Source organism: Scardinius erythrophthalmus (genome assembly GCF_964197995.2).
Source record: "Scardinius erythrophthalmus genome assembly, chromosome: 16".
Classification (NCBI taxonomy): Eukaryota; Metazoa; Chordata; class Actinopteri; order Cypriniformes; family Leuciscidae; genus Scardinius; species Scardinius erythrophthalmus.
In genome coordinates, this window is record NC_138236.1 from 9,015,570 (window position 1) to 9,303,927 (window position 288,358).

Genomic DNA, 288,358 nt, shown 5'->3' on the forward strand with positions numbered 1-288,358 from the left:
CACATCAGTAATGTTCTTTAGAAAAATACATTTATAAAAGCTACTTAAATGTCCTAATTGAACTATGGCCTAATCCTGGCTTAATTTAAGTGCCAGTGTCTGTGAAACCAGGTCTTTATATAACATTATGATGTACAACATGTTTGTTTTTTTTTACATGTGAACGGATGAATTGCTAACGATACGATACATAACATGCATTTAGAAAATATATAGGGTGAATTTTAAAAAGATTCTATCCCAGTCTCTACAGTATTCTGATCTCTAGATATGGCTATACAACTACAGACACTTCTCTAATGGGTTCAAAATCATCCGTTCACCTGGTTAAGGGGAAATCCTTTGAAGCCAAGGACACTGGTCAAGCTGTTCTCTTTCCCAGTGAGACCTGAGAGTGATGATGAAAAATGAGTGCTTACCCGTGATTCCAGGAGGTTTCTCACAACTAGGTCAGGGCACCTGGGGAGGGGTAAGGGCCGTTTCTGAGAGACAGACGAGCCTTAGCTTAGAAAAAAAGACTATAAAAGACAAAGATGTAAAGATGTAAAGATGTGTTTGTAAAGATGTACAATTTAGCCGCATTTCCACTGCAGGAACTTTCCCCACGAACTAGGAACTTTGGGGTGGTACTCCGTGTGTTTACACCGCAGGAACCAGGGTCTAAATGAAGTTCTGGGTAAATATTTCCCCCTCCAAAAGCGAGGTAGTACTTTTCCAAAGTTCAGGAACTTTCAGGGGTGGGACTTGGGCGCTGAACATGCTGATTGGTTGAGTTCATGCCGCATTTTGATTGGTTGACTCCACGCATCATTTTAGTCAACCACCATCTGTTGCGTTGCATGCAGTAACAGTTGTCTGCTATTCGAATCAACAATGGAGTTTAAAAAATACGACTGATGGACCAACGACGAGGTTCAGTCTTTATTAAGCTTAAATTAAGAGGATGAAATCCAGTGGGAACTGTAAAGCGCAGTCCTACGTCACCTGACTATTTGCCTAATCTTCACGGTACTTTAGACCGGGGTGGAAATGCGGCTAGTGTAATGGAGGCAAGCTAGTAGTCGCTGAGCGAGTAAACCTCACTCCTCTGATCTCAATAAGCGCTCTAGCGACAGACGCTAGAGGATGCAGTCTTTAACCTCCTTGTTAGAGCGCCGACTCTCATGCCGGAGACCCGGGTTTGAGGCCCACACAGAGCGGGGCGAGTAGGACCCGGGTGGAGGAGTTACATTGGTGCCGTGATCCGGATGGGAGTGAGGTTTAGGGGGGTGAGCGTAACGGAGGCCAGCTAGTAGTTGCTGTGCGCGTAAACCTCACTCCTCTGATCTCAATAGGCGCTCTAGCGACAGACGCTAGAGGCTGCAGTCTTTAGCCTCCTTGTCAGAGCGCCTGACTCTCATGCCGGAGACCCGGGTTCGAGGCCCGCACAGAGCGGGGTGCGTAGGGCTGTTTCTCAATATGTGTTCTTGTCTGTTCTTGTGGACTTGTGAAACGTCATCAGTCGCTGCCCAAGTACTGTCCCAATACACAAGTTTGCATTTTGGCAAGAGTGGTTAAAAATCCCAGAAGTGTTCTTGACACGCCGATTTTCCCGAGGATGCATCGGTTGGTAACTTGTGTGAACTTGACGGCAGAATTATCTCAGCATTCATTTCGGCATTCGAGGAAGGAGAGGCAGGTCAATATAGTAAGTCATTTTTCTACAATTTTAGTACGCTATTTCATCACTAAATTCACTTCTGAGAACATTTGATGCGAGAAATCAACTGTGTAGATTTCAAATCTTGGCATTTTTACGAAAATTTATGGCGAATCGAAAATGTGCTCAAAGGTTTTCAGAAGTGAGAATCTCCATAAGAGTTGCTTTATTGTTATGAATACACATTACATTGTAGTGTACACTTGTAGAGTAATCCCTTGAGCTGAGGGTAGGCTTGGGCGATAAAGCTTGGCTGTTATCGTCAATAATTCTCATTATGTTTGGGTACTGCAGACGGCGTCTGTGCGGGGCATTGCGCAATACCAGCAAGAACACATCGTTTCAAACTGTCAGCAGCGTTCTGTGTGCTCGTCACCTTGTGAGTTCATTCTTCCATGAACAACTAGCAAGAGCGTTCTCCCCAAGAACACAAGTCCGTTCTTTGCATTCTTGGTTTTGAGAAACACCCTAGGACCCGGGTGGAGGGGTTACACTAGCAACAGGTCTAGGGGAAAAAAAGTTCCTGGTAAAAAAGTTCCTGGGACAAATTGTTCCAGGTAATTTCAGTGGATACGCGGCTAATGTTTCACTGTTGATATGTAATAGGTTTAATCTAAATCAATATCATCTATACAAAAGGTCCTCATTCATATCAAAATAGTATAGTGAAGTCTGACCCTCTAGGATTCCAATGTTATTTGAGCAGATCTCTTGAGGCGTGACATGAAAGACTTCTCCAGCTTCTCATCTGAAAGTCCTATTTTTGTCCACTACATCTTGACATTCGGCAATCTAATAGAATGTAAAATCTAGCTCTCCTGTCTCTTTGCTTATTGTGCTCACTAAACAAATTGCCTTTTGATTCACTTTCCTTAATGGTTGAAGATCTTGTTGTCATCGACCCGCTGTGTTTGCACAATTGCCCCAATGATCATCCTTAATACTACGTTGCACTAAAATCGATTTCACATCATCCATGCAGAAAGAAACAAGTTTTTGTATGCAAAGTAGTTTTCCTAGTTAGAACCTTCTTGTGCTTGTGCGCCACAGTATTGTGCTCTTTGACTTCTTTAACACCAACCTCCCTCTCTGATATGAGCAAGCCCAGGGCGATGCAGTTGGACGCCCCCACGGTCTCTTGGAGCATCTATCTATCTGAGTGAACTATTCACAGTTGTTTTTTTTTTGTTTTTTGGGTTTTTTTTTTTTACAATCGCGATAGGACCCACTATAGGGTCAGTTTTTCAAAACTAATCACACAGTTCTCCTTAGAAACTTTCAGATTGGCGCAGCAGTTCATTTCAAAATGCATTGAAAATACCACCAAAAAAACTCATACATGTCTCAAAAAAACTAATTCCTCCATTACACTAGTAAAGGTTGTCACCGAACAACCACACTTTTTCAGTAACAACAAGTAAAGCCTGATACACACCAAGCCGACGATCGGCCGTCGGGCAACGTTAGCCCGTTTTTGAGCGTCTGTTTTTCTGTCTGTTCCGGACCTCGTCAGGTTTTTTAAAAGGCCGATTCAGCATGTAGCATGACGACAGTTACACGAGTTCGATTGGGGAATAAAGTGCAAGTTGTGAGATGCCAATCGCCTCCGTGAGTCTGTCTGGCCTCTGTAATAACTTCATCTGTGAGCTATCCCTATTTCTCCTCCTGACACAACGCGTTACAAAGCGTCGGACATCGAACAGGCACAGATAACCTCTGAAGATGTCTTCTAGTCCATCAACAAGAACGATATTTACTCGAGTCTGACTCCTTGCTCGGTCAGTCTGCCGTTTCCTCTTTCTTTCGTCCTCCGAAAAAGCTTTCCTAGCTTTGTGTGCAGTGCCGTAAAGCAATTCGTTACATCGCGAGACCTGATATCACGCGATACTTCCTGACGCTGAGGCCCAAAGTTGTAAGGGTGGTTTTTCCGCTCACAGGCGCTTGGGGGATGCGAGACGACCACCATTCAACCCGAAAAAAGTCATATAACTATTCCAATGACTCCGAAGCTGTTCGGTTAAGGTAAAAAAGTTACTTAGTTCACCTTTAAAAGCAAAAATTCTGAAATTTTTCCAACCCTGCAATCTATGCATCTAACTGTCCAATACCTGAGTGAAATGTTAGAAACAGTCTTGCGGCAGAACAGCAGCAAAGTCCAAATGGAGGGCAGGTGAAGGCCTTAAAGTAGCTAAATACAAGTGAATAATGTGCAAGAAAGCCTAAGGCAGACACGCAAACAAATTACAGCTGGGACACATGAGTAGGACAAGGCTACTGGAAGGGTGTGCTTATTATAGCTGTATGAAAAATCTTGAATATCTTAGCATTTGAATCTGCCAAGATCACATCATTGTGCAATGACCTTAAAATATGCAAACGAAAAATTCATACTGGAGAACTGCTGACTTTTCACCCAAAGTGCAAGTCTTTTGGCCTTCGGATAATTTCAGTTGTATAACTTATATATATATATATATATATATATTCCTTTGATTAAATAATGATTGCCTGAGCACAAGTCTTTGATCTCAGACTTCAAACATTTGTCAGTCTTAAAAAAAAAAACTAACTTTTGGACATAGTTAGTTTAAGCCTTCACAGAAGCACTCTTGCTCAAGAACAGTTTCCAGTGCATGAAATTGGTAAAATATTGCTCTATTTTTTCATATTTTAAACAGACTGTGTTACACAGACAGCTAAAATTGGACTGCTGCCTGTAGGGTGAGTGGGAGGAAGCTTTATGCATCTGAAGTCAACCTGTTAGTGCTAATGGTTGTCCCTGTCTTATGACAGGACCGATAAACTGAGTTGTATCAACTCTTTGTCCAAGGACTATCCTTGGCCCATCCTTAACCTTAGCCCATCCAATTTCACAGAATGATTTTCACAAGGCCAGGGAGAAATGGGTAACTGGGACGATCATCTGTTTAAATGTCTACTATCCGCACAGTCATATCTCCAGCACTGCATTAATGCAGAAAGATGCAGTAAAGCCCTTCAGCAGGACCAGTTTCAATTTAGCAACTCTTTGGTCCTTTTGCAGACCTGTGATGGTGGATTAAACTGTTATCTACAGCACTTCTTGCAACGGTTCAAACATTAGTGCTACTTATGTAGCTCAAGAGAAGATCGGCTGATATTTTTCTCTTTTCTGTGTCAGTGGGAGGAATATGTTATGCCATATTTGAAGCAGAACTGTGTCAGAAAACATTGCTTGTACACCAAAGATTTTTCTTGATACTAAAATGTGAAAGATGGAGGGATTATATGGTGAATCTGACAGTTTGCTGTCATATTCGGAGAGAGAAAAAGCAAGCATGTATAGAGTTCATAAAATATTCAACATTTTGAAATGACACAGTAAACAGAGTAAGTTGAGTAGAAGTGTGTTCTTAGAGACATAATGTCACGTTAGCTCGGTTCCCAAAATAGTAATGGTAAAATAAGCATGACATATAACAGCACACAAATATTAACGGAGAAGGATGCATTCAGTGCATAACATTATTCTCTTGCCTATAGCTTTAGGAACAGATTTCCCATCTGTGTGTTTTTGATGCCTTAAAATAAAGCTCAGGTTTTGGAACAGAGATATTGCTTTAAAAATGTAGAAAAGGCTGTTTTCCGGGGAAACAAAACAAAACGGCATGTTTGAGAGGTAGAATGTTTTTTTCCCTCCAAAAACACCCAAACAGCATTCAACAAATCATTTTAAGACACAATCTCTTTACACGCTTATAAATGTGAAGAGTAATCTCTTGTCAAACACAAATATTTAAATTCTAGCACAAATGTCACATGCTAATCAGCTATAACACATGGTGTGAGGGATTTCAGACAGCTTTTAAATACCTGCCAAAAATGCAGAAGGGAGTCACAACCTTGAACATGTTTGAAGATGGGATTTTTAGGGGGCTGACCATTCATGGATCATCGTGCCAGCCAGAAAAGAGGGAGACAGAATGGAATGGGAAAGAGAATCAAAAAGAGATAGAAAGCTGTGGACGCCCATTGTGCTGTGCACTTTCTCAAAGACTGCAATTGTTTAGGATGACAAAAGCAGTAATTCACAAAGACTGTGAGAAACCTTCTTTCAAAACGAATGTACTGTTTCTCAAGAGCTTCCCTTACAGAAATGTGGCAGTATGGATGGTATATGAGATGGTAATACTTCAAAATACAGGGAAACATAAAAGTATTTGGACACATAATTCACACTTACAAAATGTATGGATATCATTGTATGATATATCAGACAAGAAATATTTATTTTAAAGAAACATAGCACACAAACACTTTTCAAGCAATACATTTTATAAAAAAGAAATTTGTTAGGGGCCGTTCACACAGAAAGCATTTTCTTCCAATTCCTATACTTTTCCATTGTTTCCCATGTAAACAAGCGCTAGACGGATGTGCTTAACCTTTGCGCTCATATCTCACATTTTTTGCAACGTCTCACGCATGACACGGCAATTATTCAAATACGCTGCACTCAAGTTAAAATTTTGTGCCACTGAAGAACCTTTCAGTTAACCGTTCTTTTTCGTTAATAATCTAAAGAATATTTTTCCACTTAAAGAAGCTTTTGTGCATTTGAAAATTTCCATTGATTTTAAAGGTTAATTATGGAATCATTGATGTCAATAAAAATGGTACATGTCCAAAATGTTTAAGATACCTTGGTTACACCGTTTTTTTAAGTGTTGTCATAAAAATGCAAAGTAGGGGTGTATCAGTGTACTTTTACACTAATTCAAGATATGCCATTTGCTTTTGTTCTGCTCACGGTACTGTCATTAGAGGGCCCTGGTAAAAAGGAAACTCTGTGAAAGAACATGCAAAAAAAAAATGTGTTAAAGTGTTATCTAAAGCTTAAGTGCCGCATGTGTGTTTGGATCGAGGACAATAGATGACTATTATTTCAATCAAATATGAATGTGCCCCTTTAGCTGCATTTATTTACAGCTGCTTTTTTGGTTGCTGGCCACTCTCATGGTTGTTCTTTTCCCAGGTGTACCCTGATGATGAGGTTAATTATCTCAGCTTTTAGCTACTCATTAGTCTTTCAGGTTGTTTGTTCATGTTTCAACTGCTCACAGGTGTGCCCTGAAGTGACCCTGTGAACCAACTGGTATCTGATCAGAGAAAATGGTGCCACACAATGGGCACTAATTAGAGAACAGCAGATCTGGGTCTGTGTGTGGTTTGCTTTGAAATCAGTGTCTTCCACTTTGCATTCAAAATACATTTTTCTGATGTTGTTTTCTGGTAGGTGCAAAAGATGTAATTTAGACCGTTTTTTATATCTTAGTGGTTGTTCATACAGAGTTCTTACGTTTAAAAATGTAAGACCAATTGAAAATAGGTGTCTAGTGGTTCGTTTTAAATTAATAAATAGGCGAAATAAACTTCTTGTATTCTTGTTTTGTATTCTTATTTGACATTGTGGCTTTAAAACACGACACTCATGGGCGAGAGGCATTTTTACAGAAAAGCTATTGAAAAGCAGTGGTGGAACGCAAAAACTCGTTCTGTATGAACTGGCCATATTGTTGTTTAAGGGAAACATTATTAAAGGTCCCGTTTTTCGTGTGTTTTTGAAGCTTTGATTGTGTTTACAGTGTGCAATATAACATGTGTTCATGTTTCGCGTGTAAAAAAACACAGTATTTTTCACACAATTTACTTATCTGTATACTGCTGTTTTCACTGTCCTAAGAACGGGCTGATGATTTCCTTGTTCTATGAAGTGAAGTCCCTCCTTCAGAAATACGTAACGAGTTCTGATTGTGCCAGCGGTTCCTGTGTTGTGATTCGACAGCAGCATAGTGCACGTTGCCCGGAAAGGTCACGCCTCTTACCATAACTTGGAGATGCATGCGCTCAGGGAAGGCCAAACAAAGGTGATTTGACTCGGGATGAAAATAACAGCGTCTCGACGACATGGCGACAAACACACTCTACAAACGCAACTCTTCCTCTTCTCCGTGGGAGCGCAACAAGACCACGCTCCCTTTTTTGTGTATTCCTGTGGGCGGAGGTTAGTCAAAAAACTGTTCTAGTGACGTCATTAAAGAAGGAAGTAGAGGGATGTAGTCCAAACAAGCCGTTCGATGTAGGCGACTTCTGTTAAATAAAATATCTCGCTTGGCATTGAACTTTGAGCTTTATAATTTTACAGATATTATTTATACTCTAACAACATTACACACTAACTAAAGTTTGAAACATGGGATCACGAAGAACGGGACCTTTAATATCAAAACAATATCACACGAACAAGGGGGCTGTTGTTCCCGAATACTTGGGAAAACAGAAAATTCGAGTGTGACGTTGCTTTACAACCATTCAATACACAAGAAAAGACGATACTGAGTAACTTAAATTTTAGGTACAATTTTGCCAGTCACTCTGTCTGATTTTACTCCACCAACAACAATATTTCCCAATGAAGTCACCTCAGAATTTATTGTTGCCTGTTTCTGGGCAACAAAATGGTGAATCCTTGCCGAGTGTGTTTTTGGAAAACTCTGTTAAATCAATGGCTCTATCCGAAATCGCATACTTCCCTACTATATAGTAGGCAAAAAACAGTATGAGACAAAAGAAGTATGTCTGAATTCATACACATCTAAAGCTCTGTTGCCAGCCCCCTGATTTCCATGCAAAAAGGCAAACCCAAGACTTCGCAGTGGACTCACACTAATAATACAGCCTTTCAAACACTTAAGAACCGATTAACTTCAGCTCCCATCCATCATCCAGACCCAAACAAACTTTTCATTGTGGAAGTTGATGCTTCTGACACTGGAATTGGAGCCATACTCTAACAAAGAGATGGTGATACAGCCAAGCTTCACCCCTGCACCTTCTATTCCCGCAAACTGTCCCCTGCTGAACTGAACTACCATGTTGGAGACAAGGAACTATTATCCATCAAATCCGCATTTGAAGAATGGAGACACTGGTTAGAGGGGGCCAAATTCCCATTCACTGTACCCACTGATCACAAGAACATTGAGTACATCCTTTCCACCAAACGTCTGAATCCTTGTCAAGCAAGATGGTCATTGTTCTTCACAAGATTCAACTTTACTGTCACATATCAACCTGGAAGCAAGAATGGCAAGGCTGATGCCTTATCACGTATTTACAAAAAGGCTCACGTGAACCTTTCCAACTCCCACATTCTAGACCCGTCTATAGTTGTTGCACCTATTGTGTGGCCAACCCTGGCCACCTATGTCACCAATTATGTCGAAGGATGTCAAGTTTGTGAAGGCCATGGTCCCATATTGCCGTAGACTTCATTACTGATCTGCCCTCCTTTGAACTGCTATACCACTGTCATGGTTATAATGGACAGATTCTCTAAGTCTTGCAGGTTGGTGCCCTTGAAAGTAGGGCTGAACGATATATCGTTATCGTATCTATATCGAGATATGAACTTTCAAGATATTAATATCGAAAAAAGCAACGATATAGAAGATATAGATTTCCCCTCTCCGCGCTCGCCCTGCATACAACTCTGGCAGTCACAACAAACATCAGTTTTACGAGTGCCCTTGAATGCACCGCTAAAGCCAGCGCGCGCACACTACCAGGGACGTGGGAACTATATTGTGAGAGGGGGGGCTGCGTTTCCATGGTGACGCATCATTGCTTGTCACGTGACACACCGCAGCAGCAACAGCGCTGAATGAATGATGATCTGCTTTTATGTCATTTTTCCTTTTTTATTCAGAATATTCACAAATGTGTTAGCTATGGCATGAAATATCTGATATTCCGATTGTCAAATATATGCAAGTGGAAGTATATTGTTGTTTAAACACCTTTATAACGATCGCGTTAGTTGAGCTGTATGCGCGATGGGCGCCGCCGTGTTAGTTTGTGCCGCAGACGCAGGTCAGAGAATCATTTATCTGTTGGATTTACAACCTCTATGTTTACAACACGTGAATTCATCCACTTCTCCCGAAATACTGAAAAGTAAGTGGCTGGTGAACTGGGGAATAGAGTAAACATTGAAGTTACTTACACAATGTGTATCTGATATGAATAAAACGTGTCGAATTATAATGGAAAGGATTATTATTACCTCTTCCATAGACATCAGTGTGTATTTTACAAACTCTAAATGTATTGTTTTTTTAGTACTTACGTAGTCATATCGTATTGTATCGATATCGAGATATCTGGCATGAAAATCGAGATATGAAATTTTGTCCATATCGTTCAGCCCTACTTGAAAGGACTGCCCAGTGCTATTGACACTGCTGAGCCAATCTTTAACCATGTATTCAGAATATTTGGCCTACCTGAAAACATCGTATCGGACAGTGGACCCCAATTTACTTCCCGAGTATGGAAAGCTTTCTGCCAAAAATTGAACATCAACATAAATTTAACCTCGAGTTACCACCCTCAATGCAATGGACTGGTGGAAAGACTTAATCAAGAAATTGGCAGGTTCTTACGTTCATATTGCCATAGATCACAGAACCAATGAATTCCTACCATGGGCAGAATATGCACAGAATTCACTCATCCATTCCTCCATAGGCTTAACCCCCTTTGAATGTGTATTAGGAAATCGACCTCCATTGTTCCCCTGGACTGAAAAAACATCTGAAGTTCCGGCAGTGGACACCTGGTTAAGACACAGCAAAGAGATTTGGGATGCTGCCCATGTAAGCCTTCAGCGTGCTATCCGACGACAACAGATCAATGCTGATCACAGGCAACAAGCAGCCCTGTCATTTCAACCTGGTCAAATGGTCTGGCTTTCTACCAGAAATCTCAAGCTTCACCTTCCTTGCAAGAAAATAAGTCCTTAAATCAAAATCATTAAAATGATCAACCCTGCCACATACCGTCTCCAACTCCCTGCTTCTTACAGAATCTTACCAACGTTCCATATTTCTCTTCTCAAGCCCGCTTACCCTGGAACTTATGCAGAACCCATACCACCACCACCACCATTAGAAATTGATGGAAACCCAGCTTATCTGGTCAAGGAAATCCTAGCTTCCAGACTTAGCGGAAAGCAACTACAATATTTATGGATTGGGAGGGATATGGGCCAGAGGAACATTTCTGGGTTCCCACCAATAATATCCTTGACCCTTCTCTCCTCGAATACTTCGACATCACTCTTGTCAACGGCAACAAAAAAGTATTACCCCCCAGAGGTGCATTTTCCCCCACTCTGCCCAACTCATTAAAGAGTAGGCAAAAAGTATCTGGATGACCTACTACTTCTGGCGAGATTCTGAAGTGTGAATACGATGGACACTTTTCTGTCCCATGAGGCCACAGGAGAGGATTTGTGAGTAGCAGTGAAGCGACGAAACTGATGCTGGTAAATCACATGACAATGACAACATGGCGAATGTAGTGCGTCCAGATTGTTTACTTTTTTTAAGTGGCCATGATTACTTAAAATAAGTACCTATTCAAGACCCTAACCCTGACCCCTGACCCCGACCCCCCTATCTCAGCCTATATCTATAAACTGCTGTTTAATCAGGGGTAGGTTTTTTTTTTTTAAGTCGCTAAATTTTTGCAAGTTGTTCTGCACTGTTATGGAATGGACATGAAAGCTTAATGAGAAAAGGTGTCCTATTACTTTCTAAGTGGTTCGCCAAAATATACAAATTAACAAACAACAAAATTAGGGAGGAACAGGTCATTTCTACCTTGGCAGTGCACGTTTGTATTTTCAATTGGGCCAGCTTAGCAACCACAGAGAACATCCTAGCAACCATCCAGCACTCACTAAACCGTATAGCAACACATTAAAAACATTGCATGCTGCATTTGGCCAATTTAAGTAACAATGTCCAGCTGCATTACATTATTATACTACATTATCATAAGGAATGAGGAGACACCGCATGATCTCAAAAGCGTAACAACTGCCAATGTGACTCATTCTCGCCTTCAAAGCTAGAAAATCAGAAACACTTTTGGTTTGGATCTTGGATTCCCTATTTCATCATCGTCACTTTGTGATGTAGGTCAGAATGTAGGACAGAACATGGAAAAAAAAATGTTTTTATGTAAGGCTTATGTATAATTGTTTGAGCCTCGGGTGTTTGTGACATTTGAAGGAACAGCAGAAGCCTCTGGTGGATTGGGGATTTCAGGTGAGAACTGTGCCGTTCCCGTGTGACTTTGAGGATGAGCGGTTAAATTCAGCAGACAATGACAGCTGGTGTGTTGTGCAAAGTTAAAAAGCAGCTTCTATAGATTCTCTGAGGTGGAGTAAATTATGCATTGTGTTTTACAAAAAAATTCTTCTGCTAAATCAAAAGCACTGTGACTTGATTTATTTGATCAAATGATTAAGATGATAGTTTACATTGCACAAAAGGTTCTTTAACAATGGTTCTTCGTATTATTAAAATATATTTATTTATATACAAGAAGAATGTTTTCTTTTAAGAACTGTTCACAGAAAGGTTCTTTGGGAAATCCCAAAATGGTTCTTCTATGACATTGCTGTGAAATCCCCTTGGAACGTTTATTTTTAAGAGTGTACATTCTCTCTTATCTAGTTCATTGTTTCTTACTGGTACCTTGTTCTGAGTAATGTTTTCATTTTCTTGCTTGAACCGGAGACTCCTGAACTTCTAGCCATATATCAAAAGGTTTAAATTCACTATAAACTTTACACTGAAGAAGTCCCACAAGCCCATTTTCAAGCTTCACTAGTTTTCTACCATACTTTTTTGTATTGCAAGATGGTGCCAATGATCTGGTGTATTCATACTACACAATGATTGAGAAATAAGATCTTTATCGAATTCAGTACTCTGATTCTCTGAAAGTATTTTCAATCCAGTTATGGGCTACAGTTGTTATATACAAAAACATTTGACCACTCAGTGCAAGTGTTGTTATTGTTAACATATTAAAAATTAAATCAATTAGAAAATTAGAAAAGTTGAAGTGCTAAAATGACTTAGATGTGAAATAAAAAGCTATAGAAATATTATTTTTTAAAGGTATACTATGTAAGTTTTGGCCCTCTAGCGGTTAAAAAACAAAACTGCATGCATTTTGCAGAAGAACACTGGCATGGGCGAGTGAGGTGTATATGCAGTTTTCCACGAAAACCATCCTGTCTCTAAAATATAAACTAATAACAGGCACCATAGTGAATCAGGTTAAGGCCACATTTACACATAGCCGGGTATTTAGAGAAACGAATATTTCCCCCCCTCCGTTTTCAATAATAACATTGTGCACACAACATCGTTTTCAAAAAAGTTGTCGTTTACATCAACCCGCATAAATACGCCGTCGAGCGCCATCATAACTATGCCAAACCTATGGGCGGCAGTGTAGGGAGAAGGATAAAGCCATGCAAGCCAATCAGAATCCTCAAAATCGACAACAACGAATAGCACGAGCGACTTACTGTTCCTTTCAAAACAACAGACACGGCGCGAGGTTCATGACGTAAGCATTTTCTGGCGCATAATGTGACGTTTGAGAACCTAAAACCCCGTTTCTCCCCGTTGACACGGCAACACATAACCGGCGTTTTCAGAAATCTCCACTTTGGCCGGAGTTTTTAGAAATAATCGTTTTCTGGGATAAAAACGCCGTTTTCGTGTAAATTTTCAGGACAAAACGCAGGGAAATATCTGCGTTTTCCCATCGTGTAAACGGGGCCTAAGACAAACACATTTTGGAAGGATTGATCATTTAAATTGAGCAACAACAACAACAACAACAACAACAACAACAACAACAACAACAAAAAATGTATAGTGCATCTTTAAAAAACAAAAGCTATAGCCTAATAAAAATGGCAAAGCACAACAAAACTGCTAAAATTTTAACTTAAAGCTGAACAAAAAATAAAAGCTCATTCAAAATATTAATATTAAAATGCACACACACCTGCAGGTTAATGAGGAGGTGCAGGTGTGTTGAATCAGTAATCCGGGGAGAGTGAACGAGTGGGCGGAGCGTGCTGATCTGGTGACGATGGGCTGAAGGTGACATAATGATTGACCAATCAGAATCAAGTAAAAATCCATGTCAATCAAATTGAGTCAAATCAATGACTGCGTCTGAAATCGCATACTCTCTTGAGTATACTTTTTTTTGAATAAGTAGTTTCTTTACGGCCGCTAAATGAAGTATGTTCTATATAGTATGAATGTGTGTAGTATGAATGTTATCTGGACGCACATCTGCCATGCTGTCATTATCCAACGTCAGTTGAGTCGGTTCACTGCCATTCACAAATCCTCTCCAGTGCGGCATCATGGGATAGTAAAGCGTTCATCGTATTCACACGGATTTCTTCCTGACAGTCAAAGTGGCGTTACGTCACGAAAGTGCGGACTCAGAGGAAGACCGTGAGTGCTTAGTGCGCCATTTGGGACAGGGCCAGAATCTCGCCGGAATAGGAAGTAGGTCACCCAGGTACTTTTTGCATCTTTTTTATGAGGACTGTGAATTTAGACATATTCTTTTGTTACATACTGTTTTTCGCCTAGATGGCTTATTCGAAAATCATTCACAGCGATTTTGGATGCAGCCATTGTAATGCATCCTTGAACTCTCTAAGGCGGAAGGCATCTCACGTCTGACGTATGCAGCCATCTCTTTAGACCTCAATAGAATAATGTGTAAAAATATTGATCAATTACTGTGTAATTTTGTATGGAAAAATAAGACACACCATGTTAAAAAATAATAATTTAGTTTTAAGTTTTGTCCAACAGCTACAGTAGCCTACGGCGGTCTGAATTTTGTTGATTTTGCAATATCAAAAAATGATACTTTTAAAGTCAACTGGTTGAGGAATTACTTGAGAAATCCATCCAGTATTTGGAATATTATACCAGATTATGTATTTTCTCAGTTGGGAGGTTTAAATTTTGTATTGTAAGATCCCTGTTGCTCTCTCTCATTTCTATTAGCATGGTCTATGATTTTTAATAACATTTTCTCCAACCAATTACTTAATTTGGAATAATAAGGATATTTGTCATAAACATAAGTCTTTATTTTTGAAATAATAATGAAATCAATCATCAATTATTTAATCAGGATGGTTACATATTTACATATCAAGAATTGCTGTCTCACTATACTCCAAAACAGTTTGCCACTGTATTTGGTGCTATACCTAATGGTGTTGTTATGGTATTTAAGAGTTATAATAGAGTTTTGTCAAGTTCTGACACACATCTCCCAGACCAGGCTGACTCATATGTAGGAAGATTATGCTTTAAATCATCCACATCAAAAAATAACAGTCTCCTATTTCTTAATGATTTTGTCTCCACTCCTCATGTCATTTTAAGATGGAAGAGGTTAGTGGAAAATGTTTTGTGGAAGAAAGTTTGGGCTCTTCCTGAAAAGTATCTATTGGAATAAGGTCAAAGAGATTTTTTAAATTGAGTATGAAATGTACTTTCTGTGATTCACAACCAGAAACTCTCTCGCATCTTTTTAAGCATTGTGATCATTCAAGAAAACTCTGGCAAGATATTGTACACCTCATATATAAAGACTTTGAGATTTTTTTTAGGATGTTTTGTTTGGGTTTTTCACATGAGAAGCAATATGAAAATGTTTATTTTGTATTATTTGGCTTGTAAAATATTTTATCCACAAATGTAAGACTATAAAGTTATCCCCCATTTTTCTTGCTTTCAAAAAGATGAATTTATATTACTAAATACATTTATATTAAATCATCCTATACCCTATATATATATATATATATAAAAAAAAGATTGAGTGATTTTGTGTAATTTGTGTATATGTGTGAAGAGGATTGTTATATGTCAATGATCTAGGCCTATATAAGCTTTATTTCGTCTTTATTTATAAAAAAAAAAAAAAAAAAAATTCTGGATTCAAATGTTATGTAATGTTTGGCCATCCCTGAACCCCTGGCCTTTCCTCTTGGCTTATTGTTTACTCACTTTTGTGTTCTGTAAGATAAAAATGCATTCTTGAGGGGCATATTTCATTCATGAAGCATATGCTGATTCTTTCATAATTCAATTGATCTCCTAATGTAGCAAAGCTTATGTCCCTCAGATTTACAGACGTTTCCCAAGCTGAACTGGTGTGATTTACATTGTGCTGCCATCTGCTGGGCAATTAGACAAAATGCCAAGCTTCTAACCTCATAATTATGTAAAAAAAAAAAAAGTCATAGGGTTTAGCTAGACGCTGTAATAATGCTGCGATTATGAATTACTTAGTCATTTATTAACTTTAAATCGCATACCATGTTCAAAGACCATATCACTTAAGATATCATAGTGGCGAGTCAGCTTGTGTTTTCGCTCATAATCACATGCGGTCTCATTCTTGAACACGTTTTTTTACCCCCCTTATGAGTGTAGTTAAACTGTATAGTAGCCTAGCTACTTAAGGGACTATATAAAAAACATAGTAGGCTACTTGAGTTACACACACCTATAAATATGGGATCCAAAAGTCAAATGCCACATCAGAACGCATCTATTGAGTCACAAGTCAAAAAGTACCATAGTATTATGGATAATGGGTATTAACATTGTATTTTTTGGACATTTACTTTGGTAATACGTTCTTTCAAGTACCTTGTTTACATATATTATGTGAATGGTGGTGATGATCATTCAGTACTATGGCAAATATCAAAGTAGCCTATTATAATTATCGCCTGATATCACCATTTTCAAACCAGAAATGATTACAAGAATAGACAACTAAAATGATCTTATGCAAAAAACACACCATGTTTATTAGACACCAAATTCCCTGAACAATCAGGGTTATTAAAAACACTTCGTTGCGAAGCATACGCTGAGTTTACACAGAGTGAAAACAAAAAAACAAACATGAGAACTCCACATTGGAATAATAAAAAAAAACACCGCAGTGCCAGTGTTGTGATCAGTGATCACATCCCCCATGTATAACACATACCAGTGAGTTTGATCTCAGTGTCTCTTTGAGAAGGAGTGTTGGCCTTGCTCCTCACATGGAAAGGGAAAGAGGACATTGGCCCTCCCAAGGTGCACACATGGCCAGTTTGAAATCAAAATAGCGATATGTCGGTATCCAAATATAGTTTGATGAGTAAACAAAAAGTGTGACCCGTTGCCTGATCTAGGCGAGGACTGCAAATCAGCAGCCCGACCACATCTACACCAGTAAACAAAGCAGTTGAGCAGTTCTCGGTTGCTACTGACACACAGTGCTGAACTCCAGCAAACCAAAACAAGATGCACCATTCTAGGACAAACCAGCCAGAGGCCAGTTAATACTATTATAAAATGCTATAAACCACTAGATTTTTGCATCACATTTGCATTTCAATTCAAACACTGAGATAAACAATGTAAAAAATTACTAAATAAGGAGGGTCACATTGCAAAACAGTCCAAAGTACATAACATTTCCATCTCAGTAATATACAATAGAAAAATGATAAGGGTGTGATATCAAAGTTTGTAAAAACCAACGTATGACAACGAGCTGGCTGCCCCATGATCTGAAACCGTGACGACGTCCATGCATCTGCGGGCTGGTGAACTCAGTCTACAGGTTTGGAGATGTCGTTCTCCGGTGCTTCCGAGGGGAACTGGAGTCGTCTGACCGCCTCTTTGATCAGATTCCCCGACAGTATGAGTTCCTGGAGGAGCTGGTGTGGATCGTCCTCGTCGATTTTCTTTCGGTTCCACGAGGATTTGAAATGGTCCCATTCCTGATCGCTGGATCCGGGCGGATTGTACGGACTGGCCCGGCTGGTCCGTAAACTCCGGCTGCGAAGACGGATGCACCGCTGACCGCCCGCCGCGCTGCTGCTGTTGTTGTTGCTGCCGCCGCTCGGCGGTTTGCTGCTGCTGGTGAGACCGTGGAAACGTGACATCGCCTTCTGACTCGAGCTATTGTTGTGAAGCTGAAGCGCCTCGCCGATTTTCGACACGAGAGCGTCTACTTCCTTAGAATCCACCGTTACCGACTGTTCCAAAAAGATATAATTCTCCTTTCGACAAGGCATTTTGAATATATCTTTATGTACAATAATATCCAGTCGTGATAATTGTTTTTATTCAAATGGATGGGATCGTTTACCCGGCGTCCGCCACGCTCACGCTGCTCAACAGAAACAGCTCAAGGGTTGATTTGTAAACAATGGATGACGCTGAATCCGGCACGTACCATTTTTGAAGGATGGGGGCGCATGCTCAGTTTTAAAATGTAAACACGTATTATGTTGTAGTTAAAAGTTGGAGAGAGGTTTTATACGTTTAAGCTTCAACATAAATATCATTTTCCGCTCGGTTTAGCATTCTTGGTGGTTATATTTATTTTGGCACCGCCATATGTCTCCGCGGAACTCGGTATCATCAATCATTGCATTACATAACCGAGTGCATAAAAAAACGATGCACTAGACAGCCACATGTGCGAACTCTTTGCACTCTTGTGCTGGAGCAGCTGAATGTGACATTAGACTAGATGTACTTGATTTCTAAGAAGGTTATGAATTATTGCAACAATATGCCATCGAATCAATATCTTTCTTGATAACTAAATTTCCATATTTGGAACTGGAGACCCGTTCACCTCGTGTGGCACGTGCCAGGCGGTTAGAAATCGAGGGAACCTTAAAATACAGTTGCATCAGACATGTTAGACCAGGGGTTTTCATACTGGGTTCTGGGGGGACTAAATTTATGATTTATCACATGTTTATAATGTTAGTTTTTCGCCGTATACATAGGGTCTTTACTCTTTACAATTATAAGAATACACTTACACTTATAAGAATATAGCTGAATTTTACATTTTAGAATGGGGTCTCTCAGATGAGAATGATCATTTTTGGGGGTCAGTGGCATCTTAAGGTGAGGATACATGGGGCAACTTTTTGAACATTGCTGGGCAATGTTGCCGAGCGATTGTTGCTTGGGCACTTTCCCATTGAGAAGGGCAACAAATTTATATCTGGATATTTTAGATTGGCCCTGGGCCCTGTGTCTCATCTGGTTGCCCGTTGCAACATTGCCCAGACACATTGCTCAAAAAGTTGCCCAGTGTATCATCACCTTTAAAGATTGAACCCCCCTTGCCTAGACTTAGCAAGGGTCAAGGTTTTGTTGGTTAGCATGGTTGTGTTATCTCCTGTTGGTAGACAACATCTGGCTGCAAATAGCAAGAAGGCCCTTATTAATGTTCTTTGGGTTTGTCGTGTGTGTAGGGGAGCGCGGGGCACAACCTAACGCGGGGTTAAATGTAACACAGACCTTTTACATATAGTCAGGGTCAAGCAGGTTGTGTTTCCGCTCTTTATCTCTCGCTGCCAGAAGACAGTCTCCCGCGAATTTGTGGAAAGTTTTGATAAGATTTCGTGAATATACTGGACAAAGAGTGTTTTGACACCATGCAAGTAAATTTTTTCATCATAATGTTTTCGGTTTCTGAGTTGGGTGTGTACGTCACCAAATCTAACTTTATATTACCTTAATCACTGTCTTGTTGGCTAAAACATAGCACCATTTTGAAACATATCAGCAACTCCTAGCAACTGTTAGCTAGGCTTAAAATATTTTTTACCCAGCGGGGTTAGTTGTAGCACAGTGTTACAACTAAGCCTCCAAGTGTACAATGATAATGAAATGAAAAATGGGAGCCACACAACTATATATATATATATATATATATATATATATATATATATATATATATATATATATATATATATTGCCATATTTAACTTTGTTGGACTTTCACAATGTTGGAATTTTTCACATTTCTTAACTATGCATTGATCACTTGTTTATTTATTAAAAAGCCTGTTTCATGCAATAAACCCTTTAAAATGTGATTTTGAGCATGTTTTTATTATTATTACAGTTATTATTAATAATAATAATTTTGCATGCAGCTGCCACACACAAATATAATTCAATAGCAATTACAATATTTGATGATTTTATTTATTTATTTATTGCAAAACTGTGCAGCCCTTTGCTATATCTCTATCCATGATATCGATCCATAATAGAAGGATGATTGGATGAGGGATGGAAGTATGATATCTATCTATACAGATGTACAAACTACACAGATAAAATAGTACTGAATTATGTGTGTTACACACAAGTGTTACAACTAACCCCTCTGTCTGTTACAATTAACCCCGCATATGTGGTAAGTTGTAACATTTGCACTTCTGTCACTTTCAGTGCAACTGTACGAAAATGGTAGGTCCTAGAAAAAAACTTTAAGTATTCATGTGTATGTTGCTTGTGTAAAAAAAAAAGAAGATTAATCTAACTTATTTTTAATAATTGAGCCAAAACCAACATGTGTTAGGCTGTGCCCCGCGCTCCCCTACTTCTCCTATTTTCAGTCATCCCAGCATTAAAGGTGTGTGCGGTCTAAATGGAATTGTGTCAAAAATCTTACTTAATAACTGGGCTTTTATATAGACATGCAACTGACTCATTACAGCCGTTTAATTGTTGCAGTATGTTTGTTGAATCATTAAGATTAAATGAATAGTTCCTCCTAAAATCAAAATTCTTCATAATTTACTTACCTGAGAAACAGGCCAAATGTACATTATTAAAATAATAATTCATTTTAAAATGAGAATTCTGTCATCATTGAAGGGATAGTTCACCCAAAAATGAAAATTAGCCCATGATTTACTCACACTCAAGTCATCCTAGGTGTGTAAGACATTCTTCTTTCAGATGAATACAGAATTATATATATAAAAAAGTCCTTGCTCTTCCAAGCTTTATAATGGCAGTGAATGGCCGTTTCTGTTTTGAAGTCCATAAAAGTGCATTTATCCATCATAAAAGTGCTCACACGGCTCTGGGGGGTTAACAAAGGCCTTCTGAAGTGATGCGATTGTGTAAGAAAAATATCTTAAATATATCATATTTAAAACTTTATAAAGTAAAAGAACTAGCTTCCAGCCAAACGAACATACGGATTCCACTAAAGTCTAAAGCACAACTAGACTTTAGATTTTAGAGTAATGCGACATAATGCTGATATTTACGCTACACCATGACGCACTAATTTAGTTTTTGGGTGAACTATCCCTTTAACTCACCCTAAAGTTGTTTCAAACCTGTATGAATTTCTTTCTTCTGCTGAACATTAGGATGCTGAAGATATTTTGAAGAATGTCGGTAAACCAGACCGTTGATACCCCATTGACTTCCAGAGTAGGAAAAAAAATAGTGGTATCATTTTGAAGTGAACTAATCCTTTAATTATTCTTGACATCCACCCTAGCACTCTTTGAACAAATAAATTTTTTTGAGTCCGATCCTTTCAATGATTTAGTTCACACAACCGGTCTGAACGATCTGTTTACAAATCTGATTGATCCGGTTCTTCTCTGACTCAACTCTGTCACAGTGGTGAGAAGATTATCAGTGAATGATGATGTTAATCTATCTGACGATATACAATTCCATAGTCCATAAAACTCATATGGATTACTTTTATGATACTTTCACAATGTTTTTGTCTTTGAAACCCTCTGAACCCATACAAAATGTGGAATTATTCTAACATGCCTAACCATGATCAAAATGTGAATTGGTGTATCTTTATAATCTGCTCTGGCACTTTCTGTTCTGTGTCAGTCTAACCACGTCCTCTTTCAGAGTTCTTAGAAACAGTTGTGAACTATTTTAACACAACAACTACATTTGGTTGCATTTGGCACCAAACCATGCAATTATTGTCTGATAAATCAAGTGTAATAATTTATCCTTAGTGTGCCCAGACATCAGAACAGTCTGCCAGTTTTGGTTATTCACCTCAAATTTTGCATCATTTTGTTTGGTCACTGCACTGAATATGCTATTAATGAGAGGGGTTACATTCATGAACTAACACTGTTTAAATCTGATCATTTTTGCTGACAGTTTGCAGAAAAAGAAGAACATACTTGCATATCACATTACCCACCCTTAGGATCACTGAGGGGTTTGGTCAACCAGTGTTTGCAATCTGCATTACATAACACTTAGGGAAGGGGTGTGTGTGGATAGAGAAGGAAGAGAGCTTTATTGATCATATACAATGCAGCGTCATTTTTAAGTTACATTATGTACGCGATTAGTATGATTTCTATGACCTGATTTATTTCGTTTCAGTGAATCGAGGGGTTGTATCGTCTATTTAAACTATTATTCAGATGTTTGAGCAAATGATTATGCATCTGGTTTCACCATTTGATTTTGTATGTGCACAGATTGTGGCCGAACATCCATGGCAGTTTTCCTTGTTTACCTCACAGCAGGAGAACAGTCTTAAGCACACACTGCCTTTGTTGAAGTATCAAACACAGACTACTGGTGTGCCGTTGCTCACTGTTTCAGTCATCAGTGTGCCCACAGGGACTTGGCTTCTCAGAATTCACCTTACCCAGAACCCACTGTGCCATGTGGCCTTTGTGATAAAAGAGGTCGGGGTCATTCTTTTTTATTCAAACACTTTTGTTTACCGTGGTATGAGTAAATATTTAAATAGTTGTCTGATCATGTGCATAGAGTTCAGTCACCGATTGATTAATGCTATTATTAGTGATTATTACTCACTACTGCTTATATTAGGGTTAAACCTTAACATTATAGATCTTTGTTGGTGCTAAGACATTAATGATATCTCAAATTGTGCAGTTTTACTTTTCAAAGCATCAGACTTAACAAAGAAATCCCATTGACTTGCATTGAAGGGAGGAACTGAAACATACGAGACTTGCTCTTTTGACTTTGGTGTTTAAAAAACAACACCCTGGCAAAGATATTAGCATTGCAGCAGCAACTTTTGCACACTTCATTTCTTCAGAAAATGTCTTTTGCAATTTATGTGCTTTTGTTATATTCATAAACATTGAAATTAAAAAGATGGTTGCAGTTCATGATGCAAAAACCTACAAGCAACTTTAAAAAAGATGCTGCCTTATAACTTGTAAAAAAAAGTAAAAAATTGCTTAACTTATTTTGATGAGTTAAAGCAATGTAAAAACATATCATAACGTATTGATCATATCATTTTTTTGCAGTGTATGAACCAAAAAATATCTCATCTGCTTTAATAGAACAATATCTATATAACATATGTAGCCTATAGATTTTAAAAAGGTATTTTAATTAAACTTAATTAAATCTACTTTCAAATTATATTTATTGTGAGAAGTGCTGTATGATTTGGATTTTACATTACTCTAATACTGGGTAGACAAAATGAAGACTTCAGATGCAAAAGCCTCTAAGTGCCATCTGAAATTTTCTTCTAGAATGATCATTTTTATCAAGCTTGTATGTTTATGTTCAGTTATTTCACTTTAATGGCAATGAAAATTACCTATTAATTGTCATTAAAGTGAAATTACTGAACTTAAATATACAAGCTTGATAAAAATGCTCATTTTAAAAGAAAATTTCAAATGGCACTTAGAGGCTTTTGCATCTGAAGTCTTCAAATATGCACTTGATAAAATGTCAATATTTTCTAGATAACATTTGAATCATTTGCTTTGGCTTCAATACAGTAACAATATAAAAGTAAATGATTTAATTTAGTATGATAGCACCTTTTTTACAGTATAAATGGATCTTTGTGCAAAAAAATGTGCTTTTTATTTTAAGCAGAGGTCCCTTGGAAGAGGGTTAGGGTAATAGTAATAGTAATAGGTAATAGGCTGCAATCTCCTCCACCATGCAATGCTATCATGAAAGTTGTAAAACTTGCCCTGTCTCTTTTGGACTGTAGCTAGATTCGTTTCTCAGAAAGGAAGAACAGGCCTGTCTTTTTTTTTTGTACAAGTTAGTCCTTGAAGTATATATAGGTGGGGATCATGGGTTATTTGTTGTGGGAAAAGCCAGTTAACAGAAAAACTTAACACAGATCCATGATGTGCAGATGGAAGACCTGCTGTTTGAGGATTCGAAATGTCTGGTTTCAAATAAAGGGTTGAGGGATTCTGGGTATTTCTAAGTGTTCTATGCTTTGTTTTTAAATGGAAGCATACAACAAATCAGGGCCAAGTAACCAAGGAGATAATCCATAAGCAAGTGAATGCGTAAACACAGGAGTGAAAGACAGAGAGCCTTTCCCTGCTGATTTACTGCCCTGTCCTTAAGGGAGAAGCTTTATTGCTTAATTCTTCCTGTTTAAATTCCAGCTATAGTCTAATATCCAGAAATAAGTGTATGGACATTAATAGTTTGTTATTTTTAAGATTAAGCGGTAACATTAATAGCTTATTAATAGATATTGCATATGACTATATGATAAACTTTTAGCCGTTTGTGATAAGTTTAGTGCAGAGCTTAAAAATATTGTTCTTTATACTTTTTGCAGCAATTCCATAAAATAACCATTTTGGGATCCCAAAGAACCTTTTATTGAAATAACCTTGTTTTCTAAGCGTGAAGAATATTTTAATAATCTAAAGGACCTTTTTCAAAATAAAGAACCTTTTGTGCATTGAAAAGGGTTCCATAGATGTTAAAGTTTCTTCGTACCTTGTTCCGCATGCCATAGGGTTCTGTCAGGCATTTCATATATAGACCCTTTTAGGGGTTCCTATCATGCTTTCATTTTTGATTTGAATTAAATTTAAAGAATTAAACCGCTTGTGGACATACTTTATCACTACGTGGCTAGACACTTTTTCTGCAAGAAATTTCCCTGACCAGATATTGTCTGATAAGGTAGGTTTCAAGAGTAGTGGGTGCTGTAATGCCACCTTAAGCGAAAAATATCCTGCACATCCTCTTTAATCACACGCCCCTCCTCCTTCACTTTTCCCTGTGGAATCCTCGACTTGCAGTCAGACGAATATTCATATACAACGTTGTTGCTGAGGAGATGTGATGAGTAGTATGCGAGTTTGTATTATATATTTGAATGAGAACATGCCGTTTAAGACATTTATCCTTATATAGAACTTTTTTGGCATAAAGGTTTCTTTAACATTAACTGTTCTACCTTTTGTTCTAAGAGTGTAGGCCTATATCATTTGGAGGCCAGAATGTTTATTTTTACATTGACCATCATGAACAAAGTTGGCAGATTTCAAATCACATACTTCTGTGGGGTCCTGGGCCAACTGAGCAGCTGCTTTTATGATGAATATGAATGCTAACGGATAGCTCTCTTAAATATTTAAAGGCCTCCAAACAGTGCCTTTGTCAGGTTGCATTTGTCTGACTCATTGTATACCTGTGTGAATTGTGGGGGTGGATGAATGGTAGTTGAATAAACACTCGAAGCAATTCTGACTTCAGACAAAACACTCAATTAGATTTGTTCCAGAAAGCTCCTCCTGTATCAAAGGAGTGTTACTGTAGCTGCCTGGTGTCGAGCTCCTCAGACGAGCGCACTCAGATCTCAGTTACAGATGGGGGTTGGGCTGTACTGGATTAGCCTTCAGCACACAGACTTTTCTTGCTCAAGGGACTAGTAAATCTCCTACAGTCTAACTTTAGAGAGGCTCATCCTGATCAGAGCGTGAGATTACAGTGGGAACAGCACTGGAAGGATGACTGCCATCAGTTGCAAGCTTTTATACTGTACTCTTTTTAATTGTATTAATTTATTACCTGCAATACAATCATTATATTAATTTAGTACTTGCAACACAAAAGTGTGAAGGGGGAAATAGTGAGACAAAAAACAGGTTTACAGTACCGTTCAAAAGTTTGTGGTCAGTAAGGTATTTTCTTAAAGAAATTAATAGGATTACTTTTATTCGGCAAGGACACATTAAATTGATGAAAAGTGTCAGTCAAGAAATTAATAATAATAAATGCTGGACTTTCTATTCATCAAAGAATCCTGGAAAAAAATATGGTTTCCACAAAAATACTAAGGAGCACAACTGTTTCATCAAATCAGCATATTAGAATGCTTTCTTGAGGGATCATGTGACACTGAAGGCTGGAGTAATGATGCTGAAAATTCAGCTTTGCCGTCACAAGAATAAATCACATTTTTAAATATATTAAAATAGAAAACAGTTATTTTAAATTGTAATAATATTTCAAAATATTACTGTTTTTGCGAATAGATGCAGCCTTGCTGAGGATAAGAGACTTCTTTAAAAAACATAAAAATACAGACCCCAAACATTTGAATGGTAGTGTACAACTATACATGCATATTCAGATTAAGGTGAAACCTAAGATTTTGTAGCTCCACGCCTAATGGAATATGCATATAATCTGCATGCACATTCTTTTCCTGCTAATCTCTTCTGGAAGTACTGGATATACCGGCTGTTGCCATTTATTATGATTTACGAAACAGCTCATACTTCTCGTTCATGTACAATACACATACAGCAGTGACAAATTGCAAAATGTAGGGCATCATGTTTCTTTTAATGCTGTTAAAATGTTATTAAAGGAACACTTCGACTTTTTGGGTATTTAGCTTATTCACCGTATCCCCCAGAGTTAGATAAGTCCACACATACCTTTTTCATCTCCGTGCGTGCTTTAAGTCTGTTTGACGCACCCACCGCTAGCCTAGCTTAGCACAAAGACTGGATGTAAATGGCTACAGCTAGCATACTAATCCCAATAAGTGACAAAATAACGCCAATATTTTCCTATTTACATGTTGTGATTTGTATAGTCACAGTGTGTACAAATAACAAGGTCATATGAGACACAGCCATTTTTTAAACGTTTAAATACTGAGAACTATTTTCTCAGAAGGCGAAGCACTGCTACTTGGGCGGAGTGATGAGCGCAGCACCCGAGAAGCGCCGTTCCGTCAACAAAACCAACGTGACTAACTAGCTAGTAGCGAACGTGATTCGTGATCATGGCTAACTTTGAGGACTTGTCAGAGGATTTTTATTTGGTATCAAACCAAGATCCAGAACCATATCGTTTTGAGCCAGAATACACAGACGAGGAGTTACAAACTTTGGAAGCTGATAGACAATGCCGAACAGACTGAGGTCGAGGGGAGAATCAGAACGGGAATAGCCTACTATTTCACAAACAAGGTCACTGTTTCTCAAAAATGAAAACTGCCCATCCCCCCCTGAGAAAACAGTTCCCAGTATTTAAACGTTTAAAAAATGGCTGTGTCTCATATGACCTTGTTATTTGTACACACTGTGACTATACAAATCACAACATGTAAATAGGAAAATGTTGGCGTTATTTTGTCACTTATTGGGATTAGTATGCTAGCTGTAGCCATTTACATCCAGTCTTTGTGCTAAGCTAGGCTAGCGGTGGGTGCGTCAAACAGACTTAAAGCACGCACGGAGATGAAAAAGGTATGTATGGACTAATCTAACTCTGAGGGATACGGTGAATAAGCTAAAGTCCCAAAAAGTCGAAGTGTTCCTTTAAAAGAATCTCTCTGTTTTTTACAAAATGTTTTTTCTACAATAGCTTGACTTTTAAAAATCACATGTAATATCACACATAAATTAATCTTCTTTTATGTTTCACGGAAGAAAGAAATTTTCATTTTTGGGTGAACTAACCCTTAAATGTAATGATGTTATGATCATAAAGATTCCCCTTAACAAACAAGTGTTTACATCCTTCATGACATCAGTCTAGAAATAGATATGACTGCCTGGTGTAGATAGGGTGTGCGTGTGATTTAGCTATGATGAGCTTGCATATTGCTCAAAATAAGGAGGCATAGGCTACTCTGAGTCACATGTAAGTTTGTCTCAGTCAGTTATGATTTCCTAGAATCAGCGCCCCTCCCCCGTGATATAAGACCGTGTTGGTGTTGTGAACAGCACGAGCACGTGTTTGAGCTGCACTGGCTGCCCTCGGCTCTTGAGCTTCAGCCAACACGCGCAAGCTCTAATGGCTATGTTTACAACAGCGTACTCCCCCTCCCTCTCTTTTTGACTTTCACTGGATTTCCATTCCGAATGCCCAGTGGGGCTGGCGGCTGTGTTTGGAAGCGCTGCAATCAGCAGACAGTTCGTTACGAACTTGTTGGTGCGGTTCAACTGCTCACACCATACGCACAAACTTTCACACGCTTACACAGCTGAGCTCATGCCAGAACAATCACAACGTGAAGTAAATAGAAAAACTTGGACTGTGGAGTGGCACAATTATTGACAGTGGTCAGTGTGGAAATATGGGGGCTATTCTTAGAACTGCTATTCGACTACGACAAGTAAATAACTGTCAGGTTAGAGATTGAATCTCCACACCATAATTCAGGGTAAACTCATAAAATCAGAGAACACCATTGGAGGAACGTTAATATCGCTATATTTTGTGGCATATTCTTTATTAACTCTACCAATTCAGCTAGCTTAAAGGAACAGGTCACCCAACAATCACGTTAAAATTAATGTTCGAAAACCATGTTGTTTTACAACGACGTTTTGGGGGCCTGAAAACGTACATTTGAAAACGTGTTTCAAAGTGCAAGTTCTTGAAAACGATACCATCATTGTCTCCATGTAAACTACAAAAACGCGAGTTTGTGAAAACGACGACATCATGCGCATGCATGTTACGTACTCAGTCTATGGGCCCTATCATACACCTGGCGCAATGCAGCGCCAAGCGCGACGCAAGTGTGTTTTGCTAGTTTCAGCCTGACGCAGTTATCATTTTCACATCCTGCACCACATTGTTTAAATAGCAAATGCATTTGCGCCCATTTGTGCGACCATGGGCTTGCTGGTCTAAAAACGAGGTGTGTTCAGGCGCATTGTTGGCGCGTTGCTATTTTGAGGCAACTGAAATAGACCTCGCAATATTTTATTTTTTTGTTATTTAAAGGGTAACTAAACCCTAAACCAACTTTTTTTAGTTAATGATCTGTAAGAATGGGGCTTTACTAGTGCTGTTCATTGATGCAAGTAATTTTTTTGACATTTGTGTTTAAAGTGTTTTAATTCTACAAAATATGGTGTAAAAACGTCTGAGTGCTGCCCTCTTCAGGTTGAACAGTGGCTACTGCAGTTGAATTTTCCTATTGGAAGTTGTGGTACCCTCTGACGTCAGAGGGTACCAGCTAACCACACCCTTGCCTACAGAGAGATACGTCTCAGATGCACGCCCCATCTCCACTGGCCTCTGCCTACTTTTCCAGCATTTTCAAATATTGCCAGTGGGTGGAGTCAGGCTCTGACCAGGGGTTTAGTTACCCTAAAGAGCGCAACTGGCTTTTAAAGGGAATGGGAAATTACACTCTGATTGTTTTTTTTTTTTTTTTTTTTGTATTTAGCATCCAAAACACACCCATTACTCATTAAGAGAATATGGACAACTCTTTTAGACCATGCGCTGGGCGCGCCGACCATTTTTCCCGTCATTAAACTAGCAAAAGTGGATTCGGACATGCCCTGAGTGCACTTGCACTTTAGACCATGCGCTTAGATCCTTAAAATAGGGCCCATTATGCGCGTAGTGTTCCAAAGTGACATTGCCAACTACTGGCCTGTCATGCATAATACAGTATTTTTAGTCATTTTCGCAGATCTGTGTGAATGGGGATCGTTTTGACAACGTTGTCTTCTGTACAAAACTTTTACATTTTTTACTACATTGTTGTTGAGTAAATGTACCCTTAATTTCATTATGTTTGTGTGACAAAGCCAAAGTCGCTTTCGAGAAAAGTCTGTTCAATTGGCTATGAAATTTGAGTGCCACGTTTTTAGAATGCATCCAAGTTTTTGCATGTCAGTTCAAGAGTTTAATTACATCAAGTACCCTGATTTGAAATGAAAGGTATAAACATGGTGAGTTTAAATTCAACCACAGAGGACAGTATATCCCTAATGTTGTCATAAAGAGGCCCTAACAGGGCAGGGCAGGACAGTTACGACAGTAACGTGTTCGGTCATCGGATGATGGTGTTCTCTGTTACTCTCTCACTGACATGAGTAATCATGTATGCTAATGAATGTGAGGGGTCTTCTTCCTGCCTTGAGGCGTGCACATGTCTCACGTACAACACACCTGTTCCTCTTTTGACATGTGCAAGCATGTGTGTGTTGTGTAAACGTGTGTATGTGCAAGTTGTGGGTTGTAATGCAGAAGAGCAACTTCTGACACTTTCGTTTTGTTGTTTGGTAAGTTGAAACTGACAGTTTTTTTCAGACTACTCTCAAAAGACATAGTATTATAATAAATAAAGTTATACAATTTCAAAGAAATTGCTCATATGGAAATTCAACGGCATGCGGATAATAGGGATTGTTCATTAAGTAATGAAATATCTCAAGGTAAATGCTCTCTCATATTGTTCACACAAATCCCTTATTAAGCCAGTTTATGTTTATGCTCTGTGAAATTATGCAGGTCATGTAGTAACATGTGGTTTGGAAATATACAGGGTAAAGGATGAATCAGCCACTCCCAGCAAAGAATGTTTGGTGTTTGGATGTGTTTTGTTAGGTCTCTTTGGACTAGCAATGAGCATGAGCTGCTCTCTTTAGTGCCATCTTGTGTTGATCGTGCTATAAAACACAACTTCATCGATCTCAAAGGGGCAAAAATACACCCATTTAAAAAATATACATTATATACATACAAATATACATTTATTATATAATTAATTAAATAAATAAATACTTTTTTTAACTTTTTTTGTAAAAATAAATGATATATGTATAACCAACATGTATTAAACACATGTATAGCTAAAAAAAAACTAATATAAAAAAAGCTAAAAACAAATATAAAAATCTAAATATTTATAAATATTTAACAAATTATTTATTTTATCATGTTATTTATAAGTTATTTATTTAATTATTATATTACCAGTAAAAGTACACACCCTTATATTAAAGGAGAACTCCGGTCAATTTTAACATTGAGCTCATTTTATTGTACATTTGGAGTGCTGTCAATACAGAGAACAACGACAAAAATCGGTGTTGCCTACACCGAGTTATTCTATTTTTAAAATTTGCACCCTGTTGACTTCAATAGGGCAAGTACTAAACCTGCTTTTAGGCTCTTAACATCCTTGATGTGTCATTACAAGTGCACAGAAAATGTGAGTGATTCCTTCTGAGTGAACACGGGTGAATCTGACTGCAGTAGATGTAAAAGATATGTATAAAAATGATGTTATTTAAGCCAGCGCAAATACTTGTTTACACCCTGATTTTCGGTTGAAGTCCAAAGTAGTCGATTGCCGAGTTCACGCGCGTGATCATAGGTAACTAAACCTATGCGCGTGAACTCGGCAATCGATTACTTTGGACTTCAACCGAAAACAGGATGGAAACAGGTATTTGCGCTGGCATCATTTTTATACATATCTTTCACATCTACTGCAGTCAGATCCACTCGTGTTCACTCCGAAGGAATCACTCACATTTTCTGTGCACTTGTAATGACACATCAAGGATGTTAAGAGGCTAAAAGCAGGTTTAGTACTTGCCCTATTGAAGTCAACAGGGTGCAAATTTTAAAAATAGAATAACTCGGTGTAGGCAACACCGATTTTTGTCGTTGTTCTCTGTATTGACAGCACTCCAAATGTACAAAAAAATGAGCTCAATGTTAAAATTGACCGGAGTTCTCCTTTAAGACTGTAAGATTAGACTGATTTGTCTTTTGTAGTTTGTAGTTTTCCATAGGAATTTATAGGATATTTGTCAGCACTGTTACATGACATATTTACAATGCAAAGTGTAACAAGGTAGACTTTAAAAGGGTGGTCATTTTAAGCTTATAAAGCCCATAACTTGCTTGGAAAGAACAACATACTAGCAGAAGATTAACATTTAGGAGGAATTTTAAAATAAAATCTGTTTTAAAAATGTAGAAACATTTTCATGTCCAGAATAAATTTACACAACAGGATGGTCATGTTAAGTTTTACGTTATTGGATAAGACTACTAAAATGATAAAAAGAGATAAAGGTTTATGACTAACACTTTTTTTCTTGGAGTTGCTTTCCCTCTAAGGAAATGATGTCACTTCTATCCAGATTTAGGGCATAATACTTAAAGGCAGGGTAGGTAGGATTTTTCTAAAAAAAAACATTCCAAATTCGCCTTTGGCTAAGCCACGCCCTAGAATGTAGATTGACCAATCACAGCGCAGCCAAGAACGAGCTCCGACAGAGGTCCGACACTTTTTCACAGCGCTCCATTGACTTTAACGCAGGCGTCTCATATTTTTGGTCTCGGCAGGCTATTACCGTCGTAGTTTTATCAAAAATATGGTTAAACGTTGTGCCTGGGGCATTTGTAACACAGATACGCGTTTCCCAGAGAGGTTGGAGTTGGGTGTCCGTTTTTTTCCCTTCCCAAAACCGATTTCAAATCCTGACAAGTGTCGTCTTTGGATTAAACTGTGTGTGGACGTCCTCACAGTCAGCTAAACCCCTCAAGGATCAACAAGCACACTTTTGTGTGCTCTAAGGTAAATTTTCTTTTAACCTTCCCGTCAAGTTATAAGTTATAATGCTAGTTAGACAGTTTTATGCTGTTTTAGGTTATGATTTCGGTTCTCTACCCTAATTACGTTAATGAAGAATCAAGGTGCTAGCAAGCAAGCTAAAGCGAGTTTAGTTATCACGTAACGTAAGTCAGGATTGTATGTTTTGACTAGCGGCTGGATGTTAGCTAACTGTGTTATTCAAGATACAAACACCTAACGTTAACGTTAGGTGTTTGTATCTTGAATAACAAAGTTAGCTAAACAAACAGCATATAACTGTCTAACTAGTATAACTTTACAGTAAGGTTAAAATCTAAATTTACCTTAGAGCACACAAAAGTGTGCTTGTTGATCCTTGAGGGGTTTAGCTGACTGTGAGGACGTCCACACACAGTTTAATCGAAAGACGACACTTGTCAGGATTTGAAATCGGTTTTGGGAAGGGAAAAAAACGGACACCCCCCTCCAACTTCCCTGGGAAACGCGTATCTGTGTTACAAATGCCCCAGGCACAACGTTTAACCATATTTTTGATAAAACTACGACGGTAATAGCCTGCCGAGACCAAAAATATGAGACGCCTGCGTTAAAGTCAATGGAGCGCTGTGAAAAAGTGTCGGACCTCTGTCGGAGCTCGTTCTTGGCTGCGCTGTGATTGGTCAATCTACATTCTAGGGCGTGGCTTAGCCAAAGGTGAATTGGTTTAAACTGTCTTTATATACCAATACATAATTAAAATGTAAGTAGGCCTACTCTGAAAAAGAGAGTATAAAAATCGAGTAGACCTCTCACGATTATTTCCATTCACTCAGAGACAATTTATATAAGAGACATGCCACTTCCTCAATCCTCAATAGAACTATACAGGGAAAACCCGTAACGGCAAAGATGGCGGTTGTATGAACATGTCCCGCCCCTCCCGCTGGAAAGCCAATCATCTACTTTTAACAGTCAAGCCGCGAAACATTTAAACCTATCGTCTGGTTCCATTGACGCACGTGCACAGTTGAGGTTTTGCGACAGCGGAGACAATTTGGGGACAGCGAGTTGTGTGTGCGAGATCAGTGATAGGGCGCATATTTAACTGAAAGAAAGAACCATATGGAAAGGAGTCAGGACAAGCAGAGAGGGAGAGCCCCGGTCGCGCACCCTCTCTCTCTCTTTCCGAAGCCAGGCGAAAGTGTAAATATGACTTCACCGTCTCCAAATTAAGCGCTGTCTTGCTCTCTCTCCCGCACGCATATTAATCAAAATAAAACGACATGATGGTGAAAGGTCGGAAGACCAAAGTTTCATGTTGGAGCATTAGGAGATTTTTTTTCCCCTGAATTACCGCTGGGTGTGAATTGTGCTAAAATACGTTGCCTTATCTTCTCTGAAATGCGTTCCGCACATTCAGCTGACATAAAATTACTCTAAATAAACGAAAAAATCTATCCAGTGATGTAATGTTTTCTGTGTTGACACTAACCTTGCGGATGTCCATGTCCTAACTGCTGGGATAATCACACAACCGTATGACACGTCCAATTCGCGAACTAATGATTCATTTGAACCGATTCATTTTAATGAATAGTTAAAACTACTGATCTATACAATACATTGTTATTACTGATAAAGTGCAAACCTGCTTATATTTAAATAAAGGAGAACAATATTGACATTGAATATGCACAACACCGGCATTCTGGATAGAGACGTAAATGAAGTTGGTGTCGTGAACCCTTGCGCATGCGTAGTAAAAGTATAACCTGTGGGGAAAAAGGCGTTTTAAACCTTATTTTGGGGCAAAGTCATCAAACTTTTTCAGCGATTTTTATCATATTTTACTGCTGTTTCTATACATGCAGTTTTTATGTCCCAGTGACCAGTGAAAGTGCAGTTCTGACTCTCTGCCCATTCATTTAGATAGGAGCCTGGTCTTGTTAGTCCGAAATAGCTGCCCAGAGGCGTTGCCAAGATGGCGGCCGAGTGGCACGACTTGCCTAAAAAGACCATTGCTGAGTCCCAATTCGCATACTATCCGTCCTAAATAGTATGCGAAACTAGAATTAGTACGTCCCAAATCGTAGCATGTTGAAATGAGTATTCCAAAGATACCCGGATGGTCTACTATTTCCGGTTAGAATTCGAAGTGCAGATCAATGCACACTCTAACGGCTAATATTGCCCACAACCCATTGCGTGCGGGAGGGAGGAGCTTCGCGGTGATGTAAACCTGGCAGTCGGATGCAGCAACGGAGATGCGCCCTCAGTTTTTAAGTGTAAGAATTCAAATGTTTAACCCTAATAAAAGTTATATTTTAATGTCTCGTAATATTAATGGGTTTATGTTGTGCCAAAAAAGTACCGTGTTTATCTTGTAGGGTCCGATGAAGATACCGAGCGCCTCATTGCAGGCTACAAAACAATAAATAAAAAGGCTCTAGTACAGTGTCATGCAAGTGTCTTTTTTTATGTATTTCTTTTGATGTTTCTGTCTGACTTATTTGTAGTAATACTGTGGCTGTACATATGTTAACTTTATCAGTCCAACCAAAGAAACATGGTTACTACACTTTTACTATAGTAAAAGCATGGTTCATTTTCATCTGGGTATTTTTAAGTATTATACATAAGTATAAGATTAAGTATAAAATACGTTAAACAATAGTTACACTATAAACTTTAAATAATTTAACTCTAAATAAATATAATATAATTTAATTATAATTCTATAATTTAAGCTACTAAAAATAAGTAGCGCTAGCTTTTGTTACACATTTGCACATGAACGTCAGAACCAGCCGCCTCACAAACGACCTGCGTTTGGTTGATCTACGACGACGCCTTGCTTCACTCCTCAATTTGGTAAACACATTGTAAATGTATTGTGGAAAAAAAGATGGGAATAGTAAGTAAAATTATATTGGATATATAAGAATGAATGAAATGTTAAATGTTTTGTTAACAGTCGCGGTGTGTGTGCGTAACAAGGCAACCACGTTCAAGTTCACGTTGCATGACGTCATCGAAGTATGTCCCAGAACGTGCATACTTTTTTGCTACACACTCAAAAGTATGTACTTTTTCATCACAAAAAAAGTACATACTTTTAGGTCGTAGTATAAGTAGGCGAATTGGGACTCAGCCTTTGATTCACTCCACCCCCTCCCTTCTGGGCTCCCTCCAAAGCCACGCCCCCAAAACACATGAACGCGCGACGCCAAACGCTCAGGCTCAGCTGGAAGACGCATTTATTACCTGAGAGGAGTGGAGAGGAAGGAGCACAGTGCATGCAGTGACATCATGTCAGAATCACATGTAATATAATACCTAACTTTATCACTATGAATATAAACAAATAAGATGGCTTTTAGTACTCACTATCAAGCTAGCATATGGATACTGGTAAAGTTTAAAATATATTTTGTTTGGTTCGGTAACGAGCTATATTTAGGCTATAGGTAACGAGCTATATTTATAAGGCAAAGCTAGGTTGCATTGATACACGTTTTTCCATTACCATCAGTTAAACTGTGATGAAGGTGAATTTCGTGTAAGATTCATAACATATACGGTGTTTTGCATGTAAGAGTTTCCATGATGAAAACATTGTTGAATCTGATGAGGACTAACGTTACACTCCGGTGACAAGTACCGCTTCGTCGGTTCGAGGACAGGTCCGGGGTCGAGGGCGAAGCAGAGGAGGTCGTTCAAGAGTGCGGGCAACCAGGGTCTGAGGAAGTAGTTTTTGCCTTGTTTGCCTTCGCTGACTGCATATGCAGGTGCTTTGAATTCTGAATGCTCTTTCTCTGCCATAATTTTACTCTTCGTAGGTTCCGCACCTTTCTTGCACTCCTCAAATCAAACAGGTGCGCGCGCATATGGCCAGATCTTGTAGCAACAGTGGTGGTAGCCATGGTTGCGAGAGTGAGTGACAGTCGCCCAAACCAATCAATTGTTTTGTCCCGAATGGAAATAATGAGCTGTGTTTATTGCAGATTAAAAGGTCTACAGTCACTCGATTTTTATACTCTTTTTCAGAGCACTTACATTTTAATTATGTATTGGTATATAAAGACAGTTTAAACAAATTTGAAAAAAAGTTTTGTACAAAACTCCTACCTTTTTAAAAGGCAATTAGCACTAATGTAACAGGGTGGACTGGAATTTAAAGTTCAAACTATAATGTAACTGCTTTACACATTTAAAAAAAAATATGTATCACAATAAATTGTCAAAGAGAATAAGTAAATGTATATACTAATATTAAAAATTCTAATTTAGAAATATATTATGTAATATATGTAACCTTTATTTCAAAGTAAAGTTAAGAAAATATGATTGGGGTATGGGAATTTGTCCAGTGCAAAATTATATTTATTTATTTGTCATTGTCTTTAGGTACTAATCATTATGATTTACATTTATGCATGGAAAACCATTTTAAGCCAAATATATTGTTTCATGGGGGACATTGAATCTATCAAACTGTCGGAATGAGCCAGTTTATAGTGTCTACCAGCACACTTGGAATGTTTTCTTGTCCAATAGAAAAAGATAGACACATATTAATGTTCTATAAAATAAAATTATATTGTTAAACCAGTCTTTAAATGTTTAATGAGTCCCATAGATGACACTAGGGGCCGCTAAATACTCGTAAAATATTCAACATAAACCTCTCAAAAGTAGCGTGTGGCCGCTAGATGGCAACACTTCCCCACTAAACCATCATTTATTTCATTGTTTTGATTATTTTTATGTTCGAACATCCATTGATTCGTTCTTTTCACAACAATAACAATAGACTAAACGAAAACGTGATTTCTATTTGCAAATCACTGCGATGTGTAAGTCTCATTGTGCAAAACAGCAAGAAAGGAATTGCACAATCACATCTAGCCATGCTCTTTTTATGCAGTGTCAGACAGTGGCTTAGGTTGTATTGCACCCTATGAGAACCGCCCTCACCCCAAACCTCACAAAATCCCACACAGCGATGAATGGGTGAGACTACAGAAGTTATCTTACACAAAGTTGGGATTTTCATATAGCCTAACAATATTTAGTTTATTTTATGATATCAATATAGAAGGTCGTGGCAACAAAAATGTGTTCTTACAATTTTTTTTTACTTGGCCAAGCAAAGCTAGCCATTTTCAGTCATTTTAAAAATGCAGGAAAGGATGTTGATATGGTAGCTAATAGCTATGTTTAAGTCTTTAATAGAAACCAGAGTGACCATTGAGTATACAAACTATCAATATACTGATAATGTTGCTTGTTTTATGGGTGTGTTTGAGTGAATACGGAAGTTTGGTTTTTAATTGGTAAAATAATGAGTTTGATTTGTTTAATTGTTTGTAAGTGTATTTTGTTTATATGTTCTATTTTTAACCCTTAAATTGTTTTGAACAAAAGGGTTTAAAAACTCTCTCTCTCTCTCTCTCTCTCTCTCTCTCTCTCTCTCTCTCTCTCTCTCTCTGCGGACAGATAACAGCGCGCGAGTCCCGATTTTCGCCTCTTCTTACGCGTTTAAAATCGCTTAAATGTGTAAATTGGCAAGACAAAACATCTCCAAATGATAAACTTTCACTCTATGATGGTTAAATTTAGCAGTTATCCTCGAATCTCATGTGTGCGTGACGTGTGCCGAACTGTGATCAGTTGCACCCCTAATAATTAATGAACACACTTATCATCATGATTGCTATCTTACCAGAGATGGAGAAAAATCCTACTCCAGTAAGTAAACGTGTACCTGTCACCAAAAATGTTGGTACTCAAAACCGCATCCCTGCACGTTTTCTGGTACGCATCGTTTATTTTTTTTACCACGCATGCGCACTTGCGCACCAGTTATACGCACCCCTGCTTATGTGCAAAACAGGCCTTACCTTATCTCAGCTAACTTTTCAGTAATGTGCACACTTTCTCTGAACATTTGTCTCATTTGGAAGTTAAAGTTAGAAGCATGTATGCTAATTTTCCAGTGATTTATGTGTTGTTTGAAGTCTTGCTTGACTGTCTGTATAGTGTGTGATATTGCAGGGCCTTGTATTTGACTGGTGTTGTTTACAGTGCTGTCCCTGACTAGTGGATTCTGAGAAGCTGCCTCATATAAACATAAATAACCTGCCTTGCTTCTGCCACCGGCGCAAAACAAGCAGCTTCAATCAGCACTATCAGTAATCTGAACAGATCAGGTAGGCTACCTGTAAGTTACCTAAAGCATTGTCTTTTGCAAGGACTTCATATGTTTGGCCCTCAGTCATAGAAGTGCATGAAACAAAGTGAGATCAACATTTTCTGGAGGTGAAGAGTTTCATTTAATTTCATTCTGTTGTTATCAGAGCATCTTTATTCATGTGCAATGACTTTTCTTGCATCTGTCCTACTTTCCTTATAGTCAAGCGCTTGGAAGACATCACAGGGAGCTGTAATTAGTGTTTCTCTGTTATCCCGTATGTCTCAGACAGATAGCCATGACCTGGAGGTGCTGCGGCGCTGGCACAAATGCGACCGTGAAACTGCACGCTATTTTTAGGTGGTGCAGATGCTTCACACAATGGGAGCCAGAACACTTATTATAATCCACAAAGACTTTCCCCCTCCCACATTCACTAAAATTACTTGACGTGATTCTTTTGTCTGCCTTCCAAGCCTATAACAGAGGATGGCTTACAGACAGCATGAGACAATAAGACGTCAATATTATCATCCTTGGCTGGAGAAATACAGTAATGGATAATTCTAAGTGGACATGCAGGATCACACATTATAATTGTGATGTTTTTTGCACTTTATGCCTTATTTCACAAGCATGCAGGATTAAAAATAGGATATATATATATTTATATATATATATATATATATATATATATATATATATATATATATACAGTATATATATTGTTTATATAAAGTATGTACTTTACACCTAGGAAGAATCAGACTTTGCACGTCACATGTCATGGCAATCGAGAAATTTTGTAATTCTAAATAAATATGAACTTTGAATATGAGTTTCTTCCAAGTGAAGGATGAGTTTGTGCCACAATACTGTTGAGTGTGACTGGATGCGCAATCTTTAACGTCAACAACAAAACTTTTAACACTGTAAAACTACAGGTAAAACTCGAAAAATTAGAATATCGTGCAAAAGTTTGTGTATTTCAGTTATTCAAATTAAAAGGTGAAACTAATATATATAACTATATACATGATTATACTTTTCAGAGGGCTGACATTTCTGAATTTAAAATCCTTTTTTTTATTGATTTCATGTAATATTCTAATTTTCTGAGATTTTGAATTTGGGGTTTTCATAAGCTGTAAGCCATAATCATCAAAATGATAACTTTTGCACGATATTTTGCACATCCCACCCCCTCCCTGCTGTCCACAAGCCCATCAACCAACCTGCAACAGAGTTTTGAATTAAGACCCACCGGTTGAGAAACACTGTTCTACAGTACATTTATTAATAAATTACCATTCAGTCCTTCTAGAAGAGATATCAGTGTGGCAACATCTGACCCTGATTTCCAATGGCCCTTGACAGGCTTGTAACCAAACATACCCTGTGAGTTATGCTTGTATAACAGAATGGGAGGCAATCCATCCAACAGAGGTCAGGATTCACAGTGTTTGCCAAGGCGAACTAACTGCTTGCTGCCATTGGCTTCTGATTACAGCAGGCGAAGGTCAGGCGAGGAGACGGTCAAACGCGGATGAGATGAATGACTCAAGCATCAGAGACAATGACACAGACCGTTCAGAGAACACACTTCTTTATTTTTAGCAACTTAAAATACAGTGTACAAATCACTTTAATGGATAGTGGGACAAATATAAATGGGGTGAACAAATATGGCAACTGTTAAAGGTGCATCATGCCATTTTTTCACTGTAATGTGCAGAGCTAACTAAGTGGCACTCTGAAAACATGGCAGTGTTTCTTATTTGATAGGTTGCAGACATAGACCTCTTTGGTGATTGTACCATGGTCTTTGTCAATTCTTGGACACTTAATTTTAAGGTGTTGTTCAAGATGGTATTTATTAAAGTAGCATTGGTATTATCTTCTGATAACATTACAGTCCGATGGTACTGCTTTTTTGTAAGAGCTGTGCTGTTTTTAACCGCAAGGGGGAGACAGAGATACAGTCTGATCATGATCAGTCATCACACCACTAACCAACACTTTATCCTTGTAGAAGTCTTTTTTATCTTTCAATCATTTTTTAACGCGCCTCTAAAGAGATAGTATTCAGATAATGTCTTTCCAAATAATTATATTTAAAAAATATACATATATAGGCTATATATTATTATTATATAATTTTTTACTGGCACACTCGGGATTTAAAATAGGATATTTTTCCTCAAAATGTAAATACTTGCTCACAATTATTTATTTTAATATAACATAAGATATAAGAATATAACTTAATATCTATTAAAATTTAAAGTAAGATATTATAATCTGACAATCAATAATAAGTTATGTATTAATTAGTAGGCTAATATATATGTGTAAGAGTACCTGAACCATAAAATTGATTATTATATATTGCATTATCTGGATATTATCAGATTACATGTCATGACAATCAGGCTGTAATGAGAAATTTTATAATTGTAAATGAATGTTGAATCTGCAACGTTGAACCCCCTCTCAATGCATGACTGTCTCTACAACAGTATTAGCATTCCTCCCTGACTCCTTTAATCTGCACATTAATCCTACATATCACACTGATGTAAACATGCTGGTACTCTCTAAATACGTACACACACTCACAGGCTCTTTTGACTTTGGAGAGAGATAGAGAAAGAAAGAAGGTGGCAGGCTGTGGGTTGCAGCTGAGGAGGATTTCTGGACTGTCCTGGACTGCATTTGGGTTAGTGGAAGTGATGACACTGGGCGTCTTCTCATGTTGGAGGAAGAGGACGAGTATCAACTGTTCTACGGCCTGCCATGTCTTAGAACTAAAGAAAGCAAAGAAAAAAAGCAAATAAATCAGACCTGGACCTTATCTGGGCCACAAAATCTGTATACAGAGTAATCTCAGCCTTAACAAGCAGCTATCAGAATCACTGAAGGAATGATAAGAACAGAAAAAACGAGATGAGCAGAAACACAACAACTTCAACCAGCCACAGCCAACTGCAAATAAAAGAACATTAAATCTCTGAAGATCTGCAGCAGAGGATGACTAAACCACACCAAAAACAGCATTATCATTTACTTCAAACTTATTACAAACCAGTTTGACTTTATTTCTGTCATGCGTCTACAAAAGTTCTTATTGAAAACGAACAGAGGTTTAGCTCTAGATAATGTTATTGAGTTTCATTTGAACACACCAGATTAGTTTTTGCTTTAGTTGGGCTCTTGAAGTTAATTCTCTTTCAACAATTGCAATAGTGTTCTATTAAAGGCACTTTTATGTTGTTACAGAAATAGACATTAAAAGAAACAGGTGTCAGGAACAGAAATCATCTCTCAATGACGCCACAACATTTTTTGTGCACAAATAAAAAAAAAATCAGCTGCATAATGACAGTTCTATCATGACAACTCTCTGGATATTTTTAGCATGGAAATGCATATGGCAATGTTAATGTATTTGGTCTTGGCAGAATAGATCAGCTCACTGCTATACAGTGAATTCGGACATACTTCTTTCGTCACATACTGTTTTTCGTCTACTATATAGTAGGGAAGTGTGCGATTTGGGATGCAGCCTAGACTTCAGATGAAATCAGTGAATCAGGCCGCTTCATAATTGCCATCTGTAGTTAGCCACCAGTACCTGATCACATTTTGTCTTGACTTCTTTTGCGACTGTAAATACGTTTTATAAACACAGTTACAGTATCTAGAAAAAAACTAACAAATGTAATGCATAAAGGGTCAAGAGCCCAACTAAAGAAAACACTAATCACCATAATGGTGATTTCAAATAAAAAAAATATTTGAGCCCTGTTATAACAAAGAAATAAAGGCAAAGTGGTTTGTAATAAGTGAAGATGGTAATGCTGTTTTGGGGTTGTCAAATCATCCTCTGCTATGAGATCTTGACAGATTTGATGTTTTTTTTTCTTTTCATCTGGCTGTGGCTGGAAGTCGGTTGTAGTTGTTGTGTTTCTGCTCGTCTCTTTTTTCCGTTCTCTTCTTTCCTTCAGTGATTCTGCTTGTAAACAGGCTTGTTAAGGCTGAGATTACTTTATATAGAATATATACAGATTGTTTTGCCCAGATAAGGTCCAGTTCTGGTTTATTTGATTTGCTCTTGGCTGACATGCGGCATTGCTATATGGCCTGCTGTGGCCCAGTTCTGGCAAATTGGAGCGGTCCGCCAAAGTGCCATCATTTAACGCGGTGTGTGGGCCGGATTATTAGTCCACACGTGTCAGGTTCAGTCCGGATCTAGGCAGACTCAGGCCCTGTCCACACTACTGCGTTTTCGTTTAAAAACGGAGACCTTTTGCTACGTTTGCACCTCCCGTCCACACTAAAACGGCAAAAACAGAGACTCAAAACGGAGAAGTTTAGAAATGCTGCCGACCCGTTTTTCGTTTTGAATCTCCGGAGGGTGTTTTAGTGTGGACGGGTCGCAGCAGCTTGCAGCTATTGTGCAAGTAAATTCTGCATTTTACAATGCTATAACTGCCTACATGCGCCGGAGGCAAGCCATTATTCGAGCGATCTGTGACAATTCCCGTGTGTAGCGGCGGTATCGACCGTACATGGAGCGTCGGTTTTGGGTTAACCCGGGAATAACCAGTGCATGGTGGGATAATTTTATCAATGAAGTTGTGTTTACACCGGCACGCGCATGCCCAGTGTTGGTGAATGGTCACGTGATCCGCGTTTTCAGTCGTTTTAATGTGGACGGAGATCAATTCTAATACGCAGCTAAAACGCTGGTGTGGACGGAGATCGTATTCGTTTTAATTCTCCGTTTCTAAACTAAAACGCAGTAGTATGGACGGGGCCTCAATGTTGCTATCTGGGAGGTGTTTCTTTTCTGCTTATACACATCAGCACAATTTTATACATTAAAATACGCACAGAATACACTCAAATATAAACACAAGGAATTTTACATCAAAAAATCTTTTAGGGCTAAATCAATTGTGATAAAAACATATTGATTATGTTTTCATTATACCTTTAATGTATTTGCCTCTCTCTGATGGTAAACTTCAGTTCTGACACTCACATATCTTGCTTGTCTATTCTTTCCCGGTCTGTTTTCAACCTTTTTAGCTACGTTCATTATCAGTTTTTGAGATTAACAGCCGAATTTACTTACAGGTGTGTGTCTCGAAATGTCCTATTCACACAGCAGTTTACAGTTGCACCGGGATACTGTTTGTATGAATGTGCAACAGAAGTCAACCCGTATTCTCGGACAAAAAACCATAGCGACAGTGACCAAAGTAATATCAATATCAAAGAAGGCGACTTCCATAAAACTGGAAAGCGGAGCATTTGTGTCACACGTAGAGGACAAAACCTACAGGAGCAGATCTGGTGGAGGAGAACAGTGACTGGATCTAAAACCTTCAGGCGACACACAGCTCATATCTCCATCTCTCTAAGTTACTGAAAAACCATACATGAAAACCCACAACACATAGTGGACACATGTTTTTGCAGCGCAGAGCGGCTCTCTCGAACTGTATGACGTGACAGACAACTACCTGTCCAGTCCAGTTCCGTTCACACAGTGCAGGTTTTTTAGAGATTGTGGTTGTGAGTCCTGAAAATTTACGGGTGTTTGTTCAGTTATAGAATGCGGTTGTCACTCCTGTAAATAACTGATCTCTGTGTGAACGGAACTGTATTAAGGACTCAAATACATGACTGACAACCATATTCTGGTGCTGTGTGAACGTGTCTTTTCTCCTTCTGTCCATCCTCATTTCTCCCCTCAGCAGAGAGAGTCCCACCTGAGTTTGCAGCATGCCAATAGACTGTGAAAATGTATATTCTGTACTGCTCACTTCTGTCTGGGTTCAGAAACAATGAGGCAGGAGCACACTGAAAACAAGCGGGGCAAAATGAACCGGGCCCTCTGGAGCAACAGAATATCTGTCACTGCCAGCAGACGGGGCCGGCGCGGGGAATCGGACGGCTTGAGCAGAATGCTGATCCACCGCAAACTGCACGCTCTCTCTCTCTAACTCGCTCTTCTGCTCTCTGCTCATGATGTTTAGAAAATGGCACAGTGCCGCGGTGGGGCCCTTAAATGTGCCCGGTGAAGAATGATGTCATTGATGGGTGCTGCTGAGAGAGAGAATGAGAACTCACCTTTATTTGACTTTAATGCTATAAGGAACTGAAGCATAAAGCCTGTAGTTGCATCCCAAATGATGCTGTATACACACTTATACACTATGTAGCCTACTATACACTATGTACTCAGCCGTGTGGTGTATGAATTTTATAAGGTTATTTTGTCCTTGAACATCGGAGTCAAATAGCCCCTCCCTATGTAATTAAAGCTGCGACAGATGAGTGCATGAAGTGTCCAACATTCCACACTTTCAGTTAATTAAGTGCATCATCCAGGTATTTAAAGTGCACTTTTTCTTTTGGGAATTTTCAGTGTGAACACACTAGCCTACTCACACTATTTATACTACAAATGTGCATAAAATAGTGCATTTTAAGTATGCGAACTGGGATGCACCTTGTGTGTTTTCCTTCAAATGATCATTCCACTGCAGACATATGCATTCGAAAGGGATTGTGTTTACTTTCCTTTGTTCACTACCATAAATAAACTACTAAACATGATATGAACCTTGGATCAAGGTTATTACTGTTAACTAAAATGAAAACTATTGCAAATATTTTGTTAATTTAAATAAAGATGAAATAAAATAAAGCATAAATATGAAAATTATAAATGTTGCTTTGGCAGAACCAAGATTTGTTTGTTGAAGCACTAAAATTAAAATTAAATTTTAATTAAATTAAAATTAAGCCTACTAACTGGAAATAAATAAAACTGAAACAGAAATAATAAAGAATTAAACTAGTAATATAAAAAAATTAACAACATTTAAATAATGAGTCAAAACATCATCAATATTTCTCCCAAGACGTATTTTTGTCTTACCCCGATTCACTATGGTAAGCCTATTATAAGTATTTATATTTTAAACATGACTGGATGGTTTTTATCGGAAATTGCTAACGTCACTTACCCGCGCGTGCCTCATCATATCCGTATTGTGTGTGGCGAAGGTTAGTTCTATGCTGCGTTCCAGTCCAAAACTGTCATGCCCTTCACTCGCAAACTTCCCTCCGTCTCGTTCACTCGGATGTACGTCATTGCGAGTGCCCACTACTGGCGGAAACTGCAATGGGCTGAACTGGAACGTCCTAAGCCCTTGATCACTTGGAATCAGCTGTGGAGTTGATTTATTATTTACATTTTTTTTTTCCTTTAAGAATTTGTTTAATGCAGCATCCAAATGTTTATGTGTGTTTGGGTTGTTTTAAACAAAAAATATATATATAATTAATATATCATAGAGTTGTCTGTTGTGGTGGTGATTAGATGAGATATGTGGTGACGTCACAATCGTACTGCATTGTGGGACATATAGGTACCTGAAGTGTACATTTGAAACAGACTCGCTCCCTCGGTCAAAATCGAGGGAACGAGGGTCTGTCCATATAAACTTCCCTCGTCCACTTCACGAAGTGGAACGCACTTCAAAATGGCGGCAGGGATTCCCCAGAGGGGAAGTGCTTAGGTAAGTTCGCAAGTGCGTGTCTAAAAGTGGACTGGAACGCAGCACTAGTTGTCACAACGACACAACGTCGCATCTAAATCTCGAGCCTCCGGAGAATCACCCGTTTAAAAAAACACACACACAAAATCCCGAACAGCTAAAAGAGAACGCGACAGGGATCATAATAAAACAAGAATCAACACTGGCTTTGGCTTTTCGCAGATGGAACTGAGGGATTGAAATGTTGTGAAAGCGACGCGGAGATGACATTTGTATTACTCAGGTGAGTAAGGTATTTCATTTAACAGATAAAATGCCATATGAAGCTCTCTAACAGAGTTCATTTTAAAACATCTATTGTGAAGGGTCATTAATGGTTGTAGTGGTGTGCTGGAAGGAAGTGTCAATGGTTATACAGTAACTGACGTCTTCAGCTAGTCAGCTTGAGATCTTTTCATCTAAACTGGTTATATCTCTTAAGCTTAGTAGTGAATGTTTTATGAGCAAACATAATGCACCCAGCTTAAACTAAAATGAAAGCTTAAAATATATTAATTTAAAAAAAGCTAATTCAAAATGTCTTTAAAAAGTAGGCTAAACATAGGCTAATTGAATTGTATTGAAAAAAGCTGCACATAATGAACTGCTAAACACAACTGAAGTGAAATTAAACTGAACTGAACAAAACGGAATCAAATTGAACTGAATTGAATCAAAATTTGAATTTGAATCATGAACCGGAAGTTGCAAACGACTTTTCTCCAGTGTTGTGACGTATTTCCCAGTGAAAATGAATATTGAACAGAGGGCAGGGTTTTACTCTAGCGTTCCTCCTCTCCATCTCTGCTCATAGCAGACTAACGGTTTGAGGGGAGTGGTTAAGCGTTTCCCAACCCAAGCCGTCAAACCTACATCATCAGATAAGGAACGCCATTCCAGACCGGAAGTAACTTTTCAGACTTTGATTAAAGATTACGACGGCAAACAAATTTTTTTTCTGTGTATTAACTTGCACGGATTAATTTTTCACCACAAGACTAGTAATATGCGCTAACAAAGTAAATAGGGTCAATTTTGATTTCAGTTGGACTTTAAATTGAATAAGCCATAAAATTCCTTTAAGGCTTCTAAGTGAAGTCATCTGAGAGCATGATGATCCATTAGCGAATTATTTGGGCAGTGAAGAGTGATAGTAGTTTTTAATTTCACACTGGGACTAGTTTCAAGGAATGTTTCAAAGCAGTCTGAACTTCACCATTCTTTCAATGCACTGAATTGAAGTAACTGCTGTGGCTTTCCTAGGCCAAATAACCAGGGACTGCCGTGGAATAAAATCATCTGTCATACATTTCAATGCGACTTTTGATTGCGACTGTCGCATGCCTAAATTTAGTTGACGTCACCAGAGGATTTATCCATCTCCGGGTTCTGTGATCCCTGGCATGGTCTAACTGCTCCTGATTGAGACTGCCATTCCACACGCCCCCCCCCATCACATGCCCAAACACACCAAGCTTTCTTACACATCAGCTGTGGTCCGCTGTCGTTTCCGCCACACCGCGCCACAGCGAAGCTTGCACACAACTGAATATTTTATACTTAATTGGACACCAGAATTGAGGCTGCATTATTAAAACTTTGCCTGTGCCCTCTCTTTTTCCCATCTCCTCTGCCACACTCTCTCATCCTCCTTTGTGCTGCGACTCCTTCTGTTCTCGCTTTTTCAAAACAACACATTGTCTTTGATCAGCTCTGCATAGTCAATGCATCCCACCTCATTTCTACACTCAGATATGTCAGACTGGTGGCAAAATGTGAAGGGCAGAGGAATTATAGTGGAATCATTACTGCTCCGTTTCATCATTCCATCAATTTTTTGAGTTCAGACCGCAAGATTCACAGCTCAACCTGCTTTTCTGTGTTCATCTAGACAGAACCAGCATTCGACCAATGGTTGAAATATCTGAAGTCATTAGAAACTAGAGAGCAACACCTACAGTTTATCTCTCTGTATCCCACTAGTTACATATACCATTGCTTACAACACTTGAAAGGACGACTACTTCATAATGCATGAAAATTACTACACAGATGTTGTGAATACCATAACATTTTCTAATATTTTAGTTGTTTTGATTATTAAACCAAGAAGTAGGCCTACTTGGAACGTTTTAATAAAGCTTGTTAAATAGTGACTTTTTAGAGATTGTACATATAATTTTTTTTCCTTTAGCCGAGGAATTGGGGTTAAAGTCTAAATATGACACAGCACTGCTGGTTATCCAGCATGCTTTGTGGCTGGGGTCAAATCAGACCAAGTTTGATCTGATTCCTTGTTCAAGCTGATTGCTTAGAATACAAAAGACCGAGTTCACACGCATAGGTTTAGTTACCTATGATCACGCGCGTGAACTCGACAATCGATTACTATGGACTTCGACCGAAAACAGGAAGAAAATACAGGTATGTGCGCTGGCTGAAATAACATCATTTTTATACATATCTTCCACATCTACTGCAGTCAGATTCACCCGTGATCACTCAGAAGGAATCACTCACATTAGCTGTGCACTTGTAATGACACATCAAGGATGTTAAGAGGCTAAAAGCTGGTTTAAAACTTGCCCCATTGAAGTCAACAGGGTGCAAATTTTAAAAAGAGGATAACATGGTGTAGGCAACACCGATTTTTGTCGTTGTTCTCTGTACTGACAGCACTCCAAATGTACAAAAAAATGAGCTCAATGTTAAAATTGACCGGAGTTCTCCTTTAATATTTCACAATATAAAAAAATATGACTTTTTTTACTGTATTTTTGATCAAATAAATGCAGCCTTGGTAAGCAAGAGATACTTCTTTCAAACACATGAAAAAAAATTACCAGCCGCAAACTTTTAAACGGTAGTGATTCTATACAAGTTAAGTCAAGTTATATAGTGCTTTTAACAATGTAGATTGTTTCAAAGCAGCTTTACAGAGATAAATGTATAATTTAAGGTAACAGACATTGTTTTGGCTTTATAGCGGTTCTTTAATAAAGTTATTTTCCAGCTAAAGTTAGTTTTGATTGATTCGCTTCCGTCTCAACGATCATTTGTTATTAAATTAGGGGCCGCTAAGACGACACCACTCTCTCTACACAGACTTTATGCGCATTAAGAATTGGTTCTATAGTTATGTGCGTTTGAATATATGTGCGCAGGTTTGGAATTCCCTACAAACCAAGCCTAAACAAAGTACTGGTCTTTCCTTATAAATTTTGATACAGAATTTTATTTTATTTTGTCACTTCGGGGTAGATACGCGAAACTAAATTTCCCGACAACGCTTTATCTGTAGAGTGGTTAAGGGAAAATTGTTTTTCCCTACAGAGCAAAATTGTTTTAGAAAAGAAAATACTACAAGGCTCATAACTTTGGGAGGTGGCACCCTATGCAAAAACCAGTACATCAACTGAGATCAGAGTATAAAAGGATCCGCCATGCATCACCAGAGGCCTCGTCAGCCTTCAGCCCCTTAAACTAAATGGACTTGAGGCATAAGGAAGAGGAGGGCACAGAGAGATGGATAACTAAACAAAACAGCAAACAATATTAAAGATTCAGCTCAGAGAGATGTAACCTCACCGGCTGCCAACATCCAAATGAGATCCAGTGGTGTTTAAAATGTGGAGAGAATGCCCAAAAGGAAGGAGGTCACATGAATAATGAATGTGTGTGTGGACCCTCAGTTTCCTTTGTCATCTTAGAAGGCAAGGTCACATTTTAAAAGCTGGTCTCATACTTCCAGCCATAGCAATCTAAGACCGCGGCTCCTTATTATGCACCTCAGCTGCTTTTGGAAACGTATAAAATGCTTTTTTTTTTTTTTATAGCATTGCTGAAAACACATCTGCCTCTATCTCTCTCCTGAGCAGAAGATGCCATTAGAGAATTGGAGTTCCCCCCTCCCCTGCTTCTGTCCCCACTCCTCTCATTATGTCCATGCACCAAGGTGAAACGCACCATCACAGCTTTCACTCCCTGGCTAAAGTTAGATTTACCTATTATCTCCCACATCAGAATCGGCCTCCAAAGCTCGGAGCTCCAAATGGGTGATGTTCGCGGCACCTGCCACCGTGGTTAGTGTCTATAGAGGGGAATATCACTCCTCACCCCAGATGACTGGTGCTGAGGATCTGCCATCACTGAATGAGGCTGCAGTTTTCAGTTGGCTCTGCAGATGTGCTCGATCTAATCGCTATAGTGGGACGGCTGTGCTGTCTAAATGGGGCGAACAGCTGCAGGCTGTCCGGCTCTTAGTCACTCAAGTATTTTTAAAAGTCATGAGTTGGACACATCATCTGTTCATATGCACCAGTACAGGTCCCTGCTGACACACACACACACACACACACACACACACACACACACACACACACACACACACACACACACACACACACACACACACACACGACAGCAGTGCATGTATGAGGACATGGGTCAAGTGCACAATTTGTTTATTTAGTAAAAAATAAACTTTTTCCCTCTACTCTTCAGTAATCCACACACACACACACACACACACACACACACTCACTCACACTCACTCACTCACTCACTCACTCACTCACTCACTCACTCACTCACTCACTCACTCACTCACACACACACACACACACACACACACACACGACAGCAGTGCATGTATGAGGACATGGGTCAAGTGCACAATTTGTTTATTTACTAAAAAATAAACTTTTTCCCTCTACTCTTCAGTAATCCACACACACACACACACACACACACACACTCACTCACTCACTCACTCACTCACTCACTCACTCACTCACTCACTCACTCACTCACTCACTCACTCACTCACTCACACACACACACACACACACACACACACACACACACACACACACACACACACACAGTGACTGCAGTGAATATATGAGAACAGGGGATAAGTGCACAATTTTCTCCTATTGTCATTCATTGAAAAAAACATAATTAGATCATTAGGAAATCAGCTGCTCAGTCATAATTGCAAAATAAACCAATCTCGGCTATAGAGCGCTGCTGGAATTACCTATTTTTGTAGGCCAAAACCTGGAAGTGATTTAGCATTTTAGCACATTTATAACCTATTTAGCCTTTTACGTCTGTCAGTTGTATTTAGGGATTTATTTGTGAAGGTTATTATGATCAAACTGTATAGAACCATAAATCTTTGTTGGTTACAGACACCCGATTGGGTTTTAGGAAACCAGAATGATGCTAACTTCTTAACTGGCTGACTAAAATAAGTTATTAATGGTAACACACACACAACATGCAATATTACAGTAAAATGTAGATCTGCACTGAACTATGAGTTCCCCCTAAATCCATTTCGCATAATTTTACAGTCTATAGTGAGAGATCAAATCAAACATGTAGTGGACCAAATAAAAACTAAAAAATTCTAAATAAAGAAGCAAATTATTCTCAAAATATGGTGACAAATGTGTCCCTCTATGTTTTAGTAAAAAAAACAAGATTTAAATACTAAGGAATCCCTATATACAATCATTCTATAACATAATATTATATTTAATAATATAAAACAATTATTTAAATACAATTATATTAATATATATAAAAAATAGGTTTATTTATTTATTTCATACAAAGTCTAACACATGTTTTTTTTTAAAATGGAATAAATAAATATTGTTTCTTTATTTCAAACTTTTGTATTTTGAAAATACAAGTAGTGGAAAAGTTCTTCCAAGGTCAAAGTTCACAAGAACAGGAGGAAGATGGTGAGTTTCCCCCCATTTTGAAAAGGCAGTTAAAATGTACGCATTTCATTGGTGTTACATTGTTTAATGTTTATGTAAAAGATTTTGTTTTTAAAAAAGGTTTGAGTGTAAATAGTAAATAATGTTTGCACGAAATCTAAACAAAAAATAATATCTTGTTTGCACATAAAACAAAGAGTGATAGATGCTTTTCACATAAAGTGTAAATAAAATGAATATGGCATTTTAGTAAAATATCTGAGCGATGGTGGGCGGAGCTATTGAAAAGGGCCTTTGGTAACAATTTTGACTATATGCACTTAGTGAAAATATTCAGTCAACGATTTATTTTCTTTTAATTGTATGTTTTGATGTTAGTCTGATAAGTGATGAGGTTATGTCAGAGCAGGATGTTTTGACCTTTTATGCGGCTTTGCATCATTTACTGCACACCTCAACTCACTGATTGGTGAAAAGTGATCAAATGTGATTTAAGTAGTTGTGAGTGACAACTGAGTGGGTTTGTCCTCCAGAAATATGCAGAATTGATGCTGCTATAGAACTGCTTAGAAGTTCCTCATAAGTTATTCACAAGTTCAGAAGCATGACTACCGAGTGGTATTAGCGTCACATGACTATAAGAACTGGAGAACTCTGAGAAATGGCCTACTATCCTAATGCCCGTATCTCGCACGACTTCCAGTGCCGGCCCTCGAGTGCGTGTAAGATTGTGCTTTATGAACAGAGTTTAAGGCATAGACACCACAAGAGGATCTGCGCTCCTGAGGCAGTGTAAAGGAAGCTGATTTAGCATCTCTCCCACAGATTATCCCCAGAGTGTGGAGACGCCACTTAAAGCCTGGAGGGAATACAGTGTGTGTGCATGTACTGAAATCCTCTGTGCCTCTCTAAGCTCCTCCAGTCCAGTCCTGCCATATGGGGCGGGCCCAGCAAAACAGTCTGGGATTTCCTTTGAGTTAAGAGTTAGAAGAGGAACGAGGAGAGTTAAAAAACTGCCAAAGCTAGAGGATGATGGTTGCAGTAATAATGGGATTAGTGTGTGTGTGTGTGAGACTTGGGGATCTGTCTCACAGAAAGAGGATCTCCACTACGTGGGCCTTGATGCCATTCCTTGACACATGTTTTCAGTTTTTCCTCTCTGTACAAAGACAGGCAAGGTTAGCGAGTGTGTGAAGAGCAGGACTGGTGTTCACGGGAAGCTCTCATGCTGAGCTGTCAGTGGAGATTTGTGCTGAGGAAAGAGCATGTGAGATGTGCATTGCTTAAAGGTTAGTGGTGAGGCCAGGCGTCCCTCTGATGATAACAGCCCATTGCGGAGGCCATTCCCAGACTGGGTCTTTTCTTATATTACATCTGTCCTTTCTGTTTTTCTGGAGGATATCGAAGCAGTATCACACCTCTTCTCATGCCCTGGCAGATGATCTGTGTGTAGTTGTGGTGTGTGTCTTTACCTTTGGATTTCAATAAAGCCAGACAGTGATTGACACTGACATTCCTGTCCTGTGTTTGTTGTGTGTGGAACAATAAACCAAACAAAACAACCATCTTATTCCTTTATTTACTTTTTTTGGCGTATGGGAAGTGCTAGTTGCCTCATTGTCTGCTAAGAGACCATCGTTACCGGCATGGAACGTCATAAGCGATTTTGGAAAGCTACTTTGAGCCTGTTGATTCCAATAGTGTATTATTTATGGAAGCTTGTTTCCGCCATGGAATAAAAAATAAGAAAAGTATTTGCAACTTCTTATCTCGCAGTTGCGGGTTTATATCTTGCAATTCCTATATTTTTTTTCTTCTGAATTGCATCATATAAAGTCGCAATTGCACGTTATGTCAGAATTGTGAGATATAAACTTAAAAAGAATTGCAAAAATTGCGACTTTATATCTTGCAATTCTGACATTATAACTCACAATTACGACTTTACATGATGCAATTCTGTCAGAATTGTGAGATGTAAACTCGCAATTGTGAGAAAAAAAGTCAGAATTGTGAGATAGTCACAATTATCTTTTTTTTTTTATTCCATAGTGGAAATAATCTTCCATAAGTATTAGCATTTTGCTACGCTAACAGCAATATACATAGTGTATATATATATATATATATATATATATATATATATATATATATATATATATATATATATATATATATATATATATATATATACACACATAGCAAACATAACTATTAGGCAATTAAGCCAAAATAAAGTACTATTATTGATGCTTCTGGTATCAGCAAATAGCAACAAATAGCATTTTAATTTGCACTTAAAGTGCAAATAGCGATAGAAATGGTGTAAATGCAATTATGCTATTAGTTTGATGAATAGTGGAAGTACCAAGTCTTTGCTAACAAGGCTGGCTATTTAAAAATTTATTGTAAATCATTTTTATAAACTTTATAAGGCATAGACTACACTGCAACAAGTGTGAGGTCTGAAAGGAGAGCAACAAAGAGGAGAACAACATCTCTCTTTACTGAGCTTGTCGCATTATATTCTGGGATTGTCGTATTCATGAAGGATACATGTGGTGCTGACTTTGGCTGAAACTGCTTACCATCGTGATCTTGCTGGCTGAGGTTCACTTAGTTAGGTTTTAGGGTTTTTTTTCCATTAGAAATTCTAAATAGTCAAAAATTAAACAAGCATGCAATATAAATGAAGGGAAAGTATTGATTAAAAATAATTATTCATACAAGGCGCTCATTACTGGCCCAAACAGATGCACACAAACTAGCAAAAACACACGCTCTCTCCTCTCAGGCCCACATCAGACCCTTCAAAAATAAATAAAAACATAAAATGAGACCATGAAAAATAAAATCAGAAAATCAAAATCCTTGTTTCAAATAAAATATGAGAAGCATAAAGTAAGCTTTAAAATTTTCATTTGAGCCTTATACTCCATTCTTCTTCCTTTTTTTGGTTTGATTTTTTTTCTCGCAATCTTGCAATGAACATTGTCCATAGTAGGAGACATCACAAATCTCTTAATCTCTTTAATATCTCAATTGTTTTTCCTATAGAAATGAGATGGAAAAGGGAGCAAATCTGCTTCTCAGCTGAACCTGTATTTAGATTTATAAAAGATATATTAAAACACTTTAAACTTACTGTTTCCTAATTAGTGTTACTTTAGTATTAGGCCTATATAGAATAGTATTGTAATATTTATTATTTTGAATTACCTTTTATTTTTATATTTTTATTATATTTTTTTTATATATTTTCAATTTATTCAATTTATTTTTACTTTCTGTATTTTTGCACTTCAACTTATTTTATTTCAGTTGCCAAAGCAACATTTTTAAAGTTTTTTATTTAATACTTCTGTTTATTTATTTCAGCTTTTTTTTTAAATAATTTTAGTTTTAGATAACAATAACAACACCTCTCCGAATGTGGTTTGAGTTATCGGATCACAAAATGTTTACACTTCTGTTTAGTACAGTGATCAAATGACTTGAAATGGATCTTAAGACTAGACTAACTGTGTAGTTAACAATTTTCTCATTGTTTCCAGTACGTTTAAGTTATATTAAACATATGAGATTAAGTTGATAATTAGCATTAACTCTCCTGTGCTTAGAATTTTTTTTCCTTTTGGGAGATGTTTGGATATTCTCTGATGAGCTGTAGTCTCCAGGTTCAACATTGAGTAGGTTAAATTGCTCTGATCTTAGTTTCCAACACATCGTAAGCCATTAAGAACCACCTATGAGGCCATATTACAGCAACCTGGCACACACAGAGAGAGAGAGGGTGTGAAGTGAGAGCGAAAAACACACAAAAACGTTTCATCTGCAGAGGACAAAGGGTCTCAAGCATAGTGAAGCGCATGTTCATTAGTGCTATTTTTTGCCTCTCTTTCTCTCTAGAATTGAGTATGTCTCAGTAAGGCCCATTAAAAACAGGCTAATGGTTATTACTCTGCTCCCCCATTATCAGCCACCGTTCATTTTTTTTTGTTTATCTTGTTCTACTGTATTGAGTACATGTTTTATGGAAATGCACCAGATTAAATTGCCAATTCATTCCTCATAATTCTTCGGCGAGAATTAAATTGCTTTTAGAATAATGATGGGGCTTGTGTGTTGCACTCTTTTGGAAGTATCTTGGTAATTTTTTTATTTCCACAGAGGGACCGCTTCTTCAGGCTAGCAGTAGAGCATATTCAGGGGCCCAGACACACTGCTGGGTTCTGCGTTGGCGTAGGGTATCGAGAGATTGGCAGATGAGGAGACAGGCAGTGTGGTGGACTCATGTCGTCATGCTAAACTCTCTGACTTTGGGGACAGGTGCATTTGCTTTCCCTCTGCTTTCTCTCTCTCTCAGGGCACACCAGCCAAGCAAGTGCCCACATCAAATATCAAGCAGAGCACATTTTGATAAACATTTAGTTTGTAGTTCACGTTATTTTGACTTTTTGATATGGTAAGCATTCTCATTTGAGCCAACATGGGCTGGTTGGTGAAAATCACCCAGAAATTGGGTATCGGTTTGATGTGAGATAAGAGGCAGTGATAATCATGTCCCAGTGCCCGTGGCATCTCTCAAATCATGAGTGTCCGGTTGCTTGGAAACAGTGGGCTGGGAGAATGAGTCGCCGTTGTAACGTTGAGACGAAGATTGGCAAGACCGCTGAACGCATTGAGCCATTCAGTGAGATTGCTACTGTGAGAATGACATTATTTAGCTGCCTTTCTGCTTTCGTGCTTTAGAGTCTGTGGCTTTGTGCCTCTATAGAACACACACAGAGGAAAGAAAGGTGGCTCTCCACAAATATGATTTCATAAAATATAATTAAGTCTGCACTGCACTTGGATGGCAAGGGTGTTTTTCAGTCTCTCTCTGCTGCATTTCATCGTTACACCAGTAAATGTCGACAAGCAAGTATATATGAGCGATAGTGACTCATTTACTGATTCGTTTCCTTGATTAACAATCATTCACTCACAGTAATTCATTCAGCAGAAATTTAAGTCTTCATGAGGATTCATTTGATTATTTACTCAACTGATTCGTTCAAAAGCACTGATTCGTTCATGAATGAAACAAGTCACTGGCTGCACTGAAATTGCGTACTCTATATTGATAGGCACTTTTTTAACAAGTACTTGCGTCGCGACTGCTAAAAGTATGTATATATCCAGACATACTACATTCGTCTTGTTGTCATTGCTGTTTGACCTACCTGCATCACTTGCAGTGTCTTCCACACTTTCTCTCTTGTGGCCTTATGGGATAGTAAAGTATTCATCATCAGATGCGTAGTTCATCTTGCCAGAAGTAGTAGGCCATCTGGGTGTTTTTGTTTACTGTTTTGTGAATACTATGACATACTACTCTTTTCACATGCTGTTCTTCGTCTACTTTTTAGTTCAATGAGTGAGTCAAGTCATCATTTGACTCAACCGATTCATTTAAAAATGCTGATTGCTTCTGAAATTGCGCTACTGTTTGTTTCTTGAAATCCACAACAGTTTATTCTGCTGTGGCTTTTGGGTATATTTTTGATGGCCAAGCAAAAATAAACAAACTAACTGCCAATGTCTAAAATGTAAGTTACTCAATATTAAATTCTTGAGTATTGAATTATACAAATGTGTATAATGTGATGATGGAATGGTATGTAATGTTTCACTTTCACAAGAATTAACATCATAAATCTGTTTTTAATTAAAAATGTCATTAAAAAATGTGACACTATACTACTATACCTTAACCCTGGCATTAATTTACATAAAGTCATTGATGCGATGGAGTCTCTAGCTGCTGAGAGAAAGATTATCATATTTCTTCCTCTTTTGTAAAGTCCTAGAAAAGCCAAACCAATTTTTTTTCTTTTGGTGTAGATCAAATGGGAACACAAAAATAATATTTAAAGTATAGTTCACCCAAAAATGAAAATTCTGTCATCATTTATTCAGTTGTTCCGAACCTGTGTGAATTTCTTTCTTCTGCTGTAACCAAAGAGTTGATGGGCTCCACTGACTTCCATAATATGAAAAAAAGAAATACTATATGGAAGTCAACTGTTTGGTTGATGGACCCTATTTGCTATTCTGTAATTTTCCAAACCTAGAAATGTGAGAAGGGTCCATTCAGAACACCAGCACTCTTGCTTATGTGAAATGGCTTAATTATAAATAGTATAATACTGGTTACCTGTTGATGATCTATACTTACGGTAAATGGTGTTCCAAAATTGCCGCCTTATTTCAGAAGTCCAGCACAAGCCACTGCTCTCAGTATCATGTCTTCAAGCATCAGAGGTGTTGTGGTTACTCAGGGAGATTGCACGCCTGTCACGTAGTATCGCCTGCTTATAAATTTAAGTAAGTGAATAACAGCGTGTGAGCGAGAGTGCTGTGTGTGTGTGTGTGTCTCACCCGGTGGCCTAGAAAAGCATTTTCACTCCAGTGAATCCGTCGTGACAACAGGTATTAGGGTATGATTTGCCGCTGAGCTTAATGGAGCTTAAAGAAAGTGGCCCTGAGCTTCTCTCCTGTCTGTCCCTCCCATCACATCACGAGTGTTCGTGAAGGCTGGTGTCACCTTGATATCAATGACCTGCCACTTTGCATGGAGCATTTAGGACTGTGTAGAGCTGAGATAATGCCGCTCACTCTTGCAAACACAAGTCCAGCAAAAGTTCTGTTTGTCTCCGTCGATTGAGTTCATTTTTTTTGTTTAATATTGTACCCCCGTCTTCTTTGGGCCAGAGGTCATGAGCTGGTATGGTGACTGTTGACAACAGGAGAATGATAGACAAGAAAGAAAGACAGAAAATACACTGGATCAGGGAAACTTCACCAGAGTATAGGTTAGAGTCATGAAGACAAACAACAAGAAAATAGTCCTGTGCAAAACCTTTTAGTCAAGTCATCTTTATTTATATAGTGCTGTTATACAATATAGATTGTTTCGAAGCAGCTTTATAAACAGGAAAATAATGATCAATGATGCAAACGGAGTTCAATTCTGCTGTAAAGCAACTCTAAAGACAAAAGTGTCATTCATCTTAAGTCAGTTCAGTGTGGATTCAATTATGAAATGAGTTCATTTCAGCTATAAGCAGCTCTACAGGATAAGTTTGCATAAACTTATAAACTTAATCTTAAAGGATAATTTCATGCAAAATGTATCGTTACAATTTGGAATTATCGTTTCGCAGTGAAGATATTTTGAGAATGTCTGAACCGCACACTTCTAAACAATGAAAATGAATGAGGACTGAAGCAAAATACAATAAAAGTGATCCATACAACTTATTTGCCATTTATTGGGATATCATAAGTCTTCTGAAGCCATACAAAAGCTTCGCACAACAAATGAAAGTATGTTGTGTCATGATGCAATGCTGATGTCATGATGTCAGTGACACCAAATATAATTGTTTCTCAAACTTGGTGTAATGCGTCTTATGGCAAACACAAATACATTTTCAGAGCTATGGTCCATTCCTATACCCATGTCTGAATTGAATGCAAAAGTAATTTTCAGAGCTACTGTATAATGACTTCAAATGTTTTTCTCTTCCTCAGACAAATCCATTGCATGCTTTCAAAAGACTTGGATATATGTATAAATATCTACAGCAGGGATTCCCAAAATTTTTACATTACTTGAAGCGCCTCATGATATTTTAATTTACTATTTCAATACCATTCAACACATTCAAATGTTCACAGATTTCTTATGCTGGTAAAAAAAATATATATATATATATATATATATATATACAGTATATTTCATATTTTTCAGTAAGTGTTTTGTTTTATTTTAAATTATTTATTCTTTATTCTTCTAAATTTTTACATTTCTGTGATTTAATTAATTTTCTGCTTTTCATCAGCTCACAAACTCGCAAAGGTTTGCAATGCAAACCCTGATCTACATTTTTTAAATCTCGATATACTGTAGCCTATGTAAAAACTCTCTTTTTTTTTTTTTGAGATTCCACGTTTATTCAAACAAGTGCTTAAGAAAAGACAAGACCAAACAAACAACCCCAGTCCATAACGGATAACTGGTCCAGTGAGAAAGGCAGAGATTGATGGTTCTGATGGTTTATTCATAGATCCAGTCTTGCGTGCAGCTCTTTTAGGCCACCAGCTCATCAGGCTTGAACCACTGACTGATCTCTTTATTTGCGCTGTCCACAGAGTCACTTCCATGGATGATGTTCCTGCCCAGGTTTTTGGAGTCTGCAAGATTGATCTCTCTGAGCATCACCCTTCCAGACCTCACAACATTCAGACCCTCCCATATCATCCGCGGCCCAGAGTTCATGTACTTGATGACCAGTTAGCCGTCATGGACTGGGGTTGTTTGTTTGGTCTTGTCTTTTCTTAAGCACTTGTTTGAATAAGTACATGTGCTGCACCAGGGTAGAACGGCAGGTCCTTCAGATCGATATAATGCTGCTTCAACATCTCCTCAGAACGAACTTCATGGCAACCAGTCTGAAGCCCTTCTGCTCGAAGTGCTTGATGATTTCTTTCATGAGTTTATGGGTTTAATTGAAATGAAGGTGCGCTCGGCTTTGGCAGCCATGACATTACGGATGAGATGGGTAGATATTTTGAAGTGGATCCTGACGACGGAGAGACGAACAGAAGCAAACAGTCTAGTATTTTTATGGTTCTTTTCATAATTTTTGCAGCTTAACTCTTTCCCCGCCAGCATTTTGCCAGTCACCGCCAGTGTTTTTGATTATTTTCACAAAAATGTAATGGCTCCCAGAATATTTTGTTGTATGAATATCTGCACAAATATGCAATATATCAATAGAACAGAGCCTCTGATTAAACCCTGTTAGCCACATGCATTCTTTTTTTAATCAACCCTTGAATGTGGGTAAATTTAATAAAAAAAGGCAACATTTTGAACAATAAGCTGACAAAATGTCTTTCAAAGACCACAATGTGCATAAGCAATGCTTTTATCGCTTGTTTCTGCTCTATTTTTGCCTGTGTTTTGATACAGAGAGTCAGTGCTCTTTCAGAAGATGCGTAATGGCGCCCCATACCTTTTAACAGTGAAAACATGGAAAGACAGAAAATTCTGTCAGTGGCTTCATTCAATTGCATAGTGCAGATGAGAGCAACTTGGACACTGTGGAAAATATTTTTCTTTTGTGTTCCATGGAAGCTTGAACAACATGAAGGTGAGCATATGATGACAGATTTTTTGGGGGGAATAAAACTATCCCTATAGGTGAAGAGGTCAGTGCTGTTTTCATGTGACTAGGGTGTGACTGCATTGATCTCACCAATGGATTAAAAAGGCTCCATATGTTGTCCAATTATCAGGAACCGTTGGGTGAATGTCTGTAGCTTAGCACATAGGACATATGAATTCCCTCAGAGACCGTTCTGTGAGTAATTACCCATCAGCACAAAGATCACACATGCTTTCTGCCTCAACCGGTAAAGGTTAACAGTGGTGTCTCATGTCATTCTGCAGGTTTATGTCAGGGAGGAGGTGGTATAGGAGCCTTTTGTCTTTCAACCGTCAAAATTTTATTTATATTCACAGAGATAGTGACCGTTACCATCTACACCCCACCCCATTCCAGTCAAACTCTTCTCAAAGCAGTCAATTTAAAAAATCTTGTTTTTTTTGTTTGTTTTTTTTTTAGCCCCACTCTCAGTGAATTGGAGGCTCTTTTGTGTTTCGATGAGGAGATCTTGGGTGCTAAACATACAATTGCATGTTTAGCTTGGAAATAAGCCAGCTTCGCATGACATATTATGTGTCTTTCAGTTATATGCCGTGCATAAACACACTTTGACACTTTAAAACATTGCAGTTAATGTCTGTGTAATGGCCGTCTTTTAACATGGGATTTGGAGACCCTCTGAGAGACTTCATCCTGGCAGTGATGGAAGAGATCAGCATTGCACCAGATGTGATATATTTTCCCGGGTTTTCCGTTTAACGTGTTGCTTGAGAGCGCCAGGGTTGGTTGTTTTCTTTTGTTACACAATGACACGCTGTCATGTAAAACTGAATATAAAACATTCCTATTAAGGGAACAAGCGATTAAACATGAAAAGGCTTGGATGGCTCTCTGTTATAAATTAATAATTCCAAAATCCTTTCCCCCTCACTCTGTGTCTCTAGGTGTCAGCCTTAATGACTAGCTTAAAAAAGATATGCCTACCGCGTACGTCTGTGCAGATGAGCGGTCATCGCGGCATTGTGCCTTAAAATTGCTTGTCATAAATTACCCCTCCCCACGTTCGCCTGCAGCACTTGATGTCTTGAATTCGGGCCATTTTGCAAGCTGTACTCAAGCATGAACTTCAATTTGCTTTTCATAAAGGGATTACACAGCCACTATTGTCAATCTTCACCACATGTACCTTTCACTTATGAAGCACAATTGCATTCTGATTTCCCAGCAAATGGTATGGGCCCCGATGCCGTTCCTCGCCCCTGCCTTTAGATTCATCCCATTTCGGTAGGATGTCTAAAGTAATAGCAGATAAAGATGAATACAGGGATGAGGTTATTGAGGTTGACAAGAGGAGTGAGTGAGAGAAGATAGCAAAATCATAATGAGAATGTATGAGTCTTGGGGTTTTAGGGTTTGTATGTGGAAGGTTAACTGTGCTAGAAACATTCAGAGCTTTTTTGGTGTTCTCCATAAATTCCTGGAGTACATAAAGTCAGAGATATTTGAACTCCTGGCATATATAGTTATATTCAACATCTATCACACCATCTTCATGCAAAGTGGTGAAAGATGGGTGAATTAAGTCAAGCGTTCTCACTCATCACATTTACCCCCAGTTTCACAGGCAAGGCTTAAGCCTAGTCCCAGACTAAAATTCATGTTTGAGTTGATTTAACAGAAAGAAACTATAAAATATGTCAGTGCCATTGTTTTGTCTCAAGATGTTTTGCCTCAGTAATGTGTTTTTTTTTTTGCTAAGGCACATTTTAAAAAGCTACTTAAAGGAACACTCCACCGTTTTTTTAAATAGGGCTTATTCACCTTCTTTCCTACATTTAGATAGGTGGGCAAATGCATTTTTGTCTCAGTGCATGCATTGTTTTAGTTTGACAGGGTCGGCGCTAGCTTAGCTTAGCATAATGAATGGGATCCTTTGTTGCCAGCTAGCATGTCCTAAGTAAAAGTGATATAAAAAATAAAAAAACCACCTAATTACTTCTTGTGGCCTGCATATTCACAACAAGTACAAATAGCGATGCAGATTAACACTAGCCGATTTCCTATGCAGATATTGACTTGGAACTATATTAGGGGGAAGCACAGACGAAGCACTGCAACTTGGGCGCAGAGATATCACGCCCAAGTAGCAGTGCTTCGCAGGTGCTTCCCCCTAATATAGTCCTTAATACATAAGTCAATATCTGCATAGGAAATCGCCTAGTGTTAATCTGCATCGCTATTTGTACTCGTTGTGAATATGCAGGCCACAAGAAGTAATTAGGTGGGGTTTTTTTTTATCACTTTTACTTAGGACATGCTAGCTGGCAACAAAGGATCCCATTCATTATGCTAAGATAAGCTAGCGCCGACCCTGTCAAACTAAAACAATGCATGCACTGAGACAAAAATACATTTGCCCATCTATCTAAATGTAGGAAAGAGGGTGAATAAGCCCTATTTCAAAAAACGGTGGAGTGTTCCTTTAAATGTCCTTATTGAACTAAGGCCTAATCCTGGTTTAATCTAAGCCCTGTCTGTGAAACCGTTGCATAAATTTAGCCACTATTTTAAAACCGTGTCTTAAGATATTTTGACCAACTAGCAGTTAGACAAGATAATCTTACTTTTCCAGTTCAAATTAGACCGATCTACCTTTTTATGTAACTGGCTTTAAAAAGTTAGGACCAGTTTTGAAGAAAAAAAACAAATGACAAACTTTTAAGACTAGTCTAATCAGTTTATGCAACTGGTCACTGGCCAAAACACTGCCAGCTGTGTTTCTCAAGAAGTCTGACCCAAGTCTTTCGCTGTCAGGCAACTCGGTCCCTCTAATTTTACGTTTTCTAACTTTAGCACTATTTTCTATCTTATAAATCCTAAGTGGGCACAAAAAAAGTGCTGTTGAGTAAAGCACATGACTGCATCATTTTATAGGGATTAGTCCAGGACCCAGTGGAAACAAGAGATTAACAAAACTATTTGCTTATCAATGTGAAGAGAATATTGTCTCATTTACTATCTTTTTGTATATTCTGTTCTGCTCTGTTGTTCTGTTCCCATCTCACCTCGACTGTTCTTGTCTCAGTCTCTTCTCGTCTCGTCTCGTCTCTTCTATGGAGGTTCACGCTGTAGGCCAATAGACCAACAGGCACGTCATGCAACTTTGGACTAACAAGCTGAAGGCTTGTCACAGACACCCCCACCTGAAATGAAGTGTAGTAAGCCCAGCAGCATTTATGTGTGTGTGTGGGTCGAGCTCGGCTCTGAGTGTCAGCTGATGTTTCACATTAAGGCTGCACAGAGACACAACCCCCCCTCAGCCCTCTGTCCAAACTGTCACATGGCAATCTGAGAGCAATCAGACCCGGAGAAGGCCACATGTTCTCTTTGAGCACCAGTGCTGCGCTTGTCTTCCTGTTGCAGGTACCCGCTGACAGCCACAAACGCTGCCTGATTAGCCTGCTTCCTCCAGGGTTTTCTTTTCCTCAGGGCCAAATAATGGCTGGCCTTGGAAATAATTGCTCACAATGAGCGAGGCGCCAACACCGAGCTTTAATATCTCTGTCCTTCACTACCGTGTCTTTCCACTAACACTCTCGCAGGTCCTCAGCCATTTAATCTCATTGGCCTTAATGGAACTCCACAGAAACGTCAGTCAAGCGAGTTGCCGGGTGCCAGGAGTCGATCGAAGATGGCTTGGCAGACTTAGAAAAAGGGGAGAATTGTTATTGTTTGTTTACTTTCCAGTGGCATGCATTTGGATGGATTTATTCAGTGAGCTGACCACAGGCTAGAGGTGATTTACTTGGATTATTCCCAGACTCCCTCATCGGGACTGTGACTGACAAACAGGGAGCAAAGTCAACTTTAATACTAGTTAAGCCAGGTTGTCTTATGAATCCGGAACCCTTTTTTTTCTGCCCTGTCTTTTTCTGGCTTAATATAGTACCAGTGTGTGTGCTGCAGCAGAAAGAACTTGAAAACTTATCCACAAAACTCCAAAACATTGCATTCTGGAAATCTCGCTCTGAGGGTTCTTTGTTTGTCCAGGGTTCACAGGTTTACAGTTGGCCTTTTGTTTTCGAGAAAGGTCAATGTCACATGTGGTTGTCATGGGCTCTGACAACTCTCTCTAGAGGGGATAGTTCACTCAAAAATGATAATACTGTCATTATTTACTCACCTTCATGTCAAAAGAAGAATCTTAATACAGCTGTTTTCCATAAATAACAGATGTTTATAAAAAGTGTTTAATTTGCTTACATACACACTACAGTTCAAAAGTTTGGGTTGGGAAGATCTTTTATTGCTATTTTTACTGTTTTTGGTCAAAAAAGTAATATCTTAATATGATTACAATTTAAAATAATTGTTCTATTTATAATACAATTTATTATTTATTTGCTCCAGTCTTCAGTGTCACATGATCCTTCATAAATCATTATATTATATGCTCATTTGGTGCTCAAGAAACATTTCTTATCATTATCAATGTTGAAAACTGTTCTACTGCTTAATATTTTTGTGGAAACTGGATAGTTTGATCAATATAAAGTTTGAGAGAACAGCATTTATTTGAAATATTTGCATAATTAAAAACGTCTTCATTTTTCATCAATTGAATTGTCCTTTCTGAATGAAAGTATTAATTTCTGTTTTAAAGTACAATTCCTTACTGAAGTAAACTGGCTGTCCAACAGTCATTTGTTCAGATTTGTCCAAATGTCTTTTCTTCATCTCTGACCCTGTCCCCTCTTCTAACCTTAAAATTAACCCTTGAAATCCTAACAGTTCAAACCTTAAACCGTATCCTTTACCATAGCTTTTAATTACTGGTCATTCATGACATCTCATTGTGAGATGAGATCAATATAATCCGATTCCATTCACAGTGTTTTGCAGGATGTGTCTCTAGGCATCAGTATTTTAATAGTGCTTCACAGCAATATTAACACTCAGAGTGTAGATGTTTGTATTTGCTGCTTAGTGTTCATAACTTAGAAGGTTACACCTTGTTATTGATGTTCCTGCATAAATGTGCTTTTATTGCAGTGGCCTCAATTATTTGTGCTGCTGTATTTTCTGCGGCCATCTCTACTGTGAACTTGTATTTTCAAACGATATTATAATCAAGGGAAGATGTGGACTCGTATGTAACACAAAAATACAAGACACAAAACCCACAGTGCACACAGATCCCTCTTTAAGTGTGTTTGAAAATAGTCAGGTGCTCCATTTTTGTCACAGATGCAAAGAGGAGACAGTGGCGCCCTGAAAAGGGGGCAGAGAGCACGTGTCTGCTTGAAGTGAGAGGAGCGAGTGAGTCACACAAAAGCTTGTTTGTGGATGTCGCAGCAACAATGCGGCCGCGCTGAGTGTATTCAGGCATACAGGGATGCACCGAGACAGCTTGTTTGTGAACAGAAAATGAGACTACCCACATTCTGCGAACACCAAACCGCGTACACAACTCTAGGCTCTCTGTGGTGCTTTGTTAAACCCACATAGTGATGAGGTTTTATAATTAGCCCGTTCCTCCAAAACAAAATGCTAGCCGTTCTTGTTTTTGCCCTCCGACCTTTGAGGTGGGTTTTTTTTTTTTTCAGGTTGCTGTTGTCATAGCATTTGTCGGGAGTTTTTTCTTTGCTGTTGTTTTTCAGACTGACATAAAAAGAAAAGGACATCAGATTCTGCAGAAATGCTGGCTTATGTGGCTCTTCCTATTCTATCATCTAGGTTACATGCAAGAACATCCCCTTTTTCATTCATTAGCTGATCATAACATCAGTTCAACTTCAGAGTGAGGTTTTTTTTTATTAAGTCATTATCTGATAAGAATGCTAAACAGATTTTTCGTAAGTTAATTTCTTTAGGTGTTGTTTTTTTAATGAGTTGGTGCACCTTTAAGACATCTTGGACATCCTAATTCAAATTCTGTGTCAAATTCTCTCAAAAAAGAAGTTAATTCAAGTGTGCTATTAGTATAGCCTACTTCTTTTAAACTAAAAATAATAACGTATGGGCTACTTTCAGTCTACTTTTAAGGGACTTCTCAGAAATGTACTTAAATTTACACAAGTATACTGTACTTTACTTTTACTGACAGAAAGTCTCTATTTGGCCTATACTTGTACTCAATCTTTTGATCGAGATATAGTTCAAAGTATAATTAAGTATTCTATATGTAGCTTGCAGTTGTTTGCTCGAGTGGCCTATTAAATACTTTTTTCACATATTTTTACATAATTTTTTAGATATATGTCTTATAAACTTACATTGTTTGAAAACATTGATTTATTAGGAAAACCGATAGGCTTACGTTTCTAATACGGAGTATGTGAATTTATGTGTAGTCCACTGGTAGTGAAGGAATTAACCTCAAATCTTCTTAAAGTACAGTTAAAGGTATATTTCATGTATAAAAATGAATACCTAGGAACATAGTAGGCCTATACACTTGATGCAAAAATTAAATAGTAAGCTATAATGATGTTGAGTTTACTTAAAGAAAACTTACAAGTATAAAACTATAAAACTAGTTTACTAAGAGTATACTTCAAAGTGTACTTTCATAAACTTTCATAAAAAATTTGCTATTTAACTAAACTATCAGTATACCTATAAATTAACTTGTTGTATAGTTGCAGTACAAACGAAAAACATAGTTGTAAACTAGTTGTGTACTCAAAGTTTAATACTGTTACACTTAAAGTATACTTAAAAGTATATTTTATATACTAAAAAGTGGGCCAATTTTGTCCCAAACAGCATTGAAATAGTACACAAGTATCTACTAGATCATTGATATGTACTACATATTTAAAAAATATACTTGAACTTTTCTTAAGTATATATAAAATTAAGTAATGGTTGCTTATAATCAGTTTTTTTTTTTTGGAAACCATCATACTTTTTATTTTTTTATTTTTTTTATTATAGAAAATTCAAATAGAAAGCTTTTATAACATTATAAATGTCTTTACTGTCAATTTTGATCAATTTAATGCATCCTTGTTAAATAAAAGTATGCATTTTTTATCATGCTAGCACACTAAAGTAAAGCCAATAGCGTTGTAAACAAAAGAACAAAGATTGATGCAATTCGTGGTCAAATCTCTGTGATCTTGAATAAGACATGAATGTATTTTTATACACCCAGTTCTAATTGTCAAATTTCTTCCAACAATAGAGAAAGTTTTAAATTTTTTAAGAGACGATTTTAGCTGAGAGTCTGTGTAAAAAGCTTGTGCTGATGAGGGGAATTGCCTGGGATTCGCCACAGGTACAACAGATGATCATTTGTCTCAGATGATACACTCTGTCACAAATGGTTAAGCATTAACTGGTTTCAAGGGGGCTTCTAAATGGAGCAGCCAGAATTAGAAGGGGCTTTCATTGATTGCAATCAGAGGGAGTTGGGGGGAGATTGCTGGCACTCTAAGTGGAGGAGACACTGTGGAGAAATGGTTTGGAGGGCGCTGTACTGAGAACAGCGTGCGTGTGGCACAGAGAGAAAAACAACACTGATTGTCCATAAGACATGAGGCAGGGCGCTGATGGCAGAGCTGCCGGAGTCCTGATTGAGTGATTTGCGTGGCAGGCGGCCAGAGAGATGGAGGTACATGTTGGGCACAGGTGGCACGATTAGCGGTGCATGGCTCGGCACAGCGACACCTGCTGGCCATCGATGAAATTCACCCTGCTTAAAACAATAGCTTAAACCAGTCTAAAAGCTGTCTTGCTGGTCTGCCTGCCTGATCAAGTTGGTTTGTTGACTGGTTTTAGAGTGGTTTGTACACTTTGCAGCTAAACACTAGCTTGGCCAGGCTTGGAGACCAGGTTGAACCAGCATCTCTTCATGTTTGGTTAGATATCTGGTTAGTTATTTTACTCTTAATTCACATTCAGATTATAAAATTGCACATGTATTGTTCAAGAATAAGACTAAGAATATGAATACTTTTTGGGCTTATACTATTGACCAATAGATGCGCTTGTGATCAGGTCCTGCTCCAGCTTTGAGATGTGAGGATGGCCAAGTGACTTAAAAGTTTACTAGTTACTTGCCCTGCCAACATTTTCGCTGGCCCACAAATAAAATAAATAGTATTTTAATAAATAATGTTAAATAAAGACATGTAAACAGTCAGCAATAATATAAGAATGAATAAACAAATTACAAGCAATAGCACAAATAAATACAACAACAAAGATACTGTATTCAGGTACGAAATACTTTAATGTATCCTGTAATCCTATTAAAACAGAAGTTATTCAGTCAAGAGCAGAATTGAACAGAGATTTTATTTTTTATTTTATTTTGTTCTTTAATTAACGCTAATGACACAAGACAGTAGCAGTATTATTAAGCTACTGTCACTTTAAGACCAAATGCACGGATCTGACACATCAGATTTTTTACCCCCAACTGTTTACGTTCCTTAAAACTTTTTAATTTAACTCAGTTTAGACTGTGCTTACGAGGATACTCGCCAAAACTGGTATTTTGATGTAATTTTATGTATATACCATAGGGCCAGGGTGGGCCAAGCTCCTGATTGTGGAGCCGGGCCTTCTTGTGATCGGTTTTTATTTTTAAAAATGTCAGTCAAGCAAGATTCAAAAGCATGACCTCTCTCTATTAAACCAGGAAATATTCCACTCATCCCCAGCAGCTCAGATGAGGCACTCTGACCCCCTAAGGTTGAAGTCTTGTAACGCCCCTGGTTTGGTCCAAAGTGATGGTGATTGGAGTGAAAGGAAAGCTGCTGTCACAGGCAGAGGGCTGGAGTGTAAATCTGTTGAGAGGAGCTGAGAGGTAAGGACACATGCATTAGGACAAGACAGGCTGTCCCTCCATTGGAGACAGAGAGTGATGTTCAACCATGGGAGATTGATGAGCTGTCTCTACTCTAGCAATTGCATAGGTCACAGGAGAAGAACGGTGTCATTCTCTCTCTCGCTCCCTCTGTTTTTGTCGCTCTTTCTTTATCGTGCTTCTCTCTTTATGTTCAACTACGCATCATCTTTCACACAAACCTATGTACCTGTGAGTCCCAGATGTCAAAGAGCACATCTCTCTGGTGTGATTTTTGATGACTTGAATTGGGCCGTAGGAAAGAAAATCAGAAATTAGATCTTTTTAATATACAGTATAAGTTAATGTATAGCAAATAGAGTCTTTTGTAGATTTTTCAAATAGGATTCTTTTTTTCTCTGTCCTTCATTGATCAGACAAACAAATAGTCTTGGCCCAAACTTGTGCCATTTTTGGAGTCAGTGTTGCTGAGTTTTGCTAGCTCAGGTTTGGCTGGTTAGCACCTGCTCATAGATGCTGTAACTACACAATCGGGACCAACAAAACTTTCTCCTTTGACAGCCATTCATTTTTGCAGGCAACATATAGCTAATATTTTGTTATATTAGATATTTTTTAACAGATTAGGATCCCCTCACCCAATGAATAGTCTTTTGCAGGTATTATAGACCTTCAAACAGAGCCACGATTTAAAAGTTCTGCGAAGCCACAGCATTTACACATTTTGGGCAATTGACCTACAAATGGATTACTTATTGCTGTCTCTGGATAATAAGATGGATTATAATGATTGACAGTTTTCCTCTGGGAAAGCATTAAAGTAATTTGTTTTGTAGGGATGCAAAATATATGTATTTTCAAAAATGTTCTCCATTTATTAGTGCTAACAACTTATTAACTCTGTTAAATGTAATCTTTATCAAACCTTAAATGAATATTCACTTGTAGCTTTTACAGTGATTGTTTTTAGTGTTTTATTTAAACAAATTTAAGACAAAATTTTATTATGATATTAAAATAAAATATCGGCACTGGGTTATCTAAAAATGCTTCTAAAAATGAGCCAACTTGGGTAAAACTGTAGAAAGTTGTAATGAGCACACGTTTGCACAAGAGAGAACAATACAGATGCAATAATGATGGCATGAAGCCAGAGGAAGAAAAGAATGCAGGAGATGGATTTGGAAATGACAGAGAAGAGCTGGTAGGAGGACGATGTGACAGAGAGAAGCAGCTCTGCAGACTCTGATTTAAGATGTTATCACTAGAGTTGCGGGGACGGGCCCGGGGACCGTCACGTCTGCCTTTCTGTCAGTGAGCATATGAGGAACCAGTCAGCAATCTGATACACCAGACAGGAGAACAGAGACCGATTCTGTGCACACAGAGAGGAGATGGACGAGCAGGGCTACTCTAGCTGTTGAATAATTCTTTCTCTGTCTGTGATACAACAGGGGCGGAGGCAAAATAAATCCACCTGGCATTCATTTGACTGTCAAGTTCTCAGATTAAAGAGAGAGTGCAGGAAGGATGGAAAGAGAAAAGAGAGAGCACAGATGGAAATGAGGGGGAAACGAGCCAGTGATGGCAAGAGAGAGAATTCCTGTCAGTTCTGGTGACCTTTGACGGAGAAACTCAAGGTTTGCGAGATTGCCGTCTTTCCTTCTGCATTCCTGTCACTTTTTCCTCAGAGAGGCATGCCAAAATATGATGAAAGACTGGCGTGAGTGGCTGTGACATGACATTCGACACCGTCAACTCGAAACCCATTCGGCTGTCACACGCACACACTGCCTCTTGGGGTAAATTGCTGTAATTTGTGTTATGCTTCTCAAAGAGAGGTGAGGAGGAGGAGGCGGGCTGCAGTGGGAGCTTTCATGCTTAAACGAGTCTATTTGACTTAAGAGAAATGTGCAGGTGATTGCTTTAATCCATTTAAAGCATTCACACATCTTTCAGCTAGCGTTCCGAGCACACCGCACCATTCAGATGGTTCTTTCTCTTGAAATCAAGTAAATAGTGACATTAACATATTTCTGAGAGGTTATGTCACGTCATATCTTGTATATATTCTGTATTATGGGAATGATTACGGTAGAGGTATGACAAGGTGAGGCACATGTTGAGCTGATGGGAAGGAGAATAAATATATCCATGTGTGGATCTTTTGTTTTTCCACCTTGCCTCATCTTTGGCACTGCACTCATTCATCACAATTGACAAAGGTTCAGCGCACATCTGAACACAATATGGACACGTGCACAGCACTCAACCATCATCCAAGGCCCGTCTCTCTATAGAGACATTAAAGGAATAGTCCACCAAAAGGTCAAAGTTTGGTCATTGTTCACTCTTTCTCATATCATTTCAATCTCATATGACAGCACTTTTGTTTGGAAGAGGAGTAGGACAGGGAATCAATTCACATTTCCCAATTTGACTTGATTCAGATTCACAGGCTCTTTTTTTCTTAAATTGTTTCCGTTTGATTCCATTTTTATCCATTTGGATAAGTTTCAGTTATATTGTCCATTTTGCTTACCATTTTGGCACTTTATTAAAGTGGTATACAAATTAACAACAGGGCCCAAAAAGTATGGAGTTCAGTATTGAACCAATCTGCATTGTTAATAATTCATTCAAAGAACTTCCTTAAAAGAGTGGTTTGTTCATCAGTCAAATTACACTGAGTTTTTTTCCACCAAGGCCCTGTTTACACCTGGTATTAAGATGCATTTTGGTTGATCGGATCACAAGTGGACGACGCTAAATACAGGTGTAAACAGGGACTAAAACATTTTGAGCTTGTCCATTTTCAACCACTTCTAGAGGTAGTCGAAAACGCATTCGACTGGATTGCTTTCGCAGTGTAAATGCTTGGTCGAATGCATTCGAACAGCCGGAAAAGACCGCCTACTCTACGCCTACTCTCCGCCTACTCTCCGCCTACTGACTTAACGCACAAACATTGTGTAAAGTGCGCAAGCCAAAGGGCTTTAAACTTTGTCGACTGAAGACCCAAGTTTTGAAGACGAAAAACGTACCAAGCACATTGTTCTCTCACCAATCCTGATTTCTAACACACACTCACAGTGTTCGGCGTGGTCTTGTGGCTGTCAGAGCAGAAACAAAAGCTGCTGCTCTCCGTATGTTTTTCTGTCGTCTCCTCCGGACGTGTTCATATGTAAATTGCGCAAGCTTATTTTGTTCATTAGTTTTTTTTCAAAAAAAAAACAAAAACATACATTAACCCGCCCATAGGACAGAAGTGGTTGGAAGTGGACAAAAGAGACGGATTAAAACACCAGGTGTAGACGGGTGTGTGTCTCCCTCGTCTTTGTGTTATCCAATCCAATCAAACTAAAATAAATCGACCAAATCTTAATACCTGGTGTAAACGGTGCCTAAAGATCTGGCCAATAACAGTCATTTACCTAGCCAACAGAGGAACACAAACATCCTCCAAAGCTTGTCTTTTTGTATTCCACAGAAAAAGGAAAATCATACGGGTTTGGAACAACGGATTATAAGTAATGACAGTATTTTGAATGTTTTCCTTTCAGTAATGAAAAGCCTGGACTGTTTCATATTTTTGCAGAGTGACAGAGAATTACTTTAAAACCCTGAAATTTTTTGAATCATTTTGCTCCTTTACAGATGCCCAATAAAATGGTTACAGATCCACAAAGAGCTGAGGGGAAAAAACAACTCTGTAATGAATCCCCCACTACAGAATCCATAATAGCACTCATATCTGTTAATTTCATTTCCATTTGAAAAGCAGTTTGATTTGAAAAACATTGTTACACATCAAAAGAAGGAGACTGGAATCGGGCCCATCCTATTCATCTCCTTGCCTTGACAATATAGACAATACATGCAGTATGTGCCCATTATGCGTTTCTATGATGGAACATCACGGAAAACCCAGCACTTACAGACCAGCGCTAATTACCAAACTGAAAAGGAATGAAAGGGAAAAATGAAATGTGGTTTAATAAGAAAATAATTATGATCAGGAGTGTGCAATCGTGAATTGACCCCATGGCAAAAAAAGGTTTTGCTTGCAATACAAAGCGGCTTCATTTATTACCATACGGATTGCGGAATAAAATATTCTCTAGCTCGGCATTGTAGCACCAACAGCAGGATGTTTGAAATCACAGGCTGATTTGTTTCGATCTTACCTGTCTGTGCATGTCCATTGTGCCTCAAACTGAATCCATCAGCCAGATGACATTGAGTGAGGGGTGGATACTGGATATGGAATCTACCAGCATGGCGGCTGAAGCTATAACCAGCCAAACCTTGACCCTCTGTCTAATAGTGTTTCAGAGCAGCCATATGAAATATGCCACCCAACAAAGGCATAATGCAGTGACTATGGCAACAGTGAAAATGTCTTTAAAGTTTTTTGATTACATTTTGATTGATTTGATATCAAATTTCTTTGAATCCATAAAGTAACTGATAGTAAAAAGTAAGCCTTGGCTAGCTAGTTGGCCAGACTTCTTAAGATATGGGTGTTGACCTAGTGGCTGTGTTTATGGAACTGCTGTTATTTCATCATAATTAAATTGTAGAAAATGTGTGGTTACAATATTTTGCCCGTTGTAGAGCAGTAAGTTGCACGGCATGCACTTGTCAAGGGTGGCATATCAGTCTTTGGGTGGAGATGGATGAAGGAATTTGGAAAATGTTTTCGGTTGGAAAAAAACTACCACATGTTGGTAGTGTTGGTAACACTTTAGTTTAGGGTCCAATTCTCACTATTAACTAGTTGCATATTACTAGGATATTGGCTGTTTATTAGTACTTATAAAGCACATATTTATGCCTTGTTCTGCATGACCATATTCTACATCCCTAATACCAATAATACCCAGACTTAACAACTACCTTACTAACTATTAATAAACAGTAATTAGGAGTTTATTGAAGCAAAGTTAATAATTAGTTGGTGAGAATTGTACCCTAATCTAAAGTGTGTCCTAGTGTTCTGGGAAATTTCTGTGAATTAAGCATTATTCTGTCACAATCCATGCAGACACTTAATTGTGTTTCTGCTGTATCTCAAAAGACCCCCATGTAACTGGCACATTTAAAATCCTTGTTGTTAGTCTGAAGTTGAATGGCAGGTTACTTACCTTGGTGGTCCTTTGCTGATGATCGAACAATGGTTAGATTCTCCATCGGGTGGCTTTTGTTTTTATATATATATTTTTCATTTAGTTTGTTTAGTTGCTTTTTTTTTATCTGTGACATCTTATATAAATGACTAGTTGGGATAGTAAATTATTTAAGGGTGCTAAACAAAGCTGCAGTGATTTAATCAAAAATACAGTTAAACAGTAATATTGTGAAATTTTATTTCAATTGAAAATAACTTTTCTATTTGAATATATTGTATAATGTTATTTATTAATGTGATGTCAAAGCTGAATTTTCAGCATCATTACTCCAGTCCTCGGATGTCACATGATCCTTCTGCTGATTTGGTGCTAAATAAACTTTTCTTATTATTATCAATGTCAAAAACGGTTGTGCCGTTTAGTATTTTTGTGGAAACTGTGATACATTTTTTTTAGGATTCTTTGATGAATAGAAAGTACTGTATTTAGTCCAATTTGAAACAACATTTTTTTTCTAACAATGTAAAAGTCTTCACTTTTGATCTATTTAATGTGTTGCTGAATAAAAGTATTAATTTGTTTAAAAATATATATTACTGACCCCAGTAGTAATGTCGCTGTAAACACCATCTGAAAGGAATACCCATTGTCTTTTCAACAATTTAAACTGCATCCTTGAAAACTTTACTTACTTTTGACTATTGAAAGCTGCATATCTATTTAAATTTAGTGGGAGGGTCTATTCCTCCAGGCCGACCCCTCCGTCACTGTGATTGGCTCACATTTTGAAGGCGGGGCCCTGGGTACCACATGGAGATGCTGTGTATCGGTGGATGTGGGAATGAGTGAGAGCGTGGTTGAATGATGCCGGTCGAGGAGCAACACACAAAACACTGACATATTGTATTGAAAACTTAAACCGTAGATAGTGTGCAAAAAGCTAATTTATCTTATTTAATAGTGGCTTGGGCTACATTTGTAGCATGTTATTGATGCATAAGGGATAAAAGTCAGATTTTAAGGACAGAGTGGCAGAATTGATGGAATAATGAGGGCGCACTTACGGAATCCGACTTTTTTCAGATTTCCTACTGCATGTTTTTTAATTATTTTGATTGCCATTCCGTTTGTGCATTCGACTGTTTTTTATGGACAAACTGAGGAAAACGCACCGCCTGGAACTGTTGTCGCTGGGTTTCTTTTTCCTCTGGAAGACAAATGCAAAAAATCAAACTTGCCTGGACTTGAAACAGTTCTGACAGGGGAGAACTCGTCGGATTTCTCTCTTGAATATCTGGACAACACAGGATTCGTGTTAAAAACCACCAAAACTTTTGACGTGAAGTCCAAATCTAGCTATACGTTGATCGCGCGCTTGCCGCGCTGCATAGCAGAAGAAGTGGCGGTTAAAATTGAGATACTTGATAAAAACGACAATACACGACTATTTAACGTAACAACTGACATAATAGATATTCTTGCCGATGTTAAAAGCCGAGTTAGGAAGCCAAGAGCCGTTTCTGAAGCAGTATCCTACACCGTCACAGTTTCTGAAGATGTGAAAGTCGGAGACTTGATCTTTACGGTACCGGACCAGAAGTTCGAGAAGAAGTGGTTCGAGGTGGTTTCGGACGGACACTCGCCGATTCAGATAGAAAGAGACTTGGGACGCGTGTACTTAGCGCATCGTTTGATGTCAACAGCCGAGGTCATGGTTAAAATCCACAACATGAGAGGTATGTTCATAGCCTTTTTAAATTCACAGTTCATGCGTTAAATTGTGTTATTTAAAGGGATAGCGCTCCCAAAAATGCAAATTATGTCATCATTCACTTCACAATGCTGTTCAAAACCTGACTTTATTTTCACACAAAATGACACGAGACTCCAGTCACCATTCACTTTCATTGCACCTTTTTCATACAATGAAAGTGAATGGTGACTGAAATTGTCTTTCTGCCTAACGTCATTTTAGTAGCCTAATGACAGAATTTGCATTTTAGGTGAACTGTTCCTTTAAGTTTGCATTCGATTTGAAAACTGACCACGACCATGTCCATAAAGGAGAGCGCATCGTCTTGGACCATCGATATTTTTATCTTTAAGGGGGTTATTTGTTTTTTTCACTGCGCCTCACAGCTTCACGGAAGAAAATCCACATACAATAGGCTTATGCAATACAATATTCAAAGGAATGCGTCATAATGAGTTTTTAGTTGATGGGATGCTGCATATGTGGTGTTTATTGTAATGGTATGGTAGGCCTACATCTCATAGCTTAGCTTGAATGATTGTGAAACAGATACATTAGGACATGTTGGCTGAACTCAAATGAGATCACTTTGTATCATCAAGTAACTGGGTTCAAGTGAACATAAATGTTATGGAGAAAGTCTTCTAATTATGACTAAGAGCTTATAGCTTAAGTGGTTGAGGTCATGCAGGTCTGATTTCGTTAATCAGAGCTCTAAAAGCAAACCTTTATTCAATGTTTGTTTGGGGTAATTAGTGATATTTATTCACCTGGAAGTCACCAGACAGCACATGTGGTCTCAAATACCTTTGCTGGGGCAGATGTGTAGGCCTAGTTGACGTTGGGGGATATAAATGTTTGTTTTTGCAAGCAAAGGTCCCAGTCCATCACCTGAGTACACCATTGGGGTTGTTTGTGATTCTGATTGAGGTCATCTCTGTGATTGTTTGACAAAGTGAATTCAGAGATCGGATGAATATACCTCTTGGCATGTTTACTGAAATTGCTCCTCTGAAAAAAATGGTGCCACATGTTCCCTTGAAAAGAGAAAATATGTAGTATGTACATTTCTGTAAAGTTTTCCAAATCCTTTGAGGAATGTCTTTTGTAATGATCTCGCATCTACTGATTGGAGAATTAGTTACAGGATAATTTAAGTTGTGATGAGAGCTTGTAGCCTACCTCTATCATCAACAGTGAACACGTGGCTTTTTTACACTTAAGAATCTATGGATCATCTGCCTAACATATGTCTAGACTATGGGTGGGCAGTATGACCAAAGTCTTAGAGTTATTTTATTTCTTGTATACATGAGGATATGAATATTTTTGCTGGAAAATCTACACTTAAAAATAAAGGTTTCAAAATGGGTGTTTCACAGCGATGATATAGAACTTTATTTTTGTAAATTGTGTAGGCTATATATTAAATAAACATGTTGCATGGTTTGTTTTTCTTAAGATAATTTAGTGAAAGATAAGCTACTTCATCTCATTTGATTATTTTCACTTATTTCTTCATTCTAGCAGTCCTGTCCTGTAATTCACAGATTTGATTCCGATAAGCTATTTAGTAGATTTCGATTCCATTTGATTAAAATATTATTTATTTAGGAATCTTTTAGTTACACGGTCCATTTCGCAGTCTTTCAGACTGATTTAAACTGGTAATTTGTCTTTTAGAGCTTTTTGCATATTTTTGATTCACTTGTAATTTTTTTCGTGATTGTGGGACTACACTGGTTGCGTTTTTGGCATGCTCTGTCCATTTTTGTCATTTCACCAACAAAAATACTGTCTGGGCTGCATTTTCTAATATCCTAGTCTGGTCTACAAAGACCAGAACAGGTTTTGTTTTATCCTCTCTGTCATTTCAACACTGCCCTCTCTTTAAAACACTACAACACAGTGAAGTGTCCTCTCCACTCTTCTGTGAGAATTCAGCACAATGGAAACACAGTCCTGTTGGCAGTACAAGAGGTTTGTGTCTCATTTTCGGAGGCAGTTTGAAGGACTCTCTCTCTCCAAGCACTTGTTTGGTGAAGTCAAGCCAATGCAGGGTCTTCTGGGAGACAATTATTTTTGAATCCATTGTGTAGCCTCATGCTTGCTAACACAGTCCGTTTGAGTGCTTTTGGGACGTCGCTGTTTGTTTTGTCCCGTTTATGTGCAAAGTTTGGATGAGAAAGTCCCATCTGTGTTAACAGAGTGAAGACATACTCACTCATAGTCCCTGTACTCTTTGATATCTGACTCAAAATTTTGCTTCTCTTGGTAACAACTGCACAGTTGGATAGATGCACACCTGATTTATGCCAGACATTTTTCAATTGAGATTTTCCTTTTGTTGAAATTTGGATTGAATTGTAAATAGCAGTTTATTTGTTCTTGTTGCCAGCGTCTTTGCAATACAAGATTTTAGCACGCACATAAAAATGAGGTCTGTCCTGTATCAATATATTTGTGTTCTTGATTCTTTTGATATTTTTTGTATGGTTGCAATAAACATTTTATCTGTCTATCCAGTTTCCTTGGAATCGAACCCATGACTTTGGCACTGCTAGCTTCATACTCTACCAGGAGCACTATATGCCCTCAGAATATCTGTTATATTATTGGCCTGTCACATTTGTATAACGGCAGTACTGGATGAGAGACACCAGTATGGTTGACTCACCCCAATGTCACTTGCCATTTAATCAAGAAGTCACTCATAGAGCAGAGAGGCTTAACAGTTTGTCCTGCACAATTAGCATTAGCATTACTATGCAGCGCACACAGTCGGGACCGCGGGCAGCTTTCTAATCCTCATAAAGACCATCCCTGTGGTGCCTTCATTGGCTTGGTAAACACTGATAATGGTTTGCGTGCTGTACGCTTTCTTCTCTTTTCCAGCCTTAAAGAATCCATACACTCATGAAAGTTTAAAAAAGCCTTACGAAGAACAACTTTATCTGTCTCTGAACACTGTATAGTCTGCTTGAGGAGCTTGTCTGGAGCAGTGGTGGGTCAAAAAGAGGAAGCAAGGGTGAATGATTGGGTGCATGTTTGACAAAAATGACAAGTGACAGTCGGAAGTCAGCTGGTGTTTACTTTGAGTGCACTGCAGAAGTGCAGATACACTTTTTAATGCATGTACGTGTATGTAATTAGATAACTTTTCTCAAGTAAGTTATTACAAATTTACACCATAGCATCTGGGTCATTCTATCGCAAGTGGTCCAACAATTGTAAATTGGTTGGTTGACCATATTTTTTTGAGTAATTACCTCTGTGTATTAATATTGCAAAACCACCAGCTTTTTTATTATTATTTTACTTGGTTTAACAACAGTGGCCATCTTTGTGTCATGGCCCACTACAAGGTATACTACATACAGTATGAACATTTTGCACGTTCTTGTTCTTTAAACTTAAGTCCAAAGTTCCACTTAATTTCCATTTATAGGGTCAATTTATAATGGGAAGGGTTCAAGTTTCCCTCATTTTTTAATTTAAAAAATATGACGATTGATGATTGTGATTTGTGTGTAGATAAACTTATACACATGGGGAAAAAAAACCTCTGGAAGAGCATATTTTCATGGTATAACATATATGTTATGGATGGCAAACTATGTTGTCAGGTCAATACTACTATTGTTTCTCTTATGTTGCCAGAAATCAGCAACTCTCAATTGAAAATTAATGACGTTCAGCCACTTTGCCATTGCAAGTTATTGTGAATGCTGGTGTCTAATGACTGCATTATTAATGAACCTCAACCATCAGTACATGGAGTTTCCATCCGGCTTCCATTAGACATTTTCACCCTCGGTCACCTCATGCATGTCAATAAAAGCAAATCAAAAAGGGCCCAGTAAAGTGCAAGGGCATAGATCGGTGACCTTGCATTCACAGTGATATTCACAGCTTGAGGCAGTGTTGTGGAGTTCCCTTTGGCTCAAGACCCATTATATTCCAATTGTCCTTCTCCCTCCGAGCTCAGAAATGTTGAGTGTACTTAAGTTGTAATTAGGGGCAGCTTGCCCTTTTGTCTCCTACGTGCACTTGATTTGTTTTGAGTATTGCCTCTTCTATCACACACTAGCCTAGCTCAAGCTGTGGACACCCAGGTCAGGTGCAAAGTCTGAAAAAATAAACACATAGCCTATTCTTTGCTATTCAGGAAAGAAAAAATACTCTATGCATGTATGCGCCTTACAATTGTGTGGACCCTCAATTTAAATAGCAAAGCTGAATTTTCAGCATCCAGTCTTCAGTGTCGCATAATCCTTCTGAAATTATTATAATATGCTGAATTGGTAACCAAAAACATTTCTTATTAAATATTTCTGCTTAATATTTTTGTGGAAACCGTTACATTTATTTTTCAGGATTAATGAATAATTTCTGTGTATATTTTCTGTGATCAATGAAAAATTTTGATCATTTTAATGCAACCTTGATGAATAAAAGTATTAATTTATTTAAAAAAAAGAGAACAAACCTTACTTACCCCAGACTTTTAAATGGTAGTGTGTATATATAATATATAGTTAAATAGTCAATATGCACCACAAATAACAGAGGAATTCTATATTAAAGCAGCAAGTTGGGATACACTTTAGTGTGAACCTTGCAGAGTAGTGTGTGAACCAGAGAGGGCTGGTAAATGGCAGGTTGTTAATTTGGTCCTCACAAGAATTGAGCCATGAACCATCACCCTTGAAAAGCACTTAACCCCAGGTTACTCCAGTGGGATTGTTCCTGTAATAAGCCCATGACAAAGTATTGGAACAATAAACAATATGAAATGGTGTTGTTGTTTTTATATGTGAGAATGAGAAATATGAACGTTGCAGATGGTTGTGATGGCCGCCCTGGGCAGGTGATTAGAGATGTCACTCATTAGTCATCTGAAGAGATGCTCACTTAGGCATGCTGTCAGTTTGAGGAGGTTTGTTTATCTGTAGTGGTCCATTAATTACTTCTACATCACTTATGCACTGACAATAAATCCATAAGAGAACAATGACCCACTCTCCTCTCCTGCCAGACACCTTTTAACTAAATATAACTCTTTAAATATTTCATCAATCACCTGTCATCAGATCATAATTCTGGGGAAAGTTTTCTTTTTGGAATCTTCTTGTCCCCTGTGCCCTTCAGTGACGCATTCAACCGGCAGAAGGAATTCAAATGCTCAGAGGCATCTCAGACCACCCGTTTCTCACCCGTTAGTTTGGTTTGTACAATTAGTCCTTTCCCCATCTGCTGTGGTTAGCCTAAGGACCTGACCATGATCCCCTGCTCTAGAGAGAGGGACTATTATAGCAATGTGCACAGGAGATTTCACCCTGCGCTGAGTTATTCTGAAGATCACACATTGCGCGCGGGGTGATGGGCGGTTGTTTGAGACGAAGCGATTTTAATTGTGCCTTTAAATTCATGCTGTTGCGAGTGTGTGTATGTAAGAAGTTCAGAGACCGCTGCAGGATATACTATTGTGACGAAGCCAAAGCTTTACAGAATGATCTTTTTTGGTTGTAAATGAAGCCCTGGAGAGCTGTCTGGGTCAGTTTGAATCAGTGTTACTGAGGGCTGAACAGGGCCGGTGAGAAAGGAGGATTTGTGTGTATTTTGAGTGCTGTTGCACGCATATGTTTATGTGGTTTTTGGCGTGTGAGATCACCCGTTAGTAAAGTCAAAACTGTCAGTTATTGTCAAGTCTGCTACTGAAGGACAAAACAGTATTTTTGGTTAAGGATGGGTGGTATGCATGCTACAAGTAGCTTTACATCATGGTAACAGGATATTCATGATTCAATAATATTTACTGGACATAAGTATGAAAATCATTTATTAATTTATTTAAATTAATTTATTATATTATTTTTTATGTATACATTTACATATATTTGTATTTTTTATTATATATATACAGTATATATATATATATATATAGTAGAATAAATACAAATTAAATAAGTAAATATACTGTATATGAAGACTTCATAAAAAAGCCACTAAATGCCACCTCCGTCACATATTAGATGATATTGAGCGAATGCTCTCTGCACATAGTATGTTTCTCAAATACTTTCGCTTCAATTCAACTTTCGCTTCTATTTAATTATATTTTAGTTTGAGAACACTTTATAATAAAGATTCATTTGTTAACATTAGTTAATCTATTAACTAACATTCAATATCAATGAGCAATACATACGCTACAGTATTTATTAATCTTTGTTAATGTTAGTTATACAAATACAGCTGTTCTCTGTCTATATTGTACTCTATTGCTCAGTTTTTCTGCTTGTTGTTTGTTTCTGTTTTGATCTCTCTGTCTGTACCCTGTCCTCAGAGTTAATTGAGCTTCATGCCAGCATGGCAGGCCGCCTGTCCATTGTGGTATAATAGTTTATTGACAGGATATGTAGAGTGGCCCAGAGCTATGGTGTTTTTTAATGATGAATTAGGGCAAGGTCGTCAGAAACCCCCGTCCTCTCGCCCTGTGGTAAACTGCACCAAGCCTCAGCCACACGGGGCTCCTGTTTCAGCCTCAGTTTTTGATCTTAATTGTTAAATTGGTCACGCTGACTTGGATTTATTTTAATTCCTGGAGAAGAACGCTGTCACTCCTCTTCCCTCCCTCCCTTTCGGAAATCCCTCACTTTCACGGCAAAAGAAATTGCTTTTCAAGTGCATTCAATTTAAACCTTCCACTGTGGGATTTCAGTCACAAATTTATTTATCAAAGCTGACGATCGGAGTTTCGGCTGATTGAACTGATATCAGTAAGCTGGGGGCTTCTGCCAATGTGAGGTTTTGATTCGTCTTTCAATCTAGCTGAACACTCTTCCATTAAGAGATCAATGAGGACGAACTGTTCCCTTTTGTGTGGAAAGTGCAGTCACTGGAAAGAATTGCACAGTGCTTATCATTGTGTAATAGCCCTTGGAAATATAAGGTGAGATGTTTGCCATTGTGATTGTCCACCTGAGAATAGTGCAGCTTTTTTGTTTTTTACCACTTTAGACCACTTTAGTATCAGTCGTAACATCAGGGAACGAGAGTTACATTAGTAACCGAGACGTTTCTCAACTGGTGGTTTGTGAGATCGTAATATAAAATAATATTCCAAGTCAATAAAAACGTAATAAATGAAATTAAATTACATTTTAATAAAATTATTATAAAATAATAATAAACAATTTATATATAAAATAAACATATATAAAATAAATATTTTATAATACGCCGCATTTCCATTACCCTTCAAATTGCGCAAATTGAAATTGCGAATTGAAAATACGCTTAATGGAAACACATAATTTTCGCAAAAACTCCCATTTATCGCAAAAAAGTTTTTACGCTCGCATGAGGTGGTTTTCAGGCAATTCGGAAAAGAAATATTTCGCAAAACTGCAATGGAAACAGTTTTTGCGCATTTACAGGTCACCTGACGTAGATGACGCGGTGTGTTTGGACAGAATACGAGACAGTTCTTTATTAAATTTATAAAAGACAAAATAATTACAGGAATACTGGATTCTAAACCTCAAATAAATGCCACAATCAAGACCTCGATGCAGAAATGAGTGAGAAACACCCAGAAACATGTGAAATATGTGCCGCTCTCAAGTATAAGGGTCGTTTCTTATCATTAATGATTGGATAACACACATACGTCTCCTTTGATTAGGCCTAATAATAATGGCTAGTGCAGTGGCTGGGATATAGTACATAAACCTACCAACGTCCGTTGCCATGATTTTTGGAATGACTTTACTTATCGCGAGAGGAAAAAATTAAGTTTTAGTAGCATAAACATCGGTTAATGGAAACGCCGTCATTTCGCAATAGTTTTTTGTCGACATTTAGAAAAAAACGCAAAAGTTTTGCGCAAATCTGTAATGGAAACACACCTATAGAGAATTTGTCTGATCTTATTAAAATTATTAAATTAGCTTTAATTATTTGCAATAACAATGTGAATGACTTGTGACATTTATTATGTTCATTGAAATGGTAACTATATATATTTTTTTTTTGAGCTTTAGGGGGTATTTATAAAATTTTAAGTCAGAGGGGTTCAGCCGAGAGAAATATTGGTGACTCAATGAGTCCTGCACTCAGTCTAGAAACAATCTTCGTTATTCCATGGCATTAAGTTGATTTGAAAAGTGTGCAGATACTTTGTTAAAGTCATTTGACAGTCAGAGCCATTAACATGAAAATTGTATCTGCCGACCGGTTTGTGTGCCAAGCATTTCGATACAGTTTGTGGGATCAGCATGTTTTCTTCCTGTATTCTCTTCCTTTGTACGGTGGAAAATGAGAGCTCTCCAAAGCCCTGACACACAGTAATTATGTGAACTCTGTTTGCGGCGAGCATCTGTCTCTCTCCCCCCCCCCCCTCTCTCTCTTCTTCCTACAGTTTGCCTGCGTCTGCTGAATCTTGGCAACTGTCTGATGTCACCGCTAGAACACAAGCTGAATGCAACCCAAGGAAAAAGGACCCATTGCATACATTGTTAAAGGCATAGTTCATACAAAAATGACAATTCTGTCATTATTTTCTCAATTAAGCTGTTATTCATTTAAAATGTTCCTCTCAGACTGGACAGAAATACGGGTGAGTAACTAATGAGACCCGCAGCCTTGCAGAGGACAAGCGGTTTGGAGAATAAATGGATGGATAATAATGACAGAATGTACATTTTTGGATGAACTGTCACTTTAAGTACATGGAGTCTTAATTAGATCATTAAATATGTTCACGCTTGGGTTGCATTTGGTCTTGAGACCTGGTGGCAAAGAATTATCCTGATCTGCATTCCTCTCTTTCTTTCAGTCCCCCAGTACTATGACCCAAATATGCAGCAGGTTGTGAATGAACACCTGGGCCTGCGAGGCTTTTAGCCCACAACTGGAGGAACACCTGCGCCACACGCGTGCACACTCCAGTCTCCAGGAGTCCGACACCAGCTGTTCCTGGCTTGTGCTCTTGGAGCAAAGCTAGTGGGAGTGTGTAGCTGTAGGTGCCGTGCTGGTTGTCAGAGGAGACAGATCATTTTGATGAGGCGAACACATCAACATGTGTTGGAACGTTCATGAGCCAATGAACTATGATGGGAAATCAATATTATGTAAGCAATCACGGAGTCGAAAAGCTCTCGTGTTACTGTCGATTTCATACGGGGCTGTGGCTCAGTCCTAGATCATCATTTGCATATTGCTTTGCAGCTCCCTCTTTTGAAATGCCAACTTCAAAGAGCGAAAATAAACTTACAGAAAGAGGGACTCGTTTAAAGATTTAAAAGATGCAGAACTCAATTAAGCAAATACGCAGTGATTTATTAGGTCTGTACACGGCAGAAAATCAACAAACAAACACAGTTTAAGATTTTGCATTCAATTGGAGTCTGTCCTGGAGATGTCTGCAAATTGACTAGTCTTGTGAAATAAACACATACCCTACAGCACTGATGCTCGGCCCCATGGGTATAGTTTTCTAGAAAGGCATAAGGTGTGACTCAAAAGGCATAATTTATTCAATTTACATGACAAGTTTGTGAAATGGATATTGATTTGACTACATGAATCTTAGTAAAAAAAATACTTTTGTGGGGGAAAATAAAGGCTCATGCAGGATTTAAGGGGCGACCTATTGATTGCATACAGTTTTTTGTATTCCTGGGATTCGTTTGTTGTTGGGTTTTTAATTTCTTAGCATAAAACATAAGAAGATTTTTATTTCAAGCTTCAATTAAAACAATGAATGTGCTTGAACAATGAATGTTTTCTCAGGGTAAAGCTTTGGGAGACTACCTTACTCTGTTTCATCACATTTCAAGCCCTGAGGCCTGGTAGGTCAGTGCTTTTAGAAGTGTAACAGACGTAAGCCAGTAAGAGCTGTGCGTGTAAACCTAATTCCTCTGGCCTCAAGAGGCACGCCAGCGACTGACGCTAACAGCTATGGTCTTTAGCGTCTTAATTAGCGCGCTCGCCTTCCACGCGGGAGACCCCGGTTCAAATGGGGTCTCGGAGCGGGTCGAGTAGGACTGGTTACAGAAGCTGAAACCATCTTCACTGCCTGGGAAGACAGGTTTGGGTAATTTACCACTTGACATTCCCGTCAGGTGAAAACTTAACCCCATGGCCCCGTTTTAAAGAACATCTTGTCTGTTGGCTTCATTGAAGGATAGATCCTGTCATTTTGCTTTGAAACTGGTCTTGAACTGCAAAGTAAGAGAGATTCAGATCCCAAATGTTGAGTAGTTCGATTTGATGTGTGCAACTGCAGATCCTTGTCACGAATGGGGTCATGTGATGATTGATTTTTGATGGTACTCTTTTCTTTACTCATAATTGAGCTTCTTGTAACAAAATTTAAATTTAATTTTAGTTTCCATTTAGGATGTTGATAGTCAATTTATAATACTCTTTCTTGTAAACCTTTTTTTCCCTCTAGTTTTAAAAATTTTCATTTAATTTTTAGTGTCTGACTTTAGTGTACTGACTAACTGCCTTTGTTCTCTCTCCATATGTCCGTGAAGCCTGATTATTTATGTGATTTGGCTGATCATATTTTTACTTCTTAAAGGGATGGTTCACCCAAAAATGAAAATAAGCCCATTATTTACTCACCCTGAAGCCAGGTGTATATGACATTCTTCTTTCAGACGAATACAATCAGAGTTATACTAAAAAAATGTCCTGGCTCTTCCAAGCGTTATAATGGGTGTCAATGGGTATATTTTTTTGGAAGTCCATCAAAGCGCATCTATCCGTGATAAAAGTGCTCGAAACGGCTCAGAGGGGTTAATAAAGGTCTTCTGAAGTGAAGCGATGCGTTAGTGTAAGAAAAATATCCATATTTAAAACTTTATCGACTAAAATAACTAGCTTCCAGCAGACGGCTGTACGCAAGTCGACTTAAGCCAAAAGAGTATTCATTTTTGGGTGAACTTTCCCTTTAAGTGGGGTTGTGTGCTTTTACAAAACCACACAGCTTAAAACTTTAAAGCCACTTTGGAAGAAGTCTCTGTCTCTTTCACAAAACAGATGTTTCTCCCATCATCTCTAATGGAGTGCTAACAACAGAATCCCGCTACCATCAGCTCATGAAATCTGCCCAGCACAGACAGGAAGAGGTGCCCTAACCAGAACATTATGCCAGTCTGGTCAGCATGCTAACATTTTATGTGCACCCATTCTCCGGCACGTCCCACGGAGCCAGATTGCATAACCGGGATGTGATTGGAAACATGAAAGCTGCATTGTGTTGCCCTGAGCCATGTCAGATTCAATGCCAAATCCAAACGACAGTCAGAACCAAAAGCTCGTCCAGAAACGAGGGCAACACGTCCACAAGGCATTTCCGTATCCACAGGCAAATATCGCGCAACAAAAACATAACCAAAGGCTCTTCCTAACTATATCATGCCGTCTTGCTACTTTTGGCTGCCTAATTTCTCTATTTGATGCTGTTGTTACATCAGTTTACAATCCAGCACCTTAGCAGAACGAATTAATTATTAAATGTTTGATCTCATGTATTTTTTATTATCTTAAACAACATGCTCCAGCTTACTGGTTAAAACAAAGCACTGAAGACCAACAGCATTCAGTCTCAATTTAAGTGGCTTTATGTCAGCAGATTCTGTGGCTCTTTTTTCCAATAAAAAGGTGCTGATTCTTTATACGTTCTGAAAACATCCAAAGTAATTAATTGCAATCTTTGATACCACATCCTGGTCAGAAATTATAGCGAACAAAATTACATCGGTCTTGCTAGACTGATTTGTTGCTTTGAAAACTTGGTTCTAGGTCGGGCAGCACCACCCTGTCGTTGGAAACATGTATGCACATATTTTGCACTGAGCAGATGCGATTTCAAAGATTAATGGATGTGACTACAGGGGTCTGTTTTGTGTGAGTCTTATAGGCTATTTAAGATGCCTGTTCACCACACAGGGTATTAAGGCTTCATCTGCAGCTTGTGGAGTGTTTGTTGATTTATGAACAGGCAGAGGAAACTCAGTTAAACAGAAGGTCCCGTTAATGAGCAGACTGTGTGAAGTTTTAACCGTTTTCCTCCCTTGCTTAGAATATCAGGAAAGGTTCTGTCCTCACTTGAGCTTCACAGGAGTTTCCCGTGACCTATCTACCTTGTGTGTTGCCCAAGCTAGAGGCTAAATAGCGTAGCGCGGCTTCTCTAAAGCCTTTAATTCTGTGACTGGACCAGCAGGTTTTCTTTCGTATCCCTGATAAAGTGAGAGGGAGAGAGAAGGAAAGCAGTCACAGGAGATAGAACTCACAGTCGATCAGCAGAGACTTTGAGCATGTGAATTTTTGGTGTTTCACTTTTAAGTCACATTTCCAATAATTTTGCATTCATTTTGTTGTAATCTTTGTCATACAGAGCGTTTTTTAGCACTAGTCCAAACTGAAGATAGAAATGCTCAGTCAAGACAGTATTCTGACATTTTTACTTGGTCTGGCAATATTTTCATTGCCCCATCACATTTAAAAAATATATTTTTTATTGTTTTAGTTTCATAAATGCTAAAAAAAATATATATATTTTTCATTAAAACATTAAACAAGCTAGAAATGATATAGCCATTTAATAACTTCATAAATTTATAAAACCTTTCTATTGTTGAGCCTCGCATTAGCGTTTTTATCATTATCTGTGTGTCAGTAATACAGTGTTTAAATGAAATTTGAATTCATTATTGTGTCAGGGATTCTCCTTTGAGCTGTCCGTCACATGGGCTCTTATGTTTTTTTGCACTTTTTATTTCCTTTATTTATCTATTTATTTATTTATTATTAGTTTTTTTATTTTTTATTTGTTGAGTTAGAGGAGTGCATTAAATGCAAGACTTATAGAAGTACGTCTGTGTATTCCAAGGCAGAGAGTGCAGTATCTGGAAAGTTACTGGATGCTCTCCACATGTTCACTGTCTGTTTGGAGGCCACCCGTCACTGACCTCTGGCTTCGAGCTTCTGGAGGGAAGGGGACTGTGGGTGTCAGAGATGCAATGGGTCACCCTTCCTGCAGGGGAAATCTGAAACACATGTCTCTTTTAGAAGCTGTGGGGTCATTTCCTTATCTGTATGTCATTTAATAGTTCTGCTGTTTGGCTGCACAATATTTGAAAAAACTGCTCTGTTCATTGCACACAGAAAACAACGCATGAAATCCGAATTGAGTTCTGTTTCGCATCTTCTTGTGCTCGTATGGTTCGCTTGAATGTTTAAACTGACAGGACCTAAAACACACTCAATGGTTAAACTTTGCAATTAATTTGAGAATCACATGTGCTTCAAACCATGGGTTCTGGTTTGTACGGATCAACTACGATCCCTATACTTGACATTGCACATCTTCAAATGTGACTATCGCGATAACAATGCTAAAACGATATATCATGCAGCCCTATTCTGCAGTCTTTTATTTTATAGGTAGGTATGGTACATTAAAGTAATAAGCCAATCTAGGCTGTGATACTGATAACCAATTCATATTAGCACATTTTTATTTTACTGTACTTTACCATTGTACATTAGCTATGAATCTGGATCAGTCAATCTTATTTTCAAGATGTATCTTTCTTTTCTCATTTATTTCTCGGTCTATTACCTTTCCTCTCATCCATTGACTTACTTTGCAAGGAGACATAATCAATGTAGTTTACTGGCAAAAAGATTGTGACAGTAGCAAGCCAAGAAAGAGATAACATTTACCATTGCCATTCATTTCACACTTTTTCCCCCCGTAAGTGCTTTTTGCAGAATCTTTCATTACTCTTATAAACAATGATGAATAATTCAAGATCCTGTATATCATTTATAAGAGCGTGATGAGCAAGCTTGCATGATGTTTAATTAATGTTTTTAATATTACAGTAAAAGTTTTATGGAAAATGAAAGATTTTAACTGCATGGTCATTTAAAAAAATGTTTTACATTATACATTTGTAGAAGTAAAATTGCAAAAACTAACAAAATGATATTGTTTTCATCACTTTTGAACTAGCAACCACCTAGAGGACCCTAGTGTCACTTAGTAGCACACTATGAAAAAGTCAGAGCACCTTATCAACCTTCATAGCAATGCTGGGCAAGAACCTCTCACATTTATTTGAGAAAATGCATCACTTCTGTAATCTATTTATTATCTGTGATGACAGAAACAGTGAAGAAAATGGATCCTCAGAAGCTGAGAATGTGAGTTTTTTTGGATGCGTCTCCTCTGTTCTCTGGGGTGCAGTACGTCAGCTGCCATTAAAAGGTGCGGATGGTTTGAGAATGAAATGTTTTAAGTATTTTAAGAAGGTGATGAAAGAGCTAAAAATTTCACACAGTGTGTCGATCATGATGCAGAGTGTGGTGTGTCGAGGCTGAAATTGTTTTTGTAATGAGGTGGTAGACTGTAAACTCAGCACAGCTAGGTGTTAAAGCTCTCTACTTGAGAAATCTTCCTCTGTTAAGCACACACAAGCACACTCGCTCTGTATAAATGTGATGTTTGTATGTGAAGTGATGAACATCTGTGTAATCATGTGTGTATGTCTTCTACCCCACACCCTTCCAACCCACACACACACACACACCCAGAGGGGTTAAAAGCGCTGCCTGTTTAAGCAGTGTGCCTGTGTTTGCCCCTGTTGTGTGCACTGATGTGGATGTGTAAATTGTGCTGTGCGTCGCACGTCTGTGTTGTTGTTTTTTCTGGGATCAGGGAGAGAAATGGGAACTAAGAGGTGCTGGCATGCTGGAGTCAGAAATATCCGCTGTGCTTATTTTCATGCCAAAACACCTTTTCACACTGCTCTGTTACCAAGACATGACAAGGAGAAAAGTCGGCACGTCCTTTTTTGTGTCCGTTTGGCACTTTTTACACGTGGTATAAGCCAACATGAAATCATAATTCACCCAACAGTATTTATTTTGATATATAATCCTGGTCACGTTGTGAATGATTTATGTTTCTGCGACCTTCCTTTTTGGGCTCCATTGTCATACTTCACAACTCCCGCTGGATACAATCAAGACCCACCATGTATTTTTTTCTCATTGAATATTCTGTTTTATATAGAAAAATATGCTCTGAAAGCTCTTCCATGTTGACTTTAACATGCTTTTTAAATATGTCTCCAGTGACCACTTATGATGAAATTTAATAGAGGGGAGAGTCGAATTTTTTGACTTCACACATTGCTTACTATGTCAGTGTGTGTTACTGAATGCTGATAAAATAAGTCAGCACACTATTTTTATATATAATATTATTCAACTTAAATCAGCACTTTTTTTTTAATTATCAGTCATTGAATATTTAGCATCCAATAATGACTTTTTAATTGTTTTCACAAATGTTAAGATTTCGATCATCAAGAACTAGATATAGGATAATGATAGATTAGTAGCAAAGATTTTACCTTTTAAGAGCGTTTTGGGTAGCTGAAACATTTTATTTATTTTTAGTGTGTTTTACATTCCTTATTTTCTTTAAAAAAATGTTTTAAACAAAGTAGAATAGATTTATAATCTTAAAAAAAATTATAGGCTTATTGGGATCAGCCAATTAAAATTTAAATATCAATCATCCTTGGATTTTTGTCATGTTATGATTTACTTTATATGATGAAAAATAGTTAAATAATATAACCAAATTTGAATATCAATGCAAACATGATGTTTTGAGCAGAATGGTCATTTTAATCAAATTAATTGTATTAATTGAACTTTGGATGAATGTGTTTCAGGTGGTCTGTCTCACTTGGATACTTTATAGCTGTCCAATTCAATTCAATCCCTGTATGAATGTTAATACCGGGTGTTTTTGCACACAGAGCCAAAGACTTCCTTGAATCAAAAGTTCTCCAGGAGCATTCAGCAGTAACACAAAGTTCTCCAGGTGCATTTCAATGAGGACGCAGCTCAGAGGAGACTGTATATTTGAAACAATTTCCTCCCCCGTCCCAAACACTCGCTTTTAATTATGCCGCAGAAGTCAATTCTCAGGTTGCAGTGGTGCCTGAATCCAGTATGAAATTGCCACAGTGTATTTGGGGCTGTTATCTTGGGTGAGCTTTAGCTGAACACACATATTTGCAGTGAGTAACAAGTCCAAGCTTTGAAGTTGTGCTCCTAGCGAGTGTGAGGGACTCCTTTGAAGTTTTCTGCCTCGTGTGTTTCTGCTGGGAGAGTCCTGACAGAGGAAGAGAGAGAGAGAAACGAAGAATCTGCAGATATACCTGGCCTCCGAGGGCTCACATAAAAGACTGTGTCATCTTACACAGTTAGCAAATGCCTCACTTAGTTAAGGACTATACAAATTAGTAGCAGGGTGAGCAAGTAGGGTGGCAAAAGGACAATTTTCCATTCTCTGATTTTCCCATGACTCCAAGTGATTGTCACGGTTTGTCCCTCTTGGTCATAAATTCAACTTGAATGACGTTTGACGTGTTTCCCCGACCTTTGCTGATCTTCGAAACCCTCCTGTTCAGCAAGACAGGATTAAATTGCTAGGGAACTTTGCAACTGTGCCCACTGTAGCATGAGATGGAGGTTCCCAGGACTGAATTTTACACAGTTGAACTCTTGAACCGGAGAATGCTATGCCAACTCTTCACTTTGTTGGGTGAGAAAGCTCTAAAGATCACCCCACAACTCAGTAATGATGTTTTTTCTCTTCTCAGATACTCCCTGTCTCTATTTTGAAACTGTTTTAATAATAGCCCGATCTCCTCGTGGTCAGAGGTGTGCTAAGGTGTGGATGTATTACAGTTAGCATGAGATTTGCTCAGCCATTATGCTTGAATAAACAACTGGAGAGCATTGTAGACAGGATTTGTCAAAGATTTAACACTTTAATAGCACTTTGTGTTTTTTATTTTGTGTTTTAATTGTCGTATTTTAATAAAGTAGACAAAAAGACAATTTTCCATTTCTAACCAAGTAGTTAAGTCACGGTTTGTACCACTTAGGGACAAGTTTTATAGATTAGATTTATAAGATTGGCCCTATCATTAAAATAATTATTGGCTTATCATATTGGCTAGAATTTTAATAATGTGCGTTCATAGTTTTTTGGGATGTGACTACTTCTCTGGGAGACTTTGGTACGATGGTTCTCTGTTACGATGCTCTATATGAAAAAAAAAAAACCCAAACAATTAATTTGTCACACACAAAACTTTATTTCTTAATGAAATGTTGACAAAAAAACAAGGAACTCCCACACACTATCTGTACTTGCAAATGAGTATCAACATTTTATTAGCAACGTTTCAGTCTCACAACCTTCATCAGGCATATACCGAAACATTGCTAATAAAATGTTGATACTCATTTTCAAGTACTGACAGTGTGCGGGATTTCCTTGTTTTTTGTAGATTTTTTTGACCTACTTATTTAGTCTTTTTTTCCCATGCACCTATCACCTGCAAGTGTGCGATGGTGTTTGCTAATTGATTAATGAAATATTGAAAAATCTATGGTTGGCAGAATTTAATTTTAGACCCTGAGTTCACAATAAGTCATTACCAGTCAGTTATTTGCTCATTAAACATAGCGTTCTGGAAAAAAATAAGTTCATCTAGCAGCTGTCTGTCAAAGCAGGCTAAACATAAAGTGTAAAAGTGTGGGCCATCATGGGTTGTAAGGGACCCTCAGCACAGAATGTGTTTTGTCTTCTTACTGGCATTCTACCTGCATAAAAGAATGTCAGAAATACAACTTAAAGTTTGTTTTGTAAAGCATATCTTCTGTATTGAGAAGTCCTTACAATCATGTAATCATGATGTTCCACTTACGTGTTCTCACTCCATTTGCCTAGCAGTCTGTCTGTTCTTTACAGCTTTTCAGTACTGATTCCAGAGTGGCTCTGACTCAAGTTATCACTTGAGTCAGAGTCACCTTGTCTTGCTCATAAACTTTAGTAAATATGTCACTCCGGTTGAAAAAGTGAACTCGTCCTTGCTTTTTCAATAAATTTAGAGCATTTTATGTCAAACTTAATAGAGAATGCATGTCCTCAATGTCCTAGTGAAATGCACCCAGAGTTTGGACAGACTGTTGGATTCTGCAATGGTCTGACTTCCCGTGGGGCGCTGTTTACGACAGAGGTTTTTCTAGTTGCGTCCAAAGCAGATGAAGCACTGATTTCCCTTGCCGGAGTCCATCTGGATTCTCTAGCCCTGTGATGGGTAGAGGATGAAGCTGGAGCGAGCTCTCCCTGGGCCTCAGCCCGGGCATCCAGCTGCCTTCATCTGGGCTATATGGAGTTCGTCCAGAGACTACCAGGCCAGGAAGTCCTGTACTCCCACTGTGCTCACCTTCTAAAACCCTTCAGACTGCCACCTTTCCACAACACCATGACTTTAGTTATTATTGTAAGCTGTTTTCACATTCAGACTTTGTAGGTTTGCTTGAAACTGAATTTGATTGTCCTTCCACATGAGCCTTATGTACAGGTTCTTTTATTGAATTATTCAAAAAGATTTACAAACTCAGAAGATAATCAGTCTAACAAATCCTTGAAATTGGTCAGAGTGGTTACCAACTCTCATGAGATGGTTATTTTAGTGAACATGGGACTCTGCCTGTTTGTAATGTACCTGAGTGAGCAACAGTTCTCAGGTTTTGTGTTCATGACCCATGTGGTGTACAGTGCATTATGCAAATTGTTGAAATTTGTGTGTGTGTTGCTTTCACTCATCTCAATATTCCATGCTATAAATACTTGTAGAGGCTTTTCTCTTGTTCTGACAGAACCCAGCAATAACAGAGCGAGGGGCACTCGCTCGCACATCTACATTTCACAGGACGACTCGACAGACGGTACTTGTGTAGGGCCCAAAGATCTGGCAGATCAAAACCCTTCTCCACACTTCTAAAAAGCGCTGAAAAATTCCCGTCACAGCAGAGAGAGTGAAAGCCCTGGAGCGCCCCCCTCCCCAAAAACACGCAGAACAACACGCTGCCCATGTCAGCCCATGACAGCTCCCATCTCTCATCTGCTCTTCTGCGAGTGAGTCGACTCAGACAGGTTCAGGCCAGGGAGGCTCCTAATGCTTCCATTAAAAATCAAAATAAATAAGCACCTGGCTGAAAAGACCAGCATATCTTGAGTTTTGGATTTCTTGCTTCCTTCATTTGTAGCCTTTTTGCTTTTGTTTCACAGGGCATGTGACTAGTCCCTGATTAAAGACTAGACTAGACTAGTCCCTGACTCAAGACTAGTCCCCGATTAAAATGCATGTTTGAGCTGTCTTAACTGCAAGCAACTTGCACTGACATATCTTAAAACAGGTTAGTGACATTTTAAGGCCTAATCCTGGCTTAATCTAAACCCTGTCTGTGAAACCAGGCCTTAGTGTTCTCAGGTGTACATAATTAATTGGCAAACAAATACACAGGGCTAAGCTCAACTAGATGTACCGCATCGCGGTACAAAATATGACCGCCGCTCAGGCCTGCACTGGCTTTCCACAAAAATAAATGACGTGGAGTAATTTGGCTGTATTGCGTGTTTATGTATATACCTAAAAAAAGTAATAGTATGTGCATGTCTGTCTGTGTGTGTGTGTGTGTGTGTGTGTGTGTGTGTGTGTGTATGTGTGTGTGTGTGTGTTTGTGTATGTGTGTGTCTGTGTGTGTGTGTGTGTGTGTGTGTGTGTCTGTGCGTGTATGTATGTGTGCGTACATGTGTGCACGTGTGTGTTTGTGTGTGTGTGTCTGTGCATGTGGATTTGTATGTGTGTGTATGGGTGTGTGTCTGTGCGTGTGGATGTCAGTGTGTGTGCATGCTTGCGTTTCTTTGTATTCCTGCATGTGTGTGTGTGACAGTATCATCCTAAACCAGCAACCCTTCGCTCAACAGCACCATCTACAGGCCGATGAGTGTACAGTCACTAAATGTGCACATAAATGAATTTATTTTATACCCCCCCATGGATGAAATTCTACAAAACTTAGCAGAGGATACCCCCAGAGGATGTCAAGTTAATCATACACATGAAATATGGTGCAGTTCTGAACATCTCCACTGAAGATAGGGGCGATTAAAGCAGAATAATATTGCATTTTCATTTTTTATGGGAGGGGCGCAAATCACAAATGAGTGATTATGGGCTAGGTTGATGTGGGCCCTTAAGAGCAACATACCATAAAAATTTCTTCATCCTCGTTAGCACGGTTCAGGTAGTTATTTAGGAAAAACTGCATTTTTTTGGGTTTGGGGGGGCCCAGCACGGGGGGGGGAGTGGCCCCCGGGGACCAAACGAAATTTTTCCGTAGAAGTCTAGTGGGGCTACATGCCCACCAAATTTCATGTTCCCCGGTGCTTCGGTGTCCCTGGTATCGTTGACGAAAAATTTACGGGGGCCCCAGCTCAGGGGGGGAAGTGGCCTCCGGGGACCAAACGAAATTTTTCCGTAAAAGTCTAGTAGACCAACATACCATAAAAATTTCTTCATCCTCGGTGGCACGGTTCAGGTAGTTATTTAGGAAAAACTGCATTTTTTTGGGTTTGGGGGGGGCCAGCGCGGGGGGGGAGTGGCCCCCGGGGACCAAACGAAATTTTTCCTTAGAAGTCTAGTGGGGCTACATGCCCACCAAATTTCATGTTCCCCGGTGCTTCGGTGTCCCTGGTATCGTTGACGAAAAATTTACGGGGGCCCCAGCGCGGGGGGGGAAGTGGCCCCCGGGGACCAAATGAAATTTTTCCGTAAAAGTCTAGTAGACCAACATACCATAAAAATTTCTTCATCCTCGGTGCCACGGTTCAGGTAGTTATTTAGGAAAAACTGCATTTTTTGGGGTTTGGGGGGGGCCCAGCGCGGGGGGGGGGAGTGGCCCCCGGGGACCAAACTAAATTTTTCCTTAGAAGTCTAGTGGGGCTACATGCCCACCAAATTTCATGTTCCTCGGTGCTTCGGTGTCCCTGGTATCGTTGACGAAAAATTTACGGGGGCCCCAGCGCGGGGGGGGAAGTGGCCCCCGGGGACCAAACGAAATTTTTCTGTAAAAGTCTAGTAGACCAACATACCATAAAAATTTCTTCATCCTCGGTGCCACGGTTCAGGTAGTTATTTAGGAAAAACTGCATTTTTTGGGTTTGGGGGGGCCCAGCGCGGGGGGGGGGGGTGGCCCCCGGGGACCAAACGAAATTTTTCCTTAGAAGTCTAGTGGGGCTATATACCCACCAAATTTCATGTTCCCAGGTGCTTCGGTGTCCCTGGTATCGTTGACGAAAAATTTACAGGGGCCCCAGCGCGGGGGGGGAAGTGGCCCCCGGGGACCAAATGAAATTTTTCCCTAAAAGTCTAGTAGACCAACATACCATAAAAATTTCTTCATCCTCGGTGCCACGGTTCAGGTAGTTATTTAGGAAAAACTGCATTTTTTGGGGTTTGGGGGGGCCCAGCGCGGGGGGGGAGTGGCCCCCGGGGACCAAACGAAATTTTTCCTTAGAAGTCTAGTGGGGCTACATGCTCACCAAATTTCATGTTCCCCGGTGTTTCGGTGTCCCTGGTATCGTTGACGAAAAATTCAGTAAGGTGACAAAAAAAAAAAAAAAAAAAACTTTGACAATCCCTATATGACCGCTTTCGCTAGCTACGCTAGCGGCGGTCATAATTAACTTTTATTTTATATTAAGATGCACAAACTTTATATCTCTATTTTATCTCTGATATACAATCTTGATATATGCTCTTGATATACAATTACTAATGAACATAATAAGCTGGTTTTAATGAATAAACTATACAAGGGCAGATTAGAACCTAGAACATCTGACACGCTTAGCAAAATTTTGTTATACACAAGAGATAAGAAGATGCACAAGCATTATTTGAGGATCTATGTATTTATTCACTGATGTAAAGAATCTCGGGCCTAATAATATATTGTATTATAGTAGATGTAAGGATGAAACTATCACATTAAACATGAGTTCTATGTCAATAGATTCAACTCAATGTACTATTGAAATTCTTTCTGGACATTGCAATGTTATTTTTTGTGCATTTGTTATTGCATTTGTACATTTCTGATAAAGCCTTGTTTTAGCAACACAAGCTCACCTGTCATCAGACATTTCATTGGACATGAGCATGAAAATATGATGTTGTTTTTTTAGCAAAGTGTTTTTTTTATTTATGTAGAAAAATAAGAGCAGCATACTAAAATAGTATGTTGATTGTGTATGAGTTTTGGGTATTTGGTAGGGTTGTATGAGTGTAAGCTATAGCCCTGTCTTAAAGGAAGTAAGGAAGCATTGGTCCAGGTGCTTTGAGTATGTGTGTTGGGTGGTTGCGTTCCTTTGATGAGAGAAAGACACGCTCTGACCAAATACAGAGCCCCTCTCACTGCTGAACACGGTGATCACATTTCAGTGTCTTCATGTGCCAACAGTGTCATAAATACACACAAATATGCACATATATACAGTTCATACATAAAAAGCGCATGCCAGTATTGACATAGAATAGCATCTCATTTATTTACTTATTCATTCAATCACTATTTTTCATTTGCTTTTGCCTCTTGTCCCTCTAACCCTGAGTCCCCCTCAATTATCATTCTCTCTCTGTTCTTTGTTCTGCAAGATAATACAACAGAACGCCTTTTTAATGCATAGCAAAATAACCCTGAAGTAAAAAATTCCTTATTTGAGGCAGCTTATTTCATCTGTAATTATAAAGAACAGTGAAAGGACTTTCAGAGCGAGTGGAGTAAACATTCTCTCTCAGCTTCATTAAATTACACAGAGTTGCCAGCCGCTCTCATTCCACCCCGCTTCTCCCGCTCTTGTTGTTGTTTTTTTACACGCTGTACCGCACTTGACTGAGCTGAAACCGGGAGGATAATGAAAAAAGGAGGGATGGGACGTGCGCTTGTTCTTCAAAGAGGGCCCCATATCAGCACCCGAGCCAAAGGTCAACAGGGTCACCCGCCTGCTTGTAAAGCAAAGCACTTTAGAGGCAAGCTGAGTATGTGTGAATGAGCTCTATTCTCTGTGCCGCTGAGTGATACGAATCCGCTTTCAGCACATCCCATGCCAAACAAGTTGTTTTAAAGGCTTGGTCTGCATCTGAAATCACTATATTGTAGGCGAAAAATGGTATGTAAAATAGTAGGCAAAAATATTTCCAATGAGATTTTGAGGTGCATATCCAATGGAGGCCACAGGAGAGGATTTGTGAATGAGAGTGAAATGATACTACTGAAACTGGCAGGTCACATGACAATGACAAAATGATGAATGTAGAACATCCAGATTATGTTCATACACATTCATAGTACTAATTCAAAAGAAGTAGGCTACCTTCTCAGAGAGCATGTGTTTTAGGGCGCAACCCTGGTTTTGGGACCAAACTTCCCCAAGCCTCTCATCCTGACCGTTGATGTCGTCAGCACTTTAAAGACCATAGCATTTATCATAATCGTCCTTCTTCGAAGCCGCTCTTCTTCTCAGAGCTTGCCATTTCAACTCCTATTACGCGCCACGCTGTGCTAATTGATGTCATATTTCACTCTGACATTCGGTTGCATCCTTTCGTCCTATCCGTTCCTTTTCTCTCAAAAGATTTAAATTGTGTATTTTCCCCTCTGTCAGCTATTTCCTGCAGGTCTGTGCTTTACAAGCAAATTCACCTCCTGTTTTTCCCCCATAATGTAGATCTAGGTGATTTTGGAGGATTTCCCTTAATGTCTGAAAATCACTGCCCGTTCTGATTTAAAGGTATAGCGGAGGATCTTTCCGAATTTTAGATAAGAACCGCCCTCTCCACTTTTTGAAAAAATGCACATGCGCAACACTCTACCTGCTCCCGAGAGGGAACGCCTAGACTTTTGCGAGGTTCTCCTCGTGCACGCTCTGTTTACAAGTTGCTGTTGGCATCGCTCATACAAGATTACTTTCCAAAAGAAGATTTGTACTTTTTCTCCAAATAGCATGCCAAACTTTACCTGTCGAGTAGAAACTTCGCGACTGAGGCATCAGTGGGAAGCCCAACCTGTGTTTTCAGCGCACGCCATCGTGTGAAACAATCTCCCAAAAACACTCTGATCTTGTTTCTCTCTTCTGATGCCTTTCTCTTCTTCTCATACAGTTCGTACAAACTTTTTCTCTTGCGACCCTCAGACATTTTCAAAGGACCCGGTGAAACGGCGAGCTTCAATGAATGGCTTAGCTCTAGCTCACCACACATAAACACCTGAAAGTGCGCATGCGCAGAAAGCGAAAACTAAGGGACGAGCACGTACGACGGCCTTATGTAAACATATCACCAGAATCATTGACACTTAGGTGGACCAATAGTTTAGACTACCCACCCGGAAAAAGAAAATCATCCGCTATACCTTTAAGTTTTGGCCTTTATGTGGTACTACATGGTGCACTCACAAGTGTTGATGTCCCCCGGGGTGCAACAGTGGTCATGTATGAAACTGGGTGTGAGATGCCAGGCGACAGGCCCAAATCTTTGCTGACAGGTATACAAGAAAACCCCCCGAGGGATGAGACGGGGGAGATGCATTGTGTCCCCGCTGTCAGGTGATCGGTACCCAGCGTCGGCCCTCCTTCCACCTGACCTGCCACCCCTCAGGGGGGTATCCCTTCTAGTGAGTGACCTAGCGTTGGAGTTAATGTGCTTTAGCCCTGCTGACTCTAGCAGCGGTAGTGTTATCACCTGGGTTGCACTGAGGCAGTGCGACAGCTACGCCGACCTGGCTGTAACCACTGAGCATGTCAGCTATTTAAACATTTAAAAAAAAAAACTTGTAAAGAGAAGTAGGGGCAAGATCGAAATGGAAATGGAAAGAAGCTATGACCAAGTGGGGATTTGTTCCAAGGGTGCAAGGACACAGAAACGTTGGCTGTGAACAGGCATCAAAAGTGGCAAGCTGCTTATTTATTAATGTCATTGCATACCTTGTCTCTTAAAATATGGATGCATTGTTAAAATGAGGAGAACAAAAAGGGTTAACAAAGGAAAAAAAGAATCAGTCTGTTCTGTCCTTGCCGATGGTTGATAGTAATATCCCTTTCTCAGCCCATGTTTATACAATTCTTCAAACTCAGCCAGACATGACTGTGTATTGGTCTATTGTTTTATTCTGTCACTTCCTATAGGTAATAAGCTCTGTAACAATATTGCCTACACTGCAAAAGAAAAAAAATTCTTAATCATTACTTTTGCTTTAAAGCTGAAGGATTCATTTTTCTCAGTGATAATCATATAGTTTTGATAAGTCAAATAACATTTTTTTTTTGTTTAATATATTTTAATGTTATTTATTTCTGTGATGGCAAAGCTGAATTTTCAGCATCATTACATTGATCCTTCAGAAAGTATTCTAATATGCTAAAAAAAGTATTAACAACCCAGTAAGATCACAGTAAAATGACATCTATTGTAAATACCATGAAATGCATTTCTTTCTTTTGAAATTTAATATGAATGATATCTTTTTTTTTCTCCACCTTAAACTTCTCAACCGAGTATTGCACCAACCCAACCAGCCTTGGCAATCGGCTACGGAAAGCCAGTCATCGGGAACACGCATCATAGGAATTTGTGTGGTATTCAGAGAAGTCCATTTCTCAGGATGAGTAAACAGAGGCAGCATAGAAACCGCAGGTGCTGGCAGCCAGGATGAAGGACGCTTTGTTCAAAGGGCTAAACAAACAGAGATCGGAGCTGTCATCAGAACAGTGTGGAAAAATCAAAGCCACCTTTTCCAGAGAAATAAAATTGTGATGTGTCTCATCTCCAGTCTGGAACAGTTCCAGCTGGAAGTTGAAATGCGTTGTTTGTGAATAGGGATCTAAATTCTGTGTGAATGGGATCAGATTTTAAATCTAGTGAGTGTAAAATTCAGCATGTGATACCACAAGTAATGTGACTTGTTGAGAAGAGAAATGCTATTACTTTTCTACAGAAAATGCAAAATTCAGTTTTCTAGTTTGTTCTGTTTAAAGTATGGGTTTAATGGGTCAGTGAAGGTCAGTCCATGTCAGGTCAGGTCAACTTTATTTATATAGCGCTTTTCACAATACAGATTGTATCAAAGCAGCTTCACAGTATTAAATAAAATAGTACATCAGTGTTTGTTTCTGGTGTAAAACATCCACGTTTGGTAATGCTAGTCAATGCTTGGTAATGCTAGTAATGCATGTAATGCTACATGGTAAAGGCAGTCCATGTCTTAACAGTCCAGATTCTTTTGGATATTATTAACAGGTGTTCTGTACAGGTGTGTATGGTTACTTTGTGTCTCTCAGCATCTAGGTTAGGTGGTTTTGAGCGAGGTATTGTGTTTGTTGGTGTTGAAATGTGTGTGAAGTGGGACACATGACAGGATGCTGAAAGATCAAAGTGAGCAGGATGTTCTGAGCATGTGACTTCCAATTCACAGTGGAAGGAAAGTTCTCCACTTTTTCCATCGTAGACATTTCTGGCTTGGCTTGACTAAATAAAATATATATGACACAAACATGTTGTTGGAAGTATGTTGCAGATATCTGAAATGTCTGTGAGGGTAAATCAAAGACTGTGTCAGTGGACACAGGAACAGGCTTTGATCATAAAGAGTTACTTAAATTCAATCCCATTGATCCCTCACATGGCTCTTCTTCCCAACTCTTGGCCAAGTTTTTAGTGTGTGTATGTTTGGTTGATGTCTGAAGGCAGGAAAGCAAAATACATGGTTGAAGTATGTGTTTGTGGCTTTAGGGGGTGATGGCGGTCCCGTTCTCTCTTTTCCTCGAGCTGTGGCTTATCTCTCAGTGTAGAGGCGTCTAGAGCCTTCCATCCGCTCTGAACTTGAGGCCAACTGGCGTGGCTGTCGTGATGCCCAAAGAGACTTGCACACACTGATGCAGACCTTGAAGAAACACACTTTCAGCTCTCCTATTTACACACACGCGCACACACACACACACACACACACACACACACACACACACACACACACACGTAAAGGCCTAACAGGCTCTTTCAGATTCTGTGCTGTTTCTGCCACTTCCCATGATGCACTGCAGGGCCTGGACACACATTGGAGCATGAAGTGAAAAAGAAACAAAGAGACAGAGAGTGATAGAGGTCAAATGTCCTCTGGCTATGATGTGGCTCTTGTCTCACCCAATCAAAACACTTCTTTTCACACTCTTTGCTGTTTTGACAATGAAAACATGAGAGAATTAGCACACACACACACACATTTTTTTGTGTGAGTTGTGTTCTATATTTTTTTTACATTTACCATACATAAACAAATTGTTAATTAATTAATAATTAATGAATAGTTTACATTCTTCCAAAGTTGTAGACATTCACGTTCGTAATGCTAATTTATTGCTCAATGGAGAAAATGAATGTTGAAATAAGTATTTTATGCACAACAAGACTGCATTTATTTGATCAAAAATAGTAATATTGTGAAAATAACTGTTTTCAATTTATATATTTTAAAATATAAATCAATTCAACTTAATGATTTTTGCTGAATGAATATATTCATTTATTTTTTAGAAAATCATGCCAATGTAGACCCATGTCACTGTAGCTGTGTCAGTTTGGTAGGGTTGCTCAGATACATTTTTTGATACAGAGCCACAGTGTAACCCTTCAGATACTTACTTTATAGTTGTCTTTGTGAATTAAGCTAGAATATCAGAAAGTATTTTTAACTTCGAAAAGATTACACACTTCAGCATTCAACCCCGTTCCTTCAGAATGATCTGGCCTGGTAGAGAGGTTTACTTAAGCTGAAACCTCAGTTTGAACACAGAACACACACAAAACCCTGCAGCATTCTGCTTAAACCAGAGCATGGAGAAGAGAAGGAGACAGACAGAGACAATGCAAACATGTGTTTAGAATCCTGATATACAGGAGGATCAGCCATCTATCTTCACCAGACAGATTCAGGACACAAGTCAATCAAAAATCCCCATAACACGCAACAGAAGCACAGTAAATAAGTGAAATAAAACTTGAAACTGATCCATCTGAAGTTGCACAGCTCTGACCTGTTTTGCTGACCTTCCTCTCTAGCTCATGTCTCTGATATGCAGCTGGGCTTCTGTTTTAACATCTGAGAGTCAAACTAATGTCCACAGAGCCACAGAGTTTGTGATACAATCCTCTTACACATACACACGTGCACACTTCAGAAGAGCGGACAGACGGTCGTCGCCTGCATCCCGCTGAGGGGACATTAACTGCCATGTGAACTTTATTAGAGAGCCCCGCTTTAATTATCAAAAGCCATTCAAATCCGTGTTTGTTATTTGAGCCCAGCCAGAGAAGAAAGGGTACGAGATCAAGCCGTGTTCATGCCCTTGGGGTAAAGGGCAGTCAGTTGGGTAAAATGAATTTGTGTGCGTGTGCCCGGAAGTTAAAGCCAGGTGTGCTGTAGTGTGAGGTGCAGTAGTGTAGTTGACTGACCCTCTGAGAAGAACAGAGGGGTTCATTAAAATGATATGCGACTGCCACTGCTGTCAGTAGAGAGAGTTGGGAAAACAACCAAGCCTTCCAAATCACTCTATCTGGGTCTGTTCCAAAACCTGGCAAGCTACATACCTAGACAGCGTTTTAAAGCATCATAAAGTAAGCTATTCCACATTATTGTGCCTTTTAAGAAAACTGGTTTGGCTGAATTTGATTGCAAATGCACTGTAATTGACACATTATATGTCCATTAACATCAACATTGATATTTTAGGTAAAAATGTATTTGAATGTATTAGGGAAAGTATATATGGGTAAGTGGTCAGTATTTCACCATTTTTAATCACTTTTTACCTTTGTCCTGCAGTGTGACACAGTATTCCATTTCATTATCTCATAGAAGTGTAGTAAAAAAATATTTCTAAAATAGTTTTAGGTTATGTATATCATGTCACACTGGAGGTCATGTCAAATTTCCTAAGTGTTTCTTGTCATCTATTCTGTATTTTTCACACAATTATTAATTTATAATATGAAAAATATATAAAAGTGTACTGACATTTTAATTCAATAGTGAAAGCTTTTAGTTAAGATATTTTTTAAACATTTAAATCTTACTATTCTATTCAATATTGATCAGTGCAGTGTAGTTTTAAACTTATATGCTTATAGAAAAGCAATTGCGAGTCAAGGCTTGCTATGTTTTGCACATGAGGTTGCTGCTTATGAAGGCTTTCAAATTAGATTGAGGTTCTGTTTCAGTTAGGATGTTGTCTATGTGGAGCTTCTTGTCTTTCTTTTGTTCACCCCTCACACCATCATTGTGGCAAACCTTGCGACAGAGAGAGAGAGAGAGAGAGTCAGTCTATTTGGTAAACCATCTATAAGCTTGAATTCAATCATAGTGCCAAAAAAAGCCAAAACCCCCAAGCAAACAGAATGTAGTCTCTCTCTTCTCTAAAAACATGTCCAGCACGAGTCAGCAGCCCCTGTTATCCACGGCAGCATGTGTCATTGAAACACAAGGATTTATGATTGCATGTTTAATTGATTTAATACAGAAAATTAGGGAGGAAAGCAGCTTACGCTCTTCCGCTATCTGCTCCAGGGGGGAAAATAAATAAATAAATACTGTCCCAAATAATTACAGCTGCTGTTTGGTGACACATACAACCCCCTTCCAGTGCCAATTAAGCAGAGACCCAAAATACCAGGCCTTGTAACAGGATTAACTCAGTATGTTTTAAGAGGTAGAGGAAATAATTAGTCTTATTGCAGATAACAGTAATCAGGTTAACGGCCATGTCTCATTATGGGCTCCGGTCCTGGTATTCGCTCTCCTATTGTCCCTCCTTACTTCCATCCTTCTCTCTCTCCTTAAACACTTGATGTTGTGTGTATACATAATGTGTGAATGCTGATGACCATTTCCTATTGGGTTGTTAAAAATAACATCATTCATAGCAGCACTGTTGTAAAGTTGCTAAAGTGACTTTTTTTAATTGACATTTTATAGAATCTTCAGACTAAATAGCTTAATTTCTCTCATTTTTAAAACGAATAGGGGTATTTAAATTAGCCACTATGAATAAATGCAGCACCACCTTCAAGGTAATGTAAACATACTTTGTGAAGTATACTTAAAAGGAAAGCCGTGTGAATGCATTAGCGCAGCAGACGTCACGTTCTGTGTATTTTCACATTTTCCTCAGATCAATAAGCACAGACAAGCTTGGGCCTGCAATCTGCTTTAAATTAGATAAAATATTCTTTCAAGTGACTGTTAAATTGATTTTGTTAAATTGATTTTTTTAGCTAACACTCAGCCGAGAGAAGGAAAAAAAGCCGTCAGTGTGAGAGCTGTTATTGCAAAATGTATTCGGGACAGACGATTCCAATCTATTCTTGTCTGCTTCAGACATTGATGCGTGTGGAACCAAATAATATCGAGCAGTGGAATATCTGTAAACAAACTGTCAAAGTAGGAGAAAAGCACATAGTGAGATAATCATTTTAATATATTCTCGCAAGAAATGCTGCAGTTTGTTGTTTGGATATCCAGTTTTGGCTTTTTAGGAAGCAGGAAGGTTTTAGATGAAAACCTTGTCTAATTTGAGAGGGGGTGAATTAAATTTGGAGTTGCATTAATGGTGTTTCAACAGGATGAGGGCAAATCCAATCAAATCTCTGTAATCTGGTTTGCCAGGGTGAGGCTGGCACCTCTGGGATTTGCTTTAAAATCTCTTGCCCATCAGTGTGCCACACAGCTGGTCTGGATTCACAGCAGATGGACCGAAAGTGTTTTTCTTTCAGGATTACACATATGCCAATAACATGTAGGGTCATTTGAAAACACGTTTTCCTGTTCTGCTTTCGATAAATTAAATAAAGCAGATGATGTCTGTTTTCAGATGCAATAGACTTAAGCTCTTTCTGTCCATCTCATATCTGTCAAACTGCTCATAACTTCTCAGGCACTTCCATTATGCTTCCTCTTTTCTTTTTTCTTCTTTCTGCACTGCATCATTGTTCTGACTGTCTGAGCCCAGGCACTGAAAGCCTCTGGCCCCAGGACGTCACTCACTCTTTATGGTGAGAAACAGGCGTGAAGCTGGAGGTTAATATCCATGACTAGGAGATGAGAGATCTGCTGTGGCTGAACTGGACAGAGAGGCTCCACTGACTGACAGGAGCAGCATAAAAGCACCTCACCTTCCTGAAGTGGGGCGAATCCAGGCCAGGAGGCCAGTAGACGAATGCTAATGCACCATGACAATCCTCTGTATCCATTGCTGCCCCTTGATGCCCTGTGAGGCTGAAGACAAGACGAGGGGATGATTGTGGTACCATGGGAATCCCACAAATATAGTCATGTCAAAATTTGTGACATCTTGGGTGGTTGCAGTTGCAGTGTATTACTGTAAAGGTGTGGTCACGTTAGCAACATTTTATGAACAAAAAAGGTGTCCATTGTCAGTAGTGTAGAGATGTGTGAAGCACAGCCCACACAGAAGTCACCTTCAAACCAAGAAAAAGTCACCTTTCTCAAACCAGAAAACTTTCTGTTGGTCAATGTAGCAAATTCGTGTGACAGGCTTGAAGAGTTTGTGAAATCTGTGTGTGGAAATCTTTTGCTGTCACCTGGATTTCTATTGAAATGACTGGATTTCACTGCGTACTGAATTTGAATTTGAATTATATCAACAGGAAGAGGAAGTTACTGAAATGTAATTCAAAGATTTCTATCTATCTGTCTGTCTGTCTGTCCATCCCTGAATTATGTTATTTTAATTCATACATTCAAATCCAAATTGCAGTTTTGCATCCTGTTTGCTGCTTCAATCCCTCATGCTGCTTCAAACTCTCATTGAAAATGAAAAACTTTCTTTTGTTTGATACTGAAATTTGCTCATATTGAATGCCTCTTGAGAATAACCATGGGTTTAGCATGATTTAAATTTTTGCATTGACCTCTGTTGGTTGCCAACATTATGTCCATGCTGACAAATAATGCTTTAGTATGGACCAGCTTAAACTCTTAAAGGGTTAGTTCACCCAAAAATGAAAATTATGTCATTAATGACTCACCCTCATGTCGTTCCAAGCCCATAAGACCTCCGTTCATCTTCGGAACACAGTTTAAGATGTTTTAGATTTAGTCCGAGAGCTTTCTGTTCCTCCATTGAAAGTCAATGGATGGCATACTGTCCATGTCCAGAAAGGCAGTACAGACATCATCAAAGTAGTCCATGTGACATCAGTGGCTCAATCTTAAGTTTATCAAGTGACAAGAATACTTTTTGTGCGCAAAAAGTAAACAAAAATAACGACTTTATTCCACTATTTATTTCCTTCTCTCTGGGCCTCGAGTGAGTTCATGTAGTGTTTTTCCGTAGCGCGTCTGTGTTGTACGTCACACGCATCACACATGACCAGCGTCGGCCAATAGTGAGCCTACATGTGACGTACAACATAGACACGCTGCGCAAAAACACTACGTGAAATAGCTCGAGGCCCAGAGAGAAGGAAATGAATAGTGGAATAAAGTCGTTATTTTTGTTTACTTTTTGCGCACAAAAAGTATTCTCGTCGCTTGATAAACTTAAGATCGAGCCACTGATGTCACATGGACTACTTTGATGATGTCTTTATTGCCTTTCTGGACATGGACAGTATGCCGCCCATTGACTTTCAATGGAGGAACAGAAAGCTCTCGGACTAAATCTAAAATATCTTAAACTGTGTTCCGAAGATGAACGGAGGTCTTACGGGCTTGGAACGACATGAGGGTGAGTCATTAATGACATAATTTTCATTTTTGGGTGAACTAACCCTTTAACTAGACTGGCACAGCTACCTATTCATGTTGTGTTAATGCTGCAGGTAGGTCAGCTGTGAGGTGACCAGCCAAAAGAAGCATGAAATTGTCCAAAACTTGCAATATACTGATAAAAAGATGGTTTAACAGGATATTTAAGCTCATTATCAGCTGAATCCGCTAAGCTTTTTTGTTTTTCAGGAGGCACTCATGCAGGGTAGCAGGGCATGCTGCTATCAGTGAGTTTCTCCAGCTCTATCTCCCTCTCTCCTTGGTTCATTTCTGGTGTCTCCTCCGGGTCATTACCTGTATATAACCTCAGTGTCAGTGAGGGAATATGCTGATGGTGTTTAGAGTCAACCTCACTTAGCCCTGTTCCAGTACCGGCACTCTTCACAATATCGATAATGAGAACACCAAAAAGGTTTTGCCCTCAGTTTAATTAAAAGAATTAAAGACCTTGTTTCTACATTGTAGCTGTGCCTGGCAGATCAATCCTCACCTGAATTGTTTCTAGGTGCTGACTAATTGTTTCACACGGTAATGGCCGGATCAAAGGGCCTCTGCTTTAATTGGTAGAACATAGAATGAGACAGATAGCTGCATTAGAGGAAACAAAAGCAATTGTAGTCATCAGAGAGGTCTATAACAGGATTGTGGTGAGCCAGCAAAATGATATAGAGCGTTTTTTAGCATGCTAAACCTGCCTTTCATATCAGTGATTTTATATATATATGAACATGTATAATTTTGTAAAGTTTTATTTAAAAAATCTTTCAGACCCCAAACTTTTGAATGGTAGTATATATTTTTAAAGAATGTATTACAAAGTGGTTGTGTGTAGTGTGTAAAAAGTGAGTGAGATGGCTTTGGAGAACTTAGAAGAAGTTGGCACTAGAGTTTGACAGTGGCAGATTCAAAGTATGATGATACGTGTTAGCATAGCATAATCAGGTAAATATCCTTGATGGAAATGGTGAGGTTTGTGGAGCTTGATTGGTGATGTTACTTGGGGCTGGAAAGAAGGTTGTAATTTCCCTCCACTTTATATGTCTGAAGCGCTATTGATCCCTCCTGCAATCATGCTAGAGAAACACTTGGCGTATTCATTATTGAATCCACTAGCCTCTGCAAAAGCAGGATGAGTGTGTTTAATGAAAGGAAACAAAAGCAGATGGGGTGCAGAGCACACTTGCCAATCACCATACTGTGTGACAAATAAGCAGAGCAAGGAAGAGACCGAGTCGAGGAGAATTAGCTCTTCAGAGCTGGTCCGTGGGGCGAAGCGGCTGATGCAAGCCCAGTGGCTCCTTCTGAAATCCTCCTCAGGCCCAGGCCCAGACCTTGGGCTGAAGTGAAAGCTTCCCCCTTAGTTTGATGCATCCTGCTCCGTAAAGAAACATCCCCCCCTCCCTCCTCAGCACATGGTCTCCACTCGCTGGTGAATCACTTGCTCTTCCTGCTGGTTTTTGCTATTATTCAAAGCTTGTTGTGCTGCCAGTGCTCCCGAAGGCAAACGCACATCAATCCTGACTAATCCCGCTCTCTGTAGAATGAAGATAAATAACACGCTGCTCTCTCTCCCCCCTTTAATACATGTTAAATGAAGTGTGCCGTCTGCGAGTTTTTTCTGGCAAAAGTTAAAGGCCTAATACATTTATTCTTAAAACGATAGGCAAATATATTCACCATTCTGGAGGAATAGAGCAGGTGTGCAATACTGAGCAGTTCAATTTGCTATTAGCTTTCGAATTTTTTTGTGAGCAAAGAACTTAGCCATGAAGGAGAACTAGACATATGTTAATATTCACATGCTTTTAATGAGGATTTTGCAAGGATGTCTATGTATGTATTTTTTTATGCAAATATATTCTCTTTAGAGGAGGGTGTGCAGGTGTTTAACATTGAGCCAGGTCTCGTCATTCATTCATTCATTCATTCATTCATTCATTCATTCATTCATTCATTCATTCATTCATTCATTCATTCATTCATTCATTCATTCATTCATTCATTCCCTGGTATTGTATTTAATTAATTTAATTAATTTAATTTGAATAAAAACATCATGAAATTATTTGATTACAATTTTTAATCGATTGACAGCCATAAATTTAAAGGGATTTTATGGTGAAGTTTTGCAGGGAGGTTGTGAGGGAAAGTTCATTTAATCATCACGTTGCTTTTTGTTAAGTTCCTTACGTCCTTGATGGAGGTGTTTAATATTAATAGGACAAATTATAAAACTTTAGAGAGCTTTTAATGGTCTCATTGCAGGGACCTGGAGACCTCTTCTAGAGCATTAGTCTCTGTTTCTCTCTCCCATTCTCTTTCTCTCCCATCCTTTTCTCTTTTTTTATTTCCTCATTGTTACTAGAATGCTTTTGAAAGCCGCCAGCTTCTGTTGAATACGTTAGTAGATTAATTTAATCAAACACATTTAGACATCAATATTTGAGGTAATAGACCTTTTTCAGAGTAGACACCATTTGATTTGATGTGAATGAAGACAAGGCCATGAGAGATCTATGTTCGCTCAACATCTGGTATTATAGTGTACTTGGATGCAGACCATTATGTTGGTGAAAAATAAAAATAAAAAAGTATTTTTACAAATGTTTATGAGACAATACATTCTGGAAAGCATACGTTTTGTATATTTTAATTGTGACCATTAAATAAACTGTACAGCAGTCCCTTGAGGAAAAGAGAAGAGGGAATGAGATTCAAATATAGACAAATGGGTATAAGGGTGACTATAGGTAGACACATTATTCAAGGCGACTTGCCTGCAAGCACACAGACATTAAAAAAAAGATGCTGTGGAGCGATAGCACCCCTCTACATGATTCATTGAGCTCCACACGAATGTGTGACTTTGTCCCTACTTATGTCCATTCACACAGGGATTGAGATATTTACCCTGGATCCCAGTAGGATAGAATCTTATTAATGCTGCCCATTAGTAATGTTGTCGTTAATGCAGCAAGTGGTCAGTTCCAGGAGGAAGCTTCATTAGCATAATTGCTGTCTCTCTGCTTCTCATTATTGACACAAACACACTTCCTCAGTCTCTTCCTCTCTTTCTTCATCTACTTCCTCCCATTGATGTCCTGCTCAAATAGTGCATAGCAAAACGCTCTATCCTTGCTTCTGGAAATATTCATAAATATTTTTTAAATGGGTGTTTCTTCAACTCCAGGGATGGATTTTTATTTAAGCTAATAGAATTCTTTTTTTCTTCTTAGTTTATTTGAAGGTCACATTGCAACTTTCTTGGAACGTTTTTACCAGGCCATACTTTTCAGATGCACATTGTTTAGATTTAAAACATTTTGGAATAAAATGGCCAACTTTTGTCTTGCTAAGGCTAATTGCATTTAATTGATCTTAGATATACACAATTAAATAATATTTTTCAAACTTGTATTATATTATACAAAACTTTCAACATATTATTAAATTGCGTGTATTTAGGATACATAAAATACTAGAATGAAATTAGCCCTACCTTATTACAAAAATGTTCAAAATGTAATTTCCATCATCATCCTCATCTTTTTTGCCACGACATAACCCTATCAAACACATTATTTTAGATATGATGGAAATGTCCATGACTTTCGACAAAAATGACAGTATTCTCCTGTAATGCATGTCCACTTTTGAACATTAATGTTGGACAAATTTGTTAGCTTGAAAAGTGCATTTTAAGAGATTCAATTATATTTAATATTATATTATATTATATTATATTATATTATATTATATTATATTATATTATATTATATTATATTATATTATATTATATTATATTATATTATATTATATTATATTATATTATATTAAAGAGAGGACCAAAAGTGCCGTTGAAGATGATCATGTTTCATTTCAAGATCTGACATTGTATTCTGTGCTGTTTTTTGTGTGTATGTGTGCATGAAAGTGTGTGTATGTGTGCTCGCTGAGTCACAGTCATGAGCTTATGAGCTGTATGAGATAGAGCTCACGACATGGCAGCAGGTTCTAGTTAGATTACACACTGTAATTTGGCTCATCACCCACGTTTATGTAACCGACACACTGCAAATGACTCTAGGTGTTGGAACATTGCATAGAATACAAAGGTTTAATTACAACTTGCGTTAGTCAGAGTGTGTATTGGCATATTTTATGTAGTTAGGTGCTTAAAAATAAACAGACAAAATGCGAAAAATCATTTTACTGATCAGAAACTGGATTTGTAATGCATTAAACTTCTATTGTGTTTCATACTTCATGTCAAACAGAATACTAAGTGTGAAATGACAGGCTTAGTTACATCAGCAAAGACACACAAAGATGTTTATAAGGATAGTCCAGTAAATAGAGTCAAATTTGATATCATGTTGTCTTTTTAGTCTTGTCACTGAGTAGAAATGGACCGGTTTGAAAATGAGGGAGAGCTGATGAAAACGTGTGAGACCAACGCTGCTACATCTTTCCTTTCCTCCCCTTCTCTTCTACACGTCCACACGAGGACCTCCAGTATCAAACTGTCCTCTCGAGAGAAACTTTTCTGCACCATCTATCATTTCAGACAAACGTCTAGCCTGTGGACAACTTTCTGAAGTCTTAGTTTTAAGCGAAACTTCGTCTGCCTCTGTTTCCCCGTAGCATCTCAGAAGCTAGACAGCTTCAGTCAGAGCGTGAGAGGAGAAAAGAGCAGAGGAGTGAAGTAAACAACTTTATCACTGGAAATCCGATTGAGAGCTGGTTTGAGTGGTTGCTTCTTATCTAGCTGCCTTCCAGCAGTGAGATCCTTTAAACAAGCGGAGGGAGACTCAGGCTTTCGATTAGAGCCTCACAACGACTTAAATTTCATAAACCTCTGCAGTCTTTGTCAGATATCTCGGAGCCAAAGTGTGAGGAATGTAAAAAAGAAGTGAGTGCTGAAAGGACCATGGGGGAGAGAGAGAGAAGAAAGGGATTCATAGGGAACAGAGAAGAGGTGACGGGGGCAGAGATGGAGGCTTCCTTAATCATACCTCAGATCCCAGTGTGAGAACTCAACACCAGAATCTAATCCTCGGTCTCCACAGGCCCTGAAGTCTTGAAGTCACACTTCATGCACTTATAAAAGAATGAAACAAGGGAGAGAGAATAAAAAACAACTCAGAAATTTGAGGTAGACTTGGACGACTTTCCCATGATTCTGTTGTCCTGTAGGAAAGGAAGCCATTGTGGCTGCTCAATGAGATTAGGCCAGATTTATCGATTCTCACAGTCATTGTTTGGCTTCTCTTCGCAAGTTGTCCGCTTTTTGCAATCGCAAACCTTCCTAAATCCACGGCCGGCTTAGCGCTCTTTATTTAGCCGATTTTAGTAGCCATTTATGCAAACAAAAAGACAAATCTTCTGCTTTGATCACCGAGCCATGTCTTTGCTCTTCAGGGATGCAGATTGAGCCGTGTTGTGTGTGTTTAGTTAAGTTGGGGGTGGGGGTGGGGGGTAGGGCACTGTCTAATTTTAGTATTATCAATGTTTATTAATATTTTGAATTCGATTTTTTTATATTTTCAGTTTTCTTTTTAATTTTTGTATTCTTGTTATACGCTTTTGTCAGTTTTTATATTTCTGTATAGCTAATTTATTTTTATTTAGAAGTTTAGTACTTCAACTTCAACTCTATTTTTTAAACTTAAACAAAAACTAGAAATGTATAGTGTTTAAGTTTTTTAAGTTGAAGTTTTTCATCTTATATTTATATATTATCTTAATTTGTTTCAGCTTTATTTCAGATATCGAATTTATAATTTTTTATTTCAGTTTTAGGTTAGTCATTTTAGTATTTAAAATTTCAGTTAGCTGCCAAGGCAACACTTCTAGTTTTTGTTAGATTTATTGAAGTATATGTTTTTCATCTAATATTCATATTTTATTTTATTTTAGCTTCCTAATTATCGAAAATAATTTTAATAGTTTTAATTAACAATAACAGCACTGGTTGGGTTACATGTGTTTGTTTTGGTACATGGGCAAATCCTCCATCAGACAGTCAGAAGGGGCAACCCCGAACCTAATTTGCGGCGCAGCTGTAGGTACCTTTCATCTCTTCCAAATGCGAGCAGATCTGCTTTCTCTTCATCTTCCAGTGTTTGAAAACATTGGCATTCATGTGCCCATGTGTGCGTCTGCTTTTTGTAGACTATCCCAGCGGGTGTGCCAAGGTCCCATCCAGCTCGGTGTGCCACTTCTTCACAGAATCACTTGAGTGGAAAATCTAGACACGGAGGGGAGTATTTCACCTGAATGGGACATGGGAATGTTGGCGGTGGAGCTCCGCGATTTCCCTGTGGGGACTCCGGGGGGCTGAATGAATGGCTGGAAGTTTTGTTAGGATTTGCCACTAAGCTCAACCAGACCAACGTACGCTGACTCATTCCAGCATGGCACTTCTCCATTCAAAAGAGAGAGTGTAGCCTCAACAGGGGTTAAAGACAAATACAAGCACATTCAGCCTTGAGGAAATGAGCTTTCTTAAGAGCACACAAGCCCTCCTTGGGTTTCTGAGGGCTTTGGGTCATTATCTGTGTGTATAATTGCTATCGTTAAATTGGAATGATGTTTTGGCACAAATCCTGCACTTTACATGTTTTCCATCATTTATTATTTTTTTTTTTTTTGTAGTGCGCTGTGCATGAGTGACGAAAGGATCCACTTTGTTTGTTCTCATGTTGCAGCATCATAAATCTAGCCAGACATATGATTCGCTAATGAATAATGAAGAGCAAATCTCTTTCTCACTCTCTTATTCAGTCTCTCTCTCTCTCTTCTGTTGTTTTCTGTGGAAACGTTGAGCCCTGAAATGCACATTTCAAACAAAGAACAGCAATTATGCTCCTCATTTGCATGACTTAACATGCATTTGCATGTGCTTGCGCAGAATGCTTTGTGCGTGGCCCGTGTTTAACACAGCAGAACGTGGAGCCGTTAACAAGCTTTATCCTGAGACCGAGCCTAATGGTCGACAGCCCTGCTGGAAGTTTAATGAATGTTTGCTCACAAATATAGTGAGAGGTTAACGGACAGATGGAGAGACAGACAGAGACGTTAGTTTGAAGACTTGCATACTCTACACAAGTAATGTAAATGCAACCGCTTCTAACTACAGATGCTTTCCATGTGGTTGTCAAGGATGCATAATATATCAGTACCATATTAATTATTATCGGCCGATGTTAGGTTTTTTTTTATTATTTTTTTTATCCATTAATATTATTTTTTTAATTCAATACATAAAAAAATAGAATTTTTTATTCAAAATAAATTTCTTACTCACTTTAAGTGTCTTAAAAAACACTCATTTAATAACACTATTAAATGTAATCCTAAGCAAATTTCAAAATGAATATCCATTTTTAACACTGTACATTATCATTTTTGATGGCTAAAGTCACTTTAAACCATTTTTTTTGTGTTTAATGTTTTATTTACATAAAATTGTAATATCTGACATTTATCGGTTATTGAACATAAAATGAAAAGTATAAATAATACATATTAATATTTATGCATACCCAGTTTTTGCATTTAGAAATGTGTCAGTAGTTGAGCAATAAAGACCATAATCCACGGGATGCTCAGAGAGTTCCTCATTGTCCATTTAGTCCAAGCCTGACAAGATCCAGTTCCCATCCTGTACAAAAGCTCCACTTTCTTCAAGCTTCGTGATATTGACGTAATGAAACCACACACACACTGCAGCACAAAACCTCTGATTGTGGCTTTTTTAAAGAAATTTCCTGGCATAAATCATAAATATGATATGAGCCCTCGCATCAATTTTTTAGGGCTTTATTTTTTAATGCTGAACAAAAGTTCTCAGATATTCATTATTTAACTGACAGTTTCCATGTTTTAGATTGGTCGATTTCCACAGAGCTTATGAAATGTGGATCTGAGACATTTGCTTGATGATGAAAACCACATAGAAAATAGTCTTATTCAGGGACCCGTTATTGTAAATGTGAGGACTGGTGAATTATTGAGTGTGTCCTGAGGGTGTAATGTGGAAAATGGGAAGTACTATATGCTAACTTCTTGAGTCTACACACTCTCTGTCTCCATTTTTCTTATGTCTTTCTTTGAGGTGGTTTATAGGGCTTAAAAACAGCTGTATTATTACATGCAGTTTAGAATATTAAGTTCGACGAGAACATCTTTTTTTACCCTCAGTCTTCTGCTCATTTTATCTTTGCCATTCACAATTAAGTACTCCACATGGACTGAGCCTTTCCTTCCATCACACCTGTCTTACATTACGAAGAAATTAAACTCCCTGAAGAACAGACAGATTTATTTGTCTCAATAAGCTGTAGGTACTGACTGTCGTACCCACTGGAGCATTTAAAAGCATCCGATGAGACTATTTCACTATTGCACATGGAGCTTACTGAGTCACATTTCTTATTGCTAGTGTGGTGCTTTTTGATTAAATACACTGTAAATACACACACACACACACACACACACACACACACACACACACACACACACACACACATATATACTGTATATATATATATCCGAAAGAAACTGTTTACTGCTCAGACCTCGCTAACTCAGGAGATCTTATGGTCTGTTACTTGTAAAACTGTTAGTTTCAGTCAAATTTGTCTCAGATGTTTCCTTGACAATTAGAATGGATTAGTATGGATTATTTGACCATAAAGTAATTTAATGTGAAATATTTGAGTTCAAATTGAGATCTTTTGATTGCAGATTTTTGGTGTCTGGGCAAATCTGAGCACAGTTTGAGACATTATTGAACCTCTACATGAGAAATGTCAGATTGCTAGAGTCTTTTCATCTTTTATATAATATCTGAAAAGCAGAAGTCTCCATTTGCTCTTTATTTAATCTCCTCACTGTCTAAGAGAAACAATTGAGATGTTAACAAGATCTTATTAAGAGTTTTCTTTCCTATAGGATATCTTGTCAGAGGAATCTTGCTTGCTTTGAGAACATATGGAAAGAAATGTGTCTTGCTAAACCCCATTAGTGACAGGATAGAGTCAGCTTTTGTAATGAACAGATTGACTCATTTAATATGACTTTTCCCACATGGTCACCACTGAACACAGTGCGGCCCATTCTGATGAAGGGGCAGAAAAAGCAAATGGAGCAGAGGACTTGCAGGCCGTTGTCTGTAAAGTCACTTTAGATTAATTGAGTGGGAGAGACCAAGCAGATCTCAACTGTGGAAGGGTGCCTGCAGTTCTCCTGACATCAATTTGAAAATGTTTCCCATGGTCCTCTCTTCAGTAAAGCCTGTCAGACTCCACCAAAGTAATTGAGTTTCTGCAGAGGCGAAATGAAACCGAAGTTTCAGCGGCAGCATCAAAGGGAAATACGCTGCTTGGGGTTTGTCCATTCCTCACAACCCAAGCGATCGATTTAATTCCTCGTAGTAAAGGGGAGAGTGGAAAGATGGATCCAGGATCAGGTATCTCATAGATCCAGCCGAGTTCTGCAGAGCACATCCATGCCATGTGGGAAATAAAACACATTGATGTGTGAGATGATGTGTGTGAACAACCTGAGACGAAAACAGTCTCTCGTTGGAGGGCACAGGCCTTTGATCACATATTGATGGTGCGTTGTGGTAAACAGATGCCCTTGCTGTAGCGCTTTAACCCAGTGGTTTTGTGGGGTGTAACCCAGTGTGGGGTGAACCCCCTAAAGCAGTGTCACTGCTTGTTTATTTATTTTTATACCGTGGTATGTATTGTATACCATGGTATTCTATTTTTTTTTTATTAAATGTTTTTGTGTATTTTGGCAACACAGCAAATTCACTGAAAATAATTGAGCAATGTAAGCCTAATGACACAAAGTATAACAAAACAGTGAAAACTTGAAGAACAGGCAGTTTTTATAGTTTTGAAAAATATATATATATTTTTTTCATATTTTCAAATGAATGCTGTTTTTTTAAAACTTTCTATTCATCAAAGAACCCTGAAAAAAAATGTTGCATGGTTTCCAGAAAAATATTAAGCAGCACAATTGATAATAAGAAATATTTCTTAAGCACCAACTCAAAATATTACAATTATTTTTGACACTGAAGACTGGAGTGATTTGTCATCACAGGACTGGGGAACATGGCAACTCTAGCCATTTCTTCGCTGATTTTCCCTTTTGTTGTCGCGTGTTTTCTCAACGAGCTCTCCCTACAGCTGTGGGCCGTATATTTCACAACACTGTAGTAAAAAAATCTCACTTGCGGCACCCTCCTCCCCCTTTCTACCGCTGCTCATGTGCATTTGTTATTATGGGAGCCGGCCAACTATCGTGTGAAGCTACCGAGGTGAGTAATACATCATACACAGTATCATATGGCGTGTGTGTTTATGTTGAATTGCCGTAAAGCAGTTTGTGTTTCTCGCTCGTTCTCGCTTCTCACGAGACTTCCTATTTCCAACTTACCGGGACGTTAGTCCCCATGTAGCAAGGTTGGTTTTCCGCCGGGGAACGCTGGGGGGTGCGGGGAAAGTCACCATTCTCACCAGAACAGGTTATTTAACCATCCAAATGATTTCTAAACTTTATTAAGTTGAAATAGTTGCCAAGTTCCCCTTTAAATTGCAATAAGTGTTTTTCTGTTCCTTTGTTTTACTGTACATTTGATCAAATAAATTCAGCCTTGATGAACATTAGCCTATTTATATTTTGTCATATAAACATGAAATCTCAAACTAATTTAATGCAGTTATAACCCTTTTAACCTTTAAACTCATAATTACTGCTTATTAATAGTTTGTAAGGTAGTTGTTAATTTTAGGAATTGGGTAGGATTAAGGGATGTAAAATATGGTCATGCAGAATAAGACATTAATATGTGCTTTATAGGTACTAATATCCTGGTTAATAGAATTTTAATAGAATTGGACCCTAAAATAAAGTGTTACATGATATATTGTAAACAATTATAAATGTTTTTTTTATTTATTTTTTACTATTCAATGTTTTTAAGATGTAGTGAGCACTATTGTTTTCTTTTTTCAAAGGAGGGCATCACCAAAAACAATTGAGGACCACTATTTTAACCTACAGTGAAACGAATGGAAATGGAATGGCAGGTGTCACATAAGAACATATCAGACCAGGTTGGACAGTGCAGACTTGACTGTTCTGATCAGTTGGCGCAACAAGAGCCACCTCCTCTTTTTGGTTTTACACTGCCCAGACTTACCACAGAGTGTGTGCGAGGGGACATAGAGGAGTTCTCTCACCCTTTAATGACTCCAGGTCTGAGTTGGAGCACATCAGAGGTAATGAGGCGTCCTTTGATATAACAGCTCCAGGAGAGTGAGAGAGTGAGTGTGTGCCCACTGGCAGGCTTCCTTTCAGAGGTGTGTGCTGGTGCTGATCGTGGTCATCATTATCTCACCTTAAGACTCAGCAGCCGTAACCCTTGCACACACATGCAGAGCCTCTAATTGAGTTTCTGTGTTGTGCTGACTGGCCTTTGATTCGCCCACGAGTGGTCAGAGAAAGGTGCTTGCCTTCCATGTTTTTTACTATATATCTCTCTTTATTTCCCTTTCTCTGTGGTCAGACAGTGTCTTAATCCCAGCTGATTTACTGACACACTTATTCATCGACAAAACAAGATTTTGAAATTAGACATTACTTCACTTTGACCCTCTGTTGGAAAACCGGGTCTGTTTTTTGAAAGCTGTGCTTTGAAACATGGTAGCTGGTCCAAGCTGGTGTGATATGGACACATAGTTTAGTTGGCTGATTACCGTAATGGGCTCAGCTACACCAGCAACAAACCTGCCAACATGTCAAACCCCAACTAGGGATGGGACGATTACCATTTTCACTATAAACCACGATAAAATGTACTGACGGTTAGTATTATCATTTAAACTTTAATTATCATTAAAACCGTGTTTGATTATCGCGATTTTAATAAATCCTGTCCAGCCAGCAACAGTCTGACGGAGGCGCAGTGCGCAATGTTGGGGTTTTTTATTCGAGAAGGAGTGGCGGAAGGCAGTGACCGTACTCGGGAGATTTTTCAGTCTTTTAAGAGGACCAAATCTGAGGTGTGGTCATTTTTGGCTTTTAAAAAAGTCCTGAGTGAAACATAATCGAGGATGGTCACTACAATAGGGGGGAAACACTTCAAATCTGCCGAGTCATCATATGACCATCACCCACTGTTTATAGCAAACGCAAGGCAAGTTAACTTTGACCTCAATACCAAAACTACCGTCTGTTGTGATACATGGATGTGCGCTGTGTTATAATGCGTTGCTATTGACGACATTATAAGGAGGGAAATGCCACAGAATAGAATCTTGCTTAAAAAAGTGCATAGAGCTGCTTGTTTTATTTGTTGTTATATTTTCAAATATAAAACTGTTTTCAGTGTGAGCATCAGTTCTTTTTGAACACTTTCATCTCGTTTTAACAAAACCGTGATAATCTTGATAATCACGATAATTTTGATCACTATAATCGTGTGTAACGGGGTTCAGATGTTATGGGAAGAAGGAGGCGGGAACCGGCGAACGTTCAACAATATTTAATAATAAAATACACAAATACAAAAATGAAAGTAAAAGCCAGCAGCCCCTCACGGACGACTGCTGGCGACACAAACAGAAACAAAACATGAACTAAAAATCAGGCCTGTCCTCTCTCGCTCTTCACTGTCGTCGCTCCTCCTTTATGCTTCCGCTCCTCCGTGAGAGATGCGAGACCGGTGCGTCGCGCACGTGTCGCTCATTATCAATCGCGCCACCGGCCTCGCGCCGTCCTCCCACGGCCCTCGACCTCGTCGTGCTCGCCACATCGTGATATGAAATTTTCATACCGTCCCATCCCTAACCCCAACTATAACTACACCCATACGGAAATATATATATAGACAACACTACTCAGGATATAGGGACATATATTTGCATATTTTACATTTATGTATGGGAAGTGATTTTGTATGATCTAGTTTTTCAGTCAGGGTCCTTGACTAAGATTGTCTACCAGCTCAGTTAGGTCTCCACCTGCGTGTAGTTTAGTCGGTCAACCATTTGTCTCCAATGAGCTATTATCCAACTGAAGAACCTTGATACAGAGAAAATGCTGAATGATTTCTCAATCTTCAAGCTGAAGGAACTGGATGACATTTTCTTAATGATACTAATCCAAAATCTGACTTGTAATGCAGCCTGGAATCATAACCACACCATGTTGGTTCGTTTGGCCAGAGGAGAACTGGCACACTGACTGAGCCTGTTTTCTCAAGGCTTTTTTCCCTCCATTTCTGTTACCGAATGAGTTTGGGTTCCACTGGCTCACTTAGTTGGGGGCACATAATATTCAGTAATATTATTGATTTGACTGTACTGACACTATTGAATGATGACGGAACTGAGCTGGACAATGACATCACTGTTTTGTACTGCACTGCTTCATAGCTGAATTGAGCTCATTTCATATTTGATGGTCTTTACAGAGTTATTGAACGGAACTGAATCAACGCTGAACTGACCTCAGCTAAACAATGACACTATTTTCTTTTTAGAACTGCTTTACAGCTCTTTGGCATCATTATTTTTCTTTAAAGCTGCTTTGAAACCATCTGTACTGTATAAAGCGCTATATAAATAAAGATGACCTGACTTTATTTTTAGGATATTGTTTCAGTTGTCATTGAAAGAAGGAACGGTTTGTGACCAGGTTTGGGGAGCGCATGTGGATTTGTGAATGTATTTGTTGTTTAGATCAGCGTTGTGCTGTCCTGAATGGCGACTCCTGCTGTATTTCACTGTGGAGTGAGAATGTGTGTCCACAAACAGCCTCGGGGCTTTCAACCAGATCTCAGTCGCTGAAATGAAAAGGAAATAAACAGCAAGTGGAAAAAAGGGTAGCGAGAGAGAAAGAGAAAACACATCACTAAGATGGAGGATCTATCTCTTAGTCGTGTTGTTGCATTTATATGAGTGGTTTCTCTCCTCTGTGTAAGAGTTCCACTGCGCTCTCTCTTTTATTTGAAAGTCTGTTTTCCTTTCCCCCCCTGGTGTAGTATTGCTTGCATTTCAGATGACAGTGTATGAAATATATAACATGCCCAAGCTTTGATATAACAAAGAAGAGAATAGAACAGTTGCATTCGTCAGTGAGAGACAAGGACTGTGTGTGTGTGTGTGTGTGTGTGTGTGTGTGTGTGTGTGTGTGTGTGTGTGTGTGTGTGTGTGTGTGTGTGTGTGTGTGTGTGTGTGTGTGTGTGTGTGTGTGTGTGTGTGTGTGTGTGTGTGTGTGTGTGTGTTTGTGTGTAAGAACATCCCACACAGATGTCGGTTTGAAATCAACAGAACAGAGGAAACATAATTATATGTGTTTAGTTCCTCCCCTCATCTCTCTCTCTACATGCTCTCATCAGCGGTGAAAAATGGGCTTAATTAACCTGCAGGAAACTTTGTGAATGTGTATAATGTGTGGAAGCGTGTGTCTGAATTGTGTTTCTTTTTCAACAACTGTGTCTAAATGAGAGCGGAGGAGAAAAGTAGAATGTTAAAAGTGGCTTTGTGGTAGATTTCTCCCTGTAAAACATGCTTCAGAGAGAAGTGGATAAAATATTACTTGTGTTACTAAGCTTTTGACATTATAAGTCAGTGACTCCCAAACAGATATATATGTACCCAAGAGGGTGCTTGGAAAGATTTTAATTCTGCTTTGTTAAACCAATTAATCAGAAAACTGACCCCAAACTTTTGAACAGTAGTGTAAAATGAAAAAATGTATGGTTTGCTCTCAATGAAGGTGTAATATACAGTGATGTGCATTTATGAACAGTGTCAGGGTGATGATATGAATAAAAGTGGGCCACAATGCGAGATCATTAATTAGGATGCGCTGTGCTTTCGTGCTTTGGCTGGGTCAGAACAGCCCCCACAGTCTACAAACACACACACAGTACTTCAATAATGGGGCCCTATCTGCCACACACTGCCCTCTATTACTGCCTACAGATTAGTATGCACACTTACACACCTACACTAACGGCCATGCTCTCTTTCCCTTTGTGTGTGTGCGCGCGCATTTTGGTGTTTGGTTCATCAAGCTATAAAGTCCTTTTACCCTGCTCAGTGTGAGATAGCCCTCTCTTGCTCATCATGAATGAGGTCTCTTTAATATCTCAAGAGTTTTAGACAACTTAGAGATTAGATGAAATGAGACATTTATGTGCTTCTTAGAGTTTTTTCACTGATCAAATATCCTCACTAATATCATGTTTCTCTTTGACTGCGTTTACACTTGGCATTGACATGCGACCTGTATCCGGATGTTGTCCACATACACATTGAAAAGACAAGTGTAAATGCGCTTCTGATCAGAATGTTATCCGATCATCGTGTCCAGGTTTGGAGGTAGTCGAGGACGCATTGTGATTGGATCTCAGTGTAATGTAAACGCAATCCAGCCATCGTGTTTACATTCACAGGTGGACGTTACACAAAACCCCATCCACTGTCATTATTCCCCCTCCTCTCTCCAGGAATTGCTGCATTTAGCTGTGTGGTTTTGCGATACAGTCGAGTGCGAAGTACATCGCAAATATACTGAAATGTTTGCCTTAGCACGCGAAAGTTGCAGAACCATTCATTTTCTGTAAAGAACACGCATTTTTCCCACCACAGCTGGCGACGTTCTCAGACCCATACGTTTCTCTGTACCGTTTCCATTACGGCATCTATCCACATTATTAGTAACTGCAGCCTCTTCATCCTCCTCATTTTGCGAGATTTGAAAAATGTCCCCTAACTGAAAACGATACTCGGTTACTCACGTAACCTCGGTTCTCTCTAGAGAGGGAACGAGTATTGCGTAAGCTTGCTTACGCTGCGGGAAAGTCTTCTTTTCTCGAGATACTGAAGCCAAAAATTATCCTTAATTTCATTTTTTGTCAACGCAGTGCAGCTGCGGGCAGCTGAGCTAGAGCGGCATACTGCGCGCTCATTGGCTGCCGCGCGGCAACTGCTTAAGCCTACCAGTGAGCCTGGCGTGACGTCACGCCCAATGAGGGCGCGCGCGCCCCAGCGCGTCACAGCCCGCCAGAATGGGCGGCGTCAGAGCATATATAAGGAAGGCTCGTAGGCTATATTCTCTGTTTTCTGTCGAATGAAGCGACACGAGCTACAGGCTTCAAGCACGGCAGGGAACGCAATACTCGTTCCCTCTCTAGAGAGAACCGAGGTTACGTGAGTAACCGAGTATCGTTCTCTTACGAGAGGTTCTCTCGTATTGCGTAAGCTTGCTTACGCTGCGGGAACCCCTTGTCCACGCCGTGCGAGCCTAACAATCACATATGACTCTATGAAGAGCATAGAGGTGAAAAACAGGTGGCCAGCGGTGCGGGCCAACACATGTTCATAAGCACATCTAGGGAACGCAAGAACGGCAAGGCCGGTCTATGTATACTGACCCTGAGCGTGCAGCTCAACAGACAAGCTAGTCAATAGTACAACCTGCGCATATGGGCAGGACATGAACACGACTAGACTGACAGAAGTTTTGCCTGCAGAGCGGGAACTTCCAGGTTATAAAACCTGACAAAAGTGGAGGGGGACGCCCAGCCCGCCGCCATACAAATGTCATGAATGGAAATCCCGCTGGACCATGCCCACGATGAGGCCATGCCTCTGGTGGAATGAGCCCGTATGCCCAACGGACATTGCAGGTCTTTTGACGCATATGCTGCCGCAATAGCGTCCACTATCCATCTGGATAGCGTCTGTTTCGAGGCGGCGCGACCCTTAGCGCGCCCTCCAAACGAAATGAAAAGCTGCTCTGAGAGCCTGAAGGCTGCAGAGCGCGTGACATAACACCTTAACGCCCTGACCGGGCAAAGGCGGTTGACACCCTCCTCACTGCCGGATGACGGCAGGGCCGATAGGGTAATGACTTGAGCCCTAAAGGGAGTACCTAACACTTTGGGGACATAGCCGTGCTTCGGTTTGAGAATGGCTAACGAGTCGTTAGGTCCAAACTCGAGGCACGACGCGCTGACAGACAGCGCATGCAAATCGCCCACTCGTTTGACTGAAGCCAGAGCTAGCAGAAAAACGGTTTTAAGCGTCAAGTATTTCAACTCCACAGAGTCCAAAGGCTCGAACGGATGCACTTTCAGGGACTCTAGGACCAGGGACAGGTCCCAAATAGGGACTGACGGGGGCCGGGGAGGGTTCATCCTCCTGGCCCCTCGCAGAAAACGGGTGATGAGTTCATCCCTGCCCAGTGAGCGGCCGCGCGCCGAATCGGCGAACGCTGCTATGGCCGCGACGTAAACCTTGAGCGTGGAGGGGGACCTGCCCGCGTCCAACATCTCTTGGAGAAAGTTCAATACCTGTGGGACTCCACAGGACTGAGCATTAGAACCCATTTCCACACACCATTTGTTAAACACTGACCATTTAGACGCATAGAGCCGCCTCGTCGAGGGGGCTCTGGACTGCGTGATCGTGTTAATTACCCCTTCTGGCAGATCAACGAATATCCGTTGATTTCCCACGCATGCAGAGACCAGTGCTCTGGATGGGGATGCAGAATCGATCCTCGAGCTTGAGAGAGAAGATCTCTCCTCACCGGGATCGGCCATGGGGCTGTGTCTGTCAGCCTCATTAGCTCGGAAAACCATGGTTGGTTTTCCCAGCGCGGGGCTATGAGGAGCGCTGCGCAGTTCGTCTCCCTGATCCTCGCTAGCACTTGAGGCAGCATCGAGATCGGGGGGAACGCATACAGCGGAACGCTGGGCCATGTCTGGGCCAGCGCGTCCTCGTGTTTCGAGAAAAACCTCTGGCACTGAGCGTTCTCGCTCGCGGCGAAGAGGTCGATCTCCGCTTTGCCAAAGCGATGCCAAAGCGCTTGGACCGTCTGGCGGTGTAGAGACCATTCCCCTGGGGGAACGTTGTCCCTGGACAGTCTGTCCGGGCCGTCGTTGAGGCGACCGGGTACATGAGCTGCCCTTAGGGAGCGCAGCGGGCCCTGAGCCCAGGATAGGAGGCGCTCTGTGAGAGCGCGCAGGGCTCTGGATCTGATTCCGCCCTGGCGGTTCACGTAAGACACTACTGACATGTTGTCCGAGCGGACTAGCACATGGTGTCCCCGTAGGAGTGGTAGAAAGTGCTTCAGCGCTTTCTCGACCGCCAGCATCTCTAGACAGTTTATGTGAAGGCTTTTCTCCGTATTCGACCACCGGCCGCAAATCGGACTGCCCTCGTGAGTCGCTCCCCAACCCATGTTGGACGCATCTGTCGAGACCACTTTGCGGTGTGCGATGACCCCCATCGACACTCCCCGCTGAAACCATTCGGCCGCCAGCCAGGGCTGCAGGGCTGAGACGCAGCGCTGAGTCACTCTGACTGGTGCACGGCCCGAAATCCATGCTTTGCGGGACACTTCCGACTTTAGCCAGCACTGAAGCGGGCGCATTCGAAGTAAACCCAGCTGCAGGACCGCTGCGGCTGACGCCATATGGCCCAAAAGCCTCTGAAAGGTTTTTAGGGGAAAAACTTTTCCCACCTGAACGGAAGCGGCGAGGTGCCGAACACGGCGCGCGCGCTGTGTTGACAGTCTGGCCGTCATCGCCGCCGAATCCAGATCTATACCCAGGAAAGTGATAGACTGGCTGGGGGTTAGAGAGCTCTTGTCCCAGTTCACGGAAAGACCCAGGCTTTCCAAATGACCGAGAAGCGCTTTCTTGTGAGAAACTAGTTCCTCTGTTGACTGCGCTATAATGAGCCAATCGTCCAGATAGTTCAGAATTCGCATCCCTTTCGATCTCAGGGGTGCGAGGGCCGCGTCCATGCACTTCGTAAAAGTACGGGGTGCCAGGGACAAGCCGAACGGCAGGACGGTGTACTGATATGCCTGACCGTCGAAGGCGAATCTCAAGAATGGCCTGTGACGGGGAATAATCTGAATCTGAAAATACGCGTCTTTCAGATCGAGAGAGATGAACCAGTCCCCCGGGCGAATCTGCGCGAGGATTTGACCGGTCGTGAGCATTTTGAACGGTCGTTTCACGAGCGCTTTGTTCAAATATCTCAGATCTAGTATAGGTCTGAGCGCTCCGCCCTTCTTGGGTACGAGGAAATAGCGGCTGTATAAGCCTGCCTCGGCAGCCAGAGGGTGAACCCGTTCTATGGCACCTTTGTGCAGTAAATTCGCTATCTCTGTGTGAAGCAGATGGGCTGCATCTGCTTTCACTTGTGTCTCGACCCGGGCGCGAAAACGCGGGGGGCGGCGAGCGAATTGAAGCGAATAGCCCTTTATCACTGTGTTTAATACCCATTCCGACATTCCCGGAATAGCTTTCCATGCATTCGCACTCATAGCTAGGGGTCGGATAGCCTCCGGGTCCCGCCCGCCGCACAGCGCGGGACGGGGAGCCTGTGGCGGTATGTGCGCGAGTCGCGCAGTGACAGTGAGGGGAGACGGGGGCTCGCTGATAGCGGCAGCCGGCTGAATGACGCTGTGAGAGAGCGTTTTGAGCAACGGCTCGCGGCGCGGAAGCGGGGCGGGCTCGTGAGTGTGTACATGAGAGCGTGCGTGCTGTATAGCGGGCACAGGACTCTTTATTAACGCACAGCCGGCGGTGGAGTGCTTTCGTCCCCGAATGTGTGAGGCAGAGCGGGCACTGTGTAGGTGTGAGCACTGGGTTGTGGGCACGTGACCTACAGCTAACACTCGAGCGGCCGTAGCGCGCTTTATGTGAGTGCACTCTGTGGGGTACACAGGGGGGATTGTGCTTGTGTGTAGTGATGAGCACTGGGGTGTGGGCATGTTTACTACACTCATAGCACTGACGGCGTGAGCCGGATGACCAGATTTTACACTCTTTATTCGATTTATCTGGGTCGCCGTAAAAACGGCGTTTGTGTGCAGGCGAGAGAGTTGAGAAACTGGCTCGTTGGCTGCGGTGGACACTACTGCAGTAGCCTTTATCAAGGGGACTGGCAGAGGGATACAGGTTAGCTTCGACGGCGGTCCGGCCGCGGCGGGACTCAACCGTCTTTTCCTCCTTGCGAGTGCTAGGAGGATTTCGCAGGCTCGGTTTTCAGCGAAACTCTAGGCCGGGGACCCCGCGGGGGTGGCGGCCTGTGTTGGCTGGTGGAGCGGGACCTGGGTCGGCCGCGCTGACGCTGCTGCGATGCTGGAGGTCGGGAGGGGCGCCGCGTGGGGCTGCGTGCAGGAGGCTGAGTTTTAGAGCGGCCTGCAGCGGAGCTCGAGCGGCGGGGCAGGAAGAGGTTCATGGCCTGTGACGCCTTCTGAACTTCCGAGAAGCTGTCCACGAGGCCACTTACCGCGGGGCCGAAGAGGCCGGCGGGTGAGAGCGGGGCGTTGAGAAAAACGGACCGCTCTTGCTCTCCCATGTCGGCTAGCGTTAGCCAGAGGTGGCGCTCAATGACAGTCAGCGAAGCCATAGATCGTCCGATCGCTTGGGCTGCTGTTTTCGTCGTGCGAAGAGAGAGATCCGTCGCACTGCGCAGGTCGGTCAAAGCAGATTTATCAAGTTTTCCCTCGTCGAGCTGGCTGAGGAGGTCGGCTTGAAAAACTTGTAAAACCGCCATTGTGTGCAGGGCTGAGGCGGCTTGCCCAGCGGCGGAGAAAGCGCGGCTGGCAAACGCCGAAGTAGTCCTGCAGGCCTTGGACGGGAGGGCAGTCTTTGAGCGCCATCTCGCGGATGGGGGGCAAAGATGCGCTGCAACCGCTGGTTCGACCGGTGGGATCCGGTCATACCCTTTCTCCTTGGCTCCGTCTACGCGAGAGAGAGTAGATGAGGCCGGAGAACGGAGTCTGGCCGAAACTGGAGCGTCCCAGGATTTGGTAAGCTCCTCGTGAAGCTCCGGCAGAAAAGGCGCTGGCCTGGACACTGGAGCTCGTCGACTGGCGGGCAAGAAGCACCCGTCGAGTCTGTTGGGCGGAGTCACCGCTGGCGGGGACCATTCGAGGCCCAGGTGTTCGACTGCTGCCGTGAGGAGGCGGAGAAGCTCGGCGTCCACACTGGCGTGAGTCCTGCTGGACGCTCTGGTGGAGGAGGCGGAGCGGACAGAACCGGACCATTCCTCGCTGTCCGACGCCATTAGTGAGCACGTGTCCAGTAGCGCGTCATCATCCGCTTCATCCCCTGAGGCGACGGCATCGAGGGCGTGAGCCGTCGGCTGCGCGTCGGGAAGCGGGGGCGGAGAAGGAGAGAGCGAGGCTCGCGGGAGAGGCTCCGGCGAGGCCTTGGCTCGAGTCTCGGGCTCCGGTGGTCGCTGCGAGCGGCGTTTCTTCTTACGCGGCCCGAGGACAGTTGGAGCAGGTTCCGCGAAGAGGGCGAGTCGAGCCCGCAGGGTCGACATCGGCAGCTCTTCACAGAAAGCGCAGCCGCCCGTGGAAAGCGCGACGGCTGCGTGGTCCCGGCCCAGGCAGAGAGCGCAGAGAAGATGGCGGTCTCCGTCGCTGAGCGCGGAGCGGCATGAGCCGCACGTGGTGCGAGGCATTTGCAACAACGCCTCTGCTCTTTTAGAAAGTGCTGCGGAAGCAAGAACACACACAAAAGAGCTTGCAAAGGATATTCGCCGGATAGCTGAGCTGGCACGGCAGGCTGAAGGCGGCGAAGATCGTCCGGCTTCCTCAGGCTGACCTAAGCTGGCTCGTTAGCTGGGCCTTGAAGGACAACGGCGACGGCTTCCTCTCTGAGATCAGCGATGCGAGTGCTTCGCTGAAAAGACAGAAATCAGAGAATATAGCCTACGAGCCTTCCTTATATATGCTCTGACGCCGCCCATTCTGGCGGGCTGTGACGCGCTGGGGCGCGCGCGCCCTCATTGGGCGTGACGTCACGCCAGGCTCACTGGTAGGCTTAAGCAGTTGCCGCGCGGCAGCCAATGAGCGCGCAGTATGCCGCTCTAGCTCAGCTGCCCGCAGCTGCACTGCGTTGACAAAAAATGAAATTAAGGATAATTTTTGGCTTCAGTATCTCGAGAAAAGAAGACTTTCCCGCAGCGTAAGCAAGCTTACGCAATACGAGAGAACCTCTCGTAAGAGAACTGTTTTTAAAAGAAAACCCACCACTTCAGGTCGACTTTACACCTGAGTCATCCTTTTTTTTTTTTTTTTTGCGAGATCCGATCTGTTATCCAGATACAGAAGCCACTTGTCGACAGGTATAAACGCACCATGTCCTAATTGGCTTATGATCCGATCTGCTTGATTGGATCATGTGATCGCACGTTAATGCCAAGTGTAAATGCAGCCTTTGAGTCTTAGAAGAGATCTCAACGTTTCCAATTGTGCTCAGTACACGGGTTCGCCTGACCATCAAGTCTTATTAGTTAATAGTAAACTAACTTGGCTTGCTGTCCTCAAAGGTGGCTCGATCCTACCCACATTGCATAGAAAGAGAAATAATGGAATAGAAGTGGAGGGATGTTCGAAGAATTGTCGCTGAGATGGCTCAATAACTGCTGTTTATAAATGCTTAAATTGATGATTGACACAGGAGTGAATGAACTTACGTTTGGAACCTCCCAAACCTAAGTTTGAACTTCATGTTTTCCAATGTACCAAAGTCAGCAATCTCAATATGAACTCAGTTTTAAAAAATCTGTTTTATTTTTGCATTTCTCTCACTCTTTTAGTCGTCTCACCCGGAGGAATTTCAGTGTGGGGTTCATGAGTGAGGGTGACAGAAAGAGAGAGAGGAAGACAAAGGCCCTGATTTGAAAACTTAATTACATCCCTGAAAAAGCATGTCATCAGAACAACAATGAGATATACATCGTTGACTGTTTAATTGAGCATGAAAAGAACTCTCTTTTTAGACCGTAACGCAAAAACTGCTTCTGCCAGGCCAGCAAGGGCAAGGCAATTATGCGAGCTCACCGGCGTGCTGTTTGGAAGTCACAAAGACTTAACCCTGCAAAACGGAGACTTGACTCAAGGGGACACCTGCACCATCTCAGTCACCATGACAACTTGGCCTACACTGTCATTCACCAAGACACCTGCAAGTCTATGCTGTGTGTGTGTGTAATTCCAGATCATCTGTTTTAGGTTGTTTCTGAGAGGTGTTTTCTGCCTTCTCAGATTCTTTGGTTTGGTCCTGATGTAGTCCTTCCCAAACAGACCAACAATGGCTCAAATTTTAAAGTCACCATGAAATCAAAATGGCCAATTCTTGTTGTTTATCCAACATCTCTTCTCTCCTCTGATTTTGTTCAGTGCGAGGGCTAGACAATCTTTCACATGAGCAACAATATCAAACCACAACAAATCAATTCCCCATGGACAAAATCAAGTCCCGCCCTACATTTCAATCAGATACATGTCAAAAATGAGAAGACTATTGCCGTTTCTGTTTTATGCCAACGTTATCTTTGACTGGATCATTGAACAGTCAGTTGAACTCAAGAACTGGATCTGTCCATTTTGTGAATGAATCATTCAAACAGATTTTGCTGACTGAATCAACTGATTCAAAGAAACAACTCATTCAATCATTTAATTAATGCACCGCTACTTTTTTTCATTCATTCAAATTAATATTTAATATATTACTTTAATTCCAGTCTTCAGATCATTTGAAAATATTATATAATAATTTGATGGTGTTTTTTCATAATTTCTTTTGCTTCTGCTTCTCCCGATTTTTTTTTTTTTTTTTGTCATTCTTCCAAAACCAAATTATCTGAGCTTTATTATCCAAAGATTTGAGACTAAAAGCAGATACATAAATGAAGCATAAATTTAATTATGGAAGAGCAAACTCAAAGCAATGCAATTTTCCTCTGTCATTTGTGTCTTGCGCTCATGGTGAATCAACATTGATTCAGCAGTCCGTATCCACTCAAAGGCAATACATTGCATTCTTCTGATAATCTAGTGCTTTTGAGTTGCTTTTTTAGATGCAGACAAACATGCTAAAAAAAGAAAAGTGGCACATGCTCAATGCAGCTGATGACCATTTTAAGTCTTTTTGAATGGTATCTAATTTTCAGCATCGGCTTATACATACTGTCGTCAAATTACCGTATACCAAATTAGGCCGAAAACACAACACAAACACTGCACGCACCATTTCTTTTTTTAACACAACAATCCGTGACATCTTCTGTATTGATATTCAAATTAGTACAGAGCTTTGGGTGGACTTAGATGAAATTCACCAGCTATTTATACATGGAGCATATTATATCCAATGCTTTGCTTCACCGCCATCCAGGCTTAGCTTGGATTAGTGAGGCGTAAACAAATGCACAAAGGCCTTTGCGCTTTCTCCTCAGATTTTTTTCTCCCGTTATCTAAACTAGCAAACTGCGATGCCGAAATGATCAAGCAATTGTTTCATTGTGTTTTATGCACAGAGCGAGAAAGATATCCCAGTTGGGATTCCATAGTGTTATTTTGAAACAAAGAGCAAAATGCCCAGTCATGAAACAAAACTAAAAAAAACTACTCCTTTCGTTACCATTTGGCCTCGTTATTTCCATCCTAGCTAAAAGGCTTTTTTTATTACCCTTCACTTTCCTCCCTCTCTCATTCTCCCTGTCTGAGGGGTGTTTATCTTTCTTCAGGATGTGGTGATACTATGACAGCTGTTTTGGAGGAGTTAGAGGGTAGAGATCCCTCAGTTGAAAGCCTGGCCAGAGTTCCTTGGGTGTCCCTTGGACTGCCCTCTCTCTGCTGGAGGTTTTGTTGATTAAGCCTGTGGCCCATTAGCTTCTCAGGTGTGGGTGTTGGCCGCTGGGTTTTGATCCACATCTGTTGGACCTTTAGGCCACTGCAGTGTTTGGCTGCACACAGAGCACAGTGTGAGGTAGGAAGGGTCGCTTCTAAGGTCTGTGTCTACGTGGAGAATGTGGATCTTTAAAGACTTAAAGATGTAGAGCCTCTAATGTACACAAACAGTATCTGTGTCTTCTCGTTTTACATTATATACAACATTTATCACACACACACACACACACACACACACACACACACACACACACACACACATCTGCTAAGGGTTAATTAAATGTAACAGATCATGTAAAAAATTATCATCTTTTATTTGAAAATTAAACAACATTTTATCGAACTTTGATAATTGCCTTAACCTTTTAAACTACTTAGAAGATAGTGATCAAAGTACATTTTGAAAAAATCACCTGTCAAGTTTATAATATATATATATATATATATATATATATATATATATATATATATATATATATATATATATATATATATATAATCAGCATATGGGAGTCAAATTGGATGACTACAGGGACTCATCTCAGGCTCACTCATTTAACAGTTCATCTATTGCTAAAATTATTTTAAAATCAGTCAAGAATAGAAAATTATTCAAATCAAGAATGTCAAAATTAGAATGCGTAGTTCGTGCATAAAAAATGTCCGTCGAAACCAACAAAGTTTTTCAATTGGATTGGCGTTTATTCTCTTTAACATACAGTGTGAAGTATTTCCCTGATCATTCTGATTCAATTTAAGCGAGTGAAGAACAAATTGATATTTTCGTGCGTTATGTGTACGTTATCATCTCTGACAGACAGCATGTTGAAGCCACTCAGGCCGCCACTTTCACCCTCTTCTTGGGAAGCGATGACGCATTCAAAACTTTCGGTAGTGTGGGTTTTCCAGAGAGTGCAAGCACCTCTGCTTCTCGTAAATACTACTGTGTATTGTGCACAGACGTCGATGTTGTGATATTTAAATGATGTGCATTTGAAAACAGATGGATCGTAAGGTAATCATTACATGATGCGACAAGCGCAAATTGAACCATTATAATTAGAAATACTGTCAACACTGGATGTGGCGCGACATGACAAATTCCCAATTGTAAACTGATGCCCCATTCTGTTTCTGAAGTACTTAAAGCACTCATGCTACTTCTGATACAAAGAACAAATGGGTTTGCAATGGTCGCTTTGTCTCGTCTAGTGTAGACCACTGCAGGCTGTTGCGACGCGACACGAAAACTGCCGTGTCCGGTTTAGACACTGTGTTAACCAGCAAGTATTCAGTAAATTGATTGATGCCCGTGAGTTTATGTCAGCTTTCGAAAGTTTCTGGAATATAAAAATATTATAGAATATTATTCAGTAAGACATTATGATTCTGTTTCTTGCCATGCTGCTAAAGCTTATTTGGAGCTTTATGAATGTATTTAGCATACATCTTGCTAGGATCAGTCATGTAGACCACTGATAATTTATCTGTATTATCCTCAAACGTCAGTGAATCACAGTGGCAAGTGGACAGACACAGAATTTGATTACACCAGCAGCAACATTAACAGGATTTACATGTATTTGCATAGAGAATGTCACTTTTTGTTGACTTTAACATGTGCAGTGATCTGTGGGGTTTTGTTGGTTTGTGTTTTTGCTCTGCTGGCATTGATGTGGTTTTATCTATTTGACTGTCTGTTCAACGTGACCTCCAGTCCATCCGTTTGCACAAGGTCTCCACAATCGCCTCACATCCTGACAACACAAGAGACAGGGAAACGTGGCAAGACACCCAAACCCCCGACCCTTGTATCTCTTTAGCTCTCGTTGTGTCTTTCGTTTTTTCCTTGCATCTCCCTCAATCACTCTCTTATGACATACTCCAAAGCGTGGCTATGAAAAGACAGGAAGTGAGGGTAACGGTAGTCTGTTCCCTCTTGACAAGATGCTTAGAAGTGAAGTTTCTTCTTATTCTCACTGTTGTCTCACTTTTGCGTGAAATGCCAAAAACAACACGGTGCAAGTCTGGAAACTAGCAAACAACAGAGAGAAGAGAACACAGGAACACCCCAAAAAAGATATTTCTGTTCTGTTAAGTCCTTTTTTTCTCTGTCTGATCTTCCGAGGCCGTCTGAGGGAGCGGATCATGTCTCTGACAGCAATCTTCCTCAGGACATACAGACGAAGCCAGAGATGACGTGTTCTACAGAAATGTCATTTCTCTCTTTTAGCCGAGCGTCCTCGGGCTGAATGAGTCTGAAGCCGAGAGGCGTCACTGAACTCAGGGTGGCTGAAGGCTTTCTCTATCCCTCCTGCTCTTTTCGCTAGTATTGAGATTAGAAGATGTGCTTTCAGGGGCTATAAACACAACACTCTGGCCTGCTAGATGTGTTTTGGATTTTTTGCTGAGATTACAGAGATTGTGAACAGCGTTATGAGCATCCTCCAAAAATAAAACAATGAAAGTGATAAAACAAGAAGAGTATCATGAGAGGGAAGATGACAGGCCTTGAATTTTTCTCATTAGGGCCTATGGTTGGATGGATTGGTTGCTCATGTTCTTGCTCATCTCAGTTGAATAAATGCTGTGTTTTGTGCCTGTTTTCGTTTTGTACCTGTTTTCGTCAAAGATCTACAAAAAGATCTCTAAGTGCATATGTGCCAGCTTCAGATGATCAATACAATAAATCACAGTTCTAATCGCAAGAAGTGGAACTCATGTCAAAATGACTTTTCAAAATGAAACTGTAAATGGTTAGTTCATCCAAAAATTCTAATTCTGTATTTACTCACTCTCATGTTGTATTCGCACGTCACGCAAGCATTTGATACATCCATGTTTAGTACAGTATGTGCTTCATTGTAAATCTGTTCATCATATAAAGCCATTGGGTCTCTTCAAAGACTTGGATTTGGATTAGACCACTCAATTTATTATTAAGATTTTTGATATTGGATCTAGTTTAGAGGAACTAAATTCAATTTATTGCGTGAATCATATCGTTTACATCAACGATACATATCGTCGTATTTTTATATCTCGATATAACAATGTATTAATTTCAAATCATTTAAATATTTTTTTTTTTTTTTTAAAGAGTTTGAATTCTTGTTGCCATATTTTCTGTATTGTAATGCATAAAAAAAATAAAAAAATCCGTACAATAAATTGCAGACTTCTACAATATCTAGGGCTGCAACTAACAATTATTTGATAATCGATTAGTTGGATCAAATTTTTTTATTTATTTTATTGACAGAATACACAATTCCACATCCTGTTCAATGCTGTCCTTCAAACAAACGTGCCAACTGAATGCTATGAAAACAGCACATATAGTGAATGTATCTATATCAATGGTATATATACCATATATGCAAAAGAGTTATGTGCAAAAGAGCTATAAAGGAGTTTTTAGTATGTGATGCATTTCTTTAATAATTCATAACATGTTTGTCTTTTTCTCTCTCTCTCTCTCTAGGTGATGAATGGTACCTGTGCCGGCTGACTCTGACCCTCTCCAACCTGTCAGATCTGCAGTGGGCCATGTTCCCCTATCCCTACCTGGCAGCTGTGGGCCCTGACACTGGTGCTGGCTCTGTGGTCTACAAGCTTGTGGCCCGAACTGGCGATGGCTCATTGGGAACAGCTCACTTCCTATTGGTTGATGGTGGGTTGGATGGGCAGACGCTTTAATCATCGGAAAACTGTCAATACAATCATGCTGCCAGAAACAACTCTGCCCCAATTTAGATAGAAAGGGAAGTAGACTGATGTCTCACATGCAGACATGCATTACATGATCAATAATTTTAACCCCATACATTGTTTATGCTTGAAACTCAAATGGTTTAGCTAACACACTCAGCTTAGGTTTGCAAGAGAAATTCACAGATTTAGGAATGTACTGACAGGATTTTTAAAGTTTTTTGTTAAATTTTCTTTTCATGGGATGGAGTTGCCATGAAATCATAATGGACACAATAGACACGCTTTTATTTTGAAACAATGGAAATTACATGCCTTTTTCATTAGCCAGTTGGTTACTGCTGTAATCGAAATAGCATAAAGCACTAAGTCACTAATGTAATCCATGCCGTTTCCATAGTTATTCGTTCCTGTTTAATGTACATGATTTAATTTAGTGCACAGAGACCAACAAAGGTTAAATGAATTTGACACACTGTGGAATTCAATCTACAGTAATTAGCCAAAAGCAAATTGACCAAATGTTCTTTAAACATACAACATATGTGTGCATGCTGATCTATGTGTGTGTGTGTTAGGACAGGTGGGTTGTACTGGTTTTATTGTACCTCTAGGACATCTTCAGAAAATCATAACCTCTCACAATGGCTAGTCATTCATCATCTGATATGTTGTGACATTACAAAATTACTTCTCTGGTCCATAAGGATTTATACTGTGCTATAAATATTCTGTCTCTGGTGATATTACACTCAGATGTTTATAAAATCTGGCTTTAAGTGTCATTGCCTATAGCGCTCTTCCTCCAAGTTTTTGATCAGTCTTTTAGTTGAATGTCATTCATTATCAAGTAGGCAATTTACAATTTGGACTTACAGAAAGATTTCCTTGCAAGAAAAATGGTCTTAATGTTTCAGGTAAACATAGATTATAGACTTTGACTTAGCAGAAAATAGATGGAAAATATAAAACGGACAGTTCGGGTCTTGGATGCTGATGGGTCATTACAGCATTTCAGCCATGTTATGTTTCACAATAAGTTTGCTTAATAACATTTTAATGAAAAATTGCGTCCTCAACAAAATCAAGGCCGTGTTATTTTATGAATATTTTCACAGCTGAAGGGTTGCAGGCATTTTATTGTATGTCGCGCCTTACAATATCCTTTAGCCTTGACTATATTCATTTAGTAGTGTAAAGGCAGCTAAAATAGTTACAGCACACTAGTCATAATTCATTATGCAATAAATGCAGAAACTATTGTTCAAAAGTTTGTGGTTAGTTTCTTTAGATTTCTGAAGGATCGTGTGACATTGAAGACTGCTGCAAATTCAGCTTTGCTATCAAAAGAATAAATACATTTTTTAATATTTATATTTTTTCAATATTGAATAGTTTCTTTAATATTTTTTAAATATTAAAATATATTCTATTTTCAATCAAATAAATGCAGCCTTGGTGAGCATAAAAGACTTTCAGAAACCTTTGAATGGTTTGTATGCAAATATAACAATAAAATCATTGATGTCAGGTAGATAATACAATTTTTCCTTTTGTTTAGTAGCATATAACTGTGTATACCTAAATAGTCAATTGTTACATCAATTTTACTTAAAACGTAAAACAAGAAACTATCCTGTTCCTGTCTAAGTGGGCAGTTCTTAGCCTGAATAAGATGCAAAGTGGAGATAATGGGTATAGATCATACATTTCTCATCATTATCATTAAAGTTTTCATTATTTGAAGAGAGCTTGTAAAGACAGAATCAAGCATGGTTCTGAATCAGAACCTTTGCAGATGAGTCTTCAAGCAGCTGCAAGAAGGGCAAGGCAGAGCGGGAACAGCTGGGAGATCTGCTCCGCCTCAGCAGATGTGTTCTTCATCCACTTCCTCTTCCTCCAATCCCAAATAATGACACGCTCAAGGGGACAGCGGTTAAAATGAGCTCTTGTCTTGCTATTGTCCTGAAGGAGGAACAGAGGGGAGCATAATGCTCCTCACACACACACACACACACACACAGATGCACTGAACCACAGCTGGCAGAAGGGTCCCTTTCTCCTAATGTGTGTAAAAAGACTTCAAGGCTTTTATGACTTTGTAATCCTCTTGCACTTTGAGCTGAACTTTACAAGAGTTGCTCTTTTTAATATGTGATTATAAACAAGTGCCATATCACAGTTTTTTAGGCGCTTTATGCAGATTTTTTTCTACATGCCACAAGTCATCATTTTAAAATTAGGCAGGTTTGTTCCTGCTATGCAATACATTTTCTTGTATGTCTCGATAATAGGCCTATATGCCGTAATATACTTAATATACTGGATAAAAATGTTTTTATCTTTACAACTAAAATGTATATATTTAAAATATTTTTTGAAAATGTAAATTTTCTGTTGACCACAATCAGTGTTATTTTATTATGATTTATTTACTACTATAGTATATATTAATATTTTGAATTACCTTTTATTTTATAATGATAATAATATTTATTATTATTATTATTTTACTTTTAGTAATTTTAGTACTTTAGTACTATGTTTAAGTTTTTTTTCATCTAATATTTTTATTTTATTTTATTTATTTTATACTGTATTCAAATATTTTGCCCTTAGACTTAACTTACAATTGTGTTTTATTTTATTTTATTTAAATAGATATTTAAATAGACCCATTAAATGGGTGTGTTTTGTTGTGACAGGTGGGGAAGATTCATTTGAAGTGGACCGAACAACAGGAGGAGTGAAGACCACAGGGCGACCTCTGACCCCCAGTAAGGAGTACACACTGACCGTCCAGGCCGTGGACCTGCAGGGCAGGAGGGGCCCGCTCGCCTCTGTGTTCATACTGGCCGGCTTCCGGCCCCCTCAGTTCACCAACACCACCTACACCATCTACATCCCAGAGAGCACTGGGGTGGGCCAAGCGTGAGTACAGGAAACTATGTGTTAGTGGGTGTGTTTGTGTGCATCTGCTTGTAAGAAGATTCAAAATTTGCTGCTCATTAGAGGGTAAGAGAAGGATTGTGTGAACGTGGCCAACTCTGAAGCTTTATGTGTCATCTGTTGCATGAAACAATTCGCCTGGAGGGATAGCGGAGGTTGAGAGAGGGGGGATAGAGTGAATGGAGGGGTTGTGGCATAGAGGAGGAACACAGATGCATCATTTTGTCCCCAGGCTCTGAATTTGAAAGCGTGTTCAAATTCAAATATTTATTAAAAGAAACTTCTGGATAAACATGAAGAGCAGTGTCTGAATTTCCCCCTTCGGGCACTGGCACAGACCAGAGCATAATGATCTGTGTGGAGGAGGAGAGGACAACTAATCGTGGAAAGAGAGACATATTAAAAAAGAGGAAAAGAGAGACGTATTAAAGAATGTGGAGGGGAGATGACATGGGAAGAGAGCCAAAAAGTATCACCATATCTCAGACATGCATTATTTCCCATTTTCCAAAATCTTGTGAGTTGCCTTGCCGTCTGCTGCCTACAAAAGCAGCTGCATTCTAAAGCCCCGTTCACACAGACAGTGTTTTTATTATATATTATTATATATTTTATTATATATATATTTTGGCCGCTAATGGGCAATTGTTTTTTGGTGCCATACTGGCAAATGGCCATAGCTTTTGAAAATAATTTGTATGTTTTCTTGCTGCTTAAAATAAACATTATGCAGGCTAAAATGTGAATGAGGCTTCAGGGAGCATTTTAACTTAAACGGCTATTTCTTAAAAATAATTTGGAATGTTTCACATCAAGGCAGCATCTCTGTGTGTCGCACAAAAAGAACTTCTCATGTGAAGCACATGAGACTTGAATTAAATCCAATAGTTTCATGTTAGCAGGTTCCTAAACTAAATTTTTTTATATATTTTTTATTTTAAGAAATTAATACTTTTATTCAGTAAGGATGCATTAAATTGACCAATTTATAATGTTACAAAAGATTTCTGTCTCAAATAAATGCTGTTCTTTAAAATTTTCTATACATCAAATAATCCAAGAAATATCATGGTTTATTTAAAAATATTTAGCAACTTTTTGTAACATAATAATAAGAAATGAAATAATAAGAAATGTTTCTTGAGCACCAAATCAACATATTATCTCTGAAGGATCATGTGACACTGAAGACTGGAGTAATGGCTGCAGAAAATTAAGCTTTACATTCACAGATTTTTTTTTTTTTTAAATATATTAAAATATAAAATTTTAAATTGTTATATATTTATATAACATTATTATAAATTGTAATATAGTAATATGTAGTACTTTTTTTGTATTTTGATAAAATACATAAATATATCATTATAAAAATAAATACTGTCTTGCTTGGTAGCTCACAATGTGTTTGGAACAGAGTTGGAAATTCTAGCTTCTCAGAGGAGAAATTCCTCACAATTCATAGTACTGTACATGTACATGAATTAAATGCTGGCCTGTGCACTGAATCTGTTTCTTGTATGTGTCTGTAGGGTGGCGGTGGTCCAGGCTATCTCTTTCCAAAGGAAGAGTCTGTCCTATATGCTTCTAGTAAACCCAGGCAACCTGTTCAGCATAAACCAGGAGAGTGGCGCGCTCAGCCTGACACGTACTGTGGACTATGAGAGTGGACAACATCTCCATCACCTGCAAGTCAGAGCTTCTGAACCAGATACAGGACTGAGCAACATGGCAGAGGTTAGCACACCTTTACCTAGCTATCTAAACATGGTCTTTCCTTTGATATGTATTGCTCTTACATTTATTGTTCTTAAACTAATTATAATTTCTTCAGATTTAAAAGCATTTTTCAACAAATTTTATCTCCAAAAGTACATTTAGGTCAGAAGTACACAAGTAGTTCTTTTGTTGCTTTTTTTCCAACTTATACATTGTATTTATCAACACACCTAATTAGATAAAACGTCTTAAAGGTGGTATCAGTGATTTCAGGCCCCAAATTTTTTTTTATCACATTCATCTAATCTTTCCTAACGATCCGCTAGCTGCCCGCCCCATAAGCATGCCATCAAAAAAACGCGTCTCTGTTGGCAGCCTAGGCTCTGAGATCTGCACACAAAAACAATTGGTTTCACCAACCACTCAAAACCAAAACAAATAGTGTTCCAACCAATCACCGACAGGGGGTGTTGTGAGGTGCTGTAACGAGCTCGAAGCGGCAGACGAGCACGCACTTAGAATAAACTGAATGATATCATCTGCTGGTGTGTATGCTAATATAGTTATCTTTATAGTTATCGTTCTTGGTGTGAAAGGGCCTTTAGGCCTGACATTATGATTCTGTATGTGTGGCTGTCAGTCATTCGCATCCAGGCCTTGTACAATTTCATGACACATCTGGTTCTTTCAGAAGAGAAAGTTACATATGCTTTGATAAACACAATAACACACATGTGCATAAAGGTACACGCAAGCACAAACAGGAACAAACATACACATATCAGCAGAAAAGCAGTAATGAGAGATTGTGTGGCACTGAGGCCATCAAACACGCCACAGCTGTGGCCACTTATGAGACTTGGTGGTGCATGTGTCTTTATGTGTAAGATAAAGTGATGTGACAAAGGCAAAGAAATATAACAGATGTTTGATCTATTTTACCCATCATGTTGTTGTTGCCGTTATTAGAGGCGCAAATGTATCCATCTGTGTGTGCGTGTTGTTCACACTGTTGTTGTTCCTTGTTGATCTTCTTTGTTTGGCAGAAGTTCCTCCAGAATAATTGAGTCCTCTTGGTGGACTTGGCTGAGACACAGTGATGTGTAACTTCGTCTGTGCCAGCGCCAGTCACACACACACACACACACACACACACACACACACACACAAACACAAACACATTTTAGATAATTGTCAGAGTCACTGCCCCTTGCCAAATCATTACACCATCTGTGAAGACGACTCCATGAGTAGGACAAGCTAGAACAGAAATGAGATGAAACAAAATGAGAGAAGAGGAGAGGAGAAGAGACCAGAAAAGATAATAGACAAAACAATGTCAGAAAAAAAAGAGAGAACGTAGATGACTAAGGTGAGAAGAAAAGAGTGTCTAAATGATTAGACAACAGAGAAGAGAAGAGGTAAAACAAGACAAGGTGAGAAGAAAAGAGACGAGGCAAGATTAGAAAAGAAGACACAACACAAAAAAATGAAATGAGACAAGAGAGATGGAGATAAAAAAGACCAAACGAGTTGACGACAACAGAAGAGACTAAAGACAAAGGTGAGATGACGCAAGAGGAGAAGAGAAAATAATGAGACGAGAGGGGAGGAGATTAGATGAGACAAGAAAAGAAATGAAGAGAAGAGTGAGCGTCTGTCCTCTTGGCATGTGAAAAATAATTTCATAAATAATGATGAGGCTCTGCTCTAAGACTCTTCATCCCTTTTAGACCCCTGTTGTTGTTATTGTTATTAGCAGTAATGCTCCTCCAGCAGCAGACATCAGATTCATTACTGCCATATTCAACCTCTAGCAGCCATGAAACAAACAGAACGTTCCCCTCTGTTGGGCAGATTCCCGAGGGACGACAGCAGGGAAAAAGAAACCTGTAATGCAGCGCTACATGGGCTTTAAGATGCTGTCCTGACGGCTTCAGAGCTGTATGGTCAGCTATGGTGCTGTGTGTGTTATGTGTAAGGAACTTTTCCCTCTTGGCAGTTCTGCTCCTCTGAGATAAGCAGTTTCGCGGGACTCTCCCTCACCATGACTAACGCTCCCACTGAGAACACGTACCTCGCTTTCCCTCTGCCTCTGTTCGGTCAAAGTCAAATCCTGTGCCAGTATTCAGTTTGAATGCTCACAAAATCGCTGCACAGAGAGAAGCCTGAATGTAGATACAGGGCCTCCATAAGCTATTATCTGAGCTTCAGTTGAGATCTGCTACATTAAAGTCTACACACTGAGTTTGACTGCAGTTTATGTGTGTTTGTGGGGTGGTTGAGCCATTTGCATTCAGTGGCTTCTGCCACAGCTGTTCTGTTCTGCCTCTGTCTCTTCTTTTAATGTTATTCCGTGTTTAATGCTGTTCTTAACCGAAAGCCTTCAGAAAGACAAGTGACTCAGGACATTAAATGTGTCTATACTCATGCAGGGTTTTAGTCCCTGTATAAAAGATAGCCTCCTATACAGATATTTAGGTCAACCATCTTTCTGGAAGTAAAATTGTCTGTCATATACTGTCATTGTAACCAAAAATGCATTTGGTTACAATGACAAGAAAATATTTTACTGATGGATAAAAATAGAAAGAAAATGTACAACCCAATCCATCAAGTGATAACTTGTAGCTCACTTACTCTCATAATAATGCAAATATTGGCACGTTTTTAATCATTTTGTATAGCCATATGAATTTTGCATGGAAGGTCAGTAAGGACTCTGAGTATGTTTGCAGAGGTTGTGTGATAAATAATCATTATCTACCATTGTGATTAGCTGGTTTGCAAATGTTCTGTCTTGTTCTGTTTTAATCTGTCAGTAAAGTATTGTAATGTTTGGTATTTTTAACGGGTCATCACAAGATTCTGTGGCAAGAGCTATTTTAGTCTTGAGGCATATAACACAATAGAACAGATAACAGATTTCTATGTCAACTTAATGTAAAGCATTTTAAATCATCCATTAATGTTCTTAGAATTTATTAAAAGACATACAATTGATGGTTAATGCCTCTGCACTCACCCATCAATAACTCTATTCAAGTCATTTTGATGCTTTAAAATTAATTTAATATAACTTGAGGAAGCTATTTGAATGTTTGGAAGCAGGCTTTTTTTTGGCGGGGAGCTAACCATTCATGTTTCCATACTTGTCCACATAAATAACGTCTCCCTCTCTCTCTCTGTCTCATTTTCTTACTTATGCAGGTGGTGGTTCACATCACAGATGAGAATGACTGCACACCAGAGTTTATGCACTCCATTTACAGTCGAGACAACGTCCCTGAGACCACCCCAACTGGTACATCATTACTGCAGGGTGAGTGTCTGTTTCTCGATTTGTCTCTCTTCCCATCTCTGTTACCGTCTCACTTTCTGTCTCTCTGTCCATGTTTTTCCCCCGGCGGTCCCGCTCTTGAGGCAGGTGCTGTTGCCGTTTGCTCTGCGGGGGCAACTGTCTCTTCTACTCAGTCCTGTAATTATGAAATAATTCATTATGGCAGCACTTTCTGGGTGGTAAATGGATTGTAATCAAAGCCAGCTTGGTGGCTCCCAGGCAGAGGAGCTTTTCTGCCCCCGTCTTCCTCTCCTTTTCAATCTCTCATCATCCTGACTACCTCTGTCAATCTAGTCAGGCCATCAATCCTCCATTTTGTGCTTTGCTGACGTTGTTGGCTCCATAACCACAGGTCTGAGACTGTGACCCAGCAATAGGTGAGGTGGGTGGGTACGATGAGGTAGGGGGGTGGGGTACGACCCCCCTCCATATTCTCCAGATAATCACTTCTGATAGAGACAGGCAGCTCTGAAGAAGAGGCATTCGTGACCTCCTCCTCTAAAACACAATTATTAATAAGATGAGACCTGTTTATCTCTCTGTGCTAGCCCTATTTGTGATCATATCGCTGTAATTGAAGGTATTTTAGTAGCTTAAAAAACATAAATGAGTCGTGGTGTTGTGTTTCTGAAAGAGGCTTGAGTGCATTCGTTTGAATAAATGTTCAGTAGCCCTAATTGCCCATGTTAAGGCAGACATTACTAGTACTATTGCTTATATTTAACGTTTGGGATTTAAACATTTTAAACACTATTTTTGCTACACGCTTAAATGATACCTCAAATTTTCTTAAAGAGAGGTGTGCTACTTTTCTGAGCAACTAGGTTTTATAATACGTATGCTAACGTATGCTGATGCTAATAAAAAAAAAAAAAAAAAACCTTTAGCTATTGGATCCATTATGGAACCAACAATATGGGCAACATTGAGTGTCTCTTGTAAAAATTCAATAATTACATTGAGGAATGGACCCAAGCCATATCTAGATATCAGAAAATCAGAGAGACCTCTGGGTGAGCTTATTTGACATGGGCACCTTAGCAACCACATAGCAACATGTTAAAACTACTCACAGGCAAAAGCAGTTAACAACATTAAAAATATGTGAAATAAAAATGTAAACAAGCAAAATGAACACACAGTACAAAAAGTAAAACTAAATCTGTAGATGTTGGACTATATGTGTGAATACATGCATGTGTCCTTTTCATCTCTGATCCAGTTGTCTTAACCGTCTCCAATCTACTGGTTCTCTTAGTATTGAACAGAAGCTAATGAGCTTTGTGCTCAGAGGCTGGGAGATTCTTCTCACCCAGAGCTCATCTGAGATCTGAAGCCCAGAGATGCCCACCATTTCAAAGAGCTCCTCACCTTCTCCGCAGAATCTTCAGTGATTAACGACCCTAAATTTAGACTTTGTTGTCCACAATCCTGCGACTCTGATGAAAAGAAGCAGAAAAGAGAGAAAAGCAAAGCAACAAGGAACGAAGTGAGTCAGATCTGGCAGACAGCATGCTTTGTGAGGCAGATGCACAAATCTAGAATGCCAACTGCATTTATGCAATTCAATTATGTTTACATATCGCTGCGCCGAGTGAAAACATGCACTGTTCGCTTTCTGCCGTATGCAAACAGAATGATTCCTGCCTCTGATTCCAGTTGGCTCTTCTGTTTTAGTGTGGTAACGCAAAACAACTTTCTTTTTCTGTCTCTGTCTTCTTTCTCTTCTTGTTTCGTCTCCCTCGCTCTCTTTCTCTCGCTCTCAACATGTAAAAGCAGCAGGTTCACACAAACACCAGCTGGGGCTGTTATTTGCTTATCAAATGTGTTCTGTTGTGAGAGAGAAAAAAAAGGAAAACACGGAGCAATCGTCGACTGTGCAAAGCCTGGCAGAAGGGAGAGAAGATTATTATTGTTGTTTACCTTAAAATGGGATTAGACTGTAAATTGGGTGCCGGCTTTTAATAGGGCCTAGCAGGAAGAGAAGTGCAGAACGCGCTCCAATTATCGCATGGAAAACTTCTCGGAGAGGATTTAGCGCACGGCGAAGCAACGCACTTAAAACTTGCCCAACCTTAGCCCACCTTCCTTCCAGCCTTCCTCTCTCTTTGGCTCTCTCTCTTTCCCAAGCCGCCTAACTGGTATGTTTAATTTAGCCCTGGTCTCTCGTTCGCATGCATTAAATATGGTAATAGGTAGCCCTAAGAGACAGTGTATTAGGGCTTGTATTTTTAATGAAGCTTCTGTTTGAATCCTGGCTGCATGACTTTGACTTTATATGCTTGCTCGACTGCTCCGACTCTTGTTTTTACGCGTGCGAGGCGCTGACACCCACCCTTACCCACCTGCTTCCCACCGCCGCAACAAGTCCTCGGCTTTTTTCTGCTGTACGTTGCTACATTTGTGGGTGCTAGCTATTTGCCTTGGAGATTAGAAGTCCGTCATGTGGCTGTAGTAAATGAGTGTGCTAGCTGGCTGGGTGTGATGACAGCTTGCCTTCAGTATAATGATACAGGACGTCTGACTTTGGCCGTGGGCCTAATGACAGCAAAGCCTTCCTCCACTTTTACTTTTGATCTGCTTCGGTCAACAGCAGCTTTTCACCGTGCCACTGACAGATGGGCACTTAAATTGATCAAATATAGAATTGGCCTCCGCTACATAGTTTTAATTAATATTGGCTCTATTAATATGACACCGTACGTAATTTAAAAAGCACTTAGCACAAGAAGTCCAACAACTTCAAACAAGATGGTTTTCAGTGTTATACTGTGTCCTACTGTAACTAGGTAAATCTCACAAAACCCTCCAAGATAGATAGACAGATACATAGATAGATAGATAGATAGATAGATTGGTTTTAATAGGTTTAATTAAAAAGTATTTTCCAACTGGCTGATTAATTGCATGTTTAGGACACGCCAATACGCACACAAAATCTTCCAAAAGACCACACAAGCATTGGTCATAGTGACATTAAACCTTGTAATTGATTGTGAATAGCCCCATACCGGAACATTCCAGGCCTAATGAGAACACAACTGTCTGAGAAAAGCATAGAGATGATTGAGAACTGACATTTGTTTTCAGTGCCTGACCCAGAACAGATCCCCGCCAAGGTTGCCTTCACCACAATTTACTGCTGTGTTATTGCTAGCTGTTGCTTTTAGTCAACGTGACCTGATGTATAACATGGCTCTTTCATCCCTCTCTCTCTAGTTCTGGCACGGGACTGTGATACGGGCCTGAATGCAGAACTTTCCTACTTCATACAGAGCGTGGACTTTGACATCTCATCTCAAGGAGTGGTGAGCCCCAGTCAGAGGCTGGACTATGAGAGACCCAACCACATGTACGAGTGCACGGTGGTGGCCGTGGACAAGGGAACGCCCCCTCGCACAGGCACAGCCTCCATCCGGATCCGCATGGCCAATGTCAACGATGAAGCCCCTGTCTTTTCACAAACTATGTATGATTCTTTTCCTCTTTCTGGTTTCCTTTTCTTTTTGTTTGCTACCTCATTATTGCAAAGCTTTCTGGAATACTTTATTCTATATATCCTATATAATTGACCATTGGTCTTTCAATTCACTCAAAAGCCTCTTTATTTTCACATAGTAAGTTAATTTAAACTCAAACTAACTTTTTTTTTGCAATGACCGGATGACTGTACATTATCCCACTTTTTTCACATCTACTTTACAAATAATTCGATATAAAATATAATATATATAAAATAAATAACTAAATGGACATTAAATATTGACATATCACTACTTCTCTCTGTTCTATTTTAGTTTTACTTTTCTATTTATTTCTCTCCCTTGTTTTTTTCCATGTATCTCTTCCAACTGTCTTGGAGGATCTAAGACAATACAGATATGAGTTTTACACGGTTTCTCCTCCACAATGGGATTTCATTAGAGCAGAAGCTAGCAGAGGGTCCCATGAAAGCTGGGCGTCATGCTATCCAGCTCTGGCATTTTTTGAATGTAGCCAGAAGGAGAGGTAGACATTTGGTCCGATTCAGCAGAAAGAAAACAATCACAGTGTAGCAAGCGAGCCGTCCATACACACACACACACACACACACACACACACACACACACACACACACACACACACAAGCTCTATTTCAGTACATCGTCTCCCTTGGTAAGAGTTTGGGAGACACATAAAGGAGCTGGTGGTGGTGTATCATCATTAGAGCTGCAGTTTGTGTGTGTGTGTGTGTGTGTGTGTGTGTGTGTGTGTGTGTGTGTGTGTGTGTGTGTGTTTATGTTAGGATTTGCTCTGGTTCTTCTCAGTGCAGGGACCGCATGGTTGTTTGTGTGCGCCCTGGGATACACTTCAGAGGCCGTGTTGGGGAAGCAGATGGTGGGTCTGTGATGTTCTTAGCCTGATCTGTCTGTCTTTCTCTCTCTGTCTCCCTCTTTCTGCAGATATAAAACCTTCCTTTCTGAAGATGCCGGCCCTGAGAAGTTAGTAGCCATTGTGCATGCCAAAGACCCAGACGGTGATGGCGTAACGTATGCCATCACCGGGGGTAACGAAGACAGCAATTTTGAGCTGGACAACCAGAAGGGTGAGTACAGTCAAGTGGGATGCAAACTCAAAACTAGTTGCTGTTGGCCTTGGGGATGGTGTCTTTAACAAGGACATCCGAAGCCATCAAGAAAATGAATTTCCCCTTCCTGTCTGCTCAACACTCTCTTTTCATCCATCATTCAGCTCACGTTTGTGGTATTTGTGGGAAAAAACTAACACCCCTTGTGTTGTTTTTGGTCTACAGCTCTTGTTTTGTATGTGTGTGCACTTGTGTGTGAATGTAATGTTTGTCTGTTTTCAAGCCTGCCTGCCTGCCTGCCTGCCTGTGTGCTTTCAGTTTCAAGGTTACATTTGTCTGCAGTGTTTGCTTTTCATTTGTTTACCAGCACATTTTATGCCTGAGAGCTGAAAAACAGGAGTATGCTAAAGCTCTCTCCTGTCTTATCAGCCTCTCGGCACGGCTGTTCCACCACCCAACCCATTACAGGCCAGAGGAGAGAGATGGCCCGTGGCTTTAGCACTCAGAAAGCTGCGTGGAGTTGTCACTTCAAAGATGCAGCAGCACTTTTTTTGCTTTTCAGTTTTATGAATGTGCAGCCATTACGGGTTCATTTAGCAATATTGTAAAGCATGATTCACAAAAGCAGCTATCTTTCATTCTTTTCAGATATTAATGTTTTCGATTCGAGACGTTGTCACCTTGTGTGATACGTGCCTGTATTCATAAACAGGCCTAACAATGACTTATTTGGTTGTACACCCTTGTGTAAAACAAGTGCACATACTTTTTTAAAAAGAGTTCTATATTTGGAAATAATACACTTTAAAATACTATACTTCAGTGTGAACTGAATGTAATGTTTTTTGGCACTTTTTGTCATCTTTTATTAACTGTAAGTTTTAGATTAAAATGTATTATTGTTTAAATTCATATTAAATGCAATTAGCTGAATTTTAAAGTGCTTTTTGAGCCACTAAAATAGGACTTAATTACATCTTGTAATTTCACAATTACTTCTATTGTCTTATGAAATATAGTTAAAGTGTACTGCTGAATGCACCGACAAGCCTTCATTATAAACTAAAATATATTTTTATGTAATTTCTATTGATATTTGTAATTACTCATTTGTAATGAAGTTGCTATTTAGTGCATTTAAAATATATTTACTCTAAATTAATATTGAAGACACTATGGTTAAAATTATAATCAAGTTTTTTACTTGGGCTTTAGTACTGTATGTTAGTCAACACAAAATAAATAGGTGTACTTTGACAAAAGTTTAATGATTTAAAATGTACTTTAAAGTAAAACCGTAAATTTTTCATTACAAAGTCCATCCATCCATCCATCTTCTACCGCTTATCCGGGGCCGGGTCGCGGGGGCAGCAGTCTAAGCAGGGATGCCCAGACTTCCCTCTCCCTCGACACTTCCTCCAGCTCTTCCGGGGGGACACCGAGGCGTTCCCAGGCCAGCCGGGAGACATAGTCTCTCCAGCGTGTCCTAGGTCTTCCCCTGGGTCTCCTCCCGGTGGGACATGCCCTGGACGCCTTCCTGGGAAGGTGTTCCGGGCATGTCCCACCGGGAGGAGACCCAGGGGAAAAGATGCCCGAGCCACCTCAACTGACCCCTCTCAATGTGGAGGAGCAGCGGCTCTACTCTGAGCTCCTCCCGAGTGACCGAGCTTCTCACCCTATCTCTAAGGGAGCGCCCAGCCACCCTGCGGAGAAAGCTCATTTCGGCCGCTTGTATCCGGGATCTTGTCCTTTCGGTCATGACCCAAAGCTCATGACCATAGGTGAGAGTAGGAACGTAGATTGACCGGTAAATCGAGAGCTTCGCCTTGCGGCTCAGCTCCTTCTTCACCACGACAGACCGGTACAGCGACCGCATTACTGCAGAAGCTGCACCGATCCGTCTGTCAATCTCCCGTTCCATCCTTCCCTCACTCGTGAACAAGACCCCGAGATACTTGAACTCCTCCACTTGAGGCAGGAACTCTCCACCAACCTGAAGCGGGCAAGCCACCCTTTTCCGACTGAGGACCATGGCCTCGGATTTGGAGGTGCTGATTCTCATCCCAGCCGCTTCACACTCGGCTGCAAACCGTCCCAGTGCATGCTGGAGGTCCTGGTTTGATGAGGCCAACACGACCACATCATCCGCAAAGAGCAGAGATGAAATCGTGTGGTCCCCAAACCTGACCCCCTCCGACCCCTGGCTGCGCCTAGAAATTCTGTCCATAAAAATTATGAACAGAACCGGCGACAAAGGGCAGCCCTGCCGGAGTCCAACACGCACCGGGAACAAGTCTGACTTACTGCTGGCAATACGAACCAAGCTCCTACTCCGGTCGTACAGGGACCGGATAGCCCTTAGCAAAGGGCCCCGGACCCCATACTCCCAGAGCACCCTCCACAAGATGCCACGAGGGACACAGTCGAATGCCTTCTCCAAATCCACAAAACACATGTGGATTGGTTGGGCAAACTCCCATGAGCCCTCCAGCACCCTTTAGAGGGTATAGAGCTGGTCCAGTGTTCCACGACCGGGACGAAAACCACACTGTTCCTCCTGAATCCGAGGTTCTACTATCGGCCGGATTCTCCTCTCCAGTACCCTGGCATAGACTTTCCCAGGGAGGCTGAGAAGTGTGATCCCCCTATAGTTGGAGCACACCCTCCGGTCCCCCTTCTTGAAAAGAGGGACCACCACCCCGGTCTGCCAATCCAAGGGCACTGTCCCCGACCGCCACGCGATGCTGCAGAGGCGTGTCAGCCAAGACAGCCCCACAACATCCAGAGACTTGAGGTACTCAGGGCGGATCTCATCCACCCCCGGTGCCTTGCCACCAAGGAGTTTCTTGACTACCTCGGTGACTTCAGCTTGGGTGATGGACGGGTCCGCCTCCAAGCCCTCAGCCTCTGCTTCCTCAATGGAAGACGTGACGGCGGGATTGAGGAGATCCTCGAAGTATTCCTTCCACCGTCCGGTGATATCCCCAGTCGAGGTCAACAGCTGCCCTCCTCCACTGTAAACAGCGTTGGTAGGGCACTGCTTCCCTTTCCTGAGGCGCCAGACGGTTTGCCAAAATCTCTTCGAGGCCAGCCGATAGTCCTTCTCCATGGCCTCACCGAACTCCTCCCAGGCCCGAGTTTTTGCCTCCACAACCACCCGGGCTGCAGTCCGCTTGGCCCGTCGGTACCCATCAGCTGCCTCAGGAGTCCCACAAGCCAGCCAGGCCCGATAGGACTCCTTCTTCAGCTTGACGGCATCCCTTACTTCCGGTGTCCACCACCGGGTTCGGGGATTGCCGCCTCGACAGGCACCGGAGACCTTACGGCCACAGCTCCGAGTGGCCGCGTTGACAATGGAGGTGGAGAACATGGTCCTCTCGGACTCAATATCTCCAGACTCCCTCGGGATCTGGTCGAAGCTCTGCCGGAGGTGGGAGTTGAAGATCTCTCTGACAGGAGATTCGGCCAAACGTTCCCAACAGACCCTCACAGTACGTTTGGGTCTGCCGAGTCTGTCCAGCTTCCTCCCCCGCCATCGGATCCAACTCACCACCAGGTGGTGATCAGTTGACAGCTCCGCCCCTCTCTTCACCCGAGTGTCCAAGACATACGGCCGGAGGTCAGATGAGACGACCACAAAGTCGATCATCGACCTCCGGCCTAGGGTGTCCTGGTGCCATGTGCACTGATGGACACCCTTATGCTTGAACATGGTGTTCGTTATGGACAAACTGTAACTAGCACAGAAGTCCAATAACAGAACACCACTCGGGTTCAGATCAGGGGGGCCGTTCCTCCCAATCACGCCCCTCCAGGTGTCACTGTCGCTGCCCACGTGGGCGTTGAAGTCCCCCAGTAGAACGACGGAGTCCCCAGTCGGAGCACTTTCCAGCACCCCTCCCAGAGACTCCAAGAAGGCCGGGTACTCTGCACTGCCGTTCGGCCCGTAGGCACAAACGACAGTGAGAGACCTATCCCCGACCCGAAGGCGCAGGGAAGCGACCCTCTCGTTCACCGGGGTGAACTCCAACACATGGCGGCTGAGCTGGGGGGCTATAAGCAAACCCACCCCAGCCCGCCGCCTCACACCATGGGCAACTCCAGAGTGGTGAAGAGTCCATCCTCTCTCGAGGAGTGTGGTTCCAGAGCCCAAGCCGTGCGTAGAGGTGATCCCAACTATCTCTAGTTGGAATCTCTCAACCTCACGCACAATCTCAGGCTCCTTCCCCGCCAGAGAGGTGACGTTCCATGTCCCTAGAGCTAGATTCCGCATCCAGGGATCGGGTTGTCTAGGCCCCCGCCTTCGACTGCCGCCCGATCCACTTTGCACCGGCCCCTTACGGTCCCTCCTGCAGGTGGTGGGTCCACGGGAGGGTGGCCCCATGTCGCTCCTTCGGGCTGAGCCCGGCCGGACCCCATGGGGGGAGGCCCGACCACCAGGCGCTCGCATACGAGCCCCAACCCCGGGCCTGGCTCCAGGGTGGGGCCCCGGCTGCGCCATACCGGGCGACGTCACGGTCCTCTGTTTTTTCTTCATCATAAGGGGGTTTTGAATCATTACAAAGTGCAGTTTTTAAAAGTGTACTTTAGTGTGTTAAGGAACATACTTATGGAAGTGTACTGTCTTTAAATACACTTAAGTGTCCTTTTATTTAATTAATATTTACAAGTACAGTTTTTTTTAAATATATACTTTTCAAATTTGAAGTACAGTACAAGTGCACATTTAACACAATCGATTGAGCACATATTTTTCACTGGGGCAGTGAGATGAGCTAAAGTGTTTTATTGAATTATTTACAGGCATCATCAAACTGCGCCGTAGTCCTCCTCCTAAACTGCGCGGGCCTCAGTATGTCCTCAGCGTCACGGCGACCGATGACAACGCAGCAGGCGGGCCACTCCTCCTCAGCAGCTCCGCCCAAGTCATCGTTGGCATCAATGACATCAACAACAACAAGCCAGTATTTGATGAGGTGAAGTTAAAAAATGTTTTTAAAACTTTGTCAAAATCTAATTTTAACAAGAGAAGAGATATATAAGTTGAAAGACCACAAAAGTGTGTGCAGGAGAAGAGTCTGACTCAACCGGTGTTGATATGAGTAAAGAATTCAAATATATTCTCTCATTAAATCTGCCTAGCATCAAGTGCCTTAGGCTTTTAATACCAGTGACACTGTGAACACTTCACTAATAGCAGTGTTTAGAGACAGAGATTAAGTCAGCGGGGACAAGAAGTAAAGAATGATGGATAGGAGTTGATATACAGAAATGATAGAGAGAAAGACAGGCTGTAAGATAAAGGATAAACAATGAAATACGCCTACTGATGACATGCTCAGGCTCGTTTTATCACCCAATCACTTAAGACACTATGGAAATCAACTAACTGCACAAGCACACCCACAAAATCATATCTGAACGCAATTTTCATCCTGCTATTCTTAATTTTGTTTATGAAGGCTAGATTGTGAAGGCACTGAATTGTGTGAGGCAACTGAATTGAATCAACAGCTGCTTATAGCTGAATTGAACTTATTTCATAATTGATCAACTTTACATAGTTATTGAACTGAACCAAACTCTGAACTGACTTTAGCTAAATGAGGACACTATTGATTTTTTTAGAGCTGCTTTTGTGTTATATTCCTGCTTGAAATCGATCTGTATTTTATAAAGTGCTATATAATTAAAGGTGTATTGACTTGATTTGACTTGAGGATGTAGCAGACTGACATGATCTGACATACTCAGACTACAAACCAGATACCTGAATCGGCTTTTCAAAATGCTCTTCCTGAATACGTTGCTCATCTGGCTAAAAAAAAAGCTATTTTGTGAATTCGCCCCAAAATGAGCAAGTAAAAGAGAGCAAATATTGAAGAGCATGTGGAAAAGGAAACACAGCGAGAAAGAGACAGGTGAAAGCAGAGCTGTGGGAAGAGCAGACAGCTGGCAGTAGGAGATCTAAAGGCTCTTGGAGGTCTCCGGTGGGAGAGCTTCTCAGCGCAGGCCGGTGGTGCAGGAGGGCTGTATGTGAGTGCGTAGGAGGCAGAGCTGTGTCCCTATACACTTTCCGTGAGCCCCACAGGCCCTATTTCTGCTGCCGCCGCTGCCGCCACCTCCTCTGCTGCTGCCCATGAATATTTCAAGGGGGAATTACTCACCGGCACAGGGGATGCATATGAAATAGAAGCACTAAGTGAGCCCCAGGGGCAACATCTGGCCCTGTTCCTGTCTCTCTCTTTCTCTCTGTGCCTGCCCTGCTGACCATAGTCTTTTCCTTCTCTTTCACTGGTTCTCAACTGGCTTCAAGAGACTCTGATTTTACATCAAGCAGTGGCTCAACACAATACCAAACTTCTTTATTGTTCAAAAGCGTGCTTAAATTCAAACATTGATAGTTATTTAACCTATGTATTTATTAGAGGTGATTTTTTAGTATTGGCATGAGAACACCTCAGCAATCCTCATTTTCTATAGTCTGAGTGTTTGGTTTTTAAATGTCTCTTGAATTTAGATGGTTATATGCTCTGCATAGCTAATAATTAATTGCACAAAACGCATTTGCGACACTTCAAAATAAAATAAATTAGAATATTATGTACAAAGAAAATTAAGCCAATTTTGTACTTTTTTTGTATTGTGATTTATTATTTTCATGACAAATGAGCTCCCTTTCCCCACATTTTCATATTGCCATTTTTTAAGCCAAAATTTTAATTCTCATCGACTCAATGATATATACTGTTATACAAGTCAATATAAAGTTCAGCATTCAAAATGCACTTTGAAGCGATGCCATCAACATTATATTTACATTGAATTGGATTGGTCTGCTCTCTTACAACTGTTTGCAAATCTAGTGTTTTATTAAAATTAGCATTAGTTAAAAGCGATACAACAAATATTACTATGATGTTTTTTGCAATACAGCATGAGAATAAGATTTATTACTCATTGCAGTAATTACAATTCAGGGATAGAAATGTTATGAAACTTGTCAAAATACAAAAAAAATATTAATGGTCCCATTATGCAACAAATCATTTCTTCATTTTCTTTTTTTAAAGTGCAATATGACCCAATCATGTTCTTGAAAAGCTTTTTGAGGTTCACCCAATAACACTCCCTCATCTTGGCCCCACACGCTTTTCGACATTCAGACGAATTCAAACCTTCACCCTGCTTTGCAGTCGCTGGTTACCGGCGCTCCTTATATCACAGCAGATTACGGCAATAGACTATCTGTTTGAGTCTTTTCCCTTGCTAAACTGAGAAATCCTCCCTAAGCCCTCTCAGAAGGGTGAGTGTGTGTCGAAAGACAATGAGAGAGGTGTGAAGTGCAAAGCGCAGTGAGAATTCTCTTCAGAGGATGGGAGGGAAGCTAATTCCAGCTTTTAGCCCCAGTATCGATCTAGTCACTTGATTAATCGCCTTAAGTTGACATGCCGCTCCCTCGTGGGCACCGCTCACCAGGAGGCCCTGCCAGATGCCCATTCTGTAATGGGAGCATGATGAGAAAGCAAGAGGAGTATGAGGAAGAGGGAGGTTGAGGGCTCATTATAAGTGTTTACTCCTATTATGGAGTGACAGGACTTCACAAGAGGAATTTATAAACACTTTATCCTAAGTACAACTCGAATTCTCTCTGTCGTCATGTCTTGCTCTCCCATTCTTGCTTTTTCCTTGCTCTTTCTCTGTTGTTATGAGGAACCAAATGTCCAGCATCAATCTAGTACTATTTAGTTTTTGTTTGAGACCTTGGTATTGGTCTTTGCCAAGGCATTTGCTAAGAACCTGTACATATTCTGCAGTATCCATGTCTGAAACTGGTTTTGTTTCTTCAAAGTGCCACAACTACAGCGTGAATGCACTGGTCCTGGAGAATCAACCCCCAGGCACTTCCGTCCTGAGCGTGCGCGCCCACGATGCCGACACAGGGGTCAACGGGGAGGTCAAGTATGGGATAATGCAGAGGGACGGAGCCTCACCAGGCTTCACTATAAACCCTGATACAGGTGCATACTTCCTCCTTTACCAGATCATTGATTACACACAGTTGAACCGAAGAGCTGTCATGTTGGTTGGTTGGTTTACAAATTCATGCTGTTTATTAGCATTAAACTTAAGCAATTCACCAGTGAGATGCCACTGTGTGCATCCATAGGTGTGATCAGTACAGCGGTAAGTTTTGACCGAGAGAGGCAGCGAGAGTATTCGCTGTCAGTCACGGCTACGGACCAAGCACAGGAGCCCCTCATCGGCATCTGTCAGATCACTGTCCTCATTGCTGACCAGAACGACAACGACCCCAAGTTCGAGAACAGCCGCTACCAATGTAAGAACCACTGAAAAATGTTCATCACTCTTATTGAAGACTAGGTCAAATTGATGCTGATGTTATCTACAGTGTACAAGAGAGTATGCAATAAGTAAAAGTTTTTTACAGTGTCACTTTTTTATATTTGTTACATAATCATGCTATGGTATGAAATCTTCCAAACGGTCTGCAGTGATAGGATCTTTTACCAGTACTTAAGATCTGTTCCTCTGCTCATTTGCATATATAAAGGAGTGAAAGGAGAGCAAGAAGGCATTCATGGCAGTCACAACTCAAGTCTTAGCTGTAGACTCTTTAAACATTTATAAACGGACCTTTAACATTGCACTTAAGGGCAGTAAGGATTTTGCAAGCTTAACAAATTCTCAAGTCCAGGATTCCAGAGTGTAGTCAATACACATTAACCTCAATATTAAAAATGCATAACAGTCTTAGCAAGGTGAGTTTTAATGCGCTGAACACAGTATAAACACATCACTAATCATTTTAGATGAAATCGAATGCAATCCTGGAAAGCTTGCTCAAAGTGTGAGAAATCTGTTTGGCTCTTCTGAAGGATTTTGCTTATAATTGCAAATATAAGTTCTGTAAGTTTGATGTCAGAATTCCTTTTCATCACATTAAACGCGTTAGTGAGAAAGCTCATTAACAATTAAAGGGAAAGATTGAAATGTTTCTGGGACGCGCATTCTTTCCCCCCCCCCTTTTCGCTGCACATGGATTTTAATAGCAGCATGCATTTCTTGTTTGAAGACTGTTGTTATTTGTTTTTGTTGATGCCTGTGTTAACCCTTCCCATGTCAGACTTCCTGCGAGAGGACACGCCGGTTGGGACTAGCTTCCTGAGGGCGGCGGCTCATGATGACGATCAGGGCACCAATGCGGCCATCACCTACTCTCTGTCCCAGCAGAGCCCAGCTTACTTTCACATCAACCCCAGCACAGGATGGATCTACGTCAACCAGCCTATCTCACAGGTGCACATTTCACACACCTACTCACATACACACACCTTTAACTAGCTTTCAAAATGGGGACATGCCACAGACTTCTATTGTTACAAATAAACAATATAAATAATGAACAAATGTATGATCAAACTTGTGTTTAAAGATACAAGTACATGTGCACATAAACACACACTGAGAAAACCCCTTACTTAGTGTAGTACAGGTACTTGCATGTGTGTGTTTTTTAAATGCTGGAGTAGAACGCATATTCTCACTCATCATCCTCCAGATCTTATTTTATTCTTTGTTCAGATCCTCAGAGTTTTGCATATTAAACTTTGTTGGGATCAAGAAAGATCCTATATATATCTGTACAAACCTTGTCTGGAGGGATAGCATTCTGTTATCATAAGCATAAACACATGTATGGTTTCCTTTATTCAGAGAGTGTAGTTAATTTTAAAAAACGAACCTTGCCTACTTTTTTATCGTCATTATTAACATCTTTTTTTTTTTTTTTTTTTTACATTTATTTTCATCTTGCATAATGGCATTTATACTTTGTGCTTCATTTTTGGGTGTTTCTTCAAATGTCTTTGGGCACTTTTATGACCCAGAAATTAATTTGTATTAAACTAACAAATGTTGTCAACCTTTTTTAGCATTTTCGTTATATGGAAACTTATTATCATGCCTTAATGCCTGTGTAACTCTTGTCTGAGACCCAGTCATAATCATAAATAAGCAATCTAAAAATGTACATGTAAAACTTATGGTGATCTAAACAAAGAGTGAAACAAAGAGAATGTTATGGTGTCCTTTCCAGCATGACCAACAATTTTACCCCATAGATATTATTAGATTAATCTAGTGAGAGTATAAAAAAGTGTGTTTTAAGAGTTATTTTGTAAGTTTACAAGCCAAATTTTTCATAGTTGAAGAAAATTTCTTGTGTATGTGTGTTCATTGGTCTGGTCAGAAATGTCATCGTCTTCACTTTTCTGCTCACGAATGGCTGTGTGCGTCATTTCTATGCTGGATATAGAAGCTCTGAGATGTTGAAGGTTGATTTGACATAAAAAATGCTGTATGCACATAAAGAAGTGCGGCCAGAAAGACAGGTCGTACTTCAGTGACATCTTGCATCCTGTTTATAGTGTCATAAGATGGCAGTCTTCAGGTAAAGTATCCGAGGACTTAATGCACAGTTTACGTCCAGAACAACACCACTGTTAACATGTCGTTGCTCTTAACAGAAATTAATGTGGATGCAATTTCCACAGAGCAGGTCATTAAGACTGTATAATGTAAGTCTGGTCCATGTTTTTCATTAGCCAGGCTGGCTGCCTTGCATCACTTATGTCCAAGTGGATCTGTTTTAGAACGGCAGACAATGTCACTCACACTAAACTTATCTGTCTTCAAATTGACAACTTAAACTGCCCCCCTGCTGTTTTTCTTGCCTCCTCTCATTCTCCGTCTGTCTCTTCCTGTCTGCATCTTCCTTTCCTTTTTACTGACCTGAAAAATGCTAAATTTTGGAGCCAGTTAAGCAAAGTTTACTGCTGACTCAATCTTTGAAGTGCTTTTTGATAATTAGGAGTAATTTGAATGAAACACATTTTATATCACCAGCCCTCGGTCTTGAAAGTCAAATAAAAAAAAAACTAATATCTAGAGTCTTAGCAGCTGTAGTTGATTTTCTGGATGTGAAACATCCAATGGATATTGGTGACCAATTCTTCAGGTGGAAGTATCTCAGAGATTTCTCATCACTGAATTCCCGTTGACAAAAAACATCACCTGTCTTTACGGTCTCAGTGTACTTACCTGTATTGTTTCAGTGTATGTTGAAAGCCCCTAGGCTGTATTATATCACCTGTCTCTCATCCTGACAGACATCACGGATCAGCCAGCAGATCATCGCTACAGATGGAGGGAGTCGGAGCAGCTCGGTCGACCTCACTGTTATCATCACCAATGTACACAACCAGCCCCCACAGTGGGAACAGGCGGAATATTGGGTCACAATCCCGGAGAACACTCCACGCGACAGCAAAATAGTGGTGATACATTCATATACTCAACCACAAGTTCCTCTCTGCTTTTTAAAAGAGTGTTTCATTTGTTAGCACTTACATATAATCAGATATAGTAAAGAGTATGCATATTTGCCGTGTTGTCCGAGGGGAGGGCTCTGAGCTCGGAATTTTGCCAGAATTCAGAGTACTCCCCCCATCCCTAGCTGGGATGGAAATAATTGAGAGTGAGGAGTTGGGGTGGTGGAGGGATGCTGGAAAACTGTTCTGGGACAAAGGTAAGTCGGCTATATATATATATCCTCTCGTGATCATTGGGTTGATTATCTGAACGTTCTCCTCCTAAACTTTGTTAATAAAACATCATCAAATATGGCAAACACAAAGTACAACTACTAAATTGCATAATTAAAACCCACTTAACATAAATGCATGACTTTTCAGATAATCAGATTGTGCGGCTGGACCTAACTGTTAAGTAAGGGGTAATCCACAGCTAGCTGTGCAATAATCTATTTTAATGCACAGCGTGGAGGCAAAGAACCACCCGACGCAAAGCGTAGGTGCATTCAAATCGTTTAATGCACAGCTAGCCGTGGATTATCACACTTATACCATGGTCATTTGCCAACATTGACAGGTTAAAGATGTTATGGATGTTTGCAGCGTAATAATTGACCGGAAGAGTTAAAATATGGTTATTTTCTTCAGTTACGGCTCATTAGATCTAGCATTCTGCCTCTTTGAAATCAGACACAGAGATAAAGTACTGCAGTAAGATTACTTTTATTTGAATTATAGAGGGTGAGATGAAAGATGCGTGTGTGAATTACCTGTGTCTGTGCAGTGTCTACTAATAGTGAAGCCGCAGGTTTTATAAGCTTCAAAAACAGCATTATTGTTGCTGATAAATCAAATGTAGCAATTCAGGAGTGAAGCTATTTTATCGATCAAAGTCATAGGGCATTGCTGGCAACAGGTTTCTGTGCTCCTGAATCCTCTGTGTGTGCGCATCGCAATCTCCGATCTGTGTGTTCGAATGATGTCTTCAATGAAAGCAGCGCATTAATCTAGAACGGTGATTAAACTGACCTGGAAACTACCTGTGAATTAAATGGTTTTATTGCACACCTTCCAGCCAATCAGAATCAATTATTCAGACAGACCATGGTATAAATTAATATAGAGTATAACTGTATACACTACTATTTAAATGTTTAGAGTCAGTAAGATATTCAAAAATACAGTTAAAATAGTAATACTGTAAAAATATGATTACATTGTAAAACAACTGATTTAATTTATTATATGTAATTTATTCCTGTGATGGTAAAGCTGAATTTTCTGCATTATTACTCCAGTCTTCAGTGTCACATGATTCTTCAGAAATCATTAAAATAACCTGATTTGGTGCTCAAGAAACATTTCTTATTATTATCAATGCTGAAAACAGTTCTTCTGCTTAATATTTTTCTAGAAACCATGATAAAAAAAAATTCTGGATATAATTATTATTATTTTATTTTTTTTGCCCTGTTGACGTAATCACTTGGAACACTCTATATACAGTAGCAGCAACTCATGTGTGTCATGCATACAGTGCACTCTGCGCACAACCTAGTTGATTTTATTACAGACGAAGCTAGAGAATTGACACAATAAGCATAAATGGACAATTTTGGGTCTGTTCTTTTTATATTCTATTTATATGTTTATCAATACTTCTGAGTATTGAATTAATTATTATAATTAAAATCTCTCACTTCATCTGCCATGTTGCGTTCATTTTCACCGAGCTTGTCATAGTGCATTCTGGGATTGTCTTCTCCACAAAAAGAAAATTAGATATTTAAGAAGCCATCATAATTAAGATACCTACTTTTTGTAACAGCCTTTGCGTCAGGTCCACTTCTATGATGTCTTCAAATGCAGTTCACTAGGTTTTCACATTCACTGTTGTTGTTTTTAGCAGAAGAGTGGTTTTCACTCACATTGCTTTTTGCTTTGGTTGTGCTGTTGATAAGCAGAGGTAGAGTGTTGTGACTTTCTTACCGCTGAGGCTTGTCACATCTTATCCAGCCTTCATCTTGTTTGCTATTTCAGCCCGTTTCATTCGCTGTCACATTTTACATTCGTCTGGGAGCTTGTACCCACAGAGAGATCAGCATCCACAAACAACCTCATCTGTCCAGCAAACTCAAGCAGACTGCTTGTCTTAACATTCCATTCTAATTCATTCAAAAGGGGCAAAAAGGCCAGTCCACTGAGTCTGTTTTCCTCACATACAGCAGATTTATCAGTGAAGAGCGCCAGGAGGAGTTCTGCTGGAGTCACTGTTTCCCTGACATCAGCGGCTTCCTCTGGCTGCTGCCAGCTATTCTGCAATGTGTATGAACCTCCGCATCTGTCTTAGCAGTCCTCAGTGGCTCAAACTGTGACGGGGATGTTCTCCTCTTCACGTTGCCACAGGATGTAAAATAGGCTTGGGTGGGATGTTTGATCTTAAAATACCTTTTATCCCCGCTGGCTTGTAAAGGGTGGTTGCATCGGCATGGGTTTTAGTGAGCGGACTGCTTCGCTAGTCATTTTTGTTAACCTGTTTGTAAAGAGCTACAGGGTTTGCACTGAAGGGGAAATATATAGACACACTCATAGAAGTTATGTTCCAAAACCTACTGAGTTGGCTTCCTAGACAGCATTTTAAACAGCACTTCCACATAATATGTTGCCTTATAAGATAACTTGTCCAAATTCTAGGGAAATTATTCATGTATCATTTGTGGATAAGGCAATCCCAGAATGTACTCCAAGATGGCCGGCCAAGTCAAGAGAAATATTGTTGATAGACAGGCCGACAGACAGACAGATCTATATGGATAGATAGAGCTTAAACGTCATGTTGCATAGTAGTTTCTAATTGGCCGGGACTTTACTAGCAGCGTGAAGCTCAGTTAACTGCATTAATCTCTTGACAGCCCGCTCTCCTCTGAGGGCTTCTGTTAGCATCACTGTCAAAGAAAATTAATATCGGTCTTCCACGCGCTGCATGTTACATATTTTAATACAGATGTTTCTTTACCTCTCTAATTATCTCCTATAGAACTCTCCTCACTTATACTAATGACATTCTAACCTGTACTACTTTCATGGCTTGGCTCTAAATATTTGCAACTCTGACTTCTATATACTGTAGTATAAATGATTAGATTATATGTAGCAGGGCTTGTTTTAAGTAAAACTGTCACTTTCTAGGACACAATATCCAATGTGACCGCATTGAAGTGTACTTTATGATGGGCACCGAATAAGAGCCACCGTAAGGCATCTCTGATCAGCTTTTTCTTTCTGATGCCATTGCTGTATAATGAGATAATTTCTAATTATTGCTAATTTCATGGCACCTCGGGCTGTACTCATTTTGTTGGCAGTGCCATTACCCATCTTATCATCCAGATATGTTTTTTTGAACAGCCCTTTGCACTGGATCTCACCAGCTACTCTTTGTCTCTTTCAGTCCTTTTTTGCTGTTATTTCTGATTTGTTGAATAGTTTTGCTTTGTTTAATACAGGACATGAGACCACAGCTCTCAGATTATCTTTTGTTCTGCCATCTTTCCATTTATGGCTTTGTTTGTACCTGCTGCAAATTCAGGGTCAAGAGTTTCTCATTGTGTTAGTTTTGGTCTTTTATATAAGTATTTAGTGTTGGTGTAAAAGGCTACCCTGATTTAAAAAAAGCAGCATGGTCACTAGAATATGTTTTGGATGCTTTATTCTGATGTTCTTAAAGAAATAGTTCAACCGTCAGAATTTAATCGTCGCATTTGTGCATAGAGTAACACTTTAATTTACAGTGTCCTTGTTGCAAGTTAACTATGTAGTTACTATAGTAATTACTATAAATTGTGCATAATTACATGCAACTAACCCTAAACCACACCCTAATCCTAACCATAACCCTATAGTAAGTACATGTAATTAATTATTATTACACTGTAACACGGACACCTTAAATAAAGTGTAACCATTGATAGTAACTGAATGTTGATTTGTGTAAAAGATAAAAAAATGGCCTGAGTTTATTCTTGAGTGCACTATTCCTTTAACTAATAAAACCAGGAAGATTTCCTTGCTCAACAAGTTTAACCATGCTAAATGGCTAGCTAAACCTCCGACTAGCTACATTTCCCCCCCCAGAAGCCTGCGATTGGTGAGTGAATGGTGCCTCATGGTTCCATCACAGATTGGCACAAAATCACTTTACAGAACCTTCTCATTCACTGTTCCTTGCTGGTGGAGGATTCTTCAAGTCTATACAGACAGCCGAATCCATATTCAAAAAACAGCTGAAAACTGATCTCTTCCGTGAGCACATAACTACATCCTGCTGACTCTTTATAAAAAGAAAAACTTCTTATGCTTTCACTACTTTAAATCCCTCTGTGTTCTAGCTTGTACTATTCTAGACAATGTTGGAAACTTTATACTGATACCACTTTCTTGCATTGTTGCCTCTTTAAGAAGGGATAGTTCACCCAAAAATTAAGTTTTTCTGTCATAATTTGCTCACCCTCAAGTTGTTCCAAACCTGTATGAATTTCTTTCTTCTGCTGAACACATAAGAAGATATTTTGAAGAATATGGGTAACCAAACAGTTGATAGGCAACATTAGCTGCTTTTCCACTGTCGGGCCAGTGCAAGCCAGGGCTAACAACATGCCGGGCGGGGCAAATAACCTCTGACCTCAAGCACCGAGCCCAAAATCAAGTTGCGTTTCCACTTCCAGTAGCCACGCAATGCTACCCTAAAACCCGCACTACACACTCTTTCATAGAACGAAGTCACACAACCTCACCATTTCATCAGCTGACTGAAAACTAGCTAGATCGCAAAATGAGCATGACAGAAGCGCATAAAATATAATATAAAATACTATGGAAGTCAAGGGGTCCCATCAACTGTGTTTTTGGATAAAAGCATCTGCTAAATTAATAAATGTAAGTTTGCAAGGCTGGTCAACAAGCTAAACCAGTCCCAAACCAGCACTATCTAGCCTAATCAGCCTTGACTAGTGTGGAAATTCAGAAGGGCATGAATCATATAATCTGTATTTCTTTTATCTGTATTCTCAGCTTTTGTGTTTGAAGTTACATTTCTTCATGTCTAGATATGTGTGTGTGTGTGTGTTAGCACTAAGCTCGCCACCGTGTGTACATGAAGGTGATGGTCCTTGGGGCAGTGTGTGTCAGAGCAGATCTGTGCATCCCTGCCCACTCACATAGCTTTGCTAATGGAGGATGTACCTGGAGGTCACCTTCAGTGTCTCTTCAGTCAGAAAACCAGATAAGTGTTGTTACTTAGAGCTTTTTATCACCTACCTTCCTGCTCTCCGTTGAGTTTCAATATCATATTCTACCACTCTATTTTTAAACTACTTCATCACCCCTCCAAACTTCTTTTGATTATAATTGCAGTCGAGGGGTTTCAAAACACAGGTTGCACAAGTATTCAGATCCAATCACTGACTTTGTTAATGGAACGCACCTTGGCAATTGGACAAATAACCTCATTGTCTTTATCCTTTCTTTCGTGTCTCTATTTCCCTCCCTTTAACGCCCCCACCGCACCCGAACTCTAACACCGAGGTGTTACCCGTAATATGACTTGAAAAACAAAGTGCTTTACCACAATTACAGTCGAGCTCTCTTTCTCTTCAACCCTCTGAATACAGCATGAACTCCCTGATGTAGAATAACTGTAGCAACTGGCTGTTCAAATCTGTTCTGTGCATTGGGAGCCTTCATGCTAATTCATCCTCAGAACTCTAAATACAAATTATGCTTGTTAAACAGTATAATGCATTCATTAGCAACACTGAGTAGCCTTGTTGTGCGTCGAGTGCTCCTATTCATTTCTCGCTCTCGCTTCCTCCCCCCTCGCTTTTCTCCTTCATCTGTCTATCTGTCTCTCTGTCTAACTAATTAAAAATTTAAATATCAGTCAGCTCATTGTGGTATTATCTCAAGGAATGCTAATTAACACATTTTCAAAAGCAGTAATTGCAACCTTGAGGATGTAATTTAAAGGGCCTTGTTCGTGTGTATGGATAATGAGAATGCCGTTCTCATCAAGCCTGAGAGACGTCCGTTAATAAACACTTGGAGGGAAGATTAGACAGGTTGGGATTTGAAAGTTGACCAAATTTCTGTTTAGTTCAATAGGGGAACTTTTGGTAGCATGAATAGTTTAACCCCACGAGTGGTTAACCAAAAGAATGGGGTGGTGGGCTGGTAAATGAAAGGCTGTAGGTTTAAATCCCACAACGGTTGATCTGTGAAATATTACCATTGTACTCTTGATCAAAACACTTAACCTTGGATTACTCCTGGTGTATTGTCCCTGTAGAAACTGCACTGTAAGTCACTTTGGATAAGAATGAACAACATGATGAATTAGTTGAACTTAAAGCTTTGAAGTAAATGCAAGATGTCCCATTGGACAGGAGCACCTGTCTAGGTAACTTCTGAGAGCTTTTTTGAGGTGTGCTTAGAGTGTGTGAGTAACCACTTTAATGTTTCAGGCCCCACAAGTTCTTTATGTACAAATGCCATTTTACACTATTTTATCATGTTCATTTTACAATTCAATTATTACATTTGTTGTGTAAATCAAAATAAATACTATATAAAATAATATTTCACAGTGAAACATTAAGAAACAAAAAAAAATTAAATTTAGCATGAAGAAAATGTGGCCTGTTTTAAGGCCATTGTTTGTTTGTTTTTGGTTTTGTTTTACATTGTGATGTTTTCATGCATGAACCCTTATCTTAATTTCCAATAGCAAACTGTTAATCAAAAATAATCATCATTATTTGGGTGGAAAATATTCATGAAAGTAATGGCATAATAAAACAAATATGTTCATGGTAATTTTGAAATGGTTCCTCCCAAATTCTTATTAATGTAATTCATTTTTATAACAATAAAGGTTACTCTTAATTTTTAGGTGACATAGTTACATTGTACTTCCTCAGATGAGTACTAAGTAATATTAATTAACTATGTACTTACTATAAAGTTAGGGTTATGGTTTAGGGTTAGTTACTTGTAATCATGCATAATTTACTGTTATTACTATAGTAAGTACATGTAGTAACATGTAACTACGTCACCTTAAAAGTGTTACCACAATAAATATTTTTTTTGCCTTTACAGTTGTATTATATTGTTGGCCGGATAGAATAGACCATGACAAATCTTAATGAAATTTTCTCAAAAACAGTTACTACTTAAAACACATTCTGAGATCTGCATCAGTATTGAGATGCACTGGAACTGGGAGAGAAGTATTGGTCAGGGAAGTTAGTGGAGCTCTGTCAAAGTGACTGCAAATAAGTTTACTGAATAGGTCATTTCTGTTGGGAGACGCGTACCGAATGGCAAAGCCAACACTTAAAAGCAGGAAGCAAAAGCCACAGAGCTTTTAAGGTACTTGTTTTCTGTGTTGCAGTGGGCGGATGCTCTCAAAATCATGGCCAGGGTTGATTTAATGGCTGACTGGACCCATGACACACAGAGTTCTCCCACTATAACATCTCTCTCTCCCCATCCACTTTTATTTTGCTCTACCTTTTCGCCCTTTTTCCTCTGTCGACTAAGTTTTATAACCTGCGCTAGACGCCAAGTGTTCCTCACTCTGGATGACCATAAATGGTTTCAGTCTTTCTCTTTGAGTTTTGACTGTTGGCTTTGCTGTGCCATTGGCCGTATTGTCATCGGAATGTTTTGTTTGCTTTACGGTGTCATTTGGTTGATGGTGTTTTGGGTTAAATGTGTTTTAGTCATCTAAAAGACTTTGAGTTCCCCTCACAGACAAGTTCCAGCTGTAATATTGGATTTTCCAAGCCAAAACCGGCTATATGTCTTGTATCCAAGTACTGAACACTAATGTCAAGTGTCATCCAAATGTCTGAACACTAATTAAACAATGGCTTTGACTTTCATGTTGTGGCATTACATTTCTAGGATTGTTGCACAGCACATGCCATGAGAACAATAAAAAGTATCCATGTCTACAGGTTAACAGCCAAGTAAAAGTAGCAATGCTCCGTATTCAACTGCATTTTTCAGCAGTGACAATAACTACAATCTACAGTAACAATCTACAGTACTTTTTTCAACAGTACTTTTTATAGTAAAAATATGCAAATATGAAAAAAGTTTTTCATCACTGTTATTTTGTAGTTTATTAAGTATATTAGTATCTGAAAGTAAATTAATCTTTTTGTCATGTTTATTGCTGTCACCTTCATCAAGATTTAAATACCTAATTTTTTTGAGCTAGAGAAATACTATGTACTAACTATGAATCCTCCTAACTATAAATCATGAGTAGCTTAGCTAAGAATGCTACAGTTTAGCATTTCTGTTTATGTTGTCATTGATTGGTGTTTATGTGATGGCTGAATATTCTTCTCAGTTTATTTCCACTCACTAAAGTGTATTCTTTCTTAAGAGGATATGTGTAATCATTGGTTTTGTAATTAAATATGATATAAACATATAGCTCTGTGAGGAGGACTTTTGGAAACTACTACTGCAGAAAGTTACTCCCAAACTGTCAATATTAGTTCAATAAGCAATTGAATGGATTATAGATGAAACGTGTCTAATGTATTCACACATTGCAGTCAATGGGTGCTTGCCCGACAGTTCTGCTGATTTCAAATGCCTTCTCACAAATTATGCTAATTATCTTGTTTGAGCTTTAGGAATAGGTGTTTACATCTTACATGAATATGTGTTTAAAGTATTATAGCACATCCAAGCACACACAAACCCATATTGGTAATGCACATCAAAAGGTTTCAGATGTAACAGACACATTTTCCAACGCCCTTTTCATAACATAATATTTCACCATGCAGGCCATGTTTAATTTTATATCACCCACCTCAAGCTCATTTTCCCCTCCCAACAGACCATCAAGGCAACGTCCCCTCTTGGTGACCCCAGGGTGACTTATAACCTGGAGGAAGGTCAGGTTCCCGAGACCAACATGCCTGTGCGCTTCTACATCAAGCCTAACCGGAGGGACGGTTCTGCTTCTATCTTGGTGGCAGAGAATCTGGACTATGAGACCACGCGTTTCTTTACGCTCCGAGTGCGTGTGCAGAACGTGGCGGCCGTACCGCTAGCTTCCTTCACCACTGTCTATGTCAACATCACAGGTGAGAGATACCCTGATCTTCTGGAAATTATAATTAATTATATTTAAGCATGAATATAAGTGCTGCAAATTTGGGGTCAGTTTTTTTTTATTATTATGTATTTATTTGTTTATTTTATTATTATTTTAGATTATTTTAAACTGATTTATGGATGCTTTTCAGTATGCCATGCAAATTATTTTTTAGTTTTTGTCTCTTATACTCACCAAGGCTGCATTTATTTAATCAAAAATACAGTAAAAAAAATAGTCATGTTATGAAATTTGAATGCAACTTGAACTGTTTTCTATTTTGATATATTTATCATGAAATAAATGTAATTTATTATGGCAAAGCTGAATTTTCAGTATCTTTACTCCAGTGTCTCATGATCCTTCAGAAATCATTCTAATATGCTGATTTGGTGCTCAAAAACATTTCTTATTATTATTATCAATGTTAAAAAAAGTAATATTTCTGTGGAAACTGCAATGCATTTTGTTTGATTCTTTGATGAATAGAAAGTTCAAAAGCACCGCATTTATCTGAATTATTAATCTTTTGTAACATTATAAATGTATCACCATGGTTCCATGTCTAAAAATCATGGTAACACCATGGTACTTCTTCCTTTGTCCAAGACAAAAAGAAAGGAGAACAAAAATGTAAAAATCTGACACAATGATAATAGTCCATGTTGACACCTCTCACTAGCACGCTACAAATACGCCTCGACAACTGGTTCCACGCTGCCTGTGTGCCCTCGGAGAGGTAAACACATTTGCGGTAGTTTAGCAATCAGCGTTTCATGCCAGCGCGGTTTCTCAGAAGCACAGCAGTGTCTGATCTGATCCACTGATTGTGTTTGAGGCGCTGACGCTAATGTTTTTTTTCTTCCCTTTCTTCATAGCTCATTTAGCCTGTGCTGTGCATTTGTACACAAAAAGTGTTCTCTTCTGTCATTGAGTGTATGTAGAAATCTAGTGTGCTGATGAGTGCATGACAGGCGGCGGGTGGGGGGCGCAGAGTGACGGTGTGTGTATGTGTGTGTGTGTGTGTGTGTAATAGGAATAGTGAAGAGCTTTGGCATCAAAGCACAACACTTGAGACCACATCAGCATTAATTAAGAGGCAAATGGAGATTGAAATAGAGGGAAAAGGAGACAAAAAGCCCACAGAACAACTAGTTTAGATGAGCTGTAATCCACTAAGAGCAAAGAATCCAGACAATAAACCTGCATTATTTGAATCCACACATTAAAACCTCACACTAAATATTTTTTGGGGCCACTGAATTTATTGAAAAATAATGTTTACCTCTAATCTATCATGTCTATATGAATCCACTGGAAGATTTGTTTCAGTAGTGTTTCATTTGTAACTGATTGCTCTCATTGTTTTTTTCTTCCAGATGTGAACGACAACGTTCCCTTCTTCATGTCATCCACGTATGAGGCAACGGTTCCAGAGGGTGCAGAGATTGGCACATCAGTGGCTCAGGTCTCAGCCTCTGACTTGGACTCTGGTCTTCATGGCATGGTGAGAATCTTCCGAGTATGATCCTTCTTGGTTCGTTCTAAAACTCTAGAACTACCAGATCACTTGACTTAATATTTGTCAAATACTGTATGTGATTCTTAAATTAGTTGATGCATAGTTCTCTTTTAATCTTCTTTGACACTCTTTCCTACATAGATTAACTACATCATTCTGAAGGATCAAAGTGGCGACTCGCAGTTCTTCAGCATTAATTCCTACACGGGCATCATCCACACCCGGGCCACTTTTGACCGTGAGCAGAAAGGCTCCTACTTGATCGAGGTCCAGTCTCAGGACAGCTCCGAGTCGGCCCGACCCGGTCAGCAGGGCCAACCCAACACAGGTGTGATCCATCAACCATGTCTTCTTAACCCCTCGGTCACTCTGTTTCCCCCTTCACCAGCCTCCAGAATGAACTCCATTCATTAAGACTTCAATGAGTCACGCCTAATGAAGAACTAATGCCAACCCAGGGATTTGTGTGTAATTTAGGCCACGTATAATATAATTAGACCTCAGTTTTAATATTAAACAGTGATTAGGATGTTTAATACAATTTATAGAATAAATCATTACTACAAGTTTTTACAAATAATATTTTTTATTAACACTTTCTATAGAGTCTGTGTTCTTGCAAATATTATAATAAATACAAATAAAAAATGTATTTGAGAAATAGCAAGAATGAATTTAACTGATCAAAAGGGACAGTAAAGGCTTTTACATTGTTACATAAAAAGATATATAATCAAATATTGCTGTTCTTTTGAAATTTCTACTCTTCAAAGAATCCTGAAAAAAATTGCTTCCTGTTTCCACAACAACATTAAGCAACACAAAAAATATCAACATTGATAATAAGAAGAAATAGCACATTACAATGATTTCTGAAGGATCATGTGACACCAAAGACTGGAGTAAGGATGCTGAAAATTCAGCTTTGCCATCACAGGAATAAATTGCATTTTAAAACAGCTATTTTAAATTATACAAACATTTTACAATATTACTGTTTAGTAGTTTTGATCAAATAAATGCAGCCTTGGTGAACATAAAAAAACATCATACTAACCCCAACTTTTGAACGGTCATGTAAATGTATAAATATATACACATATTCACATTCACTTGAATTTTAATAATTAAATTTCATTATACAATTTATGCCAATGACTTTGTTTGTTTTTTCTGTTGTCCCATCTTGTTTGCTTTATAAATTAATTATTAATTAATTAAAGAAGAGCTTTTGTCTTGAGATATTTGATGTATTGATGTGATCTGAAAGTAATACACACCTCTTTTACCCTGTAGACACAGCCTACGTGAGGGTTTTTGTCACAGATGTAAATGACAATGCTCCAGCTTTCTCTCAGCCTGTATATGAGATCAGCGTGGAGGAAGACAAGGAAGTGGGTTTCGTGGTCATTACCGTTACAGCTAACGATGAAGATGAAGGTAATTTTTTTGTTGTATGTAGGCATGTCAAATATCTTATTCAGGTGGTCCTGTCACTTGTCTTTAGTTTGTGGTTTTTGTTGTTTTACTTTTGTTTGTTTGTGCACTGACTTTTTTTTTGACAGCCCACTGATATTTTTGACAGAGATGGAAGAGGAGGGGTTGCAAAAAGAAATTGAGCGAAATAAATCTAGGTGGAAAATTCGTTCTTTTTGTGCTGAGCTTGTTAGCAAATCTCTGTGGTGAATGTGGGAGTAACAATTTCAGCAGCCCATTTGATGTTTGTCTCTTTGATTTGTTTTTCTTTGTTGTCTACAAGAAAAAGAAATAAATAAGTAGCAGGCCTTCTTTAATGATAGAAGTAAACTCTCGTGTGAAAGATTTTGCGTAGAAATTTACATGAGCTGTGTGACATCTGAGGGCCCAGGCAAATAACCATTGAGATTTTAAATGGAATGAAATAGGCAGCTCTGCCTAATATATAAAATATACTAAAATGAAAAAAGGAGTGTCTAATGGTACATTTTTGACAGAATTCTCGAGAGGCTTTACTATGTGGTTTAACCAGAGATTAAATGTGGTAAAAAAAACAAGTGTATTTAACAAGCTGCACAGATTCATTCATTGATAATCTGTTAGTCAAACTACAAGAAAAAAACGTATAAAAAATGTACTCACCTTCATGTCATTTGTATAACTTTCTTTTTTTATTGTGTGTAACACAGAAGATGATAGTGCCAGTATTATGGACTGGTCCACTTTATTCCATGACTTTTAAAGTTGACTTGTTTGTGTGAGGAAAAGTAAAAAAAGAAATTAGTAATTTGCTTAATTTAATTTGATGCACTGTTTGATACAGGTTCACAACACTGTTATTTTAGTGTCATTGAGATTCTATTATAGTTTTTAATTAGTTTTTATTTTTGTATTCTCCATTTTACTTTTAGTTGAATTTGTAATACTTTTGTTGTGTATTTTTAGTCATTTGTTTTTTTAAGCTCTATATAGTTTTTTTATTTTTATTTCAGTTTTAATTATTTTAATAAATCAAGTTAAAATAAATGAAAATGAAAAAAAATTCCTTGGCAACTAGCTGAAAAAAATATTTTATTTCAGTTAACTTTTTTCTTCAAGCAACAATTTTTTTAATAGTTTTAGTTTTAGTTAACTATAATAACCCTGGTTCACAACAACATGAAGATGATTAAAGGGCACCTATTATGACTCTTATCACAACTCACAAGATGTAAAATAAGTCTCTGATGTCCCCAGAGTATGTATGTGAGGATTTAGCTCAAAATACCCAACGGATCATTTTTTACAGCATGTTTAAATTGTCATTTTTTGGAGCTCAGAAAAACATGCTATTTTAGTGTGTATCCCTTTAAATGCAAATGAACTGCTGCTGCCGACACAGGGGGCGGAGCCTCACGAGCTCGCGCTCAGAATCTCATCTGATAATATCAGAACAGAAACTCTCAGTTGCGGTGTTCATTTCGACTCGGAGTCGGACAATAATGTGAAGTTAATATATGCTATGTGGAGATAGAACAGGTATAGTTTAGTTTAATTATTGTTATAACTTATTTGTCATCTGCTTTTATCCACTATTAATACAAGCCTGCTGTAGCAAACCCCGTCCGAATGATGACCAAAATATACTGACGAGTTCAGTGAAGTTTATTGTACATCACACAAAAGATGAGCATTAGTTTTACTCCAGAGAATCACTGTAAGAGCCGAATAAACACAGTATAAGAAGTGAGCATTAAAGTCTTATCCATAAACTCTCTCTCTCCCTTTCATTATCATCAACATACACAGCGAAGTACACAAAACACTCGTTACAACTAACAGCAAACAAATATATACACACCTTTTCAGTGGGTGCTTAATAAACTGGTAAAACTTATATCCGTAAAATTACTTGATCAGCTGTCATAAAGTGCGCGCTCTCACTTTCATTTCTGCCGTGGTCTCCGGAGACCGTAAGCTGGATCACAAACGGTACAGATCCATCCTCGAGTAACAACGAGAGTAAATGAAGACTGCTATGTTCATTCTTACATCCAACAACAAAACACCTCAATCGCTTAGGAGACATTCTTGTCTACAGCTGCTCCGGCATCGAAGCATTGGTGGACTGTGTTTAGCTCACTCAGGGCGGGTCTATGCTCAAACTGCAGTGTCAATCAACAGTCATGAGAGGGGCCTGTGCAAAGTGACGTCACATTGCCCCGAATCTGAGAACAGCTTGTTCTGAGACAGTGCTTATGATTTATGGGGATTATAAAAAAAGCACTGGGTGGATTTTTATCATTATGAGGTGGTTGTGTACACACACTGCCAACACACATTTATGTTCAAACACCATGTAAAAGTTAATTTTTCATAATAGGTGCCCTTTAAATACTGACAGAATTTCCAATTTTTTGACAAACTATCTCTTTAAGATAACACAGAGAGGCAGAGAAAGGAACACCATGCACTTTTGTTGTCCTAACGCTCCGCACAGCAGCATCCTTTAGTATTGTTACCAAAGTATGCTGAACCCCTCAAGGGCAAGCTGAAACTGCAGGGAGTTCATGTTTATTTCAGTAGCACACACACTTTGCAATGATGTAACTATCACCATTAAACCATTTTGCAGAAAATGGTCTGTTTTTTTTTTGTTTTTGTTTTTTTTTTCTGTAATGTAAGATGCCAAAATTAGCATGTGTACGAGCATTGCTGACAGCGTACTTTACCTTAATGCTATGCATTGTTTGACCTCTGAAATGAAACTTGGCTTTTTAATAAATGTTTTATTTATGTCTTTAGAGAGCTGCATATCCTTCAGACAATCTCAGCACTGCCTGAAAACATCACCTTAGCAGATGAAACCACGTAAATGCATGAGCATCTATGAATTAGTCTAGCAAACTCTCAGTGGTCGGTCAAATTTGCATATTCCGGTTTACTGAGCGACTTCTACTGTTGATTTTGTTACTCCTGTTGGAACATTCGGTCCATCGCTTGTTTCCTCCGACAGCCATAGAGTTGCTCCTGTTAATCTGAGCGCGACAGGCTTGGACAAATCACCTATCTGTCCAACGTAGCGCGACAGCCTGCCTGTCTGCCCAACCCCCTCATTTCTCATCCTCTGCCTGTAGAATATTCCAGGCTGTCACCTCCACACATCTCGGTGGCACGATTCTTCCACCTGATCTCGCTCTTATTTCCATCAGGGCATGGTGACTTCGGCTCATCTGTCAAATAAACAAACAGGAGGGAGCACAATGTCTCTCACGGCGACAGGGCTTCACCCGTTACATATGCATGACAAATTACGTGTGGCGTGGAGCCGTGTCAACAAGCAGGCTGGAGTGAAGGAGACGGGCAACGGGATGGAGACGTGCAGGTGTCTTATAGCTCATTAATGATCAGACTCCTACGCTGCTGTGGAGGTGAGAAGGGTGACATGACCTGCCATGGCTGGATGGACAGTCCTGAGCAGAGCGTAAGCTAATATCTCACTACTGTCATGAAGGGAAATGCAAATCGAACCTTGATGTCCCTCTGTCCCCTTCCTGCTTTGGAAGGCACAATGAATAAGATCGCCATTAAAATGCAATATTTCTTATTACGCTGGGGATGAAAATGGGGAATAGGAATAATTAGGAGCTGATTTGCAGGAGAGGAGGAATTTTATGGTCCTGTTAAGTGTTTCCTAAAGCTGATTAGCAGTGCCCTCTTTGAGCTGTTCATTAAACTCCAGACTGATTTCAATGATGGAATATGTAAAACACGCACAACTTTCTTCAACAGCTGAATGAGCACAAGGTCTCCTAGACTTTCAGCTGTCTTTCATCGCCAGTGACCATCCTATAGATCACAGTAGTTAGGTTTAACCTGGTTGGCCTGTGGTGGTGCTGTGGGGGGGGGCCGCCATATGGCCCGCCTGGTCATTAAGGAAGCTTGCTTTTGGCAAAATCACTTGAGCTCCCCTCACAAGCGTCACAGCACATCACACTTCACATCCTTGATGGCCGTAGCCAGGATGAGCATGACATGTTCTAATGAAATCCTCACACATCACGCCCAGATGGTGTTTGTCTCATAGAATCTGATCCGGACTGGTAAATAGAGCTGGCGCGAAACTAGAGCTTTTTCCCCCCGCAGTGTACCATGGGTGGATAAAGCCAGTTGGGGTCAATCTGTGGAGCAACAGAAAGTAGGAAAGATAAACTATGGTGATAGTTTTAAATAAGTTACATTTTCAAACACATATAAAAGGAAGGGTATCATTTTTGTATTCTTTTTAATAATAAGTATTATTATTATTATTAGAGCACATGACAACAGTTATTCAGACTGTGGTGATTGTTTAAATCAATCAATTTGAGATACATTTTTAACCACTGATCTACATCGTTAAGTCCAGATTGTTTTAAATCAGCTTTACAGTGATAACAGGAAAGATTGTTTTGGGTGTACAGCAGCTCTAGAAGAAAATCAGTGTCCAGTTTAAGCAAGTTCAGCGTTGATTCATTTGCCGTTGTAAAAAAAAAATGTGAAGTGTCATTTTTGTGCACTTGGTGAGTTTCTAAAAAAATTATCTAATGAGATTTGTTTTATGACATATTGAGTAAAGATGATTGTCTGTATGTTATGTAAAAATATGTACAAAACAGTTTGTCTGTGACATTTTGTATGTGTATGCATGTTGATTTCAGTATTTAAGCACAATCATACCATGCCTGTGTGCATTAGAGCTTTCTTGTCCTTTATGTAATCCTCATCAAATGACCACAGATTAATGCTGACATTCTCTTTTTATCCAGCTCAGCCAAGCTTAACACTTCCTAGAATGCTAACGCTTCCCAAACACCCCCAAACAGGTGCCAATGCCAAACTGCGGTACCAGATTACCTCCGGGAACACCATGGGCACGTTCGATGTGGAGCCAGAGGTTGGCACAATCTTCATTGCCCAGCGGCTAGACTATGAGCAGGTGCAGCGCTACGAGTTACGGCTGGTTGCGTCGGACGGAAAATGGGAAAACCAGACAATGGTTGTCATTAATGTCATCAACCAGAATGATGAGGCACCTCTTTTCACTCAGACTGAGTTCCACGGCAGTGTCATGGAGGAACTTACAGAGCTTCCTGTCCTTGTACTAGAGGTGAGGGGTTAAAACACTCAAAGACACATGTAGTAGCAAGAAAATGGCAATGTTGAAGAGAGGAAAATCAGCCTTTTGCAGAGATATGAAATAATTTTGTGAATGTCTTGCTACAAATTGGTTTCAGTTTCGCTACGGTTTCTTTGAAATGATATGTAATGGGTATTAATGTCCTCATGTAGTTTAAATCTTTGGAAGAAAAAAAAGGCCTATTTGAAATTAATATCTTGACACACCCTGCCAAGGTTGTCATTCTCTGCTAGCGTGTCTCAATATTGATGTCTACTGTGCTGTCAGTGTAAAAAAATTGACTTCAAAGACTTTGCATATACATACTGGAAAAGAGGCAGAGAGAACTATCAGCATTCCTTTGCTGTGACTATTAACTTTTAATTGCCTCGTATGTTCTGTGACTAGTGTGTTGAATTCTTAAATGCATGCCTGCTTTTTTCCCATCTGCTCTTCTCACAGGTCTCAGCCACAGATCCAGATCAAGAGGCAGACCAGCGTGCAGTCCGCTATTCTCTACACGGGCAGGGAGCTGGTAGCGAATTCACCATAGATGAGATGAATGGTAGGATCTTCGTGCAACGCCGTTTAGATCGTGAGGTTCGCTCGGCCTGGCAATTCCTTGTACTTGCCACTGATGAGAATGGGGCAGGTCTTACCGGGTTTGCTGATGTTCTAGTCGACGTGCAGGATATCAATGACAATGCACCTGTTTTCCTATGTGCAACGGACAACTGCTTTTTGGGGCACGTGCCTGAGAATTCCCCAGCAGACACTTCCATCATGGAGATGCGGGCCACTGACCTAGATGATCCAAAAGCTGGCAAGAACGCTATCCTTACCTATAGAATTGTGCAGAATGTGCGCAATGAAATCAATCTCAACCTCTTCTCCATCAACCCAGCCACGGGCACCATCTATACTGTTCTGCGCTCTTTGGACAGGGAAGTGATGGATCGATATCTGGTTGTGGTGGAAGCTCGTGATGGAGGAGGACTTTCAGGAACAGGAACAGCCACCATCATAGTTTCCGACGTCAATGACCATCCTCCAGTGTTCACTCAGAGGGTCTACATGGCCTCTATGCCAGAAAACTTGGACATCAACAGCGAGGTAGTGGTAGTGGCTGCCACCGATGGGGATGAAGGTGAAAATTCAGTCATGACGTTCAGCATCATTGGTGGAGATGAAGACCGTAAATTCTTCATCGAGACAGACAAGGTAAACCGCCGTGGCATTGTGAGACTGAAGAAGAAGATTGACTTTGAGAAGCCACATGAGCGCACATTCAACCTGACGGTCAAAGTGGAGGATGCTGACTTCTTTAGCCTGGCTTACTGCATCATTCAGGTGGAAGACTCCAATGACCACACACCAGTCTTCTTCCCACAGTTCTATGAGGCAGGATCCATGTTTGAAGACGTCCCAGTGGGCACCATCGTGGCACAGGTGACGGCCGTGGATCTGGACTCTGGTCAAAATGGGAGGTTTACATACAGCATCGCCCCAGAATCCGACCCCTTTCAACAATTCCTGGTGGATAAGAGTGGTTGGGTTGTAGTTGCTGACTCTCTAGACAGGGAAAAGGTGTCCCAACATAGGCTTATAATCCTGGCCACAGACATGGGCAGCCCTGCTCTGACCGGCTCTGCCATTGTGTTAGTGACCGTACAGGATGTCAATGACAACGGACCAGAGTTTGAGGCTCCATATCGGCCCATTGTGTGGGAGAACACTGTTGCTCCACAAGTTGTTCACATGAATGACACATCTGTTCTGTTGCATGCTATTGACAGAGACACTTCATCCAACGGAGGGCCTTTTTCCATCCGTCTTTTGATGTTGACCTCTGATGTTACTAATTTCAACTTGACTGATCTGCGGAATGGCAGTGCCATGATAACCGCTCTCCGCAGCTTTGACCGGGAACAGCAAAAGCGGTATCTTCTTCCCATCCTGATGATTGACAGTGGCTCTCCACCAATGAGCTCCACCAGTACACTTACTGTCATAATCGGAGATAAAAATGACCATCCCCATGCACCTGGACACAGCGAGTTCATAGTGTACAACTTACAGGGTATGTTCCAAAGAATAAGTACTACAATGCTAATACTACCATGCTAAATATGTCCAAAAATACTATGGTAGTGTCATGGTATTTTTGTAAGTATTACCATACTCATTCAGCATGATATTTACTTGGTACTTCAAAAAATACCATGGTACTGCATCGTAAATGTGTTGTAATGCCATGCTACATGCCCAAAATACCATGGTAGTACCATAGTACAAGTTTAAAATACCATGGTAATACCATGCAAGTTTTATAAGTGTTACAATGTTAATTTAGCATGATATTTACATGGTACTCCAGGGTACTTCAAAATATTCCATGGTAAAAGTATTACTTGATATATTTTTAGCATTTGTCTCTTTTCTCTGATGGAAATGCATTGGCCTTCTAATAAGAATTTGTCATGTAACTCAAACATGGCATGATGCTAACAATTTACTTAAATCCCAGGTTTAAGAGGCACATACACACAAGCCATTTTAAAGGATGTTGATTTCATGACTAACAGGATTACAGCATTTTGTTTTGCCTTTTGGAGAAATGGCAATGTTGCATGCTAATAGCATTGCATCCCCCCCACTGTGCTGTTTAAGTGGGTCCATATGTGCCAATGAGATGCTCTGCTTTTTGCTTATCTCTTTAAAGATATGTCTTCTCCACCCACCCACACACGCGCACATCGCCCCAGGTATCGCACAGCCTATATGGAGGTAGCTTGTCTCTAACCTCATTTTGTATTTTCCCCAGGTACACTCCCCACGACGGTACTTGGACAGGTTCAATCCCCTGACCTTGATGATTGGAGCGAGAAGGTTTACAAGTTCGAAGGCAAACCCCCCAGGTGCTTTGATCTTCTATTGAAGTTTGATTCAGACTCTACTGTGTCATGTGACACTTACAGGAGAAGAAAAAAAAGAACAAAAGTGAGGGAAGATAAAGGATGATAGCGCGCAGAGCACGGCATATTAGATTACTGACATCTCGCCTGTCACTCACCTTTTTAATTTCAAAATTCACTCCGAAGTGATACACAGATTCTCTCCTAGTAACTGATAAGAAAGATTACGTTGGCTAGAGGTTCTCTCTAATTAGCTGCATCTATATGATGGTCTTTGTCCAAACCAGACTCTGTGGCTCATGCCAGCAATGGCACCTTCAAGCAAAGCGATTATGCTAACACTCCAGCAACCAATGCCAACTCAATCAGTTTAGTCTTGAGTTCAATCACAGTCTGTTTCAAGTTCCATCCAGAGCTGTGCCTGACGGTGTGTTGTGGCGGATCTGCACTCATTAATTTGGATAATTAACACATTAATACATTAGCAGTTTGATGCTTGCTAGTGTGACACATCTCTTGGCACCGAGAGCGTAGCTTCAATCCAAGCAGTTTTTCATGTGCTTACTTGACAGTTAAGTACCTAATTTGGCACCGGAGCTGAAGGTTACCATCGAGGTGGAACTCTATTCCTGTTATATGAACATGATTGAATTTAATTTGAGCAGTGACTACTGTGAGTTTAGCGACCTTTCTTAACAATGTCTGAAGTTACAAGACCAAGCAGAGCTTCACTGCAAACAGCATATTAAGAGCCATAAACCAGTGTTGTTTAATAGATGTGTCACTTTCATTTTGTGTCCTTTTCCTCCTAGTGCACACTACAAGACAAGCTCATCACTCACACAAGCCTGTAGATGCAAATGCAACAATGAATGTAAAATTTGTTTGAAATCTGGTTCCATGAGATAGCAGTGAGCAGCAGACAATGAAATTGCAAGTCTGCAATCATCAAAATATATATTTCCCATATATTTCAGCAAAAGAGTACAAAAAAGCACCACAAATCCTCAATGTTTCCCTGAAACAAATTGCTCTGTTAAGTTTTTGTAAGAAAATGCTAATTTGGGTTAGTAGATACGGTCACGAAGGCCGTATTGAGAAGCTTTTAGAAGATTTCAGAACATATATCTTGGATTTAAAGTTGATTTTTTTTATATAATACCATTTGGGGTTGTGCTTGTTTTTGAAAAAAGTTTATTAAAAAAGTTAATGTATCAAAATACAATAAAACAGTAATATTGTGAAATATTATTACAATTTTAAATAGCTGTTTTCTATTTTAATGTATTTTAAAATGTAATTTATTCCTGGGATGCAAAGCTGAATTTTCAGCATCATTACTCCAGTCTTCAGTGTCACATGATCTTTCAGTCTAATATGCTGATTTGGTGCTGATTATATTTTTAAGCATAAATCTAACACAATAGTGATGGTTTATGCTTAAAAAACAGGGAAAAATGCACAGGACGACACTTCAGAATGCAGAGCAGGGATAACACAACTGTGACCTAGACAGAGAAAAAGCGTATCCATACTAAGAGAGAGAGAAAGAGAGATTGGTGCTGCCCAGCTGTTCTTGGAATCTCTTATCCAGAGCAGCAGAAGTGTCCCTGTCATGGTCATCACATCTGGAGACGGAGACAGGAGTTGACATAAGTGCTTTCACTGATATACACACTGCCATTAATAAAACAGCTTGAGTCACTTTACAACATTTGGTGCTGCTCTCTCATGTGTGATGATCCAGGAATGAACCTTGGAATAAATATCCAGTTACTGTACAGTTACTTTCATTCTGGTTTGTCAAGGCTTAGGGGATAGTTCATCCAAAAATGGAAATTCTGACAGCATTTTCTCACCCTCATGTTGTTCCAAACCCAAATGCTGCTCTTTTCCTTACGATAAAGTGAAGGAGGACAAATGCTTTCAAGCTCCAAAATGACAAAAATGCACCAAATCCTCAAAGTAGCATAACAGTGGTCAATATGTCCTGTGCACTATATTTCAACTCCTATAAAGTTATAAAGATAGCTTTGTGTTAATAAAAGACCAGAAATTCTCCTAAACATCTTAATTTTGCGACATTAGTAAATGATAGTATGATATGCTTTCTTTTTAATATTTATTATTATAAATATTTAAAGGTAGTAAATCAAAATGATCAACACACTAGTTGAATCTTGAGCCATGCATTAATTCTTGTCCTTTTCCCCACACAGGCAGTTCAGCCTGAACCAGAACAGCGGTCAGCTGAGCATCCGGGAGGGCACAGCTGCTGGATTCTACAGCCTGCAGGTGAGGGTGGCAGATAAGAGCTGGCCCGACGTCACCTCATCGGCCGAGGTCACGGTGATGGAGCTGGAGGAGGAGGCGCTGAGGAATGCTGGGTCCATCAGACTGGCCAGTGAGTGACTCTTCCTTTCAAGGAAACTGAAATCTTAATATAGACCAGCTCACTTTTTTTATTTTTATTAATCAATTAATTATTAAAACATATGCATGCATAAATGTTATGCTTGATAAGAAAAATGGCATTTTCATTGATTGCTTGAAATAAAACTATGTAAACATACTGTAAGTTCTACAGTAACTTCTCAAGTGTAAAATAAACTAAGCAGAAAAAAAGTACATGTTCTTCAATTGTTACATCAATACACATCAATAAAATGCATTTGAATCCCTGTATCCCGTTAGAAAAGGTTTTTTTTTTTTGTTTTTTTTTTTTGATTTTGTAGACCTGTCACAATGTGAAGCAGGCTGATATTGATATTGAATGAGAATAATGCAATCTGCAGCCCGTGAGTAAGTGCTCTTACTCATTTCACATGCAAAGAGGCCCTTTGCGTCAAATCTTAAAGGGACAGGGTAAAAAAAGTCCTACAAAATAGGCTGAGAGAAATAGTGGAAAACGTTTGTGCAAAATTAAATCACGAATTAAGCAAAGCAACTAAATTTTTTTGCTCCAGGAAACATTTTAATTTGGAAAAAAACGAAATATTAAACCCACGTTAATAAATGTATTTGGGTTTTACATTGTTGGTAAGTTCTTTGTATGTGTGTGTTTGTCATGCACAGACCTGACTGCAAATGAGTTTTTCCGAGCATCAACCAACGAGGAGAGCCGATACATGCGTTTCCGCCGCCTCTTGTCCGAGCTCTTCCAGACTGATATGGAGAATGTTGATGTCTTCAGCCTGGCTAGTGGCAGCCAGCCAGCTCAGCATCACCTCAGCGTGTGGTTTGCCGCCCATGGCTCCCCATACTACAAGCCGGAGAAGCTCCACGGCTACGTGTCTATGCACAAAGCTAAGGTGACAAAGACGAGCACACAAAAACTCACACTTTCACACCAATCCACGTCTCCTGTGTTTTTCACATAGGCACAGACATGGAGTCTATGAAGCCGTTCACATTAACACACGTGTAACACCTGCACTCAGAGACACACTTTGCAATGGGGCAATGAATATTTAATTTCCATGTAAGGTATGAGATGGTGGGCTGTCGCTTTGGGACTGGGAGGCGAGCAAGGATGCTGGGAGGGAGGGATGAAGGGATAGAAAGAACATGTTGCTCTCTGTGCAGCATCCACCAGTCTATAAATCAGGTGTAGAGTGGCCGCTCTTCACACCCCAGCATGGTGCTAATGCTCTCACCGAGATGATGTTGATGCACTACACAGGAAGCTGCCCTGACATTTTTAAAGCCGCTGCTGAGGGATGTGATGGACTGCCCTTGAGACCGACCCCCGTCATTCCAGAACAAACACACTCATGCTAACAAACGCGCACAACCACAAAAGAAAAAAATAATTGTGGTTAATCACTTGTCTTGTATTACTCCTGTTGTAAATCTCTTCACCAAAGATGAACATGTATTATTAAAAAAACAAATATTAGTAGAATGACTAAGCTTTTTTTTTTCTTCAAACTACTAAAATGAATAAAAAGAAACAAAAGATAAAAGTTAGGTATTGGGTAACAAACATGTTTCAATTTGTTGTGTACTTTTTCTTATGTTGGTGACCCATAAAAGCTCATAAAAAATAATTTTACAAACTTATAAAATATAGTTAAAAGTAATAAATTGTGGAATTATTGAATTCAAGTAAGATTTGTACTTCTCTTTCAGTTGGAGTCCGCCCTGGGTGTGTCCATTCTACAGGTGGGGGTGGACGAGTGCGCCTATGCAGTCTGCGGTCAGACAGGTGGCTGTTCTAGCAGGGTGACATTCAGTGACACCCCTAAAACACTGAACAATGGGAACATCTCTTTGGTGTCTGTCTCAGCCAAAGCGAGCGCTCAGTGTGGCTGCATCGCTCGAGAAGCCGTTCACCTGCACTGCTCCTCGTACTCACAAAACCCTTGCTTGAACGGAGGCACCTGTGTGGATAGTGAATTAGGCTACAGGTAAAACAGTCTAGCATTCTACCACTCAAGTCTTGTTAATAACTACTCCCATGGCAGTTTCACATTTGGTCCACTGCTCTGTTGCAGGTGTAAATGTCCCCCTATGTTTGATGGGCCAGAATGTCAGCAAACCAAACACAGTTTTCTCGGCAATGGCTATGCTTGGTTTCCTCCCATAAGGCCTTGCTTCCAGAGCCACATCGCTCTAGAGTTCATTACAGAGGCAGCCAATGGCCTGCTGTTCTACAATGGCCCAATAGGAACACCTCAGCCCGGAGAAAAAGAGGACTTTATTGCTCTGGGTATGTAAGGCAAATTGTCACGTTTCACTGTTTATTGTACAGGTGTTAGTTTAGAATATAAAGTGTTATTTAAGTATTATTTATGTACTATTGTAGTTTTTAGTATTATGTTGAATTATCTTTTATTAGAATTTTAAGAGTTTTTTTTTTTTTCTGGATAGCTTTAATTTATTTTTATTTCAGTTTTTAAGTAATTTTGGTACTTATATCATTTAGTTGTCAGAGCAACATTTCTCCAACATTTTTTTCATCTAATATTTATATTTTATTTTATTTCAGCTTTACTTCAATTCCTAGACTAAAATGATTTATTTTAACAATTTATTCATTAACAATAACATACACATCATTTTCCGAATGACTGAAAAAATTACTCGAAATCTGTTCAGACTAAAACCACATATGTAAACATGAGATCTCATGTTTTTTGTTTTTTTAAACTGAACAAAGCATTAAAAAATAATCTCAATAATGGAAAACCAGCCTTCGTAGTACCAATATGATTTAAGATTCTCTTGTTACCACTGCTTGAGATTAATTTCGTTTACCAATTAATTGTGTGACTAAAATCGATTAATGGCAACAAGCACAATCTGAAGTGAGCCATTGATGATAGATGTTTGTAAATGTGTGTGGTCAGCAGTGGTGAGAGTGGGGTTTGGGTCAGCATTGATCTTGACACCAGGTCACCAGTGAAGGTCACATATTCAGATTCTGTGCCACCTATCCAATACTGTATAATGCAACTGGTCGTATGATTTCAGGAAACGACCCTCCTGTGGCCTTGCATAAGCTTACATCATCAGTTTGGTACATGTTTTTATTGAACTGGGGCCAAAACCCTCCACTGCAGTGACAGCAATTTCAAACTAACCACAAATTGATTACGAATAAGCATTTTTTACTGCTGGGGGTCAAAACTAATCTGAGGGGGCATAAAACCACATTAGATTTTCATGTCACATGCATTTGCTGTGACATGTGCTGTGCGTTATATGCTTCCCTGTGATGAGTTTGAAAACTTGTTAAAGGTAAAGTTTGTCATTTTTACAGAACTAGTGGCACCAAATAGCCTGGTGTCAAAACTATGGGATCGTTCTGCCCATTTTATGGGCCAAAAATCATGCTTATAAAAGTAACAAGCTGCATTTTTGAGGTGTCATTCATGTCCGTTGCTCAAAAAAGACGAGTTACCCAAGTTTTCTGGGCCAGAACTGCCCTTTTGTAGTGTAAATGTGTGGTTCCAGATTTCCCTGTCAGTGGAAATGCTTCTTCAGTGATCTACCATAATTATACACTACTGAGCAAAAGTTTGGGGTCAGTAAAGATTTTTTTTTGTCTTTTATATAGTCTTTTATTTAGCAACAATGCCTTAAATGTATCAAAAGTGAGAGTACTGCATAAGAAAGATTTCTACATTGTTAAAAAAAAAATCTATTTCAGATAAATGCTATCTTTGAACTTTTATTTTCAACAATGAATTCTGAAATAAATGCGTCAATGGTTTCCACAAAAATATTAGGTATTTTACAACATTAGAATGATTTCTTAAGGATCACGGGAGACCGAAGCAATGGCTGCTGAAAATGTAAGCTTTGCCGTCACAGAGATAAATGACTTTTTAAAATATATCAAAATAGAAAATAGTTATTTCAAATTGTAATAATATTTCACAGTATTGCTGTTTTTACTGCCTTTTGATTAAATAAATTCAGCCTTGGTGAGCACAAGAGATTTGGAGAGAATAAAAATCATTACATGCCTGTAATGCTCATGTCAATATTCCGTGTGTCTTCTAATGAAATTCCATTATTCTGTTACATTCAATAGAGCTGAAAAATGGAGTTCCTCTGCTGAGTGTGAATCACGGCTCTGGGACTCTGACACTCCAGCTGCCCGCGAGAGCAACTGTCATGGACCGCCGCTGGCATCACCTTGACATCATCAGCGATGGCAAGGTATAAGCATAGATTGAAAATGCACACGACCAGAATGAGACACTGGGCAGTTGCCATTCCCAGAGGAATTTTTGTTTAACTTCATAATGTTCTCAATCTCACCTCAATTTCATTGAGATGTGAAGCTGTCAGAGAGTCCAGATCATCACGAAGCTCTGAGGTTCTCATTGGGTTAAGCATATTGTGAGCTTTATCGCCCTCTGGGATCTGGGTCTAAAATATTCCATTACAAAATGTGACCTCTCTTGCACTCAGATGTGGTGTAACACTTTGTCTTGTAGTAAAATCATTCAAGTGTGGATGTGTGTGTGTTTTTGTGTAGACTGTACAGATGATTCTGGACTACTGCTCTAGTGCCATGGTGAATGAGGTGGAAGGCCTGGGAGTAGAGATGTCTGAGACTGATCAATCGGTGTGCAAGGCCTCCGGAGAGACGCCAGGCAGTGAAAGGTAAAAACATGCTGCTATAAATACATTTGATTGTAATATATCGATTAGTTCGAGGAAAAACCCTGGTGAAAAGATCAGCTTAGACTATTTGCATGCTGGTTCATAATTTCTAAATTTGTTATAAGCCAAGGTTATTAAAGAACCCATGAAATGAAAACGTCTCAAGTTACGTATGTAACTCAGTACCCTGAGAAGGGAACGATACACTGAGTCACGTTGCCACACTTTTGACATGCCTGTGTGGCTTCCTTCGGACAATTAGAGTCTAAGGGATTCCGGGATGTAGGTGCCCTTTTATGGAATTGCTACGCTACATCACCTGATCTCACGTCAGCTAATCAAGATGTTTTCACACGTGCTTCATACACCGGTCACGCAGAACCGATGCCATGGCGTCAACATTTTGACGCAGCGTCAAATTCCATTCGAAAAGGAACTAAAGTTTTCTTAATTTTTGATCAGAGTGTCATGGCCTCATATTTTAAACCTGTCTGTATGCTTGTGTCTTTTCCAGGACAACAGACCAAAATTAATGTTAACTTATCTTTCACTCAGGAATATACAAATATTTGTCAAATAAAATGCTCTCTAGAATACCAGCTGCCTCTGTCTAGCGATGGCAAGTTCCAAATCATGGTTCCTGGTTTTGATGTAAACTAAATGCACATATTTTATTTTCTCTTCAGGTTTTTGGACATCTACCAGCCTCTCCAGTTGGGTGGGGTTAAAGAGACACACTCACCCCGTAAATTACACCCCAATTACAAAGGATTTGTGGGATGTATGAGGAACCTTGTGGTGGACAGTCAGGTAAAACTAGTGTAAATGTGATTCTTTTTCTAGATGCTGCTTTGCTTATAGTATAGTATAGTATAGTATAGTATAGTATAGTATAGTATAGTATAGTATAGTATAGTATAGTATAGTATAGTATAGTATAGTATAGTATGTATAGCTTAGCCTTCAGGACGGAGTCTTGGCTGAAGCAAAATATAACTTAACAAAACAACTGAAAAAAAGATTGCATCCTAGTTTGCATACTTGCACTATGCAATAAATGTTTGTACTTCACTGGAAATGGGAAAGTACATAGTTATGCAGTGTTTGCAATTGCCTTTGTAAGCATTTAGCTAAAATCATTACCTTAAAATACATTCATATTTAAAATGAGTTGCCTGCTTAACTACTGTGAAAGGGTCATCCTCACATTCATCTGCATTTTTCCTCAAGTGAAAAAGTTAAAAATGAATTATTACAAACTCCTTTTCTTTCATTAATCAAGTGACTGGGGGAAATTCTACCCAAAAACTCGTGCAGAAATGCACACTAAAAAAAACAACCTTTTGGGCATGTTTGGCTGTCTGTTTTCAGCATACTATTTTTGGTAGATCTGGTATGCACCAATACTATTTGAATGGATAATTTGTAAATTAGAACAGTGTAGGTATTTCTATTTTAAAAAAGTATTCCGGAATGTTTTCCCTATTATTGGCAGTTGGCCTTAAAACAAACAATATGAATTCTGCTGCAAATCATTTGTAAAATGCACTTTTTGTCACATATGCACCACTGTATGTAAATTAGCACAGAAATTCATTATACTCATTCAAACATAAAGCTTCATTCACAAACATGAGTATATTTGTATTCTGTCAGTGTTAAACATTTTTTCTTTTCATGGCTGAAATTCCGACCGAATGTGTTTCGGGTTCCAATCCACAATCTTTTGTCTGGTCGGAACAGACGTTCACCTGAGCCTCTTTCTGACAGCGAGTCGATACGGATCAATGAGGTTCAGCATTGTGCTGACTCAGGCCTTTCTGTGTTTGCACGTGTCTTATTTCTTTCAGGTGTACGACCTCAGCAGTCCAGCAGAGAGCGAGAACAGTGCCCCAGGATGTGCCCTAACGGATGGTGTGTGTCTGACCGCTGGAGGACCCTCCTGTGGGGTTCATGGGAAATGCTTGGGGGAATGGGGCTCCTTCAGCTGTGATTGCCAGCCTGGATACAGCGGGCACAAGTGTGACAAAGGCAAGCCAACACAATATGTATCACTTCATGGGCTATGATGACAGTGACTGTTATCATATACCACAATAATAATACAATAATACCACACTTATGTAAAGTAATGTGCAGCAAGACATTTCATTGGCCCTAAATCCTTGAAACTATCATTCAAAAGTTTGGGGTTGGTAAAAAAAAAAATGTTTTTGAATGAAGTCCCTAGTGCTCACCATTAGTCACCAAGGCTGCATTTATTTGATCAAAAATACAGTAATATTGTGAAACATTATTACAATTTAAAATAACTCTTTTCTATTTTAATATATTTTAAATTTAATTTTCTGAATTTTCAGCATAATTACACCAGTCTTCAGTGTCACATGATCGTTCAGAAATCATTTTAATATGCTGATTTGCTTCTCAAGAAACATTTCTTATTATCATCAGTGTTTTGCTGCTTATTATTTTTGTAGAAACCATGATACTTTTTGTTTCCAGGATACTTAGAATGTTCAAAATAACAGAATTTATTTGAAATATAAATATTTTGTAACATTATAAATGTCCTTGTTGAATAAAAGTATTCATTAAAAAAAAAATCTTACTGACCCCAAAATTAGCTCCATATTAAACATCTAATATCTTCCTGATTTCTACTATGGTTTGTGTACGTTATAGCACTTCCTGAGTGGTCATTTGAGAAGGACAGTGTGTTGAGGTACCAGCTGAGAGGGTTAGGAAGTCCACGCAGGACCCAAGCTCACCTCCTGCTGAGAACACGCTCCTCCATGGGCAGTCTGCTCAGCATGGCTTCACGGGACACCAATGAGTTCATTATCCTGGAGGTGAGTGATACACACCAATGCAATAACATCTAAAGCAATAACATTCTTTTAAAGCATCCCTTAAGTGTCTGAATACTTTTTGGGGTGAGTCAAAACTGTATGTCTCAAAACTGTAACGCTGTGTCATCTGTTTGTCTCTCAGATAGTAGATGGGTACCTCACTGTTCGCGCTAACCTTGGGGACGGCGCTCACCATCTCAAACTAACAGGCCAGCGTGTGAACCACGGCCAGTGGGTCTTGGTCAGCCTTCATCGCCATGACAACATCTTTACCCTGCGACTGGAGCAGGGCGGGGGTTCACGAGAGGTCACGGGGGTCCTGGGCCAGAAGAAGGAAATAGTAGTTCACCCCTCCAGTGTGTTTCTGGGAAACAACGCCACTCCAAACACGCAGGGAGACTTTCAGGGTGGGTTTTCTCTTCCCTTTCTTCCTCATTGCTGTAATTCAAACCAATACATTTCTCTATATTGCTTTGTTTATCTCCGATGGGAATGAATTTGTTTTCTTCTTCAGATGTTTTTATCATTCATGCTTTTTATAATTAAAGCTTTATACTCGACTACTTTCTGGAATGCTTGATTCTGATTGGTCAGTCTCAGCAGTCTGTGGTCAAATATTTTTTGTATAAAAAGGCAGACAATATCTGACACTGTGCAATATATATTATAAATTCACTACTGTTCAAATGTTTTGGATTAGTTTCAGCAAGGACACATTCAACTGATCCAAAGAGACATTTATAATTTTACACAATATTTCTTTTTAAAATAAATGCTGTTCTTTTGACCTTTTTTTATTCATTCAAAAATCCTGGGAAAAAACGTATCACAGATTCCAAAAAAGAAAAAAAGAAAAAAATCAACATTGATTATAAGAAATGTTTCATGAGCACCAAATCAGCATACAATATAAAAATATATCAAAATAGAAAACAGTTATTTTAAATGGTAAAAACATATCATATTACTGTTTTACTGTATTTTGCTGAAATAAAAGCATAAAATACTTCTTACTCTTAGTTTACTCTTAAAACTCATAAAAGAAATCTTACTGACCCCACACTTTCGAAAGGTAGTCTAAACTATAATGTAGTATTTTAATATATATTTTAATAAATATTTACAATATTATAGATTTATTTGGTCAGTAATTGTGTAATGAGTGAGCTAATTCAGTCATGCAATCATAATTGCAATCTAAAGGCAAACATGACCCCAATTCAAAATTACAGTCATTATATAGTCCAAGAGAACCATTATAGTAAAAAAAAAAAAAAAAGTGCAACTATATATAAATACTTAAAATGAATAGTATCACATATAAAATGCTAAAAGAAGTTGCATTGACAAAGTTACACCCTGTTTTTTACCGTACAGGCTGTATGCGTGATATAAGGCTGAACGGTCACTCTCTGCCACTGGATGGTCAGGGCACAGAGTTCAGTACTGTACTGGAGCGGCATGGAGTCGTGCCCGGCTGCCACTCTGACGCCTGCAGTGCCAAACCCTGCCTGAGTCCACTGTTCTGCACAGACCTGTGGAGGAAACACGAGTGCAGGTGAACACTCTCTCTCACGCGCTTTAAACTGTCAAACTCCTCTTTCTTTTTTTCAACATCCACTCTCTCTCTCCAGGTGTCCAGCCAATCAGGTTGCAGTGGTGGATGAGGTCACAGGTGTTTTGCATTGCGCCCCCTCCCCCTGCGGCCCCACCACATGTCGTAACGGTGGCTCCTGCCTGGCTCACTCCACCAAGAGCTACCAGTGCCGCTGTCCAGAGGGCTTCAGGGGCCAGTGGTGTGAGATCGGCCAAATCAAAGCCCTTCGTCTCGCCCCGCTCAGTCCGAGCTCCATCCTAGCCATCAGCATGTGTCTGCTCGTCTTTTTCGGTAACTATCAGGATATCTTCACACACACACACACCCATATATTGTCCAAATGTGTTGTGGTGAAGTGTCCGTTATCATTGTGGAACCATGATGCGACCCACTCAGTTTGTGTCAGCGTATTAAGAATGCTGACAATAGAGAGCTAACAAACAGGGGTAAAAATTACGAGGCAGGCCAGGCATGTGTGTGTGTGTTTGTGTGTTTCTGTGTGTGTGTGCGCGCCTCAGACAGGTACAACAATGACGTGACAGGCTGGCAGTGCCCTCCAGGCCTCTCTGCCAGCTCTGACACCCCATCAGACACATCGCAAGCACACACACAAATCCTTTTTTTTTTTTTTTAAGCATTACCGCATGCAGGCAGGAAGAAATCACTCATCAACTGAGGCAAAAATGTGATGGGATTGGTTGGGCTTCAAAGAAATTTGGCAGAAAATGTTGGGTTATTTTCAGATTGATCTGCCTTTAATTGAAAAGAGGAGTCTTACCTTCCGTGATCTGGCTAGATGGCATGAGCTGGTGAGAGCTGAAGCCTGCAGTCAAACTTTTGCACTTAGAAGTCAACATGAAATCAAAACTAACCCTGTTTAGTTCAATAAACATTTTTAGTCTTATTTAGATTGATTTAAATTAGGTGCACATTTTATTGTCAAAATGTGATAACGTGCTCTGCCTCTGAATCAAAAAAATTGGGAACCAAAATCTAATTTAAACCTGTGAATGACATAATTTAAATATAATTAATTGATTTGAAATGTTTCATATTAAATTACACTATCATTCCAAAGTTTGGGTTCGGTACTTTTTGCTTTTACTACATCTGCTTTTGAAATGCATCTTTTATGCTCACCATGTCTGTGTTTATTTGATCAAAAGTACAGTATAACAGTTATATTTGGAAATAATATTACAATATAAAACAGAAAAAAGATTCTGTTATACCTGTTATTCTATATTTTAAATAATATCATATATAATATAGATTTAATATATAATTACTGTATACATCATTCTTGTTTGAATCTCTCTCTCTCTTCCCTCTGCAGCCGTGCTCGTGGCAGTGACCGTATGGAATCAGAAGGGCAGTCGGAATAAGTTCCGCAAGCGAGGTGTTTACCACATCCCAGCGGAGCATGAGAGCTGGGAGGACATCCGGGAGAACATCCTCAACTACAACGAGGAGGGAGGAGGAGAGCAGGACCAGGTATTCCATTAACACAGGCCAGCCGGGGGGAGGTATTGATTTACTTTCAGTTAAACTCAGGTCAGGGGAATGACCTCCATCAACACTGCAATGGCATCCTTTAAAATGGTTTAGTTAGAGAGTGGCATCCAGTTCCATCTGCCAAATAAAATACCATTATTTTGCATTTCAAGTCTTAAGTCTCATATATATACATAGATATATATATTAGTATGCTATTCCAAACTTTCCTGAAACAGCATTCCTAACAGCCAATATTCTACAATAAAATGTTATCTTGCTTGTTTAAATGACATTGAGCGTTGTGGCTCTAGAAATGAACAATGAGATGGATGAGAAAAGGTACCTGTTTATATACACTACCGTTAAAATTTTTGGGACAGTAAGACTTTAAAAAAAATTGTATTTCAAATAAATGCTGTTCTTTTGAACTTTTATTCATCAAAGAATCGTACACAGCACAACCATTTTCAACACTGATTATAATGAGAAATGTTTCTTGAGCAGCAAATCATCATATTAGAATGATTTCTGAAGGATCATGTGACACTGAAGACTGGAGTAATGATGCTTTTCCATCACAGGAATTAATTACATTATAAAATATATTAAAATAGAAAACGGTTATTTGAAATTCAAATAATATTTCACAATATTACTGTTTTTACTATATTTTTTGATTGAGCAAAAACCAACGCATTCTCATCCTTGGGCGTCATATACTGACGCTTTTGACATTTCGTCAACATCGAAGGCACATGGCACCCTTTAGCGTCAATATGACACACACAGAGCTTTGTTCGGTTATGGGTAGGTTTAGGTCTGGTGTAGGGTTAGGGTTAGACCGCTAGGAGGCGCCTTCTGGCCCATTTTCTATCTGCGTCTCATATTGACGCTAAAGGGTGCCATGTGCGTTCGTTGTAGACGAAATGTCAAAAGCGTCAATATATGACGCCCTAGGATGAGAACGGGCTGGCAAAAACATAACATCTTACCACCCCCGAACTTTTGAATGTTAGTGTGTTTTAGATTTCGATTTTGGCCAAATAAAATTCTATTGCGTTTTTCCAGAGTTAAAACTGTCGCCTATGTGCCCAACAGAACGCCTATGACATCACCGAGCTGAAGAGGCCGCTGTGTTCCAGCTTGTCCCAGTCCTCCTCCTGCACCACCGCCCCCCTCATCAAGTCGTCCCAGGGCTCTCAGGAGGAGGTCCACCCATGTGGAAACATCACCAACGGAGCCACCCTTCCCTACCACCACAACGCCAGCTGCGGCGGTCACTGCGCCATGGACTTCAAGAGCTACGTGTCGCGCATCATCTGGGAGGCCGACAACGACAGCCTGGCGTTCCCCATGGACACCTACCACGTGTACTGCATCGAGGGAACGGGCTCCTGCGCGGGCAGCCTCAGCTCTCTGGGGTCCGCCATCTCAGAGGAGGGCTTCAGCTACGACTCCCTGCAGCACTGGGGCTCCAAGTTCCAAGGCCTGAGCGAGCTTTATCGCAGACCCGAGCTGGCCGTCCCATACATGGACACGGTGCAAAGCCAGGAACAGTGACAGTAATCGGACGACCCGAACACTTCAAGCCCAGCGTTTGTTTCTGTGTTAGTGTTTTATTGCCTTTATATGGTTCCAGTTTGAACGCTACAAAAAACTTGTCCTAAGAAATGGTTTCTGTTCATTTGTGATGCAGTCACACAGCTTTAAGGGTGAGGAGCATCTGAGGTTGGAGGACTGATTTGTTTTATTTATTGAGTGAAATATTAAATGTACCGTATTTATTTTTTGCTCTGATAGGGAACAAAGCCAGTGAATCATCAGGACTTCACCATGATGAACATGATATACGGTCACATCCAGCGTGTCACAACTAAGGTGAACTGTAGCGAACACACGTGACTAATGCTGCGTTCCATCTCTAGCTTTATTTCTGTCAGATTTCCATCTTAGAAGGTTGTGAAGAACTTTGATTTCGCAGAAATGTGAATACACACCACCGCTCAAAGTTAAGGGTCGGTAAGATATTTTAATGGTTTTGAATGAAGTCTCACCAAGGTTGCATTTCTTTGATTAAAAATACAGTAATATTGTGAAATTTTATTACAATTTAAAATAACTGTTTTAACATTTTAACGTATTTTAATATGTGATTTATTCCTGTGATGGCAAAGATTAGTTTTCAGGATTTTTTAATGAAAAGAAAGTTCATTTTTTTATAAATTTTTTAGAAAAGTCTGTACTGTTAATTTTTAATCAATTTAATGCATTCTCGCTGAATAAAATAATTAATTTCTTTCACCAAAAAAAATCTTACTGACCCAAAACCTTCACTTGAACAGAGTTCATGGTACTGGAAAACCTAGAAATATAAGTATTTTAAACATTTTCATGTCTGGAAAATAAAATAAAAAGTTAGAATAATAAGAAAAAGGTTATAATTACCTCAAATAAATAATATAATTAAAAATAATTTTTTCATAAATTACTAGAAAAGTAATAGAAAGAGACAACAGAACAAGACTATTTGGTCAGAAGTCATAGAAACCAAATATATCCCACATCCGCCTTTGAATGGAGCGCAGCATTATTCCCAGCAGTTTTACTGATCAGGGCGTTACGTTTCAAAAATCTGCACTTGACCAAAACACTCTTGTTTAAATGGACCCAGCTGCACTTTTGATGGACGCCCACTTCTGAATTTTAACTCTGAAACATAAATTTGCCAAAAGAGGGTCATGAAGACACAGAAAGACTTCATATGTGACTGATGTGCCAATGAATCACAAATCCACTCACGCGCAGAGTGCATAAGTTACATTACTTTCGGTCAGTGGCGGTATAAATCTGCTTTCTTTCATGAATATTCATTGTGTAGGTTTGATCTGTCTTTGTCTTTTTCACATGAGAGACGTAGTGTGTGATGCCAATCATTTCTGATGCTGGTGTGCTGAAACGTGGCGACACTATCGTCTGTGTCATAACACCAGATGAATGTATCGTGTACTGAGTAGCCGAGTCGAGGCTCCACTGTGTCAAAGTCTGTTTTAATAGTTCAAATGTGGCCAGACGCAGCGCAGATACAATCACTAAAAGCTTATAAATATTTTCAATTGCAATATACTTACAAAGGATCTGTATAGTTCTATTTTTATTGTTGTGAAAACACAAATATTAGTCTGCTAAAATGTGCAGGCTGCATTTTGTAAGAACAATGAGCCATAAGATTGGTTTATCAGTTAGGTTAGCCCTATAATAAATGCTCAGCAAAACCTATACAGAGACATAAATTGAGTTGAATCTCACACATGATCCTTTACAATAAAAGGGCAGTGGCCAAGGCAACGATGCCTCCTGTAAACCATCTAACAAGAGCATGAGGTCATTGCCACAATGGCTTAGTTCCTTTCAGCCCATCACAGACCAGTGCTGCTCGTTGTACCATGTAAATAATGTACATACAGAAATACTTTTTCTAGGGACTTAACTTTTTCCTTTTTGTATATGAATTTTAATAAATGAAATGTTTTCCTTGAGACACTGTGAGAGAGTGGTTATTTTCTCTTGGAGTTTCCCCATCCAACATTTCACGCCTCAATGTCAGTGATATTCCAGTGTTGTTGTACTGCCACCCTGTGGTGACTTACAGTAATAACAGGCTGATTGGTTTTACTTTATTATTTGCGGTTGCCTTGTAATCTCTATTCATTTCTGCCTGTCCTTCCTTGACAGTTTTCCTCCCTGCAGCACAATAATATAATTTCTACACTTTGTCACGAATATTTGTCTATACACGTGCCTAAACATTATGGCCTCTCAATCATTTTTTGTTGAAAACATGTTACATGAAAAATGGGCAGGAGTAAACACCTGAGCAACTTAGACAAAAGCCTAACTGTTATGGCAAGGCGACTGGGTCAAAGTATCTCTGAAACGGCAAGGCTTGTGTGTTACTCCCGATCAGCAGTGCTGAGAATTTACCAACAATGATCCAAAGAGGGACAAACCACACACCAGTGACAAGGCTCATTGCTGCACAAGGGCAACAAAGGCGTCCCGTCTGGTCAGAGGCAACAGTAGGTGTACTGTGGCACAAGTCACACAAAATTTGAATGATGGTTATGGGAGGAATGTGTCACACCACCACTGCTGCGCATTGGACTGCGTAGACACAGACCAATCAGAGTGCCCATGATGACCCGTCCACTGGTGAAAGCACCTACATGGGCACACGGGCGTCTGAACTGGACCTTTGAGCAGTGGAAGAAGTCTGGTCTGATAAGTCCAGGGAAACCCTGGGTCTGGCAATTCATGTGGATGCATGCCACCTACAGAAAGATTGTTGCAGACCAGGTACACCACTTTGTGACAATATTACCTGATGGCGGTGCACTCTTTTAGCGGGATAATGCTCCCTGCCACACTGCACTCATTGTTCAGGAATGATTTGAGGAACATGATGAAGAGTTCAAGGTGTGGATCTGATTGAACATGTGGGATGTACTTTACGAACAAATCTAATCCGTTGCTGCTCCACTGTGAACATGAAGGTTCTGCTGCTAATGTTCTGGTGCCAGATCCCACAGGACACTTTCAGGGGTCTTGAAGGTATGCCAGACCAACCGCATATCTGGCAGGTAGTCATAATGTTTTGGCTCATCAATGTATTTCTCCTTATTTGTGTTGTGTACTCGAGATTCGGACTCGGTCTCGGTCTCGAGACCATATTTTAATGGTCTCTGTCTTGTCGTGGACTCGTGTGCATTTTGACTTGGAATTGACTCGTACTCGAACATATTAGGACTCGGACTTATTCCTGAGTCCACTCGAGTCCCATTCAAAATATTACATGATTGTTACTGTATGTTAATATTTCTTTAAATTGTTGTTTGATTGAAACGTCCAATGATTGCTGACTTTCTTGTGCGCAACTGCGCATGACTTGAGACTAACGTTCGCGCCACGCAAATGCAGCAGGAGCCTGGTCAGATGTGATGTGTACAGTGTACATGATTCCATGGTAGGCCTATATTTGATTTACTGTTTGAGTATGGTGCCAATTTTATTGTTACCACCAAATATTTTACATATTCTTGAAGATATCTTTAGGTCTGGTTTTTAGACCCAAATAGGTTAAACAACCTCTCTGGTCTCGACTCGACTCGGACTCGACTCTCTCTGGTCTCGGTCTCGACTCGGACTCGAGTGAGCTGGTCTCGACTACAACACTGTTTTGTTTTGCATTTTGGAGTTAAGTCACTATACTGGGCGTCACGAGGCAAAAAAGCGTCCTCTCACTTTAAACTGCTTTTTGCAAATTTCTTAACAAGTGTAAATATTTGTATGAACAACAACTGAGACACAAACTGAATATCAAAAGTAGCAGTCAGTATCTGGTGTGGCCAGCAGTTGCTTTAGGTACTAGTGCATCTCCTCCTGGTGGACTGCAGCAGATTTGCAGCTCTTCTGTAAGATGTTACTCCACTCTTCCACCAAGGCACTTGCGCGTTCTTGGACACGTCTGGGTGGACATATATACATGGGTTGGCACTGCAAGGATGATCAGCTGTTCTCCCTGTAGCACTGTCTCAGGTGTCTTACATTACGGACATTGCAGTTCATTGCTCTGGTCCCATAGCAGTCCTGCAGGACTATGGCATGTTCACACAGGCATCTTTCATCTTGTGTTTTTCAGAGTCAGTGGAAAGGTCTCTTTAATGTCCTGAGTTTTTGGATCTGTGACCTTCTGTGTCTGTTGCCTAGTGTCTTCTTAAGGACTGTTCATTATAGCTGCAATGCAATAATTATTTATGATTCAGTGAACTAGTATGAAAAACATCGTTTAAACACTTTCCAGTATCTGTAAAGTTTATTTTTTTGCTTGTTTATATATATTTTTGTAAAGGTGACTTTGAGTCACCATCTTCATAAAATTCGTCTTGTGTATATATATATATATACAGTATATATATATATATATATATATATATATATATATATATATACAGTATGTATATATATATATATATATATATACAGTATGTGTGTATATATATATATATATATATACATAAATATACATACATATATGTTCATACATATATATATATATATATATATATATATATATATATATATATATATATATATATATATATATATATATATAAAATAATTATTTTTACTTTTTTATTTTATTATCTGCTGGCTCCATCTGTCTGAAAGTTCTCCAAGCCATCATAATGCAGTGGTATGTGGGACACGCATCATTAAAAGTAAAAGCATGTGTTTGGAGTGGGTTCTTTGTCTCAGAGGGTCTTGCGGGGGGTTGGGAGTTCAGGGGTACGAAGCTTAATAAGGAGGGGACATTCGTTCCCCAGAACTACACAATAACTCACACAACAGAGGCATTGTAAGGAAAGTCCATGTCTTCATCACCAGCCACATGTCTGGCAAACACCTCTATATAGAGGCCAGCCGACCACTGCAATAACATTTATCAAATGAGAGTAATATGTAACAACATAGCAAGAGACCAATGCCTTATCCAACTTTAACAATAAGAAAAACTCTTAATCATAGAACCGATAGTCTCCTGCAAATCCTCAAACTCGAGCTGCTGTAACAGTTTCCTGTCAAACACGCTCCACACATTGTATATCAAAAGGAGTTTGTCTTTATCGTCTTTCCTCTAAAGTTAATCTGGAGGTGAAAACAGCAACAACTCCAGTGGTTTTTAGGGGACTCAGACGTCACAACAGCACCTCAACGCCCTCATTAGGACAGTTTGCAGTTCAAATGTGTTTGCCTTAGTGCTCTTCCTTTGTCACTCCACCAAAAGGTACATCAGCTCCCCCATGATACTCTCTACAGTGAAGAGGTGACAAAATGGCTTCATGTTAGATCAGGCAGCAATGTTTGTGCATTTCTGTGGGTAAAAATTATAGAAAATTATCAGTATATTTCTCTTAGAATTTAGACACTTAAGGGCCACTTAAAATGTATTAATTCACTGCAATATATAAAATCACACCATATGGTAATCATTTAAAAAAGCCATTACAAATTATATTTTCAGATATATTATCTAATGCAATTGAATGTTTACAGTTAAATGTGGCATAAGCGTAAAATTAATGCTTATATATATATATAGAAGGGCCATGACCTTTCTAGTATGTTTGGCTCTGGATTATTTGCATATAGGCTATATATTTATAGACTGGGATCAGTAAAATAGTTATAATTTCAAATAAATGCTGCTTGTTTGAACTACCTATTCATCAAAGAATCCTAAAATCAAAATGAATACTGATTTCCAATGAAATATTAAGCCTATTGTATTAAACTGCTTTCAACAAGAAACATTTCTTGAGCAGCAAATAAGCATATTAAAATGATTTCTGAAGGATTGTGTGACACTTAAGGCTGGGGTAATGGTTTTATCATGCTAATTATTTTTTATTCACCCACCACTTAGTTTACGCACAAAGAAGATGGCTCTTTTTCTTTCATTTTTTTTAATAACTTCACATTGTAAATTACAGAAGATTGACATTGTTATTTGTACACATATACATCTTATGTACAATTCATAGTACTTTTTACAGTTCTTATTCCAACACACGTAGCTAAGACCATTGGCTCAAGTCCAGGTCAAATTTAAATCAGGCTATGCTACAAACAAGGCATGTAATTCATAAATAGCAAGCACCTCAAATTATTAAATATGCCTTTGGCATTGAGGAAAGAAAATTTGCAATTCAAATAATACAAATCTACCTATATGAAATAAATACGCAGCTTGCTTAAATTCAGTTTGGTTCAACTCACTTCTGAGGGGTAAAAACAGTCAAGTCTTACAGGAATATCTTCCAATTGCAGGAGAATAAAAGCACGGGAATGAGGTTCACAAAAGATGGAAAGATTTAAGAAAATAAACCACTAACCGATTCTTACAGGGTTGTCCGGTTTAACAAGCAGACTTAGCACCACTGGGTTGACATTGGACCACATTAACGACAAAATTCAGAACATTTCATAACAAGCGCACACATACACACACACGCAATAAAATTAAATTGTATTTACACAACATAAAAGGTAACATATGATCCATGAAGCAGCAGCATTTGTGCACACCTCTGAACTGGCAATGTGGCCAGAAGTTCGTAAGCAGGTTAAGTCTGAGACTGAGATCATTCACGTTTCACTTCTAGCTTCAGAAAATGGATTTTAATCCATTCTTCGAGGGAAGGCACTTTTGAGTGCTTCAAATACTGCTTCGGGAAACCAAATTTAGGTTCTCCCTCAATTTCACACATAACATCTTAAGTTTTGTGAGCTACAGCAACTCAGCCTTAGATTTGTTTCCTATAGACCACCCAAAAAGTACCACATCTGTGTGTCTCTGGATGCGTTGGTCTAGAAGGTCTCACATCTCTGGGCTGTGATGGCAATAATGAAGACTAGCTACGCCGTGTTCTCCTCAAACCCGTCAGACAGCAGGTTTCTCAGTGCTTTTAGGAGGGGTCAATATTCCCGCTACAGCCAACGGAGACATCCGGTCCAAGCTGTCCTGCTGCCGATCATGTGCTTCGCTCTGAAAAGACACACAAGGTTGTGTTAAAGCTTGTTAAACCTTAAATAACTGACCTGACTGAGGAGACGATGAAAATGAGAACTGACCAGCATGGCCAGATAGTCCACGTGGGTCTGTGTGTTGTGTCGATCTTCTGCCGCCACCTTTTTGAAGTCCTTCAGCTGCGGTCTGGGCCATTCACGTACCGTCCGCACAAATGGGTTCATCCACCGCACACAGCTTGATATGTTGTCCCATGTGAGCCCTGGTGGGAAAGAAAAAGGAAATACTTAGCCCAGTTCAGACACAACAACTTCCATCCTTAAAGCACATCCAAGATCAGAAAGCTCACCTGATACTTTATGGACCGTTTCAAAAGACGTAAAGTGACTAAATGCAGCAGCAGCGAGGACTCCATACTCGTAATCCAAAGAATTAATGTCCAAAATGCAAAGATCCAACAACTGCAGAGAGGATTCAAGAGTCAGAAGGGGCGTCGATATAACAAAACAACAATATACACACTCGCTTCAAAGGACCTAAAGTCTCACCTGTGCGATTTGGATGTAGGTTTCCTGTGAGAACTGAGGAATGAGGAAACTGGCGTCATCCTTCAAAGAGTCCACTTGAGAGTAGAGCTTCAACCATGAGATGACCGTCTCAGGACAGAGGTTCCAATTTAACGCCTTCAACATGACAAGCTCTTTAGAAAGAATCTCCTCCTCATTACAGGCCCCGTCCGTCACATAAGCGAACTCCTGCAGCTTCGGCGGGTAAATCTCCTGTCAAACAGAGATATTTGTGAGAAAAGTGGCACCGTGGAGTTCTGTGATGTTCTTCAGTTGACTTTAATATCGACTACAAAATGTATTAACACTGTCAAAACGAAGTTTAAGTACCTCTATCTTTGAGGCTATGAAGAGTGATGTTATGCCGATGAGCTGCAGTTGATCTTTGCTAGTGTCTTTCTGAGTGAGCATGAAGCGATCAAAGATGTCCTGAGCCAAGTAAAACGTCTCTCGGTGCAGAGTATAAACTTCGCTGACCTTCACAGAAAGAATTTAATATCATTTTAAACACATTTAGATGACAAGAACAAAAAAAAAAAAAAAAAAACCTTTACAAATGTGGAAATGTGGATGAAAACAAACATACCTCTATGAGCCAGTCTAGTAGAATAGACCTCATTTTGGGCTGCAGGGCTGGATGTTGCTGGATGAAGCCCTTGTCATGTACGTACTTCAGCTCCTTGTTCAGCATCTTTATCCACACATCATCTGAACTGGCCCAACTGTCAGGACAACAGTAAATGTGTGCCATTAAACCAGAGAGAAAGCATTGAATGATATTTAACTTAAACGCGTTCTGGATATCACAAATTTATCCTGCTTGTGTATTGCAAAATACTGGTAATAAATAGCCAAATAGTTTTCACTGATTTTTAGGGAAGCTTGTTTCCACCACAATATAAAACATTTTAAAAGATAATTGCGACTTTTTATCTCACAATTGCGAGTTTACATCTCGCAATACTGACTTTATTTCTCAGAATTGCGAGATATAAAGTCACAATTTCGTCTTATAAAGTCAGAATTCTGACTTTTTTTTCTCGCAATTGCGACTTTATATCACGCAATTCTGACTTTATAACACATAATTGCGAGTTTATATCATATTTTCTCAGAATTGTGAGATATAAAGTCCAATTCTAAGGGGATAAAAATACTTTTTTTTAACCTCAGAATAGATTATATCTCACAATTCTGACTTTATAAAACGCAACTGTGACTTTATTTCTCACAATTGCGACTTTATTTCTCGCAATTGCGACTTTATTTCTCGCAATTCTGAGAAAAAAAAAAATAAAAAAAAATCACAATTCTGACTTGCTATATCGCAATTGTGAGAAAAAAAAAAGTCAGAATTGTGAGATAAAAAGTCGCAATTATTATTATTTATTTATTATTCAGTGGCGGAAACAAACTTCCATAGATTTTTGGATTAGTTTCTCCAAAGGAGAAAAAAAAACGGGTAATGTCGTCAAGTGTTCGTTTCATTATGCATTATTTGTAAAAAAATAAATAAAAAATTGATAAGCATTTACTTTCACTTTTCAAAACATGAAACGCTGTGATCAGGTCCTACCTGAGGCATGGCAGTGGAGAGGGCTTCACAAAGAGGTTCTTGAATGTGAAGCGCTTAAAACCAGAGAGATTACCGGTCTCCTGATGAGTCTCCTTCTGAGGAGTCTCGATTAAGACACTGGGATTATTATCACCTTCAAAACAACGGTTCTAGGAAAGAAAAAAAAAAGTATGCTGTTACTACTTGGGTTATATGAATAAGGCTCAACCAAATACACTTACATAGGGCATGAATAAGAACAGAGTAAGCATAGTGTTTCCATTACTTTTCTTTTCATAAAAACACTTATATTGTGCATTGTATATAGTTTATATTCTGTATTGCTGCACAGGAATATCCTTTCAGGTATCAAATAACAGCATTTCATGTTTCTGAACTTTTATTAATATAGCAGCTTCAAAACAAGTTAATACTAAAGATAACAAATACTATACTTAACTAAAAAAATATTTTTTTCGCGGGCTGGTGAATAAAGGGAATAAACGCGGGAGGGTCTGGGCGTGACGTCACGGCGCGCTGATTATCCCAGTGAGACCAGTACTGCGCATGACTGAACTACTGCATAATAAACTGACTGCTAGTGAAAAACTAACATAGGCTATATGCTAACAAACTAACATTCCTTACACTAAACACAATTAGTTTGGCTATTTTAACTCTGGATGAATAATACAAATCATGTACAAATATACATTTTACTTATGATAATACAAATCAGCTCACCTGAATTTCATAATTTTGTTTCTTAGCTGCTGACGGGATTCTTCTATTGCACTGCTGAAAATAAGGTTTTGATATTTAAATATTTGCGTACATTGGAAAGAAGATTATACAATTTTCAGAAACATATGTCAAATAAATAACAATATCTCACCTCGCCTTTTCTTTTCCTCTGCGGTTTGTTCTGTTCTGGTGCGTTTTCATTTCTTTCTTGTAATGTGTGGCGACTACTATTGAAATACAGAAGTAATACAGAAATAAGTATTGTCGTTCATTTAGGGTTAGCGTAAATAAAATACTGATTCGACAAACAAATAGTTCTTACCTGCGTCTTGACATTTTCTAAACAAATGGTGTGCTTTTCTCCTGTGAAGCAGAAACATACAACGTTGAGTCACAATGTAAGTGAATTAACCACAAGTAAAGGAAGAACAACAACGTAACTACATGTCGTCTATAAAGCACTATTAAAATATCATTAATAAAGCGTTTAAGAGATATACTTTCGACAAAAAGGCTTAACAATAACGTTAAGCCATTTGCCTGGAGCTAAGTACACATGACCAGAAATAGTCTATCATACTTCTATAATTCACACGAACTAAAAGCCAAACAGTTAAAAAATCTAAAAGGCATTAAGAGTAAATGCAAAGTCTGCACAAGCAGTAGTATTATGTTTTTACAAAAACCAGAAATACGTGATCCAGTTCTGTAGGTTTATGAAAGGACAGTCCCCGCCAATTTACATGAAGCGGGAGACTACAGCTGCCCCCACAAAAACCCATCTGATAGCTATTAAAAGCGCATTAAACACCAGTTTAACCGAGAATACTGTTCAGGGAACTCCTTAGTGTGTAGAAAATCCATACGACTCTTCACAATATCAAGTATTTTCTTAATTTATGCAAGGAGTTTACGAAGAGACGTCCACGTACATACGATCTAATCTGGCGCCTAGCAGAGCTGGCTAACTTTCAGCAACATCCCCCCTATAAGCTCGACATTACAGTAAACATTTGGCTATGAGATGGTTTTGAAAATATGAATTGTCCCTTTTTCCTAAATAATAAAGCTAAATACAGCTGCTTTTAAGGGTCCCGCAGGAATCTTCATCCTCATCTTCATCTACGTTAGTCGTAGATAGATGACTGGTTAAAAGGCTCAAACATCCGTTTTAAACCAACAGTAACATAAAACAACAGCACGGTTCCTGCTTAAACATGATTGTAACACGATTCTGAAGATGTAAGAATAAAGTAAGAAATATTATAGGTGAAAGAAGACTAAAGTAACTGTCCTTACCGCAGAGTTCAGTGCGAATGAATGAATGAATGGCGCCAAGCATTATATAGTCAAGCGGTTCGCGTCTACTGCGCATGCGTGGCGCTCTTTTCAGCTTTTAAAAACAACCCAAAAAACTATATATAACATTGTGTTTTCGAGCTAAAAATGATCAGTTGGCCTGATGTGTATTGTTAAAAAAAAATCCGCATTGATTTAAAAATAATTATGTTGATCGTTTTTGAGAAACCTACGGGAATGTTTGTGGTTTGTAGACTTGCTTATGGCCGCGCCGACCTTTGGTTTAAATATGTAAAAAACGCGCTTTCCTGCTTTCCCGGTTAAACGAATCCGGGGCCCGAGGACCTAATGCATCATATGCGAGTGGGTCTGTATGTTAAACATTACATTTATGTAATGTTATTAGGGTTTTTTTAGTCGAAGGAGACGCTTCCTAGTTTGACAGCTGCTCGTGGGCGGGGATTTGATTCGGTCTGACCAATCATCGTTATTCCACGAGAAACAACGTGCTCTTGTAAACAAACCCATGAGAAGAGAGAGCAGCCCTTCTGACAGGCGTATTGAAATTTATTTTTAGCATCAATCCTATCGTAATATTACTTGCATTTCACAACCATAGGTGTAAATGTATCAACTAGAAGATTTTTTTCTGTTGTTTTCAAAGAAATGTTAATTCTGTCACGATATACAATTTTTTTTCTGACAAGGCGTTTCTATGTCTCTTACTCCCTGCTTACTTTGTTATTTTGATCCCACCATAAAATTACATGAACACACTATTACCGGTATACATACTGTTTCCGGCGAGAGAAACACAAAATGAAACACTCAGAAAAGACAGCTCTGTTCATATAAAATCAAAAAATCAACGCGACAGCTTTCGTACTTAAACACGTGAACAAGCAATACTGCATTTCATCAACCTTTCGAGAGATCAAAATCCCCAAAATAATTTTTTTGAAGCGAAATCGGCGCGAATTCTTCAACAGTAATCCCGCTCAACCTTTTGTGTATGTTAAAATACGTCACATCCGGGGTGAAGAAAAGTGCAGCTACGTGTAATATGAAAATGAATAACTTCTTCGTGTACTTCATGAATGTCTCCCAAATGCAAAGATCCCCGATATTCTATGTTTCATGAACATTTACAAAACTATAAATTCTGAATGTCTGATGGATTCACTTGAGAGGACTTTCCAGACAATTCAGCCAGTACAAAAAGCTAACCAACCTAACTACGTTACCACTGTCAAAAATTAACTTTCTTTTAAAGAATTTTTTGCATTAATGAGTGCATTAATTGTTTCCCTGGCCAAATAAAAACAATTATTAATTGAAATACATTGTTAATTAAAAAAATATTGGCATCATTAATACTAAAGCAGCCACAATTAATCCAAGACATAAAATTTAAATATGGTAGATTTTGGTTAATCTTTTCAGATCTTAATCAGTTAGCAAAAGCCTCTATATTAGCTTCAACATTATGAATACAGATTTCTGTACAAGCTACAAGTCACTTGGCACTAGAGGAAACTCACTACACTTCCATTTTACCCTAGCATTTTAAATATATATTTATTGGGATGCATGTAACCATCCAGTAAAAGAACAAGGAGGGCACGATTAAATGGGTACAGTTAGAAATCTGCATTATTAAGGTTAATACCCACACTGGTACAATGAATAATAAGCTTGCACTAATCATGGCTTGGGATTCTTGAGAGATTAGTTGGGTTGAGTTACAGCTTGGTATGGGTTCTTGAAACGCTCCTGAGTGGAAAGCTTTCATTAAAAATTGGTGAGTTGGTTACAGTATAACTTGCACATATGATGCCAGAACATGCAAACACCTACCTAGTCCTAGTCTATAAGGCCGGCATCATACATACATATACATTATATTTGAACGTTTCATTTTACTAATAAAAAAAAAGGAAGAAAACGTTAGTTTGTATTAAAACATTTATTGAGAAGAGAGTATACATACAGACAAATAGGTTTCAAGACATATGAAATGAACAATTTATTTGCAAATTATACTACCCATACAAAACAGTTTGTGTATGACATGTATCCAAAACATTTCAGTTCAAGAAAAAGATAAATAAACAATGCTAAAACCCTACACTTTTGGCAAAGTGCTGTATTATTCCAGTAAACTAAAAATCAACCAAAGCATAGTCTAAAATTTAGCAATGCCACAGAAAATATTCTTCACACATTAAACACAGAAAACATTTGCTACATTTCGTGTAAAAAGTTGACAGAGCAAGTGGCTCACAGAGACAAGGTAATCCTCTGTGCGTAGTAAAATTACATTTGTTTGTGTCCCTTTGGACAAATTTCAAGTTCTTCACGGATGCATTGTCATACTGTTCAACTGGAAGGCACATGATCCCCAAATGCATTTCAAGGCAAAATGAAATCCCTGTTGTGAATATCAAAAATCGGGCGTCTACTGACATAGGGAAAGAGGGCCTCTCCAGTATTACTCGAGGAATATGAAGAGAACCTTCCGTCCCTTCCATTCCCTTCGTCCACAGAAAGAAATGTCAGAAAATGCAATGTGCTGCTCAACGCAGACTGCAGCAAGCGAAAGAAAAGAAGAGAAGCTGTAGTTGTTTTCCTTGAGTTGCTCATGCATATAAAATGCATTCGGCTGAATGTCAGAGTTAATGAATTCAGTTTAATTCATTTAGGTGAGACATTTACCTTGGCAGAGTGACGGGAAATTTACAACACCAGGTCTCGAGCGACAAAGGAATAAGGAGTAAGTTCATTGCTACTTTAAATATTTTTATATACAACGTGTAACTAAGTAAAACATGAAAAAGGCATATTACACAAAAAGTCACTACATTGATAAAAATCTAAATGCTAACAGTTTCACTCCGTCGTCTACGTTTTTAACAGTCAATTAAGAGAAAGAGTTTGTTTCACAGTCCTCGGAGAAGCAAGCGTTTTTGCTTTCATTCAAAGTGTGAGATGCACGTCATGTTAAAGATTTACATCAATTACAAATATTTCCACAAGGTAACATAGACATTTACAAAGTTAGAGGTTTTCTAGTATGTACAGAGACAGTTTACCATCTGCAAGTAATCTGCATTCTTAGCAAAGAGCAAAGGTGAACAGTGATGACCCTGAGACATGTACTGCAGATATAGAGCAAACATGAAAAATAACATTTCAACACTTGATGTTGTGTTTTTTGTTGTTGTTGGTTTTCCCACCTGTTGGAAAATTAGCACTACACAGTCATACATCAAATCAATCACTAAAAATAGGAAAAAACTGCTTACATACATATCTATGCCAATAACACACACTCTTATCAACTTCATACTGATATGTAATATATTCAATATTTTTTTCTTTTGAAAATATTTTGGAAGTTTTTTTTTTTAAATATATTTTATATATTTTGAAATCTACTATGGAAACAAGGCTTTTAGTGATAATAAACCCAGTATACTTTACAATTTTTTTAAAGAGGAAAAAAACTAAGAGGAGGAAAGCACTGATCTACAGAGTCACAGGCAGGTTCCTTCCTAACCATAAAAGTGCTGCTGATGATGATTTCATCACTGATGTGATTGAAATTAGTATGGCTTCAAAAAAGCAAAGAAAGCGTCAAGCTGCCTACACATACTCGAAACAGAGCACTTACAACATCATGCTCACTATAACAAAACACTTGGTTATTCAACCTTCATGACATTTAACATAAGACCGAACATAACAGATGGAGCTTATATGAGAAACACGTGACGTGACGCAGACACATTCAGGTAGAGCGGAACCTGCCGTGAAGTAAAGTGACCTATGGCATTGATTCTAAAGGACTCCGTTCCTTCTGGCGAATTCTCCCAGTGAGGAGAGGGCGGCGTGCGGGGGAGGACGGGGGAGTGCAGTGGGGACCGTCTCAGTAGTTGTATTGCCTCTGTCCCGGCTGGTGAACGTAGCCTCCGGTGGCTTTGGCCTGTCTGGTTCCGCCTTCGCGCAGCAGGTTGAGGCGGCGAAGGGCGTTGCGGGACAGCTGCTGGCGCTCCACATTGTCACGGATGCGCTGAGCCAGACGGACGTTCTTGGTCTGCTTCAGAAACCCTGCGTGAGCAGCGACCAGAGCGGCTGTGTAGCAGCCAGAAGGATGATTCGGCCGACGCTGAACTTCAGATCTACAAAGTCAAACAGAATCTGTCAGATTCTAATATAATATTATAGAACAATAGAAAACTCTGAATCTGCCCTTTACCTTAAAATCGATGGCTCACGGGTGGCGTCCTTGGCAGGTCGTTGACGAGGGCTGTGAACGGCGTACACGGACATGCTGGGGTGCTCGATCAGCAGGTTCTCCAGAGGACTGGTCTCTAGCAGGACCGGAGCTCTGCCTCCAGCCATGAAACATGGCGGAGGGGTGATGAACCAGCTCTCTTCCAGCCCACATGTCGCCTCCAGACGCAAAAAGTTGCCGTCCTCTGCGTCGGTGTCTGTCGCCGAATCCAGAGAGGAGCAGGAGGAGCAGCGCACAGGAGAGTCCAGGGGAGCGACATTATCAGAGCACACATCCACCAGATCATCTCCACACACACCTGAGCAGGCTTTCGCTACAGAGAGGATGTACAGAGAGGATGTTACTACAGTGAAATTACTATTTGAATCAAATTTCAGTGTTTAACTCCATTCGCACTGTTCACAACATTAAAGTTGTGATCATCTTTTCTTTCCTATTGTGTAGTATATCGGAGCTTCTCGAATTAGAAAAATGTAGGGCAGGGATTGATTTTGTCCATTGGGAATTAATTGGAGTATTGGATCATTGTACATGTAATAATGTACATGGATAAATTATTTATAACGAACACTGCAATATTCCATGAAATTTTAATGAAACCTTGAATCACTTGGCTTGCAATTCATTTTTGAAGCAATTGAAGGAGTACTATATATATTTTATGTATATGTAGGGAGGAGAATATCGCACAAAATGACTTGGGACAGTAAAAGACTGTCTAGAATGACCTAGCAAGCACCTATCACCATCTTAACAACCACACAGACCATCTTAGCACTGACTAAGAATAGCTGTCTGTCAGTGGGTTTTCTTCAGAAAAAAGGTTCTCAACATTTTTTTTTTTATATATCAAACTTGTGAAGTAAATAAAATGGAACCAAAATTCAAGACTGGATTATATCGAAAACATCATGTCACTGGCTCTATGGAAAACAAGTCATGTGTATAGACAGAAACTAAGAGAGTCAATATTTTTGCCCACACTTCATTTCTATTTGTACTCTTTGTGGCTCCTGGCAGGTAACCAAAACTGGTGTAAACAGCTGGCTTTCGGTCTTTGAAGCATTACACTTTCAGTGGCCTCTAGATGGCAGTGTGATTGAACAATCCTTCACTCCAGTACTTGGACTGACCAAACACTGCAGAAACTTGACAGCCATCACATGCAGTTCATGTGACAGATTTGAAAAACAGTGATAACAATTCATATATTTGCACTAAATGTAACAAGACTAGTCACTAGAAAGTCCCACACCCATAGCACTGATGTTATAGTACATACAGAACTTCCCTTGCATAGAGCCACACCTTGTTTATCTGTAGACTTGCAGCATCCTGCCAGATGACATCGAACATTTTCTCAACTCAGCTGGTTAGAAAGCTCTTAACCTTCTTATGGCCCTCTTCAATGTCCCTGAGAAGCCAGTTAACCTTTAATCCCCTCACCATGATGGGAAAATTCTCACATAAAGATATTTCCATCAAGCTATATGGATATGAAATGAGAGCAATGTTTTAAATCTCCAGTCCCATCCTGTCTAACTCAGCCTTCAGGCAACGATTGATGTTTGTAATAATTCCGTGTTCAAGGCCTACTCTCGTTATGAGCATAAATGGTAACTTAATCGGTCCTATTTTTACCGCAGACCCCATCTAGACACTTTTGTCTGACAAGCTTTTTGCCCATAAACATGTCTGTCTCCTCCTGTCCTAACAGAGGTAAACTGGGCCAACCAGATTGCCTTGCACCTAAAATATTCACACACACACACACACACACACAATATGAGAAGGCCTGTATTTGGGCAGCTTATGAGAGGCATCATGTTAATGAGGGCATTGCGTCTGTGCCAGGTTTTGCAGAATCTGTAACATGGCTCCAGATGACCATGTCATCAGTATCAACTGAGGTGAGGTAGGGTCATATCATGCATAAGAGGACGTTTGCATGCCATATCTGCACTTATTTCCTGGGGAAATAGGCAGGATTCTGTTGAATGCATTTAAAATTCAATACAAATTGCAGTTTGCAATCCCTTTTTACTTCAGAGAAAAATGGAATATTCTATGAGAAAAATGTAGAGCGAGACTTGACTCTGTCTTGACTTTGTTCTATGCATTGGTTGTTGATTCGATTTTGAGATGTGGGCATTCCACTAAAAATGAATCATTTACAATAAGATCTATAACATGCATTTTCATTTCATGCCAACTTTAACATTATCCCATGGACTGTTCGGCTTAAGTGACGTTAGCGTAAAAAGAAATGTAGAACAGCAAGTACATTTTGATAAAAGTAATTTTTTTTTTAAATTTGGAATACCTTGATAAATAAAGGTGTGATGAATGATTGATGAATCATTCATGATACGGTAATGAACGTGCATTAAAAAAGTAAAAGGTTTTCATTTTATTTTCATGTTGACTTTGAATGTGTTATGAAACTGAGACTTCTTGATGCAAACTAAGCCTGTTCCTATCTGCATTTAAAAAGAACACAATGTCCATTTTTCACTTTGTTGATCAAAAAAAAGATAAGATGCAAGAAAGATCTCTCACCTAGATAATCGACCAGTATCCACTCATCGTCCTCCTCCTTCTCGTTGAAGTCTGGATCCACAGGACATCCACTGCCCTCCTCCAGAGAGTCTCCAAACAAGATGCTGGTGAACCTCTGAAACATGTTTTTGTCCCTGGCAGAGGCGTGAGGCTGGACAGTCCTGCTGGGAGTGGGCGAGGGCCGAGCTCTTTGGTCATCAGCTGCGGGAGCCGCTCACTGAGATCTTAATAAAGGTGCTGAAGTGCATTAGTTACTCCTTCTCAGCTGAGGAACACCTGATGAAGTTCAGCCATTGCTTTTGTTGATTGTGCAAAAACAGGCCCTGGAGGACAAGCGAGAAGACAACATTGTTGTTAATGACAATGCAGACGCAAACAACACAAACTGACCAGCCTTCAAGTACACAACATTTCCTGGTGATGAGCAGGTCATGTTCTGTTGCGATTAGCAATAAATTACAGGTTCACGCTTATAAAAGACAGACGGATATTCCTGAGAACTGACCAGCCAAAACAAAGCAGTCTAAAGTGTCTCTGCTGTCACAGATACTGCCTGTCCTCTTCATGTGAAGCTGATGCCTATGAAAACTGATCTTTACACAGTTACACCCAGCCTCGTTCAGGACTATGACTCATGAGGGTACCCTTTTCTGTTGTTTTGCTTGCGACAACAAAAAGAGACATCTGTGAAGTGAAGGACTACAAACTGTTCTTCACCCCACAGCATTATTGAAACAAGACAACCAATTCATACTCCCTTCCCCACCTGCTCATATAGTCATGGCAGCGGTCTTTGTTTGTGTGATTAGGGGGGTGGGGGCTATTATGGGGTCACATACATATAATAAGCACCCTTCAGAACCCCAAAAAGAGGATTATAGACTGACAAGCAGCGATAAGCAGTACCGGGATGGCTTTGTCTCAGCAGCCTAGAGGAAAACTGTATGGCTCAGAGCCAGAGGTCAGATTTAATTGTATAAAAATAACCAAACTTGGGTTTTTATTCCCAATATTTAGGAGATCATTCCATATATCTAATATATCTATATATTCCTCAAAGCTAAGAGACTCAAGCAAAAGTTTCAATTTGCTGCCCGTTTAATCTAGTCATCCATGTAAAAGTGATGTGCAGACTATAATAACATACATAAAATCTGCCCTAATGTGTACAGATTATACAGCCCACTACAGAAAAAAGAAAGTAATTAGTAAGGCTATTGATTCTACATGTCAAACGAGCAATAAAACAAAAAACGGGGGGAAATGCAAAGTGCAGTAATATAGTGCACATTAATCTGATTATGCCCATGACATGACAATGGCCCCATTTAGGCTGAAAATAACAATGCAATTAAAGCAGAATATAGGCTACTGGAACTGCACTCGCTTCTGAAAAACCATCTTAAACCAGCCTATTAGACTGGCCTCCCACCCTGGCCAAGATGGTCCTCAGCTGGTTTCCCCACCAGACCTGGTGAAAAGTGGCCAAAACCCTTCTAAAACAAGTTAAAACCAGCAAACCATCTTAGACTGGTTTAAGCATTTTTTACAGCAGCTTGCGCGTACAATTACATAACACTATGTAGAGTAGACCACTGCTCATATTTCAAAATTCATTCACAGCTTTGTTCAAACTACTGGTCGACATTGGTAAAAAATAAATAAATATGTAGATAAATGAAAATAAAATCGTAGAACAACATTTAATGTCTAAATAAAGAAAAACAGCGTCAAAGTTGACATATGGAGAGCAGGAAAACAAAATACCTCATACTTAAGGTAACCTATAGCTACATAAAATAACACTCATAAACAACTAAACCCCTTAGCTGATAGACTATTAATCTGTTAACAACGCAAACATGCATTTGGTAAGCAAATAGCACTGGGACATCGACATTTCAAAGATGCAGTCATATACGAAAGCTGCATTTGCTTGTCCTATTCTTATGTTTTATTGACCCAAACACACAGAGACTGGCCGGGGGAGGGATGAGTGTAACCCTACACCGACCGACTGGGCGGAACGAGAACCCAAACGCTTCAACTGGCTCTGCTGAACAAAGCTTAATCCGTAAAATCCAAACATGCTCACATTGCAGAAACAACAGACACAAACAATGAACATTTCAGATGGCCTGCAGGCCTTGACAGGTTGTGCAAAGCGTCGATATATTTAAATCCAATTTTTTTACTTTTTTTTTTTTTTTACATTTACATTTCTTTTTACAATCTCTATTGATCAAAATTGCTGAAAAATTCGTAGTATTCTTTAAGTCCGGAACTTTTCTTTAACGAATTAAACCAGAATGTCTGTCGATCAACAACAAAGAGGTTTTAACTCACCTGCGGCAAAAAGTAATGTAAACAGGAAGAGGGTTGACTTCAAGAACAAAAACAGATGAGGTAGAATATTTGTCGTGCGATATATAAAAATATATAAATACAATTCTTCCTGGAAGAAATTAAAAGTTTCTGGACCCTTTAGTTCGGAGTTTCGCAGTCGGTTCTTTTTATTTTCTCCTCCGAGGTCTCAACTGCTCCCTTTGTTATTGTTGTGGAAAATTAACAGCTGATCGGTCGTTACGTCACTGAGGACGGCCCACAGGCGGGGCTTGTCAGAACCCTCTCAGCCAATGAAATTGCGCCCCTGACTATGACTGACTGTCACCAACGCACGTGACCCATCCCGAGAAAGGCAAGACCAGGCAGAGCACTCCATGTTAAGGAGTGTCACCCACTAATTGTTGGGTTGTTCAAAGTTTTGGAAAATATGCTTTAAATTTGTTTTTATTATTATACTTTTGAATGGTTCTTAACTTTTAAACCATTTTTGACTGGACATGATTATGTGAATAATAAACAATAATCTTGTCACATAGCATAACTGAAATGATTGGAATTTTTTCACTGATGTTCATGTTTAAAAAATTCAACTATGTTAATTTTGTACCTTTCTCAATTTTCATCCAACTAAACAAACTGCAAAGAGAGCAGCAAAGTATAATGTACAGTCAGTCAGTCTGTCAGTCATGAACAATTAAAATGCATTTATTTACTTACCACATAAATAAATGGATGTAAAATATAGACTTGATTTTCATTAGAATAGAACAGCTTCATCATATAGAAATATCTGAATGCCACAATTGACTAATCAGAATCAAGTATTCCAGAGAGCTTTCAATAATTAAAAAGTTTAAGCAAAACTGTCATTTTGGGGTACATTGTAAATGACATGTTCTTTTTTGCCCCTTAAGTTAAGTAAAATGTGTAAAACAAAACACTGAAATCCTTCCTTTTGAAGATGTAGGTCACGCCCGTTCAGCAAGTTTGAATAAAAGGACTTACACTCTGGTGAGTCATCAGATCTAATAAAGCAATCTAAACATGTTATTGCATCATTCATATAGCCATTATATTTACAGATAGCTACACTAATCTATATAGCTAATATATGCATTAAAAACATTTATGATTATGTATATACCACATCATTGAGAGTATATTTATCAGTGTGACTCAGAATAATCTTTGTCCCCTTTGTCCTGTCTTCCCTCGAAATGTGATGGATGATGTTTTCATCGGGATGGAAAAAATGTAACTTTCTTTCCTGGATTTGGAGATTGTCTCAGACAAAGCTTTTTCTCCTTTCCTCTCAAATCAGTCTACTTCCACTCTTTCAGACATCAACACTGGTCCTGGCTGACTGAATACAAGAGGGACAATCTTTCTGCTGGATAAATATTTTCTATCCATCCATTTTCCCACTGTAGGATGACGTGAGAGTGAATCAACGTTATCATGTGCTGTCATCATGTTTTTCCCTCCATTACCTTTATTTACCCTCCAAAACAAGGCCATACCTGCTCACTCTGGGTTAAACCATAAAGATAAGCCACAACCCACCCTGACCTCGACAGGCCTTGTCTTTAAAAGTGCTGTCAGAACACTCATTTAACTAACTTATTAAAACATTTGTTGACTATTTGGAAAACTATCTGGATAAATGCATGCTATTAATATCTTTGAGCTTTTTTTATTTTTATTTTTTTTTTTACATAAGGTATAAAATCTCATAAATATTATTATTTGATAATAAATAATTTAACACCTATGTGGTGATTGGGCCAGGGAGGTTTTTCTTTTTCTCAAAAATATTAGTTAATGTTATCGCATTGGACTAAAATGTACTGACTTTGCTCACACAGGGTATAACTATATATACACTTTACAATTTTTTGGGGATAATTTTTTCTACCTTGTTCCCAGTCAAAAATGACCAGCCTACAAAAAATTGCTTATAAATCTCTTGTTATGCTATATTATCACCAAATATTGGATTCAATCTTTTTGTCAACTTGTTTTCTTTCAATTAGGACAGGTTTTGTATTTTTAATTTTTTTTTTTTTGGAACTCATTGATCGTTGACCTGAGTATAACAAGAGATTTATAAGCAAAAAAATGTTTGTTAAATAACAGCATTTTAAACAAACTTCCTGGTTAAACATTAAACCACACTAGTGTGATACGCAGTGTAATTTTTTTTTATATTTTGTTGAATATTGACAAATTTATCCACAAATAATGCTTTTTCATTCAAAAACTGAGGTGCAAGCTCAGATCAACGAGATCTACAATCAATCCGTTTAAAAAATAAATACAAAACCTGTCCTAATTGAAAGAAAATCAAGTTGACAAAAATATTGAAACCAATATTTGGTGATAATATAACATAACGAATGATTTACGAGCAATTTTTAAGTTTTTTAATTTAAATTTTTAATTTTTAAGTAAGGCCGGTAATTTTTGACCGGGAACACCAAACGTGTTAGTACATATAGGGTTTTCAACCCTGTGTAAAGTGTAAGTGTAAAAAAACAAAAACAAACCAAGATCATAAAATTGAAGTTGTGACTGATTCTTATCAAACCCTGCTAAAACAGAACATATTGTTCATGATGATTCCACAGCATTCTTAATATAAACAACACCATCTACAGTGTATGCTGTTCAGAAGTCCATTTGACACTCTGATGTAATTCTGTTAATGTTTAGGGCATGCACCGAACTTGTGCAATAAGCCTTAGTCATGTTAGACATATTTGGTTTGAAGTCAATAAAAACAAAACTGTGAGCGATAGAATGGATAAAGTTGTGGTCCTTATATGTATATTCTCATGGTAACCTTTTAGGTGTCTTAATTTGATGTTATACAAGTGTTTATAGATGACTGAACTAATATGTCACAGAATCCTTGTGACCTTTTCAGAGCCTCTTTTTCTGATGTAAATAAAAGGCAAAAGGGGAGTGTGACGGGGAGCTTAATCACAGAAAGCACTAAGTAGACAGACATGCTCTCTGAAAGTATTACCTGGTTTACTTCATGTAAGGTTAATCAAAGCAGACTGATTTTTTTTTTTTTTTGTAATTGTAAACACATCCAAATGTCAAGCTTCTGACCCCATTGGAGTCAAAGAGTTCACTTGCAAGCAAACCTATCTGATACCATCTGTACAACTGTGATACAATCCTCATTAATATCTAATATAAATCAATGAAAATGAAAAGCCATACCACATGCAGACTGAAACTTAGCATTTAAAGTGCCTAAGGTCCATATTTGACTGTTTGAGTGGAGGGAGATCATGAGAACAGATGATGATGATGCAAAGAAGCTTACAGTGTGACATCTGGGTAGAGGATTGCATAATGTAAAGAGGACAGACAGGTGGGAGGCACAAGCGCGAGTAAGTCAGTGATCCGCCAGCCGTGACATCCTGTCAGTCAGAACCTGTTGGTTTTGTGGTTGTGCAAGACTATCTGTTATTTAGAAGACTGCATTAAAGTCACTGGGAAACGGAAGTTGCGAGTGCGACCGACTTTACTTCAGTATTGTGACCTATGATTGTGACGTATTTTCCCCGAGTGAAACTGAATATTGAATGAGAAAAATAGAGGGCGTGGCTTGTTTTTTGAATTGATTGGTTCTAGAAAAGTCCTTTCAGCTCGCTGTCAGAGCGGGAATGTTCTACCCAATAAGCCTTCAAACTCAGAAAGGGAAAGCCATTCCAGAGGGGAAGTACATTGAATAAGTGAGTGAGTGAGTGAGTTAGTGAGTGAGCAAATAAATAATGCATTAATGTAGCGCTTTACTGTACTACTGTGCACCCAAAGCGCTTTAAAATCATATCAGAGGGGTCTCCTTAAAAGATTACAAAGACAATATTTTTTTGTGCACCAATGAATTGTTCACCACAATGTGCACTAACAAAAGTAAATTTTGATTTCATGCTGAATTTAAGGCCTGTAAAGAAACTGCAGTTAAAATGTAGTAGGAATCCTGTGCCTCTGGAAATATCTCTGCATACCAAACACCTTAAAGCATGTAGTAAAAAATGTGATGGCATGATGTGTCAAGTTGAGACCTGAAAAGCCCTGAACAACTTCAAACCATAATCATTAAACATGAACATAATGTATCATTACACCTACTTTACACTGGTATGCTTTAAGGTGTACAGAATTATTCTTATACATTTGTTATGATAGTGTTTTCTTTAGGGCTTGAGGAAAAATACCATATAAAACTGTTTAGATGAAGAAAACGGAGTGTAAGCGGTTGATTAATTTGACCCAATCTTTAACCTTGCCAGATGCAAAATATGACAAGCTTTTGAGTCATGTAGCGGCAAAAAAAAAAAATGAATCAGACAATCATGAAAAACAATGACAATCAATACAATCATGTTAGTGTAAAAATGTACACATTTTAATGGAAATGTAACACAAATGGCTTTTATTATTAATTTTGTTAGTTACAGGTGATCTGATTTTGGACCAATGGACTAGGAGTTATTTTATTCACAAATTGTTTTTTGTGTTAGAACAAATTTTGCCCGCATATTCCCCAAGAGTTTTGGGGAATATCAAGTGGCAAACAATGCTAATTGGAATGACAGACAGTTAAATATTACTGACAAACTAGCACAGATAACTTCTGAGTAAAAGCCTCTTCATGAACTATCATATCAGTGGTAGGGCCTACTGGTCTGTGTAACACACCTGTGAAACACCTTTTCCGTTGAAAACACCCAAAGATAAACCGGCTTTTAACTTTTCTCTGGAAGAACACACCTTTCATTTGCAGCAATGTGTCTCTTATTGACAATACAAATCCATTATCTATTCTATCTGAAAACATATAAAACAGCAGTGCATTCGATTATCAGCCTGAACAGTATAAAACAGTAGTAACAATCTTTATACAAGCTGAAATAGTCAATTAAAGCCAAATTTTATCAACTGATCCGGTGCAAGGAAGATACAAATGACGTCTGTTTTGTGCACAAACACATACACAATATAAAAATAATGACCATTTTGTACAGAAAAATCTCATAGTTCACATTATTTTGGAACCATTTTGTTTTTTACATTCATTTGAATTGGAAAGGTTACAAATGAACCCAGGAGGATGAACAGGGGTTATCATCCTGGCCTTTATTTATGAGGACAAGAGGGATGTTGCCTGCTAAACAGGTCAGGCACATAGGTTAGGCTGTAACTAATCTCAATGTCAAGCCAATCTGACAGCAACCAGATGATCTGAATGAGAGAGATTCATAACAAAATAAGGTTGAATAACAATCAAATCCATGATCGCTACATCAAATTCAACGAAAAACATAGTACCATTATTTATAATGCATGTTCTTTTGATAGCAATTTCTGTTGTTTAACAAAAGGACACACAACATAAAATCAGCCACTTAAAACCAGCATTAAAAAAAAAAAAAAAAAAGCATCATGAACGAACCGGCGGGGACAAACAGGCACCCTCTCTAACCTGTGTGGAATCTGGTCGCTTAATTAGATTTAAATAAAAAGCTACATCAAAAACCTCTATTGAAGTGCATTACTCTTAGAAGGTGATCAGCATAGAGGTCGTTCGCAGTGAAGATCATATGCAAAGCAGGAAATGAACCAGGTTAATAAACAGTCAAATGTATCATGTTGCAGACAAATGCCTTTAACTATTTAAAAGATATTTAACTCTATAAATGTCTGGGCAACATTTCACCTCAAAATAACAACAAATATAAATAAATATATAAATATATATATATATATATATATATATATATACTGCATGAAGAAATTTGTCACTGTAACAATTTTTTAATGACAATTAAGCACATTTCCTCCCCAAATTCTCATTATCATACTGTTTCTGGGTGTTTTACTTTTACTGTATTTTTATTTAAATCAGCACAAATTAAAGAAACTACAAGTACTACCAAGATGTATAAATCATTGTTAGTTAAACACAATTTAGTAAATATATAATGTTTGTGTGTGTCAGTGATGAGGATTTAGAAATGTTCTATTACATTGATGAAAATTGGGCAGAGGAAAAATTTGCTTAGTTGTGATTAAAATAATGTCACAATTTGAAAAATGTTAATGTCCAAAATAGGCTTCATTTTCTATAGGTAAAAATATAATTACTGATTTCTTTTGATTTTGGGGGTAATGTTTTGACAGGTTTAATGAGATTCATAATTCCACTTGCCTCTATGTTTGCTTGTGAAATTCTTAAAACAAGACAAGCCTAAATCTATTTAAATGCAAACAGGAAACAGCACAGCACTAACCCGAGTAAATGTTCCTCTTCTATAATATGTGTGTCATGTATCAGAGCTAAAACAGAACCTGACAAAACAAGTTGAATCCAAAGCCTGGTTTCAGAACAGAGAGAAAGAGCAACTTTGTGCTAAGCACTAAATGTCCTTCTCCTGCGTTTGAGCGTGTAAACGATCCAGGCCTTGATTTTTTTTTTTTTTTTTTTTTTTTTTCTAATGATTCTATGGCTGGTTTTAAGTGACAACAAACAAAACAACACCCATGATAAAGCTGGCAAGGCGTTCACAGAAACAAAAGGTCTGACGGTAGAATCAAAATAAACTGAATGACCTCTGGTGAAAAATCATACAATAAAACTGTTTCAAAATAGCAGTTTGGCAAGTTCCAGCAGGAAGGATTCTGCAAAAAGAGTTCATAGTTCAAAACGTGTCTATTCCTATGGCAACAGGTGGAACAACTAGGCCATTCTGTCAATAAAAAAGGCTTTTTTTGTGATATTGCTCTTTTTCTTGGTTCTCTTCTCACATAAAGACCAAAATGAAAGGCTTCACTGAAATATTACACATGGATTAAACATGAGAAACTGGTTCTTACATTGCTAGCAGCTAAACTGTAGTAAAAAACCCAAACAAACAAGAATATGTGCTAAAGGCAGTCAAACCGCACAATCAGGGCACTTGGCATGTGTGAACAGAGTTGGCTGGCGTCTACAGACTTAGCAGGGGCGAATATGAACGCACCGAGGCGCACAGACAGCTGTTTAGATGCTAACGCCCATCTCATTGTGCATCATCGCCAATTTGGACGGCCCAAATCCGAGGGCGAAGAGGCCCTTCCAAAAGCTCACCGATTCACAGCATGAACAAACCCTTTCCTAATGAGGGCTTGTGCTGGCTAGCTAGCTAGCTAGTTTCTCTCAGCCCTCTGCTGTTGGCACACTTGCGTGAACCTGCACACATGCATGCACGCATTTTGAAACATTATGAGGAGTCTTGTGAGTCAGAGTCTTCTTGCTGAAAGAGAACTTTCCCAGACTCTGTCCCCTGCCCTCTTCCTCGCTCCGCGGACCCGTTGATCTCTCCCAACGGCAAGTAGGAGTAGTCCGCCCTCTTTTTGCGCGCTTTGCATTTTCTGCACGTCTGGATAAGGTTACCGGCGAGGCTGGCCAGCAGCGACGTTGCCAGGATGGCGCAGACAACCAGCCAGCTTTGTCTGCACACACATAAACAAAAACACTCTCAGGGTGAGGAGTTGCACTTTGACCTCTGACTCCACCGCTGCTGCCCACAGCCTCCACAAAGCACTTGACTGCAACCATGGAAACACTGCACAATCCCTTACTTGCATGTGAAAGGCTGAACTGACTAATAAATTCATCTGTGCCACTCCGCTGCCACAGAGCTGTTTATCAGTACAGTCTGGGCACTTGGTTCAGACTTGTCTGAAAGCCCGTTCTGCTAAACACGGGTCTGGAATTTGTTAGAGTGAATTTCCTTGGTAATAATCAAGTTGCTCAAACACGCAGATAGGGAATGGTATAATGACAAGTTATTTGAGATAACAGATTTTTTTTCCCTTGTTGTGGAAACTGTGGCTTTAAGGCATAGGAAAAAGCATGTCTTATAATTGTACCCGACATTAGTTAAAAAAAAAAAGAAACATTTCCACTCTAAAATGAATCAGATGATCACTAGAATGTTTTCAACAAATGCACCATGCAATTGATTTCTTTCTTCAAAACCACCTGTTCTAAAACAACAACTCAATACTTCATATAATAAAACAAAAAAACAATAAATATGGATTATTTATATTTTAAATGATTTAATAATATATTAAATATATATTTTAGTCTATGTAAAATATTGAGTTGTGGTCTTCAAATATATTATATTTTCTGAGCCAATCATTTCAGCTCCATCAAAGAAAATATAAATAAATGTTTCTAGATTTTTAGACTCTTCTCTCATTTTTAATGATTATCACCTAGAAACACCAGAAAAACTAAATGTCTGCTGCATTTTTATATATATTTTATATTAATTATATTTGTTTATTGTAATGGAATGCTATTCTTACATATTTATGATAAATATTTTACACGACAGTACATATATTTTTTGTATCTGACATACTAAGTCATTAAAAGTTGACCAAATGGTTTGTCCTTTGTCTCAAGAAGCAGTGAGAGGACACAACCTGGCTGTTGTTATGGGGTGTGTGCGTGTATATTTGGAGCACTTACTCAGATAAATAGCGTCTGGGAGCATGAGATTCCTCCTCTTGTCTCCATTCCCTCCACATCTGGGTAGCCAGACAGTGACCAGCTAAAAGTATGTGGGGAAAAATAGATTTTTGAATCAAATCCATTTGTTGGGACAACAGCTCTCCTCTAAAGGCATATTTTGCCTTTTCCCCCTTTCCTAACTTCAGATGTAACTGTGGGAAACAAAAGTGCAAGTGCAACTGTTTTTGTTGTTGTTGTTGGTAAATCAATGCTGTGTGTATTACTACCAATGAAATTACTGTTTTTGATAAACATCTAAATGTGCCTCTAGAGTAAAGGTGCGGTCACATTAGCGAAATTTCAGCGAATTGTGAAAAATGAGTGACAGCTCTTTGCTGCACTCCTTACTGTCTACAGGTCTAATACAGCTTGTGTTGCCCCATTATTCAATAACAGCGTTTGGAAAGCCTGGGTTACATTGTGCAACATCAGGGACCTTGTTAAAAATAATGAGTTGTTTTTGCAGTTACAAAAGTTACAAAAAAATTGTCCTTTTGGGCTAACATTTTGAAAATTATATAGTATTTGATATAGTATGATTTTATTATTTCTAAACCTCCAGGAAAGGTCCATCTGGATTTCTCATGATATGAAATCTTTCACGTGGAGTGAATAATGGAGATGGCTGTCACCCTGGCCTGAATACAGGGAGAGATAAGCAGAAAGCCGTTCACGTGCACAGCAGACAGGAGATTCCAATCGTAATGAGCCCGTGGAGTGAAGAGCTGTTCCTGAACTCCAGAGCACAGGGGGTTCGGGGCTTTTTATTTCTCTGCAGGGAAGCTTGAGAATGCATCTTCATCTCACATTAAATGACAGAGGTCAGAGAGTTAAGATAGAACGAGCTGACAGGTTCTGGTCTTGACAGATTCTCTGTCGCAGAGGTCATCACTAACACAAGGGGCTGTTGGGTAGACTGTGATTCTCCAAGGTCTCTTTTCTCAACAACCCACCCCCCCAGCTCCACAAACAACCAGTAGCTTTGTTTATCAGAGACTGTTTGAGTATGTGTGTGTGCGCAAGTTTGAGTAGAGAGGTTGCAATCATGTTATGGTGAATGCGCAGACAGAGAAAGAGAAAGGGAAAGGAGATATTTTGAAGAATGTCGGTAACCAAACAGTTAATGGGGCCCCATTGTATTTTTTTTTCCATACTATGGAAGTCAATGGGGCCCATCAACTCTTTGGTTACCCATATTCTTCAAAATATCTTCTTTTGTGTTCAGCAGAAGAAAGAAATTCATACAGATTTGGAACAACTTGAGGGTGAGTAAATAATGACAGCATTTTCATTTTTGGGTGAACTATCACTTTAAGCTTATTTTTTTGTGAATTAATTGCATTAAATGGATTAGTTAAATGAATAGCCCTAGTGAAAACATTTCCAGCGAATCACAGAAAAAATGGAAGGCTCATATTTCAGACAACTGGCGTGCCATGTTCTATAGTAGAGAGTGTGGACTGACACTAGCATTCGCACACATTTAGAAGGGCAATGAGGAATGCTGATGGCTAAACTATAAGGGTTATGTGCTGAGGAAGTGTGAGCATTAAACTGATCTATAGAGACGTCACGGGGGAATGTGTTGTTTACATGTCGTGTGAGTGCTAATAGGGGCTGTACCGCACCTCTGTGCAGACTGAAGTTTCTTTCCCCCTGGAATGTGGTATTGCAGCTTCCAGTGACAGAGTTGCATGGGCACATGTCGTGGCATTGGCACGGCTGCTTGCAGTTCAGTCCGTAGAATCCAAGAGGGCACTCTGGGATGACAAATAGAGCATGGTTAAAAAGTTAAAACTATTAACTAGAGTAGATTTGCACCAAAAGAGAGTTGCCTACCTAGGCACTATATGTGCACATTCAAAATTTAAGCTGTTTCTCACAGTACTCAGCAATATTAAGCTGTTATATATGATATATTTGACCAAAATCTGCACCACTGCATGCATCGCTCATGAATAAGCTACATAGTATTTATGCTTATGAGTTTTGCATTGTTAGATTAGCAACATGCTAATGTTAAACTATTGGAATCAATCGTTGGAATCAAAACATCTTTGTTTATCCTGGAAACATTCCAATCAACCAATCAGATTTAAAGGAACAAGTTTACACTTTTTGTCAAGTTTAGGCTTAAAAGCAGTGTTAGGACCTTCTACATCAGTGTTATTCACCTATCATTTCCCTCTGATATTAGGGATAACTTATGAGTAGGGTTATGTTTACGGGGTTAGGACTAAATTTTCAGACAGGAATGTTGTTCCTGGACCAACAAACTATGTTGATCCAGGAACATGTCTTACTTGGCAAAATCACCTCTAAACATTTACCTGGAAATATATCTCCTTCATTTTCTTAATACTTTCTTGCCACATTCACCCGACTCTCAGGACACTCAGTTGCATGTTAAATATGTTTATTAATTGTGGATCAATTGTTTATATACTAAAACCAGTTGAGATAAGACTGCATACCTTGCTCGCAGGAATCTCCATGGAAACCAGCAAGACAGGTGCACCGTCCGTGGACAGGATCACATGAGCCTCCGTTTGTGCATGTGCATGTCTGATTGCAGCCATCACCATAGAAACCTGCCACACATACTGCAAGGATACAGATGTTGTTCACTGTATTAATATGAGGTACATTCAGATGAACATACTGGTTTAGAATCATTAAAATTGCTGACTGAAACAAATATGTTGCAACCAATAGAACACTTAAGTAATGATCTCCCAGTAAAAAGCCAGTCAGCGCTTTATTTGATAGTTTGAAAAATCTGAATATGTGTGACAACCAAGCTAACTTTGCCTTTACCTTGGCTACAGTTTAAACTCATCCATCCAGCATCACACACACATCCATCTGTTCAGAGACAGGAGAGAAGAGAGAAATAAACAGGGAATGGGGTTATCCAAAAATACCACCTTTAATGCAAGAGCGTTTTCTTTCTCGCAAAACATTCAGTAACTATAAACAATCAGTCAAAATCTAGAGATTTTAAAGAAACTAAGTACAAGCATATAGGAAAATAAACTACAATAGAACAAAGACACAAATGAAATAGACCTACCTGAAAAACTTCAAGCATATGAAATACAACATAAATTGTATAAAGTAATCAAAATGTATAAAAAACACGTCATAGTCTTCAACTATGTACATTAAATATACATTTATTCTTATTAAAGTTACAAAAGTGATTCAGTCAAGAGCAGTGAGAGATTTTCTCTTTTTTGTTGTTTGATTAAAATTAATAAAGACAGCAGGTAAATTTGGATGCTGTCACTTTAAGAGCGACTGCACGGATCCAATATACTAGTGCGCTCAACCGTTTACATTCACTTAAGACATAAATGACTGTGTTTACCTGCAAAGACATGGTCACTTTGACACTTAAGTATGTGTATTTAACCATTCAAGCCCAATTAGTCTGCAAAAAGCATTCAGTACAGTTCTCACGCGCTTTATAAATAGTGGCTTCAAGTGCGTGCGCCTCTCAGACAGCGCTGAGAAACAGCATGCGTATAAAGCGAAATGAGTTGTCTTTCGCTGCTTACTGCACTTCAACGGTTTAAAATCACTTGTTTTTAAACCGCAATACCTAAAAAAACACATGCAAACGATAAGCTTCTGTGACGGCATAGCACAGTAACGTCACGTGATTGTAACCGCAATAGAGACGATAGTCCAAAATCTCTACCGGTTGACAAATTTCTACCGGTTAATCGTGTATTCCAGTATATCGCCCACCCCTAATTACAAGGCATAAGTAATACATTTAAAAAATATTTCTATAATGTATTATATATATAAAGGCTTCAAGTAAAGTGTTATTATATTTTCCTCTTGTGATCTAAAGAAGTGTGAGAGCGACTCACTCTCAGTGCAGATCCCGTGCTCTCCGCATTCAGCCTGGCATATGAGTTTGGCACATCCTGTCCCGCTCCAGCCCTGCTGGCACACGCACTGGCCCTCCACGCAGCGCCCATGGCCACTGCAGTCCTCCGGATGGCACAGCCTCTCATGAACACACAACACAGTGGATACCGCCCTTGGGCAGCGCCATTCCGGAGGTTCGCTGAAGGCGAAAATTTTGTGATCAAATTGACAAATGCACCACACTGTTGTTTGTATATGTGTATTTTTGCTGTTGCTTTTACACACCAGTGGTCTGAAGGGTAATTGGCCAGGGATCCGTTGAGGATGTAAGTGGCCGAGCCGCCTCCATCCAGATTAATAGCGTTAATGACATGCTGATCCTTCAGAAACTTTGCCACTTGCCAGAGGTTCATTCTGCAAAGACAGTAGTTTATTAAACACACATAAATCAAACTAAAATTAAAAACTAAGCTGCAAAAAATGATCAGAAATCAGATGTCACAACTATGAGAATACGAATGATACGCAAATTATCCATATTAATGGTCATTTATATATAGATCTTGTATGTTTAATTTTATTTAAGTGCAAATTTAAGTGAGTTCAATCAATTGAGCCAAAATCAGAGAGACAAGACTACACTGCCGTTCAAAAGTTTGGGATCGGTACGATTTTTTTAAGGTTCTGAAAGAAGTCTCTTATGCTTAAACAGGTTTTATTTAATTGATAAAAAAACTGTAATATTGTAATAAATTATTACAATATAAAATTTATTTAACAAAATGTAATTCATTCCTGTGATGGAAAAACTGATTTTTCAGCAGCCATTACTCCAGTTTTCAGTGTCACATGGTCCTTTCAGAAATCGTTCTAATATGCTGCTTTGGTGCTCATTTCTTATTAAACATTTCTTATTAAGAATTGAGCAGCTTACTATTTTTTGTGGAAACCAAGATACATTTTTCAGGATTCTTTGATGAATAAAACGTTCAAAAGAACAGCATTTATTTGAAACAGAAACCTTTTGTAACATTATAAACATCTGATCACTTATTGACTCAAAGTATTAAAGGGATAGTTCACTTTGAAATTAAATTTTGGTATGTTTTAGCTTACCTCAAGGGCATCCAAGATGTAGGTGTCTTTTTTTCCGCAGTTCCGCCTTGGCTACTGCAGTTCATTGGAACGAAACTGCAGCCAAGGCGACATCTAGTGTATATATCTATACCCGCCCGCGCCCTCAGATCACTTGGACGCGGCTGTGTTCAAGAGGTAAGAACGATATAAATACTGTTTGTTTTCTCACACAAACCGCTCGTTTCGTGTCCTAGGCCATCAATGTGTACTTACGATGGGGAATTGTTTAATTTGGACGACGGGGAATTGTTTTAATTTGGACTCTGTGCATGCTCTTTGAGACAGTAACCATAGACCTGCATTATACGACTGACAGACAAGAACGGTTTGACCTAAAAATAGCAAAATTGAAACTACTGCGGAAAAAAAGACACCTACATCTTGGATGCCCTTGAGGTAAGCTAAAACATACCAAAATTTAATTTCAAAGTGAACTATCCCTTTAAATTCTTTCCAAAAAAAAAAAAAAGAAATCTTATTGACCCCAAAATTTTTAATAGTATATTATCATGTTTTTGTAGTAACATTACAAGGGAACTAAAGCGAATAAAGCGATCAAGTGCACTAAAGTCTTGAATATGGCCTCACTAGAAAAATGATTGATATCTGTTGCTTTGGCTGCTTCTTGATCAATAAATCATTCTGGTTTAGTTTGTGTGGTAGCATGCACAGACAGAGGGAAGAGATCATGTTTACAGTGATAAACAGCTGACATCAGCTGAGGTTCAAAAGTCCATTCTCACCCTCTTATATGCGTCTGACCATCGACGTGGAAGAGGATGAGTTTCCCCTCTGCATCGTGACCCACCGCCGTACGGGCAGATATCACATCCACAAATTCTTGAAATTTTCCTGCAACATAAAAGATTAATGACTTATTAAATCTTATATTATAATATTTGAGTATGAAGTACCTGAAGTCTGAACTACTGTTGAAAATACAGGGGTTTTTTTCTGATATAGACTCTAGGGTCAAAATATGTTAGGGAGCCAGATAAACAAGCTTATTATATGGTCACACTTCAGACAAGATCTTGTCAAATCTTACCGGTCTCCTGTGTTTTGTCACATTCTGCCTGAATGCTCTCATTGATGTAGATCTCGCCGTTTCTCAGCAGCCACACCACCCCACTGATCAACTGCACGAAGGGATTTACCTTATCCAGTACATCATCCTCAGACAGGTAACTAAAAATATACAGAAAAAAAAAAAACGTAAGAAAGAGGGTGAGTGAGAAAACACAAGTGAGACAGATCAAGATGAGGTGGTGCAGCCTGATGGTTAAAGATTTGGGCTGATAACTACTGTACTGTAGGTTCAAACTCCACAAGGGGTACTGCTCTTGATCAGGAAAACACCAACAATATGTTTGTAGGTTTCTTTGATAAACAAAAAAAGTTCAAAATAACAGTGTTTGTTTAAGATGGAAATTGTAGAATACAGTAGAGTACATCACAACCCAACAAAAACCACACTTGACAGATTGAACTATGGACGGAAGCAATGAAGGCACTTTCAAAAACGAATAAATCCAGCTACTTCCTTCACAAAAAAGGTTGATGGTTTGGAAAGGCAATAAAGTATAAATACTAGCACAACCTAAGGCACACGGACAATGATTTGCTACTAGCTACTTACTAATATATTACTGCTAGCTAGACTTTACTTTAGTGGGAGAGAATGAGCATTTTACTTTACAAAAAAAAAAAACCTGTATATAAAAACAAATATTTTTTGGTCTGTTTTGCCAGAAGAGACTGTGTGTCTGTTAATGCTTAACTTTGATTATATGCCAGTTCACTCAAAGCTAACAGACATGGACTAAAAGCCACAACATTTTTGTGACAATGTCCAGAAGGTCTTTCACTAAAATAACTGTATTGTAATTCACTTTGGATAAAAGGATGAACTAAATGAAAAATAAGTAATCAGCAAAAAGCAAAAAGCAAAGAAAAACATTTGATTTGCTAAGGATTATCAGTGCCAGTAAAGCCACACATAAACTTTACTGACAGCAGTTATGCTGTTTTAATTCCTTAAAGCTCATCCAGGTGAACGTCCAAATATGCTATGTAAACACCTTATCTAACACCATGCTCTTAACGTCATAATGAATGACCGAGACACCCCGGGTACATGCAGTTCCAAAGTACTGGCTATTATTAAGAGCACTAGTGCGTTATGCAATATTGCCATGTTTTTGTAAGGTTTCTATTTTAGGAAACAGATGTTCTAAGGGCCCTGTGTTCCCACGACTGACTTCCTCCCAAATTCTGCACCCATATTCAGGTTGAGGTTAGTTCTGAAGGCAGCTAGAGCACCCAAGAGTGGAGAAAACCACTTACTTACAGACATATACTAACATTTCACTAAGAATGAGGAAGTGCACTTAAGTACACTCTACTAAATAAATATCTTCTTTTGTGTTCCACAACAACTAAATCATATGTTTTAAGGGTGAGAAGATATTGACAGAATTGAAATTTTTGGGTGAACTATCCCTTTAAGAGTGCAATACAGATATAAAAGCACAGCTTAATTATAGACAGGTCAAAAGTACACCAGCACCCAACCAGGAGAGACTAGCTCTATTTTCTATTGTTTCTTCGGTCTCCACACAAAAACAAACCCTGTGGTAATGCAAAACATCACGAGGGCCAGGAGAAAGACTGCAAAGAGTGAAACCTCAAGCTATGCCCTTACCCAAACACTAGTGTCCCATCCTTTCTGATGCCAAACTGAGCATTTTGAATTCCTCCACTGTTCCTCACTAGCTTCCCATCACTTACGACATTCCCTAAACACTGCCCGGTGTGAGTGTTAAAGTAGCCTCCATTCTGGGCGATGAGGCACTTTCTAGTTTTGGCAGTGAGCTCCACCAGATCTCTGTGATTCCGCTCGCACCCTCCAGGGCCTCCTGGTTCCAGAATGGACACGGATCTCAGTGGGTCAAGCACCTCTGTGATATGGCCATTCGCCCATCTGTGAGCACCAGAGTCATCGACGATGTCGGAGATGAATATATTTGACTTGAACACTGGTGAGCTCGAGTGTTTGCTTGCTGCCAAGCTTTCGTGGGTTACGTTGCCATGGGCGATGGGCTGACAGTCTCTCACATGGCGGTGGGAATGAGATGGCCCGTGGGATTTGGTGTAGGGTAACAAGAGGTCATCATCCAAAGAATGTCTGTCAAGAAAATGTGGAAAATTATCATGATTAAATCAGAGGAATAAACAGCAAATTTAGTTTTTTAAGCTAATTAGGTTAACTTGTGTGATACGAATCAGAGAGATGTCATAACTGATTCAGAGAGAACAGATCCCCATCCAAGTTGTACAAAGTAGCATGTGGATGTTGTTCACTGTTTTGCAGCGCAAGCACATTTTCATGCGTACATGTTCCTTTTAAAGAAACCTGCAATTTAGCATTTTTCTCAGTCTGAACCAAAGACAATGTTATCTGAGGTAAAAGCTAAATCAATTAAGGAGCAGCAGATGTTTAGTCGTGCAATCCTTATGTAAGCTTGGGTTCAGTGTGTGGTTGCTTGGATCCTCTTTCACTATGCAAATGCAAGATGCAAATTATCTGTAGATTCAGTTGGAGTAAAGTAATGTACTGCAACTATTTGTACACAAAGCTTAATGAAACTTAACCAATAATGCTAATTACTGATCTGCAAAATTATCTTAAATTTCTATATTGTGATAAAAGATCAGAAACAATTAGGCTATTTTAACAATGTGTTGGAGCAAATGCACACCTTTTTGATGTGTAAGCTAGAGAAAAAAACTTTATAGAGGCAAAGTATAACGGCACACTCGCTTCTGCATTTTATTTATTTCGACGTTTCCGTCAGAATAAATAAAATGCTGAAGCAAGTGTGCAGTTATACTTTGCCTCTAAAGAGTTAAAAAAAAATAAAAAGTCAGCAAGGAATGCTGATTAATTAGGTACCTTTAAAATAAAAACTTTAAAACTTTAGGATGCCGTCACTTAAAACTGACTTTGTAAATAATTGTTGTGAGTGAAAAGGTCTTAGTGTTTCAGAAAAGCTTAACATTCCATTTCATCTTGTGTTCTATATTTCATTTGGAAGTCACGTGTGAATGTCTTATACTTGACATAAATTTTTGCAGCATCCCTGCTTGACAGTGTAGTGAGGCCAATAAGCATTGGCATCTCTCCTGACCTCTGGTTGTAGTATGGATTACATCTTCCAAACTGGCATAGGATAATGTACCCAAATGCCTGACTTCCACAACAACTTGACTTCTACCCTCACCGCTTCTGTCCTTCTTGATCCTCAACTTCTTTTCTTACTACGACCTCATTTTCTGACGAACTGTAGTCCATAATACTATCATCAAGACTTTCTGGAAAAGCACAGCTTTTCCTCTCTGTCTTCTATAAATCTTACTAACATCAACCTACAACACAGGCAAAAAGACTATTATACTGCCTGCGACTACTGAACAATAGTGCCAGCTACACAGAAATACACTTGCATGAATGATTTTTGTTTTTGATCTTTGAGTTATTGTTTTTGCAAAACGTGCATTAAAAATGACCAAAAACTTTAAAAGGCACAATTGGATGTAAAATGATATGTTTTTGAATGGAATTTATATATATTTTCTAATCTAAAATGAACTCACTAAGAAACCTTGACACTGACAGCATGTGACCAAACATGTGCTAATGTCTCCCTCACTTTCTTGTTGCCAGCAATGTAGGCTAAAGCACATGGTAAATCGTTTTTATTTTATTGGCTGAAGGAGTTGTAATATGATATTACTAAAGTTATTATTTTATTTTTTTGGTTGAACATTATTATTGTATTTTAAATGCAATTTTATTAGCGCCATTTATAAATGTCCCATAGAGGGTTAAGTCTTTTAGAATCAAAAAGGAAAGGCTTAGGCTATTGCAAGAGATTTGCAAAATAAGTTAAAACAACAAAATACATGAACTTATAGAAAAACATCTTACAAAAATGTTTCTAAATCATTTGGAAACATTATACAACTTCAAGAGTTTGATCACAACTGCACTACATGATGCACGTCCTTACCGGATGTCTTTGCACTGGCACAAATATGCTCCTAGACATATTAGAAACAAAGAAATCTGATCGAAATTCACAGACGATGTTGCCATAAGACATATGTATAACACATAAAAATAAAATAAGTTACTATCCCGTTTCTATCTGATTGCTTCGATGAACGGACTTTCATTTGTGCTGGTCATATGATGCAAATCACATGATCAAGCCAACTGATCTTATCTGTCAATCATTTATTCTCCCTAAGCGCAGACAAACAACTGTGCGAAAATGTTTAATATATATTGACTGCATTCACATGAACAATAATATTTTTTTTCCCCAATAAAGTTGATATGGTTCACTCTCATACGTAACTTAATTCGATTTGGATGAAAACAGATTGTTTACATCGAAGCGGAACCTACTGTCAGACGTTCTTGCGAACAGGGGAGCTGTAATATGACGCACACGCAACAGCTCAAGGATACTGGACGCATGGGGTTTGTTATGGCATCCAGTGTAAACATAAAGAATGGACTTTTAACCACCAAAATCTCTCTGCACAATAAGATTCCCTATCCCACATTTAGACATAGGCCAACAGAGATCAAATGCACAAGAGCATTAACAAATTCGACAGGGCAGCACAATGAACAGTATTGTTTTGATATTGTAAGGTAAGTTGTGAATTTAAAAATCGATTTACTTTGAATATGTTACCTAAAAGCAAATAATCTTTTTTTTATGTAACCGGAAATACCATGTATACGTCAGAGTAGTATTCATGTGCATGTATATGAATATAAATCTGTAGTTTTTTTTCTTTTGCTCAAAAATAAAGTAAAATGCATTATATACAAAATTGACTTTTCTTGTAAAATTTATGTTAGAAACGTCTTGATGGTGTAACTTTCCAGATATTGAAAATAAATAGAAAACTTGTTATTAAAAGGCTGAAATTAAATAAATGAAATGCATGGATTTTCAGTACTTTTTATCTGATGGTTTCAACACTTTTTTACAACACTGAAACAAGCATGAATTATGAATTAAATCAATTCCTAATTTGTGTGGAATTTTGCAGTATTATTATAAATGATTTATCATTGCATATCATTATTTATTTTAAATTCAAGTGCCCTCGTTAACTTTCAATCTAAATAACTTCCCCTCCCTCTTGCAGCCTCTTCTCTTCTCTTCTCTTCTCTTCTCTTCTCTTCTCTTCTCTTCTCTTCTCTTCTCTTCTCTTCTCTTCTCTTATGATGTTTACTGACACAGGGCAGGACAAACTGTCGCTCACATGAGATCACAGCAATAGCAAACCACAACGATCCAATCAATTCCCCATGGACAAAATCAAGTCCCGCCCTTCATTTGTGTCCTAAATAATAAATGTAAATGGTAGGTAAATGACACAACAGATCCAAGTGTATAGTGTATAACATTGAACTGTCACCCATAGGAAGAGGGACTATGATGGATTTTTATGTTCATTGCTTCTTCCTGAGGCTGTTCGTCGCTCTACACTGGCACTGAGGGCGTTCAATGTAGAACTGGCACAGGCAGGTATTCCAGCTAATAAGTGCAACAATGTACAATCTTATTTATTCAATTCAGATTATACTAATTTAATTTATGTACATTTCTAACGGTGTATCATAGTATAAAATCAAAGCCTTGAGACATAAAAGTGCTTGTAATAAAATACACCTGTATATGCTCATATACTATTTGCTGCTTCTCTTTTAGATTAAGGACTCTGTTTCCCAGAAAACCATTGGTTTAATGCGAATGCAGTTCTGGAAGAGTGCAGTGGAAGACATTTACAGAGATGACCCTCCAGCCCAGCCCATCGGTGCAGAACTGTGGAGGGTAGGTCTTCCATCTGTAAATTAAAGAGTTAAATGACTAGGGATGGAGATAGTTCACTCAAAAAATGCAATTCTGTTGTCATTTACAACGGCTTAAAAGTTTGGGGTCATTACAATTTTTTAAAAGTAATTAATACTTTTTTCAGCAAGGCTACATTAAACCAATCAAAAGAGACCATAAAGACATTTATAATGTTACATAAGATATCTATTTCAAATTGATGCTGTTCTTTTAAACTTTCTATTCATCAAAGAATCCTGAAAGAAAGTGTATCATAGTTTCCACAAAAATATCAAGCAGTAAACTGTTTTCAACATTGATAAAAATAAGAAATGTTCCCTGAGCACCAAATCAGCATATTAGTTTGATTTATGATTAGTATGATTTATGATGTTTGTATTATCATGTGACTGAAACTTCAGCTTTTAAAATTACATTTTATCATGCATTTATAAATTACGTTACATTTCACCCTCATGTCGTTTCACACTTTTATGACATATTTTTTTCTGTGTAACACAAAATAATTCTTTTTGAAAAGTTTGTCCATACAACTTTTTTGTGACCCCAATGTTTTTTTTTTAAATATTAGTCACTGATATACTATAACTCTGTGTTCTCAGGCAGTAAGAAAACACACATTAACAAGGAGGTGGATGTTGAGAATCATATCTGAAAGAGTAAGTAGTAATTTCTGTCCTAATATACGATTAAAGAAAAACTGGAAAGTTCTCTTAAAATAACTCATTTTAACTCTGACAGCTGTCCGAGAGATATGCATGGCTAATTCTGTCATTCTGTGAGTCGACACATTATGCAGTCTGTCTGTCCTCTGGCAATTGTATTAAAAAAAAATCTGTTTTGAAAAGGAGAAAGACATGGAGGACAGAGCATACAGGAACCTTCAGGATCTGGAGGCCTATGGTGAAAACACACAATCCTCGCTTCTTTACTTGCTGCTGGAGACACTTGGTGAGATGTTAGGTGGAATATTAGGAGCTGACAGCCTTAGCCAACGTTCACTGTTGTATAGGAAAAATATGCTATAAAAGTAAATGGTGACTGAGGCTTTACAATTTTCCATTGCCACCGCAAACCATTCAGAAGAACTGAACACTTTTTGTGCTGAAGGTTTGCTAATATAGTTCCAATAAAAAATAGTTATATTATGAAATATTATTTTCATTTAAAATAAATGTTTTCTATTTTAATATATATATATATTTAAAATAATTTATAACTGTGATGGCAAAGCTGAATTTTTTAGTATCATTACTAATTATACATTTCTAATTATTATCGATGTAAAAAGCAGTTGTGCTATTCATTTTTGTTTAGGATTCTTTGATGAATAGAAGGTTCAAAACAGTAGCATTTAATTGAATGTAAAAGTCTTTACTGTCACTTTTGATCAGTTAAATGCATCCTTGCTCTTTAAAAAAAAAAAAAAAAAAAAAACTTACTTAAATGGGTAGTGTGGTTTGTATTGCAAAAACAGCCTTGCATTACAAGATCACAAAACAGCCCACTGAAAATATGATGCATAAGCTGAAAATATCAGACAGGAAGTTTTGTCAGAATATGCTTTTTTTATAATACATCAAAAATATATTTTTTTCATTATATGACCTATTTAAAAAAATAATCGGAGAACTTTTTTGCGTAGTAAAACAATTGGATATTCACAATTTGACACAAAAGTCAAACCTGGTCTCATGAAGTTGTGTGTTTTGTGCTTGTGTTTATGTAGGTGTGAAAAACGTCCATGCAGATCACGCCGCAAGCCACATTGGCAAAGCCCAGGGCATCTTGACATGTCTGCGGGCAACCCCTTATAACAGCAGCAGACGCAAGGTCTACCTGCCCATGGACATCTGCATGCTGGTGGGTAAATCTGCTGTCACCCTATGATGTGTGTAGCTGGCTGTAATTCCAAGCTTTTCTGACATCAGAGTTACTGTTGTGAAGGACTAGGGACATATCCGTGGATGAAGCTGCCCAGTGCCCTCTCGCCTGCAAAGCCCAATCCCATGGGCTTTGTGTCAGCCATCTGTCGCCATTGCAGCATGAACAAACCATTAGAAATGGGATTTAGAAGATCTTTTCCTTAGTGTAACAAAAGAAAAGAAAATCATCTGTCGTTTATCCTCAACTAATCTCAGTTAGAGTATTAAGATCAAATTGCGTTATGTACAGTAGTGGCCAAAAATTATGTCTGGAAGAGAATTGGTTTGGGGATTTGCTTTTAATGACCCTACAAGTTTGATTAAACCATCAAAATATGTATTTTAAATGTATTTTAAATTTGAGGGAAGAACAAAACATTAAACTTGGTTAAGGTTTTATCTGACAAAATTATTTGGCAAAAAAGGGGTAAGCTACAGGTTTTATTTTGCTATCTAAAAAAAAAAAAGCATAGAAAAACAAAAAGCCCACACTGTCTACAACATAATCAGACAGCCTGGCCCAATTACCACAGAAATTGGCATGTTTCATTGCGTTATCACAAATAAAGCAATAGACTGAGCACAACTATGCAATATGAAGATGATGCCAATACTGTATTTGTTTGCTGTATGATTGCACTTTCACCAGAAGAGGGCACTTTTGTTTCACCATAGATTACGTGAAGATGTTTTTTGGTTTCTGAGATTAATAAATGCTCACTAATACCGAATCAACAGACTCTGACAAACATGACAATCATCAGATTACATTGTCACTTCTTAGACATTCTATGACCCAACAAATGCAGATACAACATGTTCAATCGGCAAAAAAACAAATATCTTTAATAATGCATTGCAAGTACAATGTTGAATTAAAGGAAATGGCAAGTCTTTGAATGTTTATCTACATTCATTGCAGTCATTTAGAGAATATTTGCTGAGGGAATTGTAAAAAATATTAATGTGCAACCTGTCAAGATTAGCCAAATCAGTGGCACGCAGTGGTGTTCTGAAATGGAGGCAAACTCCTCACAGTTTATTTTAATAAATCAAATGTAAATTCATGTCCTAGTTATACCTACACTTAATGTTGTCACATTTTCCGGTTAAAGAAACATTACTTTACATTACATCAAAAAAATAAATAAATTGTATTTTACAGTACAATGTAATTAATGTTCTATTTATTAAAACCAAGTATAGATCTCACCATGTTAATGTTTTAAGCATTTTTACATTTATTCCAAATGCAGACTCCTGCTGTATCTTTACCTGCGGGTGTTGCTGTTGGACAGTGTTACTTTAGAAAAACAAGTGATTTATACACTTTTTAATGTCTATTTAGTAAATTTGCTCTTTTTTATTTTTTTAATGTGGATTATTTTCTTATCCAATTTTTGAGGAGGCACTGCCTTCCTCGCCTCCTCAGAGAAAACACCCCTGAGCCAAATGTGTTTGTTAAACAATGCAAGGTGTACTTGTGGGTATTTTTTGTTAGGTAAACTGTGAATACAAGCCTCTGAGTGTCTGCAAGCAATTTTTGTCACAGTTTAACGGCTCTGTGTGATGTGAAACCCCCGTTCAATAATCAGATCAGATCAATAATGATAGCCACGCTACAATCACACTGCCTGGTTATTCATGCCAATGCTTTATTTAGCCATACAGCTTTTGTTTGAGGTACAATTGACTTTTAAATTAAATTCTAAATGAAAGCTTTTGCACTATGTGTTTATTGATCCCTTGCTATCGTGGATTTATTCTTGTTTGTTCAGGTCACAGTGCAATCACAGACAAGAATAAATTTACACTTGTTCATTCATTTATGTCTTCCTTAATAATATTTTCACAAATATAAATAAGTGTAATTTCAGCAAATTTTTCTTTTGAAGAAGTCTTGGGATGCTGAGTTGTAAACACACCAGCTCTTAAGTTCTGCATACAGACTTTTCACATTTTCATCCAGCATACTAATTTGTTCTGCTGTTTAAGAATGTTTGTTGAATGCTGGAAAATCTATAAAGATAAATCTCATGAAAACTGTCAAGAAATGCCTGGGTCGTTTTTCACCCCAAAGTCCGTAAAAGAGAACTATTTTTGTGTGTGAATTTGTGAAATTAAGCCAATATTTAAGACCATGACAGTATTTTGACATTATTTTCATGCTTACTTTCATGAATTTAGCACATCCTCCCCCTATCCAATTTCCAGTAGCCTACTCTAATGCAAATCAATTTTTTAATTATGCCAAAAAACTATTATTTTAATTGTAAAATAGTACAATTTACACCATACGTAATTTTTTTGTTGTTGAACAGAGATTGATTTGTTCTAATAAAATAGTAAAAATATATAATAATAACATAACATAATGATTTTTATTACTAATGAGTGAGTTTTTATTACAGTAATTAGAATTTAAGGGGAAAATGTGCTTAATATGTGCTTTTTCTTCTTTGATTTTTGGGGTGAAATATGACCGGTATGTTATTGTGATGGTGCCTGAAATATGGAGGGATAAGGAAAAGATTGTGATCTCATCAAGCTCCTCTTTCTGTCGATCAGCAGAGATTTACTGATATTGCATTTTCACTGTTTCTCACCCAGCATGGAGCGTCTCAAGAGGATTTCATCCGTGGCAGCAGGGACCAGAACGTCAGGGACGTCGTTTATGACATTGCCAGTCAAGCTCATGTCCATCTCCAACACGTATGTGAAGCCCTTTAATTTAATATCTGTGGTCAGATGGGAGATGTTGACTGTTGTATGTTCTCCATTTGCATACTAACTTCATTAAATTCCACAAGGGAGAGCACCCCTCCTCCACCAGCAGAACTTTTGACCCTCGATTGTTGCCCTCTCCTCATTACTGAAATTATTAAAAGTCCAGTGTAACCAAAGAGCATTTCAGGGTGTTTCCGAGAAAATGCTAATCAGATATTTCATCAGATGTTGCTCACCCCACTTTGCATATCTGGTCGGGTGGTATGACTCAAGGTTAGCGCCGAATGAACTCACTGGTGAAGACCACGTCTAAAATATCACAAACAAACAAGGGCTAAACTAGAATTTGATCCTTTTAATCTAACTTTTTATGTATTTTTGTGGGTTCAAAGTTTGGGTGAGCTATGAAAACATTGTCTTTTGCCCCAATTAATTACATTTTGCATAAATAATAGCCTGTTTTTTAGATAGCCTGCAATGTGAGAATTTTCATGACAATTAAGCACATTTCCCCCCATTAATTTGCATTATCGAAAGGCATTCAGATGTTTTAGTTGTATTTTTTTTTTTTTGTTGTTGTTATTCGTATTATTCTCAATGTTAATTTTCGTTACGGTAAAGCGGTAAAAGAAATTCACTGTATTAAAATAATGAAAGAAAATACTGTAAAATACTGTCTTTTTATACAATTTTATAAAATACAATAATTCTTACAAAATAATACAATTAAGACAGTATAGACTACCATTGAAAATGATTGGAGAACTGTGCTTAATTGTTATGAAAATAAATTCACAACGCAAGAAAATGCTATAATTCTCTTTGAGCAAAATATGTTTCTTTTTTATATTGGGCTGAGATATGATCTTGACAGGTTTGTTTGACCCAATTTGATTTACCATGAGACTGACCCAGTAATTGAAGGGTTTGTGTGATATACTATACAGCACAGTTGCGTGAACTTTGATATCTTGTCATCTCATTACTGCACTGTCTGTCTTACAGGCTAGATCATTCAACGAGAACGTTCCACATGCGGCCATGCCTGCCTTTCTACAAACGGTGAGTAATTTCATCTCTTTCAGCTTCTCTCCCCTCCCCACGCCTCTCTAATGTGTTGTGACACAGAGAAGCTCATGGCTTATCCTCATTCTGCCTCCAAAGAGACTGGAGCCCCATCGTCCCACATGACTCCTGCTCCCTGGAGGCGCCACTACAATCGCATGGTCTGATTACACATCTTGAGCCTTTTTTTACTCTTTTACAGTAAAGGAAGCCCGCCTCAGAAGAGCTGAGGGAATAACTCTTAGCGTATTCCGAGGCAACGCATAGGGAAACACTGTAATTTTCAGTACAATTCATGTTTTAGCCAGCTAAAAAAAATTTTTTTTGGGTGAACTAAATGGCCTGTAAAGCATTTTTATTTCACTTTCTGTCACTGTAATATTCTGCTCTTACTTTCCATTTCCATATCCCTGTGTTTAACTGTCATTTGAATTCTTTAAAGCCATCCTTTCCCCACAGGCCATCTAGTGACACACCACGCTCCACTTGCCTTGGCTGGTGTTAACTGTGTGCTCACGAAAGGACTGTACTGTTAGGTTTGACATTTGAGAAATGTATTTTTGTAGTACAGTTGCAAGAAAAAGTATGTGAAAACTTCTATATTCACAAGAACAAAACTAGAAAGAACTAGAGAGAGTGTTCTTGTGAATGGCAAATTCCATAATTTTTTTAGGACATGTTAGCAATAACCTAAGGATTTACATAGGCCTATGTTTTTCCATCTTCCACTGTGAATCTACGTGGTAAACTATATTGTTCAAGACGAGAAATTAAAAAAATAAAATGCTTTTATTCAGCAAGGAGGATTTAAATATGATCAAAAGTGACATTAAAGACATTAATAATGTTCCAAAGAATATGTTTAAAAAAATGCTGTTCTTTTGAGCTTCATATTCATCAAAGAATCCTGAAAAAAAAATCTATATTAAGCAGCACATATGTTTTCAACATAAAAATGTTAGCATCAGATCAGCATATTAGAATAATTTCTGAAGGATCATGTGACACTGAAGACTGCAGTAATGATTCGGCTTAAAATATCTTAAAATGAAATGCAGTTTTTGGAAATTGTAAATATATTTCACTTATACTGTTTTACAGCCTTGGTGAGTATAAGAGACTTGTAGTGTATGTTGTAGTGTATAAGAGCGGTAGTGTATGTTCAGTTAATGTATTTTGTGTTATTGATTGTTATATTGTTGTGACTTTTTAATAGGCAATTTTGTAACAAATTTATGCAGAAATCCAGATAAAGTTGAAGGGTTTACATATTTTTTCCTGCAGCTGTATCTTAACCCCAAAACATCGAGATATTTTCAATTTTTTGTTTAAAGATTATAAAAAAGAAACGCTGTGTACAAAATTTCCAGCTTTATGATTTTTTTTCTTCTTCTTTATACGTTAAAGTAGTTTCAATAATGTATCATCCTCCAGGCTTGCACAAAATGAATTAAACTAGGATTTCCTGAGCATCTTTGTGTCCTGTGCCGCAGGTTGTTTTGGAGGACTACCTGCAGAGAGTGAGGAAAGTAGATTTCGACGTGTTTCACCCCAGCCTACAGAAGAGGAATCCAATGCTGCCCCTTCAGCTGTATTTACGATCATGGAGGAAGATCTATTGAGAAGTTTGAATAACATCTGATTCTCGTCCCTGTCAAACGAGCCAACTACTTGCAATAAATCATCTAGCTACTGTATGTTGACGATTTTTATGTGTTCATGTCCTTTTTCATGCTGCATGGTATACTCTAGTCTAGATGAAAGGAAATCGTTTATACTAAATAATTACCAAGTTTCATAGAAAAATATCCACAACCAAAAAAGTCAATTACATTAATTTAAAAAATGTGTTTGAACTCAGAAACAACAGCAAAACACATTTTGAGAGATAATACAAACTATGTCAAACTGTTCACAACTTGACTCATGGAACGGGTTTCATAATGAATTCAATTATTTAGGCATTTGCAAAAAAAAATTGCACCAATTTTAAATATTTATAGCTGAGGAATGTGTCATATGCCCCCTCCTGATAGGCAAGGTCAACCAATTCTGTTTTCATGCTGCAAGGTGGTGTATTTTTTGTGGCGCAATCATGAGTTTATTTAGTCATGAAAAATACAGTCCTCCCTCTGCCACAAAAACTATCATCTGAGCGACAAGAAAACAACTCCCGGCTGTTTGTGCCTGCTCTTGAACTGCAGAGAGTATTTTGCTGGGAGTGAGGTCCTCTTTGCTTTGCTTAACTCACTCAGAAGGAAAGAAAACTAAATATGTGAAAGCATTGTGTTCGGCAATGTGTGTGACACTCGTAGCCAAATATGCTCATTCTGCAAATAAAGAAAAGTAGCTTGCGGACTAGCTAAACCAGCTTGGCAAGGTTCGGAGACCAGCTAAGACCAGTTTGGGCTGATTTAAGATGGGTATGTTACCCAATAGGGTATGTTTTTTAAATTGAGTTTAATTTCAGAATTTCATTGCCATGTGACAAGTCCACTGAAATGATCTCATTAGAACAAGGAAACTAGAAAAGCTTTTTGATTATAAACAGAATTTGAAAGTACATAATATGAATTCTAATAGCATGCAGTGCAAGTTATTACTGAGCTCCTATCAATAGATTTTAAATTGATTTGGTTTAAAGCACATGCATTGCATTCAAAACAATGAATCTCCACACACTGTAAAACGCTGTCTGGAGCTCATTAGTCTACTTCTGCACGTAGATAATAAGCACATTTAAAGCTCATTTCTGTTCTTACATCTGATCTAGTCAGCTGGGGGTCAGTGATTAAGTTCTGCCTCTTCGAATAGAGGTGCAGAAATGAAAGGAAACTTGCAAATAACTTCCTCCATCACTGAGATAGTCAGGGTCAGACTGAATCTTTTTATTAATAAAAGTGAGTTGAGACGTTCTGATCCTGATTCCTGACATGTTCTTTTAAGACTGGAGTTCTGTTTTTCCAGCCAATTTCATCCATAGCCAAATCTCATCCATAGCATGTTTAACCGTCTTGAACGTTTAGGTTACCATCACATTTCCCTCCTTCGTGCAACATGACATTTTCTTGATTTCGTGTGCCTCATTATTCTAATGTCCATGACATTCTCTTCTATCTAATTCTCAATCAGGAAGAATTTGGAGAGGTTCTTTTAAGAAAGTTAGATGATGTAGATAACATTTTTTTCTTCTGGCCAGTGGAGATGCTGATGCATTTTGAAAACAGTTTCTAATTGCTGCACTGCACCTCTAAAATGGAAGTGACAGCTTCTGCTAGCCCATCACGGCCCTCTTATTCGCATTTAGATCTTGAGATTGAGGTGAATTGCTAAATGGTATGCCTATTATTTATGAAGTGACAACAACTATTCATCAACTTAGGAGATAATTGACTACAAATGAAACACCTGTCATTACAAAGCATGTCAAAATCATTAAATACCCATCCATAGCTGGTTTGCTGCTGAATGCCAGTATGATCTCTGTTCAAATTAAGTGTGTGTGATCATTGACACCAAAATAACAAGGTAAAATTCCGTTTATCCCTATATCCCTGAAAATTGCTTAAGAGGAAATGCCAGAATCTTTGGATGAGCAGAAACCCATTTCTTTGTCCTCTGATTTACTTTATTATTGAGCTTCAGCAGAGTTAAGCAATCTTGATTGTGTGAACATTTATGGCTCTATGTGCTGAAAAACTGCACCAGCATGAAAAGAACCAATTATAATTAGCATCTAAGTTCTTATTGGCAATCTAAATACTAGAATCGTAGACAAAAGGATTTGTGCAGTAATATAAAGCCTCTTAGCAATACTTTTATCTTTCTACAAATAATATCTAAAAAGGGACGCAATGACCCTTCGAGACCTTTATCATCTTAGAGCAGTGGAAAAAAAACCTATGGTATTTTCCCTCATATTTTTGCAGTCTTGATTTTCATCTGTCCATTTTTTTAATTCACGGGGTTCACCCGACTGACTTTCATTAAATAAACCATAACAGTTGATACCAATCAACTTAAAAATATTACTTATTATTAAAAATATCTTATTTTGTGTTCAACAGAAGAATAAAACTCATACAGATTTGGAATGACTTGAGGGTGAGTAAACAATAACAGAATATTCGCTTTGGGCTAAACTGTCCCTTCAAAAGCTTTTAAAAGAATAGTTTGCCAATAAATGAAAGAAGTTGAAATTCTTTCATCATCTTTCTTCAACACTAAAGGAGAATGTTTTAATATTCTGGCCACTCTTTTCCACACAATGAAAGGGAATGGGAAATTACAAAATGACAAAAAAGGCACCATAAAAAGTGAATTGTTCAAATGACTCGTGGATTATAAGTCTTCTGAAATCATATGGTAGCTGTATGTGAGGAAAATGTAAATAATGACAGAATATTCAATTTTGGGTGAACTATTTCATTATTATTCTGTGCAGCCGCTCCCAGTCTGTGGAATGCTCTCCCTGACCAATCTGAGGTCACGCAATGGATGCTTTTAAATCCGGGATTTTTTTTATTTTGGTTGTTTCTAAATTGTAGCACTTTGGGATTTTGCTTAAATATAAAGTCCGTTTCAAATAAAATGTATTATTCTTCTTCTTCTTTTAAAGTGTGTAGGAAGCTTTCTAAAAAGAATCCATTCTTGCATCAAATTCTTCATTATTTTATAAAGGTTTGAATAATTATGCAGCACACAAAAGCCCAAACTGGAATTCACTCGTGAAAGTAGATTATTAACTCTGAGCCAATTATTACCAGCATGAATCATCGTTGAATATCATCACTTTTGGTCTTTTAACTTTCAGCCACTATTATCCTGTTGGATCACTGGCACAAGTCATTGAATGCATTTCATCCCTTGCATCTCTGCCATGTGTAATGAGGGGTATTGTGCCTCTGATCAACTGTTCTGTCATTTCTCACTTTCGCATGGATTCCACCAAAGTGGTGTATTTAGGGTAATTTTCTTCAAGCAGGGACAGATCTGTAAAAACTGCATTCCGATTGTCCAAATAGAGCAGCTATGAAATCTGAGTGGGGGAAAGAGCCGCTAAAATGCTGCTGGACTTTAAAGAATGCAAATATGCATGACTTTTTCTCCTAAAGAGTTTTGTGAGGTTTTATGTTTTAATGTATGTAACTGTGTCACAAATTAAAACAATACATCATGCATGTATGTGACATTCACATGTTCCATGGCAGCAAACAGCCACCAGCAAAGGCAAATTAGAGTAACGCGACCTTCCTCCTGATGTGCTAGTTTTACAGAGGCAATTCCAGGTCATATGTTTTATGGATGCCAGACACGCATCCTTCTAAACGTCAGTTTAAATAGACTCGTTTTGCTGGGTATAAATGGACAAACAGGAACTCAGGATTAATGAAAACCACTTTGCAAACACTTCTTAAAATGTAATGTTGCACCAAGTCTGTTAGAATAAATTAAGTGATAAATGAGATGAACTTTATATATACCAGCAATAAATTCAATTACATTTAGCATTCACTCTTAGAATAAAAGATTATATTTAAAATCTGTCAGCTGCTTTATAAGGTGTTCCCATGATCATTTTACAGATTTAGTTATAATTAATTCCTTTTTGTTTTAATTAGTTACATTTTATCAATTAAACAGCTCATAAAAATACGTTATCACTAAAAATAAATTGAAATAATCCATTAAACATGAAAATATTATGCAATCGTTTTAGTAATTTCTCTCTATTGAACCGTTTTGGCATTGAGGCAAGAACCCTGGTAGAACGCCATTGAACCTATTGCATGAGTGTGTTTTATATGTGACCTCAAAGTGAGGTGAACATACACACATATGTACTGGTTTTCTGCACATACACGTGACTGGCATGCTCTCCAGAGCCTTCCCCACTGTTACAAGGCCCTATGAGTAAGGCAGCTGCCATATTTTGTTGTGATAAATAACAATCTTGCAATTGCTCCACTGAAATGACATTAAAAAAAAAAAAAAAAAGAAGCTAAAGCCAGGCCATCTGCACTCCCCCCAAGGTCTTATGGGAATTGGACAACCCTGGGTACAAAACTGGACCCTCCAGGCTTGTCACATCTATGAGGGGACGAATGATTGGAGCTTCACCAGACAGTAATCTCCAAAACAAGATTAAAGACAGCTTAGTAAATTCTGACTTAAGATTAACATTTGCCTATTCTACAGGATCTTCAGATGCATCACATCTGTGTGAGTGTATTTGCACGAAGAGAGATGAAAGATTTTGACGGATAAGTTGTCCATTTGAGCCTTTAAGGTGAAGCACTGAGACTGAGCTGTTCAGTATATTGCTGTCATTTTGATAAAATATAGTTAATTATAGTCTATTAGAGGATTAGATGTTTTGCAAATTTAAGAAACATTTAGTGCATTGTCATGGTTAAAGAAATACTTTAAAAATCACCAAAAACATGAACATGATTGGGATTTAATTAGTTAAAACAGACCTTTAATGAAGAATGCTTTATTGTATAGTACAAAACTGTGCAAAATAATAATAGTCTGAATAAATAATAAATAAATCTCTGAACATCAACCATAGTTTGGTATACAGTATGTGTTGGCCCATTTGTGTTAAGAGAAACAAACTATGCATATGAATACACTGATGAGAAATGCATTTGTCTTGTATGGCACACCCTAGCACTTTAAAAAAAAAAAATTATTACATAAGCCTTTAACAATTAACCCTATAATAATTTGTACTTTAGCCCCCTAGTGTTTACATTGATCCTTTACATAAGTATCAGTTCTTGTTGAGTGTATTTTATATGCACATTTTATTGAAGCCACGCAATATCTTGAGTGAATATCTTATAAAAAATAAACAAAAGCAAATAAATATCCTACAGAAACATCCATGTTACAAGTATGTATAAAGACCTCAATGCAGATATTTGGGACTTTCATGATTAAATTCAAATGCATGGTGAAATCTGGTGACAATGAAAAGTCATGCAACGTTTAGAATAGATCTCACACTCAACAAAACAGGTGACGGATAGCAGCAGATGCCACTCAACAGGTGGTTATGAAGGCATTAATAGGCACCTGTGGCCTAATGGTTGGAGATTTAGGCTGATAATAAAAACATTTTCATTACAAGGAATGATCCATATCCACAACGTGTCTTCAAGAAAGACACTTAACCTCAAGTTGATCCATGGAGATTGAAAAAGCTGGCAGGTTAGGTGGCCTAGCTGATCTAAGGTGGATCTTGGACCAGCAACAAACCAGTTATCAGCTATTTTTATAAGCTAGTATATGGAACATTAAAGCTACGCCAGCTAATAACCAGCTTGCTAATGTCCAGATACTAGCTTAAGGGGCCGGTTAAAAATACAGTAGCTCCATGTAAATTGGGCTATGATCAGTAAGATAAGTAATTAGGTTTGTTTGTCTATTTCCTCATTGAGTTTCCCCCCATTTACAGTGTTTTCACTCACAGTTTTTTTGGGCGCAGTGTTCAAATGAGCAGATATGAGCAGCTGATACGCACGACTTCTAAACTTTTGGTCTCTCACACCATATATAATAACATTCCAGCAACTGTTCGTGGTCAAAATCCAAAAGGCAAAAAAGGAAAAAGTGCACCATTCGTTTCCCAACACATTTCCAACTACAAACACAGCGATGGGAGTGAAAGAAGCAGTGAAAGCCAACGTCAGTGTGCCTATAGTCTTGGCAGCCTTGATGTCGGAGAAGGTTGGTTTGGTTGCGCTTTGATTCTCCGTCTCAGCGAGATGTTTCCTTCTTTTTGAATGCTGGCGGATTGTGGTGAGCGATATGATATTGATGACAACAGTACCTCCGAGCAGCGTAAAGTCAAAAGCAGGGAAGAGTAAGAGAATCTTCCAAGCCTGGGATGGGAATTCTGCGCTTCCCAGCGCGTAATTGCACATGCGGCTGCAAGGATTATATTCCAGCGCGATTGCATTGCTGAAAACCATTGGAGATATTGCCAGGAAAAAACTGCCCATCCAGGAAAAAACTATTAGTATGCTTGTTCTTTTTTTAGTTATGACAGATTCCTTGTGCAGTGGCTTCAAAACGGCAATGCTCCTTTCAATGGTAAGGAGAAAAATGGTTGTAATGGAGACTAAAGTGCATCCCGCAAACACAGGTCCGATGAAACTGCACGGGTGGAAAGGTGTGGTTTGGGAATTGCGCGCTGTCCACTCCGGCATTGAATTGTAGATCATGAGGGATATCTCAACGTAAACCGAAACGGGTACCACAAAAATTCCCACAGCCAGGTCTGCCACGGCCAGTGAGGCTTTTAAGTAACCCTGTGGAGTGTGGAAGTGTTTAGTTCCAACGATCACTGCTAATGTCAAGATGTTTCCAAAGAGTATGGCAAGTATCAGTGATATCATGAAGACCACCATGAGTATCTTATTGGTACACACACTGCAGTTTGCGAGCTCTGGCATCCTTGTTCAGCTGCGCGTAAAATTCCTGTCAGTAGGACGATGGTATTTCTCCTCTTGGCTCGGAGGCAAGGCACGGCAACCTACGCATGGTGCTGTGTCCAAACTGAGAAATTCACTCCTGCCAAGAGCAATGATATAATAATGAATATAACGTTATGAATAAATGGCCACACTTTTCAAGAAGAGGATATTTATTCCACAAAAATGGTGTATTTATAAGGTCCTCTTGGTGTAGTGGACATTGAATGAAAGTCAAATAGTGTTCTCTCTGTTATTTTTGGATCTTAATGTAGTACATTTAACATCTGGTTGAAGAAGTTATGGATCAGATGCATCAACCCTATTGTAACTAGCCCAAATAATTGAAACATTTGCCTGATAAAATGTTTAAATTACGTTAAAACCAGCTTTTTAAACTGGAAAAGCTACCCATTTGTCGAAATGAGCCAAAGACACTCACAAAATGTACAATAGGAAAAAAACACTATAGGCTAAACACGATTAGAGTAAAAGAGTAAAGACCATTTGCTCGAGCAATTAATATAGGCTAGATATGCGAGTAGTGCACATCGTATTGCAATGAGGTACAGCTGTAGTGAACATACCTTAAAACGAAAATCCAACTTTTCGTCGTCTTTCAGCACATTTGAGAAAATATTCTGTTGGAGTCCGGAATATTCTGTCAAGACTTTTATTTTTATTTTTGTTTTTTTATCTTTTCACAATTTAGACTATAAGCAACTTATAAGCGAGAACTTAGCTTTTGATAAATGGGCAAATGTCCTCTGCAATCCCCTTTTTCTGACTGCTCTTTACATTCCGCGTGTGCACGAACAGCGTTGAGCGCGTGCAATAATGCCAGTCTGACGCGCACTGCTGCAGTCACTGGATTCCCCAATGGCTATTGTTTACTTTTCCCACAATTAGCCTACTATGCGGCATAAGCATTAGGGAAGCTATAAAATGATAATCATCATGAGTAATCAATCAATGACTATCATGAGTTAGAGCACCATGCCATAGCCAAAAATAAACTGTCAATGACGGGCCATAATTGAATTGCAACTAAATGCAATGAACAAAGTGACCAAAACCAAAATAAACGTTTTATTATGGAATTGTCTGCATCCCAAGACAGGGGTGTACACCTGCAAACAGGCAGGCACCTGGGGGCAGCAGAGAGTTTCAATGCAAATTGCATTTCAATATTAAAGGTGGATCAAATGAGAACCCTAAAATTATCTTAAGAACTAAATATGCCATCTGATATATATATATCTTATATACATATGGTTAAATATACAGTCAATGGATTCATTTCTGACCAAACAGAAGCAATAGAAAATAGCCTACTGCATTAAACATGTTTAATTAATATGAATGTATAAAATATGTTAATGTACTAATATATACATATATTTATTATATCATCAATATTAATTAATATAATATAATTAAAGATATTAATAAGATAGCCTAATAAACATAGGCTACTGTCATTTCTTCAGATCACACCAGAAATAACCTGAAACCTAATTGATAACAATAAAAATGAAAAGTTATAATCTTTAAAACAAACAGAGTTGTGCAATGTCCTCAACAGTCAGTCTGCTCCATGACGTCCAAACTGCTGTCAGCGTTATAATCAGCAAATCAGTTACAGTTTCAATGAGGTATACGGGTATCACGTATAGCCTATGACAATGCTTTTCTCTGCAGAAATAAGAAATACAGTGAATGGCCTTAATATAGATGTGCTGAATCACCAGCCGCCACTTCCCTCACACAACACAGGAAAACATTCTTGGGATTCTTTGGTACAATGAAAACAGAGAAATGCTTGCTGCCACTTTTTGTGTTTACTAGACTGAAGTACTTAGCACTTATGCACCACAATATAATATACATTTATGCTTTTCAGTCTTTTTGAAAATAAAAATACAATGAGAAAAAAGTTCATGTTTACATACAGGTCTTTATATGTAAATGAATAAAGGTGGGTCTGGTTGATATTTATAGAATATCCTTTAGAAATAAAACGGCCTGAAGACAATAGAATGGTTGTAAAACACTGCAAAATATGGCATTACCCACTTAATGATGCATGGAAATAAGAAAACTTTTTTGTTGTGTTTGTTGTTTTGCACAGGGGCGTAGTTTGTGGGGGGGTTGGGGGGGAGATAACCCCCCCAATATTTAAATCTATGCATTACAACCCCCCCAATATTTATACCATGATCACATGAAAAATATGCAGACCCAAACTTCAACCCCCCCAATGTTCAAACCAAATCTACACCCTTGGTTTTGCATATAGTCATGCATGTCAACTTACCTGAGAAAGACCATGTGTGTATGCAGCAAACCTAAATAAAATATAGTCATTGTCATCATAACCCAATAGCCCAGTTGTAAAACTAAAGATTATTCCTTTACAACTTTTATCAGTTGGGACTACTTTTACTACTCAACTTGGTTATTGATTACCACACACACTAACCCACATGAGACAATACATCTGCGGTTTATTCCTAAGAAACATAGGCTAAGTTAATGTTTACAGCGAGAAAGAAAAGTGAAAGGAACTACAGGAACACTCGACGACGTTAAATACAAGGCTCAGTATTTATCCAGATTAGTCCCTGCCCCTTCTCCCACACCACCCCGACCCGGAGTCACGCTAGTGACGTTTACATTCCCTGCTCCTGCCCTCAGCCATATTGAAACGACAGTTTCCGACTTTGGCTGCCCGGGAAGGTGGCAGAAGAACTTCCAAATAACGCTTTTTGAAACTGGAATTTAAATATTTTGGTCGCAGGAAAACTAACCTGAGATTGTGGCTTTGCGTCTACAGCCGTTGATCAGTTGCTTTGAGGTAAGTGCGTGCGTGCCTAAACTTACGAAGCGCTCGCGAATAGTCTAGTTTCCATTCGCGCCTGTCAGAGCAAGTTGCAGTTGTTGAACTACTACTTGTTTACCATGGTTACTTTTTATTATTTCGGCTGCAGTAGTGTTGGTGAAATGTGTTTCAGTAAGGTAAGTTTGAAAGATTTTGGACGAGGTCAAGGAACTAATCGTGTGGAATGGGACAATCCATGCGCCTTGTTAGCTTGTAGCATGCTAACGTGTGGGAAAACTTTGTCAACGACGAAATGTAAAACTAAATTGACAACAACACTATAAGTGGCTGTTTGAATATGTTTCTCTAATTTATTGCTCAATATCTAGTCAGTCAATGCTAAACTTTGTGAGAGTTGCTAGTCTTCTGGTTGAGCTGTCAGTGTGTCAAAACAAGTTAACGTTACAGTAAGTAACAAAAAAGTTTAATATAGAAGTATATGACAAAGTGCCTTCATTCATTCTGGTTTAAACCTTTAGGGGTTTGATCTGACGATGTCGAGACATCAGAAGTTTTACTATTAACCTCGCCTGTGTGACAGCTAGTGATGGGTGAGTCATCGAAACTAACGTTGGTGAAAACCACCCAACTCCGTTCCTGGCTTAAACAGCATTCATGTAGTGAATTTTACCAGTATGAAACTTTTAATTAGTTGCTGTAAAACCATGAATTAAGGAAGCAGTCCTGGACTGATTTTGCTTCTTTTTTGCTTCACAATAAGAATACTTGTACATGATTTTCTTATGACCACACACTGAGCATTCATTTTAGTTTTTTTCAAACGAGTCCCTAGTAATGTAATATATTCTGTAGTGAAAGTTTCGCTTCTGCATTCATATGGCTGTTTGATTCACACCTGGGTTTATTTTTTATTTTTTTTAAAGCCACTGGAGTTGGATGGTTGTTTGTATTGATAAGTGTGAATTAAACAGTGAATTAAAGGTAGCCTGCACATATATATATATATATATATATATATATATATATATATATATATATATATATGTTTTTTCTTCAGCTAAAATCGTAAATGTAAAAGCTATGTATTCTGAAGAAGAGGGTGAGTCAACCATTCATAATGCTCTAAATGAATCTTACAATTTTGTACTTCCAAGGAACAGCTTGTGCTTATGCAGGTCTGTCTTAGTTGTCAAAGTAGAGGTTGTTGAAATGGTGCTGCTAACTTCGTCATGTCTGTAATAATAATGGGTACAGGCGTATGGCAGTGTCAGCAAGACTGACAGAAAGGTCAAATTGAAAAGTTGTTTAGTGTAATGAAGCAAAAGCTACTTATGTGGATTTTGTTTTGTTATATGCTAAACAAAACATTGTCCTATTAAGATGTCTTGCCTAATATTATTGAAACTACCAGTTTGCAGGAATTCATACAAGGTTTAAAAGTTTGCATGCTCAAATGTGTGTCAATGGCCTGTTTGATCCCCTCCTGTCTGGACAGCTGTGCACACACAGTTTAAGGTAGATTTTCATAGAGATTAAATGGTTGTCAAAACAGCACTTGGAGCCTAAATTCAAGGCTCTACTCTGCACAACATTTTTAACAATTATGAACTGATCCATCAAAAACAATTTGGTTTGTTTTAAAAGCATAGGTGAGACAACATTACAGATACAGTCAAGTTTCATGCAGTGTGCAACATTGGGAAAAGTGCATGAAGAGGGTGCATTTATTGTATTTATATTGTAATATGTCTCAGATGATTTAAAGAATACATTTTTTTTTTTTTTGTGAATCGCCAGGAGCACAGTCCATTTTTTTTATAGTTAAAAAAAAGACCAATGTTAATCTTCATTATTTTTTGGTTATAGGAACGTTTGGTTGCACAATAACCTGTTTTTGGAATGTCATATTGTTTTATACCTGACCTTCAGTAAGTGATGATTAATAATTTGCTTTTGTCCCCACCTTATTGTTGGTATCAACATCTAGGCCTATATATCATCCATTAAAGCATTTGGAATTGAATTGAATCACAAGGTGCCTAAAGATTCCCAGTCCCACCCCTCAGCATGCCATCAAAACAAAAGTGTCTGTTGCTTAATCCATTCACAGAACAGATCCAGTGGTGATTAGTAGGAAATTGGCTTAGGTCTTCAAAGTCCCTGGAAATAGTGATTGACCTCATTCCTGAAGACAGCTTATTCAAATGCAGTCAGTGCATGTTGGGCAAGATTCCAAAACACTCCAATAAACCTTGTATAAACCGTAAAAGGATGTGTGAGAAGTTCTGAGAACTTTACCCTCCTGTTCCTGTAGCCTGAACATGTTGTTTGGTGAGAGGTAATCTGTGGCTTATTACCAAGCAAGTTGTTGGAGTTATTACACTAAGCAACACATGCTTTATATTCCTTAAGTCTGAAACAACAGGTTTCATTTGCAGAGATATTTTCCAGCTAACGGACATGTGAACTTGAATTTAGTGTAAAGTCACTGATTTCATGTACCTAGACTGTGCTGAGTGATTTTATGATGCTGGATGATGGTTTAACATTGTTAGCAGGTTGTCAAATGTACCGGTACCAGTTGGTACAAAAAAAATTGAGGGTACTAGCTAGGTTGTGTAACGATATTCAAACCGAACCCAAAAAACGCGATGCACCACCCACGGTGCGTATCGCGACACACTCGTGATGTACCGAACGCTGCCCTGGCACAGCCCAGCCCTAGCCCATTGGTCGAGGTTGACCTCACTTTACCTTATGTCACAAAACTAATTTTTCTTCCATGACATTTGATTAAATAGTAATTAGGGGTGTAACGGTACACGTATTCGTCCCGCGAATTTTCGTGTATTTCGTATATTTGGTACCCACTGATAGACGCTCTTCGCAAACAGGTTTTTATTTACATTACAGCATGTTTTTTTTGGGGGGGGGGGGGGGGGGTGTTTTTTTACGAGCGTTGAGCATTGTAGCCAATCACAATCATATCTGTTGATTCAACAGTTTTTGCTCTGGTACCGAAACTGGTACAGAGAACGGCAAAATTTTACTGGTATTGGTGCCGACTACTGAAATTTTGGTACGGTGACAACCCTAGTTAGCAGTAATAAAGCAAGAGAACCATGCATTGAGTTTTTAACTTATACTGCAGAAGTTCTTTTAAATGCCATTTTTTACTAATTGCTACTTTCTTTATCTGTTATGCCAGATTCCCCAATGTTATGATCTTATCTCATGTTTTACTTGTGTGTTATTTAGGTATGTTGATGTGACAGGATGTATGGTTAGACTTTGTGTGTGAATTCTGAATGTTTGTATTTGAACAGGCTTAATCTAATTTTGTGGGCTCAAAGGTTTGCGTAGCTCAGAAATAGTTCACTTTGAAGATCTTGTTTGTTTCTTGAGCTGATGGAGATACCAAAAGATCTGAAGTAGTTAAGGTTTTAACAGATAAAAATATTCTGTGGTGTAGCAGCCTGTGAATAGTTCTGCTGTACTTCCTTTATATCTTAACTTACTGAAAGGCACTATGTTGGCATCATTTAACTGTTTAATTTGCCCAGAATGGTTTATTGGCTGCTTTAGGGTCAGGCATTTACTGCACAAAACTGCTGATTCCAGGTGCTTTCGACAGGTTTGTTGAGTTATAGTGCTCTGAGACGAATCCAGAAGGACAGGTACACAAGCCATTACATAATTTTTTGTCTGCAGCGCCGACTTCTGGTTGAAACCTGGTTTGGGTCGCTTATAACGTACATGTAAGAGCACACGTAGAGACATATGATTTTGCAGACAGAATTGTAAAATCCAGTCATAAAGGAAATTTAATGTATAATGTGAAATGTCACTGAATGTGGCAAAATTAGGAAGAATAAATCAAAATTAGGGATGTACAATTAATTAAATCATGATATAGACTAGTGTCTGTGTATAATAAACTGCAAAAGACTGCTATTTAAATATAAAGTCTGCATGTTCTGCACATCTCTGTGTGAATGAGTGGCACAGTTTCACACATACTCAAGCACACATGATGCTTGTGGTGTTTTCAGTGCCAACCCGCCAAAATAAAAGTTTGGTTCAAAGTAATAATAATAATAATTCAATTTATGAAAACATTATTTTTTAAGGAATATCACACAATTTTCCATCCACAATTTAACTTAAACAGTAAATCTCTAGTGTAGCACTTTGTTTGCCAAAAAAATTAAATGAATTGTTACATTTTCAATTGATTACATTTTAAAAGTTTAATTAAATTGTTAGTTTTATGCATTTATTTGATTAAAGCCAACAAAAGAGAAACTTTAAGAGCTCCCAGCAGTTTTCCGTGAAAATAAAGTTTTAATGGTTTAATGTTTGAGGGATATTAAAACAGTTGTACTGTAAGTGTTAGTATAGTATTGCAATATTATAGTTGAGCTGTAAAATAAAATTAAAATATTTCTTTCTTTAATGCGCTTTATTTTTCAGTAAAATATTACAGTAGTGATATTTCTTATTTTCTTATATTTTTATGTAGTAATAATAATAATAATCCTAAAAATCCTAATAATCCAAAATGTTGGGCTAAATTGTGCAGCCCTGCAAACAAGATTTTGAATTGCAAATGCAGTTTTTATCTTCATTCCACTCCTGCATTTCTTTCTTTTCTTTCTTTCTTTATAAAGCACATTTAAAAACAACCATGAGTTGACCAAAGTGCTGTACATAAAATAAATTAAACATTTAAAAATTTACAAAGGGATAAAATACAACTACATAGCATATTTTAGACTAACCACATCTGTTCAAGGAAATAGGATCTAAGCATAGATTCAAAAACAAAGAGACGGTGATGTTCGGATGGCTACATGGAGCTTGTTCCAGTTTTAATCAAAGAGTAGAATCTTGGGCCCAAAAAAGTAAATATTTCTCCCAACTAGATATGAATATAAAAGGTTAGATCAGATGTTTTAACAGGCTATTTTTTATGTATTTACTTGTTTTACATTTAGTCACCTTTGTGTATGGCACATAGAAGGCCTTGGGACTGAGAAAACACATGGGGGTACATAATCTAAAAATCTAAATCATGAGGATAAAACAAAGTTAACTGGTATTAATTTAAAAGTATTTCCCTTGCCATCTCTAAGATTTTTCCAAATTCTAACATTGTTTATTATGAAATGCTAAAAAAAAAGATAAAACGCCACACGTTAACATGTCTCAAACCTGGTTTAGTTAAATGGTCTGAGTCATCTGTATAACATAAAAATAATTGTATTAGCTGCATTCTCGTTTTCTGCAGTGTTTTAGCAAAAGTATTAGTCTAGCAGGAGAAATAAGTTAGTCATTTTTTGTAACCTGTTTTTTTGGGGTCTAAGTCAAACGTACACCCAATCGCTTAAAAAATATATATCATTCCTCTCCTCAATAATCCGCACGATTTGACGCCTCATTCATGGGTCTGTGACAAGCAGGACTTAGGCAGCAAACTATTGCAAAAACATAATAGTAAAAGTTACATCGTTATGAGCCTAAAATGTGTTATTTGCCTGTTTTTCACCAATAAAGAGTGGTTGTACCATGTCATTACCATAAACGACCCTGAGTGTTTGTGGTGTGTGAACCACTCCGTTGTTTTGCCGCGCTGCTCACTTTAATCTGTAGAAACTGTAAAATGGCCCAATTATGTCCACCCTACATTTGAATTACACTGGTCCATGCGATAACAAATTTATCCAAACAGCTGGAGGCAGACATTGTGAGTTGAAGGGATTCTTTGACTTTTTAAATATAAACCCATCTTTATTTTGGAAATAGTATTGTTTTGTAAGTAAGACTTATTTGAACATTTTACTACTTTTTCTCAAGATTTTAGGTTTTGTGCTTTTTTATTGGCCTTGGATGCATATAGTTTCCAAATAGCAGCCCTGTCATAAATTTCAGCTTTATGAAGCGCTTGATATGCAGTTTTTGTTTGTGTAGTTTGTATAGTTTTTAGGCTGTACTATTGTGGCATTTTATTATTTATCTGTAAAAGTGTCTGTCTATACCAGTCACAAACATGTCCTAACCAGGTGTGATGCAATAAAGCATTCGACATTTTCGCTCACTTGGTTTCTATTTCGTTATGCTTGGTAGCCCCACTTAAAGTGAAATATCACTGGATGAAAATCCCACGCTGCATGTATATTAAACATAAAACAAATTTCATTGGCATGTTGCATCATCCAGCATTTTCACTTTGTAATGTGTTTGTACAAAAACACTTTCATCATGTAGGCTAACATTAGTATGCCCAATAATATACTGATGGTTTTAATCAGCAATTGTCTTATAAATATCAGTGCATCTATATTTATTATGCAAGGCTATTAGTGTTTTTTTGAGTCATTTAATTGCAGTTAGTATGCTCCAGACGTGCTTGGACAAACATGGAAACCAGCAGTCATTAATTAATTGGTGTAGTCTGAGCTTTCAGCTGTCCAAGCTGTTTGAATTTAATCTTCTTTTACCGCCTCTTCCATCGCATTCCCACCCTATGTCACCTTCCTGATACATTTTGAGGAGGCTTGTGATCCAGGTCATACCAAACTCCTTTAGTCTTTGAGCTAATATGTGTCATTTCATCAACAGCACACCATTGTGATTTGACACTATACTGTCTCACAGGACTCATAATCACATAAATCTGCGTCAAGAAAGCAGTTAATGCCTATTAGAGACCATTTGTGCTTTGTTTTTCCTGTTGATTGGTGTGATTGACAGCTCCGGCTTTCCTCCGGCAGATGGACTATCAAGTTGCTTGGCTTCTGGAGGGCCAGGTGCTGGCTGTTAGACCTGCAAAATTAGCGTTTTGCAGAGAAAGAAAGGTCTGGTCCGCACCTGCTGCTCCTCTCCCACCTGCAGCTGTCTCTGATCTCCCGTACAAATGTCCGAAAGTGCCAAGATGTGCTTTTCCACATAGCAGCTGATGTACTACAAGGCGACTGTGTGAAATGGAGGAAAAACACATGACAAACACTATGTGTGTAACAATGATTATAACTAACATGACTAAAACAAATCAAAATCAGCAAAGACACATTCAATTGATCATAATAACATAATTTATAATTGTATATATTGCAAATATTTGATTGGACATCGCTTGATAAACATTCTATTTGTTTCCTGCCTGTTGAATGATAAATTAGCTTTTTGCAGGGTTTGTGAACTGAGTGAAATAGATGCTGTGGCTAATGCTTTAGTGAGTCATAGCAGAGAGAGTCTAATTATGGAGACAGGCACCCATCCATCAGCCTTTGTCATGAAGGCTGGCAGAATTAGGATGAGATCTCTCTACACGGCCTGCATGTCCAGAGTAAGCCTTCCAGGCTTCTCTTCCAGATCATTTTCACTTAGTCAGTGCCAGCAGGACATCTAAGCAAATACGGTCAGGGACTTAATCGCCAGACTCATATGCTTCAGCAATGGAAATAAGCATTTGAGAAATCTAGTGAAGCAGACTGTAAATACGGCTGTTTCTCTTTTGTGCTTTGAGAGGCTACAGTGATTAAATTCTCTGATGTACGAATATCGAGGCCTTAATATGCACTTTCAAGCATGTTTGTATTAATTGGTCTTTGCAATCGTGCCCCCCCCCCCACCCCTCACCAATTTTGTAGCAATGCATTCAGATTTAGTGTTAATAATAGTAAATAAATAATAGGACTGCACGATATTGAAGAAAATTGCGATATGCGATAACTCATTAAATAATGCGTTATTCAATATGCGATACGATAATGCTTAAAGTGTGCAAAATAAACTTAAATTATCTTTCAAATATATTAAACATTATATAACCTACATACGCGTTTCACATTCTTTTGTGACAAGAAAATATCCCTACAACTTCTGAAAGTGAACAGCAGTGTTTTACTGTAGCATAAGAAGTGTTATTTTAACATCAGTGTAAACCACGGGGTTTAGGGTTTCAGGTAGGCCTACATTAGGTTTATTTAACAACAGAAACTGAATGATCAAATGTAAAAATAAATACTGCTTAGTTTTTTCTGTATGAATTAAATATATAGCCTACTGATTCTTAAAGCTACAAAAGCTATTTAGCCATGAGCAGTGAGTGATTTTCTCTTTGTCTTTTGTTCATGACCCCAGTTATTGCAAGCCGTTGCGATATGCATGTTGCGATATATACATTTGCGATATTTCGATAATTTCTATATATTATGCAGCCCTGATAAATAACATAACAGCTTGTTTTGGCCAAGAACAGCCCACTCAAACAAGAGACCATCTGTCTGACACCTAAAACAACCCAGGTGTGTGTTTTTTTTTTTTTTTACTTTGTTACGATTAGATAATACTTTATCGTCTGTTACACAAAGGTTACAGAAAATTTAATTTGACAGTCACAAAGAGACATTCACACAGACATATAAAATGAGTATTTAGAGTATTAGATATAATTTTTTATAAAAAAAAAAAAAATCATACTTGGAGCGTAGTGTCTTAAACATCTGGTATGTTGTTCATCTGAGGATTTCACATTGGAACGTGCCATTTTTATGTTTAGTATGCATTTCTGTTGCAGTTTTTCTGAGGCTGATTCCAGGTAAAATTAGGCTTTACACAGCAATTCTCATTCCTGATTTGTTATTATTTCTTTGACTATGTAGATGAAGAGTTTATCTGCTTGATATTCTCATTTGCTGCCAAGAGGGTGTCGCTCACAAATGCCTGAAAGAAAGAAGCTTTAGCTGCTTAATGTGCCATTGCTAAGAGTTGCTAAGTGTTCATCATTGACCTTTATGTCACTCAGCAACACGAGAGCAAACCTTTTACAAGGCAGCTAACAAGACGCTTTGTGCTTCTTGTTTTTAAACCAGGCACTGGTTTAGGGAAGCCTCTGAAAAGAGTGGGTGTTTGCTGCACATGACACATTTTTTGCATTTCTCTTCTTTGTGGAACACAAAAGATAAATTTTGTTCATACCATGAAAGTCAGTGGAGTTCAAAGTTGTGTGTAGTGTATAGACCAAAAATATCTTTGTTCCTTTGTAGAAGAAAGACATACATGTTTGGAACAACATGAGGTAAATTACTATACTTTTAAAAACATTGAAACTAGATTTTCACAAGTGAAAGAGAAAAGGCATTTTAGTGTTTATTGTAATTTTTCTTTGATGCAGGTAATTTTTTTTTAAATGTGTCATTATGGTATGTGGTTTCTAATTCTATCTAGAATGTTTATGTATTTGTCTATGGGCATTGTAATACAATATTTACTGACTTTTGATAGGTTAGTGTGTTGATAATGTTAAGCACAGTGCTTATAATGCTCAAAGTATCACTGGTTTTTGTTGTGGAAATGAAAATGGTTGTAACTGCAATATGTTTGGCTATTCTAAACATGTAGTATTGTCCACAGCATGTGTGGAGTAACTTAACAGTAGTTTTCATTTTCATTAGAAAGGAGGAAGTGAGTCAGGAAAGTGCTGTTGTGTAGGAGGCAGCGGTGTCCTTTCACTGAGTTTCAGGCACACAGAGCTTCTCTACTGCCCATCACGTTACTTTAAAATTCATGCTGAGTGTCCATGTTAAAGATGGTGTGACATGTTTTTGTCTTTTCCTTTCTGGTTTTATATCGCTAACCCATAAGTCAACTTTTTGTTTCCCAGACACCAACCATTGTATGTCCTTAGGATGTGGAAGTAAACAGCACAAATGGTTAATGCTTGATTAGTTGTTCTACAACTGACTAATCGATTGGCGAGTTGCAGTAAAACCTTCTTGGAAAAGTTGCATCTTTTAACTTAATCCCATTTAAAGCACTGTCACTGCGGCCATACACATTCAGATTAACGTCTTTGGCTGTTGCATCATGTCTTGTGCAGTTGTTTGAGCAATCCACCATTTTTAAGACACTTATGTTAAAAATAGGCTAACCTTTAAAAGTGTCGAGATCTATGCATTCTGTTCTAGTGCCACGTCCTTTTGGCACTTGGTGAGATATTGTGTAATATGATGCCTTTTGCTGACATTAAAGGGGTAGTTCACACTGTCATAATTTACTCACTTCATGTTGTCCCAAATCTGTATGACTTTCTTTCTTCTATTTTGTAGAATATTTTTTGTTGTTTTTGACCTCCTTAACATTCATTGTATGGACACAAAAATCCCAAAATCATGCGTGTCATAGTTTGTGTACAGCAGAAGAAAGAAGAAATACAGGTTTTGAACATGGGGTTGAGTAAATAATGGCGTGCAACTTTCATTTTTGAACGGATTATCCTTTTAAACAATTCTCATAATAATAATTTCTTAAAATTCACCAAAACAAGGCAAGTCAAGTTGCTGTTCATTAGCCAAGCCAGTTATCAGCCAATGTACATAATCTTAAAAAAAAATACTTGGGTCTATCACTTGTAGAAACTCTAGTTGGGGAGGGTTAGTTGTGTGGTGATGTTTCCTGCTCAGGGATAAGATTGCATTAGATTAATATGTGGTTTGTGCATGAACTGTGAAGTTGTACATGGGCAAGCTTGGTTTTTCAACATTGAGGTCAGCGTGTAGGATGTATAAATGTCATGGTGTTCCTCTCTTGGTTGAGGCTCATTTTGTGTGCCCTATCATCAGATTACAATATGATAGTCATAACAGAACCAGAACTGGGGTTTACCTTATCCATGGCATAATGGAAATACACCCAGTACTATTTTCTGGTCTCTTAATCCCCCAGCGTTTAACTATTCTTATGAAAATCTTGTGTGACTCATGAGCTCACCAAGCTATACAATAACCCCCATACAGACCTCAGATTCTCCATTTTCAAACACACCCTGTATCTTGGAAACCCAGACAGCGTGATGGTGATACCCGGTTTCATAATTGTTTTTTAATTCACAAAAAGGAAATGATGTGATTGATAGCATTTGCATGGCACTACACCAGTGTGTGATTTGTCGTGATCTGCTCTGCCATCTGAAGAAGCTTTGGATTATGTAATTTGTTTACGTCCAAAGGCGAGTGGATAAACAAGGGTGACACTACAGTATTAGAGTATTACTTGATTTTTAGCACCTGCTTATTAAATGAATCAGTAGCTTTATGTGGTGTTTGTCATTTGCTGTCACATCATGTTGTTGTTGTTGTTTTTTTAACCGGTGCAGTTCATTTCTTAGACCAGCACAGATGCGACTGAAGAGGCGGACAGACAGGATGTAATGTGAGAATGATCAGATCCTGTTGTCCTACCTTGAATAGCTCATGCTCATCTAGCTCTGTTTCTCTCTTGCGCTGTTAAAGGATACTCTGTAATAATGTAGTGATCAAAAAGATGCAGTTTGAGTTGGTTTCGATTTACTGGAGGATTGCTATTAGAGCTGCAAATAACAACTATTTTGATAATCTGTTGAAATTAATTTTATATTTACCATTTTATTGTAAAAGCTTGTCATTTATACACATTGACCCATTCTCTCCATCAAAAAATTTGCAGATTGAAGGCTATTCCAACAACAACAACAACAGAAAAATGTCCACAATGATGTATTGTTCTACAGGAACGCACATCTCCTTTGAACAGACTTGCCTTTCTTGTGATGATGTAAGAAACTAGGGCTACAACTGGGGATGTGCACGAGTACTCGGACGTGACAGCGACGATCGATCATGAAAATGATGATCGCTGTGACTTCAAAAAATATATTTCATTTTTTTCTGATTGGTTATAGCAGCATGCAGGTCCAGACTGGCAAAATGAAGTAAAGCTATGGGTTTGAAAGTGCGCAGTGATGCCTTGAATCACTTTGATCATGAAAATACAGTTAAGTGCAAGATGTGCACTGCCAATCTGCCACATACAACATTATAAGGAGAACACTGTTAAAAAATTATTTTTGTTTTAGTTGCCCATGTTTCTGTGTTACGGGAAGAGCGCATCCACAACGGTAGTTATTTTACTTGCATGCTGCAGCTGCTGCTCCTTTCATTTTGTGGTTTATTTTATGATTAAAGTTGTTTAATATCCGCCGCCTCCTTACACTAACTTGATTTTTGTTACAGTTACGTTTAATCACTTAAATTCACCGCAAAATAACCACAATTGCTGATTTACTCATACAGGTCAGTTTATTTGAAGAATTAAAATTGTGGGGTTTCACTTAGTGCTGGGCGGTATACCGGCTGTCCGGCTCATATCGAATAACACTGGTGTTTATTTATGTTATGATATGAATTTTTAATGTACCGCAATACGGTGTATGTCGCTTAATGATCGGAACCCTTTTCACTGTTGCACTGTGGTGAGGGCACAGCTGTATGCGTTACTAAGTGTGACTGTGAAGATGGATAGGTTAAACTATAATTGATAGCGGTCAAATTAAATTACAGTGTTTCCCATACATTGGTTCACAATATCAACACTGCCCACCACAAATAGATTTTCCAAAAGGCTTTGATATCGTTGAATAAACATGAGCACTGCACGTGTCTAAGTCAAAATGCGGCGTGGGTGTTTTTATATGAATGTATCTTTGAAGGGAACTGACTGTCTTTAGAAAAGTTTCGATGTTATTTTCATTTAATCTTTATCTTTTTCTTATAAAGCAGCGTTTATGGGCGCTGCGCTGCGTTGTGTTCAGCCATTACTGGGGAAACCGCTATTTCTGCTGCACCTAAAGCGCCTCCTGCTGGCAAACATGTATTAATACTAGTGTGGTAATTGTAATTTTTCTACAATATTTCACTTATGACAGTAAAACAGTAGCCTGAATACGTCAGACTTCTTACTTCCGGTCAATTTCATTTCGCTTCTGTACTCAGTCTGAGACAGCGTAATAGCTTTCCGTTTTCCTCCGGCCTGAAAACAGCCGGCCAATCAACGAACAGAGGGCGGGCTGAGAGCCGTGACGTAGACACTGATTGTACCGTGGATGCGTAGATTCACATAATCTGCAAAAGTCGTTCACAGCCATGTTCACTCCGGTATTTCGCTCGATGGCTTTGTTTTCGCATCATACATGTGTTTACAGTGGAAGTTAGATGCGGCTGAGCATGCGCATAACACACGGCATAACCAAACGTTATGTGATTGGCTTAAGGGTAACCAATGATTTTTCAATTATGCCATGCCAGACAGAGTTTGGTATTACCAGGCTAGTAAAACAGGGCATTCTCAGTCAATCTACTGCAGTATTTCCTCTCTTAATTAGTAGAAAATGTGGTTAACATTTTATAAAAATGTGGTTAAAAATACCGTCCTATACCGTGAAACTGGTATAATTTAAAAAAATACCGTGATATAAATTTTTGGTCATTACTCCCAGCACTAGTTACACTACACAGCACTGTTTTACTTGGTCAAAACAATCATATTAAAACAGTCCCGGCCCCAGGACAAACTACTTGGGGGGGCGAGCACTTTGCGCGAGAGTTATGTCGGTGAAGTACTATCAAATCCCATTCAATTATTCACTATAGAAAGTGAAAGTAAAAACTGACTAATGAAAGCTGAATCTACTTAACATGTTCTGATAACGGTATATAGGCCTAACCTTAATTTATTTTCATGATATTTCTCTTGTGGCCCATGGTGAAAAAAATGAGAATTATTTCATGTTAAACACATTTTTTAAATGAGGACTAATATAACATCTTCGTCGCTGGTGCTCGTTCTATGTGTGTGTGCGCAATGCATTGTCCCCTCGGGGCTTGCCGTAGATAGGCAATTAAGTTCATGCATTGCGTACGGGGTGTCACGGTCTTCGGGTTTTCCTCTCATGTGTGTGAGACGTTTAATAGCCTAAAGTCGAGAACAGTTCAGACAGTTCTCGTTTATTGTTATCTTATTTATAAAGTGTTTAGGTGAACACTGCACGAACGCTCAGTCACATAATCATCATTCAGATCACCGCAAGGGGGGCTTGCGATCATCTTAGGGGGGGCAAAGCGGTGTTGATATCTTTGGGTATATAAACCCCTAAATATTTCAAAGAATTCTCTCCATTTAAACTAAATAATTTTGCCTCAAATAAATAGATATAGATGTTTGGCAATTAAAAGTTTAGACCTGAGTTTTTTTGTACAATTAATTTATAGCCTGACAATTCTCAGAAAAACTTGAAAGTTTCAAGGACTTCTAATGATTTTTTTTTTTTTTTAATGTATGCACTGAAGAGCGGCTCTGTGATCAGTAGTAAATGCTGCTCTATCTCTAAAAGCACTGTGACTTTGAGTCACACTTATAACGTGCATTTGAAAAAGCAACAAGCGTCAAACATCTTCCCGAACTTGTAATGCTTGAAGCGTTAGACAACATTTAATAACATGCTTTTGTTTGAAGCGCTTATAAATATAAAGCAACAGCTTGGATCATATGCTCTGTTCTCCAATATTTTCCATATCAATTTTGTCCATAAAAATGGGACATTCACTACTGTAAAGCAATGTGACTGGCTGATAGTTTCAGAGCACTTTCTGTTCATGCTCCTATTATAACCCTTTATTTTTCTATTTCTCTTTCTCAGGCGTCTGAAAGATGGTGGACCGCTTGGCGAACAGTGAGGCCAACTCTAAGCGCATCGGGTTTGTGGAAGCATGCTTTGGCACTGCAGGTCAACCGCTGGCCATCCCAGGTCGAGTGCTCATCGGGGAGGGTGTTCTCACAAAGCTGTGCCGCAAAAAGCCCAAAGCCCGGCAGTTCTTCCTCTTCAACGACATCCTGGTGTACGGCAACATCGTCATCCTGAAGAAGAAATACAATAAGCAGCACATCATCCCTCTGGAGAGCGTCACCATAGACACTGTGGAGGATGAGGGCGAACTGCGCAATGGCTGGCTCATTAAAACGCCCACCAAATCCTTCGCCGTCTATGCTGCAACAGCAACAGAGAAGTCCGAGTGGATGAGCCACATCAGCAAGTGTGTTTCGGACCTGCTGGAAAAAAGCGGGAAATCTCCCACCGGCGAGCACGCAGCGGTCTGGGTGCCCGACTCGGAAGCGACCGTGTGCATGCGCTGCCAGAAGATGAAGTTCACCCCCGTCAACCGCCGCCACCACTGCCGGAAGTGCGGCTTCGTCGTGTGCGGCCCCTGTTCAGAGAAGAAGTTCCTGCTGCCCAGTCAGTCGTCCAAACCAGTGCGTGTGTGCGAGTTCTGTTACAAGCAGCTCTCCACGGGCGCCACCCTTCCCTCCCACTCGGACAGCCGGCATGGTTCGGAGTTTTCCAGCAACATGTCGGACGACGACGATGAAGACGACAGCAGTGACTAAGGGTCACTTTTAGGAATACTGACAATTTACAGATCATATCTTGATATTTTAGTTTCGCTAATTTTCATTCAGGGTTTGCAAAGGTTCCTGTGGCAATAACACTTACCCAAAACAATTAAAGGCCCTGCGCAAATGAACAAAAGGTTTGATGGGAAATGTTCCTGCGTATTCATGAACACTACTTGCCTGCTCGCTCTACTTTCACATTTATTTCACTCTATAGACCATTTTTCATATAGATGTATTTCTTGGATATGGTGCTCTTTCATCAACTTTATTTGAGCTCGTTTCTACCTTTTTGCTACTTTATTCTCTCTGCTACTATGCTGCTATCCCCTGGAACAGAGAATGTTGGGTAATGTGATTGCGGGCTGTTACTAGGCATACATTCCCTCAGGTGAAACTATGTAGTGCATTATAACTAGGTTTTAAACAAGGAGCTGCATTTAATGCTTTGAACAACTAACCACTAACAAACCATGAAAGTATGTGTTTGGGTGAAGGTCTTGTTTCTCATTTTAGTCAGTTTCTAGTAATTGCAAATGACAAATCATAGATGCTACTACGCTTGTAAATGTGTATATAATGCTGTGGTGTAGGAAGTCTATTGCATAATTCATCATCTGACAAGCTCGTCACTGTCTCAGTGCCTTATTTATCCTCAGGAAGTAGATCCTGGAAGCGAGAAAATATTTAGACTACAGTTTGACTTGGGTAAAAAAATTTTTTTTACTTTCAGACACCTGCCTTCTTTTGATACCACACCACATGACATATCCTGTTTAGAGGCACACAGGGGACCATTCAATGACCGTATGACTAGTTACAAGACCGTCAGTTTCAGTTGAGAACAGTCCAAATCATTATATTATCTCAGTCCTAATAGCTTTTAGACCCATGATTCCAGTATCTTGCATCTGTATGCCACATGTCCTGAACTACGCTGGTGTCTCTCTCCAGCCCTGACTTCAACTCTATAGAAATATACATACTAACACGCAGCTCGCAGGGATCGCCCTTCACTAAGGCGAAGGACGCGCTATCCAAGCCCTCTCTAATTGGGGTCTTTATGTTAGCGAGGTCACATGTCAGGCCATTACGGTCAGTCCTACAGATTTTGAACGGGAATCGAAAGCATTATGAGGAAGTGACAGCTACACAGCCACCTTTTGTTTTTGTTTTAATGGCTGTTTAACACAATAAAAACTGCACTAACATCTTTCCAAAGTGGTGTTTTATACAGTGGTGTTGGACTCTTAAAGAAATGCAGTAGTATATTTCATTAACGATCTACCAGGTTTACAGTCATTTTTCCTCTTACACAAGTCAAGCTTGTGGGAGAATTAGCTGAACTTCTTGACTGTCTCAGTGCTGAATACTTGATCACCTGTGTCAGAATAACAAAACTGACATTGAAAAGGGAACCTAACTCTGGCTAAAGAGTCCGCTCAGACCGCCTAGTTTATATGCAACGAGATACACTTGAGTGAAGAGTTTTTTTTTGTGTTGCTTTTACACATTTGTGTGTCTTATTTGAGATTTAGAAATAGGTTTACAGTGATTGATTTAGGATAATCTAATCTTGCTTTTGGAATATAACAGTAGAATCCAGGATAGCTATATATGGCGTAATGTTGGATTTAATGAATTGTTTTAACCTGAGATGGTTTCTTTGTTTTAATTCTACTTATATGTTGTAATATTCTGCTTCAGTTGTAATATCCTGAGATGATTATTTTGATTTTCCATGTTGTAAACTTTGTACAGTTTTTTTGATATATATTTACTCTTACTTGGGTTTGCAGCTGTTTTTCTTCTTCATGTAGTGTTTCCGTGTGGTTCATGTGTGCATTTCCTGAACACCTCTGGATCAGCTACCAGCACTTTACTCTCTCTGTAAACCACAAGAGAGGGGTGGGGCCTGTGTAGGATGTGGGCGGGATTACACATCTTAACATGTATGGCCTGCAAATACAAGATCTTAATAATTTGAGCAAAACATCAGAGTAGAGTATAAACAGGATTGGCATTTACTTTCAGTTTATTTTATTTTGCAATTTCTTGAACATGTAAATTATAATTCTCTGTTCTTAAATGGATTTTTGGGATTTACTGTTTTCTTGTACATTTTTGCCATTTTTAATTCTCATTTAAAACTCTGAAAGGGCTGAAAACTGAATGTAATCTGTCATATCATCATTATTAGATACTAATTTTGTGGAAATATATACATTGCTTAAACTCTTGTGCATTGTCTTATGTAATACTGGCCAAATCCAAGTAACTGTTCTAAAACGAATTAGACTACGTTCACACTGTTAGCCTGTCATGATAACGGTTCAGATCCGAATCAGGTCCCGTGGCTCTCTTTCATTTGACTGAATATCTGCATTGGTTTCTGTGACAATCACGTTGAGTTGGTGTGTATGACTATCATGCCAAGAAAGAAAACAAAAAAAAAATAATACAACAGCAACAAAGTTTGCAAAACAACACAACAACATGATGCCTTGGCGCTGGATTATTTATGTTTTATGAAGCAGTGGCAGAAACGTAGTAAACTGGAATGCGCGGCTTTATTCCTCAAAACTCAAAGAGGTGTGTTGACCAGGTGTACATTGTCATTTTCTGCTCAACTCGCACTTCGCAACAACTCAACCTTGCTTCTACAAACATCGTCTGACGTGAAGTGAAGCTACACAAAATCCGATCAGAGCGGTCAGACTTAAACGGATTTCCAGAAATGTGATTTGAATCAGATCCCAAACCACTACATATGAATGTAGGTTTAAACGGATTAAAAATCATATTTCATGTATTTTTTTTTTTTTTGTGCTATTTACACTTGATAAATATGATCGGATTTCAATCGGATATGCACAAAAATTTGATTTGGGCTGACAGTCTGAACAAGGCTTGCATGTAGAAGTTATACTTCCTGGGATCTCAACCAAACTGAACTCCTAGCTACTGCCATAGACAGTAAAAGACAGGCGTTCTTCTATTATTGTCAACGAACCGAATCGGCCCTCGGATATGACGTCACTTCCACACCTCAAGCGTTCTGTTATGTTTCGCGCGTCCGAGTCGGAGAAAAAACATGCAGGCAGTGATACGGACGCAGTAAGGTATTGCAGTGATACGAGTGATTAAAATCGTAATTTAAACAACCAAAGCGGTCCAAAAACAATGAAAACAATTCATACAAGTCACACAGGGCGCAGCCATTTTGGATTCCGTATCGGAATTCTTGCTCGGTGTCCTCACGGTTGTCCGACTTCCGAGCTGTGAAATCCGAGAAAAGGGGGCGCGTTGGTTTGTGTTGCTAGGCAACGTCTGTCTTCCTAGTCGGATCTTCGACGGATAAATAATAAAATAACCGTTCAGACTGCAGGCAAATCATATTTTTTTCTCAAATCTGATCTTTTCAGCCAGACTGCATGTCCACACTATTAATTGCAAGTGATCAAATATGATTTGTGTCCAGACATAGCCAACCACATATCTGCATGGCGACGTAGGCGTACATGACGAGGCTTTCAAAACGGATGCAGGAAAAATGCAGGTGCATAATCTCGCTCTTCAAATAGGCTAAGCGCCCTGTCGAGGTGCGGTGCAGAACTTCTCCGTTACACAGGAAAATGCTGAAATCTTTGGCCATACAATTTGTATATAACACTGTACGAATACTTTCGGAATTTCTGTCACCAGTTTTGAAGTGATTGTTGTGTGACACAAAACAAAAGACAGTTTGAAATCCGATTTGAGCAGCCAGAGCGTCCAGACTGAGACACATCTGTTAAAATTTCAAACCAACTCCATATGGGGTTTGAATCAGATTTTGATTTTCAGATTTTTTTTTGGTCAGACTTTCAAAAACCCATCTGGATAAAATATGCAAAAAAAATCTTCTTTTTTTTTTTGCTGGCAGTCTGAACAGGGCCTGCTGCCTGTCATTGCGATGGATAATCGGTCTGTTACAGTCTATTTGTGTCAACCTTTTTATGGTAATCCGTGCCACGTGATGTCACGAGGTAATATGGTATAAGGGGATTACAACATTACTCGTCACTGGGGTTAATGTGTTTAAATTCCTTATTTGACACGGTTTCTTATTTTATGTTTGATCATCATTTGTTCTTGAACTTTTTTTCAACAAAAATCACACATTTCCATGCAGCTGATTGACAATCAAGGAAATAAATTGGTTGTTAAATCAAGAGTGCTGTGACATGACTGTCAACGATATTCGGTCATTTTCCACTTAATACCTTCATCGAATTGACCGTCTGTATTTTTAATAGAGGTGAAGGATGCACTTAATCCCAGAACTGCCGTGAGATGATTTGTGGGACATTTTAACTAACCCTGACCACCAGACCATGAAGAATATTCGGGCGTGTCTATACTTACAACAGGTTTCGCTGCAGATCATTTTGCTGTATGATAACCTGTTGGGACTGTTTGTTTCTCACAGGGATCTCAGCTGCAGATCTTGAACCCTTCTGCTCTGCCCATGGGGATTATGCTGCTGATATAAGCGATTATATATCACGTGCATGTTGCGACAAGACAAATCTTCATAATTCAAACCGTACAGTGTGGAAAGATCGAGTTAAAACAAGTTCAATGATTGTACATGCTAATATTACTTTTGAACTTTTGGAAAGTGGAAATCAATTAGCCTAACTGACCATAACCATTGTGATTTCTGGTCTTCTGTGCTGATACTAAAGTTTACCATATTATACACGTGGGCAAGCACATTTAAGACTTCAGAAACAATGCACACCCGACTGGTGTTGTATGCATTTTAAATCATTTTTAAGATCATTTCAGGGTTAGTTCACCCAAAAATGAAAACTGTCATCATTTACTCCCCTTAAAGGGATACTTTTCTCTCCCTCAAATTGTTCCAAACCTGTATGAATGTCTTTCTTCTGAACACAAAAGAAGATGTTTTTAAAGAATATGGGTAACCAAACAGTTGATGGGCTCCATTGACTTTCATATGGGAGAAAAAAAAAAAACTATGGAAGTCAATGGAGCCCATCAACTGTTTGGTTACTGACATTCTTCAAAATATCTTTGTTCATGAGTTGATGTAAATGATAATTTTCATTTTTAGGTAGGGGGAGAGTGGGGTGAGTTGTGCCAGTTTTTACTCAAAGTGACTTTAAAGTGAGGCTATGACAGTAATGCCTTCAACTTAAGGATGTACATGTATTTCAGGATGTTGTGCATCCCTGAGAATAATAACTTTGGATCTGAAATAAATAGTTTCAGAAATATAGCTTTTGGGAAAAAAGTGGTCTCATGGCACAACTTGCCCCTGGTGCGGGGTAAGTTGTGCCTTTTGGGGAAATATGTTGGGGTAAATTGTGCCAGTGCTTTCTGAAGTAAAACAGAACATTTTACTGTTATGAACCGTATGAAAGCAAGATAAATTCAATACAAAATTACTCATTTAAGGTTTATTTAGATATTGTCACCCTGGAATACCATAGCATGCGTTTTTCCTACAATTGCATAGGGATTTTGTATTGAACACAACTCTGGATCACAGTGTCACAGAGACAAGGGGGCGGGCTCATTTTACTCAGACGACCAATCAGTCTCTCAGGATCATTGTGAAGCTATCAAGCTACGCCCTAGCAACCATTTAGAGCACCATAGCAACACAATATATGATATTTGTGATTCATTTCAGGCAAAAAAGGCTTTGGCAATAGATGCCTGTTGACAGAACGCTGTCTGTCAATTATGTAACATAAGAATAAAGTTACTAGGCTAATTTCTAAACATCCTATTGTGACTTAGGCCACTTAAAAACTGAATAAAACTTCTCTTTATTAACATAGTGCAAACTCAAAACTGAAATCAGTGTTAGCTAAATTAAACAAATAGCAGGCAGGCCTAAGTCAAACAATGATGAGGCATGCCCATCTCCTCACTTCTCAAGATTATCCCCTGTGAGTATGTAGGTCTCTAGGTGGTCTGGATCTGGCACAACTTACCCCATGCCCTTTGGCACAAATCACCCCAGACCCACAAGTTTGAATAATTAGCATGATCCAGCAGTTAAGAGCTAACATCATGCTAACTGTATAGACTCATTGTGTAGCCTACTAAAGCACTAAAACATGTGTGAAATGTTTTCAAACTTGTCTATAATTTTTCAGACACTACAATCAAAAAACCTTAATCATAGAAAATTTACTTTGAAAGGGAAAAAACAGTTTTTTGCTCTAAAATGTGCTTAACTCTCATGCCATGTATCTCTCTTCTTTGGAGGATGAGTAAAATTGATTGCTTTTCAAAATTATGTGGTCACATGACCAAATTATTCTATGGTTTTCCAGAACAAGGGGTGGAACTACTTCCCCCCCTGGCACAAATCACCCCACTCTCCCCTAAACTATACCCTTCTGGTTATCATGAGTGTAGTCTGTGGTGTGGAGACTGGAAATCCTGTCTGTACTCTGCAGTCACATGGTTTTCTCTCATAAATCATTTGCCCTTTGCCTTTCAGTCATGGTGATTAAAATGTTCTGCCTTGGTCTGAATGGAAAGTGCCATTTTGAAGAGATAAAGCGAACAAAAGAAAGACAAGTGCTTAGTTTTTGTGAATAAAAGAAGTTGGTGTGTTAAGTAAAGTTAATTTAAAAGAAGTTGGTGTGTTAAGGGTGTGTTAAGTAAAGTTCATTTAACTCATTCTTTGAAACGTTCTCTACATCGAGACTAGCTCAAAGAAGTTGGCCATAAATATAAACTACAACTGAAACGGTATGATTTCCTAGAAGAATGAAAGTCATAATATGTTTGAATTTTGGAGCGACATGATGATGCAAATGAAGACATACTTTTTTTGTCAACCATACAACTTTTAAACGAATAGTTTACCGTAAAATCAAGCCAAGAAATCAAAAAATATTATAATAAAAAATAGTTAATCGCTGAAGAAGGTGATACGGATTTTAATTGACATGAATGGTGTTTTTTATGAACTCACTTTAAGGATTGAATGCATTGATTAAAAAATATGTTTGTATGCAATTCACGCAGTTTTCAAATGACAAGTTACTGCAAAAAAAAAAATGCAGTGATCTTTTTTTTTCTTCTTCTTCTTCTTTTGATACGCCTGCATTATCAAGCATCAGTTATTGAGTTTGACTTCCGGTATCAGATGCATTTAAGTGAGGTTGAGTTCTGTCTCTTTGTAGGTGTTGGATGGAAGGAAGACACTAACAGAATGTAAGAGATTCACCATGACGGCTTTACAGTGTGCGTCATGATGTTAGCTAAAGTGCGACCCCTGCTGGCAGCAAAAAGTTGTGTAGGCGACTCTTTTTTGGAACAAATTTAAAAGATTTTTTTTAGCTTCATTCTGTCGAGTCCATGAACGACCTAAACAGAAAAAGATTGTATGACAAACATGTTACGTGAGAAACTACAATAATAGTCTGGTGAGGAACATTTTACCTCAGTAATGATGTTGTGCAGTCTCCACCAGCAATTGCACAGAACAAATATTGTAGGCTCTCTGCATGTAATACGAATTTCTGCACGTCCAAAAGTATAAGTGAAGACTAAGTCACTGAAATAACTTACAAATCTTGCTCATGGATATCTAGTGTTGTTGTGATTTAGGTTTTATGCTTATCCACTGGTATGACAGAAAAAAATGCTTATTTTAGTTGACCTACTTCCATATTTACTTGAATGTGTTACTTGGTAGTCGCCTATTGACTGCCCAGATCAGATGTAGGTGCATTTTAAAGGGTTAGTTCACCCAAAAATGAAAATTCTGTCATATTTACTTACCCTCATGTCGTTTCAAACCCGTAAGACTTTCGTTTATCTTCGGAACACAAATGAAGATCTTTTTAATGAAATCTGAGAGCTTTCTTTCCCAGCTTTGACACCTAGCTACGCAACTATCACTTTGACGCTTCAAAAAGTTCATAAAGAGATTGTAAAACTAATCCATATGAATTGAGCGGTTTAGTCCAAATTTTCTGAAGAGACACGATCGCTTTATGATGAACAGATTTAATTTAGGCTTTTATTCACATATAAACATTGATCAGCGAACATAAGAAGCTCAAACGTGCTGCATAACAGGAGAATGAACCTCATTGGTTTTCGCACGTCAAGCGAACATGCTTGAGCTTTCGTTTAGGCTACCACACCTTATGTGTCAGTTGATGAATATGTGAATAAAAGACAAAATTAAATCGGTTCATCATATAAAGTGATCGAGTTTCTTCAGAAAATTTGACCGCTCAATTCACATGGATTAGTTTTACGATCTCTTTATGAACTTCTTGAGGTGTCAAAGAAGTGTCAGTTGCATAGCTGTCAACTGAGGGACAGAAAGCTCTCATTTCATTAAAAAGATCTTCATTGTTCAGAAGATGAACGAAAGTCTTATGGGTTTGACATGACGGGGAGGGGGAAAGACAGAATTTTCATTTTGGGGTGAACTAACCCTTTAAGGCAGCATCAGTCCTTTACTGTTCCTTTAACCATAATGATCAAAGTAGTGCACACGCACACACTGCAGGATATGAGGCTTTCATCTCTCTGTGTTCATATTTTAAAAATGCTGGATGTGCTTTTGCCCTTTGTGTCTGATAGATAATGCTTCAGAGGAAGAAGATATTTCTCCGTTCCTTAGCACCCATCATTACTATGCAATAGTCTGCTCTGTGACTGGACAATTAAGAGCTGGCTGGGCTTTCTGATGTTACTTTGCTTTGTGTAACACGCAACCCCCAACAACACTGCACAAAAGGCTTCATTTTCAAACTCTGATTGTGCTTTTATAGTAGTTTTTTGTTCCTTTTTTTTCACTGTCCAGCTTGACAGTGCTGTGAACCATTACATGGCAAAAGCGGTGTAATGATTGTTCCAAAATGTCTACTTTTGTGTTCCACAGAAAATAACAAAGCACTGCCTTGAAACAACCATTTACATTTTTAGCTTTACTATTTCTTTATCATACAGCTTATATTGAAGGACACCAGTCAGCACAAGAAATATGCTTGACTGGATCTAGATGTAATTGAATTTTTTTTAGCAGATAATGTTAATTGGATGTGAAAATGACAAATTATTTATCTTCTCTAGAAATGTTGTGGTAATTTTACAACATATTTATACATTTTCAGAAGAAAAAAACATGCTTGAATTTGCTAAACTCACCAACAATGCTAAGGTATTGTCAGTGTTTGCCATGGTGTTGATGGGGGCATCGTGATTTTGCCAAGTGACATATTTTGTTGATCCTGGAACAACATTCCTGTCTGAAAATTGAGTCATAACCAACCCTATCCCTACCCCTAAACATAACCCTATACCCATATGTTATCCCTAAAATGATAGGTGAATAACTCTGATGTAGCAGCCCTGGTTGTAAGCCTGAACTTGACATTTAAACTGTAAACTTGTCCCTCAAATTTGATTGGTTGATTGGAATGTTGTTCCTGGATCAACAAAGATGTTGATCCAGGAACATGTTGTACTTGGTGAAATCACATTCACAGTTGATATGGGATATTAATGTGTTGTGGCAGGTTGCTATATTGCTGGGTGGTTGCTAGGGTGGACTGGATGGTTTCTACTGAGTTGCTAAGTTAAGCTACAGTCTACTGTGATACATTGTTTTGTTGTTTCAATGTAGTATTCCATTTTACTTTATTAATATACAAAACCTTAAAAATGAAATAAATATTAAATAAATAAGTAAATATACATACTTAATTTTTAAGTATTTGAATTCTATTTGAACCATGCACATATGTTATAAACAATGTCCATATTCAATTCAGTACACAAAGCAATAATCTTAATATACCATGTTCTCTCATCCACCACAGTAATCACTCAAGTTATTCTGTTTCCCAAAACCAAATTGCGATATTTTGAATGAACACAATTTTAAAGCAATTAACTTTCATGTAAAGTGGAATCCACTGAAACCTTTGGATAATGGTTTGGAAATTGCTTTTCCTCAAGGAAATGTGATTGACTGTCACTACGTGGCAGAGCCATGGTGTGTGGCTTTATTTAGATTCTGCAGAAGGAATCGATGGAGGAAAAAAGCTCCACAGCTGCAGCTTGATGAATGCCATCTTATCAAAGACAACACGGCTTGCGTAAGAGAAAAAGTATTTACAGATATCTAAGGTTTGAGAAGTGTTGTATTGGCGTGATTCTCATGCGTTACGCTTCCCGACTTTGCCTTCACATTCATGCACCTAGATTTCCTTTCCTTTCTGATTTATACCTCTCTTTGCTTTGAACCAATAAATGAATAAAGCATTTATTGTGTGGTCCTTGAATTTGAAGGACACGTGTGTGGTTTAAAAAAAAAATCCCAGATCTTAACATTACTCACCCTCTCGTTTTGTCATGTACTGTTCAAACTGGCACAATGCATGGTAATTTATTTTGTAAAGACAATGTCTGCCTTAGACAGGGTTAAATGAAGAATCCCCTCTAAGCGTCCAAATCAAACTCACTGGATGAGATGTTGACAAAAGGTTTTGGCAGCACTTGTCAGTTCACCAAATCCATGCTAACGTTAAGAACTAATAGACTTGTACAGTAATTAGTAGGTCAGGAATGTGCTGTTATGTGGCAGGCAGAAGATGAGTGCGTAACTGGTATAATTGTGCGCGTTTCTGAAAGAGTGCAAAGGATGTACTTCACATCAGCTCGAGCGATGTCAGGCGGTGGGTGGAATAATCTCGCTCTCTGTCTAAAAGCTTTGAGATAACACCTAATTAGTGGTTACAACATTAACACACACCCTCTATAGGCTACACAGAGCAACTGTGGGATATTCATGTTTACATACTGTACACTTGCACAAACAGTTCAGTTGGTATCTTCAAGAAAAAAAACTCTCCCTGTTACAATTCATAGTGTTCTAGAAATGAATATAGGAGCTACTTTAAAATCATATTGGAATGTTTGGAACTTTTAGAATCTTTTACCTTTAGAAAGAAAACTTCTTCTACAGTATATAAACAACATCTTTGACAAGTTTAACACATTAACTTTAGCATCCCAAAAAAGAAAAAAAAGAAAAGATCATCCATCTTTTACATCATCGGGCATATGTATGTATATCCATCCATCCATCGCCAAGTCAGATGTGTTCCTTGGTCAACGATCCTGGAGCAACATTCCTGTCCAAAGATTTGATCCTAAACCCTACCCATAAATTATCCCTAAAATCAGAGGGAAATGATAGATGAATAACACTGATGTAGAAGCCTAAACTTGACAAACTGTAAACTTGTCCCTCAAATCTGATCAAGACATTATATCAATATCACATCAGATTGATATGAAAACTGCATTAAATGTTTACTCTTAAAGGCATTTCTTAGGATATTCTAATTAAAAAAAGCCATAAAGGGCCCATTGCTAGAGCGGGTTACATCAGGGAATCTGTTCTTTCAGAAGTAAGATTTTTATCCTCTCAGAATTTGCCACTGAAACCTCAAAGTGTACCAATTTCACACTCATAGGTCTTGTTTGATTACCTGAAAGCTGTGTGAAAATACCCATAAACTGCATGCTCTGAAATTTGAAACTTCATTACAAGTGCACTGCACATTTACCTTTACACACAATCATGCTCTCACATAGAGGCGTTCTTTCTTCAGCAACTTTACAATAAAGGTCACAATTCTCACGGAACGTGCAAAAGCTTTCAGCAGATGCCGAAGTGCCGCGAACAGCCTGGCCATTTGAGAGAAAATATTTACTATTTTGTCCTTCATTCTGTGGTCTAACGTCACTTTGAAGTCTTGGATAATAAACAGAATTCTGAGGTTTTCATTCTGTTTCTTTACTTACTTTTCACTTCTGATCTCTTTAAAACTCTAGACTCAAGGTTTTATAACAAAAGTCGCTAATGGATGCTCTTATTCAGCTGCACTTTGAAGCCTGTGATGTTCTGCTTCATTGTTCAGACACCATAAAAGCAAAACTGCTCTTATCATGAACCTAATGAAATCTGTGTCCCCATATTTGATCTGTACAGAGCATGAGGTTATTATCATAATCAGCCATGCATAAGTTAGTGTGTTTTATCTGTTTGCAGGTTGTCATTAAGATGAAGCTAAAGAGATGCTGAAGGTTAAATCTTCTTTGGTTATTTAACATGTCTTTGGACAGTGTTCAGCTCTATACCACATGAATTTGTTTTCCAAATCTCTTTGCAATTGAAGGTGAGGAAAATCACTAGGATGTGAGCCTGTCCAAGAAGATAATAGAGAAATGATCAATGCTCTGAAACACTGGGAGAGTCTGCATCAGATCAACCACAGAACCTGTTCATTTTGAGAACTGTTGCAGAGACTTGAAGAAGGCTTTTAAGGAGATTTTAAAGAGCTGATATGAAAGACTGCTGTTCTGCTTATTTCAACTCCCTTGTCCTTGTATGTTTTGCTTTTATTTTTTATTTTAAAAGTCCATTAACAATTACCATTGCACACCTGCAGGTAATAGAAAGGTGCGTAGGAGAGAAGACCAAAACAAGTCAAAAATCGAAATGCCTAATGATGGTTATGAGACCTAAACTTTGCTAATAAATATTTTTTTATACTTTTTTGCAAGTATTGATTGTGTTTTTTTAGATTTAAAAGGTCCAAATTATTTAGTCACCTTTCTTTGCGGTGCAGAGGTTTGTGGTTGGGAAGATTTTGAATGTCGTACACTGTAAATTATTGTTTATTATTTATAAACAATAAATAATAGTCACTCATTATTTATTCATGCAGCAATGTATGATGGGAGCCATGAATGAGTTTTGATTGGTGGCACCCAGAATGCACTGCAACATGCTTTATAATTGTCACCATTGTTGAGATTCACAGGCTGATTCTTGATGTGTGTGTCTAAAAACTAAACAAAACAAAAGTTATTTTTTTGTATATGAGAAACTTTTAAGAAATTCTTTGGATTACATTGTAAAAGTTAGAAGTATTATGCTGTACAAGGACAGTACTGTTATAATTAATAAAGTAAACAATATGAGTCCCGTGATTCAGGTCAAATGATAGTGAAATAATGATTATGTTAAAACACAACCAACACCATCAGATCACCTTTTCTATTTGTTCATCTGGCTGTTATAACTCAGGTACAGCAGCCAAACAAAATCTAAAGTTAATGATTTAAGGGTCAAGAGCCCAACTAAAACAAACACTGATCACCATAATGGTAACTTAAAATTACGGTTTTCTCCTTCAGTGATTCTGCTTGTTAACATCAGGTGTCTTAATGTTGGCAATAAAAAAAAATTTGTTTAAACAAAATTGTTGTAAATTTTACTCATTTTAAATGGTTAACTTTTAAGGAATTAATTTGATTAATTATTACTCAATTCTAATTTGTTAAATTTATTTAATAATATTGCTTGTAATATTGTCAATATTGCTTGTAACTGTTGCCACAATTTTATTGATTAGATATAGCGTATTAATTTTTACAGTGTATGCTCACCAAGGCTGCATTTATATTATCATTAAAAATACAGCAAATACAATAATATTTTGAAATATTTCATTTTAAAATGCAGTTTAAAAATGTTTTATATTTGTCATTTATTCATGTGATGGCAAAACTGAATTTTCAGCATCATTACAACATTATTACAGAAATCATTCTAATATGCCGATTTGGCGCTCAAGAAACATTTCTGATTGTTATCAATGTTGAAAGCAGTTGTGCTGCTTAATATTTTTGTGTAAACTTATGATACATTTTCTTAGAAAGTTCAAAAGAACAGAATTTCTATTAAATAGATTTCTTCCTCTCATGTTGCCAAGGAAACTGAACTAGAACATGTGCAAACCCCATCAAAAACCAAAAGAAACACAGATGAACCCTGAGAGTATGACCAGTGCTCAAAGTGGGGGGAAAAGTGCCTGTACTCCCGAGGGTTGAAATTGGGGTGGTTAGAGAGTACTGGCACATGTTTTAGTTCAGTTTCCTTGGTTTTCATCTGCTACAATGATCTTCACACTTGTTATCCATTTTGTTGATTGGTTTGGTCTGTCTTTTTAAGCTTTGTTTCATTCAGTTCATTCATTGTCAGTTTTTGTTACACTTTTACCTGGATATTTTGTTCCTGTTCCTGTTTTCTTAAGTACAGTGTGTTTTATTTCAACCGGCTGTGACGATACAGAGTTGCCAGGGGAACTGTGTTGTACATAAAGGATTTACTGAATAAGTTAATAGCATTCTGGAAGTGGGATTTAGAAATGCCATGTAATTGACATCAAGTGCCCTCGAAAAAACATCACACAGTTACTGTTGTACAATTCATCTTCATCTCCTTGAGACACCAGGAGGAATAAAACATTAATTACAGCCTAAATTGAACACATTTGCAACAAAATCAGAAAAGGAAGTTAATTAAATTATTGTGAAAGGAGTCTGTTGTGCTTCTTTCTAGTTTGGTTATAATTATTCCTTCCAGTATTTAATAAAAGAAAGCTTTTTCTCAAACCATGACTTTGAATAGCCTACATTAAAACACAAAGAAGTCAAATGTGTAATTTCTATGCATTTGACAGATCTGCAACTAGCTTTTTCTGACACTGGTGCCAAATTGATCTTCCATCTAACAAGGTCATTCAGTTTTAATTTTTAATTGCTGTGCCTTAGCATATGTCAGTTACAATGTTATGATATGACCTTTTTGAGAGTCATTCTCATTCCCAATGCTGTTGAGCATAGTGAATTAAATTCTCTTGCTAACTTGACCTTCTAAATTACAGGCAAAGTTGGATAAATTTTTTTTGTTCTTTTTTTGCAGAACCATGATGCAACGCTTAACAACCTCAAAGACCATGGCAGCTGTCAGCACTGTGCATATAGTAGCATCAAGATGCTTAAGTAAACTACAAATAAAAGATCAATACAGAGCAAAGAGAAAATGGACAGTGCAATGTTCTTGTAGCCTGATGGTGATGATTGTGAGTCTGAGCATGAGTGCATGATGGGAAGGGAAGTTCTACAGAACACACAGTTGTTCAATCTGACAAAATTCAGAAACACACAGTTCTATTTCCTCAGCCTTTGATAGAGCTCACTCACCTAATAGGGATATACACAGATCTGAGAAATTGTCCAACGTAATTTATTTTCACATGCCACTTTTTTGATATTTTGTGAATACAAGTGTTAAAAAACTTCGTGTTCACTACTCATAAAGACAGTCACTTGTCACCACCTACTGGCGTAATGATTTAACCTGAAGAAAGAGTCACAGAACCGGAACTAACCGGTTTGTGTTTGTAGACTAAATTCGGAATAGTGTAAAATTATTCTAGTCACTAGTGTAGTATTCTTACTATTGGTGCCATATACATATTTTACAGAAATAGTTAACATAGAATTTATGTTAGTTCAGAGATATATTTATTTACCGATTCGTTCAATCAATCTGGGGTGCGTTTCCCAAAGCCAACTATTGCCGCTAGTTCCGTCCATAGACTGTAAAAAAATAGGTTCCGTCGTTACCAATAGAGTTCAAGGGAAATTGATCATAGTTGGCCAACAATGCTTTTGGGAAATGATTCGTTCAAGAACGAAACAGGTGGCACAGTGAGGTATTGTATGAATCATTCCCTCAACCGATTCATTCACCCTGATGATGGTCATGAGACCGAAACTTTGCTAATAAATATTTTTTTTATACTTTTTTGTTGTTGCAAGTATTGATAGTGTTTTTTAGATTTAAAAAGTCCAAATTATTTAGTCACCTTTCTTTGCTGTGCAGAGGTTTGTGGTTGGGAAGATTTTGAATGTCGTAATGCTCACCAAGGCTGCATTTATTTGATCAATAAAAATACAGCAAATACAATAATATTGTGAAATATTTCATTTTAAAATGCAGTTTAAAATATTTTATATTTGTCATTTATTGATGGCAAAACTGAATTTTCAGCATTACATTATCATTACAAAAATAATTCTAATAGGCTATGCCAATTTGGCGCTCAAGAAACATTTCTGATTGTTATCAATGTTGAAAGCAGTTGTGCTGCTTAATATTTCTGTGTAAACTTGTGATACATTTTTTAAGGATTGTTGGATTATTAGAGAGTTCAAAACAAATGAATTTCTATTAAATAGATTTCTTCCTCTCATGTTCCCAAGGAAACTGAACAAGTAAATTGCATTAGTTTGACATCTGGAAGTGGGACTTAGAAATGCCATGTAGTTGACATCAAGTGCCCTTGAAAAAACAGCACACAATTACTGTTGTACAATTCATCTTCATCTCCTTGAGACACCAGGAGGAATAAAACATTAATTACAGCCTAAATTGAACACATTTGCAACAAAATCAGTTAATCAAAAAGTTGATTAAATTATTGTGAAAGGAGTCTGTTGTGCTTCTTTCTAGTTTGGTTGTAATTATTGCTTCCAGTATTTAATAGAAGAAAGCTTTTTCTCAAATATCCATGACTTTGAATAGCCTACATTAAAACACAAATAAGTCAAATGTGTCATTTCTAAAATAATTAAATAGTTGGCCAACAATGCTTTTGGGAAACACACCCCTGATTCGTTCAAGAGTGAGGTATTGAATCATTCCCTCAACCGATTCATTCACTCTGATTCATTCATATACAGTGAACCTGCTTTGTGTTGCTCGGAGACGGAAGTGATACTATTGTGGCTTCGTTTGGAATTAAATGGACAATGAAATGGACAATATAGCGTCTAAAACGTAAGTTGTTAAATATTAACATTGTTTATCTTGTATAAAAGCAATATTAGCTCGCAATCGCACTAGCCTTGATTGATATCAGTGTCTGTAAATAGCTGACATTTACACAGAGCTCACAAGCACAAACACAACACAAAAGGGAGCTTGTCAGCCAATTATTGAAAGAATGCTCGATTAAGACGTGTCAGTAAACACTTGCCTTTCTACCTAGTGTACCTAGTAGGAGCGGCTGGCCAATAGAGGGCGCTAGCATGAGCCAGACCACAGTTTATGATGCAATAAATAAATAAATAAGTAAATACTTACATAAATCATGTGTACAAATTGTCAATATTTGTGTATTTGAAATATTAAATGCACCCAGTAGCCTATATGTGAAAAATATAATAAAAATAATCACAAAATAAAAGGAAAATTCAAACAGTTATTTAAAAGCTTTGAAAGGGATTATAACAATCACACTATAGCAATTCATAGAGCTTTGCATAGAAAATAGACACTAAATAAAAGGAGGGGAAATTAAAACAGTTATAAAAGGAATTAAAAGAGATAAATGAAACAGTTATAAAATGAATAAAAATAGTAAATAAACTTCTCATCTGGCAAAACACTGGTGTATCTTATTTTGACTGAGATTTCCCCATGACGGTCAGTATTCTTCTGTGGATTTTCATATACTGTGGATTATCTGAGCCCACCAGATTAGTAATCTGTACCAATCCAGACCAGTAATCTGTACTAGCAGAGCCCGTCTACGGAGAGCCTGCCCACTCCCTATTAAGTCCTATTGTACCGAATTTTGGTTGTAGTACCACCAGAGTTCCACTGGGGCCGATCGCCATGAGTGCAAAATGAATGGGAGTCAATGGGGCTAGACGGCTAAATTTGTCTCTTTCACCCGATTGCCGTTGAGAAATCTCAGATCTGATTGTAGATTTTGCAAATTCAACATGGGTCTTAGGTCGAAAGTTGAATGAACGAGTACTTATGTCGTTTTGATTTCTTACAGGTTGAGTTGTTGTTGCCCATAACACGCTAGCATTCTGCTAATGACGTCAGCATTCTGACGTCATTGACATTTTGAAAGACTTTTTAAAGCAAATAAGTGACTCTAAAAAATCTAACACCCAGCAATATGTAATTTCTTTGCATCTCCTTTCGAATACAACATTCAAATTACTAGACAAAAAATTATATCCTGAGAAAAGTGGATTTTGATGTGTATAGCGCCATAGACCTCCATTCATTCTGCACTCATCCTGTGAGCGCCCTCATATGGAATCAGAGTGGAACTGCAACCAGTTCAGAAGCCGGAAGTGTAGTGAGAGTGAAACTTCTCGCCATATTAGACATTCTCTGGTACTAGTCACCACAGTGTTCTCTTGATAATCCGTACCAGACTAGTAATCTGTACTAGTCACTACAGTGTTCCCTTGACCGTCATGAGTCAATCCCTCTCAAACTCCACCACAGAAAGGTGAGCACTTGCAGCTGCGGCTGGCATAGTAGCTAAAAGCAGACTCACCATGCTTAGAGTGAACCCTTGGTATTTTTAGTTGATGTGATCTGACTCTGAGTGATCTGTTGGGTTTATATTCATTGAGCATATCTGCAATGTATGGAGGTCCTAGGCCATTGAATGATTTATACCAGTAATAATACTT

The 288,358-nt window shown here is 38.8% G+C and overlaps 8 protein-coding genes and 1 pseudogene across 17 annotated transcripts; 3 read left to right on the forward strand and 6 right to left on the reverse strand.

The window, feature by feature from the left end:
• Positions 1–16,449: 16,449 nt before the first annotated feature.
• Positions 16,450–19,310, reverse strand: gbp (glycogen synthase kinase binding protein). The gene has a single exon (XM_081388337.1). It carries the CDS (start codon positions 17,736–17,738, stop codon positions 17,271–17,273), a length of 468 nt encoding a protein of 155 aa, XP_081244463.1. The 5' UTR covers positions 17,739–19,310; the 3' UTR covers positions 16,450–17,270.
• Positions 19,311–59,761: 40,451 nt separating this feature from the next.
• On the reverse strand, positions 59,762–60,247 carry LOC308705070 (nucleoside diphosphate kinase-like; annotated as a pseudogene). Its single transcript has 2 exons — positions 60,067–60,247; positions 59,762–59,986 (listed from the first exon to the last, which is right to left on the reverse strand). The product of its transcript is annotated as a nucleoside diphosphate kinase-like (transcript).
• Positions 60,248–75,873: 15,626 nt separating this feature from the next.
• On the forward strand, positions 75,874–196,885 carry LOC308703819 (neural-cadherin; the record flags this gene model as incomplete). Its single annotated transcript, XM_081387752.1, has 33 exons — positions 75,874–76,561; positions 137,636–137,824; positions 140,568–140,793; positions 142,344–142,548; positions 145,741–145,852; positions 149,090–149,339; positions 150,313–150,455; positions 155,241–155,413; positions 158,290–158,458; positions 158,608–158,778; positions 159,586–159,758; positions 161,630–161,797; positions 170,754–171,003; positions 172,394–172,521; positions 172,678–172,864; positions 173,833–173,976; positions 178,857–179,140; positions 179,612–181,229; positions 181,974–182,067; positions 184,284–184,468; positions 185,140–185,375; positions 186,196–186,473; positions 186,561–186,775; positions 188,606–188,733; positions 189,056–189,183; positions 189,870–189,993; positions 191,034–191,214; positions 191,869–192,035; positions 192,178–192,442; positions 193,413–193,593; positions 193,670–193,923; positions 194,969–195,126; positions 196,228–196,885. The coding sequence occupies 33 exons, from the start codon at positions 75,874–75,876 to the stop codon at positions 196,687–196,689; spliced, it is 8,334 nt and encodes a 2,777-aa protein (XP_081243878.1). The 3' UTR covers positions 196,690–196,885.
• Positions 196,886–202,651: 5,766 nt separating this feature from the next.
• ccne2 (cyclin E2) lies at positions 202,652–207,940 on the reverse strand. Of its 2 annotated transcripts, none has more exons than XM_081388600.1 (11): positions 207,878–207,940; positions 206,901–206,941; positions 206,730–206,805; positions 206,579–206,632; positions 205,856–206,004; positions 204,866–205,001; positions 204,610–204,756; positions 204,262–204,492; positions 204,063–204,174; positions 203,818–203,975; positions 202,652–203,731 (listed from the first exon to the last, which is right to left on the reverse strand). In XM_081388600.1, the coding sequence occupies exons 2-11, from the start codon at positions 206,912–206,914 to the stop codon at positions 203,627–203,629; spliced, it is 1,182 nt and encodes a 393-aa protein (XP_081244726.1). In that variant the 5' UTR covers positions 206,915–206,941; positions 207,878–207,940; the 3' UTR covers positions 202,652–203,626. The 2 variants fall into 2 exon arrangements, with proteins under 2 accessions (XP_081244726.1, XP_081244727.1); XM_081388601.1 differs by having other exon boundaries at positions 206,579–206,629; positions 207,878–207,896.
• Positions 207,941–209,831: 1,891 nt separating this feature from the next.
• Positions 209,832–217,326, reverse strand: tp53inp1 (tumor protein p53 inducible nuclear protein 1). Its single transcript, XM_081389547.1, has 4 exons — positions 217,080–217,326; positions 214,734–215,056; positions 212,136–212,487; positions 209,832–212,058 (listed from the first exon to the last, which is right to left on the reverse strand). Exons 2-4 carry the CDS (start codon positions 214,855–214,857, stop codon positions 211,806–211,808), a joined length of 729 nt encoding a protein of 242 aa, XP_081245673.1. The 5' UTR covers positions 214,858–215,056; positions 217,080–217,326; the 3' UTR covers positions 209,832–211,805.
• A 5,935-nt stretch (positions 217,327–223,261) lies between these two features.
• On the reverse strand, positions 223,262–236,171 carry nagpa (N-acetylglucosamine-1-phosphodiester alpha-N-acetylglucosaminidase). The gene is made up of 11 exons (XM_081389548.1): positions 235,758–236,171; positions 233,390–233,872; positions 231,734–231,873; positions 231,429–231,537; positions 229,834–229,962; positions 229,548–229,747; positions 228,484–228,531; positions 228,141–228,269; positions 227,295–227,426; positions 225,625–225,706; positions 223,262–224,591 (listed from the first exon to the last, which is right to left on the reverse strand). Exons 1-11 carry the CDS (start codon positions 235,841–235,843, stop codon positions 224,360–224,362), a joined length of 1,770 nt encoding a protein of 589 aa, XP_081245674.1. The 5' UTR covers positions 235,844–236,171; the 3' UTR covers positions 223,262–224,359.
• Positions 236,000–247,926, forward strand: ndufaf6 (NADH:ubiquinone oxidoreductase complex assembly factor 6). 5 transcript variants are annotated; one of them, XR_014031844.1, is made up of 10 exons: positions 236,014–236,410; positions 236,917–237,295; positions 237,483–237,605; positions 238,229–238,285; positions 238,475–238,577; positions 239,356–239,489; positions 242,162–242,263; positions 243,284–243,340; positions 244,837–245,037; positions 247,411–247,926. XR_014031844.1 is itself a non-coding variant. In XM_081389550.1 (10 exons), the coding sequence occupies exons 1-9, from the start codon at positions 236,193–236,195 to the stop codon at positions 243,467–243,469; spliced, it is 921 nt and encodes a 306-aa protein (XP_081245676.1). In that variant the 5' UTR covers positions 236,181–236,192; the 3' UTR covers positions 243,470–243,504; positions 244,837–245,050. The 5 variants fall into 5 exon arrangements, 4 of the variants coding, with proteins under 4 accessions (XP_081245675.1, XP_081245678.1, XP_081245676.1 ...); XM_081389550.1 differs by lacking the exon at positions 247,411–247,926 and adding an exon at positions 243,443–243,504 and having other exon boundaries at positions 236,181–236,410; positions 237,196–237,295; positions 244,837–245,050; XM_081389549.1 differs by lacking the exon at positions 247,411–247,926 and having other exon boundaries at positions 236,000–236,410; positions 237,196–237,295; positions 244,837–245,051.
• Positions 247,927–250,761: 2,835 nt separating this feature from the next.
• On the reverse strand, positions 250,762–251,808 carry LOC308703998 (RYamide receptor; the record flags this gene model as incomplete). The annotated part of the gene is made up of 1 exon (XM_081388047.1): positions 250,762–251,808. The coding sequence occupies one exon, from the start codon at positions 251,806–251,808 to the stop codon at positions 250,762–250,764; it is 1,047 nt and encodes a 348-aa protein (XP_081244173.1).
• Positions 251,809–254,460: 2,652 nt separating this feature from the next.
• plekhf2 (pleckstrin homology domain containing, family F (with FYVE domain) member 2) lies at positions 254,461–272,369 on the forward strand. Of its 4 annotated transcripts, none has more exons than XM_081389325.1 (2): positions 254,461–254,683; positions 269,184–272,369. In XM_081389325.1, the coding sequence occupies exon 2, from the start codon at positions 269,195–269,197 to the stop codon at positions 269,927–269,929; it is 735 nt and encodes a 244-aa protein (XP_081245451.1). In that variant the 5' UTR covers positions 254,461–254,683; positions 269,184–269,194; the 3' UTR covers positions 269,930–272,369. The 4 variants fall into 4 exon arrangements, with proteins under 4 accessions (XP_081245451.1, XP_081245452.1, XP_081245454.1 ...); XM_081389326.1 differs by lacking the exon at positions 254,461–254,683 and adding an exon at positions 254,696–254,844; XM_081389328.1 differs by lacking the exon at positions 254,461–254,683 and adding an exon at positions 255,187–255,258 and having other exon boundaries at positions 269,184–272,363.
• The last annotated feature ends 15,989 nt before the right edge of the window (positions 272,370–288,358 follow it).

What these genes read in the sequence shown, in the direction of transcription:
- gbp (XM_081388337.1), bottom strand. Translation starts at nt 17,738, where the DNA reads ATGCCTTGTCGAAAGGAGAATTATATCTTTTTGGAACAGTCGGTAACG.
- ccne2 (XM_081388600.1), bottom strand. An exon ending in AGAGGAAAAGAAAAGGCGAG is followed by an intron (nt 206,633 to 206,729) that starts GTGAGATATTGT and finishes CCTTATTTTCAG; the next exon opens with CAGTGCAATAGAAGAATCCC. An exon ending in AACGGTCCATAAAGTATCAG is followed by an intron (nt 203,976 to 204,062) that starts GTGAGCTTTCTG and finishes CTTTCCCACCAG; the next exon opens with GGCTCACATGGGACAACATA.
- tp53inp1 (XM_081389547.1), bottom strand. Translation starts at nt 214,857, where the DNA reads ATGTTTCAGAGGTTCACCAGCATCTTGTTTGGAGACTCTCTGGAGGAG. An exon ending in GATACTGGTCGATTATCTAG is followed by an intron (nt 212,488 to 214,733) that starts GTGAGAGATCTT and finishes TCCTCTCTGTAG; the next exon opens with CGAAAGCCTGCTCAGGTGTG. An exon ending in CGTGAGCCATCGATTTTAAG is followed by an intron (nt 212,059 to 212,135) that starts GTAAAGGGCAGA and finishes TTGACTTTGTAG; the next exon opens with ATCTGAAGTTCAGCGTCGGC.
- nagpa (XM_081389548.1), bottom strand. Translation starts at nt 235,843, where the DNA reads ATGGCAACATCGTCTGTGAATTTCGATCAGATTTCTTTGTTTCTAATA. An exon ending in GGTCAGACGCATATAAGAGG is followed by an intron (nt 229,963 to 231,428) that starts GTGAGAATGGAC and finishes CTGTCTTTGCAG; the next exon opens with AATGAACCTCTGGCAAGTGG. An exon ending in AATTACCCTTCAGACCACTG is followed by an intron (nt 229,748 to 229,833) that starts GTGTGTAAAAGC and finishes TTTCGCCTTCAG; the next exon opens with CGAACCTCCGGAATGGCGCT.
- ndufaf6 (XM_081389549.1), top strand. Translation starts at nt 236,193, where the DNA reads ATGACGCACACGCAACAGCTCAAGGATACTGGACGCATGGGGTTTGTT. An exon ending in TATTGTTTTGATATTGTAAG is followed by an intron (nt 236,411 to 237,195) that starts GTAAGTTGTGAA and finishes TGTCACCCATAG; the next exon opens with GAAGAGGGACTATGATGGAT. An exon ending in CTTGCTGCTGGAGACACTTG is followed by an intron (nt 238,578 to 239,355) that starts GTGAGATGTTAG and finishes GTGTTTATGTAG; the next exon opens with GTGTGAAAAACGTCCATGCA.
- plekhf2 (XM_081389325.1), top strand. Translation starts at nt 269,195, where the DNA reads ATGGTGGACCGCTTGGCGAACAGTGAGGCCAACTCTAAGCGCATCGGG.